This window comes from Micromys minutus (genome assembly GCF_963924665.1).
Source record: "Micromys minutus genome assembly, chromosome: 5".
NCBI classification, from domain to species: Eukaryota; Metazoa; Chordata; class Mammalia; order Rodentia; family Muridae; genus Micromys; species Micromys minutus.
In genome coordinates this window covers 47,946,085-48,196,153 of record NC_137974.1, presented here as the reverse complement: position 1 = coordinate 48,196,153, position 250,069 = coordinate 47,946,085, and the positions used below count along the sequence as shown (strand labels likewise).

At 38.1% G+C, this 250,069-nt stretch overlaps 1 protein-coding gene across 1 annotated transcript; it reads left to right on the top strand.

Annotated features, from left to right (window-relative positions):
* Window positions 1–8,933: 8,933 nt before the first annotated feature.
* On the top strand, window positions 8,934–221,129 carry NALCN (sodium leak channel, non-selective; the record flags this gene model as incomplete). Its single annotated transcript, XM_080917023.1, has 35 exons — window positions 8,934–9,020; window positions 30,255–30,386; window positions 57,896–58,063; window positions 67,302–67,493; window positions 101,999–102,136; window positions 117,090–117,164; window positions 140,517–140,653; window positions 141,962–142,103; window positions 159,710–159,783; window positions 175,695–175,796; window positions 176,218–176,287; window positions 178,023–178,114; window positions 178,203–178,325; window positions 181,301–181,357; window positions 181,839–181,959; window positions 182,056–182,187; window positions 183,030–183,197; window positions 184,791–184,895; window positions 190,759–190,865; window positions 196,480–196,600; window positions 196,684–196,782; window positions 199,315–199,408; window positions 199,958–200,064; window positions 200,259–200,333; window positions 201,013–201,132; window positions 203,600–203,668; window positions 204,617–204,765; window positions 205,600–205,693; window positions 207,279–207,411; window positions 208,061–208,176; window positions 210,988–211,145; window positions 213,410–213,560; window positions 215,300–215,449; window positions 218,453–218,567; window positions 220,936–221,129. The coding sequence occupies 35 exons, from the start codon at window positions 8,934–8,936 to the stop codon at window positions 221,127–221,129; spliced, it is 4,167 nt and encodes a 1,388-aa protein (XP_080773149.1).
* Window positions 221,130–250,069: the final 28,940 nt, after the last annotated feature.

Genomic DNA, 250,069 nt, shown 5'->3' with positions numbered 1-250,069 from the left:
AAAGGACACTGATTCCTTGCCCTAGGGATTTCCTCTGCCGCTCCCAGGAAATCCCACTTTCTTGAGATTTGAGTTCCCAAAATACCACAGAAGGTCCGGATGACCTCTGTGGAATGTCCCAACGCCCTAGGTGTGCCTGGGGGTGTACTGATAAAAAAATGTATGATTCTTCCCCTTTGAATTTCCTCATTCCGCCTGTCCTCCCCCTCCTTTGTAATTTTTGCCTTTATAAGCCTGTTACAAGTTCAGGCCGGGGTCGAACTCCTCTACCCCTGCGTGGTGTATGAGTCTCGACCCCAGCATGCTGGCCTGAGATCTCACTCTTTCACTTTCAATAAACTTCCTCATGCGATTGCAGCAAGTCTGGTCTCGGTGCCTCGCTGGGTGCGCGCCTCTCCTGAGATTTGAGTGAGGGTCTCCCTTCGGAGGTCTTTCATTTGGGGGCTCGTCCGGGATTTGCGCGACCACCCAGGGGCCCTAGACCTACTTGGAGGTAAGGATTTTCTTTCCTTTCTTTCTTTGTTGTCCTGTTGTGACTCTGTGTTTGTGGATTGTCCAGATTGTGATTCTGTGTTTGTGGATTGTCCAGATTGTGATTCTGTGTTTGTGATTTGTTCAGAGGTCTGGTGCGATCGCAGTTCGGTATTCGCAAACGCTCTAACCGAGTCTGCTCTTCCAAGGGAGGAGTGGAGTGGACGGGGTTAGACGTGTCCAGGGTCCACCGTTTGCTCGCCCTGGGAGACGTCCCAGGAGGACAGGGGGAGGACCAGGGACGCCTGGTGGACCCCCACGGGAAAAGTCGGGAGATCAGTTTTTCTCCTTGACGATCTGTGTCAGAGGGCCAATTGTGGGCCATCTGGCTCTTTTCGGGATTTCGGGTCGACTCGAGGTCGGCGACTGACTTTGTCTCTCTGTTTTGTAGTATCTGTGAGTGTTTTGTGTGTGTGTGTCAGAACTAGAAATGGGCCAGACTGTGACAACCCCACTAACACTGACTTTGAACCATTGGACGGACGTTAAGACAAGGGCCCATAATCTTTCTGTTGAAGTCAGGAAAGGACCGTGGCAAACTTTCTGCTCCTCCGAATGGCCGAGTTTTGGCATAGGATGGCCTTCGGAGGGAACTTTTAATCTATCTCTCATCTCCGCTGTTAAGCGAATTGTTTTTCAGGCTTCAGGGGGACACCCCGATCAGGTTCCATACATCATCGTGTGGGAGGACCTGGTCCAAAACCCGACATCCTGGGTGAGACCCTGGACAGCGGGGGCAGAAACGGCAACGGTGGCCGTGGCCTCGAACAAGCTGGCACCTGCTCCATCGGCCCCCACGCAGATCTATCCTGAAATTGATGATGGTTTTCTTCTCCTCGACAACCCTCCACCCCCATACCCTCAACTGGCTTCTCATGCAAGTCCCCCACAGGCGCCGACTCCCACTGACTCCCAGACGGCCTCTGAAACAGAACCAGCGGCCGGGACCCGAAGCCCCCGGGTTCGAAGCCCAGGGGGAAATGGCGCGGGGCTTGGCTCTGCTATTGCCCTACCATTACAGGCTTATGGACCCGCCCCAGCTCCGGGAGAAGTAGTCCTGCTACAGTATTGGCCGTTTTCATCAGCCGATATGTATAACTGGAAAAATAACCACCCCTCTTTTTCAGAGGACCCCTCGGGCCTGACGGGACTCCTTGAGTCCCTGATGTTTTCTCATCAGCCCACTTGGGACAACTGCCAGCAGCTTTTGCAGGTCTTCTTTACTACGGAAGAGAGGGAGAGGATCCTCCTGGAAGCTAGAAAAAATGTTCCAGGACCAGATGGGACCCCCACCAATCTCCCTAATCTTATAGATACAGCTTTTCCCTTGATCCGCCCTGACTAGGATTACAACTCTGCAGAAGGTAAGGAGCGTCTCAAGGTCTACCGCCGGGCTCTAGTGGCAGGTCTCAAGGGAGCCGCAAGGCGACCCATGAATTTGGCTAAGGTAAGAGAGGTTCTTCAGGGACCTGTTGAGCCGCCGTCTGTGTTTCTTGACAGGGGTTATACCTTGACCCAACCTCTGAGGGTCAGCAGGCAGAGGTGGCTATGGCCTTTATACAGCAGTCAGCATCAGATATTAAGAAAAAGTTACAATGGCTAGAGGGGTTCCAAAACTATACCTTGCAGGATTTGGTGAAGGAATCAGAGAAAGTGTTTCATAAGGAGGAGACTGAGGAAGAGAAGCGAGAAAGAGAGAAGCAGAAGGCAGAGGAAAGAGAGGACCGGAGGGTAGTAGACAAAAAAGGAATTTGTAGGATTTTGGCCACAGTAGTGAAGGGCCAGGGAGTTAGGAATCAAGTCTGGCACTAGGAGGGAGCCTCTTGGCAAAGGTCAATGTGCTTACTATAAAGAAGAAGGCCACTGAGACAAAAAATTGCCCCAACAAGAAAAAAAGGGGACACCAGCAACAGAAGCCCCGGACATGTGGCTCCAAAGTTTTAAATATTTATGGACTACCCGAAGATCTGTGGATCTCGGAGTGGGCCGGGTATCCCACTTATTTATTGTAATGCCAGACTGTCCCTGCACCCTGTTGGGGAGAGACCTCCTGACTAAGATGGGGCACAGATTCACTTCCACTCTGCTGGACCACAGGTTAGAGGTCCAGAAGGGGAGCCTGTGCAGGTTCTAACCATCCAGTTGGAGGACAAATACCAACTCTAAACAGTCTGCCTCAGATCAGACGGACTGGTGGCTGCAGGCATATCCACAGGCCTGGGTGGAGACTGCAGGAATGAGAGAGGCTAAGAACCAGCCCCTGCCCATATGGAGCTGAAAGTCCAGGCTAGTGGTGCGTTAGTACCCCATATCAAAGGAGGCATGAGACGGGATCAAGACACTCATCATTCGGTTACTCCAACAACTTCGTATGTGTCCATCATCCTGAGGTATGCCTCTCCTACTGGTGCGGAAACATGGAACCAACGACTGCTGGACAGCTCAAGATCTCTGGGAGGTAAACAAATTGGTGGCAGAACTCCACCTCACAGTACTTAACCCCTATAACCTGTTGAGCTCATTGCCCTATCCAGGACCTGGTGTACAGCACTGGACTTGAAGAAAATGCATCAATGGACTCATCTAGAGGTAGACAAACTTGTAAAGACTGTCTTGAGGTCAAATTCTTTTGTGCCAGATTTGACTAGATAACTGTGTGCCATGTTAGAAAGCAAATGTATGTAGAAGGCTGGGAGGAGAGAAGATAGACCTGAGGTTTACTGAGAAGTGGATTTTACAGAACTGAGCCAGGAAGATATAGATATAAGTATCTATTAGTCTTTATAGATACATTTTCTGGGCGGGTAAAAGCCTCCCCACAAAGAGAGAAATGGCAGCAGCGGTCATAGCTAAGAAGATTCCAGAAGAGATCTTCCCTAGGTTTGGCACCCCTAAGGTAATTGGATCAGACAATGGGCCATCTGTGTTGCCCAGGTAAGTTAGATATTAGCTTGTTTATTGGGGACTAATTGGAAATTACATTGTGCTTACAGACCCCAGAGCTCAGGACAGGTAGAAAGAATGAATAGAACTCTAAAAGAGACCCTTACTAAATTAGCTATTGAGACCGGCGGTAAAGACTGGGTGACCCTCCTCCCCTTTGCGCTTCTTAGAGTCCGAAACTCGCCGGGGCGTTTCGGCCTTACCCCTTATGAAATCCTACATGGGGGACTGCCCCCCTTAACGGAGTCGTGCGGGATATTGGATCCTGGCACTAACTCCCCCTCCTCCTCTGCTCTATTTGCCCACTTAAAGGCCTTAGAAGTTATTAAAACACAGATCTGGAGTCGAATAAAAGAAGCCTACACTCCAGGAACCACCGCGGTGCCCCACAGGTTCCAGGTCGGAGACTCAGTCTTGGTCAGACGACATCGCGCTGGCATGCTTGAGCCCCGGTGGAAGGGACACTACCTGGTGCTGTTGACTACCCCCTCGGCAGTCAAGGTCAACGAGATTGCTGCTTGGGTACAGTGGCAGCTGGTGACAATTCTCTTAAGCTGCACCTTCGTCGTAGCCCCAACCTTGGGTAATAACCCCCATGCCCCTCAAAAATTAACCTGGGAAGTGCTTAATGAAGTGGGCGACATCGTGTGGTCAACTACCCCTTGGACTTGGTGGCCTGATCTTGCACCCGATGTCTGTAAGTTAGCAGCCGGCTCTATGGCCTAGGATCTTTCCAGTTATACCAATTTAGAAAAGCCACCCCCAGAAGAACAGTGTGTCCCTCATGGCATAGGGATCACATTGGGGTGTTCAGGACAGTTTTACCGAGCCAACCTTCAGGCAGCAGACTTCTATGTCTGCCCCGGACAGGGACACACCAGGGAAATGAAGAGAGGGGCCTCAGACTATTTTTGTAGTAAATGGGGATGTGAGACCATGGGAAAAGCCTACTGGAACCCTTCCTCCGCTTGGGATCTAATTATAGTTAAAAAGGGTCGTAGGCCAGGGGAGCCAGAGAAAGGGGAAAGAGATCCATCCAAATACCTGGCTTATAGGACTGGGTGTGCCTCTGAAAGCTCCGCTAGCCCTCAGGGACCGTGCAAAGACAGTTATTGTAACCCTCTAAATATCAGCTTCACCCCATAGGGAAAACAAGATCGTCAGTGGGTAAGAGGAAACCGTTGGGGATGGAGAGTCTATACTGGCAGAGGGGACCCTAGATTCATTTTTTGTTATTAAGATAAAGATAGAGAGTCCACCCACATGACCCGTAGGCCCCAATTCGGTGCTTGATAACCCTGCACCCAGGCCTGAGAGTCCTCCTTGTCTCACTCTGTCACCAAAGGAGGACTTGTATCCCCTTTTGACCACACCCTCCTATCTCCCTATGAGAACTGAGGACCGCCTGTTCAATCTGCTTGATAGTGCATTTGTTGTTTTAAACCGCCACTACTTTGACCTTAGCTGTCTTGTTAGGACTTGGAGTGGCAGCAGGAATTGGAACAGGGGCAGCTGCCCTCATCCAACAACCTTACTACTATAATGAACTCAGAGCAGCTATGGACGCGGACCTGGGAGCATTAGAACAGTCCATAACCAAACTAGAAGAGTCATTGACTTCATTATCAGAGGTAGTGCTACAGAACAGGAGGGGATTAGATCTGCTTTTTCTAAAGGAAGGAGGGCTCTGTGCTGCCCTAAAAGAAGAATGTTGCTTTTACGTAGATCATTCTGGTGTCATAAGAGATTCTATGGCAAAGCTTAGAGAAAGACTAGAAAACAGAAAAAAAGAAAGAGAAACATACCAAGGATGGTATGAAAATTGGTTTAACCGGTCACCCTGGTTCTCTACCCTAGTCTCTGCTTTAGTCGGGCCTTTACTCATTTTAATGCTAATCCTAACCTTTGGGCCATGCATCCTCAATAGACTGGTGACTTTTATAAAAGAAAGGGTGAGTGCTGTACAGGTAATGGTCCTAAGACAACAATACCAGATATTACAAGAAGCTGAGGGATCGCTCTAAGATTAGAGCTTTTTACAAAAAGAAAAACGGGGGAATGAAGAGTAAAAGGTTGTCAAAGGACACTGATTCCTTGCCCTAGGGATTTCCTCTGCCGCTCCCAGGAAATCCCACCCAGGAAATCCCACTTTCTTGAGATTTGAGTTCCCAAAATACCACAGAAGGTCCAGATGACCTCTGTGGAATGTCCCAACGCCCTAGGTGTGCCTGGGGGTGTACTGATAAAAAAAATGTATGATTCTTCCCCTTATGAATTTCCTCATTCCCCCTGTCCTCCCCCTCCTTTGTGATTTTTGCCTTTATAAGCCTGTTACAAGTTCAGGCCTGGGTCGAACTCCTCTACCCCTGCGTGGTGTATGAGTCTCGACCCCAGCATGCTGGCCTGAGATCTCACTCTTTCACTTTCAATAAACTTCCTCATGCGATTGCAGCAAGTCTGGTCTCGGTGCCTCGCTGGGTGCGCGCCTCTCCTGAGATTTGAGTGAGGGTCTCCCTTCGGAGGTCTTTCATTAGCTAGACAACAAGGTCCTTCTCAGATGTTCTTCTAAGAAGTGTAGTTGGAACACCTCTCTTAGAAGACAGTCAAGTAATATCTACCAAAGGCTTTAAGGCATGATTATATTTGAACAAGGACATCTACTTCTATAAATTTGTCTTCAGTTTGTTGGACAATCATTAAGAATTATATTTAAGGAAGGTATAGAAGAATCAAAGATAGGATTGGGGATGACTTCGGCACAATGTTATTGATTATGCTGTACTTAGTTGGAATAAATAGAAAATGATGAAATAATACATGAATTTTATTGGTATGAAAATCTATGGACAACCTACCAGTACAAAAAAAGAGATCTCCTGGTGGGTATGCACATGTGTGCATGTCTGTGTGTGTGTGTGTGTGTATACATTTGTGATTATGCATATGCATGCATGTACACGTGTGTTAAATTTCTGCAAGTTAAAATATCAGTAATAATTATCATTTAGTATATTAGTAAATTTTTTGGCATCTCATCCACATCTGGCTATTTAATAATAAACATTTTAATGATTATAGTAAGAAGATAAAAATCACATGATTAAAATACTGAAATTTTTTTACTAAAACCAGCTGGGTTAGGTTTCACTACGTAGGCCTAATGCTCAATATAAATAGCTTAGGTAACTTAGTTTTGTGTCCCTTAAGGGTAAAATTGAATGATATCACTTGGGTTTGAATCACTGGTCCAGGTTGCTGATAAATCAGTCCCTACCCACCATCACCTCTGTGTTCAACTTTACACAGTCTTCCTTTCAATCGTTACATTGTAGACTACAATGCCTCTTGTAGCCATAACTCTCACATTTATACAATCTAGCACAAAATACAGGAAGAACAAGAAGGCCTTGCCTACATCCTTTGAGCTAGTGTCTAGTTACCTGTAAATGTGTGCTTCCCGGAAAGGATAGCAACTGGTTCTTTAGTTGGAGGGTTAGTGAGCTCATAAAAAATGTCCTAACATTGGAAGACAAAGTATGACCACAGTCATAATCATTATCCTCCCAAAGGACCTTATCCGTTAGGGTTCTTGTCTCTGTTGGATAGCCTGGTTTCCATCTCAAAGATCTAGTCATCATATTAAACAATCTAAATAATGTATTATTTGGGATCTAAAGAAAGTAGGACACCCTTGCATTTCTGATACTTTATACACAGGGGCAACCTTCAGAGAACTCTTGTGCTGACAATTAAACTGATTCATTTGATTTGGGTCTGCTGAAAAATATAATTTAACAGAGAAAATTGGTTTGCCACCAAATGAAAAGAAATATTAGCCCCAGACGTGCTCTGTGCCTTGACAAGACAGTATAAGAGGCATCAGCAGAGTGTTCTTAGCCAGTAGACAGAATAGGTTAGGACAGTTGCCCTTAAAAGAAGAATACCAAACTTAGGACAGGGCCATTAAAGGTCACTTTAACTGGTTTGTTTTCGCAGAAGTGTCTTTATTCTCACAGTGAGCCCATTTACGAAGGATGTGCTTGGCTCTGCCACCAAGAATAGCTATGAAATTTTGTTCTAAGAAGAAAGTAAGTTCTATAAATAGACAGCTGGGAAGGACTATTTGCAACAGCAACCTTGGTCAAAAATTCTTGGTGTAAATGTACCACAGTTGTTCCATTGAAAATACACACACACACATATACACACACATATATACACATGACCTATGCAGTTAGGCATCATTTATTTTCCATTGTCTCAGTCATAATGCAGAGATATTTTCTTCCTAAAAATGATCTACAGATATCTCTGGCTAGAGTTTGAAAGTGTAACTGTGGAGCCTATATAATGCATCATTAAAAAGTAATCCATAATGATTCCCTATTACAACAGAGGATAGGACCAACATAAGATCACAAGTAATGGTCACAATGTAAATGTTTATGTACACAATAAAGAAACATTGGGCAGAAATAAGACAGTATATTATTATGATTAATGCCTTTATTTTTAAAAACTTTAATTCTACTTTATCTCATTAAAACCAACACACACACAAACACACACACACACAAGCACACACACACACAGAAGCACACACACGCACACACACACACACAGCACATGACTCCTGAGGAACAGGGTAAGTGGGAAATATCTCCCAACTGGATATGGTGTTGACCAACCAGAAGTTAAGTGGTAGTGGACTATTCCATAAGGTTATCTCATGCACATCTGAATAAGTGGGTTTCAAGTAGGCCAATAACATTTTGAATTTTATCTTATCTAAGCTTTCTAAGGCAATATAAATTAGATGTTCGCTTTGTAAATATATGCATTAAATTTCTGATGAACAAATTAATTGTGACCTAGTAAAAATAACTGCATAAAGTCAGTTAAGTACCCTCTTAATCTCGTACCATTGAAATACATAGCCAGTTTCATCTCCTATGTTGAAGGTAAATCCCTGATATTATTTGACATGAGAATGTTTTTGAGCTCACACACTGAAAAATATCAACTAGTATTTTTTAAAAATCCTCTTACATATACTCAACAGAGAGACATAATGCTTAAGAATTCTAAATACATTTCCTTGCAGAGATAAAAATAATAATGAACATAATTTACTAAGAGAGATAAGTACTTTTCCTGTATGGAAGAGTATCTAAAAGATTATACATGAAAAATCTATATAAGGCAGCAATTGCACACAAATATAACAAGGGCTCAAGAAACACAAGTTATTACCATTGATCATGAGAATAGTATCACTCACTTGTTTTTCACTTCAGTATTCAAATGAACATACCTGAAGTGATTCATAATCCAAATATATACTTCTTTAATAGGACAGATTCTCAGTAATATTTAAACACATAGAAAGCTACGGACAGAACTAGAGTTCTCACTGTTCCATGTTCAATGTCTCTGACTCATCTCTCTCTTTCTGAAAGATGTTCCATGAAGATGCTGCTGGTGGTTGGCAGCTGGTAGCTGTGGATGTCAACAAGCCCCAGGGACGTGCCCCGGCCTGCCTACAGGTACAGCACAATAGCATTATAATTTCAATTTTATCTGATTTTATCGGCTGGTGTCTTTATTTACATTTCAAATGTTATTCCCTTTCCCAGTTTCCCCTCTGGAAATCCCCTATTCCATCCCTCATCCCCTGCTTCTATGAGCGTGCTCCCTCACCCAACTCCCCACATCCTCCCACCTCCTCACCCTGGCATTTCCCTACACTGGGGCACTGAGCCTTCAGAGGATCAAGAGCCTCTTCTCCCATTGATGCTCTACAAAATCATCCTCTGCTATATATGAGGCTGGAGCCAAGGGTTGTTCCATGTGTACTCTTAAGGACTGAAGGAGCTGAAGCGGTTTACAATCACATAGAAAGAACAACAGTATCAATCAACTGGACCCACTGGAGCTCCTAGGAACTAAACCATCAACCAAAGAGTACAATATCATTTAAAAAATCATCCAGTATGAACTTTTGACTTTAATTTTATATGAAGAAATTTATAGGCTCCAAGCTGTAGACTTACCCAAATTTTTTGAAAAGTTAGGGACAAGTTTTATTCTTCTTGTATTAAAGATGTTATCAGTACTCATTTAGATATATAGTAAGTTTCCTACTTTGTTTTCTGTTGCTGATCAAAATAAATTATTTTGACTCATTCTATTGAGCTAAGTCAAAGCAGGAACTTAGTGGCAAGAACCATAGGAAAATGCAGCTTACTGCCTTGTTGCCTATGTCTCATTCAATATGTTTACTTAAATCACTCAAGACCATCTACCCCAGAGTTGTACCACCTACAGTGGCCTGGGTCCCTGCTACATCAATTATTAACCAAGAAAATTCAACCAAAAAATTGTCTATTGGCCAATCTGATGGAAGCATTTCTCAGGTGAGGATTCCTCTTCCAAGATGAACCTAGCTTGTGTCAAGTTGATAAAAGCTAGCTATCAAGTAGAGATTGGATAAACTTCATGAATGACAGTACACCAGCAATAGCATTTCAACAGTATCAAATCAATAAATAGTTTTGTTGCCATGTTTATCCTTGTGAAAATATTTTCTAAGAGACCTGAATTATTTAGGGTTGTGCAATACCTCTGGATATATTTGGGAAGAAATTTACATAAGACCAGTTGTTCTATATATCCAATCTCTAGAGCAAGGTTATGTTGAGGTGTTGTCTTAATATGGAATTCCAAAAGTAAGCCCGGGCCTGTTAGATGGCAGGGCACCTGAGGGTCCTGACGACACACAAGTGGTTAGAAGATGGGGTCTGGGGGTCCCTACTTATGAAACTTTTAAACTCACTCAGGTTTTTTGCCTTTCATGGATGGTCTTCAGGTGTATAGCTGTTTTGGATGTTTACAATTTATATTTAAAAAATTCTTTTTCTTTTCTGATATAAAGTGTGCAAATATTTTCTCCTGTTCTGTAGGCTGCCTCGTCATTTTGTATTTACTTGATTCTACAATATCAATAATGAAAGCTAAGTTAATTTTTCCCAGATGACAAACAGTAACATGAAATATTATCTTACGGTGTTTCTTATGGGCCACTTTGATTGTACCATAAACAACTCTAGCAGTTCCTCCTGTTGTCACTGTCACCTTTGCTTGCAGAAGAAGTTCCATGTTTTAGCAAATTGAAAGATATTAAAGGATCAAAGACTTGTTATGAAAATAAGCTAACAGAGTACCAAATAACAGGCACAAAAGACTCAAAAACTATTACTTACACGCTTGGTAATTGATGCATTAAGGTTGAGGTCTGAGCCGGGCAGTGGTTGTATGAATGTTGAATCTTAGCACTTGAGAGGCAGAGGCAGGGGAAGCTCTGATTTCAAGGCCACAGAGGAAGACCCATTGGGGCTACACAAAGAAACCTTATCTCAAAAACGAAAACGTTGAAGTCTATAGTTAGGGGACAAGTCACTCTCCTCTCTTAAGAATAGAAAGTAAAATCTGAGGAGGATTTAGTGCTGTGACACTGGAGTAGCTAGGCTAGAAGTGCATGGATGTGGCATCTGAAACGTATGTGTGATGGCATTAAATGCAGATCGCTAACATAGCAACATACCAGGTGAGCTTTGCAAAAGTGAATTGCGAACTAGGGAAGGAATAGCAGGCAATTTAGTATGGAGGAGCTTCTGTCACCACCTGGTTGTCCCTAAACTGAGCGTCCTTCCTAGAAGGAGCTAGCATTCATTGGGGGTAGAAGAAAAAGCTGGGAGAGAAAGGGTGTAAATGTCCGTAGAAAATGTATTTCTGCATTTCTCACAAATTAACAGTCAGTCGTTAAAAGAAAATAAGTAAAAGGCACACACTACCACACATTCATCATGAAAACTGGGAACCCTTTAACCTGAAGTACCCCCTCACTCTTACAGTCTATAATGACCTCAGTACCAAGGACAAGCAGAGGCACATGCCACCTCTTTTTACTTTTAAATGTAACTGTGCTCTAAAGAATTAATTCAGAAAAAGTTGTTTTTTTTCTTAACATGTTTTTCCTCATTCCTTCCCTGGAGATTAACATTAACTGGATTCTCTGCAGCATCATGTGTTTGAGCCCTTATTATTTAGAGATTAACACTGGGTGGATTTTCCCCAACCTTCTGTGTTTGATCTCTTCTTTCTTAAATTTATTTGCATGCCTGTTTTTACATCCCAATAGCTGCCCTCGGGTTTTCTGCCTAACAGAGTCCCTCCGCAACATCCTCCTCCCCCTCTGAAATGGTGCCCCCTCCTGGGTATTTCCCCAACCTTAGCAAGTCAAGTTTCTACCTGGTCAGACACATTTTCTCTTACTGAGGCTGGACAAGGCAGTCTGCTTAGGGGAACAGGATCCACAGAGAGACAACAGAGTCAGTGACAGTTGTCCACACTCCAGTTGTAGGAGGAGTCCTATGTCCAGCCCATGTACGCTCTTTAGTTGCTAGTTCTGTTTTTGGGAGCTTCCATGGGTCCAGGATAGTTGACTCTGTGAGTCTTCCTGTGGAGTCCAAGTTCCTGAATCTTTCCCCCAACTCTTAATCTCAAGACTCCCCAACCCCCCTCTAATGTCTGCCTGTGAGTTTCTGGATCTGTTTTGGTCAGCTGCTGGGTGAGCTTTCAGAGGCCAGTTATGCCAATGAACTGCTTGTTTTAGACCATAATAGCATGAGCATAAAAGGAAAAGTCTTTTATCGGAGTGGTTGTTCTTGCCATAATTGGTTCAATTTCTAGTTCCTGGAAGTGAGACTCATGAAAACAAATAGGATAGGATTTCAGGAAGAGACACACTTTCAGACCTTCTTTGCTTCTTTGCTTCTCTCATTTAATCATCAGGGAAGCAGATATTACAGTATAGGACATAGTTTTTTTTTTTTTGGAGTAATTGTGGTTGCAGTGACTTCTACTGTTATGGAGTTTTCCCTTGCTGGAGAAACAGATGTGAAATAACTAACATTAGTTAGCATAGAGAATCCATTTTACCTTGGTTTCCCCAGTCTTCATTTTTATCTCCACAGGCTAGACACGAAAGTGTTGATAGTGTCTCTCATAAAACATTAAAAGGCATTTCTCTCTACCTCAATGGTAAGAGAATAAAAAAATCTATAGCAGCTAGGCAGGATTATCAAACATACTCAAGAACTTAGAAGAAGACATTATCTGAGCATTCTGTGCTGGCAGAGCACACTGAGAAGAAATAGACCTCTTTTTCATACAAGCAAAGTCGGCCATCCAAGTGTTAATGTTATTCTGATATAGGTTTTCACATTTTCTATGTCTTTTTGGCTCCTGTTTAGAAAACCCATGAGAAAAACATTAGAATAATGTGGGTTTTTTAGATTACAGAAATCATATAATAGCATGTAATTCATAAATAAAACATATATTACAAAAATAGTCCATTTATATTTTCGTATTTTTATAATTTTATATTCATAACTAAGCATAAGATAGAGACTGGCTCAAACCATCTAAAATTGGTGATATTAAAATAATAACCTTACTCTTTTGTGTGAATTCCTCTGAATTTGCTAAATGTCTGCATTTATATTATATTTTCACTACTTTTCAGGTTTCTGTGTTCTTGTCTGGCTTTTTTGATTGTGTGTTTTCCACCAACTATAAATAATTGGACAATTTAGCAATATTAATTCATGTGCCTTAATTATCTATACATTATATTAAATAGTAGAACTCTATTGGTCTCCCTACTTTCTCTTTACCTTTATTGATTTTATAAGTGTTCTGATCAATTATAATATGCTGTGATCCAATTTTTATCCTGAATAATAGACTCACTATGGTGTTATTAGTGGAGGAAAACTAGCCAGCTCTGGTCTGCAATTATAAAATATGTAAATTGATTTCCCATTATGAGACTCAAATCACAATCATAATCACAGACATAATAAATATAATGGGAATCCTATGTTAGCATGCTGAGAAAAGATTTAGTTTTATGTCCTTAGCATGGTCTTTTCTGTTTTATAGTAAAGGAAATAAACTAGCATATCCATTAATTATAAAGATTTAAACTCGGAATAGGAGGATGGGCAGAAGAGTATCATTGGCCTGATTAGAGATTCTTAAGTTTTCTAATATACTTGTTAACATTTTTAAGCAATTTAATACTAAGTGTGCTCATTTTGAGAGGGAAGTACTCTTCTTGATCAAATCAATGATTTCTGATGTTTCATATGTGAAATTTCATAATATATCTAGCTCTAGCATATACACTCAATTCCTGACAAAGTCACTTTTACATTAAGAATAAAATCGTGTAGCCCACAAGGCACCTCCCCATCCTGTCTAAAATGGCCTTTCAGTCTTCAGTTCCCTGGCACTAGTTACCAGCTACTTTCCCTCCCAGCCTCCAATTTATAGTATAAGAGCAGGAAGGCTGGAGAATGGGGAGCAGTCTAAGAGTGTGGGTAAACCAATGCTCATAACTGGGCTCTCCTCTTTGAGCTAAAATTGCTTCTAATGGTCATCTCCCATTCCTACCTTATGATCTGAGAAAAATTGTATGAACATTTGTGTTTCAGTTGAGAATTGTTTTGTTGCAATGTTCAAAGAGTGTACCTATTGCAGGGATAGTCTGGCATTTCAAGTCACTGTGCATTCTGTACCTTTCTCTTCTTCTGAGCCACATATCTTTCCTCTTCTGTTTCTCTCTCTGTTCCTGTCTCACTCTCTCAACCACTCTAGCTTCATTTGGCTCTTGCACATTACCCACAGTGCATAAGTATGACTCTGAGCCTAGAGACCTCCCACACAAATTCTCAGAAGAAAAATCACCAGAAAACTTGCAAAATAAAGGTTAATTGAGAGGAAATGTAATTTCAGAATAGGTCATAAAATGTGAGAAACATTGAGTTCAGGAATTTGGTCATGGAAGTTAAGGTAGACACAGCTGTGCCTCTTAAACAAAATATAATTACAACTACCTTTTAGTGTTCTTGATATTTGATACAGGACAGGCTGTGGACACTGATTTTCAAGTCTGTAGATGTTCAAGTCTTTTATAATATCCCAAATGTCTGTTGTAATGTTTCCCTGTTAATTTCTGATTCTGTTAGATTGGGTCCTCTCTATTTCTTTTAGGTAGTTGTGTGAAGTCTATTTAGGACCTTAAAGCACTTTGTTTATCTTCTCAGAGAACCAGCTCTGAGATTCATTTATTCTTTATATTTCTCTGTTTTTCTATTTTTATTAATTTCCGTTTTGATTTTTATTATTTGTTGCCAAATACTTGGAGTACTCTTGATTTTGTTTTGGTTTTGTTTGTTTTTCAAAAATTTGAGTTAGATCGTTATGTTATTTGCTTATGTTGATTTTAATGTATGCACGGAGAGCTATACATTTCCCTCATAGGACTGCTTTTAATGTGTCCCTGGGGGTTTCAGTGTGTTATGTTTTCATTTTCATTTAATTCCAGAAGATTTTTATTTCTTTCTGGATTTCTCCTTTGACCCATCCATCACTCAGTAACGTATTTTAATATCCCTAAATCTAAGTACTTACTAGAGATACATTTGCTGTCAGTTCTATTTTATTGCATTGTGGTGAGGAAAAATAGGTAGTTACTTCAGTCATTCTGAAATTGTCAATATTTGTGTTCTATCCCAAGACGTGGCCTATTTTAAAGAAAGTTCTATAGACTGCTGAGAATATATATTCTTTGTGTTTGGATAAAATGTTCTGTAGATATCTGTTAAGTGTATTGGATTATATAATCTTATCTAATTCTGATATTTCTCTGCTTATGTTTTGTTCAGATGACCTGTCTATTAGAAAAAGAATATTACTGAAATCACCTACTATTATTAATTGGATGATGATAATCTATGTCTTTAATTCCAATAGTGTGCTTTTTAGGAAATGGAGTACACCAGAGTTTTGTGCATATATGTTTACAATAGTAATGTCTTTTTGGCTAACTGTTTCTTCATTAGGCTAAAGTGTCCATCTTTATCTCTTCTGTCTAGTTTTAGTTTGAGTCTCTTTTGTCAGATATTAGGATAGTGGTGTCTGTTGTATCTTGGTCTCATTGGGGTATTTTATTCATCCTTTTATTCTGAGGCAGTACCTATCTTTAAGACTAAGATATATTTCTTATAGATAACAGTTGAATGAATTTTTTTTCCTAATCCATTCAAACAGCCTGTGTCCTTAGAATGGAGAATTGATGCTGGTAATGATTCAAGTAATTATGAAAGATATGTGTTAGTTGAAATCATTGTATTGTTGGTTTTGATGTTCTCTCTCTCTCTCTCTCTCTCTCTCTCTCTCTCTCTCTCTCTCTCTCTCTCTCTCTCCTTCTCTCTCTGTGTGTGTGTGTGTATGTGTGTGTTGTTTGTTGTTGTTATTGTTGTTGTTGATGATGGGGAAGAAGAGGATGGTACTTTGTGTTTCAGTAATTACAGGTTTTTATTCTTTTTACACTCACTTGGCTGTTTATTCATTTCTTCTGCTTGAAACATGGTGCATTAGTCAGGGTTCTCTGGAGCCATAGAATTTATGGAATATCTCTAAATATTAAGGGAATCTATTGTAATGGCTTACAGTCTATAGCCTAAGTAACCCAACAATTGGCAGCTGTGGATGGAAGTCCAAAGGTCTGGTAGTTGCTCAGTCCCAGAAAGCTAATTGGTAAAGCTGGTCTTCTGTAGAAGTACATTCCAACAGATGATGTGCTGGCAAGTAATTGCAAGCAGTTGAAAAAGTTGAGTAAGTCTTTCTTCAATGCCTTTATGTAGGCCTCTAGGAGAAGGTGTGGCACAGATTGAAGGTGTGTACTACCACACCTGGCTCAAAAACATGCTTTGTCCCAGGCTGACCTTAAACTCAGAGATCTGCTTTTCTCAGTCTCCTAGTATTAAAGGTGTGTACTACCTTGCCTGGGCCTAAGCTTTTCATGGTCACTATGCCTCAAGATCTTTATGTCAAGATCCAGGTCAGAAACCTGTGCTTTTCAACTTCAAGATCTGGAGGACAGGTGTGCCCTCCATTTCTTGATTGTAGTTTATTCCAGGTATAGTCAAGTAATAAGGAATAGCCATCATATATGGCTTCTTGTTTTTTCTTTAAGTATGGTCTTTTAGATAGAAAATTTTTAGGCTCTTTATACCATTAAATGTTTTTCTTTTTTTTTTTCTTTTTTTTTTTTTTTTTTTACTTTATGAAGACATTTATTAGGAATCTATCTGTTCACAGATTGTATTTCCTCAGTTCTTTTTTTTTCTTGTTTTGTAAATATTTTTTTGTTTTGTTTTGTTTTCTTTATTTCTTGGATTTCATACAGTCTGTGAGTTGTTTCTGGGGGAGTGCAAGCCTCTGGGGTTAGCATCCCACTATCAGTGACTGCATATTATGTCTGTTATTAAATGTTTTTCTTCTTCAACTATGGCAAATGTTTTTGAGGAGTTCATTAATCTAGGTTGCCAACTGTGTTCTGTTAGGACATGGAACACATTGCTCTAGGTTGTTCTGCCTTTCAAAGTTTCCATTGAGATATTACCCATGGTTCTACGGGAATTTTCCTTATATATAAGACTTGCGTTTTTTTCTCTTACCTGTCTCTTTTCTGCATACTTAATGGTTTATCTACAATACAATTTTCTGGTCTTGCCTATTTAGTGTTCTGTGTGCTTCTTGTATCTGTATGAATCTTTCCTGAGTTTAAAAGTTTTTTTTTTTAATTCATGTACAAATTTTATTATTTTTGATGGTATGGCCATTTTAATATTTGACAAAAAATACTTTACTCCAAAACTAATCAAAAGACATGAAGTTCACGTCACATTTATCACAAAAAAAATCCACCTAGAGGACATTACAATTTTTAATAACTATGCATCAAACATAAGAGCAAACAGGTTCATAAAAGAAACATGACTACAATTTACATCACATATTGGCTCTCACATAAAAAGTGAGAAAGCCCACCCTCACTAATAGACAAAAACTAATCTGATATGCTAGAACTAACTATTACTATGAACTAAATGGACCTATCAGACATTTACACATCATTTCACTAAAAATAATACATATAGTTTATTTTTTATTACTTATTTTTTAATTTTTTTTATTTTAAAGGTTTGATAGTGTGCATTAAAATCTTACTAGTTACAATGAGCATAAAGTACATGCAAAACAGGATGTAACCTGGAATTAGTCAAAGTTTTCTTGGTGTGTAAGGATTAAGCATAATGGATTTTTCTTTTTCTTTTTCTTTTTTTTTTTTTTCTTTTTTTGAACTTCATATAGTCTGTGAGTTGTTTCTGGGGTGTTCAGAGCTTTCTGGGGCTAGTATCCAATTATCAGTGACTGCATATTATGTCTGTTCTTTTGTGACTGGGTTATCTCACTCAGGATGATATTCTCTAGATGCATCCATTTTCTTAAGAATTTCATAAAGTCATTGTTTCTGATAGCTGACTAGTACTCCATTGTGTAAATGTACCACAATTTTTGTATCCATTTATCTACTGAAGGACATCTGGGTTCTTTCCAGCTTCTGGCTATTATAAATATATATATGAACATTGTGTTGTATGTTGGAGCTTCTCTGGGGTACATGCCCAGAAGTGGAATAACTGAGTCTTCAGGTAGTACTATGTCCAATTTTCTGAGGAATCACCAGAATGATTTCCAGAGTGGTTTAAGAGTTTTAATTTACAATTTTGTTAAAGATTTTATCTGTGTCATTGCCTGGAAACCCTTCTTTTGTATCTATTTTATCATTTGAATGTTTGGACCCCCCCCTCAATTTTTGGATGTTTTCTCCCTGTAGTTTTCTTTTTAATTTTTTACATCCTTTGCTTATTTCATGCAGATCTACTTTATCTTTGAGTTCTGATCATCTCTCCTTGTAATTCATTCTCATTTCAAGGCTTCCATTAAGCTGGCTAGTTTATTTATGGAGTTAGTTGATTTCATCTCATTTTTTCTTGAGTTCTTTTTTTTTTAATGTTTCTACCATTTTAATGAATTTCATCTTCAAATCCTTGTTTGTGTTCATCACTTACATCAGGAAATTTGTATTTGTATTCTTTTGGGCATCTCTCTTTAAATTTATTCCTCTTAAGCTCACTGAACTGTTTCATTGTTTTTTCTTTCAATTTCTTGAATTCTTTAAAAAAAATTAAACTTTCTGTCACAGGATTTATCAAGGTAATTATCCTTTAAGAAAAGTTCTATAGGACTGGTTGGCTTTGGGAGTTGTGGAAGATACTGCTTCAAATTTTAATATTGATTGAATTTTTTCCCAGTAATATCTGGGCATGTGGTTTCCTTTTGTTAGCTCTATATTTAAATCAGCAGAGCATGCTGTTGCAGAACACAGGATTTGCAGGCTGTGTCGAGCCTAAATGTTGGATATAAGTGGAATGAAGTCAGTTAGACGGAGAGACTTGAACTGTCATACACAATGTTTATCATGGTCCAACCATGGGTAGATTTGAGGAATGAGGGTATTGTATGGAGGGAAGGACCTGTTGGATTCATTGAGCTAAGATCTAGGATAACAATGTGCAGGACTTGATTGTATAGAGAGGTTAAATGTAGCACATGATGTATCTGGGAGGGGCAGGACATGTTTTGGCTGAAGTCTGTGGGTTGTTGTGTGCAAGGAAGGGTGGCCAGATGAGGTGGAAACACTCAATATAGAACCTGGGGAAATCTTGGGGGTTGAGAAGAGTTAGCAGATTAGGAGGACGTTTCTGGCTAGGCTCTGGTAAAAAATATACAAGACCTGCCTAGGTGGAGAGGCTGGAATAACTCAGGGGACCTGTACCTTGAGGCAAGCAGGCCAATGATATCATACATAAACAGTCACATACATACATTTCCATTCTTCTGATGGCAGATGTTAAATCTAGTCATCTTTTCAAACACTCACTAGCCATATATAAATGTTCACAGATTTATAAGCAATTTTTAGATTGTTAACGTTTCAGTTGCCCACTTATTGGCTAATTGTTCTAAATGATTTTCAAAAACCCCTTATATTCTTAAAATATAAAATACTTGTATAAGAATAAAAAACAATAAAAAATATTAAGTATGGAAACAAATCCAATGAATACTAGATGTATGAATGCACACTGTCTACTCTGCTGTTGTTTCGGGAGTGAGGCAAGACTCTTGTGCAGTATTATGAAACCATTTAAAAAGTTTCTTGAATGTGTGCTTAAGTGTGGGTCTCAGAAAATTGAAAAGTTATAATAGACTCTTTCAGCACCAAACCCACCATTAGGTGGGTATATAAGTGCTGTTTTTTTAAAATATGAACAACATCTGTGTGAAGGGGTCACTCTAATGCATGATGAATAGAATTAGATTAAATGGGAAAATCATTTGTCAGCTGCTGCTGTGACAAGCCATCCCCCTTCCTCTAGGGTAGGAGTTTTCATCTTTGACAATTTGACAGATGTGGCTGCATTCCTGGCACTCTCTTCCAACACATTCATACCCAGTGGTCTATTATCATAGAAAATATCTGACAGGAAAATGAAGGCATGTATGAGACATGGTGTGCTCCTGTTCAATTTCTCTCTGATAACATCCCATGTCATTTCTCTTACAAGGAAGAGAGGGGAAAAGACTTTTTCCATAAATAGATCAAATTATGACAAGATATTACTGAGGTGTTTTAATGTTTTTTGAGCAAATTTCCATTGAAGGTGGAGATTGAGAGGAGCTGAACACTGTAAGATGAGTATTTTAAGTGGTGAAGTGACATCCTAGATAGTGCTTAGAATGTCTATCTTCTAAATGAACCTTCCCACAACCGATAATCATTTTAAGAGTTGATAGGCCTGTGAGAAGTTAAGTTCATTTTATCAGCTAGGCTCTTCTGTTAGGCCACTGTGAGAAGATGGGAAGATATAGGTAGCTAAGACAATGGTGCCAAGGCCCACTGGGACTACTTTCAAAGCTTTTTGAGTTTCAGTTTCCGTCTATGATAAACAGGGATAATAGTATCCTACTATGTATGTAAGTTCTGAGATAAATGCTCAAATTCTCAACATAGGCTGTGAGAGATAGTTGGTCATTCAACCTGGAGAAAGGACTATTCTTGTCCTTAGTGCATACACAGCCTTGTTCACTACTTGAGGATCTTAACTCTAGGAAGTCAGTTCCTTCACATACCCATGGTCAACCGACTCAGCCTCCAGGCCCAGCACTGTATCTCACCCCCACCAACACCAGGCCTTGGAAGTCTGTTTCTATGTCCCTGTTTCTAATTTCATTTGCTTGACTTTTCCAGTTTATAGATAAAAAAGTATATTGCCTTGACACATGTATACTTGAGTGGCTAAATAGAGCTAATTAGCATGTACACTTATGTACATACATGCACAAATGGCATGCCCTATTTCTTATATCAGATCTAAATTTATTGCTTCATAAAAAACTTGGGAAGAGAAACTGAATAATAGAGTTTGAATATCTTTCTTTAATTATCCATTTTCTATCATAAGAGGAGAATCTGGTGAAAACTCTTATGTTCTAATCTTTATTATTATCCGAGGCTAGAATTTAGACAAGGTCAACACATCATTGCTTACAAGCCAAGAGTTTATACATTATCCTTCCTGTGTTTTTAATAATGAAGTCATGTAAGGACACTGAGGTTTTAATCCTTAAATTGTAGTTCAGGTAATTGGAAAGATTTGGTACAGATCTTTATTTACTTCTTTCTCCCATTAATCCATAAATGTGTGGACACAAAATGTAAGAGAACAGTGGAGTATTAAGCATTGCTAAGTAATGTGGTTCAAAGTGTGAATGTCCATTATGACATTGTATTCTGGAAAGCACATGCTGTCCTTAATTGAAGCCTTTGTAAGCAATATACACCGTGTCTTAAATCAATTCAGTACAAATGATTTTGTTGAGTAAATTTTAGGAAATGTTCTATTTTAGGTGTCTTTTACTTTTACCAATGTATGCAGATGATTGTGGTCTTCATTGGTCTCTGGGTATCCAGAAATAAATTTTGTGGGTCTCTAGTGATGATTAAAGCATTATATCAATATGAATGACATTATGTTGTGAGTCATGATGAGTCTCTGAATAGAACAATGGGCTATTTGTATGTCCTGCCTTAGATAATGAGGTTGAATACCTTTAAGACACCTATAAATGTTCTACTCTTTCCAAAGGATCAGCATTCATAATCAGATTATTAATTTTCAAATTCCCATAGCAGACCTCTGCTCCTTGGATAAACTAAAAGGGCATAGACACCTGGTTGGTAAGCAGCTAAATGAAGCTAAATGACTTAAGCTATGCTGATTTATAAAGAAGACACTAATTTTGACCTGTGAATCTATGATTGGCCTGAAAAGCCCTGCCAGTCTATGCCAAACCTCAGTTGATATTTTTGGGATCTGTCCTCAGCTACTCTTCAGCTCAGATCTATGCTCTGGCCCTGGCTGACTGAAAATAGAGTGAAGAGGTTATTAGCGTCCATAGCTAGGTCAGCATGTCAATGTGTTAGCTCAGGTATCCTAGAACAACAAGAGTAAATCCTAGCTGTGTAAATTCTACAAGTATTTCCCAACTCTCTACTCACTACACTGTTACTATAACCTAACCACAGCAAGTCACACAAAGGGGTCAAGAGTTGCTGTAGAAGATACTTGCAAGGACATGGATACCCATGGGTGGGGTTCAGTGAATAGACATCAGACTTTTGCACACAGACTAAAAGAAACACTAATATAACTAGCTGAAAATAACACTTACCTGAACTTGCCAACTTTTTCCAACCCATGATGTTTTTTGTTTTGTTTTGTTTCGAAATATGTTGATGATAATTGATAATGGCATGAGTACCAATATATGATTTAATGACATAGCAGTGAAAAGCTCACTGATATTGGTCAAGAAATTGAAGGGACTTGTGAGACTCTTCTCTCTTATCTTTATTTCCTAAAGAGCAAGCAACTCTCTCTCTCTCTCTCTCTCTCTCTCTCTCTCTCTCTCTCTCTCTCTCTCTCTCTCTGCTAACCCTAGTGTCCCTCTAACTTTTCTCTCACTCCTAAGTCTCACCTTCCCTCTACCTCTCTTAATTAATTTTTTTCCTCTTCTAAGTAGGACTAAAGCATCCACACATTGGTCTTCCATTTTCTTGACCTTCATATGGTCTGTGAACTGTATCCTGGGTATTCTGAGCTTTTTGCCTAATATCCACTTATCAGTGAGTACATACCATGTGTGTTCTTTTGTAACTGAGCTACCTAACTCAGGATGATATTTTTTTAGTTCCATCCACTTGCCTGTGGGTTATATCAAGTCTCAAGTCATTGTTTTTAATAGCTGAGTAGTACCATTGTGTAAATGTACCACATTTTCTGAATCCATTCTTCTGTTGAGGGACATCTGGGTTGTTTCCAGCTTCTGGCTTTTATAAATAAGGCTGCTCTGAATACAGTGGAGCATGTGTCCTTCTTATATTTTGGAGCATGTTTACAGTATATGCCCAGGGGTGGTATAGCTGGATCCTCAGGTAGAACTACTTCCAATTTTCTGAAGAACCACCAGCCTTATTTCCAGAATGATTGTACCAACTTGCATTCCCACCAGCAATGGAAAGGTGTTCCTCTTTCTCCACATTCTCTTCAGCATATGATATCACCTGAGATTTGATCTTAGCCATTCTGACTGGTTTTGAGGTAGAATCTTGAGATCATTTTTGATTTGAATTTCCCTAATGAAGGGATGGCAGCTGCATCACAGACTCTTGGTGCCCATGTAGGGAATTATTCATGGATTCCTTTCTATCCTGTCTCTCTAAGAAAGGGTGACTGAGAAAGACACAGTTTAAAAGGACATTTACTGTTCTATTTCCAGTATTGATATAGCCACATTACCTACCTAACAAAACTATTTTGACTGTGTAGAATATTTTGCGTATCAATTATAGAAACATGAACATGCAGAAGTCGTCTCAATTAGCCCACAACACTAATGAAAGAAAAGTTTATATTAGTATTTGTACCATTGTTCATGGTTATATTCTCATTCTATGTAGATCAGATATTAGACGATTTCTGATTTTTTTTACCTTATAAATACCTTGTATCTAAGTTATTTATTTTGAAATCCAATTAAAATTTAAATTTTAGTACCCAAATGATGCAGTGTGAAACAAGATGGATATTTTCTTCACTCAAGAAGCAAATAAAAGATTCAACTTCTGAGTTCTGATGTTTATTATTGTAATTTATATGCATTGTGAACTCTAAGCCACAGTGTTCTATTTAGGACATTTTATCTAAAGAAACTTAAGACTCTCAAAGTCACTATTTCATAGAAAAATATTACCTGAGCAAATTAATAGAAGCAGTTTTTCACAAAGTACTTATATATAAACAACCAAAACAAGATCACCTTAGACATTTTAGAAATCTATGAATCTTCATAGTCTGTCTCAAATATATTTTTATTTCTTTGAAATAATTTCTTGTGCTTTATTTCTCATGCCTTCCTCTATAAGGAACTAACCATGTCTCTATTTTTCAATTCCTTCACAGTTTCCCAATACAGTACTCAAGATGTCTACTAGACTAGACCCTGCCTTAAATAATCCTGTGTATATTCATATTTCAATCAAAGATGCAGCTATTACAATTCTCTTCCTAGAAGAGAAAACATTTTACAGAAAGGTCAAGTTTGGCACAGAGCTAAAACAGTCTTCAGACTAACATTTTATTATATCATGATGATCTTTCATCCTTTAAACACAGGTCTGTGTACTTCTGCCTTCTATTTCCATACAAATCCTCAGTAAGGAATCTGGTTCACATTCATTTTAGCATCTAAAGCCCTGTCAATGTCTTGACCACTCAAGAGGGGGCAGAGGAGCACCTGCTTTGTTCCCAAAACATTTGAGAATGTTTTCCAACTTGATGTGATTGGAACACTACTCATTCTTTCTAAGATGTCTGTTTCTTCCTGATGAAAGTGGAAGGCATAAACAACAAGCATCTGAGACCAAATAGTGTCATTACATCTATGGACAGTGTACTTGAAATGAGGGTTGACATAGACTAAGCACTCAAGTACAGATTAACACTTATCTTGATAACATTTGTTAATGTTGATTAACAGAAGGAGTTTTGTCCTCAGTGTGGTTTCATGTTGCAGTCTCTTGAGGATTTCCCTTGGAAAATGGTACCCTGCTCCATTTCTCTCTGTTCTTTTTTGCATGAACCAAGACCTCATGAATGCTAGACAAGCACTCAACCACCAGGCTACTTCCTCAGGCCCCAGGCTAGTGAAATTTTGACATTTCTTCTTCTTGACTTTTATGCCACTGTTTCACACTCATTCTCTTATAACACTTACAAAGCAAGATGAAAAGTATAATTGCTACAATGTTCTTTACATTTGAAGCAACAGTATTTATAGCTCCCCACTGATAAGCCACTTTGTGTGGAGACCTTAGTTTAATTTTTATTCCATAGTAATGAGTGGGTATGTTCAATCATGCCTACTGAAGATAATATGAACCGATGTTTGTCCCTGACCTCCAATTCATAAATAGTACTCTATTGTTTTCCTTTATGTTTGTAACAAATGTCCACAACTTAGTTACTTAAAACAAAACAAATTATCATGTGCTATAGATAAGAAGTCAAACTATTTTTGGAAAGTAAGCAATTCTAGTCTCTTCTTTTTACAGCTCTTAAAACTACCTCACCCCATGCCTTTATTAAGGAATCTGTGATGGTAGCTTCATAAAACACTCTCATGGTAAAAATTCTTTAACTTAACTGGTTCTTTGTCTTGGAGTTACATGGGAAGGAATTCTACTTGGCGGTACACTGATTATAATACAACAGTGATATTCAGCCAGTCTTTTATGGATTCTACTTCAATCATTGTGGGTTTTAGAATCATGAATTCTAAAGTCTCTGATAATTTATAGATTACCGAATTTACCCACTTCTTCTAGTATTATCTATAGCACTAATTCTTAAACTTGAACATGACACATACAACCACTTAGGGACCTTTTTAAAGTTACAGATTTGAGTTCTTTGGTACTAGAAAACAGCCAGATTTCTTGCATTTCGAAACACCTCTAAGGGTGCAACTCTCCCAGGGAGCCCTTGAAAAGAAAGTCTGTCCAGTATTTCTGACACTCTAGAGTCTCGGAAAAGACTCCATTTTATCTCTTAATGTCTTGGTAATTTCAATTGCGGTTTACACAATTAAGTGGATTTTGCAATTCAGAAATTGTCTGATTTCTAAGAAACACTTTTAAAAGAGTTTTAATTTTATTTTTATTTCTGGCTGTATATGTGTGTCTCTGTGAGTGGGTGCAGGTACCCACTAAGACCAGAAAAGGGTGTCAGATCCCCTATAGCTGGAGTTATAGGAGGATGTGAGTTGCCTTATGTGGGTGCTAAAAATAAAACTTGAACCATCTAAATTAACAATCATTTGAACACTGAACCATCTTTTCTGTCCCATAACGTTAGAAAAAAAAGTGAACTAAATGCACCACAATGTTCATAGCAGCTCTATTTATAATAGCCAGAAGCTGGAAAGAACCCAGATGTCCTTCAGTAGATGAATGGATACAAAAATTGTGGTACATTTACACAATGGAATACTACTCAGCCACCAGAAACAATGACTTAACCAAATTCTTAAGAAAATGGTTGCATCTAGAGAATATCATCCTGAGTGAGATAACCCAGTCACAAAAGAACAGACATAATATGCAGTCACTGATATTGGGATGCTAACCCCAGAGGCTCGGACTGCCCCAAAAACAACTCACAGACTGTGTGACGTTCAAGAAAAAAAACAAAACAAAACAAAACAAACAAACAAAAAAAAGTCATGCTCAATCATTACACACCAAGAAAACCTTGACTAATTACGGGTTATACCCTGTTTTACAGGTACTTTTTGCTCATTGTAACTAGTAAGACCTTAATGCAGAATATCAAACCTTAAAAAAAAAAATGCCAAGCACTGACACAATTGTATTTGTATACATTTATGCAAAAATGTTAAAAAAATTTTTCTTTTATCTTTGTTTTTTAAAATAAAGTTTAAAAATAAATAAATAAATAAATAAATAAATAATGAAAAAAAGTGCTAAAATGTCATTTTAAATAAAGGAATTTCATAGAGGTTGAATATACATCTGAAAACAATTTATGCTACACGTTGCAGTAAATATTAAATAAATGGCTTATTCTTCTATTGGCCCCTTGGTCTCACTCCAAGGACGACGCTTTAGAGTGGATCCGAGCACAGGGTCACAAAGCCACCCTCTCCATGTGGTTTCCTTCCCAGGTGATTCACTCTACCTGTCTTATTTCTTCTGTCCCACCCAGGTGGATACAACCATCCCTGGGTCTTCCTTTTATCCATTGCCTGACACAAACATGGTTCCAAAGCCAAGTAGCTTATCAAGCAGGTCTACATATTAAATTCTCAATCTACGAACGTTCTGTACAATTACATCCAATGGACAAAGATACAAACTGCCCTTCTACATTAAGTGAAAACACCTATAAAAACCCTTAAAAATGTCTACCTATCGCCAATTAAGGCCACCTGGGTCTAGATTCTCCTTCTCCAGCAACATCTTGATTTCTTCCTGAATCCCCTTTCTCTCCTCCTCTCTTGTTTTCCTACCTTTTTCCCCACCCACCTCTCCACTGTTCAATCATGTATCACCTTAACATCAACCCACAGTTACATATATAAAATATAACTGTAGAACACATGAATACATACATTAAAATTTGTACATTTGTGTGTTCATGGACATGTATGTGTGTGCATGTCTCTTTATAGATACACTGATGGTAGGTAGAGCCAACATTTATGTTAAATAATGAAACTGGGGAAACCTCAAGTCTCTTAATGCTTTGTGACACTTTCAACAAATTTTTATGTTAATTTGCATAAATAAAAGTTGAAGGTACAGACTTAGATTTTTGCAAATACAAGAATAAATCTAACTGTGATGTTACCAGCTGTTTTCCATCATAGAAACCAATGGCCAGTTTCCAACAATGGCTGACTGAATTCAGTTCCAAAAGCATCTGTCACCAGCTTTCATATTAAAGCTAGAGTTTCTGGTTTTAATATTTAAATTTAGCTCCTACACATACTTATCGCCTTCATCCTTATTGAATGTTTGAAAGTTATTACTTGGGAGCAAGTCAACCAAGCCGTGGTGATTATAGCATATCAAACCCCATTGTAAGTGATTATTTTAATGACTCTGTGCCAAGAGAGATACGTAGACATTCAGACAAAAACACAGCCTAATTATAATGACAGCACCAATGCCAAGCTGTGACAGTTACAAAACCAATTTCATAGTTTTTTTTTTTTTTTTTTTTTTTTTTTTTTTTTGACAGCCATGGCTGAAAGCTTTGTTCGGACCTTTCTGTAATAACAGTTTACTTAAGACCTAAATCCACAGTGAAGGAAAACAGAAAGAAAAAGTTGTGGGTTTTCTGTCATGCTAATAAAATGGAAATCAGTTGATGTGTTTTTAATAGAACACTAGGTTGAAAAGGCAAGAAAGGGAGTGGTGGGTGTGGAATTTAACTTTCTCAATGCAAAGAAAGAGGAAATAATATAAATTCTATGGAGAATTGAAACCTGACAACTGATTTATTTATTTGTGTTATGAAGGTCAGTACTTTCTGCAAGTAAATTGACAGCCACACAGACAGGTTGATTGACAGCTCTAGGATTTGAATTTTGTACTACCAATGAAATAAAGTCATGGCAAAATATAAAAATGTGTCAAGACCTAAGATGACATGAAGCCTCATGGGAAATCTGCTTTCCCCTCAGCTAAGAGTTATTAGGTTTTTTATCACTTTGATTTATCGGCCTTGGTTCTGTCTTCAGTCAGATGTTCAATATAATTAATTTTTGACCTTGTGTGATTAATTTCTCATTTCTGACAGACACATATCTGGTTTGTGAAATGGTAGTTGTTTGAAGCAGAGGCCTTTGGAACAACACCTGCAGTATATTAACACATCTCCATAGATACTGACTCATTTAAACGTGATAATATCCCTTTGGAGCAGACACATTATGACCAATTTACTGAGGAGAAAACTGAGATACAGAGGGGTTTAAGCATTGTTTATGGGTACCACACCGGAAAATGGTGGGGTCTCAACTACAGACGACTTAGCTCGGTGTCACTGTTAAGGGGAAGTAGATAAGATGATGCCATGGACTTCAGTCCAGGTCCACTTTATCCCAGTCTCAGCCTGAGCTGTAGGCAGTGTTAGTTGTGGCATTAAGGAGCTTGCCAGTTGGATCACAGGGCAGTACCATGCAAGGCGTTCATAAGTATGGAAAGAAAAGAAGCCTCAAGAAGGGAATAATGTGTCACTGCCTTCTGTGCTCACTCAGAAAGGCAAACTTCTCTCTTTTAGTCTCTTCTATTTTGCTTTTGGGTGTGGGCCAGAGCCTAAGTAAGCTTGTTTTCTGGTACACTGGGATCTTTCTAGAGCCTCACTCTCCACCTGTCTCTGTCTCTCCACCTGTACTGTGCTGTGCACTTGCTGATCAGCCGTGCATCTCATCTCCATGTCTAAATCAAATTTATATTATCTCTCTCCCTCTGTCTTTCTTCACTGACCCTCTACTACCTATGATTCTATAATCTTAAAACACACACACACACACACACACACACACACGGAGACCATGTGGTGACATCAGTCCTGAGCAGTTGGCTCTCTCAGGTCTAGAGCCTTCACCTTCTGTTTTCTCCACTTAGGTAATTTCGTCCTCACAACTGAATAAAATTCAAATAGTCTTGGTTCTGATGCATTCTTGCTGTGTGGCCTTGAACAAATTGACTAAGCTCTCTGAACTTGTATAACACAAATCAAACACCCCACGGCTTATAGCTGGTGTGTAACAGACACAACTTAAATAAGATGTATGTAAAGTGACTTGGCACATGATAAGCCAACTTCCAGCAACTATCATCATACGTGGTTTCTATGCTTAGCTAACCCCACTCTGATATGGGCAATGGCGCTGGACCAGATTTAATTCCTAATCCTAAATCCAGCCTCTATACTAGTGTGACAGTTGGGAAAATTATCTAATTTCATAGAGTATGCTTTCTTATCTATCAAATTAGAATAACAAGCTAGGACTGGGATGGCGTTTAATTGAGTTAATCTGTGAATAATTCTCGAACAGCTCCCGGCACAAAATAAACCCAACTGAAAGCTCTTATTCACTACAGGATTATTTTCAGCAATCATTTATAGATAAACAAGAGAAAATAAATCATCTGTTGCTCCCTCTTTCTAGCTTTATAGCCATCACCAAATCATTTTCACTCTCACCCTTTGATACTAAATTGCCATGCCTGTTTTTCAAATTAGCCATTTTGAAAACTTTTTTTTTCATATAGTCAGAACTCAGGGTAAAAACAACCTAATTTCCAAGATGAAATATATACAAGTTAAATTAAATGTATTTTCCATGTTTAACTGAAGGTGTCTGAAATTAGCTTTCTATGCATCTTTAACTCACTGAAAGAAATGGATGCCTTTGGTGCCACACTTCAACGGGAAAGACATTAATCAGCAGTCTTGGAAAAACTGTTTTTTACTGTCATATATCAAACCTGTTGTCCCTCAGAACATCATCACACACATTGCAGTTTATGGTGACTTTTGTGTCTTTGGGGAGAGTTTACCTATTCATTTTTGCCTCCTCAGAAAATGATGCGGTCGTCGGTTTTCCACATGTTCATCCTGAGCATGGTGACTGTGGATGTAATAGTTGCTGCCAGCAACTACTACAAGGGAGAGAACTTCAGAAGACAGTATGACGGATTCTACCTGGCAGAGGTAAGTCCCTCGCTGGAGAGGGTGTGCGGCAGTCCTCAGAGTGGGAGAGCCTCATCAAGGGCCTTTTATGACCATGAAAATAACTCTAGTGCATTAATTACTCAACTGCCTCCTACATTGACTGACCATCTGCCTCTCGAGTGATTCCCCCATTTATTGTGTTGTTTCACTCATTTTCTGTCTCAGCAGCCTTCTCCACCGTAGTCGCATAGCCAAGGTAACCTTTGTCACTGGGTCTTACTCCAGAACTGTCTGCTAGTTTACCCACCTCTCTTTTTCTCCCCCCTTTTCATGCTGTATTAGCTTGCTTCTTCCCCACAGGTGCAGAAGCTCAGAGGTAAACTAGGCGGCTCCAAATCTGGACTACAGATGTCAAACCCAGGATGAATGTTAGAATGATGCTACATGAATTGCCCTGATTTGGTCATTACACATTTGTTCATGCACCACAGCATCAAATTAACCTGAAGTCATTAGGCTTGTGCAGCAAGCGCTTTCCCAGTGAGCCATCTCACTGAACCTAATATTTTTTAATTATTTTCACAGACCACTATTTTTAAATATTCTGAAAACAGAGCTCATAATTTAGTGGCTGTATATTTATGGAAAGTGGATTGGCACACAGAAACCCATTCATTTCATAAAAAGATACACATGTATCTTTTTATATACTATGCTACCTGTCCAAAAAAAAAGTCCATATGTGAGTAAAACAAACTTAAAACCAGAAAACCACACTTCAATTACGTTTATTACAAAAGAATTTCACATAGAAAGCAATTAGCTTTGCAGTTTGGTTCTCTTAGAACTCTCATAGCACATTAAAAAATGGACTGGGTTAATAAAAGTTTAGCTCATGTACACATGAATTTTTCTGAAAAAAACATGCATATATTGAATATAAACATCTATACAGATGTCAAGAAACTTCTAGGAGTTATTTATAAATCGTGTCCTCATTGTAGAGCTCTGTTTCCTGTTTAAAAAAAAAAAAAAAAAAAAAAAAAAAAAAAAAAAAAAACCTTTAATCCCCAGATTCCACTGCCTAGGAAGAGCTGTGACATGGCATTGATCTAATAGCTTCAGGTTATGTGGTGCTTACAGGCTGCAAGGAAAACAGATGGTAAACAATAGTGGTAAAGGGATGGAGAGCCCCATGAGGAAATTATATCCAAACCAATTTCAAAAGGTAATAAAATTTTCTGGGAACCTAACAAGAATTGTCATTAAGTAGAAACGAGCTGACAAGATGGCTTGGTGGCTGACAGTACTATCAGCCAAGCCTAGTAACCTGCGTCCAACTATCAACCCACATGTTAAAAAACAGAGAATCAGTATGAGTTGTATCCGGCCGTCCACACTCACGCTATTGCACAGGTTTGCACACATATAAAGACACCCAGAAGTAGAAACACAATCAGAGTGAATGAATGAAAATGTTTATTAAAGTATAAACAAAAACATAGACTGAGAGTGAAATTTTATGGTTAGTTTTTAACACAGAGATAGGATGTGAATGGGAGGGGTCCTCACTGATTTATGCTTTTCCCTGGTCATGAGAGATGGATGTACATCCAGGCAGATGACGCAGTGAGATGAAAATCTTAAGAGAAATGGGGGAGATTAAGCCAAATATAATAAAATGAATAAAAATTACTTCAAATGCAATGCTAAAGATCTAGTTAAAATTTCAGAGTACAGCCTTAACAGTATAATAAACATGTAAGATACCAGCTGCCCTAGATCTTACATAAGAACATAGGAAGACAGGGTCCAAACTTGTGGATTGCAGTCTGTTTTCTTTCCTCAAGAGGGGTGCCTGTACTCAGGTGAAATCTTAATTGGTCATTTAAGGCTAGAGCATGTCATTGGGCAGTGGAACGAGAGGGTGGGGTAGAAATCTTTAGGGGAAAGATAGATGGGAGACAGAGAAACAAGACAGACAGTGAAACAAGACAGACAGAGAGAGAGGGGGAGGGAGGGAGGAAGGGAGGGAGAGAGAGAGAGAGAGAGAGAGAGAGAGAGAGAGAGAGAGAGAGGAACCAGAAGAAGAGGACGGAGCTGACCCATGTGGTCTGGAGAAAGCGCAAGTAGCAAGAGATTTTATAGATGGACAATAAGCAATGTAGGATACATTTGCCCAATCTAAGTGTGCAATTTGTATCTACATCAATTGAGTTTTGTGTTCTTTGTGTGGGCATTTTTGGGTTGGATATTTACTGATATAAATCTGGATGGTATATTACAAATCTGTAGTGTTGTCATTTTACTTGGACTCAGGGGATCTGAGCTAATGGTAGCTGGATTTTTGCATGGTAGCCACAGGGCACGGTTGACCTAGGAAGATCAGAACAGCTGGGCAGCCAACTAGCCATGGGAACCATGGGGTTGGGTAAGACCACCGTGGCTGGTGCTTGGCTGGTTTAGTGTGGCTCTATTTTTAAAACTATACTCTACACAAAATGATACAGCTTTCTATGGAGTGTGAGAGCCAAAAGATAAGAGGATGAAGGAATATAGGTGCTTGACAACAGAGGTGAAATGAAAGCCAATAAAAATAGATAAAAATAAAGAAGAATGAAATAAAAATGGAGTACATGGCATCCCCATGTGGCCAGAACACAGGTTGATTGAAGTGAGAGAGCTAGAAAGTTGATTGAGGTCAGAAAGAAGTCAAGGTTTCCAATTGCACCATGATTTTGGTAATGAAATATGAAACCTAGGGTGTTATGTGGAGATGGGTGGTTTAACCATAAGAATGGGGTTGTAACAAGAGTTCAAGGAACCAACATAGTCTGCATAGTCTGAGAGTCGCTGAGTCTCAAGTGGATATTGAAGAGAACTGCTAATTCTTAGAGAGGACAATGTGGTTTGGGCAAAGTCAAGGTACTTGGAAGAGTGATGGAGAACTGAGAGAGTGGAGGGTGGAGAGAATGAATCATATAAGTGGGTTTATCCTGATGGAATCCTATCAAGGAGTTTTCAGGAAGAATGGATGGGACATATTTTTCTTATCCATTTTTATACTCCATAGAACATAGCAACAAGGGCAGTGTGTAGTGGAAAATTATGCAATATATTTGGGAGAGAAACAATGGAGGAAAAGACAGGTACAAAAAGTATAATCTGCACGTGGAACTTGATAGAGTGGAAGCAATTGTTTAAAGTAGAGATGCACTTGATGCTTAGTAGACTTGGTGTCATGAAGGTGAGAAGAGAGGTTACAAACTTCACAAGAGAACTGCATCAGGGGTTTAAGGACAGATAACCCACATTTCAGAGAATAAATGTAGAGATGAGCACAGTGATGGGGGTCTTGCCATTGTTTTGAGGAGGAACAGTCTCTTTTTTCAGGAGGCCTGATGTCAGAGATTGCCTGAGCATCTCTTCTGTGGCCTCCCCATCATAGGCACTTGCTGTGCTGTATCCTATAGAGTAAATGAAATAGCCATATACCCTGGAAATACAGGGAATCTACTTAGCAAAACTTTACCTAATTAATTTTCATGCAAAGCCTACCGTTTTGTCTTTCCTAGACTGTGCTTCTGAATGTTAAATAATCTTTCACTATGCTATAAGAAGTTACAAAAAGTTATTGTGAAGTTCATTAATTGATGCTTAAATGCTGGTAGATTTTGGGAACAGGTGATTAATCCTTGTCAATTTTGATGGTTTTATTTGTAATACTAAAAATAGCAACCACAAATCTAAGATGGTATAGCAAAACTTGAAATATATTATATGCCTCCTACTTGCTGCCATTTCCAAACCATTAATACAGAATTGATTTAAAAAATAAATAGGAAGATCCAGGGACACAGGCCTGGTGAGACTGCACTGTGAGTAATCAAAGGGCAGAGACGGCTAGGCAGAGCACACGGAATACGCGGCCTTCCAGTTCATTCAGTGGAGCCAGAACTCTGGCATAGGGACTTGGGATCGCCGGAAAAACCCTGTTTCAAAGTCTAGACACACAGACCCACAATAAAACAAAGCCTTTGTCAGTGGGAGCTGGGGTTTGCCCTGGAAAGGCAGTGCTTGAAGTTCAACTGTACAGACACTCTTACACCTGGACCAGAGAGGAGTCTGACACATAGGTCCAGGGAGAACAAATCAGGAATCCTCAGAGAGCAGAAAGTATTGTGCCATTGGTAAAAGGGTCTATAGTGGCCTAGAGAAAGAGCCAGGTCCCTACAAGTAGTACTCAGGACCTGTGGACACAGGGCTGAGCTACTAGAACAGCCTCACAAGAGCTCCCACATCTGAGCCCACAAAGACTTAGCTGAGTCAATGCTACCAGAACTGATGGCTTGTCCACCAAAAGCCAAACATTAAGATGCAGTTTTCTTCCTGAACCCATGGGCCCTCAAGTCCACGAGAGAGACGGGTACCAATCACTGACAAAAAGACCACATATAATCACAGACAACAAGATGGCAAGAGGAAAGTGAAAGAACTTAAGCAATGGAAACCAAGACAACCTGGCAACATCAGAACCCAGCTTTCCCACCACAGCAAACAGTGGCTTACCAAACATTCCAGAAAAAGAAGACTCAGACCTGAAATCACACCTCAAGATGATGATGGAGATCTTTGAGAAGAGCATGAATAACTTCCTCAAACAAGCACTGGAGGACAACCATAAACAAACAGAAGCTTTTAAAGAGGAAACATGAAAAACACTCAAAGAAATATAGGAAAACAGAACCAAATAGGTGAAGGAATTGAAAATGGAATTAGAAACAATAAAGAAAACACAAAAAGAGACAACCCTGGAGATAGAAAACCTAAAAAGGAAATCAGGAGTCACGGATGCAAGCATCTCCAACAGACTACAAGAGATGGAAGAAAGAATCTCAGGAGCCAAAGACAACTTTGAAAACATAGACAAAACAATCAGAGAAGATGCAAAAGCCAAAAGCTACTAACCCAAAATGTCCAGGAGATCCAGGACACAATGAGAAGGCCAAACCTAGGGATAATAGGAATAGAAGAGGGAAAAGAATATCAACTAAGAGGCACAGTAAATACCTTCAACAAAAATTGTAGAACAAAACTTCCCTACCCTTAAGAATGAGATGACCATGAGCATAAAAGAAGTCTACAAACTCCAAATAGAGTGCACCAGAAAAGAATTTCTGCCCAACACATAATAGTGAAAATGCCAAATGTTCAAAACAAAGAGAGAATACTAAAAGCAGTAAGGAAAAAAGGTCATATAACATATAAAGGCAGACCAATCAGAATTACACCCACTTCTCAACAGAGACTATGAAAGCTAGAAGATCCTAGGCAGACATCATGCAGACCCTATGAGAACACAAGTGTCAACCCAGACTGCTATACCCAGCAAAATTCTCAATCACAATAGATGGAGAGACTAAGATATTCCAGCACAAAACTAAATTTACACAACATCTGACCACAAATCCAGCCCTACAAAGAATAATAGATGGAAAATGAAACGAAAGGAGGGAAACTGCATCCTAGAAAAAACAAGAAAATAACTAAGCAAGAAAACCAAAAGAAGAAAGACACACAGACATAATTCTACCTCTAAAAGCAAAAATAACAGGAAACAGCAACCACTATTGCTTAATATCTGTTAACGTAAATGGACTCAATTCCCCAATAAAAAGACATAGGATATCAGACTGGATACATAAACAGAATCTAGCATTTTGCTGCATAGAGGAAACTCATCTCAGAGACAAAGATAGACACTATCTCAGAGTAAAAGGTTGGAGAAAAAAAAACTTCCAAGCAAATGGACCCAAGTAACAAGCTGGAGTAGCAATTCTAATATCGAATAAAGCAGATTTTCAACCAAAAGTTATCAAAAAAGATAAGAAGGACACTTTTTACCCATTACAGGTAAAATTTATAAGGAGGAACTCTCAATCCTTAACATATATGCTCCAAATACAAGAGCACCCATACTCATAAAAGAAACCCTACTAAAGCTCAAAAAATACATGGCACCACACACAATAATAGTGGAAACATCAACACTGCACTCTCATCAATGGACAAATCATGAAAGCAAAAACCAAACAAGGACGCAGTGAAACTAGCAGAGGTTATGAACTAATTGGAATTAATATACATCTACAGATCATATCATCCTAAAACAAAAGAATACATCTTCTTCTCAGCATCTTAGTATACCTTCTCCAAAACTGACTATATAGTCAGTCACAAAACAAACCTCAATAGATATAAGAAGACTGAAATACTCCCATGCATCCTATCAAATCACCATGGACTAAGGCTGGTCTCTAATAACAACAAAGACAACAAAAAGCCTATATACATATGGCAGCTGAACAATGCTCTACTAAACAATAGCATGGTCAAAGAAGAAATGAAAAAAAATTAAGGATTTTCTAGAAATTAATGAAAATTTAAACACAACAAACCCAAACCTATGGGATGCAAGGAAAGCAGAACTAAGAGGAAAACTCATAGTTCTGAGTGCCTCCAAAAAAAAAAAAAAAAAAAAAAAAAAAAAAAAAAAAAAAAAAAAAAAAAAAACTGGAGAGAGCATACACTAGCAACATGACAGCACACTTGAAAGCTCTAGAACAAAAGGAAGCAGATAGACCCAAGAGTAGATGGCAAGAAATAATCAAACTCAGAGCAGAAACTGACCAAATAAAAACAAAAAGAACCATTCAAAGAATCAATAAAACCAAGAACTGGTTCTTTGACAAAATTAACAAGATTTATAAAACCTTGGCCAGATTAACTAGACGGCAAAAAGAGAGGATCCAAACTAACAAAATCAGAAAGGAAAGTGGAGACATTACAACTGAAACTGAGGTAATTCAAGAAATCATCAGATCCTCCTACAAAAGCCTATACTTAACAAAACTAGAAAATCTGGAGGAAATGGGTGAATTCCTAGACAGATACCAGATACTAAAGTTAATCAAGACCAGGTAAACCATTTAAATAATTGCATAACACCTAAAGAAATAGAAGCAATCATCAAAAGCCTCCCAACAAAGAAAAGCCCAGGTCCAGACGGGTTCAGTGCAGAATTCTATCAGACATTTATGGACTACCTAATACCAATATTCTCCAAATTATAAAACAAAATAGAGTTCGATGGAACACTACCTAACTCATTTTTTGAACTTAAAATAAAGCTCATTCATAAACCACACAAAGACCCTACAAGAACAGAGAACTTCAGACCAATCCCCCTTATGAACATTGATGCAAAAATACTCAACAAAATCCTTGCAAACTGAATCCAAGAACACATCAAAAAGATCATTCACCATGATCAAGTAGGCTTCATCCCTGGGATACAGGGATGGCTTAGTATATGGAAATCCATCAATGTAATCCATCATGTAAATAAACACAAAGAAAAAAACCACATGGTCATCTCACTAGATGCTGAGAAAGCATTTGACAAAATTCAACACCCCTTCATGTTAAAAGTCTTGGAAAGAACAGGAATCCAAGGCCCATACCTAAACATAATAAAAGCAATATACAGCAAACCAATAGCCAACATCAAACTTAATGGTGAGAAACTTGAAGCAATTCCACTAAAATCAGGGACTAGACAAGGCTGCCCAATTTCCCCCTACCTATTCAACATAGTACTGGAATTCTTAGCCAAAGCAATTAGATAGCAAAAAGAAATTAAAGGAATATAAATCAGAAAGGAAGAAGTAAAAATATCACTATTTTTAGATGACATGATAGTATATGTAAGTGACCCCAAAAATTCCACCAGAGAACTTTTTCAGCTGAAAAACAATTTCAGCAAAGTGGCTGCATATAAAATTAACTCAAACAAATCAGTAGCCTTCCTCTACTCAAAGGACAAACATTTGGAGAAAGAAATTAGGAAAAGGATACACTTCATAATAGTCACAAACAATATGAAATACCTTTGTGTGACTCTAACTAAGCAAGTGAAGTACCTATATGACAAAAACTTCAAAGATCTGAAGAAGGAAATTGAGGAAGATCTCAGAAGATGGAAAGATCTCCCATACTCATGAATTGAAAGGATTAACATTGTAAAAATGGCCATCTTGGCAAAAGCAATCTACAGATTCAATGCAATCCCCATCAGAATTCCAACCCAAATCTTCATTCAGTTAGAAAGAGCAATGTGCAATTTCATCTGGAAGAGCAAAAGATGTAGAATAGCGAAATCCATCCTCAACAATAAGTAAACATCTGTGGGAATCACCATCCCTGACCTCAAGGTATATTACAAGGCAATTGTCTTAAAAACCCCATGGTACTAGTACAGAAATAGGCAAGTTGATCAATGGAACATAATAGAAGATCCAGAAATCAACTCTCACACATATGGTCACCTGATGGTTGACAAAGGAGCTGTAAACACTCAATGGAAAAAGGAAAGCCTCTTCAACAAATGGTGTTGGTTCACCTGGCGCTCAGCATGCAGAAGAATGAAAAATAGACCCTTCTTTATCTCCTTGTACAAAGCTCAAGTGCAAGTGGATCAAAGATCTTCACATTAGACCAGGTACATTGAAATTTTTAGAAGAGAAAGTAGCGAAAACCTTATAACACATAGGCACAGGGGAAATTTTCTTGAACAAAACACCAATGGTTTGTGCTCTAAGGTCAAAGTTGAAGAAATGGGACTTAATGAGATTTCAAAGATTCTGTAAGGCTAAGGACACTGTCTAGAATACAAAACGGCAGCCAACGAATTGGGAAAAGATCTTTACCATCTCCACATCTGATAGACGTCTAATATCCAATGTATATAATGAACTCAAGAAGTTAGATGCCAGAGAATCAAATAGTTCTATTAAAAAATGGGGTATAGAGCTAAACAAAAAATTCTCAATTAAGTAATATCGAATGGCTGAGAAGCATCTAAGGAAGTGCTTGACATCATTAACCATCAGGGAAAATCAAATCACAACAACCCTGAGATTCCGCCTCACACCAGTCAGAATGGCTAAGATCAAAAACTCAGATGACAGCAGATTCTGGCAAGGATTTAGAGAAAGAAGAACACTCCTCCACTGTTGGTGGGGTTGTAAACTGGAACAACCACTTTGGAAATCAGTCTGGCGGTTCCTCAGAAAATTGGACATAGTCCTACCTGAAGACCCAGTTTTTCCACTTCTGGGAATATACCCCACAGATATTCCAACATACAAAGAGGGCATATGTTCCACAGTGTTCATAGCAGTTCGATTTATAAGTCAGAAGCTGGAAAGAACCCAGATGTCCTTCAGTAGATGAATAGATACAAAACTTGTGGTAAATTTACACAATAAAATAATACTCAGCTATCAGAAACAATGACTTTATAAAATCCTTAGGAAAATGGATCCATCTAGAGAATATCATTCTGAGAGAAGTAACCCAGTCACAAAAGAACAGACATAATATGCAGTCACTAATAACTGGATACTAACTCCAGAAAGCTATGAACACCCCAGAAACAACTCACAGACCATATGAAGCCCATGATAAACAAAGGCCAAAAAACGAAATCCTCAGTTCTTCTTAGTAAAGCATAAATGTATAAATCCCTCTCAGAGTGTTGTACACCTGGACCTTAAATCATTAATAATCCAAGAGCTAAGAATATAGCCTTGTGTCAATTTTCGGTATTCAAAGATATTTATGCTTAATCTATACACACCAAGAAATCTGCTTCCACATGTTCTGTCTTACATGTACTTTATGTTTATGGTAACTAGTGGAATTTCAATGTATACTATCAAACCTCTAAGAGAATTAAGTACTGAGAAAAATATTCATATAGTGTTATGCCAAAATGCCTTTACAAATCTGTATATGTACCCCTCTTTTTAAAAAAAAATAAAGTTGAAAGAGAGATAAAAAATATGCCTGGTATTGATGGAAGTAATTCTTCTCTCTGTAAGTATCCACTGCTAACTACATGGCACTGAACATGTACAATTTTAAGATTATAGATAGAGTATAAAATGTTATTACAGCATCTAACACTAGCAGCAAAAACAAAGACAATAGTAACAAGATGATTTGAGAGGGTGTCAACATGTCTGTGCCATTGGTAGTGATAGTTTTATAAACTTCTCTTTTTATCTAGTTCATCAAATTTATACAATGTATAAATACACCTTTCTACATCAATTTTTTTCAATAAAGAAGTAGGTGAGTAGCTAAATTGACCCAGAATACAACTCTTTGAGATCTTGGAACAAAAAGGAAAAAAGTCAGCTAGGCATAAGATTTCATTCACATGAATAATCTATAGACAACATTGGCTTATTATTGAACAATACAAGCAATCCAAATCTGTCCCCGTAGATAGACTGACTTTCAGTGTTTGAGTTTCTCAGAATATGTTTGGACTTAACTTCAAATTGTTCTGTCATGAATAAAAAAATATTGTATGTGAATCATTATAATTTGTTTTGAGTATGACTAAATCATTATAGCCAAGTCTACTTTTTAACAAATAACTTCTTTTAGTCTAAGTCAAGAATCACCAAATTTCTTCAAGTGCCAAATAATAATGCAGTCTAGGCATTGTGGGGCCATGCTCTCTAGGTCACTGCCTTTGTGCAAAAGTGAATGTGACCTTAAGACAGCTGCATTTTAATAAAAGTTTATTTGCAAAAGTAAAGAAGAGGCTGTTGAACAGGCTGTAGGAACAGAGAGCTTCTCAGCTAGAATTCTCAGACGCCAAATTTAAATACAAAATATTACTGATAACAGTAGCTACCACTATTTGGAAAGCTCTTTGTGTGCTAAGTACTTTAAAGGAATCCATTAACTCATTTAATCTCTCTAAACAGCCATAAAGACAGTAGTTGAAGACCAAGGAGTGTAACGATTCTGTATTTAAGGAAACAGCATTACATAAGAGTTCTGAAAGCTTAACTTTCACACTATATCTCAAAAGGCCATGGGATTTGAAAAACACATTTTTTAGGTTTTTACATATTATGCAGTAAATTGTTTACTGCAATCTAAAATAAGCTATTCTACCCATAAGGAGTCAACTCAGTCCAAATTAGCATCCTTTAAAAATAAATTAATCTGCTTAGTTTCTTTGTGTGTTGGAGATTTGTTCTCCGAATTTGTTCTGCTAATTAATCTAAATATAGGATTAGCTATGAAACAAGAAAATTATGATTTTATTTCCTAGACTGTGCATTAAAATAAAAAAGAACAATTTTTTGGTAAGAATTTTACTTTTTAAAATCTTAGATAGTATTTTCTTACTATTGTACATACATGCATTTCATAATAAATATAATTATATTTTTTCCTCTCTTATAACTTTATTTTTTAAAAAAGAGGGATACATAATACAAATTTTTGAAAGCATTTTGGCATAACACTATATGAATATTTTCTGTCAGTACTTAATTCTTTTAGAGGTTTGATAGCATGCATTGAAATCCCACTAGTTACCATATGTACAACAGACATAACATGGAAACAGTTTTCCTGGTGAGTATAGATTAAGCATAATGATCTTTGAATACCAAAGATTGCCACAAGGCTATATTCTTAGCTCTTGGATTATTAGTGATTTAAGGTCCAGGTGTACCACACTCTGAGAGGGTGCTATACGTTTATTTTTTTTCCTAAGATGGACTTAGTCTTTCATTCTTTGGCCTTTGTTTTTCTTGAGCTTCATATGACCTGTGAGTTGTTTCTGGGGTGTTCAGAGCTTTCTGGGGCTAGTATCCAATTAACAGTAATTGCATATTTTATGTCTGTTCTTTGGGACTGCGTTATCTCACTCAGGATGATACTCTCTAGCTGCATCCATTTTCTTAAGAATTTCATAAAGTCCTTGTTTCTAATATCTGATTAGTACTCCATTGTGTAAATATACCACAATTTTTGTATCCATCCATCTATTGAAGGGCATCTGGTTTCTTTCCAGTGAGTATAATTATATTTTAAATATAATTTTATGTTTTAATCACAAAATTAACATTTTGGACTTTATTTTGCTGCAGTATGGTGATTTGGGTATTTGTATTTCGTTAGACAGTCCACTTATCAAAAATTTATGTACAAAGCCCACAGAAGGTGAGCAATTTTAAGAGAATATCTCATTTAATACACTAGATTTTTCAAGTCAAAAGAAGGGATTATAACTTACTTATCTGTCTTTCTCCCAAACTTTAGATAAAGCTAAGATTTGTAAAAGGCCTAGATGTGGCTTTAAAAGAAGTATCTTTTAAACATATATTTAGCTTTTCTGATATATGCTATCAAGATTAGAATATTTCTCTCATCAGTACACCCATATGAACACTGTATAGTTGTTATTAACTATTGTTTTCTAACTGAAATTGTATAAATAAATAATCAAAAAGCATTCAACTTCTTTTTATGAGTAATAAAAATAAAACAAAGGAAAATGTGTTGTTAAGTATACTCTAGCTTAGTCATTAAAGCAATCTATAAACATGCTTTTATTTTTTTACTTACAAGATTTATTAATTGCTTTTTACTATAATTAAGCACTTTAATTGCAACCATTAAAACAACTACTGGAAGGTAGTTTATCCTATTATTGGTAACATAATTTATCTTGGGTGACTAGAACAGTTGAAATCTACTAGTGATGTGATTAAATTAATTCTTAATAAAAACCATAGAAACTCAGAGCCTGGCGGAAGCGGTGATAGACGCCCTCTTGTTTTATTGCATAAAGTTGTTCTGTTTCATATTTCACCATCATCTGATCACTCTGTGGTGCTCTCTGGACCTACCTGAATGCAGAACTCAGCTCTCCTTACTCCTGGCATTAAGATTTAAAAGCACCTTTTAAAATATTCTTTGTAATTTATAAAGTCAAGAAAGAGAGAGGATCCTGGGCTTATTTCCTTACTGTAAATGCAATAAAACGTCCCATGGAGAGGTGTCTCTAATTCCAAGTTGGCCTGTCTCCTCCTTTCTTCACTTCTATGTCTGTTCCAATCCATTCTCAGACTTGCATTTATCACTTGGACTTTCATATGAACAAAAAGCCCCTTGTTAGATCCATAGGCTTCACAAAGTAAAGTGGTGTTCACCAAATGATAACCGTCAGAATTTATTCCACACAAATATAATTTCTAATGAGTATGGCTCTTCATCTCATGCCATTTACAAACTTTAAAGGTGGTTAAGAACCTTTAGAACAAACCACTTCTATTTGGTGATTAAAAGAAATCACAGGGACTAAACTGAAAATTTTTATTAGTACTGGTTTTCTGAAAACCTTCTTGGTACAATCCTAAATGATATTTCTAGCTGCTAAAGTTTATAGAAATTAAGCAATCTATCAAATAATTTTTCAATGAATCAGGATAAAACACTAGAAAGAATAGTCCTTAAGTCTGTGTATCTCAAGACTCAATATTCATGTGTACAGGTCAAGTACCAGTATCTGATTCCAACAGCTCTGAAATCATTCTCTACTGCAGTAGGCAACTAAAATAAGCTCACTTGTCAGACATAGTGACTCATGGCCAAGGTGCTAGTTTCTTTTTAAAGTTTCTGTAGCTTAAGAGAATGAATATTGTCTTTAGAAGGAATCATTGCTCAGGCAAAATTGTGCTAAGACTAAACTCATCATATGCTGCCAAGATCTATGAAGGCTAGGACTTCTCCATGGCAGATACTTAGGATATCAGATATAGCCATTAGCCTTCTGTAAGGCTCATTCATATAAGACTATTCTTCTTAATAGCTTTTCTTATTTGTCTATAATGTCTGTTACATAATTTTGTTAGGGTTTTCATTTAGAATCAATGAATTGACAGAGTGAAAAACGATCCTGTTCGTCTCTTGATCATATTCTTCTTCCTATTCTACTGAGATGCACATTCATTATTTTAATGAATGTCTTATAAAAATTTTGAGCACCTCTAAAATGTTTGGTTTTTTTATCATCCCTTTGAGATTTTAAAAATATTCCTCTTGACCTCAATACTGTTTGCTTAGTTGTTCTATTGTAGTTTTAAATGCTGTTTCTTTTAAATTTTTGCCACAAGATGCAGTGTTTCAATGAACGTTCCCATATGTGATTTCACTCCACACTTGGGGGGAGACTTTGAGGATTTTTGTTTGTTTTCTTTTATCAAAGCATATATCTTGCTTTGGAACTGCTAGGGTATAGGATACAATTTTTCCAGCTTTGAAAACTCTTATTCTGGTCATTTGTATTTGTATTCTTTCCAGACTGTATGAACAGCTTTATTTCACACTATGTTTATGATCATTCAGATATTCAATTTTATCATTCGTATATAAGTACTCATTATCAATTATATACCTGGTATTGATTATTATAAAGATGTTGTCTCTTAGCTTTTATTGGTTAGTTTCATCGAAGTTATCAGTTTTAATAATGTAAAACTTAGTAGTGATTACTTTTTATATAGAAAGTCAAGTGTCTTTGGTATTTAAAATTTGCTTGTGTCAGGAAATCTGTTTTACTAATGTTATTCACCAAGAAATGAAGGAAAATCAATGTATCTAACTCATTAGATAAAGGACATCAAATAAAAGGTATTTGTGATAGAAATAACTCTTAACAGAGAGAAATAACCTTTCTTAACATAAGTTATCAATGAAAATCTAAAAACAACGAGGAAAAATGATGACTATTCATGTCAAGAGATAAATTAGCTATCTGTGTTACTGTCTCCACTTCTTTCCAGCATTTTCTGGAACCCAAACTGGGACAACAGAATCAGGGTCAACATGAGCAAAGAAGTAAGAATTAGTAAATGAGAGACAAAGAGAAGGAAATGAGGAGGAATATGAGAAGGAAGCACAAAACAGTTTCAAGTGATGTTTTTATCTATCAAAAAAGAAATATGAGCAAACCTATAGACATGTTTTAGGAAATGAGAATTTACAGTGATGTTGAATATAGGATTAGTATACAAAATCCATGGTATTTCTAAATCACAATTAATGAAAATTTATTGAAAATAATTTATTTAAAAAATACTGAAATAAAGAATTCTCAGTTGAGGAATAATAAATGGCTGAGAAGCACCTAAGGAAATGCTCAACATCCCTAGTCATCAGGGAAATGCCAATCAAAACTACCCTCAGATTCTACCTCACACCAATCAGAATGGCTAAGATCAAAACCTCAGATGACAGCAGATGCTGGCAAGGATGCGGAGAAAGAGGAACAGTTCTCCACTGTTGGTGGGGTTGTATACTGGTACAACCACTCTGGAAATCAGTCTGGTGGTTCCTCAGAAAATTCGACATAGTACTACCTGAAGATCCAGTTATCCACTTCTGGGCATATACCCCAAAGATGTTCCGACATACAATAAGGACACATGCTCCACCATGTTCATACCAACCTTATTTATCAAGTCAGAAGCTGGAAAGAACCTAGATGTCCTTCAGTAGATGAATGGATACAAAAATTGTGGTATATTTACACAATGGATAACTACTCAGATATTAGAAACAATGACTTTTTGAAATTCCTAGGAAAATGGATGTATCTAGAGAATATCATCCTGAGTGAGGCAACCCAGTCACAATCGAACAGACATAATATGCAGTCACTGATAGTTGGATACAAGTCCCACAAAGTTCTGAACACCCCAGAAACAACTCACAGTCCATATGAAGCTCATAAAGAAGAATGGCCAAAAAGTGGAGCCTCAGTCCTTCTTAGAAAAAAAAAACAGTAAGTGTATACCACCCTCTCAGAGTGGGGTACATCTAGATCTTAAAGGATTAATAATTCAAGAGCTAAGAATGCAGCCTTGTGGCAATCCTTGGTATTTAAAAATCATTATGTTTAATCCTTACACACTAAGAAAACTTTGACTATTTCCATGTTACATTTTGCTTTACATGTACTTTAATTTCTTTGTAACTGGTAAGATTTCAATGTATACTATCAAACCTTTAAAAAAATCAAGTACTGACAAAAATATATACATACAGTTTTATGCCAAAATGCATTTAAAAAAATCAGTACATGTATCTCTGTTTTTTTTTAAAAAAATAAAGTTGTAAGAAAAAATACTGAAGAATGTCTAGGTATACATTTCATAAAGATATGGAAGGTCTTTGGGAAAAATGAGATAGCATTATTAAAACAATCCACAGAACAATAAACATTTTTTGAAAACCCAATAAATATGTTTTTGACAACAGATAAATCTATGTATGAAGACATATTTATTTTGGATCAAAGAACTTGAGTTTATGGTGATAGGAAAAACATGACTGTGGTACCAGCCCACTCTGTGGAAAATTGATACCAATAGTTCGTGAAACCAGAAAACAGGGAAAATATTTCTGAACAGGGGGAGATATAACTTTTAAATGCCCAATCTTATCTATTCCAACCAGGCTCCCACTAAAGGCTACATGCATAACCTAAGACTGGTACCCCATGCTGCAAACCTAGAGCCCAAATCATAAGTAATAAAAGACATTGTAGGTGTAAACCATAATCTAAACTCACATATGTTTGGGCCTCATGGTTTTTATAATGCATATGACTGAATCATCCACCAGCATGCACAGTTGGATGTTTCTGACACAGCCAACCTCATGAATCATCTCATTGTCACCAACCATCAGTTACAGCCCCCAAGGCTCTGGTATAGTGACAGTGTATTGTATAGTTCAATAGAAAAATTTTTAGATGAATGGATAAATAGCTCAGATTATAATTATAGTAGTCTTATTTCATCTAACACAATAAAGCTCAAATCTTTAGAAGTATATAAAAGTAGTTGTTGGAAGAAACATACCTAATTAAAGTTTTCCCAGAGAATTAAATTAAAGTTAGCAATAATGTCAAAGATTACTGCAATGCCAGGAAAGTTTTACTTGTGTAATTTGATCATTTCTTGTTATTAATTTATTCCACTATACGTGTCAAAATTTGTTGGAACTAAAATAGATAATTTGTTTTATTTAATTTAATTCTAACAGTTATTGTAAGAGCAGGTAGCTTTGGAAGTACACAGAAATTATTCCAGAAACTAAGGCTTTTTATAAGGTGGCAAACAAGTCTACATTTTAGAAGACCCCTTGTGTTTACGGCTCCTCTCACAGACCAGAGAGAAGGCTGTGGAATATTATGGAGCTTTAAACAAGGTCTACCTCTTGTTGACCAGAATGGCAAGGCATTCCAAAATAGGGACAAGTAGAAGCACTAACTTTCATTCCTTGAAGACAGGAACTGGAAAACTGTATTGTGGTAGAATGAGCAGTAAGATTGGAGGCTCTACCAGGCAGAAAGCTGTGGGCTGCAGGAAATGAGAAAGGATGATCACCCTACATGAAAGATAAGACTAGGTTGTCTTATGGACTGCTGGCTAGAGTGGTCCTATCTACAGTATGAAGAACCAATGGCCTCAAATAGAATTTGAAAAAGATACGCACACATGCATGCATACACACACACAATTTCAAAAATGTAAATCTTTTTTTAAAAATAGGGTGAAAATCTAACTTACATATTATTCTTAAAGATAGGATCTTTTGGAAGGGGTTAATAATAACCTTATCTAAGACTACCAGAATGGAGTCGTCAAGACTGAACACTGTAGGTTTTGTAAGACAGAGAGAAAATGAAAAATACATATTCACACATGTTCCTCATTATATGTGCTATGTAATATTGTACCACCTTAGGACACTGACAGCAAGGTCATCACTAGCTGTAGCCCTCAGACTTTGAAACAGAACTGTGTTTCTCTGTGTTTACCCCCACTTTGTGGCATTGTATTATTTACAATGTGAGAAAGCCCAGCAGGGGATGTATTCCCTAAAGGCAATGAAATAATGTTGAGAGAGCCTATACAGAGTATTTTGCTTATGGTTCAGCTTCCCATAACGAGTAGATCTGGGCATGGTGGAACAGAGACAGATACAGAAGAAAGTCTAGAAGCTCAAGGGCTAGCTACTCTGGCATGTACAGTGACAGAAAACAAAGGACCATCTCTCAAACAAACTGGAGAACCAAGACTGACATCCAGGTTGTCCTCTGAGTGATTTTCATATTCTGTCATGCACAGAAACTGTGCACAGTGCTGCTTCAAAGTAAGCTTTTTAAAAATGTGAAGACAATTAACCAAACCCACCAAAGATCTCAGAGACTAAAATACCAACCAATGAGTTTGCATGGAGAGACCCATGGCTCCAGGTGCATATGCAGTGGAGGATAGCATCAATGGGAAGAGAGACCTTTGGTCCATGAAAGGCTCATTTTTCCAGTGTAGGGAAATGCCAAAGCACTGAGAAGGGAGAGGGTGGTTAGGAGAGGGAGCACCTTCATGGAGGTAATGGGAGGGAGAGGGAATGAGATTGGGGGGAAGGGGAAAACATCTGAAATGTAAATTCAGAGAATATCCAATTTTTAAAAAAAAATATGAAGACAGATGATATTGCTCAGTGATTATGAATCCAGACTGTTCTTTAAAAACGTAGGTTCAATTATCAGCACCTACATGTTGCCTCAAAACCTTCTGTAACTCCAATTCTGATACTTCTAAGAACTCTGCTATATTCCTCTAAATTCAAAGCCTCTGCCAAACCTCACAGCACACACTGACATAATTAACTATTTTACCCAACCTTCTTCTGGAAATTCTGACACTTACCCCAGTAAGAGGCTAACCTATAATCACAAACAAATTGGGATTGTTTTACATATATTTTTACCATTAAATGGTAACTCTTGAGAGTTAGTAATGTTTCTTAAAACTTTACAGTGCTAGCTTGTAACAATACATAAATAAATTTTTAATTTTATTTTCATTAGATTTTATGTATTCACTTTACATCCTGCTCACTGTTCTTCTCCCAGTCACTCCCTCCCACAATTCTTTTCCATCCCTTATCCCCTTCTCCTCTGAGCAGGTGGGGGCCTCCTTAGGTGTCCCTGCTGCCCTGCCCTGGACTCTGTAAGGCTAGGCACTTGTCTTCCACTGAAACCACACAGGGCAGCCCAGCTAGCCAAGCATACCCCAATGCAGGCAGCAGCTTTTGGGATAGCTCCCATCAAAGTTGTTCAGGACCCACATGAAGAGACCAAGCTGACCATCTGCCACATGAGTGGTGAGGCCTAGGTACAGCTCATGTATGTTCATTTGTTGATGGTTCATTCTCTGAGAGGCCCAAGTGTCCAGGTTAGTTGATTCTGTTGGTCTTCCTATAGAATTTTTATTTGGTACTGCAAATATAAGGATGCCACTGCAATCCTTCCTCCTGTTTTCCATAAGAGTCCCCAACCTCCATTCACTGTTTGACTGAGTGTCTGCATCTGTCTGAGTCAGCTGTTTGGCGGAGCATCTCAGAAGACAGCCATGCTAGACTCCTGTTTGCAAGTATAACAGAGTATCATTAATAGCGTCAGAGACAAGTGCTTGCCCATGGGATAGGTCTCAAGTCGGGCTGGTTATTAGTTGACCATTCCCTCAATCTCTACTCCATCTTTTCCCCGCATCTATAGAAAGGATAAATTTTGGGTTGAAAGTTTTGTGGGTAGGATGTTGTCCCTAATGCTCACTCCATTGTAGCTCCTTCCTGGCTATAGCCGGTGATTACTTCAGGTTCTATATTTCCAATGCTATGAGTGACAGGTAAGGATATTTCCATTGATTCTTAAATGCTTCCCTTATTCCAGGTCTCTGTCTCTTCCTGGAAATACTTTCTACTTCCCCACTCCTGTCAGTTGCATATTTCTATTCATTCTAGTGGTCATGTGGCCATCCTCCCTATCCATCCCTCCTGCCCGCACTTGAACTCCCTCTCATTCCTCTCTCCATCCCCTCTCCCCACCCAGTTTCCTCTGTCCATATCCTTCTCATGGCTATTTTTATACCCACAATTGAGGATGATTGAATCTCACTTAGAAGGGGGAATAATAAAATAGACAAATTTATTTTAAGGGGAAGTATTTAATCTCAAGCTAATCCAGAATTGAGAATTCAAGAAGAAATTTGGAAAGAATACAAGTCTTTAAATGAATCACATAATAGTTTGCTAAATCATTTTTGTGTCTTTGAGAAAGGTACAGTTTTTCCAAAGAATGAAAGCTAAGCAAATTAATTTGACTACAAGTCATGATCAGCTTGACAAAGAAGTCTGCACTTCAATAGCAGCAAAAGATAAAACCCAGTGAATTCAAATGATTTCTACTCCTCCATCTTCAACTTGACCCCTAAAATGTATACTGAACTTTATGTATGAAGCCAGAATTCAAACTTAACATGGCTTCCTAAGTTGAAAAACATCAAGAAATTGATTTTTGAAAAGTCTCTGGATTCTTGAAAGAAACAATTTTATCTAAATTTTATATATATATATATATATATATATATATATATATATATATATATATATATATATATATATATATATATGTCTTAAAATATCTAGATTAAGTTATATATTTCTTGGAAAAATTTAAAATCATTAAATGGGTAGATGAGTTGATAAAAAAAATCAGCTATAATACAAAGTTCTTCCCAAATATTACAAGTTTTAATATGGACAGTTCCCAGATAGTCTTTACAGTAAGCTCTGCCTAATTTATATGATCTGATCGCTTATTTGAGTAATTATAGATCATATTAAAACTAAAAATTTCATAGTATAATTGATAATGTTGACCAGACCTGACAGTGTTTTAGTAACTGAAATTAGAAGTAAAGTTCACATAAAAAAAATAGAAATAACGTATGATTCAATAAAGTCCACATTTTTGTTCTTATTGTCTAGATTCTAGATTTTAAAATGTATTCCAGGAATGAATAAGTAAAGCCTTTTAGAAACCTTAATGATATATATTATATTACTATATAATATATGTCATTGCTTTGATGAATATTAAAATGAGAATCTGCAGCCACTAATTACCAAGTTTCATTTGGACCAGTGCATACAAATACTGATTGTGTTTTTATTGAAGCTAATAGACTGTTATTACCACTGCACTGTTGAGTAACTGCCGTACAGCTAGATCTATACATCCAAGGAACTAGTATAAGCTCCCAACAACAAAAAGTATTTCATTTACACATGGTACATATAAGGAGACTCAGGAGACTTTATTAAAAATATCTACATTAATTTAGTTACATGTACATATAAAACCAATTAGAAAAAAAAGTATATTTTCTCTCTTCTGGAAATAACTAGGTAGATATGAACACACACACATACATGTATTCATATATATAAAATGCATATGGCAAACATACATATACACATAAATATATGTGAAAGTTTTATTAAAGGATATAGAACAAGATCCAAATAAAGAGGAAAGTAGTATTTTCAGGCTTACTAACTAGATTCTAGCTTTCAAAACCCCATTCTACATACTTCACATATTATTTGGAGACAGGGTCTCACCTTCTGAAGATTATTTTGCCTCTGCCTCCCCACTCCTGGGATTACAGGTTTAAACCACCACAGCAGTTCAAAAGATAATTCTTGCAAACATTTGAAGATAGATGGATACGAAAGTGTGAACTTTAAAATACAAAGTTTGTAAAATAAACTATTGACTAGGGAATAAATATATTCTGTACATTTAGCAGGCAAAGATTAATGACTACAATATAAGCAACCCTCAAAAATGTTAAGGAAACAAAAATCACAGAGCACTGACAAAGTTATGAACAGCAAAATACAATTACTTTAAAAGAAATTACCTCTAAGTGATCAATACAGACATTTCTGCATGAGAAACATTACATCTGATTGTGCTGTTATAGATCAAAATTGTAGGACACTTTTCTACATTGCTTGGATGCAAATGATTTATCATAAAAGTTTAGAAAGTCTTCCTCTTTTCAGACTTTAAAGCACATAAGACTGTGTTTAGGTATCTCTCCCATAATGCTAATTGTGGAAGTATAATTTTATACTTACATGTATAAAAATCCTCAGTAAGCAAGGCAAGGTAGCATACACCTGCAATCCAGGCATGCCATAGCTTAAAGCAGGAGGGTGATGAGAGAGAGAGAGAGAGAGAGAGAGAGAGAGAGAGAGAGAGAGAGAGAGAGAGAGAGAGAGAGAGAGAGAGAGAGAGAGAGAGAGAGAGAGAGAGAGAGAGAGAGAGAGAGAGAGAGAGACCATCCAACCCTAGAATGTCTAAAAACTAAACCGTAATCAATGATGTGTAGGAGAATGGTTAGAGAACCTTGTTTTTGCAGGAATAAAGTGTTTGATTGTATTTGACTATAATGATTCCTACAAATGCTGTTAGTTAATTAAAATGGAGAATACTGAATGGAATATATGTTAAACATTTGGGAATGTAAGCATATGATGCAGAGGTCTCTTTTTCTCTAATCTGTAGGGGTAGGATGTTTGTAAAAAAGCAAAGCTATGGTCAGAGAGACATTTAAAGTGCACAAGCCATATGTGTGGAGACACTGGGAAGAGAACACAGGACAGTAACAGAAACCTCAGACAAGAGTGAACTAAGGAGCCTTTTCACATTCCTTGTATTCTTAAAATTGTTTCAAAGTTAAATATTATTGGGGTGTGTTTGTGTGTGTGTGTGTGTGTGTGTGTGTGTGTGTGTGTTGAGTTATTTAGTTTTGCTCATGGTGAATAACCTATCAGAGGACTTTTGTTGCAGAAGACTGATTCTCCCCCTCTCAGACATTGATTGTGTATTTTTTAGTATGGGGATTTGTGAGATTCCCCATCCATACTGGTATGTCAGCTGGTGTTGCCATTGTGCTGCTCTTATTTAGGCAACAATCTTGTTGCAATTTTATGAGCACAGTGTTCCTGTCATAAATAGTAGACCCTTCCTACCAGTAAATGGGTCCTCTGGCTCTTTTTTCTGTTTTCTCATCTGCAATGTTCTCTGGAGCTCCAGTGTGGGGTTGTGAGCATTTCATTCAGTATTTTTCTGCATTTTGACTAGTTATAGATTTCTGTAAGGTCTCTCCTCAAAAAGAGACATTTTTGATGAGAGATGAGAACTACACTTATCTACTGGCATACATATAAGTATTTATCATGCAATTGGGAATTAAAATGCATTGCATTCTTGACTGTTTACAGTGGTGATATCCATCAAAAATGGAAAGTAACCAGAATCTACAAACAAATTTACCTTAAAAATAGTCTAAATCCTTCTGCATGTCTAAACTTACCATCTGCATTTCTTCTAGAATTCCATTTCCCAATGTTATGACTCTATTTCTCTACATTTTCCAAATATGAGAAGAAGAAAGCCTTTTATGATATTCAATAATAGATTAGAAAAAAATGGATTTAATTTTTAATAATTTCACAGTATGAACTATATTATGGCTAATAATACTATGCTAATATATTAATTAATTAATGTTCTAATATAATAGTTAATATAATGTAATTTGATATACTAGCTAATATAATAACTATTATTTTGATTATATTAATATATTAGTAATTTGCAAATATGGGAAATATAATTACTAACCCTAACACTCAGTCTCATGTGCTTTAATTGGAAGTTAATATAGTATTGCCTATATTAATTACAATTATAAACTTTTTGTATGAAATAAAAGGCACCATCCTCAGAGCAGAACAATTATTACTTGATACCGATATTTGTGTATTTTTAGTATTTAATATTTTAGTATTTAGTATTATGTATTTGTAGAAATGTTTCAATACATTCAATATCAAGTTACTAGAGTTTAGGTGAAAGAGTTTTCTAATTACATGAATATTAATACATAGGTGTATGCTATTTAGTCATAATAGTATAGTAGTAAATCAATTTATATACATAAATTTCTTACAGTCTCTATTTCTTTGCTTGCTATGTACTTTAAATGCTAGATGAAAATAATATTTCTGATGGTCTAAAATAGCTTTGTTCTCTTATGTCTTACCTGGTGTATTTTTTTTTTCTTTGTTTTTTTTCATAGACCGTCTTTTATTGGTAAAAGGGCACATAGAAACAATAAAAACCACAGTGGGGTTTCCTAGAAAGAACAATAGTACACAAAACATCTAAAGGAGAAGCACAGTGTTTCTAGTACACAGAATTTATCCAAACTCTTTCCACATGGTAAATAAAGCAGTGAAAAATTTGCAGGCAATAGTCCCCTGGTTGTCCAAGACTTTAGAAAAACATTTTAGAGAGTTTAACAGAAAGAAAAGAGTGTTGTAGAAAATATGAATCAATACAATTTCTTTTCTTTTATTGAATTTATTTTTTTTACAGTGAGCAAAAAGTATATGTAATACACGGTGTAACCCGGAATTTGTCAATGTGTTCTTGGTGTGTAAGAATTGAGCATGACTTTTTGTTTTGTTTTGTTTTGTTTTGTTTTTTTCTTGGAGTTCACACTGTCTGTGAGTTGTTTCTGGGGCAGTGGGAGCCTCTGGGGTTAGTATCCCACTATCAGTGACTGAATATTATGTCTGTTCTTTTGTGATTGGGTTATCTCACTCAGGATGATATTCTCTAGATGCAGCCATTTTCTTAAGAATTTCATAAAGTCATTGTTTCTGGTGGCTGAGTAGTATTCCATTGTGTAAATGTACCACAATTTTTGTATCCATTCATCTACTGTAGGACATCTGGGTTCTTTCCAGCTTCTGGCTATTATAAATAGAGCTGCTATGAACATTGTGGTGCATGTATCTTTGTTGTATATTAAAGTGTCTCTGGGGTATATACCCAGAAGTATAAAAGCTGGGTCTTCAGGTAGTACTATGTCCAATTTTCTGAGGTATCGCCAGACTGATTTCCAGAGTGGTTGTATCAGTTTAAAACCCCAACAACAGTGGAGAAGTGTTCCTCTTTCTTCGCACCCTTGCCAACATCTGCTGTCATCTGAGCTTTGGATCTTGGTCAATCTGACTGGTGTGAGGTGGAATCTCAGGGTTGTTTTGATTTACATTTCCCTGATGGCTAAGGATGTCCAGCACTTCCTTAGATGTTTCTCAGCCATTCAATATTCTTCAATTGAAAATATTTTGTTTAGCTCTGTACCCCATTTTTTAATAGGGTTGTTTGATTCTCTGGTGTCTAGCTTTTTGAGTTCATTGTATACCTTGGATATTAGGCCTCTATCTGATGTGGAATTGGTAAAGATCTTTTCCCATTCTGTTGGGTGCCATTTTGTTTTCTTGACAATGTCCTTAGCCTTACAGAAACTTTGCAATCTCATTAAGTCCCATTTGTTAATCTTTGACTTTAGAGCTTGAGCCATTGGTGTTTTGTTCAGAAAATTTTCTCCTGTGCCTATGTGTTCTAAAGTTTTCCCTACTTTCTCATCTAATAGTTTCAGTGTATCTGGTTTATTGTGGAGATCTTTGATCCACTTACACTTGAGCTTTGTACATGGAGATAAGAAAGGGTCTATTTTCATTCTTTTGCATGCTGAGTGCCAGTTGGACCAGCACCATTTGTTGAATAGGCTGTCCTTTTTCCACTGAATGTTTACTGCTCCTTGGTCAAAAATCAGGTGACCATATATGTGAGGGCTCATTTCTGCATCTTCTATTCTATTCCATTGATCCACCTGCCTATTTCTGTACCAGTACCATGCAGTTTTCAGCACAATTGCCTTGTAATATAGCTTGAGGTCAGGGATAGTGATTCCCGCAGATGTTTTCTTGTTGTTGAGGATGGATTTCGCTATTCGAGGTCTTTTGTTATTCCAGATGAAATTGCACATTGATCTTTCCAACTCAATGAAGAACTGGGTTGGAATTTTGATGGGGATTGCATTGAATCTGTAGATTGCTTTTGGTAGGATGGCCATTTTTAAAATGTTGATTTTTCCAATCCATGAGCATGGGAGATCTTTCCATTTTCTGAGATCCTTCTCAATTTCCTTCCTTAGAGGTTTGAAGTTCTTTTCATACAGGTCCTTCACTTGCTTAGTTAGAGTCACACCAAGGTATTTCATAGTTTTTGTGACTATCTTTTCCCTAATTTCTTTCTCCACATGGTTGTCCTTTGAGTATAGAAAGGCTGCTGATTTGTTTGAGTTAATTTTGTATCCAGTCACTTTGCTGAACTTGTTTATCAGCTGTAGGAGTTCTCTGGTGGAATTTTTGTGGTCACATAAATACACTATCATGTCATCTGTAAAGAGTGATGTTTTTACCTCTTCCTTTCCGATTTGTATCCCCTTGATCTCCTTTTGCTGTCTAATTGCTCCAGCCAGGACTTCCAGTACTATGTTGAATAGGTAGGGGGAAAGTGGGCAGCCTTGTCTAGTCCCTGATTTTACTGGGATTGCTTCAGGTTTCCCACTGTTAAGTTTTATGTTGGCTGTTGATTTGATGTATATTGCTTTTATTATGTTTACGTAAGGACCTTGGCTTCCTTTTCTTTCCAGGACTTTTAACATGAAGGGGTGTTGAATTTTGTCAAATGCTTTCTCAGCATCTAGTGAGATGACCATGTGATTTTGTTCTTTGAGTTTGTTTATATGGTGGATTACATTGATGGATTTCCTTATATTAAACCATCCCTGCATCCCTGGGATGAAGCCTACTTGGTCATGATGAATGATCGTTTTGATGTGTTTTTGGATTCGTTTTACAAGGATTTTGTTGATTACTTTTGCATCAATGTTCATAAGTGAGATTGGTCTGAAGTTCTCTTTCCTTGTAGGGTCTTTGTGTGGTTTAGGAACCAGGGTTATTTTAGCCTCAAAAAATGAGTTAGGTAGTATTCCATCTGATTCTATCTTGTGGAATAGTTTGGAGAGTATTGGTGTTATGTCCGCAATAAATGTCTGATAAAATTCTGCACTGTACCCGTTTGGACCTAGGCTTTTTTTGGTTGGGAGGCTTTTGATGACTTCTTCTATTTCTTTAGGTGTTTTGGGGTTATTTAGATGGTTTATTTGGTCCTGGTTTAACTTTAGGATCTTGTATCTTTCTAGGAATTCGTCCATTTCCTCCAGATTTTCCAACTTTGTGGAGTATAGTTTTTTGTAGTAGGATCTGATGATTTCTTGAATTTCTTCCGTTTCAGTTGTTATATCTCCACTTTCCTTTCTGATTTTATTGATTTGTATACTCTCTCTTTGCCCTCTAGTTAGTCTGGCTAGGGGTTTATCAATCTTGTTGATTTTCTCTTGGTTTTGTTGATTTTTTTCAATGGTTCTTTTTGTTTCTATGTGTATTTCAAACACAACTTTGTAAAATGTTAGGGCCTGGGAGATAACTTACTCAATGGTTTAGAACTCTGGCAGCACTTATAGAAGATGAGAGTCCAGTTCAGTTCCCAGCACCGGTACGAACAGCTCACAGCTGCCTGCAACTCCAGTTGCAGCAGAGATCTAATGCCCTCTTCTGGCCGCTGCAGGCAACTACACATATGCACATGTTCATGTATACAGATATAGATACAAATCAAAGTGTAAAATGTCAGTCTGGACTTTGTGTGACCTTTTACTTTATGTACAGTGACTGGAACTCACTATTGATAAATTAATTCATGAGAAAACTGGGGGTGTGCAGTCTTTAATGTCAGTCTTGGTGTTACATTGTCCCTCTAGGTGGCTTTTACAGTCCTGTTTGACCTGGAAGCACTTCTGAAGATATGGTGCTTGGGATTTACTGGCTACATCAGCTCATCTCTCCATAAGTTTGAACTGCTGCTTGTTATTGGGACAACTCTCCACGTGTACCCAGATCTTTATCATTCTCAGTTCACATACTTCCAGGTAACATACTGCAATTACTAATGCCTATCCGCAGGGAAATGGAAGTCTCTATAAAAGCTACAGAAAATCCACATATTTAGTAATATAGCTTTGAGGGAGATTCAGTGTAATTACCAGAAACATTGCAGTAACTAATTGTAGCCATTGTTTTTAAATTGCTGAAAAATCAGAGTAATATATTCAAATCTTCAACAAAACTTCTCCCAATTAAGAGTTTATAAATACACATACTTATATACATAAGTATAACTTGCATTTACTTTTAGATATCAAATTTTATACCTAGTAAGATTTTGCCACAAACTTTAAGGGGAGGACATGTGAGTTTATTTCAAGTATATATCTTTTTTGGTAAGGTTTCTTACTAAGCAGTGGTTTATAATGGATGATTTAAGGGTTGTAAAATTTATCCTCACAGATTTAAATTCATTTTATATTATTACTCACAAATGTTTATTTCTTTGTTTTGTGATTGTGGTTAAATAATTGTAGTTGTAATTATTCTTTTATATCCATTGTTTATCTTTTTCAAATGTGATATTTTAGACAGCAGTGCCTTATAATTACTAAATAAATGTTAATTATTAGTTTCAGTTTTGTAATCATTTGTTTATAGAATATGCTCATTGTACTGTTAATTCATGATAAAATAATTATTGAAATACTCACATGTAGTAGTCTTCTGAAAACGGTTTCAATGCACACAAATTTCTGACTTGCATTTGTATAATTTCTATTGAGATAATCAGAACATATGTTGTTGTTGTACAGAAGATATTTTTTAATAGTTGAGAAATAAAATGGCAGTAGAATTTTAAGTATTAACTTAGAGAAATAAGATTTTAATTTCCTAGATTGGTTGTTGTAAATCTTAATGATGTAAACATTTAATACAGTTCCACATGTTGTGAGCCCCAACCATAAGGTTATTTTTGTTGCTATTTCACACCTGCAATTTTGCTACTATTATGAATTATAATGTAAATATTTTTGGAGATTAAAGGCATAACACTCTAGCTTTCATAATCCAACTTAAAGTGACATGGAAGTGCATTAAAAAAGTTCATTGAAACCATATAGTTCCCAGAAATTAAAAACAAATCCATCACAACCCCAGACTGTTACTTAGCTTTTATGAACCAGAACCTGTTAAGATTGTGAGGCCCTTTGATAGCGATGGCTCTTCCTCATAACATCTTTGGCCTTAAACTCCTCATCACTTATAGTGGTCCCATCCTGATTATTAGAAACCATTACTGAAGTAGTTTGTACAAGAATTTCCACCATGCTTTTAAAATATCTCTAAGTAAACGTGCATACTAAATGTAATAGTTGCTCTTGATTGTAAAGATGATTAGATTAAGATCCAACTAGGTCATTAGCAAGACACATAAATTCTAGGTTATTAGTAAGTTCAAAGGCAGGGTGGGAATGTGTCAGGAATTACAAGACAAAAGCATAATATTGATTCAGACAGCTTCATTTCTCACACCAGTTTACTTGGGTGGCTCTGCTTATACCTCATGGTCAAAGCATAGAGCAAAAATGATGGGAGAAAGGACAGGGAAGAAGAATGAGAAGATAGAGATATTAAAAGGACAAAAGCTAGCAGTTATTTTCCACCTGTGAAGCATTAAAATCTCATATTTAAAGTGTATTCCTGCTCTTTGCTATATTCCAAATAAGATCATCTTTTCCAGATCACCCTGTCTAGAATGGATGCTTGTGTATGATGTTTCATTTAAGCCACTAACACAGTTTACATAAGTAGTATTTCTAAATTTAGACCGCCTCTTATGGTTGATATGGCTTATCATATATTAGTTTGCAACATTTTTATTTATTTCTTAGAGGTTTCTGAAAAATAATGACACCTTACACCTAGTGAAAAACTGGCATCTTTCTATGATGCTTATTTTAGCTTTTCATTACATGCCAATTTATACCTTGTTATGCTGTTTTATGGACATGAGTCTTTTGCCTGTGTATATTTATGTGTGGTACATGCATGACAGGTGCCTATGGAAGCCAGAAGAGTGTGTGTCAGATGATCAAGAACAAGAGTTGTAGGTGGCTGTGAGCCAACTGATGTGGGTTTCTGGGAACTGAAAGTACTTCTTTACAAGGACAGCCAATATGCTTAACCATGGATCCACATTACAACCCCTCAATTTATACCTCTTAATCCTATTATATTACCTTCAGAGGTGCATGCTGTTTATTGATTTATGCTCTTGTAATAATATAAAGTACCAGAAAAAAATATTTTCATAATATGTTTGGCACACAATTAACATTTTAAATTTAAAAACTAATTTATTAATTATTTGTCTTTGGGTTGGGTTTTGCGAATTACTTCCAAATAAATATGTTATAATGAATAGCATCTATAGAGTATAGATGACTCTACTTTAAGTTAAACAAATACAGAAAAGCTCTAAAAACACGAGGGTTATCTAAAACTGAAGTTTGTTTCTCTCCGGCAGTTGGTGAACACTCAGGGAAAGCAGGTGCTTCTATTCCACGAGGTCCTTAAAGGATGGTTAGGGTGGATCTGACTATCTATAGTCTTTACGAGGTTTTCAGTTTGGGTTCATCGGCACCATTCCATCTGTTTCTATGTTTAGACCAGAGAAATGGAAAGTAAATATATCTAGCGAAAGTGTGGATTTTTGTGCTATAGTTGCACTACTCTCCTATTTTATATCTGGTCAGCCTGAGCCTAGTCCATCGGGCCTATTCAGGTGCAAGGTGCAGATAATAGGGCTAAAGAGTAGAGAGGACGCAGAGCGGAGCCTGGCCCAACCGCCAGCCGGAAAGGCGGCTCGTACAGGCTGAGCAACTGTGACCTGGAACAGATCTTAGGAACTTCTGTTCCCACCCGGAGACGACTTCAGGACGCAGAGCGGAGCCTGGCCCAACTGCAAGCCGGAAAGGCGGCTCGTACAGGCTGAGCAACTGGTGAGTGGGAGACCTAGGCTGCGGGGAAGCAGAGGGATCTCTGCGGAGTGCACACGGAAAGGGCACCCCCTGCCCAGACCTGCCCTGTCCTCCCCGATCCAGTGACCTGGAACAGATCTTAGGAACTTCTGTTCCCACCCGGAGACGACTTCAGGACGCAGAGCGGAGCCCGGCCCAACTGCCAGCCCGAAAGGCGGCTCGTACAGACTGAGAAACTACGACCTGGAACAGATCTTAGGAACTTCTGTTCCCACCCGGAGGCAACTTCAGTACGCAGAGCGGAGCCTGGCCCAGCTGCCACCCGGAACCTGGGCTGCCGGCGAGTAGAGAGATCTCTGCGGAGTGCACACGGAAAGTGTACCAGGGACACAGACCAGATACAAGGGAAAGGCAAGAACATATCACTGACAACAAAATGGCAAGAGGAAAGAGAAAGAGTATATCCCAAGGAAACCAAGACAATCTAGCAACACCAGAACCCAGCTCTCCGATAGTAGCAAACATCGGAATTCCAAACACTCCAGAGAAAGAAGACACAGACCTGAAATCATGCCTCAAGACGCTGATAGAGTTACTTAAACAAGAAAGGGAGGAAAAGCAAAAAGATTCAGAAGCTTTTAAAGAAGAAACAAGAAAAACACTCAAAGAACTCAAAGAATGAGAGGAAAACAGAACCAAAGAAATAAAGGAATGGAAGAGGGAAATTAAAACAGAAATTGACACAATAAAGAAAGCGCTAAAAGAGATAACCCTAGAGTCAGAACACCAAAAAAAGAAATCAGGAGTCACAGAAGCAAGCATTTCCAACAGATTACAAGAGATCGAGGAGAGAATCTCGGGGGCAGAAGACAACATTGCAAACCTAGACAAAACAGCCAGAGAAGATGCAAAAAACAAAAAGCTCCTAACCCAAAATGTCCAGGAAATACAAGACACAATGAGAAGACCGAACCTAAGGATAATAGGAATAGAAGAGGGAGAAGAGTATCAACTAAGAGGCACAGTAAATATCTTCAACAAAATCATAGAAGAAAACTTCCCTACCCTCAAGAATGAGATGACCACGAGCATAAAAGAAGCCTTCAGAACTCCAAATAGGTTGGACCAGAAAAGAAATACCTCCCGACAAATAATAGTAAAAATATCAAGTGCCCAAAGTAAAGAAAGAATACTAAAAGCAGTAAGGGAAAAAGGTCAGGTAACATATAAAGGCAGACCAATCAGACTCACACCCGATTTCTCAACAGAGACTATGAAAGCTAGAAGAGCCTGGACAGACATCATGCACTCCTTAAGAGAGCACAAGTGCCAGCCCAAGCTGCTATACCCAGCAAAACTATCAATCACCATCGATGGAGAGACAAAGATATTTCAAGACAAATCAAAATTCACACAATATCTGACCACAAACCCAGCACTACAACGAATTATAGGTGGAAAACCCAATACAAGGAGGGAAAATACAGCCTAGTAAAAACAAGAAAACTCCTAAACAAGAAAACTAAAAGAAGAAAAAAACACAGACACAACTCAACCCAAAAAAGCAAAAATGGCAGGAAACAGAAACAATTATTCCTTGATATCTATTAACATAAATGGTCTCAACTCCCCAATAAAGAGACATAGACTATCAGACTGGATACATAAACAAAATCCAGCCTTTTGCTGCATACAGGAAACTCATCTCAGAGACAGAGACAAACACTATCTCAGAGTAAAAGGGTGGGAAAAAAATTTCCAAGCAAACAGCTCCAAGAAGCAAGCTGGAGTGGCTATTCTAATATCGAATAAAGTAAACTTCCAACCAAAAGTTATCAAAAAAGATAAAGAAGGACAGTTTTTACTCATTACCGGAGAAATCTGTCAGGAGGAACTCTCAATCCTTAACATATATGCTCCAAATAAAAAATCACCCACATTCATAAAAGAAACTCTACTAAAGCTCAAAAAATACATTTCACCCCACACAATGATAGTGGGAGACTTTAACACCCCACTCTCACCAATGGACAGATCAGGGAAACAGAAACTGAACAAGGACACTGCAAAACTAGCAGAGACTTTGAACCAACTAGAATTAATAGATATATACAGAACATACTATCCTAAAGTAAAAGAATACACCTTCTTCTCACCACCCCATGGCACCTTCTCGAAAATTGACCACATATTGGACACAGAACGAGCCTTTATCGATATAAGAAGATTGAAATACTCCCATGCATCTTCTCAGATCACCATGGTCTATGGCTGGTCTTTAACAACAACAAAGACAACAAAATGCCCACATACACATGGAAACTAAACTACGCTCTGTTAAAGGATAGCAGGGTCAAAGAAGAAATAAAGAAAGAAATTAAGGACTTTCTAGAATTCAACGAAAATGATAACACAACATACCCAAATCCTATGGGATGCAATGAAAGCAGTATTGAGAGGAAAACTCATTGCCCTATGTGCTTCCAAGAAGAAACTGGAGAGAGCTCACATCAGCAACCTGACAGCACAGCTAAAAGCCCTAGAACAAAAAGAAGCAGATATACCCAAAAAGAGTAGACGGCTAGAAATAATCAAAATTAGGGCAGAAATAGACCAAATAGAAACAAAAAAAAACCATTGAAAAAATCAACAAAACAAAGAGTTGGTTCTTTGAGAAAATCAACAAGATTGATAAACCCCTAGCCAGACTAACTAAAGGGCAAAGAGAGAGTATCCAAATTAACAAAATCAGAAAGGAAAGTGGTGACATAACAACTGAAACTAAGGAAATTCAAGAAATCATCAGATCCTACTACAAAAACTTATACTCCACAAAATTGGAAAATCTGGAGGAAATGGACGAATTCCTAGACAGATACAAGGTCCCAAAGTTTAACCAGGACCAAGTAAACCATCTAAATAACCCTATAACACCTAAAGAAATAGAAGAAGTCATCAAAAGCCTCCCAACCAAAAAAAGCCCAGGTCCAGACGGGTTCAGTGCAGAATTTTATCAGACATTTATTGGGGATATAACACCAATATTCGCCAAAATATTCCAAAAGATAGAATCAGATGGAATATTACCCAACTCAATTTTTGAGGCTACAATAACCGTCATACCTAAACCACACAAAGACCCTACAAGGAAAGAGAACTTCAGACCAATCTCACTTATGAACATTGATGCAAAAATACTCAACAAAATCCTTGCAAACCGAATCCAAGAACACATCAAAACCATCATTCATCATGACCAAGTAGGCTTCATCCCTGGGATGCAGGGATGGTTTAACATAAGGAAATCCATCAATGTAATCCACCATATAAACAAACTTAAAGACCAAAATCACATGGTCATCTCACTAGATGCTGAGAAAGCATTCGACAAAATCCAACACCCCTTCATGTTAAAAGTCCTGGAAAGAACAGGAATCCAAGGCTCATATTTAAACATAATAAAAGCAATATACAGCAAACCAACAGCCAACATCAAACTTAATGGCGAAAAACTTGAAGAAATCCCACTAAAATCAGGGACTCGACAAGGCTGCCCACTCTCCCCCTACCTATTCAACATAGTACTGGAAGTCCTGGCTGGAGCAATTAGACAGCAAAAGGAGATCAAGGGGATACAAATCGGAAAGGAAGAGATAAAAACATCACTCTTTGCGGATGACATGATAGTGTACTTGAGTGACCCCAAAAATTCCACCAGAGAACTCCTACAGCTGATAAACAAGTTCAGCAAAGTGGCCGGATACAAAATTAACTCAAACAAATCAGTAGCCTTCCTATACTCAAAGGACAAACATTTGGAGAAAGAAATTAGGGAAAAGGTACCCTTCACAATAGTTACAAAAACTATGAAATACCTTGGTGTGACTCTAACTAAGGAAGTGAAGGACCTGTATGACAAGAACTTCAAACCTCTAAAGAAAGAAATTGAGGAGGATCTCAGAAAATGGAAAGATCTCCCATGCTCATGGATTGGAAAGATCAACATCTTAAAAATGGCCATCCTACCAAAAGCAATCTACAGATTTAATGCAATCCCCATCAAAATTCCAACCCAGTTCTTCATGGAATTGGAAAGATCAATGTGCAATTTCATATGGAATAACAAAAGACCTAGAATAGCAAAATCCATCCTCAACAACAAAAAAAAAACATCTGCGGGAATCACTATCCCTGACCTCAAGCTATATTACAAGGCAATTGTGCTGAAAACTGCATGGTACTGGTACAGAAATAGGCAAGTGGATCAATGGAATAGAATAGAAGATCCAGAAATGAGCCCTCATGTATATGGTCACCTGATTTTTGACAAAGGAGCAGTAAACATTCAATGGAAAAAGGACAGCCTATTCAACAAATGGTGCTGATCCAACTGGCACTCAACATGCAAAAGAATGAAAATAGACCCGTTCTTTTCTCCTTGTACAAAGCTCAAGTGTAAGTGGATTAAAGATCTCCACATTAAACCAGATACACTGAAACTATTAGATGAGAAAGTAGGGAAAACCTTAGAACACATAGGCACAGGAGAAAATTTCCTGAACAAAACACCAATGGCTCAAGCTCTAAGGTCAAAGATTAACAAATGGGACTTAATTAGATTGCAAAGTTTCTGTAAGGCTAAGGACATCGTCATGAAAACAAAATGGCAACCAACAGAATGGGAAAAGATCTTTACCAACACTACATCAGATAGAGGCCTAATATCCAAGGTGTACAAGGAACTCAAAAAGCTAGACACCAGAGAATCAAATAACCCTATTAAAAAATGGGGTACAGAGCTAAACAAATCATTTTCAGTTGAGGAACACCGAATGGCCGAAAAACATCTGAGGAAGTGCTCGACATCCTTAGCCATCAGGGAAATGCAAATCAAAACAACCCTGAGATTCCACCTCACACCAGTCAGATTGGCCAAGATCCAAAACTCAGATGACAGCAGATGCTGGCGAGGCTGCGGAGAAATAGGAACACTTCTCCACTGTTGGTGGGGTTGCAAGCAAATACAACCACTCTGGAAATCTGTCTGGCGATACCTCAGAAAATTGGATATAGTACTACCTGAAGACCCAGCTATTCCACTTCTGGGCATATACCCCAGAGACACTTTAATACACAACAAAGATATATGCACCACAATGTTCATAGCGGCTCTATTTATAATAGCCAGAAGCTGGAAGGAACCCAGATGTCCTTCAGAAGATGAATGGATACAAAAATTGTGGTACATATACACAATGGAATACTACTCAGCTACCAGAAACAATGACTTAACCAAATTCTTAAGAAAATGGCTGCATCTAGAGAAGATCATCCTGAGTGAGATAACCCAGTCACAAAAGAACAGACATAATATGCAGTCACTGATAGTGGGATGCTAACCCCAGAGGCTTGCACTCCCCCAGAAACAACTCACAGACTGTATGAAGTCCAAGAAATAAAGAAAACAAAAAATATACATATATTCACAAAACAAGAAGACTTTAACTATTTCCATGTTGCGTTTCGTTTTGCATGTACTTTACGCTTATTGCAACTAGTAGGTTTTCAATGCATACTGTCAAGCCCTTGAAAAAAATCAAGTACTGACTAAAAAACATATTCACATGGTTTTTTGTAAAATTTATTTTAATGTCTGAAAAAACAGTACTGACAAAAATGTATAATTTTAAGCAAAAAATGTTTAAAATCTTTACATTTATCTTTGTTTTGCAAAATAAAGTCGTTTAAAAAAAAAAAAAAAAAAAAAAAAAAAAAAAAAAAAGGAGTAGAGCCTGTTGCCTTGGGGAGTCACTCGGCCAAAACCCAGGAAGATCTATTATTTAAAGGAAGAAGGAGAAAATGGGTGTTGGAATATATGAGTCTGAGCCAGGCCTTAATAGACGTTTGATTTTCCCCATTCATTATTGCGGATTACCTAGAAAGGCTTATTTCAAGAGACATTAAGAAGAACTACACACTTAAATATTTTCTTGGGTACTAAGCATTGAGAAAACATGTTTCATCTCAGCAGTATGTACTACTTAATACCATTTTGAATTATCGCATTGGATGTTGAAACAGTTCCCAATTTTTGTCCTCATTCCTTGACATGAGACTTCTTGTTTTCCCCCTGGATAGCAGTCCATATGGTAAGGCTGTCTCAGTTACTGTGTTGCTATTTTTCATCTCTAGATGAAATGGAAAAGTGTAACTGTTTTACATGGTATGGGAACAATGAATAGTAATAGATTTTTTATAGAATCTGTTTCAGCATGTATGTCTTTTTCTCCATGCCTAGGTTCTCCGGGTAGTCCGGCTTATTAAGATTTCTCCGGCGTTGGAAGACTTTGTGTACAAGATATTTGGTCCCGGGAAAAAACTTGGAAGCTTGGTGGTGTTCACTGCCAGCCTCCTGATTGTCATGTCGGCCATCAGTTTACAGATGTTCTGCTTCGTCGAAGAACTGGACAGATTCACCACATTTCCACGGGTAAGAACTCGAAATTTAGCCAGTGTAAGCTGTCACTCTTCATTTAGAGATGGTGGTCAACATAAAAGGAATTCTATTTTAGTCATCGTTCAAAAGCATTAGCATATATTTGATAACTTGAGAGAATTAAATTTTGGCATTTTGAACAACCTCTTCTACCGAGTATAGGTACTTAAATATATTTTCAGCAGCATGAGAGTACACATTGATTCTAAAATTCTGGAAGCAATATTTGTGGATGCCATAAAACATCAGTAAAAGAAAATGGGAGCAATCGTTCTTCCTGCCAATGATTTAGAATGTACAAGGGAGAGTTTTAAATAGAATATCCATTTTGGGGAAGATGAAACATATTTTAGGCTTATTTTATAGTCCATCCTTTTATGTTGTCTCTAACCTAAAAGCAAACTTTGAATTATTTATATTAATATAATTCATAAAGCTCAAATTTGAGTGGGAGACTATCAAATTTCTACATTTGTGTTAAAATTCACAAGTATAAAATAATGGCTTCTTAGACAGGACTTAGGATTCAGTCTCACGTGTGGAAGCTGAGAAACATAACAGTGTTGTAACCGCCTCAATTTCAGTATGTGTTTTCACTACAGCTTGAAATTATAAGATCCATGTTTGTGGGAGAAATAGTCATGGAGTAAAACAGGATACAAATGTTCTTTTAAGTTAAGCTTTGAGAGTAGTGACCATTAAAAGTATATACTTTTAATGGAGGTATTAACGTTATCATTTTAAGATAATTTTGGTTGTAAATTTGTAACTTACCTATCAGTGTTGGAATTTATTCTCTTATGATGTAAACTTCTCATTCATCCATTTATCACATACATATAATGAATCAGAAGATATGCAGTCCTTGACTGCAGGTCCCCCAGAAAACTGCAATGTTCAGGATGCATACTAACATAATCATGGAGACGACTTGGCCTGTGAGGCATCCTGAAGCACGGCACACAGGTTTCCCCACAGATGGGTCAGTTCTTCCTCCTGCTGTTTGGAGACATAAAGCAAGGATCAGAGCTATTTCAGAAAGCATGCCTTCTCTTCCTGTAGCTCCTCACTGGCTCCTCTTGGGTATATGTCAATCTTTTACTGCGTAAGACTGGAGATGATATTATCAAATGCCCACCTGTCCCTCTGATCTGATTCAGAGCACTATTGAGAGCCATGGCATTGGCCACTGTTCTAGGCGCAGGGAATTTTATAGGGGGAACAAGTTAGAACCAAAGGCAGCTCTGTTGTCACGCTATCAAACTTCTAAAAGAATTAAGTACTGACAAAAATATTAATATAATGTTATGCCAAATGCCTTTAAAAATCTGTATATGTATCCCTCTTTTTTTAAAAAATAAAGTGGTAAGAGAAAAAAAAAAGGAATTACCTTATGTTAATTCCATGATTTTGTTTCATATTTCCTCTCAATTCTCCTCATGGATTATATCCCTTACCCCAAGGCTTTTTGAATGAGACTTTTTTTTTTTTTTTGAGTACAGAAATTCCAGCTATTGAAGGGTAATGTCACCAGCACAGCCATCTTAACAAGCACCTTGCAATGGATGCATTAATAATTCTGTTGCAATTTTAGACAAATAAGTTAAACCAAAAGTAAGTCTCACATGAGATCAGCTTTTGCCACTAAATAAGCTAAAAAAAGAAAAAAAGAAAAAAAAAAGAAAGAAAAATAAAAACAAAACTTGATAAACACATGTTGTGGATTATTTTTAGCAGATTTTGAATTTAGAAAACTTGAGTTTAGCTGTGGACCTATGGGTTAGTTACTGCCTTTAGGAGCCTGCCCTTCTGGCCAATGCTCCAATTTTACCTCCTGCTACATACTATTTTTAGCTGTGTGGTACTAAAGGCTGGGCTACTTTCTAAAGAACTTCCCTGACTTTCCCCCTTTAGCCTCGCTCTATTTTCCAGTCATAAAGTAGATGAAATATTCAGATATCCTGTCGCTCCCCCGTTCATCTCTACCTGGTCACTCCACTATTCCAGGAGAAGCAGGTCATCCTTTTACCCCTTCTCAGTTACTGTGGCAATGCTGACATCCTGAACTGTAACACCAAAAGGAGGACGGAGTTTCTCACTGCACATGAGCATGATCTGAAGTTAAATCTCTGAAAACATAATTAAATTTTACAAGAAACATTCAAAGTACTATACGTATAGGAAAGAGTCATGACCATCCCAATCAAACCTATCAACCATTGATGGCTACTGGCTGACGGAGAAGCATCAAGAAAGATAGTTAAAAATCAAACAGCAGCCTTCTCCCATTTCTTTCTTTCTGTCTCTGTGTCTCTCATTCTCTTCTCTTTCTCTTGCCATATATATATTCAGTGAAAGACCTTCTCAAAAAGTTGGACAGAAAGTGACTGAGAAAGAAACACAATGTTGACCTCTGTTCTATACATACATGTGTGTGTGCAGCTGCACATATGTGGATATACACCAGAACATACTCCTCACTAACACTATGATAGACCTCATTTCTTTTTCAGTGATTCAAATGTAGATTGTTTTTATTCATAAGTAATATACCACACTTAAAAGCAGAAATAATTAATTTTTAATATTAATTATTTTATACAGACTTTTTAAATTTGAAAACAATAAATGTTATAAAAGTCTTAATGACAAATTAATGTGCATGTTTCCTTTCAACCACTGCAGTGGATAATCACTCTTTTATTTGTCTTGAAAGAATTGCTGAAGATTTTGAAGGACCACTGTGCTCTTCTTTTTACTGGTTGCTATCTAGAGACTATGAGTACATTTGTAATAAGTGCAACTTATTACATTAAAATTATTTTAAAAATTGTTAAAATTTGTAATTTTAATATCCTCCAGCAATACTAGTTCAATTAATACTATTTATATCTATATTGAGTTTAATTTCCTCTTTTGCTGTTTATTGTGCTTTTAATTATGTTATGAAATATCTCAGTAATGCAAATATATGCATATGTATAAAAGATGCTTATAACCTTTGGTTCAACCTTATAAAACTAGCTACTTAGAAGCTAAGTTATAGGGGGCTATAAGTTCAAGACCTGTCTCATCCTGGGGGTGAGTTTAAGGCCAATATAGGGAACATAATGAGATCTGGTCTTGAATCAAAAGTTTAAAGAAAACTGAGGATAGACCTCTGTGTAGAGTGCTCACAGTACTGAAGGGGAAAAAAGCATAATCTAACAGAGGCTGAGTAATGTAGCTCAATATTAAACCCTGGACTAAGTCCCTAGAACAACAAAAAGTCTTAAAATATATGTGTACCTGTGCAGAGCTTAATATGCACAAATTGAGGTAGATATGATGTCCTTGGGTGTCACACTCTGATCATTCTCCTGTCAAAGAAATAGATTCTGATACCAGTCTAAATGAGATTGAACTCCAGATGTGAGCAAAGCCAAGGTAGCAGCATGATTTCAGTCTGACCATGATCAAAGAATGATGTCTATCTGCCTTCCGACTATAGAAACCAGGAGCTGATGGGTGGGTGCTTGTGAAACTGCTAACTGGACCACTTGTTTCATTAGTAGGAAATCAATGCAGCAGGTGTTGCTTGTTTTTTTCTAAACTTTGTGAATCCAAGCAGGGCTGTACTAAGCATCCTTGCACATCAATTTTTGCACACACAACATAAATTTTTACCTAGGAATAGAATGGCTGGGTCTTAAAATAAATGTATCTCCAACCCTGGTACATGCATGACTTGAGCTCTAAAGTAGATACAGTGGTTAATCTGTCAGCAGCAGTTGAGCAAATTCTAAACTGTGCAACCCACAGCACAAGATTTGGCCCAAACAAATCACGTCTATTGATGTTCCATCTTATTGTGGATTTATTGTGGACATTAACCTCTTGATTTTGTCTTTCTTCAGTTTGCTACAGTGCCAACATTATTCATGCTGCAATGACAGTGAGACACATAGGCTGTTCTTCATTGCCCAGTGAGGCAAACAGGGTGTCCTTGTCCAGTAAGACACACAGAATATGTTTGCCCAGTGAGACACACACAGACTGTCCTTGCCCAGTGAGGCACACAAGTTGTCCTTATCCAGAGAGGCACACACAGACTGTCCTTGCCCAGTGAGGCACACAAGCTGTCTTTGTCCAGAGAGACACACACAGATTGTTCTTGTTCAGAAAGGCACACACAGATTGTCCTAGGACAGAGAAGCACACAGGCTTGTCTAGTGAGGCACACTGGCTACCCTTGCCCAATGAGGCACACAGAAAGTTCTTTTCCCGAGAGACGCACAAGCTGCTTTCTCATTTTCTTTTCCCATTGAGTTCTTTGTCCAGTCAGTCTACACCAAGACAGCAAGCATTCAGCTTCACTCAAGTATTTAATGGCTCTAGGGTCTATGGCTTGTTCCTTGAATTTGTTATAACACTCAAACCAAAGGTCTACAGACAACATAAATCACTGTGGACGGGACTTCAACCAGCACTTCTTAGTTTTGGGTCCCTGGAGTTTACATTACTTTCTTTAGACTGTAACTAAGCTTTTAAACAAATATTTGCCACATTCTAGCTAAAATTTGCTTTAATTTTTAAAAATGTTGCTTTGGTAAGTTAATACATGAATACAGTGTACTTAGATTATGTCCTCACAGCAACGGTTCTCCCTTTCAACTCTTAGTCACCCTCTATCCCATTTCTTCTTCTTTAGTGGATGGGTGTGGATAATAATTGAGTCCTGGTTTTTTTTTTTTTTTACTCTCTTTTCTCTACTTATGATCAAATACAAAGTTTTGTGGAGAGACTGTCTGACCTAGAATGGGCTGAAGTAGGACACAGTGGACCTAGGTGTAGCTTTAAAGACTGAAAGTCTCAGAACTTCTAGCTCCCTATCTATACTGAATCTTGCTGATGACTTCTAGAAAGTCCTAAAAACTTTCCTGCTCTTTCTATTCTGAGGGCTAAAAACCACTGGCTTGGGTGATTAACAGGTAACCTAACATTGGTATTAAATTAAGTAGCCTAAGCCCCTTCTCTGCAAGAACTTCATGACGCTAACTCCCAGCCTGCTAGTGGAAATCAGAGAGAGAGAGAGAGAGAGAGAGAGAGAGAGAGAGAGAGAGAGAGAGAAGATGCTTTGAAAAGTCATTTTAATCTTTACTCTGAGTTACATATCTAAAAAGTTATCTCTAAAATGTTTTCCAAAATGTTCTCTCTAAAAGATCTTTTTCTTGCTTTCTAAAGAGTTTTCCGAGTTCTCTTCATCCTCATCTTCCAGAATAAATGATCACAGCGGAAAAGTTTAGCACAAGTTTACATATAACTTCAAAGTATAAACTGAGTAAGAAGTTTACAACAGAAATGTTTAGATGCATATCCATTATGAGTAATTATTTGGCTAAACATTTTCTGTCACAAGCTCAACAGGCTTAATTGAAAGTTAAAAAAAAAACATAATTTTGTGGTTAAGTTATTGAAATTTTGTATGCATAAACCCAGTCGATATCTTATCTTTTGTCCTTGCACCTACAATAAATAATTAGTTCCCTTTTCATGACCATTGGTTAAATGTTTTACAACCTTTTGGAATGTGCTCTACATTGTAAATGCCTGTTTTATATCTCAAAAGCTATTAACTGGTGACACTTGAAGACTGATAAAGTTCTCATTGCAGTTTTGATTATAAGAAAGGACTTAATAGCAGTCCTATTATAAAAGATATTAATTATTAATATAATTTTAGAAATTCTTATAGAATCATCATTAAGAATTAAGAAATGATTCCTTTGTCTATGTAACATTACTAAAAGACAGTACATCTTTCATTGTTTGGCAGAAATCTTTTCAAAGGGGTGAGCTAATACCTAGTGATTGTTATATAAGTATATGTTTAATAATAACAACAGGAAAAGCATATTGTTAATAGCAGGAATCTTTCCTGAAATGCAATCTTTTTGGCCTTGCCTGAAGGAGGGAATCCATCATAGCTTCCACCTCTGGAAGATCACGTGATAGTTTTTAGCCTCTCCTAGATGGTTCCTGGCAGAGGTTCACTAATAAATTTTAGAAGGGAATGGGGGCATTCCATTAACTTTTTTTTGGAAGAAATATGGATTCTTATGGATACATTCTGATTGTCTGCTATCTTAGTCAGGGTTTCTACTCCTGCACGAAACATCACAACCAAGAAGCAAGTTGGGGAGGAACGGGTTTATTTATCTTACACTTCCACACTGCTGTTCATCATCAGAGGAAGTTAGGACTAAAACCCAGGCTGGTCAGGAAGCAGGAGCTGATGCAGAGACCATGGAGGGATGTCACTTACTGGCTTGCTTTCCCTGACTTGCTCAGCCTGCTTTCTTATAGAACCCAGGTCTACCAGCCCAGGGAGGGCACCACCCACAATGGGCTGGGCCAGCCCAACTTGATCATTAGTTGAGAAAATGCCTTACAGATGGATCTCATGGAGGCATTTCCTCAACTGAGGCTCCTTTCTCTATGATAACTCTAGCTTGTGTCAAGTTGACACGAAACCAGCCAGTACATCCCCATACTTGGGCTCATGTTTTATATTGCTGTCTCCTCTTTTAGCTTCAAGTCTTCATGTTTCCACCCTCTAAATTTTAAATCACCAAAAGTCTTTTTTTCTATAAGAATATTTCATATAAATGTTAAATAATGAAGTCTATGTGTCTTCTCTTTCATAATTTTAGTGTCCTTTATGTAATAAATGTAGGAGGCATGTGGGAATAAACACATTTATTAGCTGTTATTGTTTAGTATAGTCAAGACATTATAGAATAATCACAATAGCTTATTCCTTAGTAATGACTATACTAAAAGGTACAATATCTTACAATAAATACACTTATTTATAAGTAATGTAGAGGATGTCCTGGTGAGTATTTGGAAATTTTAGGACGCATTACTTGCTTGGCTGCTGTGCCTACAGATGCAATCTTATTTTACTATTAAGAAGAGATTACTTCTGAGGAAAGTAGGTCTGCAAAGCTCTAGGGGTAAACAACATTTCCATGGGTATTTGTGAACCTTTAGGGTAGGCTCGAAATAGAACTGGACAAGGACATTTCATGGAAGAACAAGCCATTGAGTTTATCAAAGACTTGGAACTTGAAAGCACAGAGGACTACCTGGGAAGGCTTGAATGGTAGGCTGGAACATTCTGTGAAGCAGGGAGCCACCAAAGGTTTCTTTTGTCTCTTGGTTATATCCTTCCTGAAAAAGAAAAACAAAAACAAACACAAAAAACAAGCAGCAAAACCCTTTCGAGGAAGATCACAATGTAGGTCATATAATTTCTCAGTTTCTCAGGTAGGTATACTCATTCTATAAAATACATTTTTATTGAACAAGAACAAAAATTCATGACCTGCTGAAGAATCCCAGGCATCTTTGGAGGCTTTTTTTTGTATTCTTTCTGTAAGGCCATTATTGTGTCAAATTCTACACGGGCTCATAAAGTAAGTCTCATCTGAAGCTCCAAGCCATAATTTTACTCATGACTGGGCGTGATTCTGCAACAGAAAGCAGCAACTTGATTTGAAAGTTGAAGTAATAAAATGATGTTACTAAGGAAACTGTCACCCCTGCCTTTAAAATCTTAAAAAAATATATAACTTTATTTCCTTTCCAATAAACCTTAGACATTTTTGTTGGTGCTGTTTGGCTCCTGTTGGATTATTTCTATGGTGATTCATCACTAACTACACAGTGATAAAGTAATACCCTGTGAACATACCTTTATCAATGGCCTTAATACTTCCAGAATTCCATGGATTTGGTCATCCCTGCCTGTCATATGCTGTCACTGATGGTCAGCTGAGTGACCATTGGGAATTATTACTTCCATTGATAGCACATTAATAGGAGTACCCTAATGTTTTGCATTATACTTTCATTTGATAAATTTTATTTGCTGTTCTGCAGCTTTTATTTACCTTCCCATGTTATTTACAATCACATTAGTGGATAACAGTCTTCTTATTTACTAACTATAAGAACAAATGCGAGCCATTAATATTACCCATGCCTTACTAATTTCCAGTGACTTCTTAAAGCATACTATCTATGATAGAAAAGTGAATCTATTATTAGATAAATTGTTGAGTCTATAATTCAGAAAAAATACAACCTATATTTATCCCCTTTGCTGTCTCTCATGTTTGCCTATGGCTACCCATAAAATCAAAGAAAACAGTAATACATAATTAAGATGGTTGGGGATAAAGGTAACAACAAACTGGTTAGCACTGTGTCATCACATAATGGGAGGTAGTAGATTTCCTCCTAAACAACATGGGGAGCACGTTAAACACTACAGACTCAATCCTAAGTGGCAGTCAGATAACCTAGCCCATAATAGTCACGGTAAATAAGACTGAACAGTGGCTACTTAGTTTTCTGTTATATACAACACTTTAAAATGTTAAAGTGATTCACAATACAATTTAAAATGTTCATCTTAATCAGTCCTTTGCAGCTTTTAAAAAATACAGAGATGATAGATAGATAAGTAGATAGATAGATAGACAATTCCAATAGACAGATGAATGGACAGGTAAATGGGTGTATATTTATGTTAAGTCAATATATCATTAGACAGTAGAGAGGTGGGCGGTGAAAAGGTAGGAAAACAGAAGAGGAACAGATTGGGAAAGGAAATAAAGATGGAGCTAGAGAAAGCAGACCTGGATCCAGGTGGACTTAGTTGACCATAGGTAGATATGAATATTTTAAGGAACTCTATAGGTCTTTTATCTCATATAGAAGGGCAGCATGTGCCTTTATTTATTGGATATAATTTTATTGTATAGAGGGTTTGTGGATTGAGAACTGAATATATAAACCTGTATGAAAAGTTACTGGGTCTTAGAGTAATGTTTCTGCCCTGCTGTGGAGGAAAGAAAACCCCAGGGCAGTATTTCCACCTGGAGAGAACCACCTGGGAAAGGAATCATGTGGAGAGGGCAGTTTGCAAACCAAATGACAGAGTCCTGTGCTGGGCTCCATACTAGAGCAGCTTCAGGAGGGTGAGACCTCAGGGGGCAGATAAAGGGATAAAATGTACAATTTCAATATTTACTGCAACAGAGTGGGTGGGTGAATGGATGGATAGACAGATGATAGACAGACAGACAGATAGACAGGTGATAGGTAGATAGATATATGAATAAAGAGACAAACATGTAGATGATAGTGAAAGAGATAAAGATACAGATGATACAAACACACACACACACACACACACACACACACACACACACACACACACACACACACATATTAGAAAACCAAGACAAATTGCCAAATCACTATTTTCCAGAATCTGAAAAGGTGTATGATTAACAGTTTCGCATAGAGATCCAAGGACCTTTTTATTTTTTACAACTTTATTAAAAAAAAGAGGGATACATATACATATTTTAAAAGGCATTTTGGCATACATATACGGGACAGAACATAACATGGAAACAGATTTCTTGTTGAGTATAGGTTAAGCACAATAATCTGTGAATAACAAAAATTGCCACAAGGCTATTATCTTAGCTCTTAGATTATTAATGATTTAAGGTCCAGGTGTACCACACTCTGAGAAGGTACTATACATTTATTATTTTCCTAAGAAAAACTGAGGCTTTAATTTTTGGGACTTTGTTTTTCTTGAGCTTCATATGGCCTGTGAGTTGTTTCTGGGGTGTTCAGAGCTTTCTGGGGTTAGTATCCAATTAACAGTGACTGCATATTATGTCTGTTCTTTTGTGACCGGGTTACCTCACTCAGGATAATATTCTCTAGATGCATCTATTTTCTTACAAATTTCATAGAGTCATTTTTTTTCCGATAGCTGAGTAGTACTCAATTGTGTAAATATACCACAATCTTTGTATTCATTCATTTACTGAAGGACATCTGGGTTTGTTCCAGCTTCTGGCTATTATAAATAGGGCTGCTATGAACATTGTAGTGTTTGTGTCTTTGTTGTATGTTGGAGCTTCTCTGGGGTATATGCCCAGATGTGGAATAACTGGGTCTTCAGGTAGTACTATGTCCAATTTTCTGAGGAACCACCAAACTGATTTCTAGAGTGGTTGTACCAGTTTACAACTCCAACAGTGGAGGAGTGTTCCTCTTTCTCCACATCCTTGTCAGTATCTGCTGTCATCTGAGTTTTTGATCTTAGCCACTCTGATTGGTGAGAGGTAGAATCTCAGTGTTGTTTTGATTTGCATTTCCCTGATGACTAAGGATGTCGAGCACTTCCTTAGATACTTCTCAGCCATGCAATATTCTGCAATCTAGAAAATATTGTTTAGCGCTGTACCCCATTTTTTAATAGGATTGTTTGAATCTCTGGTGTCTAACTTCTTCAGTTCTTTGTATACCTTGGATATTAGGTCTCTATCAGATGTGGGTTTGGCTGCCATTTTGTTTTCTTGACAGTGCCCTTAGCCTTACAGAAACTTTACAATCTTATTAAGTCCCATTCATTGATCTTTGACCTTAAAGTACAAGCTTTTGGTGTTTTGTTCAAGAAATTTTCCCCTGTGCCTATGTGTTCTAAGGTTTTCCCTACCTTCTCCTCTAATAGTTTCAGTGTACCTGGTTTGATATGGAGATGTTTGATCTACTTGCACTTGAGCTTTGTACAAGGAGATAAGAAAGGGTCTATTTTCATTCTTCTGCATGCCGAGTGCCAGTTGAACCAAAACCATTTGTTGAAGAGGCTGTCCTTTTTCCATTAAATATTTATGGATCCTTTGTCAAAAATCAAGTGACCATATGTATGAAGGTTCATTTCTGGATCTTCTATTCTATTCCATTGATCAACATGCCTATCTCTGTACCAGTACCATGCGGTTTTAAACACAACTGACTTGTAATATAGCTTGAGGTCAGGCATGGTGATTCCCAAGGATGTTTTCTTGATGAGGATGGATTTCACTATTCTAGGTTTTTTGTTACTCAAGATGAATTTGCACATTGCTCTTTCCAACTTTATGAATTTTGGATTTGTGATTGCATTGAATCTGTAGATTGCTTTTGGTAAGATTGGCATTTTTACAATTTTGATCCTTCCAATTCATGAGAATGGGAGATCTTTCTCCCATTGATTGCATTGAATCTGTAGATTGCTTTTTGTAAGATGGCCATTTTTACAATTTTGATCCTTCCAATTCATGAGAATGGGAGATCTTTCTCCCATTGATTGCATTGAATCTGTAGATTGCTTTTTGTAAGATGGCCATTTTTACAATTTTGATCCTTCCAATTCATGAGAATGGGAGATCTTTCCATCTTCTAAGATCTTCCTCAATTTCCTTCTTAAGAGATTTGAATTTCTTGTCATATAGGTCCTTTACTTGTTTAATTAGAGTCACACCAAGGTATTTCATATTGTTTGTGACTATTGTGAAGGGTATCTTTTCCCTAATTTCTTTCTCTGCATGTTTTTCCTTTGAGTAAAGGTAGGCTACTGATTTTTTTGAGGTAATTTTATATCCAGCCAATTTGCTGAACTTGTTTATCAGCTGTAGAAGTTCTCTGGTGGAATTTCTGGGCCACTTATGTATACTATCATGTCATCTGCAAATAGTGATATTTTTACTTCTTCCTTCCCGATTTGTATCCCTTCAATTTCTTTTTGTTGTCTAATTGCTCCAGCCAGGACTTCCAGTACTATGTTGAATAGGTAAGGGGAGAGTGGACAGCCTTGTCTAGTCCCTGATTTTTGTGGATTTGCTTCAAGTTTCTCACCGTTAAGTTTGATGTTGGCTGTTGGTTTGCTGTATATTGCTTTTATTATGTTTAGGTATGGTCCTTGGATTCCTGTTCTTTCCAAGACTTTTAAAAAGAAGGGGTGTTGAATTTTATCAAATGCTTTCTCAGCATCTAGTGAGATGACCATGTGGTTTTTTTCTTTGAGTTTATTTATATGGTGGATTACATTGATGGAATTCCATATATTAAACCATCCTTGCATCCCAGGGATGAAGCCTACTTGATCATAATGAATGATTATTTTGATGTGTTCTTGGATTACGTTTGCAAGGATTTTGTTGAGTATTTTTGCATCAATGCTCATAAGTGATATTGTTCTTTAGTTCTCTTTCCTTGTAGGGTCTTTGTGTTGTTTAGGAACGAGGGTAATTGTGGCCTCAAAAAAAATGAGTTAGGTAGTGTTCCTTCTGACTCTATTTTGTGGAATAGTTTGGAGAGTATTGGTATTAGGATGCATGGGAGCATTTCGATCATCTTATTACTATTGAGGCTTGTTTTACTTTTAGAGGTAGAATTGTGCCTTTGTGTCTTTCTTCTTTTGGTTTTTCTTGCTTAGTTATTTTCTTGTTTTCACTAGGATGTAGTTTCCCTCATTATATTGGGTTTTCCACCTATTATTCTTTGTAGTGTTTGATTTGTGGTCAGATATTGTGTAAATGTAGTTTTGTCCTGAAATAACTTAGTCTCTCCATCTATGGTGATTGATGTTTTGCTGAGTATAGCAGCCTGGGATGACATTTGTTTTCTCTTAGTGTCTGCATGATGTCTGTCCAGGCTCTTCTAGCTTTCATACTCTCTGCTGAGAAATCGGGTGTGATTCTGGTTGGTCTGCCTTTATATGTTACATGACCTTTTTCCCTTACTGCTTTTAGTATTCTTTCTTTGTTTTGGACACTTGGCATTTTGACTGTTATGTGTTGGGAAGAATTTCTTTTTCCGTTCACTTTATTTGGAGTTCTGTAGGCTTCTTTTATGCTCATGGTCATCTTATTCTTAATGGAAAGGAAGTTTTCTTCTATAATTTTGTTGAAAATATTTACTGTGCCTCTTAGTTGATATTCTTCACCCTCTTCTATTCCTATTATTCTTAGGTTAGGTCTTCTCATTGTGTCCTGGATCTCCTGGACATTTTGGTTGAGGAACTTTTTGGCTTTTGCATCTTCTCTGACTGTTTTGTCTATGTTTTCAATGTTGTCCCCCCCCCCCCATTTCTTGTAGTCTGTTGGAGATGCTTGCATCTGTGACTCCTGATTTCTTTCTTTGGTTTTCCACCTCCAGGGTTGTCTCTTTTAGTGTTTTTTTTTAATTGTTTCTATTTTCATTTTTAATTCCTCTCTGTGCTTTGGCTACTCACAGCGCAGTCTCACCATGCTGGTGTCCCTGGATCTCTGCTGTTCCAGGTGGCAAATGATTTGCAAGAGCTTTCTGGGTGAATATTGAGTCTCTATGGCAGAGTTCCTACTCCCCTGAATCAACTGGATGTCCCCATTTTCTGTGTGCTCGTCCTAGACCTCTCTGTGCTATGGCTACTCACAGCGCAGTCTCACCAGGCCTGTGTCATTGGATCTCTGCTTTTTAAGGTGGCCGATCCAAGGATCTTTTAATGACTATTATATAGATCCACCCATTCCCTGCTTTGGACTTCTTGTATATTTTCCCAAAAGTAATGATCCAAAATGCCAAGTCACCTACACCCTTCAGACAAATGTCTCTATTGCTTCTGTTTCATTACTTTCTGAATTATCAATACTTATAGGTTGTAAAAGTTTCTCTATTTTTTAGCCATTATGACTGATGCTGCCAATTTTTAAACATACATGTGGTTCATATATTAATATATGTTATAGATATGAATGATTTTTAAACTGATATCCAGGTATAAAAATGTCGAGTCACAGAACTGTTCAGTGCATTTGCCAGAAGTGTACATTGGTTTCTGTTATTCCATATCGTAACTAAATACTGTACCATATCTCTCATGGCGTGATATATGTACTTGTTCCATAACCTTTTCTGTGCAATAATCAAAACATACACTTTCCTTACTCACTTCCTCCAACAAATTTTCACAGTATTTACATTTAGATGAGACTATGTTCAGTTCTTAAAACTAGATCTTAATTCTCTTCATTTTTGTTTAATCATGATTTTGACATACCAATTTTAAATAAAGCATATTATTAAATTAAAAAAAAAGGATCACACCTCAGGTTCTAGGAAACATAACAATATATGTTGTATGTTTAAATATGTATATGGTTAATGATCCCTGAGGCTGAAAACATATAGGGGGTTAGGAGATACCTAGGGAAATAGAAGTTTACAGGATACATCCTGTAGTGTCATGTACCACAATAAAAACCGAGGAAAACTGTATAGCAGGAGATCTCTCTCTTTCTCTCTCTCTCTCTCTCTCTCTCTCTCTCTCTCTCTCTCTCTCTCTCTCTCACACACACACACACACACACACACACACACCACATGCACAACTAAAACAAAACAACAGAAACAAATGGCAAGTTCAGATCCAGCCCTGTGGTATGACTACTAGGATTTTATTTTATATCATTTTATTATTTATTATATTATTTAATTATATTATTGCTGATTTTGTTTTATTTTATGGTTTTATTGTTTGCTGGTAATGGTTATTGTTGTTTTAATTGTTGTAATTTTCTATATGCCATAACTCATAATCATTGAAAAATGGCAATGGAAAAAAGTCCCCAACCTTACCTCATGCTAAAAGAAATGTACTTGATCACTTTTGTTAGAATGCTCTAGAAATTTAGCAACAAAGTATGTTATTAAGATGAAACACTACAAAAAGAATTTTGTTAACAAATTAGACATCTCTTAGTATCGAGTGGAGTAATTTCAAGTTTAACTGTAAAAAGAAAATAAACTAGGGAATTATAAAAATGAAGCAGAGGTTGTAGTCTTAGAAAGGAGGGGCCTGTTTTGTGCATTGTACTATTAACCAAACACGTTCATCTGGTAGCTCCTGCCAATTGTACAACTAAAATTAAAGAAATATTCATTATATTTTTCTTCCTCCAAAGCAGGTTACCAAATATCTATGATAGCTAACAAAGATTATAACTGAGGCAAATAAGCTTCAACAAATTCAAACTAATTAATAAGGAAAAAATTAAACAAAAATTCACTGGCTAGAGAGATGGTTCAGTGTTGAAGAGGACACACACACACTGCTCTTACAGGCTACCGAAGTTTATTTCTTAGCACCCACACTGAGCATCTTCCAACCATGTCTACCTCCACCCTCAGTACGATTCAATATCTTAGGCCTCTGGGGACATGTATGTGTATTAGAGACATCACCAGAGAGAGACTGCTACAAGCAAGGACATGTGTATATACTTATACAGAATTAAAAATAAGATGAATAATTAATTAGATGAAACAGGTCCAAAAACTACTTGAAAAGCTCACCATGAAGACATCTTGCCCCCTACAACTTAACCTAGGTGGATTATTCCCCAGCAAATATACACGCTGGTCAACATGACCATACATACTGGACCATTACTATGAAGTACTGAGAATCTGTTAGAGATGTAAAAACAATCTGTATGAAATCTAGCAAGACATTCCTCCAGAAGTCACATTCGAGATAGTAACAGCTACTGTGTAAGAAGATGATCTATATGTGAGACTTAGTAATAGGAATTTCATGCAGAAATGTAGAGAGTAGGTCACATGAGTGCAGTAAGTTACACCCATAAAATATAATCCTCAAAAAAATATTGAAAGCAGTACAAATATGATGGGACCATACCTGCTTTTCTAGCCCTTCAGAAGTTGCAAAGGGAGAGTTGCAAGTGGCTAGTCTGGACAGCATAAAGATGCTCGCTCTCATTAAAAAAAAAAAAAAAAAAAAAAAAAAAAAAAAAAAAAAAAAAAAACTTCAGATGGAGGAGCAGTAAGAGACATCACCAATGAGAGATTACGACAAACAAGAAAGCCTATCTGCCTACAAAACATAAAAAAATTACTTAGGAGCTTGAGGAGATGGCTCAGTGAGTAAACACTCTTACTACCCAAGCATGAGGACTGGCACTTAAATGCCAGTATGAACCTGTGACTCAGTGCTGGTGGACAGAGACAAGAAAATCAAATGAAGCCTGCTGGCCACCAGCCTGGCTAAAAAAAGAAGCACACTCCAGGCTTAATAGGTCTTGCCCCAAGGGGACAAGGAAAATAAATATAGAATAGGGCACTCAATGTCCTCCTTTGGTTTCTGCACACAGGAGTCTGCACATTTACATACTTAGGCATAAAACTCCCCCCCAGAGAGAGAGAGAGAGAGAGAGAGAGAGAGAGAGAGAGAGAGAGAGAGAGAGAGAGAGAGAAGATGAAGAAGAAGAAGAAGAAGAAGAAGAAGAAGAAGAAGAAGAAGAAGAAGAAGAAGAAGAAGAAGACAGACAGACAGACAGACAGACAGACAGAGAGAGAGAAAGAGGGGAAGGGACAGAGAAGAGGGTTTATTCCAGCCATACAAGTGCCTGAGACCAAATACTTTCAAGTTAAAAGTGTACCTGGGTTACAGAGTAAACAATGAGTTCAAGGACAGCCTCAGCCTTGCTGATGTCCTGTCTGAAAGAGAAAGTTAAAAAAGGAAGTAGAGATGTGGCTCAGTAGTGAAATGTCTGTCTAGTATATGCCAGGCCCTGCATTCAGTTCCCAGAGCTGCAAAAATAACAAACAGTACTACAATGAGTACTTGAAAGACAGATTAATTATTATTGAATAACCTAGGTTGAGGCAGCAAGAATCCCCCATACTGTGTGCCAGAATATGTTAGTAATAAATTACAACAAAAATCTTTAAACTATGCAGATACAGTGATGAAAAGTTATGTTAGCATTTAATTTTGGATGATGAAAGGTCGGCTATGTCCTAAACAACAAAATAAAATTGAACTTAAAAACAAGTCAAAATAAACATGATCAATCTTTTTCAAAACACGGGAAACGATGATTATAGGCCTTTAATTTACTACCTGTGCCAGGAAAGAGATGTCAAGGCATGAAGCTATGTGTGTTATTTTGTTTTTAGTTAATACTGATGCACACATCTACCAGAAGACTATGGACCCTCATACCATGCATGTGCATAACTTCTCTATGAGACATTACTCATTCAATGTTAAAACACAAAAGCATTTTTAGCACTTGAAGTAGTTAATTACATTTCTAGACACATATTATTAGTAAAATAACCAGACAAGGTGAATATACTCAAATTATAATATATTCGCACATGAAAATGTCCCAATGAAACCCTGATTTTGTACAATTATGCGGGGAAAAAATAAGAAAGTAGTTAGAAATATATAAGTGCATATATATATATATATATTTAAAGTTTAATCCTCAAAAACTGTTTTTTCAGTTGGGTCAAGAAAGTGGTTCAGTAAATAAAGTGTTCATCTCACAAGCATGAGAACCTAAGTTAAGCTCCACAGAAACTACATAAAAACCCAGGTGAGAAAATATATGTTCATAATCCCAGCACTGGTGAAGCTCAGATACTACCATAATGGCCAACCTGTTCTGCCAATCACTAAGCTCCATGACTCAGTAAGAGACCCTGTCTCAAAAAAATGAAATGGAGAAGCAATGAAGAAACTACACTTGGTATAAGCTGCTGGTATCCACATGCATGTACAAACATGTGTATTTTCACCCTAGTCATCACACACACACACACACACACACACACACACATGTCAAGAACACACCACCAAATGCTTTTTCTTATATTGTCAACCCCTCTAAAATGTTGAAGAAAATCTTGATGTTCATCTATATGGAGATGTTTACATTTTAGATAAACTTTATAGTTATCTACAGCACATTTTTACAGAATGATTGAAGCAAATCGTAAATGGTATAAATTATACTGATAAAGTACTAATATTGAGAGTGTAAACACTACACTTCTACCTAATATTTTATGCTTTCTCTTTTATCTTTTTTATTTCTTTTTCTCTCATACAGAATATTCCGGCCACAGCCTCCCCTTCTTTCACTTCTCCCATTCCCTCCTGCCTCCCCTCACCCCACTGTTTCTATGTTTCCCTTCAGAAAAGGACAGGCCTTCCAGGGATATCAACTGGACATAGTAAATAGGATACATTAAGTCAAGGCACAAACCCGCATATCAAGGCGGAATGAGACAACCCAATGGGAAAAAAAAATGTCCCAGCAGCAGGCAAAAGAGCCAGAGACACCCTGACTCCCACTGTTACAAATCCCATAAAACCACCAAGAGAACAACAACCAGAAAGTCTAGAGAGGACCTAGCACAGACCCTTGTAGATTTAATGTTTGCTGCTTCTGTGTCTGTGAATCAAATATGCTTTGCATGTCAGTACCCAAAATGCAGAAGATCAACTAAACTGAAAAGGAAAACGTGCAATTCCAATATATGATTATTAGGGAAAGCTCACAAATGACCGCAAACAGAAAAAGCAGCTATGAATCTTTTCTATGTACATTATATAAACATTCCCAGAGCTAAAACAGTTTGGACACTGGTATTGATTTAGTTTCTGTAGAATAATACAACAGAATGAATTAGATCCTAAGACTGCTGCTGTTCTGCCTTTGTTTTGCTGAGGTAGAGATTCCAGTCGGTGTTATACACACATGCTGGGCAAGTGTTTTACTGTTGACATCCTCAGCCCCTAACAGGTCACTGTATTCTCACAAAAATAATGTCACTCGTGGTGTTTCCATTTGTATCGTAGAAATGAAAATGTTCCAGAGAGCTTCCTCCTGCAGCACAGGGAACAAACACAGAGACACACAGCTAGACATCATACAGAGAAAGAGAGACCTTGCAATACTCACCCCTAAAAGGGATGTCTCCACCATCAAATCCCTCCCTCAGAACTCACACCCAGAAAAAGGAGAAAAATGCTTCAATGTACTAATTACATAGTACTCGCATTGCAAATTATATGAGGTAGCTATTTAGTGTATATGATTATCTAAATGGCACATTCAATATAGGGGTACATTTTAGTCCAGAGTTTTGATAAAAAGAGGTTTTTAGAGACAATATGAATTATCTAGAAAAATGGTTGAAATAACATCATTAAGGTTTGTTACCATTGTTATATTACTCAGGAAAATAAATAATAAATCTTTATTTTTTTTCAAATAAATAACTCTTTACCTTTATTGAGGAATCTATATTTACAATAGGAATTAACTATATATCCCATATACAGACATGAAAGAGAATATTCCTAGTTGTTTTCTTTTTTTTATTTATTTTTTAAACAACTTTTTTTACAAAACAAAGATAACTGTACAGATTTTAAACATTTTTTGCTTAAAATTATACATTTTTTGTCAGTACTTTTTTTTCAGCTTTTAACATAATTTTTATATAAAACTATATGAATATATTTTTTAGTCAGTACTTGATTTTTTTCAAGGTTTGATTGTATGCCTTAAAAACTTAATAGTTAAAATGAGCTAAAGTACATGTAAAACACAATGTAACATGGAAATAGTTAAAGTTTTCTTGTTTTGTAAATATTTTGTTTTGTTTTGTTTTGTTTTCTTTATTTCTTGGACTTCATACAGTCTGTGAGTTGTTTCTGGGGGAGTGCAAGCCTCTGGGGTTAGCATCCCACTATCAGTGACTGCATATTATGTCTGTTCTTTTGTGACTGGGTTATCTCACTCAGGATGATCTTCTCTAGATGCAGCCATTTTCTTAAGAATTTGGTTAAGTCATTGTTTCTGGTGGCTGAGTAGTATTCCATTGTGTATATGTACCACAATTTTTGTATCCATTCGTCTTCTGAAGGACATCTGGGATCCTTCCAGCTTCTGGCTATTATAAATAGAGCCGCTATGAACATTGTGGTGCATATACCTTTGTTGTGTATTAAAGTGTCTCTGGGGTATATGCCCAGAAGTGGAATAGCTGGGTAGTACTATATCCAATTTTCTGAGGTATCGCCAGACAGATTTCCAGAGTGGTTGTATTAGCTTGCAACCCCACCAACAGTGGAGAAGTGTTCCTCTTTCTCCGCAGCCTCGCCAGCATCTGCTGTCATCTGAGTTTTGGATCTTGGCCAGTCTGACTGGTGTGAAATCTTTATTTTTTAATATAATTTATTTATTTATTTTTTAATTTTAAATATTTTTGCATAAATGTATACAAATACAATTGTGTCAGTGCTTGGCTTTTTTTTTTTTTCTTTTTTTAAGGTTTGATACTCTGCATTAAGGTCTTACTAGTTACAATGAGCAAAAAGTACATGTAAAACAGGATGTAATCCGGAATTAGTCAACATTTTCTTGGTGTGTAAGGATTGAGCATGACTTTTTTTTTGTTGTTTTTTTTGTTTGTTTGTTTGTTTTGTTTTATTCTTGAATTTCACACAGTCTGTCAGTTGTTTCTGGGGCAGTTAAAGCCTCTGGGGTTAGTATCCCACTATCAGTGACTGCATAGTATGTCTGTTCTTTTGTGACTGGGTTATCTCACTCAGGATGATATTCTCTAGATGCAACCATTTTCTTAAGAATTTGGTTAAGTCATTGTTTCTGGTGGCTGAGTAGTATTCCATTGTGTAAATGTACCACAATTTTTGTATCCATTCATCTACTGTAGGACATCTGGGTTCTTTCCAGCTTCTGGCTATTATAAATAGAGCTGCTATGAACATTGTGGTGCATGTATCTTTGTTGTATATTGGAGTGTCTCTGGGGTATATGCCCAGAAGTGTAATAGCTGGATCTTCAAGTAGTACTATGTCCAATTTTCTGAGGAATTGCCAGACTGATTTCCAGAGTGGTTGTATCAGTTTACAACCCCACCAACAGTGGAGGAGTGTTCCTCTTTCTCCGCAACCTCGCCAGCATCTGTTGTCATCTGAGTTTTGGATCTTGGCCAATCTGACTGGTGTGAGGTGGAATCTCAGGGTTGTTTTAATTTGCATTTCCCTGATGGCTCAGGATGTCGAGCACTTTCTTAGATGTTTCTCAGCCATTCGATATTCCTCAATTGAGAATGTTTTGTTTAGCTTTGTACCCCATTTTTTAATAGGGTTGTTTGATTCTCTGGTGTCTAGATTTTTGAGTTCTTTGTATACCTTGGATATTAGGCCTCTATCTGATGTGGAGTTGGTAAAGATCTTTTCCCATTCTGTTGGCTGCCGTTTTGTATTCTTGACAATGTCCTTAGCCTTATGGAAACTTTGCAATCTCATTAAGTCCCATTTGTTAATCTTTGACTTTAGACCTTGAGCCATTGGTGTTTTGTTCAGAAAATTTTCTCCTGTGCCTATTTGTTCTAAGGTTTTCCCTAATAGTAAATCTTTAAATAAGAGTAGTGGGTAAAATTTCTTTCTTTCTTTTCTTTTTTTCTTTGTTCTTTTCTTTCTTTCTTTTCTTTTCTTTTTTTTTTTTTCTTTTTTGGTTAAAAAATGATAATTTTTTTTTTTTACAATCCAGATTTTATTACCCTCCCTGTTTACCCTCCCGATCCTATACCTTTCCACCAATCTCCATGAGGATATGCCCAATACCCACCAAGCCACCTACCCCACCTCTAAACACCTTGGGGCCTCCAGTCTCTTGAAAGTTAGGTGTATCTTCTCTAAACCCAGACATGGCTGTATTTGTGTTGAGGCCTCATATCAGCTGGTGTATGCTGCCTGTTGGTGATCCAGTGTCTGGGAGATCTCAGGGTCCAGGTTAGTTGAGACTGCTGGTCTGATTATCGGGTCACCCTCCTCTTCAGCTTCTCCAGCTTTCCCATAATTCAACCACAGGGGTCAGCAGCTTCCATTTATTGTTTGGGTGCAAACATCTGCATCTGACTTTTTCGGCTGCTTGTTGGGTCTTTCAGAGGGCAGTCATGACAGGCTTCTTTTTGTGAGTGCTCCATAGCCTTAGTAAGAATATCAGGTCTTGGGGCTTCCCCTTGAACTGGATCCTGTTTTGAGCCTCTTGCTGGACATCTTTTTCCTTAGGCTCTTCCCTATTTTTGACGCTGCAGTTCTTTTAGACAGAAACAATTATGAGTAAGAGTTTTGAATATGAGATGGTAACCCTCTGGCTCACTTGATGCCCTGTCTTCCTGCTGCAGGTGGATTCTGCTAGTTCCCTCTCCCCACTGTAGGTCATTTCATCTAAGGTCCTTTTGAGTCCTGGGAGTCTCTCACCTCCCAGGTCTCTGGTACCTTGTGAAGGGTCCTCCCAACATTCTATGTCCCAAAGTCACCTGTTTCCATTCTTTCTGATGGCCAGTTGCCCTGAGTACAGTGGAATTCCTGGGATGTCTTTGAGTTGTAGTGACTTAAGGGGATCAGACAAGGTGGAGATCAGTTGCTCAGTTGTCCTGGGTACAGTGGCTATCCTGGGATGCCTTCGGGCTGTGATGTCCGTTGCCCTGAGTGCAGCAGATCTCCTGAGATGCCTCAAGATATGATGATGTTTTCAGGAGATTAGACTGGCTAGAAGTCTGTCCTGGTAGAAAGGAACAGCTAAAATGGGAGTAGAATTTGGCAGGTGGGAGTTTGGGGAGGTGATTGGTTCTCAGTACGTTGGGCTCACAGTGGTAGCTGTGGTACTTCAGGAGGGTTCATACCTGATTCTCTGAGTGCAGTGAATCTCCCGGGATGCCTCGGGATGTGGTGTCTTCAGGGGAGCAGACAAGCTAGCAGTCTGTCCCAGCAGAAAGGACCAGCCAGAGGGCCTATTGTTTTTTTTTTTTTTTTTTAACTCAAGTACAAGCATATGCCTATGTAAATATAGACTTTAAGTTCTAAAGAAAAGAAGAAGAAGAAGAAGAAGAAGAAGAAGAAGAAGAAGAAGAAGAGAAGAAGAAGAAGAAGAAGAAGAAGAAGAAGAAGAAGAAGAAGAAGAAGAAGAAGAAGAAGAAGAAGAAGAAGAAGAAGGGAAGGAAGGAAGGAAGGAAGGAAATAAAAAAGAAAAATGTGAAAGATTTGTTGCTTCTAGACACTAGCTCCTGTGAATAACTTAGGCCTTTTTGCACTGTCGTATTTTCTACAATGGATGTTAATTACGAGTCTAGTCCTGTAGTTCAATGACTATTTAGAATGACTGGCCAGCAAGGCCCTGTGTGTGTCCTCAGTGTTGGAAGAGATTGATATGTAAATGATGGATATAAAATTTTACACTTACCTATCACTTGAAAAAATATAATTGCAACCAAATAAAGAAGGATGAATAAATGAATAACAAGAAGGATGAATAAATACATATAGAAATGTGCTTTTTTATATGTTATATATGTATATCAATTCTAGGTCTTTACTTACAAAATCAACTGGATCAAAGACAAATTATTTCAGTTGAATATTAATTTTGAACAAACATCAGTTTTTTGAAATATTAAAATATTACAGAAACGAAAATCAAAACAATATTAGATGTTTTGATTTTTAAAGTTTACATGTTTAATAGAAAATACTAGATGATAATTTTTCTGTAAGCCTCTTTATAATCATAGCAAAACCAAATAGGAAATCAATGTTTTTCATCTGATCAGACAACATAAAAGCAATGTAGGACTGGGTGACTTTATCAAACATCACATGTAATACTTTCCAAAGCAAATTACATTCTTGCTGGACAGGAAGAGTGGGAACAAACCAAATGGTAGTCTCTGTTCATATTAACAGAACTAATACACACAGGGAAATCCCAGCTTAAAGCACAGGTTCATATGTAGAAGTGTTAGCATTCCCCTGATTGAAACTGGGTTCTGTTTAAAGATAAATAGAAACAAAATCTTAGAAAGAAAATCTTACTCCTAGGCATAGAAAACATGATGAAAAACTTTTATGGAATCTCTTTGTCTCTTGCTCACAGAAGCCTTTTTACAAAGTTCTCAGCTTGTTTAACAATAACACATCCACCTGTGTCTTAAATGCACTGCCTGTGTGTTACTCAATTTAACTGCATTGGATGTCTTTGCTCTCATCTGTAATCTTACAGCACATATTTGCCAATGAAACGCATCATTTACATTATGAAAATTTAATATGACTGACATTAGCAAAATTACTAATTAAGAGATAGAGCATAAATACTCCTAGAAACTTGACAGTCTGTTCCATGAAGAAAATTAATTCAGAACTTTCACATTTGCATAAATCTCCAGGTCTCATTTCCACAGCTGTTTGTTCTGTCAGCTAGATGGCTGCATTTCAAAATGATTTTAACATAATCGATGGGAAGTACACCTTTCAACTAAAAATACCATGCTCTAACAGAAAGATTGCTAGGGCAAAAAATAGAATTTCATTCATCTTAATATTGCTCCTTACAGTGAGCATCTCTAATGCAGGGAGTTTATCATTTAAGTTTCAAATTACTAAAAATTTTATTAAAATTTTTTGCAATTGTAGATGTCTAAAAAATGGAAAAAAATGTATCTTTTATAAGAAAACCCAGTACTGACTAGATAATGTTAACAAGTAAAAAAATACTGAAAAAAGATACATATCATTAGTTAATAGAGACATATACAATTCCTCCTATATGCTCTGTGCTGTGCTATAGAATGGTGATTTAGTATATAATGGTGATATAATATATATGTAATATATATATATATTATATATAATGGGCTAGTAAACTGACTCTTGTATGTGTGAAGTTTGCAAGTTGTCATACACACACACACACACACACACACACACACATCATAATTTTTTATTGTTTATGTATTGCTTAAAATAAGCATGGATATTATTTGCTTCCATAACATAAATGATGGAAAGATATCAGCAATCTTAGATCTTAAAATTTCTAAGAGGACGTAGAGAAACAAAATTAAAGACAATTCGGCTCTAGACCTGTGGGACTGCATTGATCCCTGGAGTCTTGTGCTCTTCTGTCTCTTCATCAGTAAATAGCAGGGACAATCACACCTACAGACACTTCTTTACACAGGAATTGCAAAGACTATTTTAATGATGGACACAGGTTCTGCTCTGGAGCTGCAGAGTCCCCCACAAATGCTACTCTTGAATCAGAGTCTCTTTTATGCATATTGTTTACCCTTTGCTAATAAAGAAATCCTAAGAAACTATACAAGCCCATGACCTTGTATATAATGTCATGTAAAGTCACTCCATGCATGGCTGAGAAGAGAGACCAGTGACTACATCTACACACGTCTTTGTAGCTGGAAAACAAATGTAATTTATTATTTATTTTTTGAGATGAACTGACCTTTCTTTTCTCTAACTCTTGCAATTATATTTAAGTGTAAAAACTACTTGAAGCAGTTTGCTACTGGGAGTGTCTTGGCATTCTGATTATGTTTCAGTCTGGATTATGTTCAAGCTCATTTTTTACATTTACAGCCAATAACATAGGGTTTAGATTCAACCTTTTTCTTTGTCATCCATATACCGACCCATAAACACTTCCTGTGCTGCTCCTCCCCTTTCACATAGTGGAATGCTAACAGTGACCATGTGTGGGGATTTATTAAAGCAAAGTGAGTAATATGGGTTCATTTGGTAGGAAGGACAAAGTCCTATTTAGTCCTTGCCAACATTAAAGGCAGTGAGAGAATTAATTGAAATCATCTGTCTCAACTTTATTTTCTAAATCGGTAGGGATTGCCTTAAGAAGACTGCTATTTAAATATTTTACTTCTGTCCATGTAAATAGTAATCAAGTCCAACAAATTTCTCATCGCAAAACATTCCGTATACAAAGAAAGCAAGTGTGATGCTGAGACATGCTTTGGAAGAGAGTCACCTATAACAAAACAAGTAATGGCTACTACGGATCAAGTCTAGGTAGCAGAAGGCTCAGTGTGAAGCACCTGCTTTATTGGGCTGCTTGCTTTTTGTCTGTTAACCCTGTGACTTACACTATTCCATAAAATCTCAGAGAAGCCAACTGAAGTTCTCAAAAAGAGAGTTTGTAGTACCTGTTTGTTCTAAAACACTCCCTGTAACCTTTCTCTGTAATTTTTGTAGTTCAAGGAAAATAGAGTGATATGTGTATTATACAAAATGAAGTTCTCCCAATGAATGCTATTATCATTTTAATAGGTTACAAAATAGTAGACCCTTGTCACTAAAAGACAACTTAGATGAAGTGAAATGTTCATTATGCTTTACATATGAAATATAAACTGTACACTGCATAGTGTCAGTTTCAAAACTGTGCATCTAGAAGTAGCACATTCTCAAAACTATACTTAGATCATTTTTGAACTTTAAAAATGTGTAATAAAATATTATGAACATAAAAATTTTAAATCATGAACAGCATAGAGAAATAGTGTATTTAAACCAATGCATCAGACAGGTCCCCCCCATAGCAATATAATTGAGACAATTTTCTAAGTTAATATATAAAACATTATCCAGATTGTGCCTTAATGTTCATAAAATATTCATATATACTTTCTTTTTCTTCTCAATGTGATCATCACGGAATGACAATATGAGTCTGTATTTGGTAAAGCTGGCCTCCAGATGTTGAGTGCTTTTCTTGAACACACCAGGCTGTTGGCAATTGAATCTCCTTCACTGCTCATAAATTTCAAAGCCAGCCACAGTGTTCAGCCATTTTCCTTACAGACTCACGAAGCATCAGGTTCCCACTCTTAGCCTACCCTTATATTTTGACTGCAGTCCTTCGGTTCCTTCTATAGAGAACATTGTTTGAGAGTGAGGCCTGTGAGAGCCTGCTTTCCTGTGATGTGGCTTTACCCCCACTAAGCCCTAGGTGCTCAAGGATTAGATTCACCTCAGAGCTGAGTCTTTGTTTTCCTGAAAGCTTGAAGGGAAAAAAACAAAACAAAAACAAACAAAGAACAAACACATAAAGTGAGATGGGATTTGGAACAGCAGAGCACAATTAAACAGATTACGGAATTCTGCCTAAACCAGAGGAGGAATTTGAAGTAAAGAAGTCAGGAAAATTCAGTTTTAATTCATATTTCAAATCCATCGTGTTTATAAACATATAAGACAAATCAGTTCAGCCAACTAGAGTCTGCTCTCTTGGCTTTTATTTGCTGTGATATTTTAATATGCTAAATACCATTTTTATGACATTTCCTAACATCTTTCTCTCCAGCATCCCTTTATTTGTCTTATGATTTTACCAAGCAATGCAACTTTTAGACAATTAACCACAACATCAGATAAGTCCAACTTTTCTATAAGTAATGTCATTTTAAATATTGTTATTTTTGAATCATCGCTTAAGTTTGAAACAAAAGGCCATAAATAACAAAACAACCAGATGTTAGCAAAATATTAAAGGTTCATGAGCTCTTCGGGTTTCTCAGAAGATAAACTCTTCTGTAAATTACCACTATTTGGGAAGAAAAAAGCAAGGAAATTGAGTAGGTAAATAATTAAGGCAATTATACCCCAAGGAGATGTCACTTGGGCACTCGGAGAATCCAGCCAAAGCGAGTCTATTTTAGGGCTGTCTGGTAGTAAGACACAGCAGGGATGCTCTCAGTAAATGGTTGCCCTACTATAGAAGTTGTCAAGTAGATTTCATTTTGAAATCAAATCTTTCAGAGAGAGAGAGAGAGGTTTAAAACTGGGTAAGGATAAAGAAAATTAGTGCAACTTCTATTATAAATCGTAAGCTGCACAAGGATAATGCAGGTTATATTCCTTTCTACATTTAAAATTTTAATTTAAATACATAGTAGCCTCTAAAAGTGCAAACACTCCAAATACCCGAAATTGATAAATAAGTTGTGATGTCTATTTGAGATTTTATTGGGCAATAAAAGGAGATGAGGTGCAGGAGTGAACCATTGCAGATGGACACGGCATTTGTGGTGTATCATCACATTTATAGACATTGTCCAGAATGAACAAATCCTCAGAAACAGGAAGCAAACTGATGAGTAACGGAGTTAGGAAGAATAGGAAGTATTTTTTCCCTTTGCTTTAATGGGTTAAAAGGTGATAATGATTGTGTAATATAAAAATATTGTAAAATGAACAAGCACCTAAAATAATATACTTTGGGCTTTTTACCCATTACAAATTAGTCACAATCTAGGTGTTGCCCACACTACTTTCTTTTGGCTATTTGTCTATATTTAACTCAAGTTGATACCCACTATACTAAATTACCCAAATATGCATCAGGTCATCAAAGTTCAAATGTCATCCATCCTATCTTTTAAAGAGGTTAATAAGAGCTTTGCCAGGTCTGAGTAGATGTTTTTGGGCTATGAATTTCACCATCAGAAACTACATTTGCTTTGCCTCTAAGAAGGTAAGAAACATTTTAGGTTTGAAATTGATATTTGGAGCTTGATATAGAAAATAATGCTACAGCATCATCTATCACAAACATACACATAACAAATGCCAACACTACCATGTTTAAGTGTCATGAGGAACAGAGATTAAAATTCCTGTTTATTTACCTTTCATCCCTCTTTGGTATTATCCGCATCTAAGTCTTCTAATCTCTGCTAATAAACTGAAAAATCAATGACAGATCTTCTTCAGCTGATGCAGAAAGTCCACTTCTTCTGGACAGCATCATATCTCTAAGTGACTCTACAATCACCGTCTACTGCACCTCACACCTGCATGGAAAGTGTCATTTCTTCGCTTGCCTCTTATTCTGATAACACTGTGATTTTTTTTCTCTGGAATTTCCATTTTAAATTCATTTAAGGCAGTTTTTGTTGATTTAGTTTTTCCACGAAGGGATTATAAGCTGCTGGACCGACCTTCACGGTTTACTGCATGTACAAATTGGACTAGACTCTAGTGGACTGCTCATTCCTGGTTCCCTCAGCAGCATGTGTGTATCTGAAGTTTACAGTGACTAGATTGGGATAGTCTGGTTTAATTTGAGACTTTGATCAAGCTTATGGAGTAAAGCGGCAAAACAACAAGGGAAAGAAAAATCATAGATAGTACTTGCCTAAAGTATCAAGACATAGCAAATCAATTAACAATCGACTTTAAAAGTAGCTCCAGAAATTACACACAGGAAGATCTACAGGTTCATATCATCTTATTTGAGTACAAATCAATATGGAGAAAGGATAGTAGTTAAGATACTAAGAAAGAATAAGAATAATAAGTCTATCCCCTAGACTTTTCTTTTGGAAAGATTAAGAGGGTTGGAAAAGAAAATCCTAAAATATATATCATCTCAAAATCACTCATTCACTCAGCCACTCATAATTTTTAAGAGATTGAAGATAAAGATTAACAACTTTCAAAAATTAATACATTCTCATAATAAGATAATTTTCTATCATAGTAAGTGAAAATGTCATATATCAAAGTATGAAAAACTTAAAAAATGCTATAAGGAAAAAGAAGACTTATGACAGAGTCATTAATCGGGGAAACTCCAGAAGTGATCTTTTCTTGGGATATAGAGAGCCAAAGCCAAGAGGAGTCCTTCATCTGAGTACTCAACTAGACTCATCAGCCAAGAGCTACTAACATAGGTCATAGAACTTGAAGAAGGGAACATCTGGGACTGATTTGTTCTGGCTTCAGTAAAGATTCCCTAGATGTACCTAGATTAAAGACGTTCTACAGTCTGATGTTCCCAGAATCATTACTCACAGCTTCAGATAATGTTTTTCATCCTGCAAGCCCTTCTGGGAGAGCGAAACAGAGAAAAGAAATTCAGGTGAAGCACAGAACCACGGCTCTACATTCATGAGTGGGGGTTTTGGCAGCACATTTCAATATTATATTGGAGAGGATAAGAGACCAAAATAAGGAACTTGAAATGCAAATCATACCAACTATGGAACAGGTCTCAAAAGCAATTAGCCCAAATTAGAACAGGCGATGAGACAACTCCAGGAAACAGATCTGCAAGAATAGGATGCAGATGGCTTCCAGGTAATTGGAGGTTCTAAAAAGAACAGCTATATCATAAAAGAAACAACTTCTATTCCAAGTCGTGGATGCATTGTGTGAGAATCTAGCAGCTGTCTTAGGTAGAAGAATGTATTTCTTTCCCCCAATGAATCATATGAAGAGTTTAAGCATAAACAGAACTAAAAAGAGACAGGTGATATGAATAAGTGGGGCTAGACTCCAATCAATGTAAAGTAATAAAGGACCTGTGAACCTTGACTACTGCTGGGATATCTGAGTTCTGAAGTGGGAAGAGGAACCTCCTAGTCAGCATATTAAATGATGGTCTATTGTTCATCAGCTTATCAAAACCTAACAGAAAAAAATACTATTAAACCCAAGGATGTGACTGTATGCATGAAAAGGGCAGAAAGAGTGGAGCAGTAAAGGCGGTAATGAGGCAAGTGTCTTCGCTTTGCACAGAGGGGTTGGGCTTTTCTGGGTTGACAGAGCAAACAGAAGTTTCAGTACAAAATTGCGGAAAGGTTAAAATCTGTACATTTATCTTTGTTTTGTAAAATAAAGTTGTTTAAAAAAAATTGCGGAAAGGTTGGTGAAGTGGGGAGTTGCCTAGTGCAAACTAAGTGTCCCTGTTTCATAATAGATCTCTACCTGTGAAGGGAGTAAATCAGGAAATACTGAATAGGGACCCAGGGAACATAAAAAAAAGTGTGAACTGGATTTAAGAATGATGACCTGTGGGAAAAACAGAAGAGTTATGATATTCACACATGAGATTGTCACTTTGTTCTTGTTAAGAATCCATCATAGTGTTTTGTTGTTACTTACAGTTTAAACCTTATTCTATCACCTTGGTTATGTTTCAGAAAAATAACATTAAACACATATTCACTAAAAATGACCAAGATGTTTTTTTCAGAACCATCAAAGGAAGGTTAATAAGTAGAAATAAATATCCTTTCCTACACTGAAACTAATTTGAGAATATTTCCAATTTTTTATTAAATAATCTAATGTGACCACATTGAATAAATACCAGATATTTTAAGAAAAACACATAAATGAAATTTTTATACGGGGCTTTGCAAAGGGACTAGTAACCCTACCAGTTATTAAAATATACAATTACCAATCAAGTTACAAATGAAATAGAGTGATGGAAAAACAATCGAAAAGCAATGAAACCATAACTATATGAGCAGACAATGTATGATAAATGATATTTCAAGTTAGTGAGGAAACGATGGATTCACTCAGTTGCCTTATTCCCAATCAACTAATTACCTATTGTAAAGAAAGAATAAAAATTGATCTCTGTCCTTGCCACCTATTTCATAATAAATATGAGATTTTAACTGGTTCAGAAGATGTCTCAGATTTGACATATTCAATATAATAAACTCTAAAATGATTACATAATGCCAGGAATGAATGCATACCTAAGATTGCAGTGAACATGGAAGTAATGCCAACTACAGCATATAGAGATTTTAAAGTTACATTTTCAGATACCATATATGGTAGCTTTGCTGTGTTTTTTCAGGCATGTTAAGCATGCTTTCCCGTCATGCTGCCTTAGCCTTTATCTGTATTTCTGCAATACACCATCTTTGTTTCATTCTCTGCTTTCATGGTCATGTTCATTTTCTTCCATTTTGTTTGTGAATGATTTAGGAGAAGGCACTGTGCTTACTCATCTCAGTTCCAGTGCACCAAACCTTCATAATCCACTACTGAGCTTTTCTGGAACACATAAGTCGCCGCCAGGTGCATGGGCCTTAGCCACAAATTTTCAGTGAGAGGATTTAGCTCTTGGTCTCAGCTTTTAAGCTCCATGTACACACAAATCATATTTTACCAAAAGTTTTGCTCTCGGACCTAATGCATGCACTTCCAAGTGAGTATTCAGAAATCACTTTTATTTTCCCAAGGCCCTCAAAAGAATAGCAGAATAAGCTTACTCTCCAGCCTCTCCCTGTCTCACAGCAGTTGGTCACAATCCCAGAGTTCCAGAGTTCCAGAAATATCCATTGTATTCATAAAAACTGAATGTTGGCAGACACTGTTGTAGTATAGGTTAACATATAGGTTGGTTTGAGACCAAGAAACTTGAAAGGTAGAACTAGCTTTTTGATCTTAAAATTCTAGGAAAGATATCTGTTAGACCTAATTACAAGCTATTTTAGAAAGCCACATCCAATGTAGTTGGTGTTGCTCTTCTTGACATTGTGACACCTTTGCTGTTGGGTCTGGAATGTAATAAGGTTTCTCACTGGCAGAAACTTTGTGGGGGAAAATACAGCTAATAGATTTTTTTCTAATATGAATATTCTTTGAAATACATGTTGCTTATATGTAATAAATGATCAACAGGAAGAAATGATTGTCCTCGGTGATAAGGCTGAAACTTTTATTAAGTTCGATGATACTTTATTTTAGACTTAAAACAAAGGTTTCCAGAAGGTGTCCTGCTCTCATACTGCCCAACAAGGAGAGCATTTCAGTGTTGCTTGAAATGCTGGAAGTCAATTACCAAGAGCAGCATACTTCACTTCACGTTTCCATGAACAAAAAATTCTTTGTAAGGTTATGAACTTAGAAAAGACAAACTCAAGAGAAATACTCCATGGCGAACAGGGGATAAGTAGGGAAACAATTAGCTCCACCCAAATTCATTTAATATGGGTAGGCAAGCCTGAAGACCTGAGTTCAATCCCTGGGACCCACATGCTAGAAGGAGAGACTCGTAGGATTTATCCTATGACCTCCAGATGCACGCCATAGTACGTGCACCCCATGCATCAACACAATAAATAAATAAGTATAGCTTTAATAAAAACCATTGACAAATTATTTGCTATTTGAATGTGCCTACTGTCTTTTGAGCATTAAAGTTCAAACTTTAGAAAAAAAAAAAAAAAAACTCTTTTGTCTGAGGCAAGGAAATATTCTGAGACACCACCTGTGGTTTGGTCTAAAACTGGTAGATGTCAGATTTCCTGAATGCAGGGGTATCATGTCTGGCCACTACTACTAGCATAAAAGTTTGTTAGAATGAATATGACACAATCTGGCCCCATCTTTGGGCTGGATTCTTTACAAAGCAAAGGCCAGATTAGGTTACCTGTAGAGTCCCTTAGCTTTGGGATCCTCTCAGGTTGTTATTTTGACCTCAGGCCATCTGTCTATTATCTTGGACTGTACTTTTTAAAAACCTTAATACCCTAAAGACACAGAAATGGCTGAAGTCAGACTCAGGGACTTTCGAGTCAACCCAAGGCTATGAGATCCAGCCTGTGCCTGACAAATAAAAACAATGGCCTAGAGAAATTTTCAGAAAAACCACAGAGTATACTGACTGATAGCCACCCAGCCCTCTAAACAGCTTTAGATAGGCATCTTGACGCATGCCATAATTAGCTCCAGCTCTAATCACCCAATTCTGATAAATAAAACAAGAACAAAAACCCACAGAATTTGTTGGCTGACAGACACAAGGTCTCATAGAAAAGACCCAAATATACATCAGCAGCCTAAACCCCCTTATCCAATGAATCTAAACGTCACTGTAACCCACCAATGTGATGTCACCATCCCATGTTGTTGTTGAAATCTGCCCGCTATAAAGAATAAAAGATGTGTGCCTTTTGAGTTCAGGGTTGACTCTCCCTGTGAGGATGAGCAACCCCATATACACAGAATAAAAACCTGTTGTCATTACAGCGATCCATTGTCTAATTGTGTTCTGTGGGTCGTGCTTCTGAGCTAAGACTCCTCAGGATCTTACAACAACAGCTCTATAAACATATGTAGAGAGTCAACATTTTCCACACATGATCATAAAGTCTTCTTACAAAGTGTTTACTCTCCACTAATATGTGTAAGATGCATAGTCATGTACCTGACTAGAAAGATGTTTCCAAACAAAACAAAGTTCTTTGTAAGAAGCATAAGACTATTAGCAAGACTGACTTTCCTGGGATGTCCTAGTGTTTAAATCTTCACTTCTGCAATCTTGCCTCTGTCTTTGACATGTTCCCAGCCTGTCATGTATACCTTAGAAAATTTGTTTTCTTAATGAATCACATGATTTTGATGTGACAGATGAAATTACTTGATAAGTAGATACTGTGCAAACAAAAATCAAGGTTATTCTCTTATATGCTTTAGACAATGTAATGCCCCTTTAAAATGATACATTTCTAATAGAACATTGGGAAACTTAAATAAATAGTTGGTTGGGAATGATAAAATAACTTGCTGAAAAGGAAAAAAAAAACTCTGTATAAGGAAAAGTAGAGATTTTTTGTTTGTTTGTTTCTCAATGGTATTTTCCCCTAACAAAGAAAAAATTTAACTAAAAAGTAATTAGTTTTTGAAGCTGGAGAGTTTGATGTAACACTTAATCCTTTGTTGTCTGTTCTCTCCCATGTAACATAAATTGTTTTCTCTTGATTGATCTGAAGAGAATCAATAATACCAACAATAAAGCCTTCAGCTGAACATTATAGGCTACTTGTATTTTACTTTCCATGTTCAGTTTTTTGTGGGCGAAGGGAGGGATTGTTGTTGCCTTGTTTTGTTTTGTCTGTGAACTGCATGTGTGTGCAGTGCCCTAGTGGCCAAAAGCAGCAACGAATCCCCTGCATTGCAGGTACAGAGAGTTGTGTGCTGCCCTGTGGGTCAGGTCATTGAATCCGGGGCCCCTGCAAGAATGTCTAGAGCCTTTAACCACTGAGTCATCCACCCAGCCCCTCACGGGCTCGTTTAAGTTACTTTCATGTGTAACTTCGTCCATGCATCAGTAGGATGTGTAACCCCCCCTTTCTTTCTTGTGTAGGCGTTTATGTCCATGTTCCAGATCCTCACCCAGGAAGGATGGGTGGATGTGATGGATCAGACTCTGAATGCTGTGGGGCACATGTGGGCACCACTGGTAGCCATCTATTTCATCCTCTATCATCTCTTTGCAACTCTGGTGAGTTTATCTTTTTTTTTTAATTACCTTTGAAACTCATAATGGGATGAGCACTACCAGATATTTGATGTATTGTCAATTTAAAAGCAAGAGTCAATAGAAAACTGCAAAACCCTTCCATTGGATGAGACCCCTTTGTTCTAAGTGCTACGAATCAGATAACTCCTTGAAGATGGTGGGTCTATTTTGTTAAATGAGAACCTCATGGTTCCTCTCAGGTACAGGTGTTTGTATGAGGGAACACAGAACAAGGCAAAATGAAAACCTCATAGTCAAACATCAGTTTAACAACCTTCCACATTCACACAGTCACATCCAGAGATCGCACTTGAACCACATTATTGCTGTATTTTTAGCATGTAGCAATCTTCTCTTCAATTTCAGTACATCGTCTTCACAGCTATAATTAAAGAGAGCCAACAGCTGGAGACCTCAGGGTAGAGTTGGCTAATTAGAAATCCACAGTGGTTCTGTACCGTGCGTAGTGCAGCAAAGCACAGGGGAGAAGAGAACAGGCACACCTGAAACTATTCTGAAAGGCAAGGAACACGGAATGCCACAATTCAGGAGAGACTGGTTCCTGTCAGTCATACAGACTGTTCCTTTCAATCACAGAAGATGAACAAAACCTAGGAAAGGGATCCTAGGAAATACTGCCTCTACTACACTGAAAAAATAGCCCCATGTCTTCCTGTGACAAATTGTACTTTTGCCTCACTGACTTGTTCCTGTCCAATATTATTCTCTAATACTATGACAACAGTTACAAGTCAGGGCCCATATGTTACCCTTTTGGGGGGATGGGAATGGATAAAGTAAAACTTACTCCCACAATTTATCATGTGGCAAAGGCTTTCTGATATTTGTTTTGATCTTTTGGACAATCAGACGAGGAAATCTTATCAAGTAGTTGATAATGAAATTGAGTCTCAGAGGAGTTTAGGAATTTGCCCAGAAGCACTCTAGGAATGAATGGTGGTCAGAACATTCCCACCTCCATTTGGTCTCAGAAAGTGAAGTCTTGTGCCTGCTTGTTGCTCCCTTAGATATGGAAGTTGAAAGTTGCCGTTGAGCATGTCAAAAATAAAGCTTGACCCTAGGAAAAGACTCACCCAAATCAAACAAACTACCTACCACCTCTTATGTCATTCCAGTTCTAAATGAGTCTGCATCAAATAAGCACTTGAGAAGTTAAGTGTGATAACTTAGAAGTAGACGCTACTGTAGAGAAAGCCTTTCAAAACTAGCACATGCTCACCAAAACAAATATGCTTGGTTAAGAAGTGCAAAGTCATGGGTCCAAATGGTATAATGATATAGAAATACCTTGACATTGTTTACATAAGTTGACTCTATAAGTGTATTCACAAGACCTAAGAACACTGAACAGTGGGCCTGGGGCCCGGCTTCTAGAGCTAATGTATAGCTATATGTATTGGAACGTGTGCCTTGCTTCTAGGACTTTTTGCACCCTTCCTTCTCACACATTCACACCTCTATCACTTATTCACTTATCAGTTGCCCACTCATCCGTTCACTAATCCATTTTCCCAATGTCTAGTAAGCACCTCTCGTGTTTTAAAATCAATCTACAACCAGAGTGGCTTGCAAGCTGTTGAGGAATCTAATTCTTTTCCCACTAAGATAACACAACCGTTTGCCATCCTCATTGCATATTATCAGACTCAGACATAACTTTGAGTGAGTCAGAGTCATGAAGGGCAAAAACCAGGAGAAATTGTATCCAGCCTGGTACATTATCCAGAAAAGTAATTTTTAAATAAAATTCTACAGGGATCACTTTAAAAATGATTGACAGTACCTAAAACTGCCACATAACCTTCTTGGGAATCCTAAAAGTTTTAAGTGACCCAGTTATTGTGTTAATTATTTTTACTTTAGCACATCGAAGGATTCATGGGCTTTAAATGTTCAAAAACCATTCTAAAAAAAAAAAGAAGCAATCTATGTTTAATTTCATCTCTGTGCTACCGATTTATGTATGTGCCTGACACACATATTGCCATTTTTGTTATAATTTTTAAATTTTTAAGTTAAGAACTCAGCATTGAAGCCACGTGTTATTTTATTGGCAACAGTCTATAGAGCAATCAAGAATTGAAAAGTCCTTGTGTCAACAGAAAGAAGTTTTGTAAATGTGGTGCAAACAAAAGCATGAAGCTCAGATACCTACATTAGTTCTAATGGTCACTAGAAATGAGATTTTTAATGTGTCAGTTAACTTGCTTCATGGTTATACTGGATTATACTTGAAATTAAATGCCTAATGCAAGCAGTTCAAAAAGTTCCATATGTATTTAGCTATCTTTGCATTCCAGAAGATTCTTTGACCAATGGCAAGACTCTTTCTTATTTTAGAATGGTTGAAATAAATAAATAAATAAAAAGGTGCCTTCAAATCAATGAAATGCAGATTTAGCACAATATACATTTATCAAAAATATATATTGCTTTAAATGTAATTATCTTAAATATTTTGTGTTGTAACGTTAGAAGATTATTATTAATGTATTTTAGTTTATAGGGCAGCCATTTCTGACTATCATATACCATGCTGAAAGCAAAACTGTATGTGGTCATGTGTTCTCCTGACATGTCATTAATAGAGGTGATTCTATAGAGCTCAGTATATATTATGAAATTATATTTATTGCTAATGATTTTTTGTTTTAACATATGTAAAGCTGATTACTCCATCATTAGAATGGATAGTCAATAATAGTCTGTTGGCTTATTAGTCTTCTTCCCCAGTGGTAGCTGCACTTGTTTTCCAAAGGCTGGAGTTTAAGTGCCACAGAACATCAGCTCATTGTGTACATTCTCATGAGACTCTCGCTAGGATCTGTGCCCAGCTTTAGAACTTGCCGAAGTAGCTCTAGACCAGGAATCTCCCAAGCCATATACCAAATCTGGTTTGCTATCTACATTTTTATGAGTCACACATGTTTTCTGCATCTTTACATGGTAATGTCATAAGATCCTTTAGGTTGCCTCATAGTCAAAGCCTGAATTTACTGTATGAGAAAGTTGGTAAATCCCTGCTCTAAAGGAAGACCATAGTTATTTACTCTCTGAAGAGTAGAAGTTCAGAATTCCTATGCACTTGCACACTCATTTATGCTTGATAGTGTATACTTTTAAAACCCTGTTTTGATACTCTTATGATTGAATGGTGCATAGTTTTGCCTTAACATGCGTTTTTCCATTTTCGTGACTATTAGGAAAAAATTCCCTGCATTCTCATTGTCCATCTCCCCAGTGCCTCACCCAGTCATCTGCTTTACATGGTGTTTTAAGAATTAGATTATCATTTCTATCTTCATTTGTAGAAGCAGCATGAATTTGGAATATTAACCACTTAGCAAGTACATTCTTTGAAAATCTCTTAGACTTTTTTTCCAATTTGCCTATTATTTCTTTTGACACATTTTATTATGTCTAAAATAATCATTTTTGAAATATAGTCTATGTTTATTTTTAATACATACATAAAACAGTTTCTTCCTGAGATCATAAAGGTACTCTCCTGTATATTCTTATGATTTAAATGTTTGCTTTTCTTTCTTAGATCTTTAGCCCATCTTAACCAAATGTCTGTAAGTAGAAAATGTTAAAAATTAAGCCATTTTTCACTCCCAACAGATTTATGTGAGAATATTAATGCATTAACATATTTCTTGAGTCTCTCTGGTTATTAAATATATGGCAAAAGATTAAATAATTAGGCTTTGAAATTTAATAATAATAATGTCTTAATGAGAGAATTAGCTTAGTGAGAGAAAACAGTCTCTGTTACTAAATTATAAACAAAAGTAACAATTATTATTACCCCCAAATTTTAGCTGGTCTAGTAACTTCCTCCATCTCACAGAGACTTTTCTTAAGACATGGGCAGCCATTATTTCTCATTATCTGAATACTGGAATGATGATCACTAAAATATTAGGTTATTTTGGGGTTTGCCCTGATTTTCTTAGCATGGTTCTACTGAATCTGTACAATCATATACAAAAGAAACAAAATGGGAAATATCCTAACCAAAAGTAGTTAGGTTTCCCAACTACTCAGGAATTAATAGTTGTGAACACAAACACACCAACAAACATTTAAGACCTGTTTTTCAAAGACTGGTATAAAAACAGGGTAACACTCCTCCTTGCTACATGATCAGTACCCACATGGTTACCCACATAGTTCTTCCATATCAGCCTCATGTGAAAAATGTTAAGTGAAACCATTCAAATACCCAGTGATGGTTCTTAATTCATTAGTTATTCTCAGAGATAGTTTTTAGACCAAAATAGCAACATGTGCATAGGGGTGGTGGGCCTGTGTAATAGAGAAAAGTGTTATAAGATGAACTCTGTGTTTCATAGATCTGTCTGTGGGCTTGAGCTTATGTCAAAATGAGCATCTTTGTTAAAGTATTTGTTTCCTCTAGTAAATATTTTAAATAGCAACTTAACTCAATCTTGAAGGAACGTTGACAAAAAAAAAAGTGTACAAACTCTAATGAGTAATTAGTTTTTTAATCTATACTGATTACTGCTGCCACCACCCAGGAGAGTTCCAGAACCAGCTTACTCAGAGGCAGGCAAGTGCAAGGTAGAGAAAAAAAAAAGTTGGCAGCAGCTAGTCCTAGAATAGCAGCAGGCCTGGACATTGCGTGTTCCTGGGGACACCAGTTTGTTTGCTCACAATGACAGTCAAGGTCCAGTGTACAGCAAAAGCATATTAATCATGTGATCTGTTGTTCCTTTAAACACTCTCTTCTGCCAGGCCTGTGTTCAACATTTCTGCCCAAAGTGGTTGCAGTTTGTCCTCTGCTGTTGAATTTATCTTTTCACCCATTTTTGCTGGTGATTTGGGGATAAGGACTGTGGAAGACTTAAACAGTTAAAAAGACTTTCTTTTTCCTCTCTCTTTATTTTTTTTCTCTTCTCCTTTATTATTTTCGCAAAAGAAAGCCCTGTGGTGTGAATACTGAAAAGAGAGAAAACATAATTAAGCCTTCATTGTGGATGGTCTTTTTGTTACCTTTGAAGTGCCAAAATTAACATAGCAATCTCTTGATTTTGCCTTTGTGGCAGCAGCTTGCTGTGAATAGTCATGTTTTGCTAACAGAGATGTGCATTTGAAAGTGTAAATTAAATGATTTAAAAGTGCATCTGTGTTGAATGTGTCCCATTTTACACTGCTCTGATTACATTTGACTGTTTTTTTGACCTATATAAAAAATGAAATTGTTTTATACTATGAATGGCCAAGAAGCTCAGGATAGAGTGGTTATAAATGATAAAAGGAAAGAGCAACCATGAGATGTGAGATACTTATCTTTTTCCTGGTGTACTTGCGTTATATACAGAAAATGATAAATAAGGCTAACAAATGTCACCTGATAGGGAAAGAATTAAGAGATCAATGGTAAAATTTCAGTCAAATTTTCATTATATGGAGGCAGTATAAAAGAGATAGAAAAAAGTAAAAGAGACCATGGAAATCTGTTGAGAATGGGTCATAGACTGGTACAAGGTAGACTTAAAGATAGAGGGTGCATGTTGCTACCATGAAAGATGTCTCAGCCAAGTCAATCTATTCTCAGTGATGTGTCTGGCCTCTTGTAAAAAAAGCTTGTAAACTTTAGCATCTGTATCATGCTACTTTAAAGGTGAGTCTGATATGTAAACATTTCTGTGAGGAAGAACGTGTAAGCAATGGTACTCTCACCATTTATTTGGGTTTGCCTGAAGTTTAGTGTGTACACATGGAGGAAAAGCAAGTTTGTCTGCTACAAATATATGAAACTTAGTAATTGTATGAATCGATAAAATAAATGTACAAATTTAGGAAATGCTACCCAAATCTTTGGCTTAGTTGACTCCATAAAATATGTCTAACTTGAGAGCAAGTCTGGACTCTGAGAAATAGAATGAAGAGATGAAGGGGGGAAAAGAAAAACAGATTCCTAAGGCATAGAACAGAGAGCTGGGAGACACTTGGACAGAGCTAAACCCAGAAAAATCACTTTAAATATCTACTAAACAGGAAGCTCAAAGTTCCACCAGTATGCAGTGCCCTTCTATTGGTGTCTGGGGGTCTTGATCAGGTTTGCTTTGCCAGTTAATTAAGAGGCAGAAAATATCTCGAGCCAAACAGGTCTCAGACAGAGCGTTTAGATTAAGCCAGTGAAGAAAAGTTTTAAATAGAAATGAGAACACACACACACACACACACACACACATACCTAGGCACACACCCACATATAAGATAGAGCAGGTAGAATCAGCATAGAATCTTACCTAGGAGTAAGAAAACACCTTCGAATGTGCACACTCATATAGACAATGCACGAGTGTGTGTGTGCATGTGTCAACACACACTCCAAGGCACAAACAGAGAAAGACCCTTTTTTTAATTAGATACTCTGTATTTACATTTGAGATGTTATCCCTTTCCTCCATCCTGCTGCCATTCCCCCTCCCCCTCCACTTGTCTTCATGAAGGTGCATTCCCACCTAATTACCTTCTCCATCCTGTTGCCTTGGCATTCCCCTGCATTGGGAAAACATGCCATCACTAGACCAAAGGACTCTTCTCACATTGATGCCAGACAATGCTATCTTCAGCTACATATGCAACTGGAGCCATAGGTCTCTCAATATGTGCTCAATGGCTGGTCCTTACATACACGGGATTTTTGGAGAATTTGGTTGGTTGATAATGTTGTCCTTCCCATGAGATTACAACCCCTTTTATCTCTTTCAGTCCTGAGGAAGACCCTTTGCAAAGCAGAGGAGAATTTGTAAAGTTGGAAGGCCCCCTGAGGTTTTAAGTCTTAAGGAGTGCTACAATAGGGTTCTCTCGCCTTTAATTTAGGATTGGTCAGTTTAAAGGAAAACAGGGTTCTCATAGGTCCACAGCTTTGGATAAACATATCCTTAAGCTTGGGGAAGGGGAGCTATTGGCAGGAGAAAGGCCTGCCAGGCCTTTGTCTCTCTCAGAGAGGTAAGGAAGAAGGGAGAATTGCCATCTTCATCTATTTGTTGTTTTATCCCTGCCTGTGAGCTTATCAGCAGCCAAACTCCTAGGCCTCACCTCCAGAAAATTCAGAGACTTCCAGACTCCAAGACATGATATGCATCATTTTCTACACTAGAGCTATAGTCAGTAGCCGTAGGAATGATAATAATAACGGCTGTCTACAGAATGAGTGTCGTAATTTAAGGAGATAAAGAACTTGATAGGCAAGACTAGAGAAATGATGGCTCTGTGGTTAAGAGCAGTTAAATTCAGTGAACCCAGGTTCAGTTTCCTCTACTCACAGGATTACTCACAAATATCTAGAACTCTAGGTCTAGGAAATCTAATGCCCTTTTCTGGAGTCCTTCTTCACTGTATGAATGTGTACATGTACAAAGACATAGGAGAAACACCAAAACACATACAAAATCTTTAAAAAGCAAACCCAAACCCCTAAAATATCATGGTATTCTCTGACTTTCTGTAAAAATTCCCAATTTGTACTGTGTTTGTGGTGGGCATAAAATAAAGGTGTGTATATGTTAAGCCAGTCAACTGTTCCATGGCACCTTAGGCACTATGGTGTATGTATATTGCTACAAACACTGTAGAGATATTTAGACACACAATCAGCCAATTAATAAAAATGTATCTATACATGGATTTCTTGATTTTAAAGAAACCCAGCAAACAAAGAGCAGTCTGATGAAAATGCATGTGTATTTTAGCAAAACCCTAGAGAAGTCAAAATAATATGGCATAATGAACCTTAGTATCCCTGATATTACAGCTTAATTTTTTTTAAATGATCTAATATTATAAACCACGTTCTAAACTGAAGTATTATATGACTCTAAATAACAAAACAAAGCCAATTGATTGGATAATTTAGGCTTGGTAACACAAAAAGCTTTCTGTAAAAAAGAAGACCTTGTAGCTCCAGGTAGTAAATCCCCATAAAGTATTCTTATTTTATCCATGAGCAGCTTTATACAGCCCCATGTGCCACGTCTAACTAACATCTATGGAAAACATTTAAGTGGACACTAAAACAAATGCATAAGCAGAGATGTAGATGTGATGGACCTTGGTTGCTAAAGAGCATTACCTCAGCTTTCTGGAAAGGTAAAGCAAACAGAAATCCCAAGAACCTAGCAGTTCTCTTGCTTGTAGAAGTCTTACATCCCCATGACATCCAATTCCTTGTGTTGGTTAGTGGCTGACACACAGGCCAGCCTGTTCCCTCCTTCCATTTCCACCCTGGGCTTATAGAAAAATGATGGATTGTTGACAAGGTAAATTAAAATAATAGAAAGCATGCTACCAGCTTCCCCTCAGTTCAATTTATTCTTCCCAGTGGTTACTGTCACCTTATTAGAGGCCGAGAAAAGGACCATAAAGCAATTCTCTTGCAACCAGCTGCGGGTTCATCTTGGTTTCCTGAACTTTCAGTCTCTGTTCCAAAGAGACCATTTCCAGTCCAGACTTTCCTCATTTCTCATCCTGAGTGACCAGGATGAGATCTCTACACCAGAAATGAAAGTCCACATAGAAAGAAAATTGAGCTTTAGAAGCAGCCTAGGCTTGGCATGACCCTAGATTCCCTTTCTACTGTTCACTAGTTTCTCCCCACCCCCCTTTGCCAACAGATTGTTAGGCTAATTAAACTGACACCTAAATATTCCAAGATCTTTGATGAATGAAATTAACTTTAATGAACTCAAATCAAACTTTGACTTTCTTTCATTGGTCTTAACTTTGCTGCTAACAATCTCTCTGAACATTGCTCTCAATCCTCTATGTTTGGGGTTTTTCTACTTCTAAGTCTTGTCGGTCATTTTCCTGGGAAACCCAAATCTTTTGCTGGGTGAGACTTGCCTCTTCTTATGCACACTAAAATCAGCCTTGGATCTGTAGGGAGAAAGAATCCATACCCCCAGTATATCTTGGCTTTTCTGTTCTGAGGGTAATCTTTTCCTCTAACAAGGGCATATGAAATTTAATATTTACTTTTCAAACAAGATAATATTTGATATATAAACTCCCTTTATCAAACTGCATTTATACTCTCAGCCAGAACCCCCTGCATTAGAAGTATTAAACACAAAAATAAGTAACAACAAAATCCCCACACTTTTAAAAGAAAAATTTGAATAGAGAAGAAACTATGCCCATCCCTTCATGGTGGTAATGACCTCCCTCTGTATTCCCTGACCTTAGCCTGTGCCAATTGTGGGCTTGCCAGCCCCAACCCAGACTCTACTCCCTCATCCACAGCATCTTTGAAAGGAAATAACCTGGAAGAATCTCCTCTAGAATAAGCATATGCTTCTCAGACTCCTGGAATGGCTTTGTCACATTCCTTTTCTGTCAAAGTCACCTTGGTATTTCAGTACCTTTGAACACATCCTTGGGCCCCTCCTTAGTTAACATTGACTCATAATGTTAACTAAGATGCCCTTCGCCCGTCTATCCCAGTGGGCTTTCAGAAACCAACATCTTCAGCAAGTACAGCACTACATTTATGATATGCAAATTACTTTCTGTCTCTGGTGTCAGTCTTTAGCCTTGCATAGCCACACAGTGCATGTCTATCCCAGTTTTCTAGACTTCAGCCTGAATTATTTCAGGGGTAAAAGGACATTCTCTGGAACAGAGGAAAGAAGAGGAGTCTTGCCTTGAAAAGCAAGAGGCACCCATCAGCGTGTTAGGATAACCAAGACTTGGCTGCACATTTGCCTGAACTTGGGGAGGGGGGTGGTTGTTAAGGGTCACACATGGACCATCTACAGCTGGGCAATGTTAGAATCGTACCTAAGAAGTAATGACAGAGACAAGTCCTAAGACAAAGAATATGTCTCCCTTGCTTCCCCAAGAATGGCAGAACTTTTGAATTGTCCTGAGAGTTGAGAGTCAGTATGCTCTGTGATCCTGTCAAACTGTACCTCCTACTGATTAATTCATGCACTGATAAACTGATTTGAAATATTTAGTTATTTTTTTTTACTATTAAATGTTTATGGTGATTTGATATGCTTGGTCCATGGGAAGTGGACATATTAGGATGGATGAATTATTTAGACGAGGTGTAGCCTCATTGGCAGAAATTTTTCACTGTGGAGGAGTGACTTTGAGGTCTCATATTTATGTTCAAGTCTAGCCAGTGTGATCCAGACATTCCTTTTGGATGCATGTGGAAGACAGTCTCCATCTGGCTGCTTTCAATCTAAGATTTAAAACTCTCAGCTTCTTCTCTAGCACCATGTCTGCCCAAACACTGCTATGCTTCCTGCCGTGTTGATAATAGACCAAACCTCTGACACTGGTCACTAGCCCTGTTGTTTTCTTTAGAAGAGTTGACTTGGTCATGGTGTTTCTTCACAGCAATGAAATGCAAACTAAGACACTATATTTTCTAGTACCTGCATCAAACAGAATAGGACCAGCATGTGTAAATTGTGGCATTGCAATTTGCCATAGACAGTGACAATTATCAGAAACAGACTTGCTTCTGTGCTCAGTAGCAGATGTTGCACATTCTGAGTAAGCAGCAATATTAAGACATGGTTGCTCTTGCTCTCTCTTGCTGTCTTGCTCTCTCTTGCTGTCTTGCTCTCTCTTGCTGTCTTGCTCTCTCTTGCTGTCTTGCTCTCTCTTGTTGTCTTGCTCTCTCTTGCTGTCTTGCTCGCTCTTACTGTCTTGCTCTCTATTGCTGTCTTGCTCTCTCTTTCTGTTTTGCTCTCTTTTGCTCTCTTGCTATGTTGATCCCTTGCTCTTACCCCCTTTTCTCTCCTCTCCCCATTCCCTTCCCCCTTCTCTCTTTGTGTGCTCATGGCCAACCTTTATTTCCCTGTTCTCCTCTCTGCCTCTAGTACTCTCTTAACTCCCCTCATGACCTCAATAAATGATTTGAAATACTTGAATTGCATACCCTGAACAAAAAGAAATAAAACCAAAAGTCCTAAAATTTTTGGAAAAAGGAGCCTTTGCAGATATAATTAAATTAAGAATATTGGATAAAATCCTCCTGAATTATCTGAGTGGATTTCAAATTCAGTAAATAATAATAATAATAATAATAATAATAATAATAATAATAATAATAATAATAATAATAATAATAACAATAATTGTTATGCCAAAGAGAAACTGACAAGGATAAAACAAGAGGAGAAAGAGGGGCCCTTATGAGATGGAATTGGAAATTGATGCTCTAAGAATAAGTGACATCCTTGGGGGCATCAAAGCTGCAAGAGAAAAGGAAGGATCCTTCCTGGAAGCACTGGAAGACATATGCTCCTGTTGCAGGCTACCCCTTCAACCTCTGGCCTCTATGATGGTGATAGAATAAATGTCCACGTGGAAGGCACCAACTGTACGCATTTTGCCTCAGCAGCTCTGAGAAACCACACAGAAGATATCACTAGGAATCAAAATTCAGCAGGAGCTGAGGTGATGTCTACACTGGCAGATCAAAAACCCAGATCCCCCCAGCTCTGCAAGCAAGCATCACCAGTACTCCTCATAGGAGATGGAGAATACCTTGTGTAGCTCACAATGGACCAGGTGTCAGGTGATGTGACTCTGTTTAATCTTAGATCACTCCTGAAGAAATGAAGCATGTATTCCAATGTGACAGACCCCGAGAATTGAATCACATCAGTAGAACAATAGAACAATACTACACTTTCATCCATCAACAGAAAGATAACAATCTCACCAAAATTACTCCTACAAAAGCCAAGAGAGTTTATTTTCCATATATCTATGTATCTTTAATCTAGATCATCCATCTAATTTTTTGGTAGAGATTTAAATGGGAGGAAAAGGTAGTTGTACTTTGTTGACCTAATAATATTATAGCCATAGCAAATTAATGCCCAGTAAACTCTAGTGATTGCTTCATTGAGTAAAGGATAGCACCTGTTTCTGAACCCAGGCCTGACCAGAACAACAATATTCTCCCCCCCCAATCTGTGCAGGTGTGAACTGTACCTGTTGGATTCAGTTGTAAACTCCACTCTGAACAATATTGCATCTGAGCAACTACACTATGTCTGATACATTCCTGGAACCCCCTGAACTGTTTTTTTTTTTTAATTAGATATTCTCTGTATTTACATTTCAAATGTTATCCCCTTTCCCCCAACTCCCATTCCCTTACCCCTCTCCTTGCTTCCATGAAGGTGCTCCCTCTCCCACCCACCCTCTCCACCTTAGTGCCTTAGCATTCCCCTACACTGTGAAAACTCGCCTTCACTGGACCAAAGGCCTCTTCTCCCATTGATGCTAAACAATGCCATCCTCTGCTACATATGCAACTGGAGCCATGGGTCTCTCCATGTGTGCTCACTGGTTCCTGTTTGAGTCCCTGGGAGTTCTGGAGGGTTCAATTTGTTAATAATGTTGTTCTTTCCATGGGGTTGAAAAGCCTTTTAGGATAACAATAGTATCACTGTACATCTGGGCAGTGCCAGAGAAAGAATTAAATCTGCTAAGCTGCCAATCTCTCCATAAAGGTGGTAGAGGAAGAAAATTTTTATTCATGAAGAGGCACTGAGCCTAAACCATGGTCGGAATTCAGATGATGTAGTAGACACAACACCACATACACATTTCAGTGATAGAAATAGAGAAGTTTCAAAAGGATTCAACAGTGATATCTGATGAATATAGTTCATATAAATCTTACCCGCTGACTTTCAAGGTTGTCTGTATCCAGAGAGAGAAACATAACTGCCCATCTCCAGGACAAGTCATTTTACAGCTTGGAACAGGATGCCTAGTTAAATTCCCATCCTCACACCAGGTTGGGAACCTGTGGTCCTTGATGGTTATTTACATTTTAAAGATACAACTCTCAGGTCCTTAGAAAAAAACCTTTCCTAAATAATAACAGAATAAGAGTCTGAGGTAACTGTATGTGTATACAGCTCAAAGACAATGAGAAGAATGTGCAAGAAAGAACTTGATTTCTAAATAAATTGTTTAAGAGCATTGAGGACAATTTTCCCCGCCTTTTGGATGCGTGTGTGTATGTTTTCTGGGGAGACAGGAAACCTAGGTGAACCCCAACATGGAACAAGGGATGTTCAAATGCCTACTGCCAGAGCTGCAAAGCATCTCTTACTGTGGGGAGGCCTTTCGGGTGTGTGTGGGGGGAACCTTAGAATGTGGTTGTGGCTACAGGGAAATGTTAATTCCCCTGAGCCATAGCTTTTCTTCACTAAAAATCACAGGAAAGGAACTAAACTTCCAGTACACTGGGAGGTGCTCTAATTAGAGTAATGCCAACTCTAAAATGAGCCTATCCTAAATGACAGGACTGAACCAGAAACTTCAACATCAGGAAACCCCTCTGATCTGGATCACTCTGAACTGTCTTCAAGTTCTGCTAGGCTCTTAAAGATGAGGCTACAATGAGGAAGCATGGGGGCACTAGTTCCCAGCCAATCATCTTCCCTCACAACCTTCCTCCTTGCTATCCATTTAGTAAAACTGGGACAGAGCAAGCCACTAAATTCTGCATAATAATTTCCTGGTACAATAACTCACATCTCAGTTGCCTTAGCTTACATGCCATTTGGTTCAAGCATCAATTATTAAGAAATGTCAATGACTTCTTCAGAGGGAAATTGAAAAATAAGAACACATATTAGGACTGAAAACAGAAAAAGAACCGAACATGGAGTCTTCAGGAATTCCAGGCGCAAACAGGACTAGAGATTAAAATATGTTAAATGCTATTGTATGTTTGCTTTCTTTCTTTCCTATGTTTACTTATTCTGAAGATGCTTTTTTTTTAAGTTGGCAACAGATCTTAAAACATATAAAAGAGAAAATTTCTCCTTGCTACACAAAGACAGACAGTATTACCACGTTAAATTTCGTGGTCCGAACATCTTCTCTTTAATTCCTTTTTCTATGCTTCTGGATTTTTACCATATATACTCCTATTATTATAGTGGAAACATTTTTTGTTACCATAAAAATTTATGAGTTGTTACTCAATACTATGTAATAACTTATCTACATGCTGGAAACTTACTAACAAAAGACCTTACTGTTTGAACAATTTCTCTCAGTTGGGACAAGCTTCCTTGGGTATGTTTCAATGTCTTCTTTGATAGAGTCAAAATGTCTGGGGCTGTGGTCCCCCAGAAGAATTGAGCATCTGCCTCCAAGACAGGTCTCTCAAAAAAGTATTGAAAGGTTCCTTGCTGGCTGTAGGCAAGAAGTCTCAGTTCACCAGGAGATGGGATTGTTCATGGTGCTTTCCTTATACTTAGCACATGGCTTTCACCTGAGCTACAATGACTCAAGAAAGAGTAGAGTAAACTCGACTTTGCCTGTTATTGCCTCTTTCTGAAACCTTCTGGTTCCTTATGTGAGACTACAGCCCATATCATTTGCAGCTAACGGCAACGACACCTTGGAAACTCCTTGCCACCATGAAAATCTTTGATAATGATCTGAATTTGATCATTGAATTCTTTGTAATTGTATTAGCTCCTTCTACGAATTTAGATGTCGTTCCCAGGATCTCATTGTTCTACGTAACCATCCAATTAGCACCTGTGCATATTATGATATTTTTGATCATTAATCCAGATATTTTCCTAGGTTAGTTTCAGAGATGGGATTGTTAAATTAAAATAATCATAACTTTCTTACTAAATTTTCTACCTGAGTTAATTAATATTTTAATTATTTATGTGACTTTTGTATTTTCTGTCCTGTGTTTGTGACATACACTTTAAAGTGTCTCTGCAATGAGTCACAGTGCATATTTATAATTTTCAACTGATGAATTCTTTATCAAATATCTTTTAGGTAGATATTCTATATTATATATGAAGTTTTGATACCTATAGCATGTGGGTGTTTTCATTGTTATTTAACCATTTTATAGATCCTCCTGAGTTTGTTTGTTGCTGTTATTTTGGACAACTTAGAACTTGACGAAGATCTAAAGAAGCTCAAACAAGTAAGTGACATGTGGGAGTTGAAAAATCCAAATGAAACCTCATTCACAGGGATGTTGACTTTGGACTGTCAAAGCAAAGCATTACTTTTGAGACACTGTCAGTTAAAAATCTGAAAAAAATTAATCTCCTATATAGTATCAAGGGATATTTTCCTATTATTCTACAAATATCCTTAGGCTAGTTTCATAATATTGTTTTGAGTAAAAGTAAGATGGACATAGTTAAAGAAACTGGATTTTGAGATAATTTTTCTTTTGTTTAGAAGCCAAATTCCCCAAGGCCACACTGCCCTATTGCATATGTATGTGCAATGATGTTTCCCTTTATCATAGAAGTGTTTAAGATCAACTTGTCTGACTTCTAGACACTAGAAAACATCTCGTCTGGGTGCCCAAGGTGATTATTCAAGATTAAATAAGATAAATTATCAAATATGTATCTTGTTATATCTGAAGTGAGACTGTATTGGGGCAGAAGAAATGATATACAAAAATGAAAATTGGAGTATATAAAGGCTATGTTATCCCTGGCAGACAAATCACCTAACTAGACCCATAGTTCTCTTGCATGGAGGATTGTTTGCTTGCCTAGAGTATTCCACTTTATTGAGAAATAAAGAGAGGGTGCACATTTAAAGAAAAATTTCTTGGACATGCTTACACATTGCAAGATGAAAAAAAATATTAACAGTGAGATCTAAGACTCTTAAGCAAACCTTTGAAATAGCGTGAAGACTCTTACACATGCAGAATTTTCAATTTTTGCCTCTTTGTCAAAAGATAAAACAACATAACCTATTAAATTTTTAATAATTTTAAGTATATTTTAATATCTTCTAATGGTTGGATTTAATTTTAGCATTTTATTAGTCTCATCTCCAAAGCCACTGATTTTACCAGGTTTATCCCCATAAGGGTTGAAAGGCATATTTGTCACCAAGACCCCTGCTTTAAGTGAACCCAGGAATGTTTTAAACTCCATAATGTCCAGAGCTGTGCAAGCAAATGCATCTGTGGTGATTTTCACCTCATCTTTTCAATGTGTGGTTTAGGGAAAGTTCTCCTCAAGTGAGTGTTAGGATGATGTTCTATGCTAGGGATGTGAAATGCTTCATGTGGCTCCTTTGTAGATAAAATGTATTATGTGTGAGCTCAACATCAAAACTATCACGTACATAATTTGATAATACCAATAAAAACCTGCTGCTTTTCAAATCTGGAATTTATATGTGGATTTTCCTATGTGTCATATTGATCATTCATAGATCTTGAATATATTTTATGTACTCCCATCAAAACTGTATACATAAAATGAAAACAATTCAATTTTTTTTCTAACTGATCTACTACAAGATTTAGTGTGGGATTAAGCAACCACTGAATAAGTAAAATACCAAGTAATTTCAGCTTATGTTTGTAAAACACTTTTTCTGCTAGGAGGCAATTTAATAAAATTACTTGCACAATATTTTTGGAACCTATGAACCCAAACCTAAATACATTTTGCAGTGATGGTATTTTGAGTATTTTAATTTGTACACATATGTATTTTTTATCTGTCACATTTCCAAGTCAGTCACTTCGGGCTTTTCATTTATTTTATTGAACCCTAAATAAAATACCAACAATTACCAAAAAATATCATGAGACTTTGAAAAGGGATCAAATGGTAAATTCTCATGCAAATGTGAGCACATAAGGTAAGATCAGAGGGATTCATGTAAAGGGCCAGGTTTGGTGTGCATATATAAATCTTGTACTGTCAAGATAAAGATAAGTGTTCTATCTGGCCAGCCAGTCCAGCTAACTTAGTGAGCTTTGGGTTTAGTTAAAGAAATTATCTCAAAAATAAAGTAGAAAGCAGTGGAAGAAGACACCTGATGTTGACCCATGACCACAATATGAATGTACCCACATGTGTATGTATACTCACCACATATGAACACATACATTATCACACATAAACACATGTGAGCACACATGTGTGCCTGCATACACACAAACAAAAAATCCCTAATTGGTATCTCACATTTCTTATGAGAATTCAAGTTTTAATAACATGTGACTCTTCAGTATATATTGAGTATGTATATGTATGTGTATATGTGTGTATATATATATATATATATATATATATATATATATGCTTTATTCAGAGTATGATACTTTAGGCCTCCATCTTCTAGATGAGAGAAGGCAAAAGGAACAAGAGTTTAAGGCCATAGATTTTGCTACATAGTAAGTTTAATGTCATCATGTCCTACAAGAATCCCTGTCTTATAACCAATAAGTAAGTTTATAAATAAATAACATGATTTTTTTATTTTTGGAAACTCTGTACATCTGATTGATTAACCAATTGTTCTTACCTTTAATTTGGGTATCTTCTTTATAAAATTAAAGACATTTTCAGCGATGAAAACTCCAAGGAAAATAAAGTAGTGATTCCATTTTAATAGTGTTTTTAGGCAATTATTTATTCATGACTAGACTGAAACTACATGTTTAATTAATTCATGTATTAATTTCATACCCCAAATCCCTTTGGTTTCACATTTAAAATCAACTGGATCAACAATATCATTCTAAGTTAAAATGTGTCTGGTTCAGTTTCTTTCTTTCTTGCACAAGAATATTTTGTGTTTTAATTGGTTTTAAAAACTGTATCATACAGGACTAGAGAGATGGCTAAGCAGTTATGAGTACTTGCTGCTCTTACATAGGCACCAGTACCCATGTAAACCCACAAATACCTGTAACTCCAGCTCCAAGGTATTCAACCCAGTCTTCTCTGCCCTGTGCACTCCTGAAAATGTGTGGTATATAAATTCACATGTACACACTAGCATGTGCAAGCACACACATGCACACACACAACACAAAATTATAGTTATAAATAAATGTAGCTTTTGAAAAATTGTATCACTAAAAATATTCTTTGTTTTCTCTTTTTCCAGTGATCTTAGTATTTGAGGTTGCATGATTTGCAGAAAATACTACAAAGGTGGTTATTCACACATGAGCATGCACATTCATACACATATGTTTATAATCATGTAGATACTTGAAAATCTCCAATATTTAACAGTATTCTTAGATTTCTAGTAAAATTTCTCCATAAAGTATTTACTAGATTTCCAAATACAAAGATCTAGCTCTTATCATTTAATCTACATTTTACTGCTAACCCCAAATAGAGTAGAATAGAAAAGGTATGTTAAAAGTTTACTTTCCTAATATTTGAAGTTACACATTTCTAATTCTCTGTTCAGTTCAAACTTTTTACTATCTATAACCAGTCTGTAGGTTCTTGTAAATCTGGTAATATTTGTTGATGGTCTACTCACTGCCAAATGTTTTATAGCTTTACTTACTGCTCAGAATATCTGCTTCAGTACAGATATTATTGTATCTATCTAATGGATGAGGGAATGGGACACAAGGGACTGAAGGTTGAATGATCAACACAATTTAAATCTAAGATTTAAGATTTAAACAATGGGAACAATGCAGTCTGGACCAAAAGCTTATATTCTAAAGATCTAAACTATATTGACTCAAGCTGAAGCCATATAAATATCAAATGCAAGCCATACATGCAATGAATCTACTCTTAAGACTTTAATTTTCATATGGGGTATTATTGACAATTATTATTACTTTTTATGATACATTATTGCATTGTTTTATATTGTATGCATATTAATTGTTCACATTAAATTTTAAAATAAGGTGGTCTGCATGTGATTGTAATGATCTGTGGAAAAATGTGTCTATGAGTGAGAGAGAGAGAGAGAGAGAGAGAGAGATGTAAAGAAAAAGACATTGGACAAACTGTTCTCTAGCATCAGTTAGGAGTAACCTTGAAGCTCGGTGCTGTAATGATAAAAGGGGGATGTGGTGGAGTGGAAACTTTGAAAATTACAAAGAAATTCTACAGCTTTAATGATTTAACACCAAGTCAGAGCAAGAGGGATATAAAGGGTGTTCATTTAAGCAATATAAAATGCATTAAACTATGAGGGAAAAAATCCACAGAGAGACCTGAGGGAAAGAATCGTGAAAAACAGAAGTAGATAGTCTGTTTAGATTAAATTCAAAGCTATGAAATATTTCAAAATGCTCTTCTGCTACATTTCTCATCAAAATTCTGGTTCAAGGGCTTGACAGGGTTGACAATGCAACAGAAATGGACACTGCTGCTTCTAACTCTCGTTCACTGTGAAGTTTTAAAAACATAAACAACAAAAATATCAGTGTGTGTGTGGGGTGTGTGTGTGTGTGTGTGTGTGTGTGTGTGTGTGTGTTTGTGTGTGATGTTGACTGGTTAAGGGATGCCCACATAATTAGTAAGGAATGTTCTGGGTGGATCTGTAAAAGAGTGTCTGATAAGGCTTAGCAGTTTTATTCATAGCCTAAGTAAAGCAGATCTACCAGATAGAAGTTCTTTGAGGGTCCAAACAGAGCAAAAAGGCAGTAAAAGTTAAATTTGTTCTTTGCCTGATAACTTGAGGTAAATAACTGATTTCTTCCTGTCCTACCAGTACCTTCTGTTCCTCGGGGTTCATTCAAAGGCTAAAGCCTATACAACAGCTCTCTGTGGGAGCTGCATCCCCAGCTTGCAGGGAGAAGACAGGAACTTCTCTGCTTTCATTATCTATAGTCAGTTCATATCTCTCTCTCTCTCTCTCTCTCTCTCTCTCTCTCTCTCTCTCTCTCTCTCTCTCTCTCTCTCTCTCTCTCACACACACACACACACACACACACACACACACACACACCTCTTCTCTCTCTCTCTCCTGCCCCTCCCTTCCTCTATCCCTTCATCCCTCCCTACCTCTTTATTGGAATTCTGACTAGTATGCTCCAATACCTTGAAGTTTTTATTCATAACTCTATTGGCTCTCATACATTCCAAATTCAGGTGCACAGCAAATATGTTGCCTTGGGCATGATTCAGCTGAGTACTGGTTGCATCCTAAGAGCTGTGTTAAGGTCTTCCTGTACTTACTATTTTGCTAATCTCTCATTCGTGAATTCAAGATAATGTGACTTCAAAATGAGTGCTGTTACTTGGACAAACGTCAGCATTACCCACTGAAAACTCCCAGCGCAGGGCATTTCAAGCTAACCAACCAAATCCCATCCGGAATGTTAAAAGCAGATTCAGAGAAGTTAACATTTTGCCCCAGTTCATATTATTTCTGAGTACCAGAGTCATCACAACACAAGCGCCAAACCTGTATCCTTTAACCCTCTCAGAGCAGCAGTTCTTTCATTAGCTATGGAAAACATCTAGACAGTGGGATGGATAAGATGTGCAGCCAATCTGGATATCAGCATATTCACCTTGAAGGTGCAAAGACAGGAAGCCAAACAATAATCAGACTCAGGAGTCTGCCATTACTGTTGACGGTAGGTAGTAGGGCTCAGATGTTGAACAGAGATGAATTCTTCAATCTGTGAACAACAGGGATACACATGCACACATACATACATACATACACACACACACACACACACACACACACACACACACACATGTACATGTGTATGGTCACCAGGAAGCTGTCCCTACCTTTAAAGAGCTTGTGAGATGGTGAAAAAGTTAACAAGTAAACAGACTGGAGTCAGTAGTGATAATGAATATGGTGGGCAGCTGACAGAAGATGTGGCCAGTGAAATCAGGACATGGAGTATGCCAGGAAGTAAAGGCAGAGCACGTAACAAATGAGGTTGGAGGAAGAAGGCATGAAGGAGAGCTGCCATAAAAGATCATTCAGAGATACACTCTAATGTCATAACGATACATAAAGCAGTCTGTCATTAAAAGTCACATACTGAACCATTCCACCTACATGGACAAGTATCTGTGTAGTCAAGTCCATAAACACACACTAGAAAGTTGCTTGTCAGAAATTGGAGATGGATAGAGGAGGCTATGGGAACAAAGCTACAACTTTGTAAACTTGGAAATTTCTGGAAGTCTGTGGTGCAGTAGTGTGAATATACCAACACTACTGAATGTAAGCTTAAAGGGGGAGAGATATAAACTTTTTATGCATGTTTACCCCAACTTGAATTTTATTTAAAACAAGAAACCATTATAGCAATAAAGAGACAGTGATGGAAGTAAGAGCAGGTGCAGGACTTGGATGTATAGTTGGATTCCAGAAAGGAAGGTGTGAATTACAGCTGCGGAAGGAAATGCGATTTCCCAACTCCCACCTCTCATCTTCTTCATAGTCTACATTTCCAAGCAGCTCCCCTAGTTATTGTCAGGTTCTTAATTATGTGAACTGTATCAACAGTGTTTACTGCAATGCACCCAGATCTTTCTCATTGGAATATTCACTGAGAATGGTATTTGGACAACACACTGAGAACACACACAGCTGGAGGAAGGATCAGTAACTAAAATTCCTGCTACTCTCAAAAGCACTCAGCAGCCCAGGAAGTAGAGGATCAATACTTTAAAGAACCTAGAAATCACTAGTCATTGAGAGTTGAGAGGCACCATATTTTACTCAAAGCTATTAATAGCATCAAAGTCCACTTTAGGCTACTCACAGTCTTCTGGTTGAAGAGACTTTTTGTGTCAGTTTATATATCATATCCCAGAGCTTCACATAATCTTCAAAGATAATCTATATTGCATTTAATCTGATATTTCTAAAACAGTATAACCATTGTTAAGCGTATTTTCAGTGAGTCTGTCATACTAACACATGAGCAGCAATTCATGGATTGGCTGAAAGAAATCATTAAGATGACTAATGACTATTGTTATTAGCAAGTTAGACCAACATTTAAGCCAAGAAGTAATAGCAAAAACTAGAATTTGGAAATGTTGGTCATGAACATCAAAATGACTGGATATATAGAGATTAAATCTGTACGTTGAAACTCATGCCTGAAATCCCAGCACTCAGGAGACATATGAGGCCCTGAATAAGGAAAGGAAAAAGAGAAGAAAGCAAGGAGGAAGGGAGGAAAGGAAGTAAAAAAAAAAGGAACAAAGGAAGTAATGAAGGAAAGAAATACAAAGTTGATACAAAAAAGGTACTTTTTTTCTTCTTTTCTATTTTGGAATCTATTTATTCACTTTGCATCCCAATCATAGTCCCTCCTCTTCTCCCAGCCCACCCTCCCCACACAGTCCCTCCACACAGTCCCTCCCACCTCTCTCCTTCACCTCTGAGAATAGGGAATGCCTCCTCCGGGTACCAACCCACGCTGGTACCTCAAGTCCCTGCAGGAGTAGGCACATCCTCTCCCACTGAGGCCAGACAATGTGGCCTAGTTAGGGCAACAAGACCACAGGAAGGCAACAGATTCAGGGAAAGCCCCAACTCCAGTTGTTTGGGAACCCACATGAAGACCAAGCTTGACGTCTGCTACAAAGGGCCTAGGTCCAGCCAAGGCATGCTCATTGGTTAGTGATTGAGGCTTTGGAAGCCCCTAAGGGTCCATGTTAGTTGAAACTGATGGTCTTCTTATAGGATGCCTATCCCCTGCAGGTTCCTCAATTGTTCCCCTAACTTTTCCACAAAGTCTTGATTCACAAAAGCAGATCCTGATATAAGTCAACTGTGACCTTTCAAAATCTTTAGAGAAGCCTATATGTGGTTTAGATGAAAATAGAATCTTTGCCAATACTGTTAAGTTATGATGAGACTGTTAAGATAAAGTCAAATCCAATGTGACTGGAGTCCCTGTAGGAAGAGAAGAGATGAAACAGAAATATGGAGATGGCACCAGTGATGAGGAAGACAGACAGATCTGGGAGTCAAGCACCCACAAGAACATAGTATTAACCCAGTCACTTAAAGCATGGAGACTCACAGTTCAAAGCTCTCCTAGGACATTTTAAAGAGCTTACTCCGGGGACTTTTTTTAATCTCAAATTCTGGTCCTCTGAATGATGAGACAGTAAATATCTATACCACAAAGCCACATAAAAGATTTGAAAACTTTGTACTTTCAACCCTGAGAACTAACATTTTCAAAGCTTCCTTCTTTAGCTTCAAGATGAAACTTTCAGAAACTGAGAAGTCCAGTGGCTGAATGCTGGAAGCAAAAGTCTAGACCAGCTGAGAGCAGTGTTCTGAGAAGTTAGGACCATTTCCTTAGCCTTGAGTCAACGCCCCCTCCAAAGATTATCAATGTGAGACTTCCAGGGAAGAATGTTTCTTTAAATTGTTTCCAAATTTTATTTCATATGTTTTGGATGAAACCATATTATCAGATAATAGTGTTGTATAAACCTCACCAATGTCTCTTGCCCTGCCATTGCAGAACCTTTGGTTTTGGTTAGTAAAGTCTTCTGAAGATGAACAAATATAAAACTCTGCACTATAGACTATAGGCTATATACCCCATACACTATAGACTATAGGCTATATACCCCATATACTATAGACTACAGGCTATATACCCCATACACTATAGACTATAGGCTATATACCCCATACACTATAGGCTATTTTTTTCAAGTGTACAAATACTTGTATCAGACTTCAATTGTGCTGGTTCAAAACTGAGTGTGTGTGTGTCTGTCTGTCTGTCTGTGTGTCTGTGTGTATAGGCCCAAAGGCATTGATGCCTGGTTGTCTTTTCTCAGTTGCTTTCTATCTTTAGTTTTGAAAATAGTCTCTCATTGAACTAGGCACTCATCAATTTATCAATGGCTGGCCAACCATTGGAGGGATCATTCTAACTCCATCCACAAGCATCCCATTTCTGTGGTCTTTTTACACAGTTTCAGAAAACCAAACTCAGGCCATCTTGCTTGTGCAGAAGACAATTTCCTAACTGAACCATTTCCCCACCCCTCAAAATGACATTTAATGCAAAACTTCACTGTACTCTGCAAGATTATAAAATCAAAATTATCCCATAGTTTTTGTTTGTTTGTTTGTTGTGACTCTGTTGTTATTTGTTTTGTAAATAGTAAAGTGTGAACTAAAAATGTACCCCATCTGGGGGACATTATTCTTCAGGTCTGCCCAAAGGAATTCCTTCCTGGGCTCCAAAAAAGTTCTTTCTTTTTTCTCCCTTTTGTCCGGAGCAGAACATTTTTAAGAACTTGCTGCCCTGAACCACTATGCACAAGGGAAATAATAAAGTGAAACATTACAGTATATATTTTTATTTTCCAGCTCCTGTTATAGGCAATAGGAGAGCAGATTGTCCTGGTTCTGAGGACAAAAGCTTAGCAATTGGCTTTTGGCCTTATGAAGTGTCTGACTGCTGTAGACTCATAAACACACACATCCGTGGCCATGTTACTTGTCCTGAGGCATGAGGATGAGTTTTTACCCTGAACAGACCTAACGATTAAGAGGCACATTGGCAAGGGCTTAATTGTCTCTGTGGACTTAAGCTTCACACAAACTGTCCGCTCTTTTTCTTCTGACTCGTTCAAATATTTTTCTATTCATCCCAAAGCCCTCCTAGTTACTTTTTGTTCATTTATTTATCAGGTATCTGAGACCCTGCTATAAACAAAATGCTGCATCAAGCTCGGTGGAAAATAGACTATGCAAATAACTTTACCACTCTGGAGTCTAATTTGAATACAAGCTAAATGCCCCTTGTGAAAATTCATGGGGTCGGGAAACATTTCACACTTTGAAGTGGCCCAGATTTTGAGATATTTGCATAAATTTTACTACCTGAGTATCTCTAGTTTTCTCAGCTCAAAGCTATAGATAGGATGTGACATCTTCAATTTGACAATGTGTGTCTTAACTCTTGTATATTATCAGATATAATATACCTTCTTGACTGGCATCTGTGCTATACTTCTGGTCCCCTAGGAATTTATATAGAGACTCTCAGAGGGACTGTATGGATCTGATATTGACATCTAGGAAGGGATTAGGAGCTGGATTTCCTGAGGCTGGATGTAGCTATCCTCACTGGTTCCAGATCTATCCTTTATGGCCCGATGTTTGTTTTCTTTGGTTGTTGTTTGTACTATATGAAACTTTTAAAAAGCAATTTAATATGGACCCTGTGCATTACTGTGTACATGCCGACACCTCTCTACCCTCTCAGACCTTAGCACCCAGTGCAGGCAGCATGATACTCATCACCATGGGGGAGGGTGTAATGGTCATTTTGTGATAAGAGCTGCACCATGGATGCCCCTGGCTGATGGGCCATGCTCTAAAATGAGAGGTCCTGTGACAAAGCTTTATGTGAGCAGTGATTTCTCAGAACAGTGAGAGTTTGTCAATCTTCAATTTTTTCCCTTAATGAAAACCCAGGTTGTATTAATAGATGCTGCGAGAGAGCTTGCTTTCCATTTGAGTACGGGTAGAAATAAACATGAAGGTCAGGAAAGGCCCTCATTCCTTCCCATTTACATAATTAGCTCTCAAAATTCACCACTTTCCTGTGATATATATATATATATATATATATATATATATATATATATATATATATATATATATATATATATATATATATTACTCTAAAAGTTCTGAAAATGAATTGCCTGACTACTTCGATGCTCATGTGGCTTAGTGTGTTTTTGATTGGGTCATTTTATCTTACTCAACAATGACAGGAATGTTTAGAATTAAGTGCCTTGCGCTCTTGTGTGAGCTGAATATCTAAAGGGCACAGATTTGACCTTGCTGAAATGACCAACAGGCTTTCATTTGCTTCGCATGCCTGGATGACAATTCTAACTGAGAAAATGAACATCAGAAGGGAAGGCATACAGACAAAAATCAGGAGTGCTTTAGACACATTGAGATATGCTTCTTTTATCAGTGGCAAGCAGCAGAAAGAGCTACTAGCTGCCTGCTGAATTAATCAAATCATCTAGTTATCTCCAACCTTGGATGTTTCAGAGGAGTTCTCAGTAGCTACCATGAGAAATGCTAAATGGCTGTGGGAGGCCAAGGGGGCTAGTAAATTACAGGACTGGTCAGCAAGAGATGATCCTTATGGATGTAAAAAAAAAAAGAAAAAAGAAAAAAAAAAAAGCCTAGAGAGACAGCCAAGTAAAACATGACTCTGTCTTGGGAAGTCTTTGGTTAGAGAAGATTGTAAAGACACAGACTAGATCAGTGGTTGGCAGGGTGAGGGGAAAGGAAGGAAATGAATCTACAGGTCACTCCATCAGCAGGCTCCATAGGTCTTGAATAGGGTTAGACCTAAATCAAACCAGGAGGACTACAGGAACGTGTGTGTAGCTTCTTTACCCTTACTCCTCAATTCTGGCCTCTGCTCTGCAGGAGATAGACACATACGAAGCAGTTGAGAAACCATGAAAGAGGAGCCATGTCCCTTCCCCAGTGCAAGACTATGAATCATGCTTATACCTGAGTGCACTAGGGAAGGCTGAAGCAGAAGCTACCAGATTCATCTGCCAATAGTGACTGGCTTTTATTTCTTCTTTGCTGTCACCCAGAATTCTGTAGTGAAGAACTGATAACATTATTGTTGGTCTTTCCTTGTATTTTAGGGTAACTTGCTCAGTACTTACCATAATAGGGCAAGTGGATCCCTGACTTTCTCATACATGAATACTGTACACTTGTATTAATAAAAGAGTGACTTGCAATGTTTCTCAGAAATGAGAAATGTGCATTTATTTTGTTCAGTGTTAGCCCTATTTTTATTCTGTTTTGCATAAAATATGTTGGTTAATGTAAATTTTCATAGTGCATCTTATAAACCCTTTTGTCAAAGAATGCAAAATTTAACAACTCTACCTTGGACAACAGGCACTCTGAGGAATGATATTTGGAAATGTGTGATTGCTGCCTGAAAAGAAACTATTTAACGGGAAAGAGAACCACTGGGGTCCAGATCCAGCCAGATTTAATGTGCTTTGTTTACATCCAATGAACACAACCATAAATACAACTTTATAGGAATCCTAAGATGAAACAAGTCAAATAATTTCCTGCTGATCTACAGATACAGAAAAAGAAACGATGAATAAGCCAAGAGAAAGTCAAAAAAGCAAGTATGATGCTGGACTGAAGGAGAAAAACAGTGTGAGCTTTGTTAGTTTTAGGAGAAATGATAGATGATAGGTTAACAGAGAGGTGATGACAATAGATGATAGGTAAATGATGGATAGATGATAGATAGATGATAGATGATAGATAGATAGATAGATAGATAGATGATAGATAGATGGTAGATAAGTAGATGATAAATAGATGATATATAGATACATAGATAGATAGATAGATAGATAGATAGATAGATAGATAGATAGATAGATAGATAGATGATAGATAGATGGTAGATAGATAGATAGATAATAGATAGATAGATAGATAGATAGATAGATAGATAGATAGATAGATAGATAGATAGATGGTAGATAGATATATGATAGATAGATAGATGGCAGATAGATAGATGATAGATAAATAGATGATAGATAGATATGATAGACAATAGATTCACATATAGATTTGTAGATATATAGATAGGTACATATATAAATGTATATGGTTCTACAGTTCTACTAGATAAATGTACTCATGCAAGTAAAGATAAACAAAAATAAATATAGGTGCTTGTACAAAGGGCTTATCACACACTTGCAAGCCATAGTTCCCCCGAGAAAAAGAAAACTTACTACAGTCATACAGTAGTCCTTTATCAATAGTTCTCTTTCCTTAATTTCAGTTACTCCAAACCAACAGCAGACCAAAAGTACTAATTAAAAAAAAAAAATCCTAAACTGATAACTCAGAAGCTCTAAATTGCTTGACATCTAAGTAATGTGATAAAGTCTCTGCCCATCTCTTGCTATCCTGCCCCACTCACTACAGACAAGAGTTATCCACTCTATATACGCTACCCATTCATAAACCACTTAGCAACAATTTTAGTCTTTATAGAGACCACAGAGACTATTGAGAAACTGTAGTGCCTAAGTTTAAGTAACCCTTATATATTTTATCATAGCCCCAAACCACAAGTAGTGATGTTGTCAATTCAAACATCCAAATATGATTCATAAATTGATTCCTTTAACTGAAAGGGTGAAATGAAGGAACCAAAGAGCATACACAGGCTTGTTGGAGGCCCTGATATATATGTAGCAGAAGAGTGCCTTGTCTGGCCCCTGTGGGAGAGGATGCACCTAGTCCTATAAAGATTTGACACCCTAGAGAAGGGGGATCCCCTATGGGGACACCTTCTGAGAGGCAAAGGGATGGGAGGATGGTATGAAAAACTCTGGAAGGGGGGTACCAGGAAAGAAGGGCAGCATTTGGAATGTAAATAAATAAAACAATTAAAAACTAAAGAATTGTCAATGACAATTTTAAAAGACATTTTGAGTGGCACCATGTATATATTTTTATTATATTATATTGTTATAATTGTTCTATTTTATTATCAGTGGTTACCATTTGTCTCTTATTATACATAGTTTCTAAATTAAATGTTTACATGGGTGTTTATATGTAGAAGAATACAATATATTAAGGGTACATTACTATCTTTGCTTTGAAACTTGACTGAAGGGCTTGAAATATATTTTTCCTCCAGCAAAAGGGAACTGTATATACTATTAACAGAGGAATAAACCTAATGATAATATCTGTTCTCAGCATTTTGTGATACAAGAAAGTAAGAAGAGATAAAAAGAAAGGGAGAATATGAGAATATGTTGGTGAGGCAATATGTCTGAAGAGTAGAGAAAACTGCTAAGCGATCGATCCCCTAGTGCTAAAAGGAGTAATGCTTTGGAATTTAAAATAAATAGACTAATACTGATTTATCCCCCAAGTATTGACCTAAGAGGCCATGTTCATAGTTAGACCCAGTTTCAAAAATACTGAAAGAATAAAAAAGCCACAAGTCTGTAAGTAAATAAATAAATTGAAGAGATGCCCCTCATGTTTCTCTAAGATTAATTCTAAGTCTGAAGTGTTAAAGAAACAGAAATAACCAAACACTAAACAGAAAGTCCCCCAGGAGGACACTCTAGCCATTGCTACAGGCAAGACCTGATGTAAGGTACAAAAAAAAAAAAAAAAAAAAAAAAAAAAAAAAAAAAAAAAAAAAAAGAGCATAAAACTCTAAGGAGAAACCATATTTGCATGATCTTAAAGAAATCCCACTCAAACACATTTTTAAATTATTACAGCAATCTTCACAAATGTCTTCAAACTCTTTGCTCTCTCTACCTATAAAGACACAAAACTAAACTGATCTGTTCCAAGTGACAGCTGGTGTGAGTAACTGACACTTAGCCGATATGACCTTAAGGTCACCTGAGTAAACTTTACTCAGGTGACTGCAGTTAATTTCACCTATAGTAAGGCATAATGGTTTCATATTTCTCCAATTACAGTGAGAAAGGTATACCATCAGCATGGTATTTTACCAAAACCTTTCAGATCATCAGTATTGTCATGAGAAAACATTACGCATCCTGAAATGAAGAGATAATTAGAAAACTACCCAATGTGTAGTCTGCATGGCTATCAACATCAATAAAACAAGGAAATCTGGAGTTGTTGGTACAGTAGTGAGGAGGACAGAAGACGGGGTCATGGAAGAGAATTCAGTATCCTACACGGAATTCCAGAACAAGACAGAAACCTACATGCAAAAATGTGGCAACTCTAAATAATTCCTTCAGTAATTAAGGGTACTTAACCAAGGCTAACTCTGGTTATATAAGATGTTGGTTTAAGAAAAAGATGGATTGGGAACATATAGAAATTGTGCTTTTTGCAACTGTTAAATAAGTTTAAAAATAATTTCAAAAATAGTTTTAAAAAATCACTTTCAAAAATGGGGCAAGAGTCTTCTATAACTAATATATGTATATAATTATATATAATATAACATGTCAAAGTCAAAGTAATGTTAGCCTCGTTCAGGAAGAACCCTCCTGGGGTGGGGGGGTATAGTGAGGCCAGAGCACAGAGCACAGAAGATAGCATATGAGCATCTTCTCCAAGAAGTCAGTTTGGAATGGTAAGAACAGTGAAGGAGACGTGCCCAGGAAAAAGATGTTTCCCTTTCCATCTTTGATTTCACGTTTACAACCAGGAATCTTGACCAAATAAGTCAAGCACCTGAGCAGAGGAGGGAATGGGTCAGAGGGGAGAGTGATGAAGAGGGCAGTGTGTAGTGTCGTCTTTACTCGGCCCCCTTTTTGAAGAAATCACCTGTAAAATCCACAGCTGTTCATTCCGGCACAGTGACAGCTTTGGTTTCAATAGCTCATTTCCAGACGAATTCAAATTACACGCGATACGCTCTCTCTCATATGTCTCAGAGTGATGATCCTCATTTTCATTTCAGAACACTGAGAACCAAAGTGTCTAAGAGCCTGGGGAGTGAACTGGAGCTGAAATCTAGATACTCTTCTTTTCTCCTTTACTTAGATAGGTTATCAACTAAGTATCCTGGTTTGTGTCTCTTCAGCTGCTGTGATAACACATGACCAAAAGCAACTAAGGGAGGAAAGTTTATTTAATCCTACTGGTTACAGTCAACCATTAAGGGAAGCTAAGGCAGGGAGTTAAAGCAATGAGACCAGAGAGGAATGCTGATTACTGGCTTGCTTTCTCAGGCCTGCTCAGCTGCCTTTCTTATAAAACCCAGGCACTATACTCTGCACACTGGGCTGGAACCTTCTATACAAATTATCAATGTAAAAATATCCCCCACAGACGAGCCCTTAGGCCAATCCAATGAAGGCAACTCCTCAATAAAGATTCCCCTTCAAGGTATGTGTGTATGGGTTTGTGTCAAGTTAAAAAATTGTAATACTGTGTATTTTATATAAAAAGCGAGATAGCAGTTGTACAAGTATATTTACATATGCTTCTGTGTAAGTGTACCTGTGTGTATGGTGAGGGTTGGTGGGTGTGTCTGTGTGGGGATGTGCGTGTACTTGATCTTGGCTCTCCCTATTATTGAAATATTAATCAGACATGAACCAAGTATCTGGATAGAATGAAATTCTAATGTAACTTCACCTGAAGAGGACCAAACCAGTGCATTTTATCAGACCAGGCATATTTCTATGGCTCAGTCAAGTCCCAAATAGAAACAATGATTCTGTAGTCAACTAATACAAAAGAGACCTAACGTAAAATGGAGGTGTTGGGAAAAAACATACAAAAACAACCTTGACTAATCAATAATGCTAGAACATATAAGTAATTGCATTTATGGGTTTTTAATGAACAATACTGTAAAAACAGTTTATGCAGTCAATGTTACAAAATGTCTACTCTTTTGAAGTTTCTTTTTTTTTCTTTTACCAGCCCATAAAACCATCTGAAATATTTTATAGGTGGTTGTTCAAAACAACCTTCTGAAGGACATTTAATTCTTGTAAGATTTGCAGTTCAGTGTGAAAAGCACGAAAGTAAACATGCCATGCACAGTCCAGAGATGTCTTAAGGGGGTGTCAACGTTACAGTCCTTCCTAAGTGCTCTGCTGAGCTTTCAAACCAGCAAGGACAGAACCACACGTTAGTCCCTGGTGACCCGACTCCCTGCAACACACAGCTCTCCCAAAGTCCTCAGCAGTGCTGATTAGACAGGTTCAACAAATCAGAACCTCTGGGGACATAGAAAAGCAAAATATCACATTCAGTTAATTCGTTCACATTATGAAATGGCTGTGGGCATTTTAAGTGGCAGTTATCATGTATGTGGAGCTGGAGAGATGGCTCAGCAGTTAAGAGCACTTGCTCTTGCAGGAGAACCTTCATTTCAGCTCCCAGCACACTAGTGCCTCACAAACACCTTTAACTCCAACTCCAAGGAATCTGATCCCACCGCCTGGTCTCTGAGGGTAAACACATGCCTGGGAACATAAACATATAAATAAAAATTAAGATCAGTCTTAATTTTAAACATGTAGCACATGTAATTAATTAGTTCATGTTTTGAGATTATTGTGAACATTTCTTAGATAACAGCTGTCATATAGAAATGTAGCCCTAGATCAGCTGAAAAATAAGCCCTCTAATTTAGTTCTGCCCCCCCCAACAAGATCTGTGTCTAACTCCAGTTTCCAGGTTACCCCAAACAAATCTACACCCCTAGGTTACAACCCCTTACCTGCCTCACAACCACCAATGCAGAGGAAGCAGAAGTTAAGTTTATGGTCTGACTCCCAGCACCAGCCAATTATGCTAAAAGCCAATTAGATGCTGACAAGCTAGAAACACCCCCACATGCTGCTTTCTATAAAACATCGCCCCTATAGATGTTCAGGGCTCCTCTCCACGAAAACGGCCCTGCTTGTTGGCAGTGGGCTGAGCCCAAGCAAACTGGAATGAAGGCCCTGCTGTGATTGCACCTGATTGCTCCTGACTGGCCTTTTGAGGTTCACTAACACTTTCTTGATGCAACAATAGCAGAAAATAGAAGTTCCTTCCTGTGGGTGCTCCATTCTGCACTGAACAGGGAGAGCAGGGTAGTCTTCACATTGTAGATAAAGGATTTATGATAGCACATAGCATTAAGAGCCTACAGATTTAGTTATTAATCCACCTACACCATCTGTTTTAACTCAGAAACTATTAGCTTGGGTTGGAAACCTTGTGTAAACAAATTAGTTAGAGAAGCCATCTTGAAAAATGACGTACGGTTCATGAAGACTCTGCATTCTGAATTGCTGTCTGAATAGATGCAGAAAAAAAAAAAAAAACAGAAACCACTACCGTTACCAGAGAATTAAACCTTAATTTAATCACATAGCTAAGAGGAGGGCTTCCTTTTCATTGCTGTGTAAACATAGTAAGATAGTTTTTCTTGTCCTAGCTAGCAGTTACTCTTCAGTTGTACTAACTCGAACATCTGTGCAGACACAACCTGTGTGAAGCAAGAATTTGGTTCAAATATGAGAACATTTTACAAATCTAGATATTTTCTAAGTTAATTTCTTTTATAAAAATCACACCCCCAAAAAAAAAAAAAAAAAAAAAAACCTTACAACTAACATTGATGCATTCCTCCAGTTCAGCTATTTGTCACAGCATTCTGAAAAGAAATTTGGCCAGATAGGGTTTGAATATCTTAGCAGAAGAAAGCACAGGCTGCAACAGGGAAGATGGGTGCGATGAGGCAGAACGGGGTATGTGTCATGCAGCGCAATTACGCCTGAACTCTCTTGAGAGGACTAGGAAAGCAGATCCTTCCAGCCACCCAATGCCAGCAATGATATCTCAGCACGCCAGATGCCGAGCTGCAGAACCAGCTTAGATTTGTGTCGTGTGTGTGTGTGTGTGTGTGTGTGTGTGTGTGTGTGTGTGTATACATACATACATTTCCTAAAAGCTCAAGGTTTGAAATGTATTTCTTTCTTTGTAATTTCTCTTTTGCACATGCACTTTTTTCTTCTTTTGGTCGTGGTGTGAGCCTGTCACGGAGCTATCATCCGACCAGTGGGGGGCAGGCCAAATCCTGGTTGAAGCCATCATCAACTCCCTCCTGTGTGCCATTCTTATTAGATTCTTCACCAAGAGGAGGAAAATCTCAGCTTCCTCTATACCGCCTCCCTTTCAAGACTTCGGATCTTTTACATTTTAATGGACATTTACAATTATAATTACTTTACTTTAAAAGCCTTGCTTTGGAGGGGGGGATAGTTTAATAATCTTAAATTCATATCTAGTCCTTTTATTGATATTAGCCATTCATCTGTATCAAAGAATACTTGCTTTTAGAACATACTCGTGGGAGAGAGAATAAACAGCTAGAATGAGAGGTAGAATACCATTGTACTGAATTTTAAGTATCTTTGTGAGTGGTTTCAAAATGCCAGGAAGTTGCTTTTATCTAATCTTGGTGACCTTGATCTTCCCTACCCCCAGCATGCCCCACCCTAGAACATCAGGTTCCACATACTGTCTTGTTCCTTTTTTCTTTTTCCTGTGTTTGTGTCTTGGTCAGGCTTGTGCACTGGGGAAGGCAGAACGGTAAAGTTGTGATGGTGATGAAATAGGCTTTATTCCATGACTTTATTTAATGTATTAACTGTCCACTTGTAAGCGGACTGAAATGAAATAGGATAAGACCATTTGCTGATGTTTGCAAGCACAATACACCCAAACTAAACATACCAAGCCAACTGTGTGGTAGAAACCATTAACTTTACACCTGTCCTGCCATTGTTTTCAACCTGCCCCTGGAACACTGGCCTCACTGAAAATTAGCAATATGGAAATTTTATAGAACAAACGTTGTCAATCTGTTCATCTGACAGTCTTGTCTTCCAGTATATGTTCTTTTGTTAGAGCTCGTTTCCTACCCTCAATATCGCAAGATAAAAGTCTGGTCACATTTTATATTAGACTGTACCTCACTCACTTTCAAGTGTTTGAATAGACCACAGTTTGTTTTTCCATTCTATTGATAGGCAGTTTGGTGGTTTATAGTCAGGACTCACAAATGTTGCTATAGAGATGAAGCAGTGATCGTGGTATACACATTCCTTTCAGAACAGGCCCATGGAGGTGTATAGGAAGAGAAGGAGCTCATGGAACTTCTGGAGAGGGTCTGTCCCTGCTCATAGGAGGCAACTCACTGCCCCTTTGCAAGCAGCCACTCCTTTTTTTCTCTCCTGAACCATCTGTATATCTGAGCATCCATGGTTCACACCATTCAAAAGGAGGATTTGCAGAACCACAGAGAACCTTCTGAGTTATTCAGAAGAGCCCTGCTCTTTAGGGTGCTGTGGTTCAATGCCTAACTCCTGCTGAGCTCCAATTTGTTTCCAACCATATTCTATTTTCACTCTCTGGTAGGTGCTATGAAAGAAAATTTCAAAGTGGAATCCTGCCCCGAAGGAGCTTAAGTGCTCATGGGAATATTAATATCTCTAATGCGAATTAGAATCTGACAAGATCCATTTTAAAAATATGGAAGCAAAGAGATATATAAAATACATATATCATTAGCCAACTGTATTGATCACTGTGTTCTAGGGCTAGATTAGCTATAATGTGATATATTCCCTTCATGCCCTTGACAAACATGTCCAAACATTTATAGGCTTTCCAGTGATAAACATCATGACCAGCTAAATGCCACAAGAGCCTAACTTTATTCCATTCTGCAAGTAGAGGGTTTCCTACATGGTATGTAACAAAAGTTAAGTGACCCAGTTAACACATAGATACTGTCTATACCTCTGTCTATTCTAAAAGCCTTTCCTTTGTGTCTTCAAAAATCTGTGACAGAATTTCTCTCTGACACCCACTTAGTGTCATTTATTTGGTGGCAATTTTGTTGTTGTTGTTGTTGTTTACTTCATGTTAACTCCTGTTTTAGGACAGATTGAATGAACATGAAGAAATAAACTCCATCAATTTCTCCCCACCCCCACCCCCAGGTCTCATACAATTGGAGAAAGTGCTTGACATGACTTATGTGAAACAAAACTCTTTGAAATGATGATGTGTATGGTGGATTTAAGAGTGTTTCCTTCATCCTGATATAGCTCTCTCCTGAGATTCTCTGCCAGAGAATGACAAATACAGAAGCAGATGATCTCAGCCAACCATTGAAGTGAGAATGGGGTCCTCAATGGAGGAGCTAGAGAAAGGACTGAAAGAGCTAAAGGGGTTTGTACCCAGGATGAACAACAATACCTACAAACCAAAGCCCCCAGGGATTAAACCTCAATCCAAAGACTACGCATGGACAGACTTATGGCTCCAGCTGCATATGTAGTAGAGGATGGCCTTGTTGGACATCTATGTGAGGAAAAGCCCTTGGTCCTTCCAAGGCTCAATGTAGACAAATATCAGGGAGGGAGACAGGATATGGTGTGTAGGTGAGAGGGTGAAAGGGTGAGTTGGGGGACACTCTTATAAAAACAGAAGGAAGGGGCTGTGATAGAGGGAAAACCGAGATAGGGGATGGCATTTGAAGTGTAAATAAAATATAGTCTATAAAAATTAAATTGATGCTGGACCTTTAAAAAAAAGCAAAGGAAATTAAAAAAAAAAAAAAAAAAAAAAGAGTGTTTCCCCCATACCTACTGAGCTTCAGAACAAGACTTTCCTGGGAAATTGAGCCCTTGCAAAAATAAACAGTTAATCATTCTGGATGAAGAGTGTTAGGGACCATCCTGGATCTGATGTTTACATTTCTTATTGGAGAAACAGGAGGGAGACAGGCACTGGGAAGAAGGCATTTGACATTCAAATAAGGGTGGAGGAATGAGCCAGCAAACAATCACAGGAAGCTGTGGTGAACCCTCAAGTCTCACAGAGAACCTTGATTCCAAAATTAGTTCTCCGATGTTAGAAAGGTTGGTAGCTTCTGATTCACAGAGCTGCCAGTTCATAACTGCTGCAGCAGCCTGGGAAACTGTTAAGACATGTACTAGATTGAACTTGAAGAAACTGAAGATGTCTCACTGTCATGATCCACGTGAAGAGCTGCATTCTACGGTCCAACTCAATATGCTAAGAAATATCTTTGGTGACCAGGAAAAACATCCTCTGAAAAACTGTGTGAGAAGCTAAAGTCCTATGAACAAGTAGAAGGTCATGAAGCTTAAGAAAGAAGGGGTGGAGCAACAGAGGTTGCAGCAGAAATGAAGTCTGAAGAGGATGTGACAGGGACACCTAGATAAATAAACCATCACAGGTGGAGGGAGGAATGAGATTTGAGTCCATTTGGAAGACTGTGACCACTTTTGTTTTAAACCATTGGAGCAACAACAGATAGGTTTTAAGACTGAGATATCTGTAACCACCAAATGCAGGAATAAGTGATAAGGAGCTGACTGGGGGTTGAGAACCCCAACAGAGCTTTTGAAGGTCCAGTCAGGGAAGTTCTTGTAAGGAATGGAGGGTTTTAGGAAGATCTCCGGATTCCCACTTCGATGAGATGGTCTGATCAACATACACATTACCACTGTTTCTTACACTAGCAGAAAACACAATTCAGTCTGAATAGCTTAGACACCACCCCCCACCTCAGCAGCGGTGACCTGAGTCACACACTGCCATTCTGTAGACTGAGAGGTCTGTGAAAGTAGGGGAAATAATACCATGGCTTATTTTTCTTATTTCTCGTTTCACTCTTGCCTTGGGTTCCCAAGCACTCTGGTCATATCCCTTCCATGGTAAACATTATATTGATAGGTAATTGTTTATTCAACTATCTAGTGGGTTGTGATGTGAGCTGGATGAGCAGAAACGCAGGTCCCCTTTTATTTTTGTTGCCCCAGAATTTTGCACAGAATCTCGATCCTTGGATTGGTTCTAGAAGTGACCAGCGTGTGTGTCCAAACAAATGAGTCAGTAAACACAACTGAGCACGCCCCTATCTACACTATCGATCTCTTCAGACTCTGGCCTGCTATCTGGTCTGGTTGGTCTTAATAAGTCAGCATCTTTTTCTTTCCTTCTGGACCCAACTTACCACTGGCACATTTTCGCCAGTTGTGTATCAGTGGCCCATTAGAAGTCAGTTACCTTTTCATAAGCTTTCATTGATGTACAGAGTTACTTTTCAGATTACTTGCATGTCATGGATATTCCTTGTGTTTTTCGTTTTGTGGCCCTGGATGCTAGAGCTTCACCACCACCACCACCACCACCACCACCGCCACCATCACCACCATCATCATCTTACCCATCCCTTCCCATTATCAGAACTTTCTGGACTTCTACTGATAATTTCCTAATCTAAACTTTATTGTTTTAGAGTAAAAGCACGTCTCACAGGGGGCCACCAGTGAATGGCTCTGATGGCCACTTAATCCATTTGTGAATTAGGATGGCAAGAGTTATAGTTCGGAGAGGGATAAAAAGCAGGGAAAATATTGAAGGATTTTGCAATCCACAGAGGTGGTGAGGAATGAGAGGAATTCACAAGAAAAACCAGCGCTGGACGGAGGAAAAGGGATAAGAAAGCATGGACTGAATTCAAGCCAGTAATTGATTCTTAGCTCCACATCAGCTCTGGATAAACCTTGGTTTCCTTGAAATCAAATTTGTACCAATATGAGTAGATCCCCTTCAGTCAGCTAAGGAGATATGCGAGTCAGTCTGTGTATACAATAAAGCCAAATGTTTAATTGTAAGTAAAAGCTAAAGATGGTGGATGGGATGGAAGGAGACTTGCCAACGAGAGGACAACAAAACCTTCCTCTGCATTTTATTTTAAATTGGTTTGCTTTGTGGTTAACTTATGTCCTTCCCTGGAACTTGTTTTAGAACAATCTCAAGGACTACTGGGTGATGTGTATGGTGGACCTTTTCTGCCACCTAGTGGTTATATGTGTACTTACATATTACTATCTCAAGTCTGAAACTGCATTACAATGGGATCCTCTTTTCTTCTCCCCACCCCGGACTCCTTTAGTTAAAACAAAGTGAAGCGAACGCAGATACCAAAGAAAAACTTCCTTTGCGCCTGAGAATCTTCGAAAAATTCCCAAACAGACCGCAAATGGTGAAAATCTCAAAACTTCCTTCAGATTTTACAGTTCCTAAGATCAGGTATCAAATTGTTTCTTTGACTAAATCTCTTCACAGCATGGCTTACCATCTAAGCTTACCTCAGCCTTTTTTTCAGACTGGCATGTGGGTAGGTGTGTGGTTGTGTTTGAAATTGTGATCTCCTTCTCCCTGCATACAAATCCTTCGAGTCCCATGAGCAGCCCCTTCAAAGAAGCAGGTGAGACTCAAGCTTGGGTCCCTGCCTCCATCTGAAGACTTACCAGCCATTAGACCTCCCAGGTATAGACTAGGTGGACTTTGCTCAGTGTGAGCAAGGCTGGACCGCGGTTAAGTCCACCAGGCACCAGCTATGGGGGGTGTATGTCTTACAGCAGCCTTGGCATATATGGCCGGCTGGTCACAGTGCAATCTGCCCCCCGCTGGTTAGAAGAACCATAACATTTGCACCCACACTGATTCCTTTTGCACTAGTTTCGCCTTCCTACTAAACAAATGCATCCTTAAGGTGCTTGGAACTGCCTGCTTCTAATAATTAGAGGGAAATCTTCCGACGATAACTCGAAAAGCTCCGGATACCATCGGAATCCTAGAGACTTCACTGCTTTTATTTATTTACTTATTTAAATATCTTGGAGGGGGCTAGGGAAGCAGGAGATTAGGTGCTGTGCCAAAGACACTTGAAATTCCAATAGGAAAAAAAGAAAGATGGTCATGTCCCTTAGTTCCTGAAGAGTGTTCTGGATGTTTTCACTTTGCTGTCAGATTCGATGTGTTGATGCAGATGATGATGCTTGTTGCATTACTGGGTGCTCAGTGCAGTCGTGTGGGACCGCCATTTGCATCTAGCTTAGTCACACAAGACAGCATGACACTATTTCTTTTTCTGGTTTTAAGTTGCTGACTTTGTTTAGCTGCATTAATGGCATTTAAATTTTTTATATATATTTTGATGATCAAATGAAGTCTTTTCCTTTTGCATCTCTAAATGTAAAATTATCTCTCAAGGACTTTTATGATGAATAGAAGTTCGGAAAGATAAATTAATTCTTTCAAGTAGTAGGGGGAAAAGGATCTCATTACCACGGTAGGATTCAGATCACACCATCAATTATTGGATACCCTTGCTTTTAAGCTGTTTTAGGGACATTATGTCTTTAAACAGGAGTCTGCAAGGATTCAGGAAGCTTTTTCTCTAAGTTAAATAATTTGGTAATTAAATTTAAGCATCGCCCTTGGTATGACACATCTTGATTTTTTGCAATCTTGTGCACCGCTCTTGTCTCTGTGAAATGCCACCACCCATTCCTCTTCCTGAGTAACCCTGATCCTTGTGCTTCATCCACAAAGGGAAAGCTTCATGAAGCAGTTCATTGACCGCCAGCAACAGGACACCTGCTGTCTCTTCAGAATCCTCCCCTCTACCTCTTCCTCATCCTGTGACAATCCCAAGCGGCCCACAGTTGAAGACAACAAATACATTGATCAAAAAGTAAGAACCACTGTCTCCATGTAAACTCCTCTAAAGCATGTGTTAGAGAAAAACGTAGAACAATTATTTAGCATCCTCTTTCCTAAGTTTCTAGGGAATAGAAAAGAAAATAATAAATAGATATATGTATATATGTGTATACACATACATATTGCTTGTGGTGTAATTCATAACACACACATATGTATGTATATATATATATATATATATATATATATATATATATATATATATATATATATATATATAGTTTGTAATGTCATTCATGTTTCTATTACATCAAAAAATTGAATGCCTACTTCCTCCTGCTCAGGCCATCCTGTCCTCCCCTATCCCACAGAACTAATATCTATGTGTCCCCTGGCTTAGTCATCTTGCCCTAAGGTATATCAATAATTATTGCCCTTGTAGTATGTCTCTTCATTTTAAAGAACTTTCTTTAAATTATTCATGCGCTTTCTCTTCATCATCCTCAGATCTCATACCTCGTTCTTCTAGAAACACTCTGATGCTAATGTCATTTTTGAAATTAATTTTTGCTAGTTGAAAATAATTAGGTTTATGTCTGGTTGGTTAGATTTCATTTTCTTTGGGGAAAGCCTGTGAGATGTTGTCTATATCCTGGGGGATCAACAACTTTATCAGTATGTACCTTCTCTGTTCTTTTGCATCAGAATTTTCACAAGCTGCCAAGGGGAAATTTTGCTAAACAAGACACTTGCACAGTCACGTTTCCACCTATTACTTGTTTAAGAATGACACATCCATTTTAGAACCACTGTCAATCACTTTCCCTGCTTTTGTCTCCTGCATCAACATTTTACCTCCTCCACTACTTGGCTTTTGTGGTCATAAAATTGACTTTAGATGATACTATTGGTGGCTTTCACTTGTGTAGTCAAAGACCATGCCATGTGCGTGGTACTTTAAACTTCATTTAGTTGGTTCTTGATTTTGTTTGTTTGAAATAAAAACCTGTGACATCTACACTTCCCAGCCAATACCATAAACATGTGAAGAAACAGCTGCCCAGGTGGACACACAAAGTATGTGTGGAGAGACATCAACCTAGTCCAGGCCAGTCTGAAGTCACATTTTGCATTTCTAGACAGCAGATGGACATCCTCTGAGTGTATCAAATTAGTTTCATTATATTTCCAAACTTGACTATAGGCCAGAGATGAAGTGGCCTTCTGCACACCCTGACTGTGCTAGAGTTATGTCTACCCATCTCCAAGAGAAAGACCAAAAGAACTGATGTCCCCAAAATACCCAGTGTGGTAAAACCAGGACACATTTTCTAATCTTCTTTCTTTCTTTCTTTCTTTCTTTCTTTCTTTCTTTCTTTCTTTCTTTCTTTCTTTCTTTCTTTCTTTCTTTTTCTTACAACTTTATTTAAAGAAGAGAGATACATGTACAGATTTTGAAAAGCATTTTGGCAATTCTTTTAGAGGTTTGATAGCATTCATTGAAATCCCACTAATTACCATAAGCATAAAGTACATGTAGAACAGAATGTAACATGGAAATAGTCAGAGTTTTCTTGGTCTGTATCGATTAAACATAATGATCTTTGAATACTAAAAATTGCCACAAGGCTATATTCCTAGCTCTTGGATTATTAATGATTTAAGGTCCAGGTGTACCACACTCTGAGTGGGTGCTATACACTTATTTATTTTTCCTAAGAAGGATTGAGGCTTTCACTATTTGGCCTTTGTTATTCTTGAGCTTCATATGGCCTGTGAGTTGTTTCTGGGGCATTCAGAGTTTTCTGAGGCTAGTATCCAATTATCAGTGACTTCATATTATGTCTGCTCTTTTGTGACTGGGTTACATCACTCAGGATGATATTCTCTAGATGCATTCATTTTCCTATAAATTTTATAAAGTCATTGTTTCTAATAGCTGAGTAGCACTCCACTGTGTAAATATACCACAATTTTTGTATCCATTAATCTACTGAACGGCATCTGGGTTCTTTCTAGCTTCTGGCTAATATAAATAGGGCTACTATGGACATTGTGGTGCGTGTGTCCTTATTGTATGTTGGAGCATCTCTGAGGTATATGCCCTGGAGTGGGATAACTGGGTCTTCAGGTAGGACTATGTCCAATTTTCTGAGGAACCACCAGACTGATTTCCAGAGTGGTTGTACCCCACCAACAATGGGGGAGTGTTCCTCTTTCTCTGCATCCTCACCAGCATCTGCTGTCATATAAGATTTTGATCTTAGTCATTCTGACTGGTGTGAGGTGGAATCTCAGGGTTGTTTTGACTTTCATTTCTCTGATGACTGAGGATGTTGAACACTTCCTTAGATGCTTCTCAGCCATTTGATATTCCTCAATTGGGAATTTTTTGTTTATCTCTGTACCCCATTTTTTAATAGGATTGTTTGATTCTCTGGAGTCTAACTTGTTGAGTTCTTTGTATAGATTGGATATTAGACCTCTATCAGATATGGGGTTGGTAAAGATCTTTTCCCAATCTGTTGGCTGCCGTTTGTTTTCTTGACAGTGTCCTTAGCCTTACAGAAAATTTTCAATCTCATTAAGTCCCATTTCTAGATCCTTGGTCTTAGAGCAGAAGCCATTGGTGTTCTGTTCAGGAACATTTCCTCTGTGCTTATGTGTTCTAAGGTTTTCCCCACTTACTCCTCCAATAGTTTTAGTGTACCTGGTTTAATGTGGAGATCTTTGATCCACTTGCATTTGAGCTTTGTACAAGAAGATAAGAAAGGGTCTATTTTCATTCTTCTGCATGCTGAGTGCCTGCCAGTTGAGCAGAGATGTTGAAGCCTTGGTGCCATCCATATTATTTGTTTTTGAGCAGGATTTTGAGGGTGACGGTCATCCCTCAACCTATAGAGTTGATTGAGACCCATCTTTTCCATTAAACAAAGACCAGTATAGATAACCTTGTGCTTCTCTTTGTCACATCTCTGTCTGGTAGGCCTTATACAGATAAACCATAGTTGGAAGGGTTCTCTCATGGGATTTCGTCTCACCTGGGCTAATGCTGGGAAGTGGAATGCATATCCACCTCCAGGTCTCATCAGCTGATCCTAGGACTGAGTACTAGCTGTGTTACCATGTGTCCCAGTTTGTTTTCTGTTGCTGTGATAAGCACCATTACCAAAAACAAAGTGGGGAGCAAAGGGGTTTATTTCATCTGATAGGTTATAATCCATCATAGAGGGAATCCAGGTAGGAACTCAAGGCATGGACTTCAACCAGGGAAGATCACTGTGTATAGTATTGTTCCCTCTGGATAGCATTTTTACATTGCCTGGGCCCACACCCCCAAAGAACTGCTCTGCCCACAATGTACTGGAACCTCCTATGTCAATTATAACCAAGAAAATGCCTCACAGACACGCTTACAGGCCCGTTTGATGTAAGCAACTTCTCAACTGAAGTTCCTTCTTCCTAGGTGTGTCTGGGTTTATACCATATTGACAAAAATTAATCAGGTTACCATGTAGCTAGCCTTCAACTTTGTCTCTATTTTACTGATAGAAAATTAGGCTTCTTCCATTCTAAATCCATTGTTTGCAGCATCAGCTTCCATCTGTTTTTGGAGCTGTTTGTGACTCTTTAGAATTCCTCATCTCTGTTTGAGAGTGTTTGGCCAGGGCAATCTGAGATACAGAAACTGCAGTGTAAGTGTGTCTTCATGATGAGCACTTCCTAGAAGCAGAAAGGGAAGGGATAGTGGTTGATATTTTAATGTGTCTACTCATATGTTTCCCCACATTATTGAGATGAAAGCCTTGGTTTCTTATGCAGAGTGCCTCCTAATAACACTGATGTGTTAGAACTTGACTTTCTAGCAACCCAGTGAGACAGCCTTCCCTCAGCCTGCAGCCATGATCACTGCTCTCCTGATGACTTTGCTCTTGGCTAGCATGTCACTCCCTGAGTCTGCCATGATTTAGAAATATAAATGAGCTTTGAAGAGCCCAGCAACTATATCTCAAGTGCAAAATGAGAATAAAAATATGCATTAAATTTATGTTTTGTTTATACTGTTTATTTCCACATTCGTTCAGTAATTCTACAGACTTTGTGAGGAGCACCTGGCTGTTTACTTATCTGCCATTCCTCTTGATGTAGAAATTCAAAAGAAAGCAAGACATGAACTTTAAAAGCTGATAATGCTAGGAAGAAATACAAATAAAGACGTTAAAGTCCAAAGCTATTGTGACAAATGGAGCTAGAGAGATGGCTGAGTCATTTAGAACATGAGTTTGTCTTCCAGAGGACCAACATTTCGTTCCCAGTACCCAAATGGAGACTCACACCATCCATAAATCCAGATATAATGTCTCCTTCTGACCTTTGTGGGCATCAGGTATGTACTAGACAGGGTCCCCTGAGTCCTCTTTTCTGCACAGTTGAAAATTAGAGAAAGGGACTTCGTCTACAGAAAAGTTCTGTTGGTGGAGCTGAGCAACACAGGGCAGAGATGCTTTGAGTTGCAGTCCTTATCTGTAAAGTGGAGTTCATCTCTTCCTATATTTCTTAGGAGAATTCAGCATGATCGTATATGTTAGAAGGCTGTCATCATGCCCAGCATAACCTTTCAGCCAGATAAGAATCGACTGGAGACAAACCAGATACTAACAACAGGCTCTGCAAAGGGGCTGGCAGCTGAGACAGATTGACTTAATGGTGGAACATATCTCTAATCACATACTTGGGAGGGTAAGGCAGGAAGATTCAAGATTAGCCTAGGCCATGTAGTAGAACCTGGTCACAGAATCAAAACAAATGACCTTAACTAATACAAACCTAATCCCTGGTGTAGCAGTGTAACTTAGCTGAATGTGTTAACTGCTGACTTATTTCCTTCAGCATACATTGTCTTTAATATTTTTAGGTTGATTTCTGTAGATAAAGTCATCGATATTTTCATTGCCTACCCTTGTATTCTTCTCGTGGAGTGAATTAAAAGGTTTTGGAAGATTTTTTTTCTTCATACAGCCTGTTGATTGGCATGAAGCATTTCAGCAATTTTCTGCATGATTAACTGTCATATGATTTGTTCTAGTAACTCTGTATGTAGCAAGTTACCCTGATCTACAGTTTCCAGAGTGAACAGTTACTCACTCAATAATAAATAAATAATAAAGGCAGAAGGTTGGGAGAAAAGCTGCTTTGGTCTTTAGGGATGTTGATGTTTTGAAATGATTCTACCAAACAATGCACTACACCAAACACAAATTCATAGGCAGGTCTCTGATAGTTTTAAATTGCCTCGGTAAGTAATGAATTGACCACTTAGTATTAGTAATGAAGTGCAAACAAAAAGATATGCAATACAAAAAGCAAAGCACCTTTTTCCCCCTCATTTCTATTGTTCTTTGTAAACAGTTGAGCTCAAACAGGTGGCTATGTTTGGACGTTCTGCTTTGAGGATCATTATACGCCAAGAGTGTTCTGCAGGCAGTAGGAAAGTGACTTATTGTCATCAGCTAGAGAAGAAAATCCTAACCAATATCTTTGAAAATCTATAAATTCACTTGAAGGCTATATGCAAACTGTTTATATTTCTTGGATATATGCTCATGGAGGGTCCCATGAGAGTTAATTTTTGTTTGCTTGTTTGTTTGTTTTTAGAAATATGGCCCCTGGTAGGCTACTCATTCTCCAGTGGGCAGCCCTATACCATGTTCATGGTATCTACAAGTACAGTACTTGTACTTGGTACCTTATATGTGTTTTAAGAAAAAAAATAGGATAGGTAGAATTGGGAGGAGAAAGGAACACAGAGGAATTAGGGTAAGGAGTAAAGAGCTGATATGATCAAAAGTCATTGTCACATATAAAACAAGCCTCAACCAACTAAGGCTGCTGCCAAAATATATAGTGTCCTGATATTTCAAGCTACTTTTTTCTCCTTTGATTTAGTTTGACTTAGAAGTTGTAACTTATAAGTTGCTACCAGTCACATTCATGTTATTTCATGTGAAGTTCAAATGCAGTTAAAACCTATGATCCCAGGACTGGTTAGACTCTGGATTTAAATTACCAAAGAGATGCATAGACTGAATCAAAGTCACTCATCTTTCTCTCTAGTCTCAGTCTGTTTATATTGGATATAGATGGAGAGCCATTTTTGTTTTGATATCCACAGTTCAAACCTTCCTAGCATATATTTGGGGTTTTTGTTTTGTTTTTACTTTAAGTGTGTGAGTGTTTTGCTGGCCTTCATGTCTGTGGACCATATTATGAAGTGTTCATAGAAACCAGAAGAAGTTGGACCCCCAGGACTATATAGTTACAGATGGTTGTGAAATGCCATGAGGGTGCAGGGAATTTAAACAAGTTTTTTTTTTTTTTTAATGTTCTTATTGGTTCTTTGTGAATTTCAAATCATGTACCCCAAACTCACTACCTCCCTGTTGCTGCATATCTGCCCTCTGCCCTTGCAACCCCCAGCACCCCTGCCCCCCAAAAAGAAAAGTAAATCTCACCATGGAAGTTGTAGTGTTTTGTCACATAATATACCCTTTTGCCTAAACAGCTTTACTTGAAAATGTCAGTGCTCTTAACTGCCATGCTATCTCTCCAGCCCTCCACCACCCAGCATGTATTTGTGGATTACACGTTTGCAGTGTGTATGAAACATTTCTATTTGCTTCATGTTCTCCATTACAAGTCACTGCCATACAGTCAGAGACAAGGTCTTGGGGGCCCAATTAGGCTGAGTCTGTGGGGACCTTCATCCATACTTGAGTGATGGAGGCACCGTCATAACTTTCAAGTCAATTAGCTTTCCAGTCATTTAGTTCCCAGCTTTGTAAGATGTGCTCAGGAGTCTATTGATATGACTCAATTCCAAATAAACCATCCTTCATAATATGTAGCTTACATATTTCATAGACTAATTTACAGTTATTTCACAGACTAACTATATGAGAAAATGTAAACCAAAGAAAGCTTAAAGATCTACAGTAACCTTTTAGTGTGATGTTAATTCATCTTGCATTTCAAACAGCAGTTATGCACATTGGATGTAGATGTGAAATCTGCCTTCCTTGTCTTTTACCACTTACATGAAGCCTACCAAAAAGTTTTACACAGACTAGGAACCAACTTACATGGAACATCCTAAATTCCTAGGGAAGAGTGAGTCCTCTCTCTCTCTCTCTCTCTCTCTCTCTCTCTCTCTCTCTCTCTCTCTCTCTCTCTCTGTGTGTGTGTGTGTGTGTGTGTCTCACTCCGTGTTTCTCTCTGTCTCTCTCTGTCTCTGTCTCTCTTTGTGTCTCTCTCTGTCTCTCTGTGTGTATGTGTGTGTTTGTGTGTGTGTAAGAGAGAGAGATATTTTAACTTTTATGATATGAGAATAACTAAGATCGAACTTCTTGACTTCTCTCTTTTCGCATTCTAAGACACATTCCAAAGCTTCATAACGTGACATTATAATGGAATTCACCTTTATGTGCATTGCAATGTGACTATTTCAGTCTTACAGCCACCTACATTAACCACCTTTTAGAATTCTCTCTTCCCGTGCATAATGTCAAGTCCATAAAAAGTTTACTTTAGAGAAATCTCTCACAGTACACAGGATCTGTTAAACGCACTCCAATATTAATTTGCAGCTCATGGGTGCATGATATATTCAAATCTAGTCAAATGAGGTACCACTTTCCACCTATGTAATTTTAAGTAATGGCTTATTTCCAAGTCCTGTTTTATGTGGGAGCCATTCAGCAGAGTGCCTCATTACAATAATTGCGCCCTGCAGAAATGGTGCTTGTCAAGCCCTATTCATCAGACCATGGTTTTGTTTAGCAGTCAGATGTTTATATACCCACTTTGTCATTTCTATCTTATCTGTTAATACCTTCAAAAATAAAAGAAAACACAAGGCAATCCAAATTATCCATATAAGAAACCAATGTATTGTTAACACTTCAAATAAAACAAAATGAAATTTTAGTCACTAAGTTAGTACTTGTGGAGTTTCCTTCTGAAGCAAATGCCAGTCCTTTCATTCTTAAATCAATTGATCCCAAGAGTAAAGTGACCATTGGTTCTTTGTGCCTCTTCATGGAAACAGGGGAAGCAAACATTCCCTAATATGGCTGTTGCCAGGTGACTTGATTAGTGTAATTAATCTTCTGCTTTATTGAAAATCATGATGGAGTTCTGATTTGGTGGGATCATGAAATAATAATAAATAAGTGTATACTCAGGATGGTTTTGATGAGTTAGAAATTCTGTATATCCTTCATGGTTCAAGATTCTTATTTTAAGCATTCATTACAATGTAGACTAAGCACAACCATTGGCTATTAGGTTTTACAGTAAGATTTAGGGCAAGTTAAAATGTGTCATAGATGTAAAAACCTCATCTTTCACAAAGAGCAGAGAGACAAAGTTTGGGTTTTGTTTGTTTTTTGGTTTGTTTTTTTTTTTTTTTTTTCTTGGTTTGTTTGGTCTTGGTTTTGTTTGTTTGCTTTCAGCATAGTTTAGAAAGCTCATTTTATTTTCTAGGGACATTTACAAAGATGTCATAATGTTCTGAAAATATTTGAATGCTACAACTGTGCCATTCAGAGTTCTAATGACAATTGTAAATCATGCATTGTTCACGATAGTAAACAACCTAATTTTTATTATTCTCATATATTTTCTTTTTTTATTGGATGTTCTCTGTATTTACATTTCAAATGTTATCCCCTTTTCCCCAACTCCCATTCCCCCTCCCCCTTCTCTTGCTTCCATGATGGTGCTCCCTCTCCCAATCATCCTCTCCACCTCAGTGCCTTGGCATTCCCCTACATTGGGAAAATATACCTTCGCTGGACCAAAGGCCTGTTCTTCCACTGATGCCAGACAATGCTATTCTCTGCTACATATGCAACTGGAGTCATGGGTCTCTCCACATGTACTCATTAGTTGGTGTTTTAGTCCCTGGGAGCTCTGGAAGGTTTGGTTGGTTGATATTGTTGTTCTTCCCATGGGGTTGCAAACCCTTTCAGCTCCTTCAGTCCTTTTTTTTTAGCACATTCATTGGGGTCCCCATGTTCAGTTCAATAGTTAGCTGTAAGCATCTTCAACTGTACCTGTATTACTATGGAAGAGCCTCTGTCGGGGCATCCATATCTGGCTCTTTCCAGTAAGCACTTCTTGGCATCAGCAATATTGCTTGGGGTTGGTGTTTTTATATCTGGTGTATCCTCAGGTAAGGTAGTCTCTGAGTTATTTTTTCTTCAATTTTTGCCCCTCTATTTGTCCCTTTATTTCCTTCTATGAGTGTGTTTTGTTCTCCCTTCTAAGAAGGACTGAAACATCCACATTCTGGCCTTCCTTCTTTTTTGAGTTTCATAAGGTCTGTGAATTGTTCTTGGGTATTCCAAGGTTTTGGGGCTAGTATCCACTTATCAGGTAGTGCATACCATGTGTGTTCTTTTGTGACTAGGTTGCTTCACTCAGGATGTTAGCTTCTAGTTCCATCCATTTGCCTAGGAATTTCATGAAGTCATTGTTTCTAATAGCTGAGTAGTATTCTCATATTTTTCATTTAAAAAGAAAATACTAATTCTTATCCATTAGAATTAAATTTCAAATAAAGCTTGAGACATGTATGTAATGTCTTAGCAGCTGAAGACACACATACACACACACACACACACACACACACACAAAACAAATTGACATTTTGCACATAATATTTAATGATACAATTCTTCATTTAATGACTAGAGAACAACATTACTATTCAAGAAAAAAAACTGGATAACTTATACAACTTGAATATTTGGTTTCTCATAAATTGTAAATACTTGCCAAATAAATATTCTACAGAAGACACAACTTGACCAAAATATAATAAAATTTAAAAATCTATAACACACACACACACACACACACACACACACACACACACACACACATCTTGAACAAGTTCAAACTAGGCAGAAACAGTCACAAAGTTCTACCTCTAACCAGAGTTACTTAGAATTGACTGTGGAAAATCTGTTTTCTTCAGTGGAGAATTTCTGGAAATATCAACCAAAGTCCAGGGCAGGCTCCATGATTCTCAGTAGTTGGTCAACACAAAGAGTGTGTGTGTGTGTGTGTGTGTGTGTGTGTGTGTGTGTGTGTACATGGGCACACACATGCATGTGTGTCGTGTCTGTGTTGTTTTATTGTTTTGTTTTGGTATTTTTTGTCTTATTGAACTTTTGTTTATTTTGACCTTCATTTTATTTACTTACTTGGTTGGTTGGTTTTTTTTTTTTTTAAATTTGACTGTTTGGGTTTGTTTTGTTTTGTTTTGAGATACAGACAGATTGTACATTGTATGGGTAGATAGGTGGGGAATATTTAAAAGAAGTTGAAGTAGAAAATGAATATGATCAAAATATATTGCATAAAAACAGTAACATGAATATTAACTTCAAAAATAAAAAACATTATTTTGATGTTGAAAATTCATTTCAAGCAATTCTTTCTCAATTTAAACAATGGAAATGGTAAATATCTACAACTGAAAAGTAATATTGGCATAATACATCAAGCTCAAGGTAGACAACTGATGGTTCTTTTGACCTTTGCCTTGATGAAATATTTTCATTCATGTGAGCTTTTAAGTTGATGAACATAAAATTATTTTAAGTCTGTGAGCCAGTCACCATTACTTCTTATACCTTATAACTTTGCTTTTATTTTTCTTGCTCAACAGGCTTGATACTTATTTTGAAAGAGTCAGCTTCAACTTTCCTATCTATGATTTAAGATGTTATTAATTGATATTCAAGAGACAGTTTTTTATTAGCAGAATTTTAAGCAACAAAACTGTAGTTTTGGTTACATATCTAGCAAAGTAATAAAGATTTAAATTAACCTCCCAAACATTCAACTAAATAATTCACTTTGAAAATATATCACCCAAGAAAAGACAAAGGTAACAAAATGTAGTAATTAAAATTAAAGTGAAGATTAATCATACAAGTCCAAAAGAAGCAATAAGGTATAAGTAAAAGAGTATTACAAATTATTAATCTACATTGTAATACCATGAAGAAAGAACTCTTCTGGAAGGATAACAAACGTGTCTACTGAGTATTTGAGTTTCTGTTAAACATCACAGGAACAAAACAGAACACCTAAACTTAAAAAAAAAAAAGGAATCCTGTAATAGAGAGAGCTTATTAGGTGAGAGCACTTGCTGTTCTTCTGAGAACCGATGTTTGGGTCTCAAAACCCAAATCTGGTGGCTACAACCACAGGTAATTCCAGCCCAGGGGATTGTGGAACTCTCTTCTGTCATTGGCAGGCACCTGCACACATAATACAGAAAAGCACACATGTACAGAAAATAAAAATCTTAAAAGCAACATATAAAGCAACATATATGAAAGTACTAGGTAATCCAAAGATCCTCAAATAATACTATGGAAAGGCAGGGATGGTGATATATATCCAAATAACACGATGGAAAGGCAGGGATGGTAGTATATGTCTGTAATCCCAGCCCTCAAGAGTAGGAGGAGTCAAGCCCATCTGCAGCTCCACAGCCAGGTGGAGGTCAGCCTGGGATGTGGGAGACCATGCTTCAAAACAGAAACAAACAAAAGTGGATGGAGATAGACCAACAGTCCCGTGACTCCTACATTATTGACATTGTTTAGAACCCAAACCAAGTCAACCTCAGAGCATCAGTGTTTGTGGGAAAGGGGCATACCCCCCAGTGCTCTCTGGGGGGGGGGGGCACCACAGAACTGACTGAAAAAGTGACAGTCCAGGACCGCAGTGATGAGTGAAACAATAGATCCAAGCACACTGGAAGGGACAAGAAGGTCAGTAAGGGATAGGGTACAGAAAATCCCAAGAAGAAAGGGTCCATGTTTGATTGGTACACTGGAACAACAGCAGCAGAAAGGGAAGCTCTGGAGTTGAGATACACTGGGCTGTTTGGTGAATGTGGTGCTGCATAGGTATGAACGAGAGCTAATCATAAAAATCTCGTAATCAAAAAACATCCTATAAGTCATAAGAAAAATTAGTGACCAGAGAGCATGCCATGAGCCCATATCCCTAAATATTTGAACCTGGGGAAAAGTGAATTACACATGAAAAGCCACATAAGGTTAAATTAGCAGCACAAGTAAGTTTAAAAAGAAGTCAGAGGTGAGGAACTGAACTCAGAAAAGAATAAGTAAGAACAATAATACAAAATAATTAGATGTGTTAGAATGTACCCGATAGATCATGAGGAGAACTACTTAAATTTTTCTTCTCTGTGTTTATGTGATGCACTGAATGTGTGCTTGAATGTGTGTGCATTTGCATATCCATGTGTGTGCACGTGTGAGAGGTTGATGCTGATTATCTTGCTTGAACATCTTCCACCTTACATTTTGAGACAGTGTTTCACAAACTTAGAGCTCAATGGTTTATCTAGTATAGGCAACCAGTATACTCTGAGGATGCTATGCTCTGAGGATGCTCGTCTCTATCTCTAGTAGGGCAACAAGCTGTCATACCTACCTGGCTTTTATGTGGTGCTGGTATTCCACAAACTGGTCTTTGTGTTTGTATAGCAAACACTTTTCCTGTTGAGCCATCTCCCTGGTTCCTGTGGAAATGTTTTTTTAAATCATAAAGAAATAAAAATAAGCTATACATTATTATTCTGGGCATGTATAGTAGAGAATGCCTCTGCAAGATACTAGAAAAAGTGGCTGACATGTTTAAAACAGCATGTTTTAAAGAAATATAGCATATTCTGTGTTTCTGGAAATATTGCCCAGGAAGGAATAGAAACACAATATATACCACATATCTGACAAGACTTGACATTTTAAAAGTGTTTTGGTCTTGTCTCTCCAAGCAACAAGTGACTTTTAAATTAATGAACATCAGGTCATCATCAGACATTTCAGCAACAGCCCTTTAGATCAAAAGAAACTCCGGTACACATAGGATTGCCAGGAAAGACTGTGGAAGACGGGCTTCTTTTAAATTTTTTTGTTTTGTTTTGTTTTGTTTTGTTTTTTTGTTTTAGTTTTCCTATACCCAGGAAATCTAAATTTCTTGACTGGGAGATAGAAAACCCATTATCATGACGTCATTGTATACACAAAGCACTATTTAATAGTGTTCCCAGGAGCTCTTCCAAAAAAAAAAAAAAAAAAACCTTCTGAAACCCATGCCTCTGACAGACACATCACCAGCAGAAGTGACTCAGATATTAATGGAAGTATCAAGTGGCAGTGGGAGGCACTCACAAGAAAGAGCTGAAACAACGTGAGAGGGCAACTAGAGAAGGAATGCACCACAGCCATGTGCTGTGAAAATACGGAACACACAGGAGGCAGAATACAGCTACCGTTCTTGGCATGTCCTTTAGTCATCTTGGCTGTGGGTCTGTGGATCTATGGATATTCTGAGGTTATCTGTGAGCTACAAAATAATACTAACAAGAATAATAACTAATGGGATAGCTGAATTGTGCCATCCCTTATATACTTGGAAAATCAATTCTTGAAGTCAAAAGAAAAAATATGTAGATGCCATACAGAGATAAGTAAAATTTCTATTTCTGGATCTCAATCAAAACTATCCGAGTCAGCTCAGGCGAAGTTTCAGAATGGTGAGCAACTAAAAAAAATGCTGAAATCTAGATTATGGGCTCGAAAAAAAATTTCTCAATGAATGCATCAGGGATACTTGGAGAAAATATTATCGATTTGGAATAGGAAGTACACATAATTGTAGAGCATCTTGTCATTGATGAGAGCCAAGAAGCTGTGCCAACAGCTGCTAGCATCTTGTCAAAAGAACTGATGAGCCAATAGGCGGTTGATTACTTGACCTGTGATGAGAGGAAGACCATAGAGTTGATGGGTAGGGAGGAAGAGGGGAATCTGGGATAACTTGGAGGAAGGAAAGAATGCAATCAAAATGTATTCTATTAAATTATCAAGAAATAGATAACATTCATCAAATATGTCTTGGCCTTGACTCATAGTGATATTTTAAATAATTAGTCACTTTTAAAGGATTGTACAAAAGCCTCTTACTATTAAAAATTGGTACAAAAAGATCCAGAATCATGAACTGCCTTGACTGTCTCCCGTGGGCACTCTACTGGTAGATAAAAACTAATACAGGGGGACAGCTTCCTGATAAAGAATCATTTCAATTAAATGCAAAGAAATGGTAATTTTGCAAGTGAGATGAGTCTATACAATGAACATCAATGCTCTGATGATAGAGGATGACACCAAAGATGACCCTGCCAGAGAGATCAAATCCAAACATAACTGGATCAACTGCTGACTCACAGGAAACAGAGAAGGCAGAGGACCCTGTCAACCAACCTGCCCTTTGCCCTCAGCAGAGCCTACATGACCAGAAACTGCAGGAGAAGTGTCCCTACTCCCACTAAAAGACTTTTCTAAAAATCAGCAAGAGCCCCTCATCCGTTGCTGTGTCGTTGCAATCCAGATCACAATAACTGCAGAAATTGAGTTGAATTTTATGGCTTTTGAGTTTTGTGCTAAAGTGTACAATTTAGGGAAACATTCGCCAATCTCTCTCTGTCACTTTGTGTCTCTCCATCTCTGTCTCCCCTACCCGCCCCCCCCGCACGTGTGTGTGTGTGTGTGTGTGTGTGTGTGTGTGTGTGTGTGTTATTGGGGGCTGAACCTAAGATCTGACACAAGCTAGACAAGGTTCTAAGATGTGGACTTATCTTTGAAATATAAAGTTTAAGATGTTAAAAAAATCTGTATTTTTATCTTAACACTTAAATTAAAATTTATTGTATTTGTTTTTGTTCACTAATTCAGTCAAGGAATAGCTACTTTGTGGTTTGAATGCATTAGGTTTACAAATAAAACTAAAGCATCTAAATATTTTCCACAAATCATTTGTTTCCAGTGCAAGATCTATCCAAATGGATCCCCTCTCTTTTTTCCAATTTTCTACATGTTTAATGCACTTAGATTCAGCATGAGCTGTTACTGTCTCCTTTAATTTGTGGTCTGAAATTACATGGCTTGAAATAGCTCTGTTGGTTTAGTCTGATTCAGGTGACTAGCAGTATCTTTTGAGGCCAGAAGAGGGCACCAACGAGCAGCGTAGCTCTGAGTTCTTTGTGACTAGCACAGACTGTCTTTTCTAATGGAAAAATATAAAGGTTCACTAGAGCAGCCGAGGACTAAGGAACAATTGATATGTACAGACCTTTATTTACTATTAAAGAACAGCTTAAAATATATAGAAATATATCTATCATATTAAACACACAGCTTTCAGGACTCAGTGAATCTTAATCTGCAGGTTATGTTAAAACGGAGGGCATCCTACTACTTCGGCTGTTAATTGTATTACCATTCCTGAGGACAGCCTGGGACATATGACCACCGCATTTGCCTTAATCTACTCAAGTTTGTTGTACTAGGCAGCATCCTAAATATGAAGGACATGTGTTTGGTATCAGCTGCTCCACTGCAGTTGACTAGTGACCGAATTCCAGTTGCTGCTGCCTTCTCAAGAAAGGCATGCTGTTGGCTTTGAGCCTCATGGTATCTGCCTTCACTGCCCATGTTTGCTGGGCCTGACTTTTGACTCCTGGTGGTATGTTTCTAGTGCTCGGAGCAGAAACATACGCCTGCCCTGGTAGGCTCTTTGGCTGTAACTCCTCTCGTATAACCAGTGCTCTTCACAGCTTCAGCTGTAACTTCTGAGCAGTGTTCCCATGAGATGTGCTAAGAGCTCAAAGAAATTGCAACTTTCACCTCTTGTCATGACTTTAGATGTGACAGATGTTGGAACGTAAATGCCCTTTTATATGCTACCATGAAATGTGCATTCTAAATAAATGACACCTACCCCAGTCTCTATCAACATGGGAATAATTGTCCTAGGAGTTCTAGTCAATCCAAAAACAATTCAGTTTTCATTACAAAAGGATAAAGATTTTATGGGTGTGGGTGGAAAGGCCAGAGTATTCCGAGATCCTGCATTTCATTTCAGATCTGCTGTGTCACATGAAAACTACATTTACATCATGATGTTAACCTAAGTGGTCAATAGTGAAGGGAGGGGCTAGTTTGTGGGGGTTAGAATGATGGCCAGGTGGGTAAAGTGTTCACTGTGCAAGCGTGGCAACTTGGGTTCAGAGCCTTATTACCCCAAAACTAATCTGGGTGTGGCAGTAAGGATCTGTAAGTCCAGTGTTGGGGTACAAAGATGAGAGGATCCCTGGGGTTCACTCAGTGAACCCTAGGTTTAATAGGAGACTCTATTTCAAAACACCAAGGCATAGACTGATAGAGGAAGATAAATACTGACCTCAACCTCTGCATGAGCACACAAAAGAAAAATGGGTTTGTGGCTCTGCCCTTTCTCAGGCTTGGCCTTATGGATATCTGGGATCACATTTGTAGTGTGTAGACTGGTTAGTAAATGGGAGCTTGTGTGTTCTAGCCTAGCCAGCCTTACTGAGCTATTCAGTTCCAGAGCTCAAGAGCCTCACTCCTGTTATTAATGATTACTGATATTGTGCCAAGTCGTTAAAAACGACAACGTACTGGTAGGCTGACTCTCCCATCTTTGGCTCCCAAATTTGACAACTAAAAGTATCCCACTCTTAGTTCTTGAGAATTTCACCTGAATGCCTCTCTCTCTCTCTCTCTCTCTCTCTCTCTCTCTCTCTCTCTCTCTCTCTCTCTCTCTCTCTCTCTCTCTGCCTCTCTCTCTGTCTCTGTCTGTCTCTGTCTCTGTCTCTCTCTCTCTGCCTCTCTCTCTGTCTCTGTCTGTCTCTGTCTCTGTCTGTCTGTCTGTCTCTCTCTCTCTCTCTCTCTCTCTCTCTCTCTCTCTGTCTGTCTGTCTTCCCATTCTTTCTTCTTTTGACCATTTGGCCACCTGGAAAGCGGTTTACAAATCTAACATACAACCAGTGAACAGGACAGATCTTATTTTGCCCTCCAGGATATTTTTCTTGATCCATTACTCTGGAATGACTTTTGCCATCACCACCTAGAGGCAAATTTTGACCTTCTTCATCTGTACCCATGCCAGAGGATAAAACACCTCCTGAATTCACACTCAGATTAGTATTGGACGACAGGCCAGGAAAATGCAGTGATGGGGTGTGGACTGGAAAACATCTCACCATTCAATAATGAATCCAGGTCCCAGGGAACATCAAAGTCTTGGAAACTGAAGCACTTATTTAAATGACAAGGAAGTGTCACTCCCAGCACTGTATAAACTATATCCCATGCCACGGCTGTGGCAGGAAGCCTCACAGTTGGTTAGAAATGGCACGGATGAAAATAAAACAAAGGAAGAGCTTTAATCATGTCAAGTGAAATAAGCCAAACTCAGAAAACTAATGCCGGTTTTGTCATGTGAGCAGCCTAACTTTAAAACTCTATGTGAGGTGAGGGGAATGAAGTGAAAACAGGGATCTTGTGATAGGAAGAATAGATATTAAAAGAAAGGTAACAGGTGACTTAGAGGTCAAAGGGGAAAGAGAACCAGGGTTTTGAGTGGTGTCTTCTACTTCATGGATTGTGAATAGAGCAATCCTTTCTATCCCAAAACTAAACAGGTTTTTATACTTTTCAGCTCCGCAAGTCTGTTTTCAGCATAAGAGCGAGGAACCTTCTGGAAAAGGAGACTGCAGTTACAAAAATCTTAAGGTAATGCCAATAAACTTGAAGCATGGGAATATGTCAAGTGGGATTATGTCAAGGGGAAAAAAGAGCTTTTCTCCATGAATTTATTTTCTGGACAGAAATATTTACTTCTAGCTCAATTGTAGGATTATGCATCTTCGTGATTACAAATACCAAAAACATAATTAATGTTTGTGTAGAAAACATACTGTTTTAGTACCATGTTATTTATTGTTTCATATATTGAAATGAACTATACCTAAAAGCATTTACAAAAAAGGCAAAAAGAAATTATTATTCTTGATCATCATCTATATCTTTTGTGGTAACTAAAGGAAAAAATCTGAAGGAAAAGTACAAGTCTTTTAAAAATAATTATGATTTCTTGATCTATTACTAAGGATCTGTTAAGATTTGAAAGTCCTGCTAGAAATGTCTACACATGCTATGCTTCTCTTGCTAGTGGAGGCCAAAAGAGGACAGCAGGGCCCATCAGACTGGAGCCTCCATGTGGGTGCTAGGAACTGAACCTGCATCCTTTGCAAGAGAGCAAAAACTCTTAACTGCTCACCAACCCCATATAGCCACCTTCAGATGATCTTGAAAACATATTATTTAAGTGCTACCCTGGAAAATATGTCTTGAAATGAAGGGTCAATAAAGAAATCAATCTGATCACCCAAGTGTATCAGACTGTACATTATAATAAATAGTGTTGTGATTCATACAAAGTGTGTAACCATTTGGGACATCAAGACTGTTGCATGCATGATGATGCATATGTGTGAATGGTGAAGGTGGTGTGGCTGACAAAGCCAATAGTCACCTTTATATGGCTAAGTAGTCTACAAATTTGTGGTAAGTGGAAGGAATCAGTCTCTTCTCTCAAGTACATAACTAAGAAAAGATCATGACAGTATCTTTACATAATGTATGTTACTATGACTTGGGACGCCATGATGAAGAAATACAGAAAAGTGGACACAAGGTGAGAAACTCTAACTTTATAAGAGTACCTTAAACTTTTGAGAGAGAAAAAAAAATGTTCCATCTCATGAAGATGCATTTCACTGTTCTCTCTCTCCATAGATGATATCCAGGCACAGAAATCGTGCATGTACTGCAGTAGATTTTTGAGTTGAGATTAAATATTACTGAGACTTGAGTATTTGCAATATGACTAGATAAACATGAAAGGTCTCGTGGAAAGGGTCACCTTGGGTCTCAAAGTGGCTGTCCTGACTAGGTGGTCATTCATCTCTGTGTCACCCCTAGAGTATGCCATGTGGCTGGTTTGGACAGCTCATGATGACCTCCAAGATACTTAGTAAAGTTGACACTATACCAGCAAGCTCATGACAGTGAACTGTAGATTTGCTGACACACTTACTTAGAAGAGAAACATCCACCAAACAAAGAACTACTCATATAGTTAATAACCCACTCTGAGTCTAATTCAGAGCTTTCCTACTGTCCCTTCACTGTTACAACTGCCCTTCCTCAAATCTGCTGTGCTTGGGATACACAGTGAGCACACCTATGTTCAAGTACTCAACTTGATTTCTTTGCTGGAGATACACAATAAGACAAATGTGACCAGTCAATGATTCTGGGTACCAACCAGCAAGCCAACACCGAGGTTACCAGTGAATGACTCTGCTCTTGGTACTCAGCAAGCAAGTCGTGACCAGAGTATCTGCTGAATGACTCTATTCCAAGGATATCTCAATACTTTGAAACTGTAAAGGGAAGGAAGTATAAGGCCTTACCTTCTTTACATCCTTCATGGTTAATATTGGCTGTCAACTTGACAGGATCTAGAATCACCTAAAAGACAAACTTCTAGGCATGTCTGTAAGTTCTAGATTACAATAACAGAGGTAAGAAGAACCATCCTAGGTGTGAACAGCACACTGCCATAGGCTAGTCCTGGACTATAAGAGAGGGAAGCTAGCTGGACACTAGCATTCACCTCTCTCTGCTCACTGGCTGCAGATGCAGTGTGAGCATCTCACTCAAGCCCTGGCTAACGTGACTCACCTGTCATGAACTATACTCTCTATACGTAAGCCAAAATGTATCCCTTCATCCTCAGATTCTCTGTCAAGTATTTGGTTTCAGCAATGTGAAAAGGCATTAATGAGTACTCTTTTAAGGGATCCATTGCATCCAAACTTTTATCCATTCCCTTATTTCCTCTCTCCCAGTTTATGAGCCCAGAGGCTCCCTCCGGGAATCATTGTGTACTTTGATCTATCTGGTATTCAGTTTTGAGGCAGCCAAATGAAAGGTCAAGACTTTTCCAAGAGAGTCCTGTGGGTCAGTACTCTATTATTTATCTGGGTGACAAATGTTCCACAGCCTCCTAGGAAATCATTTCATTTACAGTTAGGCCTTGCAAAAACATCATGTCATAAGGTATATGTGAACGTGTCATTTGAATCGACAAAAGAAATCACACTTCTCTGAGATCTGATCAGTTTAACAATGAAAAGTGACTTAATGGGTACACAATGTCACAAAAAATAAATGAATTAGATGGATGAAATAAAGCATGTTTTCACGAAATTCTATCCCATCACATATACAAATAGTGCTGCAAAAGAAATTTTAATTTTTTTTAATATGTAAAAGTTTGGGGCTCTCATTTGGAAAAAGTATATGATGTGAGAAAAAAAAAATCTTTAAACTATCAGAAAGTACAGATTCCCCCCTCAACCTTTCCTGACTGTTGTATAATTTTGGGATAGCAAAAGCCAACAGTAATTCACTACATCCCAGAAAAGCATAAAACAAAAGGGACTTGGCTATAAGTCACACTGTGGGTTGCAGTAAATAAATGGCTACAGCTTGAAACCAGTAGGATATTTTAACATAAATCTGACCTTTACAAAAAGCATTCAGCTTTTTTGTTGCATAAAGATGTCCTTACCCCTCTGAGTACGTGAGAGCAGAGGTCCCAACACATCCAGAAGACACTCTTTCATGCCAGTCCTTGCCAGTTTGTGGCTCTCACAAACAGATCCCCTATTAAAAGCCATCGATGGCAGCATGAGTCTGCAATCCAGCTGCTAAGAAAATAGGGTTATCTCTGGACCTTGCTAGTTATCCAGCCAAGCCCAGTGAGGTTCAGAGACCAAGCCTCAGAAATTATAGAAGAGAATGAGTGAGGAAATGCCAGTCACCAATCTCTGTCCTCCACATGCACAACTTGCACAGAAGCCTATATGTACACGTATATGTATAGGCATACACCACACATACACATATTATGCAAACCAAGGAAGAAAAAAGGGGTTGGATGGCAGGATACTAGTGAGCAGGAGCTTAGTTGGTGTCTTGAAGAATTCTGATCATAATAAGTTTTTATCAAAAGCTTTTTCTGCATCTATTGAAGTGGTCATGTGACTTTTGTCTTAAAGTTTATTTATGAAGTTTATTATATCTACTGACTTATGTATATTGAACCACCCCAAACCCTCTCTGATTAAGCCAGCTTGATTTTGGTGTATAATCATTTTGATATGTGTCTTTATTTAGTTTGTGTTGTGGTAAAGATAAAGACAGTTCTGATGGTATCAGTCCTGTGGTCCCATTCTATTGGAGCCACTCCAGTGTGGAGTGAGGCACTAGGTGGTTAGTTACCAAGCCTGGTACCCACACATCTCATTCCACAGGCCTTTTGTGCCCTCATCCGACTTGGGAAGCAGAGCTGGAACTGCTGGTTCCAGCTGCCTCTCAGCCATTGCTTTCACACACTGTCCTCCACAGTCCAATAAATCATGACTCAATAATCAATAACTTATCAAACAAATTTATATGTTAAATTCTCAATCCACAATTTCTCCACACAATAAGCTTACAACCAGTTGATAAAGATATAAATCGCCCGCCTAGAAAGTATGCATATCTACCCATGACTACTCAGAGCTACGTGGCAGAGATGGGTCGTCTTCATCTTCCATCTTGAATCTCCTGCTTCTCCTCTTCTGCCTTACCGAAACTCTGTTTCCACCCACTCTCTACTGTCCAATCAGGTATTACCTTGATATCAACCTACAAGTTTGCAAGTATTTTATCCAGGATTTTTAATCTATGTTCATCAAGGATGTTATCCAATAGTTTTCGTTTTTGTTGTGTTTTTGTCTAATTTGGGTTTTGGAGTCATATTTGGCTTCATAAAAGTAGTTAGGGAGTGCTCCTCCTGTTTCTTTTCTTTTAATAATTTAAAAAAGATTGGCTGTAGGTATTCTTTGAAATTCTAGTAAAATTATGCTATGAATCTATCTGGACCTGATCTTCTTTTAGTTGGAAGGCTTTTTATTACTATTTCAAACCCTTAGTTATACGTCTATTTATGTTTGGTGATGTCTTCTTGATTAAATTTGGGTGGTTTGGATAAAATTTGTTCATTTCTCTTAGGTGTTCTAACTTAATGGAGTACAAATGTTTAAAGTATTCTCTTACATTTTTAATTTCTTTGATGTCTGTTGTGATATTTCCCTGTACATTTCTGGGTTTATTAGTTTGGTTTTTATTAAATCTCTCTTTTCATTCATGGGGAAGGCTCTTTCAATCTTGTTTACCTCTGAAAGAACCAGCTGTTAGACTCCACTAATTCTTTTTTCTGTTCCTAATAGTTTCTGCTCTGACTTTTTTTTTTTTTTAATTGCCAACTGTGGGATTTAGGTTTGGCTTGCTCTTGTTTTTCCAAATTTTTGAGTGGCATTATTAAGTCATTTATTTGTGCTCTTTCTGAAGATTTAATGTAGGTACTTAGAGCTGTAAATCTCTCTCATAGGACTGCTTTTAATGTGTCCCAGAGGGTGTGTTGTGTTGTGTTTTCATGACCTGAGAGACTGATCTGCAGTCTATGGTGTAGATAAATGAGTTGATGGAAATAGCCCAAAGCTAAAAGTATACATTCTAAGTGTAGCAGTGTACCAGCTGCTTCTTCATAGTCATGTTAAGTTTTTGTTTTGTTCTGTTCTGTTTTGTGTTTTTTGGTGGAGGGTCTGGGTTTGAAGCCCTGATCAACAGAATGCTATTATGGTCACAGTTCTCCCTAGACCTATGTTTCAAAATCTGGCTTGGCTGACTTGGACGCTACCCTTCTGCTCCAGTGACAATCACTTCCCCCAAAATCCTGAGAGCTTTTCTCAGCACCAGGGTGTGAGGTTATATTTTTTCAAACTACTGATGCCTCTGCTGAGTTTTTCTCTCTAATCAAAGCCCCCAAATCAAGCAAAAATGCACTCTGTTTGACGAAAGCATGACTGGCTAGAGAAATACCACACACCAAAAAAGAAAAAATCATAAAATGTATATTCCAAGAAGTTCTGTTCTTTTATGATTTGCCACAAATACCTCATTAACCAAGATAGTATATTCATAACCTAGGTAAATGATCAGCTTACATATTTGTACCCTGATTAATGGCACTATGAACTTAGAGTAATAACTATTACTAAAAGTCTAAAAATACTCTTTATTCTCTCTAGTTAGACTGCAATAAAGTGTGCGTAGCGTAATATGTAGCACTGCCTTTGTTCCTGGTTTTCGTTTTAAAGATATTATTTATATTTTCAAGTCTTTTTATTTTTGGTATAAGGGTGTTCTACTTGCATGTAAGTTTGTGCATAATGTATGAGTTCAGTGCCCATGGAGGCCGGAAAACAGTATAGGATCTCCTGGAACTGGTTGTGAGCAACTATGTGTATGCTGGGCTTGAACCCATGTCCTGTGAAAGAACATCCAGTTTTCTTAACAACTGAGCTACCTCCCCATCACCTTAAGATAGACTCTTTTTCCTAAGAGTGTCCCTTAGTTACTTATTTAGGGTGGATTTCTATGGTGTGTCTTACATGCCTAAGAATTGTAGTCTTTTGCTTTTTCCCATTCAGCAATTTCTGCTTTTTAGTGCACCATCTGTTGTTGTTATTGTCTTGTTTTGTTTGTTTGTTTTTCAAGACAATGTTTTTCTGTGCAGCTCTGGCTATTCTGAAAATCAATCTGTAGACCAGGCTCTCCTCAAACTCATTGGCACAGGGTGAAATTTCCCAAACAGAACTCCAATAGCTCAAGCTCTAAAATAAAAAAATAATAATAATAAATGGGATCTCATGAAGCTCAAAGCTTCTGTAAAATGAAAGACCATCAATAGAACAAATCAGCAGCCTACAGATTGGGAAAAACTTCTTCACTAACCTTACATTTGACAGAAGGCTAATATCCAAAACCAAAAAGCTAGCCTCCAAAAAAACCAAATGACACAATTAAAAATGGGGCTCAGAACTAAACAGAAAATTCAGTACATAAGAAGTTTGAGTGGCTAAGAAGCACTTAAAGAAATGTTCAAAGTCCTTTGTCATCAGAGAAATGCAAATCAAAATGACCCCAAGATTTCAGCTCACACCAATCAGAACGGGTAAGATCAAAAACTCAAGTTACAGCATATTCTGGTGAGGATGTGGAGAAAGAGGAAGACTCTTCTATCTCTGGTGGGATTGCAAGCTGGTACAACCACTTTGTAAATCAATCTGGCAGATCCTCAGAAAACTGGAAATAGTTCTACCTGAAGACCAAGCTATACCACCAGCATATCCCCAAAAGGTGCCCCACCATACCCCAAGGACACATGCTCCACCATGTTTATGACAGCCTTATTTGTAATAGCCAGAGGCTAGAAACAACCCAGATGTTCCTCAACTGAAGAATGGATACAGAAATTGTAGTTCATTTAGACAATGAAATAACACTCAGCTATTAAAAATGAGGACGTCATGAATTTTGCTGGCAAATACATGGAACTAGAAAATATCATCGTGAGTGAGGTGACTCAGACCCAAAAGGACGTGCATGGTATATACTCACTGATTAGTGGATATTAGCACAAGAGTACAGAAAATCTAGGACACAATCCACAGATTGTAAGAAGTGTAACAAGTTGGAAGGCCCAAATGAGGATGTTTCAAGTCCAGTTAGAAGAGGGAAGGAAATAATCATGGAAAACAGAAGGGGGCACCTGGGTGAGATACGGGAGGCAGAAGTGAAAAGGTGAACAGGATTACATATGGTGGGGGTGACAGGATGAAGGGGACCGAGAGAATGAATGGAAATAAGCAGTATCACGGGGTGGGGGTAGGGGGACCCTCTGAAATGTACCAGAGACCTGGCAGGTGAGAGACTCTAAGGACTCAGTGGGGGTGACCTTAGCCAAAATGTCCAGCACTGAAGAGAGGGAACTCGAAGAGCCCACCTCCAAGGAAGGAAGAGGCCTCAAGCAGAAGGACAGGGTTACCAACTGTCTTAGTCAGGGTTTCTATTCCTACACAAAACATTATGACCAAGAAGTGTTTGATTTTGATTTTGATTTTGACTGTGCTATTTTTCCCTCTAGAAGGAAGGAAATATTTTAGTGGAGTCCATGGCTAAAAGACTTTGAATTTTAGAGGATTTGAAATTTTAATATGTAAGATTTTGTAAAGACTGTGGGACTCTTAAGGTTACTTAGACCTTGGAGATGAATAATAAAGTAAGGGTTGAGGCTTAATAGTAACATGTTTATGTGTCAAGTTGAAAAGGGGTCAATTGTACTGGTTGCTTTTGTGTCAACTTGACACAAGCTGGAGTTATCACAGACAAAGGAGCCTCAGTTGAGGAAATGCCTCCATGAGATCCAGCTGTAAGGCATTTTCTCAACTAGTGCTGGGGGAGGGAGCAGGCAGCTCATTGTGGGTGGTGCCATCTCTGGGCTGGTAGACCTGGGTTCTATAAGAAAGCAGGCTGAGCAAGCCAGGGGAAGAAAGCTAGTAAGTAACATCCCTCCATGGCCTCTGCATCAGCTCCTGCTTCCTGACCTGCTTGAGTTCCAGTCCTGACTTCCTCTGGTGATGAACAGCCATAGGGGAATGTAAGCTGAATAAACCCTTTCTTCCCCAACTTGCTTCTTGGTCATGACATTTTATGCAGGAATAGAAATCCTGACTAACTGACCCAAAACTGTTCCTAACTTAAAGAACTGAAGGGACAAAAATGGAGAAGAGACAGAAGGAAAGGTGGTCCAATGACCGGCCTAACTTGGAATCTATCTCATGGGAGGTTACCTAGGCCTGACACTATTACTGATGCTACGATGTGCTTGAAGACTGGCATAGATGTTCCATGAGAAGCCCTATTAGCACCTGACTAAAACAGAAGCAGATACTTATACCCAACCATTGAGCTGAAGGTGGGAACCTCTATGGTCAAATTAGGGGGAGGATTGAAGAAGCTGAAGGGGAGAGTTACCCCACAGGAAAACCAGCAGACTCAACTAACTCAGACCCAAGGGAGCTACCACAGACTGAGTCACCAACCAGGAGTATACACGGGCCAGTCCAAGGCCCCTGGCACAAATACAGCAGAGGTCTGCCTGGTCAGGCCTCAGTGGGAGAAGATATGCTTAATCCTGGAGAGACTTGAGGCCTCAGGGAATGGGGAGATCTGGTGGTGGGAGGAGCACCCTCCTGGAGGCAAAGGAGAAGAGTAATGGGATGAGGAACTGTGGTGGGGGGAAGTTAGAGGTGGGCAATGATGGGAATGTACGTAAATTAAATAGTAAAACTTGAAAGAAAAGAAGAAGTTGGTTTGAAAAGGCTGAATGGTTCTCACAGGATAGTCCAGCCACACAACACCCTGGGAAAGGTACAGTTTGGCTGTAAGAGATTGTTTTAATAAGATCCTGCTTTAACTGTTTTATCTCTAGAGTATAAAGTAACAATACAGAAAATTAAAATTCATGCCAGTGGAAAAGTTAAATAGTATGGGTGATATTTTCAAATTTTTATTAAATTACAAAAAGTTTAGGGGCTAGCTCATTGAGTAAGAAGAGTACTTGCTTGCAAATATGAGAACCACAAGTTAAAATCTTCAGCACCCATATAACTATCTAGGCACACTGGCCAAGGAGCCAAGCTCAAATGTTCATCTATAGTTCAGTGAAAAGCTCTCTCAAGAGCAGTAAAGCAGACAGTGATAAAGGAAGTCACCAGCACACTTAGATGTATGCAGCACACAACCACAGATGCCCACAGGCAACACACACACACACACACACACACACACACCAAAAAATAAAGACATATTACATTATAATATATGTTTCTAAGTTAGTAGTTGGGTTACAACATTTGAACCCCAATGAATAGTTCGGAGCTCATACACTTTATTTGCTGGACTTCAACAGGGCTACTGTGAGTTGATTTTCTCTTTTGTTTGTTTATGGCACATTTGTAAAATAAAGAATTGGGTTTTTTTTTTTCAATCCACAATGAAACATTGGTTGACCATGTATTTACATATCTATCTATAAGTACATTTTTGTATGTGAGAGTGATGAAGAAATAGGAAGGCATAACTAGCTACTATTAAGGAATGACATACTTAAACCAGGACAGAGCTGATTTAAAGAGTGGGGGTACTCACTCTGATAAAAATACAGCTTTTTCCTAATCTTAGCAAGAGCTCATCCCAGGGGCTTACCTACTACCCTCTGCATTGCCTCTGCCTTGGATGATCACCTTGCCACCTCAATGTTGTCAGGTAAGAGCTATTTCTAGGAAGTGCCCATTTTCTCTTCTCTTGCTCTCCTATCCACCCATGAGTTTACATAATTGCCACTGGAAGACTGTTTTCTCATTGTCTGGAGATGAGGTGACATCACATTAACCAACATCTGAAAATACTTTAAAATATATTACTTTATGGTGCTCAGAATTTGAATAAAATCCCTCAACTACAGTGCTCTGTGAAGTCATATTGAGATTTCTTGGGTGGTAATGACATTTACTACAGATGTTCTCATGTAATCTAACTTTTTTATAATAAGAGAAAATAATTAGAAGACTCCTAGGCCTTTCTTTCATTACAGAATGTGCAGGCTTTTCCCACACCCTTGTTCTGGAACATTAAGAAAGAAGACATAGAAACAAAGAAAGGAACAGAGGACCCCTGCTACTGTGTCTATAAACAACTAGTGGTGTTTAAAGGCTAGTAAAACTCCAAAGATCCCTCTTATACCCATCATCTTTGGGCCAATTTAAAAATATTTTTGGTGGAGAAATGTCAAGAAAAATAGAAGCAATTTCTTAAGACTTGATTCTCTGTTCCTAGAAAAGATTATATATGTGGCTGTCATATAAGGGGCATTTGAAATTCCACACCACAAAGGCAATGTGGGGAGAGGAGGGGCAAATCAATCTTTCATATGTTTTTTTTCAAAGGCTTGGCAAGAAACCAGGGGTAATATTTTTGCAACTGGGAATGTGTGTTTGCTGAGGAATATTCCCACATTTGAGTCATCATCAGGGGTCCTCATCTTGTTTTACTTTCAAAGGTAGAGAGGGCATAACATTAACCCCAACTGGGAAAAGGAAAATGCCTCTCTGTAATTCTCCTCCAGGGAACAGGAATAAAGAGATTACATATGCCTGCATAATGGAGGGTCTCCTCACTCACACAAGACAAAAGACTTCATTATTTTTCACTAGACAGAGTCTTGTGACTCTCACTTTCAGAGCGAGGCAGGCTTGGGCTTTTTGTTGTTCTTGTTAATATTAAGCCACTAGATGGACTGTCTAAGAAAGGCTTTGTACAGTTTTCCACCAGCTTACACAGAAACTTGCACAGCGTTCTCAGATTTTTCATTAGGTAAAGATGCAGGCAAGATACTGAAGAACTTGGACCCTCCACTCTATCTCATGTTTCCTCAAAGAAACAGAGACCGTGCTTGAAGACCAAAGTGCTTTCTCAATGTGGTCAGTTCTGCTTTTTTTTTTTTTTTTTTTTTTTCTCTGAACAGCAAATAAATGGACATTGTCTTCCTGAGACTATTTTTTTTTTTTGTGTGTGTCCTTCAATGATCCCAAACCACAAAGACTAGTGAAAATTTTAAAATGGCAGATTATAGCTCATCATTTAAGGGCACCCATTCCTTACCTGGAAATATGTGCAGATCGGTTTGTCAGGTTAGGGTAGACATCCTTGCATTCTTGGGTCCTTTGCTTACTAACAGGTTCTTGCAAGGTGAGGTACATGGGGACTCAGCTCCCAGTGGTGGACCCACTTTCAGGTTGAGAGACTAAAATGAGTACAGTTCTTAGGGTCTCAACTTCATATCTTCATTCATGCTCTCCACCAGTTCGCACAGACAACACAGATTAAATACAAACTTTCTACTTCTGAGGAACAACATCTGAGGTGCTCCTGTACTCCGTGTCTTATCTACTCTATGTGTGGATATTATTACAACTTGAAGTTAGGATTATAACTCCATTAAAAGTGCCTATAAGGGCATTCTATTTTATTTGTGATGACTTTTATTCTTCACAAGTATGAATGGGTCAAACAAGTTAAAATGTTTGATATTTGCAGTATTTCAAGGTTCATTTGTCAAGTATTTGTAGAGCACTGTCTTTGTTCAAGAGTTAAAAAAATCAACAACCTTAAAAATACAACCTTGCTTGCTGACTTGGAGCTTTGCGAGTGTGGTCTATGTATAGATCTGAATGACCAAATAGAATGATATGAGAAAATGCAATCTCTTCTGGTAAAAGAATAGACCAGAAAGGGTAAGAGCAGGAGGAGGCCAATAAGGCTCTGGAAGTCACAGTGAGTTTCTGAGTTCATCTTTTTCTGAAAAACAATAGGAAGCTGAAGAGTTTATGGCAGTAAAAATAACTGTATCAGATACCTGTTTGCTGCATAACAAATTATTTCAGATTTGTAGATTTGAACATTATATTTCATGTCTTACATTTAGGTATAGCCTACCTCATTCTCTAGCTGTGGTTCTCTGAGAAACCTGCATGCACTTAGACTGATGGAGACAGATCCATACAAGGTGTTAGGTAAATTAAGTTTCTTGACCAAGAACCACTGAGTTATTTTTTGCCTTGATTGATTGTCAATTTGTTGAGACTTAGAATCGAATAAGAAAGAAAACATTTGTTTATGTCTGTGAGAACAATTTTAGGAAGCAATAACAAAAGTAGGAAAGCTCACCCTGAACATGGGTGATACCCACCATGAGCCAGGGACCTAGCCTAAATAAATAACAAGATGGAAAGTTCATCTTTCTATATCCAATTGATAGAAACACCATTTTCCAATTATTACTGTTTTCCAAAATAGCAAGACCTTTTACATGTCTAGCAAATGTGGTACAGTTTAAGTGTGAATCTGTTGTATAAAGAACATGCCAACATGGCATACTTTCTGGCCTGTTTCTGCATCCAGTGGTATTGGGGCCAAAGTGCTGTTCTTCGTGTTGTTTTTCCGTCCCTGTGTTCCAACTCCACCTTCTGTTCTAGAATCATCTGCTAACATCAAAGGGACTTTCTATACCCATTAGTTTGGCCTCTGTTCTTTTTATAAAACAAAATTAGGGGGTGTCTATGTGCTTTAGATAACTAATATATCTACAAAGAAATGATCTTATCTGTATCCTTACCTGTTTCCTATGAGACAATGCTGAAAGACAAATAGACTTCATAAGCCATGGAAGAGCATGCCTTGAGGAGAGTTTGTTTTTTTCTTGTTGTTTTTTTTTTTTTTTTTTTTTTTTTTTAGTTTTAATAAAATCCTGCCATTATACGGGGTAGGGAGATATTCCTTCATAAAACTTCAAACACACTTATTGTAATATCCCCAATCAATACCTTTACTCAGATGTATATTTTGCAGTTTGCTTAAAACAGTATGAACTCTTGGTTTTTGGCTAAGAAAGATTGGCTTTTACCTATAGGTTCTTAATTCAAATGCTGCAGTCATGCCCAATGAAAGAAATGTAATGTCAGAGCATTTAGTGAAACAATATGCTCAACCAGAGGGTGATGATGGGAGTGAGGAGAGGTTAATTTTAATTTTACACAGGATTGGAGGAGGCATCATTGGGGAAAGCAACCAAAGAGAAACTTAAGGGCAGCAATGCATAGACACTGAAGTGCTGAACGTAACTTCTCAATACTGGTTGGATGGTGGAGAGAATAATATGGGTCCTGTGAGCCTGATTTCATTGTGCTCAGATTATATGGGAGCCATAGAGCTAGGGAGAGGGTAATTAGGAAGCTCTTCTCAGGGCACAAAAAGTCTCAGATGGAGACATTTCATGGAAGAACCAAAAAGCCAGTTAGTTTATGCTGGGTTCGAAAGGATATCTTGACTTCAAGTGTTACAAGCTGCTTGTTAATAAGAACCTCACAGTTACTAGGCATTTAATTCTTTCTTAGTAAATATTACTCTGAACAACATAGGGAGAATTTGGTAAAGGAAAAGCAAATGTTTGGCTATTCTAACCAATTTGAGCAAAGGTTTTCTGTTTGCAAGATAGGACTGAAAAACCAAAACCCGTGTTCAATATATGAATCATCCAGAGACCATAATTCCCATGTGTGATGAAATTCCAGCCTCTTCCAATACAATTGTCTTAATTCCTTAGAATCAGAGAAAAAATGAGTCAAAAGACAAAAAGAAAATAAGGAACTGTCTTTCTTGTCATCCTATGGTGGTTTGAATATGCTTGGCTCATGGGAAGTGCTACTATTTGGAGGTGTGGCCTTGTTGGAGTAGGCGTGGCCTTGTGGGAGGAATTGCATCTCTATAGCCATGGGCTTTGAGGTCCGATGCTTAAATTCCACCTAGGGTAGAAGTCTTCTTGCTGGCTTTGAATCAAAATATAGAAAAAACTCAGTTCCCCCAGCACCATGTCTGCCTGCATGCAGCCATGCTTCTTGACATGATGATAATGGAATCAACCTCCAAATCTATAAGTGAACTCCAGTTAAATGTTGTGTGTTGTCCCTTATAACAGTTGTTTTGGTCATGGTACTTCTCAGAAATGGAAACCCTAAGACATAACCCTTTAGCTATATTGTTGGGAGAAGAAAGGAGAGCCACAGTGATGGGGCACCATGGACTGCATGGGGACTTGGCTGCTTTGATCAGTAGTAGAGGGCACAGGATGCACTGCGGAGGCTACCAGGGCCTGCAGTCAGCAGGCACAGTGGCAACACACTTACTTCCCAGCAAGCGTGTCTTGTTTCAGCCTGGTCTATTGGACACATAACCCCACAATCCCTATAATACTAAGCTGGGGACCATTGCATGTTTCTGTTTCCATTATAAGACAGCCACTCACATGTTTTAATTAGGTTGGATATGTTTTGTATTTTAGGCACATAGGTCTCAAAAACTTATGTAGGGGATGAATATCGTGATAAAAGAGTAAAAGTTACATGACAGTAGCTAAAAGGTTAAATTTTTGGTGTTTTACACAGATCGCTGGGGGTCTAGACATCTAAGGGAGAACATGGCTCACTTACTCAAAATAGGTATTTGCAAAGTGTCTTTATGTTTGCCATCTGTTTTTTAAGAAAATCGCCCTAGATATTAAAGACTTTCCTTACCTTTTTAACTGAACTTAGAAATATATCTTCTTATGTAGCAACACTGTAGTTCTAGAAATGAGTACAGCTTTCTTCTACCACTCCACAGATTTCTTGTGTGCTAAAATGTCATCTTGGATATATCTCCACAGTGTTCCCTGCTCCTTACTAAAGTAGCAGCAGGAATCCTTGGCTCTTTTCTTTGGTAATGCATTTACATTCAGTTGAATTTGTAAGACTATTTTCCCCAAGGATATAAACTATGATTATCTTCCCTCTGTACCAAAAGCATTTTTATTGTATGTGTGTTGTTGTATATGCATTGAGGTTTGTGAGTATATGGATGAACATGTGTACGCAGGTACATGTACATAAAAGATTCCATGCTTCCATCTTCTGAGACCTAAAACTAGAATTCAGTTGTCATGCCAACTTGACTGGCATTTATGTGGTTTCTAGGGGCCTGAATTCCCATCCTCATGTGTGAATAGCAATGGCTTTAACCACTGAATCTTCTTCCCAGCCTCATCAAATTTGGGGATCATTGTGGAAGAAGGGGCAGAAAAGTGTAAACACCATAAATGGTGGATGTCTTCAATAAACAACATTTTCAGGACATGACAGGGTCATTGCACATGTGAACATGTGAACAGCAGCTAGACATGTATACATAAGATGTACACTAAGGGATTAATGGAGGGGGGTTGCAAGAATGGGATTGGAAGGAGAGAAGGAGGGAGCTGCTTCCGGGATGTAAAGTGAATAACTTAATTAATTAATGGAAAAAACTTTTCGCATGAAAACACACAAGCATATCCTCTCATTAGTATGCAGGATTATTTTCACTTTTTAAGATGCCAACATTTATATATAGCCAAGGAGCATTTAAAAATACATTTCTTTATGATTTAGTATAACATTCTAAGTTTAAAAAACACAAAGACCTGCACAGTAGCAAACCAACCACAATCCCAGTGTGAATGGGGAGGGTCTCCTGAAGTCCCACCCTAGCTGAGAAGCTACTGGCAATTGATGGCAACCGAGAGAAGGACAGTAAGCTTTGTCCAGAGACACGGACGCATCAAAGCTGTCTATCACCCATTTTTCATATAAACAACACTAGGTGGATTCAAACAGCTTTGGATGGTACATCATTCCAGGGTCCAGGTGAAGAGAAACAAAAACAAACCTTCCTGGGGAAGCTCATAGAGACCCCCATGTTTAATTTTGAAATTATCATCATGGCTCACCCTGCTGCTGACAGAATCCTTGCAGAAACCTTACCAAGGGCAAGGGGCAGGGGGTGCTGTCTGTTTATCTTCTAGCTCCTCTTGGTCTTGGACTTCTGCTTTGTGTTTCTGACACAAAGCCTTAAGGTCATTTTCCTTTATGTGTTATTTTTGCCTTATCATTGGTGTTTCCTGAAAATTAATAAGAGCCATGAGCGGTGATGTATTATTCATCCCAAATGCACAAACCATGCATTTATCTAGGGTTTCTTTCTTTTGCTAGAGCTTGCACTCGACAGCGCATGCTGAGCGGATCGTTCGAGGGGCAGCCAGCAAAGGAGAGGTCGATTCTGAGTGTGCAACATCACATCCGCCAGGAGCGCAGGTACATACTCCAGGAAGTTGAACTCCAAAGACATTCAGGAAAGGACTTTACAAGAGAGTCTCGGTACAAAGCCTGGGCCTCTACCCTTGTTGGCAAGCAGGCATGGTGAGGACCTGGGTTCCAGCTGCTGGTGATAACAATAAAGAAATTCCCTACATGATTCAAAGATTTCAAAATCTTTACTTCAAAGGTTCTTTCCTTGGTGATAGCCAAAGTCTCACTTTTAAGATCAGAAAGAACAAAAGTCTGAAATCTTGTTAGATAGGATCAAAGATGCCTGGATACACCATAAGCTTTTGCTTTACACGGAATGAGTCGTTTCTGATATCTCAGGGGAATTAATCTTTTACTCGTGATTATTGATTACAAGTGAAAGTTTTGTCTTTAGATCTTTTGACAAGTTGACTGTGGGTTGTCCTAGGTCACTAAGACATGGATCCAACAGCCAGAGGATCAGCAGGGGAAAATCTCTTGAAACTTTAACTCAAGACGTGAGTTCTAAGCTATGCTTTGGATTTTGGAGACTTGGTTATGAATGCATATGTAAATGATTGCGTAGACAGTTCTCATGCCTGAGTTTTTCTACCATCTTTAAATATGTTCCTGTAGTAGTGAAGCAGGAAATTAAGAAAGCAATTTATTTTTGGCCAAGTTCCAAAAATAGTCCATGAACTGCAAAAAATATAGAGATTCCATGTGCAGAGCATGCCTCAGTTAAAAAGAATAACACAAACTTTAGCAAGTAATTGGTTTGAAGAGGAAGCAGAAAGGTTGTAAAAGACAGAGGAGTGGAAAGCCTGTTGTATGGTCGTGTCTTCTATATTGAACAGGAAAACTGCACCAGTGAAATCTCACCAATGAGGGAGCATGAACAAGACCTGAGCACAATATCAGTTGGCATACTAATGTGGATGGGAGAAATCTCACAAAGCCCCACCCCTAGGTGAAGCATCAGTAAGAAATGAACGACTGCTAAAAAATGGAAAGCCTGTCTTCCCCAGGGATGATCCCGCTAATTATCCAATGCCTGGTGGTCAGCCCAAAATCATAAGACATATTCTCAACACTAAATGGGCTCATATTTTATTTTATTTTGGTTTAAGTAGTATTTATCAATTTCTGGTTCTTTTCTTTGGATGGTCCAATAGAAATGTACAGTATACTTACTGAAGGAGCTGAAGGGGTTTGCAACCCCATAGGAAGAACAACAATATCAACCAACCAGAAACCCCCCAGAGCTCCCGGAGACTAAACCACCAACCAAAGAGCACACATGGATGGTCCCATGGCTCCAGCCTCATATGTAGCAAAGAGTGGCCTTGTCCACCATTAATGAGAGGGGAGGTCCTTGGTCCAGTGGAGGCTTGATGACCCAGAGTAGGGGAGTGAGTGAGTTGGTGGGGGACCACCCTCATAGAAGCAGGGGAGGAGGATGATAAAGTAAGAATAAAAAGGAGTATATAATATGTATATAAAGGAATATATTATAATAAATTTATGATATAAATATTGATTATTTTATATAATATTATATTAAAATAAAATTATAACATATTATAAATATATTATATCATAAATATATATATTTAAAAATTCCAGTAAGAACATGGTTTATTGACTCCTGCTTCTTTTCTTTGAGTGGCCCAATGTAAATGGACGGTCTACTCAAGCATCCAGAAGTAACATGGTTTTGGACACCTATGTTGTGACACAGTCCACAAAGGGACTCAAGTAGTCCAGGTTGATCTAAAGCTCACAGTGTAACTGAGGATTACCTTGAACTTCTAAGCCTCTGGCACAATGTACCACTATGTTGAACTTACACATTTCAGGGGCTTTTTGCCTGCTAAGAAAGAACTACACCAAGTAAATTACAGCCTCAATACTATAAATCCTCTAACATTTATTTATTCTAATTTTTAAAATCTTTCTCCCCCTGTTGTAATAACATCAGCAGTATGGGAGGGCCTGAAACACCATAAAATTCCAATAAGTATATGCTAAGAATGTTATATTTTAGAGGGAAAATTTAGTTGTCAAGGTACTCATGGATATTAAATGACATCAAATGAGGTGTTTTATGTACAATGGCTGTAGCTGTCCTATGTGTTACAGTTTACATGTAATATGCATACATAAATAGCAATACTGATTTTAATTCTTCTTTTAAAAAAGTCATTTGGGCCTTTAAAGGTCTTTCACTGTGCATACTCCTTTTATTTCTAGCATTCAAATACAGTGCGCTACAGAAATGCACAGAGGGAGGACAGTGAAATAAAGATGATTCAGGAGAAGAAGGAGCAAGCAGAGATGAAAAGGTACCAGTGTGGCTGTGTCCCGAGACTCTTGTATAGGGGTGGCTCTTTCCCTTGGCCTTTTTCTCATTCCATCAATGTCCCCTTGAAGGAAGGTACAAGAAGAGGAGCTGCGAGAGAACCACCCATATTTTGACAAGCCTCTCTTCATCGTGGGGCGGGAACACAGGTTCAGAAACTTCTGCCGTGTGGTGGTTCGAGCACGCTTCAATGCGTAAGTATAGGCCGCTTTTCCATCCTCGGACCAGGTCCTGAGTCCTGTGAACAGCAGGAAGTTTGTCACAGGAAGAAATAAGGACGGTGTAGTCTTAATGGGGTCACAAAGTAAACCATGAGCTAATTAATCATCCTACTTCTCTGTGCTGTGCCTGACCAGGTGGAAAACAAAGCTTTCAAATAAGTAGCTCACATTGATAAAGCATTCAACAGCTGTGTGTTAATACATGTTTGACAATTGTGTGCACCTGTGTTATTAGATCTCAGTTTTCCTTTGAAAGCCTTAAACAGAAGGCAAAGGACATGGTTAAGGATCTTATTCAAAGCTTCTGTCACACTTGCACTTTCTGATGAAAAGGTTTATTCTAGAACAAAGTGGAAAGAAAATGTTATCTATTGTTTGCATTAGTAGTTGTTATGAGAAGGAAATCCACATGCAAGTCTCTGTACCTAACAAGTCTGGAAGACATGAATGAGAACCTCTGGTTGGGTAATGCAGGGGATGCTATATATGTGAAGAACCTAAGTCAACTCTACCAATCAGCAGATGAACAAAATTTTGTCGAATGTAACTTTAAGTGCCAGTCACAGACATTAAGAGTCTTTGGAATGGGACTGGGGGAGATAGCTCCCTGGATGAAGTTTTAGTAGACTGAGGTTGTGAACCTAAATTTGATCTTCAGCATCTTGGAAAAAGCTGGGCTTGGTGGTGTGAGTGCTTGTAACACCAGGTTTTGGTAGAGATAGGCAGCTAGCTCCTTGGGCCTCACTGGCCATCAGTCTTAGACTAATTAGTGAGCCTCTGGTTCTATATCAAACTACAAGATGGATGGCTCCCGAAGAATGATACCTGAATTTCAACTTAGGCTTCCAGCTGCATAAGTGGATCCACACAAGTACACACACATACACACACACAAGCATGGGGAAAATATAAAACTTTCTATACTTTCCTTATGTGTTTTTCTTTTCCTATACTCTCATTCAGGTACTTGGATGTCTTTTGTTAATAATTAATACCATATAATAGTATCTCTTGAATACTCAATAGTTTATAAAAGTCCATATGTTGGAATCTTTTTTAAAGATTTATTTATTTTATGTACACGAGTACACTGTCTATCTCTACAGACACAACAGATCACATTGCAGATGGTTGTCGTTATTGGGAATTGAACTCAAGACCTCTGGAAGAGCAGTCAGTGCTCTTAACTGCTGAGCCATCTCTCCAATCCCCATATGTTGGAATCCTAATCTTTGGTATCTCAAAAAATGTGGTGATATTTAGAGACAAGAACTTTAAAGAGATAGCTAAATTAAAACAAGGTCCCCAAGTTGGTCTTATCTGTTATCTCACTTCTTTCTGAGAAAAGGGGTTTGGACACAACCCCCCCCCCAAAGGAAGTCCCTGTGAAAACACGTAAAGTGAGTACACTCTGCACCACAAGTAGAGAGGCCTGGAGTGGTCCTCACTCAACAGGACTCAGGACGAAGCACTGCTGATGTCTCTGCCTTGGACTTTCAACCCCATAACCATGTCAAAAAACAGTCTCCCATGCTTACACCATCTCTAAGTATAATTACAGCATGTTGGTGAAGCCAGTATGATCTATAAAATGGAAGAGGACAGCAGACCACTTGCATTCATCATTCCAAGCTTCTTGATTGCAGGTGCAATATGTGTCCCTTCATGATGCACTATGCCTTTGAACTGTGATCCAGAATGAACCCTTCATTTCCTAAGTTGTTGTAGTCAATCACTGCAATAAGAAAATAACTGATACACCTCTGCATCAACCAAGGAAGACATTTAGGTCTATCGAGGTTGAAGGTTTTACCCAAGGACATCTCTAATATATGACTGAGTCCTTCTTGATCACTCAACTGTTCCTCTGCTGTTCTAGAGAGGTCTTCACCATTTAAAGTAGAGAATAATAATTGTAAAGCTTCCCTAAGATTCAGCCAAATGAAGAAAAATGGTAGAAGTTGACCAGTTCCTATATTAGGGTTCTCCAGAGTCACAGACTGTATAGAATAATGTCTCTCTATATTGAGGGAATTTATTATTATCACTAATGGTCTGTAGTCCAACTACCCCAACAATGGTCAGCTGTGAATGGGAAATCCAAAAATCTAGCAGTTGCTCAGTCCCCCAAGGCTAGAGTTCTACATTTTCATCTGAAAGCTGCTAGCAGAATACTAACTTCCAGGTAGCTAGGATGGAGGTCTTAAAGTCCACACTCACAGTGATACACCTACTCCAACAAAGCCACACCTACTTCAACAGGGCCACACCTTCTAATAGGCCACTCTCTGGGCCAAGCACATACAAACCATCACAAAGCCCAAGTGGGGTTTTCATCTTGAATTACCCTGTTTCGCTGCCTGCGTGTTAACATCTAATTACTAATTCTCCACTTCATTTGGTGTAGTGGAATTCTCCTTTTGCAGGAAAGACAGCTGAATGGGCTGATGAAGACCTTGTAATTGAGAACACACATACAAAGGCTGCTGGAGCCTCAGTGACAAACACTCCACTCTCAGGATCTCTAAAACTAAGCCTTAGAAATCCACCTCTCATGAAATGCCATATTAGTTTCTCAACAGGACCTTGATGGAGAGTAAAGAACTCTTTAATTTATGGAGTATCGAACTAAATAATTATAAAGAACATTCTTAAACTAGCAACACATGCATCTTAAATTGGTGTTTTAAACAGAAGCCAGGGTTTCACTGTGTGATAAGTCATGCCAGAAATCTTTGAATGGAGTCTCAAGTGCAAAACCAAGAATTTGAGAATTCTTTTTATTGTTCTTCATCCAGTGTTCTCTGCCTTACACAGTAATGTTCAGTTCTATACTTCATAATAGTCATTTTATAGAAGTTATTAAAAAAGTCAGATGGAAAGATGCTTGTAATTACTAACATCCTTTTTGTGTTGGAGAATTTTATATACCATTTTTTTTCTTACAGATCCAAAACAGACCCTGTCACGGGAGCTGTGAAAAATACAAAGTACCACCAACTTTAGTAAGCACAAGTTCTGTCTTCCCTGTGCATTTGAAATTCAAATAATACTATTTTCTGCTTCATAAAAATATAAAATTCTAGGTTGGGGAGTTGCTTCATGGGGTAAACACTGGGGCCTGTTTAAACCCCAGCAGCCACAAAAAGCCAGATATGGTCTCATGTGTTTATAACCCTAGAATTGGGGGAATAACAAAGATTCAGTCAGAGACTTCGGTCCAGGAATACAAGGTGGAAGAATCTAAAGCCTACCTCAGACCTTTACATGTCTAGGCAGGAGTGCACATACCTCATACACACATGAAGATACAAGCATGCAACGCAAGCACATATCACACACAAAGGATATAGAGATGACATATACCATTAACACTTGATTTTAGAAATACCAGTTTTGTTGATAGAGTCACCAAAGCCATCACCCCTGGTCCTTGTAGACCTTGGTGGAGCATCCTCATTTCTCACTATGCTTGTTCTTTGGCAGTGATTTGCTGGGACTAGTCACCTACCTGGACTGGGTCATGATCACTGTAACCATCTGCTCTTGCATTTCTATGATGTTCGAATCCCCCTTCCGGAGAGTCATGCATGCACCCACTTTACAGGTACTGTGGAGAAATCTTTAGCGCCCAGCTCAGTAGTAAAATACTGCCCTGTGTTTGCTATTTTGTTACAACCAAAGTGCCATTTGCCTGTTTCAGATTGCTGAATATGTGTTTGTGATATTCATGAGCATTGAGCTTAATCTGAAGATTATGGCAGATGGCTTGTTTTTCACTCCAACTGCTGTCATCAGGGACTTTGGTGGCGTCATGGACATATTTATCTATCTTGTAAGATTTTATTCTTTCCTAAATATAAAAATGTGATGGTTTTCTGCATACCTTGGCACAAGAGTGAGATGTGTGAGATCTAGTTGTCATAACCAAAGTTTTTGGTAAATTATATAGATCTATTATATGTAAATAAATGGTATGCACCTGACATGTAAACAAATACTTTATATAAGAAGTATTACAAGATCTACAGATATGGTTAAAATAACTCATGATTTTATTTGTGAATGAGACTGCATTAATAAATCTAAAGGATCAAACTAGTTTGCATCCCATAATTCTTATGGCTCTTATAATGCAAAATTGTATCAAGCAAATCTTGTTATTAATTATTGACCTCCTTGATACCAAGTTCTTCTCGATTCTGGTTATAACTGAGAGCCATTAAAGCGTTCTGTTCAATTAAATCAGAAGATTACAGAAATGGACTTGGAAACTTTATAAATTCAATGTAGAAAAATGGAGAATTCCTTTGAGTGGCAGGTTGCATGCTGATTACCATCAATAAAATAGTAGAATCCTTGATCAGAGAAATCATGGTCATGGTGTAAAAGTGGGTCAAAGTTCAGAGTGTAGTGATATAAACCTCAAGATGGAATGTGTGGGGATACAAAGGCATGGAATGGGGACCTCCTACCCCAGACACCAGAGGCTAACCCTCTGCAGGTATAGAATATACTCGTTGTTTGAGGTTACCGATGGCATATGCACCTATGAGTGTCTGTTCCATATATAACTTATGAAAGCTCTGCTGAAAGAATGGTCACAGCCTATGAGCGCTCAGGAAATGTATACAGCAGGAAAGATGGTCTAAATTTCAAAGATAATTTCTTTTCTAGGTGAGTTTGATATTTCTTTGTTGGATGCCTCAAAATGTGCCTGCCGAGTCAGGAGCCCAGCTCCTGATGGTCCTTCGGTGCCTAAGACCACTTCGGATATTCAAACTGGTGCCCCAGATGAGGAAAGTTGTTCGAGAACTTTTCAGTGGTTTCAAGGAAATATTTCTGGTATGTGAAGCTGCCACCTGCTTGTTCTTTGAGACAATCCAGTCCTGTCATGTTATTCACTGGGGGATAAAGTAGGGCTTGCAGAGAAATGGCAGATCTGAAAAGTTTTGTTCAACGTCGGAGAGTTAGAAAAAAGACAGGACAAATTCATTCAGAAAATTCACTCGCTGGTGCTCTGATTTACTTTGTTATAAGGAACATCTGTAGATACAACACACAACAAACCCAGAGAGCTAAGATACACTTTTTCATTCCATACCTGACCACAATTTTTACTCTAGAATTTCTGTTCTCTATCTAAAGGATGAGAAGGCTCAGTCCCATTTAATTCACGAATGGGACTGAGAATTAATGTATTTGGGTTCTGTGTGTCCTAATGATCATGGAAAATAGAATATGTCCATCTTAGAACTATTAACAAAACAACATTTAGAAACACAGCATATCGCATATCGGTATACATCACTTTCAACAGTCTCGATAAGCAGCACATAACACTGAAAGTGTGATTTAAGGGGAAACATGATCTTCGGATGGGCAAGCATCACATTAGGATATGATGTGTTGTGCTAGCATATGGTATGTCTTCTAAGAACCAGGCTGGGGATAAAACGCAAAGTAAGAGGTTCATTGCTCAGTCTTTTTCAGAAAGATCTTTGGCCCCCCTCCCCGAAGGGTTATCACACAATTGTTTTGATTATGGGTAATTTCTGCTTGTGTGTGAGGAATAGGGAATGACTGGAGCCTTATTTTCTAAAAACGGTGTTAGCTCAGCTGCAGTTTTAGTTTATATGAAAGCATTTGACATTTATGTTGTGATGTTGCCAGAACTGTGCAGTTGATACTTTCAAAGATGTGTTTAAAAGGCACCGTTTCCTTTGCACAAATTGTAGTTCTGTAGTTTTTCACATGAATCCATGATAAGGGAAAGACACTGTTACTGAACCAGGAAGTTCACTTATAAAAGTCTTGACCACTGATGGGGTTTGAAAGGAAATCTCATTGTGTCTTTTTCCTGAGGAGACCTCTAAACAGCTTTACATTACTTATATCTGGTTAGATTATCCATCCAGTTCAGCTATGTGGTTGCTGCAGGTTTATCCTTTTACCTCATTTCTCTGCTGAGACAAAGACAGTAGCCAGCAGAGGGAGCCCAAGACAATTAATAGATTAAATCATAGTACATAGAGTGTTCTCCATCACAGATGACCATGCTCACAAGAAAGCAAAGCCACTGTCTCTCCAATGTATGTTCAGTAAGTAAAGAAGTGAGTGCATTTGGGACAAATAATGTACAACTGGGATGTTTTAACATTTTCTTTTGTTCTTTAAAAGAAGTGCTGATTTAAAAAAAAAAAACCCCTATCAAAATGCCTTATTTTGTTCTCTTGCATGAAAGCTGTATACTTTAAAGCATGTTGTTTGTTTTATTCTTTTGCCATTTCAAGATGAATGAATAGCTCTTGGTGGAGATGTTAGAAGATATTGAAATATCAAACAAACATGAATTTTATACACTAGGAGATATATAATCACTGTTTAAGCCAAATTAACTTTCACCAGGAGATTTTCCTTTCCATCAATTTCTTTCAGGTCTCCATTTTGTTGCTGACGTTAATGCTCGTTTTTGCAAGCTTTGGGGTTCAGCTCTTTGCTGGAAAGTTAGCCAAGTGCAACGACCCCAACATTATCAGAAGGGTAAGATTTTTCCAACTGTCTGTTCCTTGGAATGTCCGTATACCAGTAGCTGCCAGGAGCTTCCTCACAAACTCAATGCGTTTTTCCCTCAAAGTTCCTTTTAGCTGAAAGCACATGTCTTTTCCTGGTAAAAAAGGTCTGTAAGATTCTAAATACTACCTCAGAAGCTTCTCATCCTTCCTGTCCTAGAACCAATCACTATACCACCACTTAAAATGGGCCTGCCCACCCAGTATTTAAGGTGTTTATAGTTAAAGTGCTTCAGAATGTTGTCTTTAATTGATCCCTCTTTTCTGATCATGTAAGAGTCATCAGCAAACAGCACTAAACCTACCCAAGATACTTACCCCTTGTCTCTGAGAAACCCACACCCCTTTTAGTCCTTTTCAACTGTTGGCATCCTTTCCAAGAAAAAAATCAGTTTTATATATTCACTAGTAACTATCAGAGGCATCCCCTTTATGACAGCCTATAAGGTTCCCAAAAAAGAGCTGACCTTACATAAGCTCACCGCAGCACTATGTTCTCTTTCTTCAGACAGTGCCAATAAGCTGAGATTAGCTGAAATGGCCTCCTATCCTGATAACATTCTATAATGACATGTATTTATTACATTTTGAATAAATTTCACAGGTCTTCTCCATACGACCAAAAGGTACTTAAGTTTCTTCTATCTGGCCAATCTACCCTTCACCAGGACTTCACTGAGGTGTCAGATAAGAGAACAGCACGAATTCTTTCATAAAGGACTTTAATAAAGTACCCATATCTCTTCAACCATATTCCCAAGGAAAGAGCACAGTCTTACCATGCATGAAGCATAGTTTCATGAGATCTAATAGAAGATAAAAGGATACATTGTTTGGTTAATAATAGCTCATTTCTGCTCTATCTTCCCATGGCCCATTTTCTTGAGATTCTTTTTAATGTTACAAATAGATTAATAAAGTGAGCCAAATACTGTTGTTGTATAAACTAGCAAATTATTTTCTCTCTCATCTGAATAAAAGGATGTTTCACTTCACCGCCATGTGTATTTCCTCAAGGCCTAAATTTTGGCATCATGTGTTTTTAGCAAATACGGCTAATGTGATATAATAAAAACTGTAAGTTCTCTTGTTATTATTAAGAATTACCAAAGTCTTACCCTGGCATAATATGTTATAAAGTATACTGGTGTAAGAGGATTCCAGATGTGTCAGAGAGAGTGAGATATTTCAGAAACTTCCAGAAACCCGAGAAGACATTACAAGGAATATAAGTACCAAAATAGCAAATGAAGAAATTAATAAAGATCTGATACATGTGTCCACAGGCTTATGTAAGGATCAAGAGTTATTTTAGACTCACACTGAGCAGAAGCCAGAAAGATAATAACAACATTTCAAGTTGAAGCCTCGTAGGAATACTGAGTGACTCACCATATTAATGATGGCCTCAGAGCATCGTGATGTTCCACTATGTACTCACAACACAGCTCCAGCCCAAGCTGAGGACTGATGACTCCTGGTGGGGGTTGGGGTGGGGTGGACAGAGAGCACCCTGTAGAGGAGCAAATAGAAAAGATTCCTTTGTCCTCTTGAGGGGAGCAGTGAGGTCTATGGGAGGCTGAAGTTTATAGATACAACCATTGCAACATCCAGAAGGAGAAGGGGAATAGTCATGAACTGCTCTCTCGTGACTTACCTTTTTTATTGATTCTAGAGTAAGTCAACAAATCCAAGAATATTGTGTGGGCAAGGGGGAACACCAATTCTGTCTCGGAATTTCAGTCCATCTTTTAAAAACCTTTGCATTACTTAGTTTTTATATTTTATTTGTTACTGTGAGTATTTTCATGTGTGTATGAGAGAAGGAAGGAGAGAAAGAAGAGAGAGGAGGAAGAGAGACAGAGAGAGAAAGAGGGGGGAATAGGTGCTGGGTGTACATTTGTGATACCTAGGTACAGAGAGCAGAAGACATCATTTGAGATTCTTCTCTCTCTTTTCACAGTGAATCAGGTCTTTGGGCAAGTATATTTATATATTGAACCATCTTTTCAGCCTAGCCCATTATTCTAAAAGAGCAAAGGGGAACTGTAAAGCTCATTTAAATGGCACTTAAAGGGAATGGGGACTAGGTTATTCAAGCATGCTTTCTAATTGGGGAAAATTATTATTTTCTCATGGTTACATGAACACTTTCTTCTCTGCTTCTGTTCACGAAACTTGACAGCAGATTTCTTTGGATATGTGCAGACAGGGATAGAAACCATAGTTTAGTCATCAAAGCCTTATAAATAAAATCCAAGGAAAGCTTTGCGTAAATATTTTTAAGGTTTTTATCTAAGGCCTGTAACGGGTACAACAGAAAAGGAAATCAGGAAGCAATCACTGTGGTTTTGTAGAAATTTCTGTCTGATCAGAATGTATGTCTCATGTTCAAGTGACCAGAATATAAAGCCAGTAGTTACAGAGAATATGAGTAGTAGAAGTCACATGTCATCCTATTTCAGTGTGGAAAACTATGCTTCCAACTGGGAGCAGCGACACTAGCGCAGCTTGAGAAGTGAGGAGGAGCTACACCAAGAGGGAAAGGTCCTTCCAAGCAGAGGCAGTAGAAAGAAGGATGCCTAACCTGTCCAGTGGCCACTGAACAGATGCAGGTCAAAACGGGAACATGAGGTTTGAGATCAGGGCTGCCAGATCCCAATCCTACTGTAGTAGATGCAAAGGCTTGGTCTACTTGGTTCTTCCTTCCCAATCTGTTCCCTCCTCTAGAACACTTTTCACACAGAAGAATGTATTAGAAAGACTGAACTGGCTTCCATATGCAAAGTGTCTATACCAGTCTCAGGGAATAAACTTTCTTTTCCTTCCACATTGATGAAATTAAAAAAAAAAAAAAATAGGGCCAGAAATTTAAGTTGAGATTTACAAGGTCTTGATTGGCAGATGGTGATGACAAGTAGGGAAGTTCTTGGATGAGAAACAGGAAGCCTGAAAGGCTTGGAAGAGGAAACAGGCACTTCTTGGTTCCCACTGAGTACATAGTGTTATTCCTCAGATTAGTTTTGTTACCCATATAGGAATGAGGAAAACAAGTTTAGAGTGATTAAATAATTCATGGAAGATATAGCATAAGAGATGCAAAATGTGCACGCACACACACACACACACACACACACACACTCGCCTATTCACCCTAGAAAAAGAACTAATGACAGACCAAAGTAATGATTGCCCAAGTATCCAACTTGGTGAATCAGTGAGTTTTTATTGGGGTTGCTAACAGGAGTGTGGGTGAGGCGTTACTTACAAGGAACAGAAATGACTAAAAAGCAGTCACATGACCACAAAACCCACCTCAACAAAAACTGAAGAAAACCACAACTCTGGAGCTCTCTGAACAGATTGCAGGCAGCTCAACAATCTGAGAAATCTAGGCTAAATCTTCACTCTGCAGCTGAAATACCCAGTCTCCTCCCATCACTGTTTACTTCTTTGAGTGCTGCAGGGGAGTGTCTTTGGACAGTACTTCCAGTTTTCCTTCTTCTTTTGTTTATCTCTTGAGTCTCATGGGACTCTTTCTCCCTCTTCAAGGTAATGGAGGAAACTGCCACGCAACGAGCCACCCATGTACTATGTAGGAAAAGGGATTCACCTAGAGGCATTCTGGCCCCACATGCTGTGCTTTTAGCTAGGCTATGAGGATTTCTTGTGTGATGAAAGGTGGGCTCAGAAAGACAAGACTGGAAGGGACAGTAAGGCCAAATGCATTGTAGGACCTCTATGTAATATTTTACAAAACAGCCTTTGAAAATAATGATGTAGATGAATAGATAAGACTATGAAATGATAACTTCAATATATTTTTAGCTGAAAAGAATGAAAAGATAATAAAATCCTGTATGACCCCATGTATGCATATGAAAAAGACTAGAATGCACAGCAGAAACTCAACTGTGTGTTTCCCTGGGCAATTACAGGTAAATTTTTCTTCCTATTATTTTTCATATTTTTGTTACTTGGGTCAAAGTAGTACTTTTTATTTTAAAGGATTTCACTGATGATCTAGAAAGAAGTAATCTTGTCGTTAACTAAACTGAGGTAAGAATAAGGTGTGTGGAGCTAGGAAAAACAGCTTGGTTGGTAAAGTGCTTGCCATGTAAAACGAGTACCTGGGTTCAAACCCTAACTCCCATTTAGATGGTAGGCACCGAAATCCTGCACTAATAATCCCAGAACAGGGGAAGCAGAGATAGGAAAAGACCTAGAGCTTTCTGGCCAGACAGAGGAGCCTACTTGCTTGGTTCTATGTTCTGTTACAGACCATATCACAAAAAATAAAGAGAATTATTGAAGACATCAGATGTCACTCTATGGCCTGTACACACAGACAGACATGCACACACGAACAATAGGGACATACTCCACAAGGAAGAAGAAAAACTAAGACAATTTCTAGGTTCTGATGCCAAGAGGAATAGAATGTTAACCCATGAGCAGAAATGGAGAACCATAAAGAGGTGTATTTTACAGTTGAATGATGATCAAAACTTTTACCAAGTCAGGTTTGGGTTAAAAAAAAAATAACCCTAGCCAAATATAACCAAAGGGAGAATGGATAGAAAATGAATCAAAACTTAGATATATTTTCTCTTTATGAACCCTTTTAACAGCTTCTTTATTGAGACATAGTTCAAATGCTGCATAATTCACCCCCATTTCAGTGTGCTACTGAATGGCTTTTCACATGTTTGGAGCTCTACACACGAGGGAATGGTCATCTTTAAAGCATTATAGAAAGACTCCCTGTACACGCTAAATGCTGGCCCATCCCTTCACTAGAGTTCCACCTCCAGTCTAACTGGCTGCTATTTACTCGGTAGTTTCCTGTTCTAGACCTTCATGTGAATGGAATGTGTTCTGTGACTGTAACCTAGCATATCTGTGTTTATATCAGTGATGGGCATTTTCACTTCTACCTTCTGGTGATTATGAACATCACCAGTATAGATATCCATGTAATAGAATGTGTTTATATTTTAAACATGCTTTCCTGGTCATATGGTATAATAGCCTGTTTCCTATGGCCATAGTAAAATGCAAAATGCTGACTTAATTTTAAGAGGAAGGGTTTACTTCACAACAGATATGAGAACTACAAGTCCCTTAAGCTCCATTTGTTTAACCTTTGGTCAGGGCCCTCTTGACTATGATAGCAGATGACATAGTGAGGGTGTGTGTAAGAGAGACATCAGAGAGTGAGACAGAGAGCCAGAGAATGGGAAAATGCCTTGCTCGTCTATGATAATGTGTTGGGTTGTTTTGTTGGAACCAGATGTCAGGAATTAGCTAGTGTGTACATCTGTGAAAACAGCACCTCCCCTCCACTGATCTAATTACCTAACACTAGCTATTTAGGGCCATCTCTTTTTTCTCACTGTACATTCTGGGAACTACTGAAACTATGTCCATGCACAGATCTGTTCAGTCGCGGAAGAGAAGGCTGGATCATTTCCAACAGAAGGTCCAGCCCACTCATTATTCCTACCTTTTGGTGTGTGTCATTTCCAAGAGTGATGGTCACTTTTCTCCACAGCCTTATTGCCACTTGCTTTGCCAATTTTCACTACAGAGTTCTAAGTGAGTTTGAATGAATACTTCACAGTGGGTTTGACTTGAGTCTCCCTGGTAGCTTATGTTAATGAGCATCTTTCTTGGCCACTCCTGTGACTTCTTTGCATTTAGACCCTTTGTCTGCTTCAGCTTTCAGCTCCACAAAGCCTCTGTTAAGATTCATAAAGAAGATATGAATCCTGTCTTTTCTCTGAATTTATTTTCTGACCAGATCCCCCATTTCTTTCTTTTCACTACTTTAGGAAGACTGTAATGGCATCTTCAGAATTAATGTAAGTGTGTCCAAGAACTTAAATTTAAAACTAAGACCTGGAGAGAAAAAACCTGGATTTTGGGTGCCCCGTGTTTGGTAAGTTTGTCAGAAATTTACCCTAAAGAATGCTGCATTTATTCATATTGGGTTTTAAAGCAGCATAATTTGGTATGAGACTAAACTAATTCTGTTTAAAATATTAAATTAATTTAAATAATACAGAAGAAAGTTTGGGTTATAGCATTTCTTTAAAGACAAATAAGAACCAGGTAGTACATTGAACCCATGTTTCTTTGGGAAACTAATGAAATAATACTTTTTTTAAAGAATGAATTACAGTACATATCTGGATTCAAATAATAATCATTTGATTAAAGTTATTAACAGGGCTTTAAAAGAAAGCTCTCCAATCACATTGAAGGTGAAGTAATTCTGAGCTTGTATCTTCAAGAGGGGCTGATGTCCTCATAACAGCTACTGAGACTCTAAATCATAGCACTACTTCAATCACAAAACCCATGCACACTGATGGATCTCCACTGCAGAAATACTAGAAAAGAATACTCAGTAGCATAGTTGATTAGACCCATTTCTTTTCTTAAAAGCAATTCTTCTGGGAAATGAGTTTTTATAGTATTTCTAAGCCAACATGGGAACTGCTTAGAACCTTCTTTCTTTTCTGTTTATTAATGGTTATGAATATAATTTTCTGCTTCATTGATAAACTCAGTATTCTATTAGCTTCACTTGACCTTTTGACTACCTTTACAAATTTTCTTTTTACTTCTTAGGCTAATAAGTGAGCGACAGAAACCCTGCTTTTGTCATAACTGACTTTCTTTTCTACTCAACAAAACTTTTTCAAAGGAATAGCATTTCACCCAGACAGAACCCTGACTCATTTTTTATCTTGCTTTGGCATTTCTCTAATATAAAATTCACTTTTATGAGTAATTCAATATGATTCCTATTGGTTTTTTTTTTTAACACCCATCAACAGTAAATTTAGAATGTAGGGCTTGAGCTTGGAGAAGAGGGATTTAACTCATAGGGAAAGCCTTATCCCAATACTCATTTATAAAAGTGATCTAATTTACATTAAAATAAAAATTTGAAGAGGCATAAAAGGTTTATTTTCGTGAAAAGAAAACTCATTATACCATAAATAACTTACTTATACCAAGACATCAAATGGGATTTTTCTTTCTCTCCTCATGTTTTGGGATTTGGGCTAAAGCCTGAAAGCTAATTTTAATTCTTAAGACAGCAACTCCCGAGAACTAGCAAGACCTTATCACCCTCCATCACCCCAATCACACAAGCATAACATCTTAAGAGTAAATGAGTCAAAAGGGGAGTGCTATGGTGCCCTCTCTTTTCACTATGGAGGAAGAACAAGGTATTCCCCATCTAAGTTAAATGAGGCCCATTGGCAGGAATCTTAGTATTAGAGCCTGACAAAGCAGAGAGGCTTCAGGGAAAAGCTGCTGTTCCACACCTTGCAAAGCAGACTATCTCATTTACCTAAAAGATAATGTGGTCCTTACTTAGAGCCACCTGGTCTAGAACATCTTGTATGGGACTCTGCTACAAAGGGCCGAGTGCTGGGGAGAGGAGGTTTCCACTGAAGGAAGCCCTGGTGTTTTTTTCACACCATGTGTAAGAAGCCCTAGTGTGTTTCTCAGACCAAGTGTGAGAAGCCCTGGTATGATTCTCAGGTGCACAGAATTCAGGTCCTAATAAGAAATTTGAAATATCAAAAGGCCAGCTGATCTGTTGATATACACTATTGAAAAGCTAACAGTCTCAAGAGGAAAAACCATGTGAGGGTGTGCACGCAAGGAAATACCAAGGTTAGTTAAAGACAGAAAGAGAAAAAAGTTGTGGTAAAAGGCCATTTGGTGGCTTACCTCTCCAAGAGAAGTAGGCATGGGCAAGTGAAAAGTGGTGATGTCATAGCACCACAGCGACTGTTATCTCTTGGGATGTTAGTTTTGTGTGAGGAAGGTGATAGGTCACAATAAGGTGTTCAGACAGGGCAAAATGATGATGATTCAGCAAAGCTCTGGAACATAGAAGCTGTTCCCAATGGTCCTTACTGACCTTGAGGTAACTAGGATGTGAAGTCTAGGTCAAATGCTTAGCAAACCACGACTCCATGAGAAGGATTCTAACTTTATGACAAAGAGATCAAAAAGCTTGTCGACGTGTCAGGATGAGAGCCAGAGCTCCTTGGAAGGCAGTGTGTAGAGGCAAACATACATGTCCTCAGTTGTGCTGTGTTGTTTCATTCAACTTGTCCATAAAACCTACTACTATGTGTGACTTTTTAAACTAACGTTAGTTTACATATAATATTGCATTATTACTAAGGGGGGGTAGTAATAATTCAACAATATTTCAAACCCCAAGCAAATGTGTGTCACTTGGACATCATTACACAGCTCTTTGCCCATTTGTCCTGGTTTGTACCTTGGGTTCATTCATTGTGAAACAAAAAACTTCGATTTAGTAAATGCCAACAGTAGTTATAACACTTTTAAATGTTCCTTCTTTGATCTAATGAGAGTTCAAAGCTGAAAAGTAATTAATTTCATTTCAGCTAAATTATAATTAAGAAAGTAACATATCTGGGAATATGCCTAGTGAAATGCTTTGGTAATTAAAATTAAGACATAAATATGTACAATCTAATTCAGGAGACAGACTAACTCAATAGACTTTCTTCAGATAAATAAGTTCATTTTCTTCTAAATCCCCCAGATTTGATGAGATTAAAAATTAGCTCAGTAAAAATGACTAAGCATACACTATATCATAAATATTATGTGTTTTATTTTAAGCATGGGTCTGGAATATAGGAAGTAGCATGCATAGGTGAAAAACATAGTCTATGTTTTACTAATTACTCAGTGTTTACAGTCACTAGCCATGCTTGTCATTTACTTAGCTGCAAGCTGCCATTTTTGTCTTTTAGAAACCTAAAGTTGAAATAAAATACAAATTAAAAATAATTTCATAAACCTGCTAAGGGTTTTGTTATGTATCAATAAGCCCCTAAGCTCACCTCTGGCTTGCCAAAAGCTCACTCTTCAGGCAATTTTAAGCTATATTAAATACTTCAGGTAGAAGAACATCAGGTCTTACGGTCCTGAGGATCAGATAATTTAAGATTCAAGAGCTGGAGAAATGATTACTACAAAGAAGAGGTCTCAACATCAAGGATTTTATTTGTTTTGTTTTGTTTCTGCTATATTCACTTCTGTTTTTCTACAAATGGTAGACATGTAATCAATGGGATATAGAAGAAACCCCTAACCTGAAATGCCTGATCAGACCAAAGGCTGAAAAGAGAACACACATTGGGTTTCTAAAGTACAGAGACTAGGAAATATGTGAGGAAAGGGAGGGGCCAGTGGTAGGTGAGTAGGAAAAAGGAGTGGCGAGAAAAAGGGTAGAAAAGAGGAAAAGTCTAGGGACAAATGGGTAAAGAATAGGAAAGGGTCAGGAATATGTGGTTATGGAAGGGAAAGAGGCCATAAATAGGTGGGTAGGAAAGAAGGAGTCAGAAGAGGGGCAGCCTAGATCACATTTCCCATGGTGCCCATCTTCCCCATAGGAGGATCCATTAGCTTTGTCGTAATCACAGGGACCCTGGACCATGTTCTTCATGAAGCAGAAGAGTGACCAAATTCTAAAGTCAGAATCAATCTTAGTTTTATGACTTAGATATACAAGACCAAGAAAAACAAGTTTTAAACAGTGTTCTGATTCAAACCCAGGCAGCATATGAAATGACAATGATACATTATATTTGGGATTTACTGAAGCCCTCTGGACTTACAGATTAGATTTCAAACTTGGCAATTTTGATAGCACAGCATAAACAAATACTTCATATGATTGAACTGGAAAAGACTTACTTTTCAAAATGTGATATAGTCTTTCAACTCCATGTCTTGTTTTTCTTGATTTAGCCTAAAAATATTTTTCTTAGCATTTTCTAACTTCTAAAATATGTGGGACATGAAAGTAGTTTAAGTTGCTGCAAATTTAGCTACAAAAGCACTTTTACATAAAGAAAACAGATGAGTAAGAAAGATTGACATTGGATCTGAGAGCTAGCTCCCTAAGTTTTATTATTCTTAAGTCCTTATGCAAGCAAACTTTGGGTAAGCAGAGTCCTTACAAGCACTGTCTATGCTAAGAGTTAGGAAGTGTAATTGGGAACCCTCCCCAAGGAAAGATTATTGTGAAATTCCAAGATAGTATATTTGTACTTTCGTACAAAAAATAATAAATCAGAATTCTAAAATTTGAATATCTGAGTGGAGCTTCTACGTTCACACCAAACACCTGTGCCAGTCATCCTCAAGTCCTGAGGTCCAAGCCAGTGGTAGTCTTAGACATTTTCATCAGATCCCCATGTATTATAAAGACATTTCTCATGAATATTCCTACAGTTAAGAAACCATAAAAGATATATGAAAATATTAAGCCAAATGCTTCTCTAGAGTGTGGCTTCACAACAGTTAAATTTCAGTAGATAAGATAGCACAGTAAAAAAAAGATGGAAGTGGAAGGTGGGTGATTGCATCCAACAGCCCAGAGCTCTATTATCCTTTGGCCTCAGAATGGATCTCAAGAATCATGTAAATTTTTAATTGTTTAAAGTAGCCTCTCATAAAGGAAGGAGAATGAAGGCACTGAAGATGAATTGTTTTAGCTAACACCCACCAGGTAATAAAAAGAAACACAGTCACAAGGGAGACAAACATGGGATCAGGCATCCTTTACCCCAAAAGAAAACAAAGAATGCTAGGGGCAAGTGTTTGAGGTATTATAAATCTGCTATAGATGTAGACAGCAGACTGTGCATTGGACATCACAAGAAGGAACTATTGAGAACATTTGAGGTTACTGAAAAGGAAAAGACCTCACAGAGTATGATAGAAATATACTGCACTGAGTGATGTCTTCTGCCTCAGGAGCCTCTTGGTACATCACCTTCACAAGGATATGTAAAACAAGTCAGTAAGCACCTACTGTATGGGAATTATACTATTTCAGAATTCATGTCCAGAACACAATGTCCCATCATGCAAAACTCTAGTGTTATTTAGCTTCCAGTTTGGGGTGTTGTAGGAGAAGGTAGAGGGTTATGTCATCACTTGAACTAGATCTAGATTTGAGCCTTTAGCTTTAACTTGAGAACACCCATCACAAGAGAAAGAACATAATAATAAATTATGGCATACTAGCACACTGCTATAACTTAGCAGAGGAATGCTGAAGGACCCAACTATCTTCCAGACAAAAGACTCTACACCCAGGATTGGAAACAGCTATAGGGCTGGGCAGTGGTGGAACATGCCTTTAACTCCAGTACTTGGGAGTCAGAGACAGACAGATCTCTGTGAGTCTGAGGTCTACAGGCAAGTTCTAGGATAGCCAGGGCTACACAGAAAAACACTGTCTCAAAAAAAAAAAAAAAGAAAGAAAGAAAGAAAGAAAGAAAGAAAGAAAGAAAGAAAGAAAGGAAGAAAGAAAGAAAAAGAGAAAGGGGGAGAGAATGATGGAGGGGGAGGGAGTGGAGAAGGCAGGGAGGGAAGAAGGGAAGGAGGGAGGAAGGGAGGGAAGAAGAAAGACTATAGGTATTGGGCCACTGGGTGCATTGAACTCATCCAACATCTCTCTTTCCTAATTACAGGGCAAATCCTCGTAACTTTAACTTTGACAATGTGGGAAATGCTATGCTGGCATTGTTTGAAGTTCTGTCCTTGAAAGGCTGGGTAGAAGTGAGGGATGTCATTATTCATCGTGTGGGGCCGGTAAGCAACCACATGAGATTTTTCTAAATACATACAGAGTGGTTCCCATTGGCTCTGATAAATAACATCTTTCATTCACACAGATTCATGGAATCTATATCCATGTTTTCGTATTCCTGGGTTGCATGATTGGACTGACTCTTTTTGTCGGTGTAGTTATTGCTAACTTCAATGAAAACAAGGTAAGTCTTCTTAGATTAATAGCACAGACTTAATTTTTGTTCTTGCCCTTGCTTTAAGCTAATTTTTTTTCATGCACGGCATGGAGCCATATTAAATTGTAATGTGACTCATGTAACTAACCTGTATAAAACTCTTTTGCAAACTGCCTCACTGCTGTGGTTTGGGTACATTACTTAGGAGTATAATTCTCTTCCTAGATTAACCCTTATGGCAACAATAATTTCCCCACAGCTGAGAAACATGTCTCCTATGTTCAGATGGGAAGGATTAACAGTGAGTTATATAAAATATGTTAGTCTCAAGTTATGCTCTGATTGTAGTCCATACTGCCTTTATAAAAATGTGAATTGTGTGTTTCTTTGGCGCTCAGTGAATGAACTCAGGATTTTGAAAGGGTAGGTAGAAGTGATATAAAGGGAAAAGGACAGTTCAAAGACTAAAAAGATTTTTCAAAATCTACGTAAATTTTACATATTTTCTAAACTCAGGAAGCAACCTCAGTTACAATAGCTCTTGTAGTGGATTCAAAGCTCATGGATAGAAACAGGAGTGTGGTTTCCTATGGAGCACAAGTTTAAAGGAAGCTTCCCTTGATATTTGTTGTTCTGGGAGAGACTGGTTATACTGTCTCTTGGAAGATCTATCTGGGAGAATCACATTTAAATGCATACAAGCTCTGGGGGCCCATGATAGAGACCCATTTCTCAAGATGCTACAATTTGTGAATGAGCGAGCCACTTAGGGCCAAAGTCTGACTCTGTTCCTATGACTACAGGTTCTGTGATTCTTCTAATGTAAGAGCGTTAAAACCTCTAAAGTAAAAAGCTACATTTGCCTGTGAAGCACCTGCTGTTCAGTTGTGCACAGTGATGACTGATTTCCATGCAAGAGTTTGTGTGATTTCATGAGAGACTATGTCATCCACTGTCTCCAGGCTCAATGTGTATGGTGTCACTGACTAAGTCAACTGCCACCTTTGATGTGCACCTAAATGAGCATTTCATTTCATTCAGCTTTTCAAAGACTACAAATTTTAAAATCCCCCTTTGGCCCCAATAGTATGCCAACTCTCAGAAAGATGGTCTCTTAGAGCAGCAGCAGTCATGTCACTAGCCCTCCTGTTTTACTTTTTAGAGTGTTCATAAACAAGATACTCTAACCCTCCAGTGTGTTCCATTCAGTATCAGGCAGAGAGAGAAAGATGTGTCCTTTCAGGTGCCTTTAAGCCATGTGGTGGAGTAGACACTGGGAATTCCAGAATATAGGAAGGAGCTTATCAGCACATTTATCAAACAGATAAGAAACTGTCAGTCCAGGGTGCTTAGGAATCCCTGGAAGAGCCCTGGATGCAAGAGAACTGAGCTCTAGGGCAGCTCACAAGTCAGCAGCATGAGTGACCCAGCATATAATGCTCAATAACAGGAAGCAACTGTATAATTAACTGCCAGTCTCGAAATAGCTATGAATTACTGAGGATTCTTTGCCTCCAACACCATAGTTATGCCCTAAAAGAGTCAGGAAGTGACAGCTTGTTTGGGATTATGATGTGTCAGGCCAAACAGATGCCAAGAGGGAGGAAGAAGTTAGCAACCACTTTTTCAGATATCACAAACTTGATTTGTTGGAAATAAAATGTTCTAATTATGTAAGTGTGTGTGTGTGTGTGTGTGTGTGTGTGTGTGTGTGTGTGTGTGTGTGTGTCACACACAGCTGCATACACACACAAATAAATATTGTAATAATATATACATTTTTAAAGGTAGGAAAAATCTGCACAAATAAATACACATTGAATATAATTCATGCCAATTTAGAAATTAAAAACAAATTTTTCTCCTCTGTACTTATACAGTTAGAAAGCGCACAATTCTGAAAGCTAAGCTAGGAGGATGTTTCCAGAAAATACAGTTGTTATCTCTACAGAAGGAAGTAGATAAAGAGAGTGAGTTCCCCTCAACCTTAGTTTTTCAATTATATGTCTGCCCCTGTAATGTAGTATAATAAATTGAATGCAGAATACTACAATGCAATATCATTTATGTGCATTTTTATCAAGTAATCTTCTTTATAACATCTAGTAAATTATCATACCATTTATTTCTGGAAAAGGAAAATTTTATGACTTGTTCACTAAAAGTAGTTTTATAATTGCACCTATTGAACTGTTTTTTTAAAAATGATGTATAAAGAACCAATGCCCTTTTCAAACAGCTATCCAGATACCTGATAGGCTACTATTCAATTAAACTAGCCACAGCTAGTATGTAGAAAACATTCCTGAAACTTTATCAAGCCCAAATGTTACAGGTCTTCAGTGACACACCCTGGAAACTGTTGAATGTCCCAGTGATGCCCTGATCCCTGATGAAATGCCTGTCATTATGGGTGACTCGTTCTGACCATGTCTCTCCAACCACTATAGTTCTTGCAGATTGTTTTCTTTCAGGTCCCCCACATTGGTCCTGCCTGTAAAGCCATCTGGTCCGTATTTCTCATTTCCTTTTCCCTCCACTGTTTCCTTTGTTTCCAAGGGGACAGCCCTGCTGACGGTAGATCAGAGAAGATGGGAAGATCTCAAGAGCAGATTGAAGATTGCACAGCCTCTTCATCTCCCACCTCGGCCTGGTATCAAAGATGCTCTGATTTTATTCATGTTGGTCACTAGTGTTCTTGCTTCCCTAAGAGCCTCAGATTTAAATTAAAATAATAATCGTGAGGCCACTAGGGGGTTGTGCATAAGTTAATATTGAAACAGACTCAAAACTGCTGATCTCTCTCCTTAAGGCTATTCAAATCAGCCACCCAAAGGCTGTGCTTCAGTGCTCTCTGAATAAGCCTTAATGGAAATTCATTTTTTAAATGAAATATATTTGTGTTTGCCTTTTAGATATATATAAGGGGAATGTACTAAGCTACCAGAAATTGAATGACGCACTTCTTCTTTCAATACGGACAGTGCTATGTGCTGTCGTTTTGATATCCAGCACCAGTCCTTTCTCCAAGGCACTTACTTCACAATAGATTGAACTGGAAAGGAATGCTGTAACGGGTTTGAAAATGAACATTAAAGTATATGAAAGACAAGAAAGTGAATCTGGCCATGTCTAAAGCCCTCACCAAACCTTTCTTTTTTTCTTCCTTTTTTTTTTTTTTTTTTTTTTTTTTTTTTTTCAGATAATGATGGATTTAGAGCTAAAATGTATGACATAACCCAACATCCATTTTTTAAGAGGACTATCGCATTGCTGGTTCTGGCCCAATCTGTGTTGCTATCTGTCAAGGTATTGTTTCTCCTTGAGATTTCTGGAGTGATTTCACACCCCTCCCCTGTGCTTCCAGAAGCATTGCACACACTGTCATTTGCAGCCTCTGATCTCTAGTAATAATGATGATAAGACTGGTATATAAGCTGAGTAGCAAAGAGAAAAGTCTATCTGGTGGATGTGGCAATAACTTTGTGTTCTCCTGGTCTCAGTGGGATGTTGAGGATCCTGTGACAGTTCCTTTGGCAACAATGTCGGTCGTCTTCACCTTCATCTTTGTCTTAGAGGTACAGTAATGAGTTCGCCTCTCTGGGGGAGAAGCTAAGAACAATTAAAAGGGAATGGGGGCTCCCCTTTGGTAGCACCTACTTCTAGCTTCATGCTCCCTTCCTTTTAAAGTGGGTAGGTTCTGATTAACATCAGAAAGACTTCACTTTATATTTCCAAATTTTCTAATTGCTGAAACACTCCTGCCAATTGTTGTATCTGAGCATTAGCTTGCCTAGTAACAAGGTTTGAATGTTTGCAGCCCAGGACATAAATCATTGCTATTCAGGAATTCAGATTACAGTACAGTGTAAATATGCCAGCAGCCCGGACAAGATCACCTTAAATGTTGTCCCCCATGTCATATCTAGTTTGCCATACAATCTTCGTTGAAATTCAAGTGGGTAATTATTTTGCTGTCAATTGGCAGATGTTTCTCAAAATACAGTTTTTCACTCATGGTAGAAAAATGACCTGCAATGACTATTTAGCTATGAAAAAACTCACAGGAAGGAGTGTGGAGAATAGATATGCAGGCTACTTGGCTTTAAAATGATATCTTTGCTAACTATATGTATCTCTTTTATTAGCTATATTCTTAATTATGTATATATGATGATTAATTATATAATGATTAAATCTAATTGATTTAATCATGCCTAAACACTTACCTTTGTCCACTGTGATTGCTTTCTCTAGGTTACAATGAAGATCATAGCAATGTCACCAGCTGGGTTCTGGCAAAGCAGAAGAAACCGATATGATCTCTTGGTGACATCCCTTGGTGTTGTGTGGGTGGTGCTCCATTTTGCTCTGCTGGTAAACACATCATTATACTTTACTTTGGTTGATAGTTTAGCTTTTTCCCAGCTCAAGTCATTTCCCAGTCTCTTCATTCCATATTAGCCACTCTTAGGCATTATATCAAACTCCCTATAGTCCAGCTTTGATTTTGAGAGCCCTGGTACATGTTTGAAAATACATACACATAGACATGTACATATGCACACACACCTACACTTTTCACACAGGCAAAATCCTGGATCTTCAAAGACCTAGAGTGGAAAACTCTTAAAGACAGTCTCATTTAACTCTTCATTTTACCAAAGGATAGCACTGAAGTGGAGATGAAGAAACCTATCTAAATTCACATAGCAGGTGAGAATCTGAAGATTTAGACCCTGCATCCTGAGATCAAGAGTGGTATCCATTGTATCCCTGAAATCACATATAAGATTTATAGTGTACTCAATAGGTACCCTTCAAGATACTGTTCTCTCACAGCCATCTAATATCAATTTTCTGAACCCATCAATCTTCATATGTCTAAGATCTAGCCCCAAATCTACACCCATGGGAAACTTGGCTAGGCTTATTCTACAGTGGTCTTGCTCAATGGAAATATACTCACCAACGTGATGCTGGCTTACATTGTACACTCTAAACATTACAGAAGCTTGTAAGAAATACCTGTAAGTGTTACCATCCCATTAGTGTTCTGTAGTCCCAGTGATTGCTATTACCAGTGTTCCCCATTCTCCCACTGTCGTTAGTAATTGAGGCATGCCAAGAAGCATTCAGTACCCATAGAACCCATCTGCCTATCAGAAGGGGCTTGCTGAAATATGGATCTGCAGTATTCATACTTATATTGAGTAGCATTCTTTAACCAGTGGTTGCCTTCAGCATTAGAAGCTGTTTAAATTCAGGAACCTATGTTCAGTTTGTTCAACAAAAATCTGAACATAATGATGAGCAAAGCACTGTAGAAGGACCAGGAAGGAAGTGCTATGCAAAGCAAAGACATTCGCTGCACTGATAAGCATTGTAGCCTAAGAACCTGGAGAGATCTTCACTGTGTGCTCACAAACCAATGAGGACTATGGGTGTGCTAGCAAAGATGGAGGAGATCCTATGGTCCATGAAAACAGTAAGGATTGGGTAATGACTTCATCAAAGAGGTCTGGGAAGGCATTTCCCCTACAAGTAACTGGGCTCCATCTACAGAACATTTCAGACACCCTTAGCTAGGATGAAAGGATGTAGGGATTGGACAAAGGTGACATTCTATGCCTGAAGTATGAGCCATGGCATGTAATAATACAACACAAGGTTTGCAGAAGTGAGAACATAGGTCTTCTTAGGACTTGGGATCCATGTAAAAATTATCTAGTCATCATCCCCCAAACACTAAATGGAAAAATACAGGAGGCCTAATCTCAAATATCCCCACAGAAGGAATTCTAAGCCTTCCCTATTCTGCTTTACTGCTTTTGTTCTTCCTCGAGAAGAACCTCTGCTCTGAGAAAAGCAATCATTTGCCATATTTTGCAGTGGACTGCTGGGAAGGAAAGCTTTCCTTCCAACAAGGCTCTGTGCCCACATTCTTGTCCTTGTGTCTCACCAAGGAGCTCAGTAGACCCCCTTCTCAGGGACCCATCTGGGACTGTTGTTATTTGGCTAGGCAGCTTCTGGAGAATGCTCATGCTTTGGCATCCGCTGAATGTCACTGTTGTTATGCTGTGGCCAGTGGCATCTTTGTTTCTCAGAAGAAGCTTTGTGAATCAGAAAGCACAGAGTGATCTCTGGCCCTAAGCACACATTGGAAGAGCAAATTGATGAAGTCCTTATCTGGGGATGGAGTGCTTTTCTAAAATGGTTTGATTCATGAACAGGAAACTGAACAAACAAAACAAAATTTAAAAAAGCAAGCAAACAAACAAAAAAACTGCCTTCAAGCACTGGTATTTTTTAAATTAATATCCATGTAGATCAGGCTGGCCTTGAAGTCACTATGTAGTCAAGGATGGCCTTAATTTTCTGATCTTTCTGCCTCCACTTCCCAAATGCAGGGATTACAAACATCACCACCACTGGGTTTATACACTGACATATTGAACCCAGGCCCTCAGACATGTTAGACAAGACTTCTACTAGCCAATATGTAGCCCCAATCCCCTTCATGGTCACCCTGTACCTTTCTTGCCCTATCCTCACTGCTTTATATGAAATGAATTTCAAAATACAGAATTCAGTTGAGCAAAACAAAACCTAAGGTTTTGTTAGAGAATTGATTTTAGGTCTAATATTTATTCATGAGTTTTTGCAGTGACCTTTCCAGTACCTTTATTTCAGATAAATTTCTTATAGAAAATTTTACATTTTATTAAACTAATTATTCCCTAGACTTCACAGAAGACATAGAAATAATACCATAAAAAGATCTTTTGTGCAAAAAAAAAAAAAAAAAAAAAACAAATAAACCTGTCTTCTGTTTAAATTTCAGAATGCATACACCTACATGATGGGAGCCTGTGTGATTGTCTTTAGATTTTTCTCCATCTGTGGAAAGCATGTAAGTTGATTATGCAGGATCCTCTCAAATATCACATAAGCATTGAGACATTGATGACAACAGACCGCAGCCAACCTGGTTGATATGTTTAACAAAGTACTAAACATCATAAGTCAAGACTAATAAATATTAACTATTGCACTGGGTCAGTAGCTTAATTATCTTTGACTATGATTCCTGTTATGTTATTCATCATATTAGCTGAGGAAACTCAACCATAAAGGAAGGAAAACATTTTGACTCTGGAACCAAAAGCCAATGTCATTCCTAATGTACATTAATTTGTGTTTTTTTAAATTAACTTTGTTACAGAGAAAGTTTATAATTGATGATAGTGTTTTTCTTATTCTCTGTTGATTTGTATTCCTTGTTAGCCTTTACACACACACACACACACACACACACACACACACACACACACACACACACACACCTCTGTGGTCTCTGTTTTGAAGGGTCATTGTTCCATTTTTGTCATTAGCATTATTTTACATATGGCTTCTATATATGCATGTAACTGGAAGGCTTAACAATTGGTGCTTGTTTAGCAATAAACCAGTATTACATTTGGTTTTTAGGAAGTCTGTGGGAGAATAGTAAACTTACCTGCTGCAGGTCAATAATGTGTTGACTTTATAGATGTCTAGGTTGCAAAAGAAGAGTAAATGGAAGTCTTAGAAGCTTGTGTTGTTAGTTAATTTCTCTGGAGTGACTGAACTGTTTGAAGTATGAATAAGATTTCACAATGCCAGATGGTTTTGAATAATATTTAGATTGAATATCTAATAGGAAACAACTTTCAAATGATATACTTGGGAATCAGTATGTAGCCAACCTGCTTATATATTATTCACCAGCCAGGTATGCTACAGCTTGAAATGACTGTTCTCCTACCTCCTGTCTTCCCCTCTCCATCTGCCCTGATTCCACACCCTTCTTCATCTGTAGGTGACATTAAAGATGCTCCTTTTGACTGTGGTTGTCAGCATGTACAAGAGCTTCTTTATCATCGTAGGAATGTTTCTCTTGCTGTTGTGCTATGCCTTTGCTGGGGTTGTTCTATTTGGTACCGTCAAGTATGGAGAGAACATTAACAGGTCAGCATGTATTTGTCTTCCTATTTATTTTCCAAGCAAATGTCTTAATAATAATATCATAAGTACAAACTTATGTGGGTTTTTTTACTATTAAAGATTTAAAAGTGGTGTAACAGGGAAGCAATGTGTTGGAAAATAAAATGAAATATATACATTTTAAATGATATTTTCCAGTTGACAAAGATAAGCTAACTTATTTTAGAACCCTTAGAAAATGCAAAAACCAAACAAAAAGATTTTATAATCCTACTCACTGTCAGGAATAACAACTCCTGATTTCAGTATTTTTTTTCTACCCATGTATCTCCCTGAAAGGCTATATTGTTTTGGGGGGGGGGTGATTAAAACAGTTTTTAAAGGATTTTCTTTTTCAGCAAAATATAGAAAGCTAGAACCTACAAAATCACTCTGCTGTGGAAAAAAAAAATTTCCTAAAGCTCATCACCCACATTATAAAAGCATCTGCTGTTGTTCTCTTTAAAGTTCAAACACAACAAAATACACACAAATGTCTCACTGGTGGGTGATTTATTTGGCACATGGCTGAGTCTCCTTCTATGACCCAAGTAGAGGAATCACTTCTTAGTAGGCAAAGTAATAACTCAATTGTACTGTTCAAAGCCAGTAAGTTGATAACCCTGTAAAAGTTTTGGCTTGTCCGGTACCTATACTTGCAGAAAGGTGTCAATAGCAGCAGGAGGGCTTTAAGCTTTCGTAACGATAACCTGGCAACCATGTTTGCAAACACCATGTATTTGGGTGGTGACCACTAATACTGCTTCAAGATAATAACAAGTCATGAAATTTCCATTCTGTTTTCCTTTCTTAAATTAGGCATGCTAATTTTTCTTCAGCTGGCAAAGCCATTACTGTTTTGTTCCGAATTGTCACAGGGGAAGACTGGAACAAGATCATGCATGATTGTATGGTAAATATCCCCTTATTATTACCAGTGTCTCAGCATACACTCATGCGCAGATGGCGGTGGTATCCATGTTAACATCAAGGCCTTGTATTAAAGAAAATATTCTGACTGTCTAGTCCACAAGTTGCACTTTGAACATTACAAGATATAAAGATAAAGAATAAAATATTCACTTAACATAACTTAAACTATTATAAGCATATTTAAGAATGAGTATTGTCCTTTCCTGTCTGCCCTTCATAGCTTACCAATCAAAGTAATGACATTTATTTAATGCATTCATTGAACGATCACTAAATCCCTGGTTTGTCCTGAGCCATGTACAAGGCTTTCCATGTACAAAGGCTCCTCAAGGAACATATATCATGTAATCTGAGCCATTTTTCCCTTTGGTGTCCTGTTTTCTATTCAATAAGTCTGTATCATCCTTGGGTCGTGGTGTTACTGCTTGCTTCTTTAGGCATTTTTTGCCCACACTTAAAACTGTGGGTATCTATTCTACAGCTCTCTATATTTCTTGTTTGGGCAGCATACTATTTCTAGAGAGTTGTAGAGTCAACCTCATTTCTTTCTACTTCCTCTCAGCTCATAGACACCAATGATGTGCTACAGGTATTCTGTGAGGGACCTTGTGCTGTGCAGGCAGGAAGCCACACATGACCCAGTATTGAGCTACTGAACTGTGACTAGTGCATCTAAAAAACTGCTTTACATTACATGTATTTTTACTTGATGTTAATTAATATGAATTAAATTTAAATTACCACATGGAGCTAATACCTCTTATCCTGGAAACTATGATATTAAGCTGTTGTCAGCTGCCAGGGAACAGGAATGCCTCTTTATTGTTACTCTATCCTCAACACTTGGCACAAGTATACCACATAGTAGAGTCTAGAGAATTTTAAACATGAAAAGTGGAAACCAAATTTATCCAACCAGGTATAACCCACGGCACAATTAAATAAATCCTACATGGGGGTCCCAGAAGAATATGTGGGAATGCAGAAGACAGAGCTAGTTATCTGGTTGAGAGAAACCAGGAGTATATCACAGAAGGGTTTGAATTTCAATGGGCTCTACAGAATGCAGAGGCTTTGCATAATCTGAACCTTATAAATTTCTATAACATTTCATTTTGGTGCCTTAGTTCAGGGGACTAGTCCTTACACAACTTGAATGTGAATTTGGTATGTGTAGCCTATTCCATACAAATTAATCCATTGCTTAAGTTAAAAAAAAATAATAAAGTTCTTCTTTATCTGATTTCCTAAAGTTTGACCCCAGGGTCTGTTGGTGGACTGTGAAGCTTATGTCCCTGAGGAAACCTGTTCACTGGCATTTTGCTTCTATCATTGGCAATTTAATTGGGTCATCGACAGGACCAAAAAAGCATAGAGTGATGAAACACTCTTGTGGAATTCTGCTGTTAAAGATGTGTGTGTCTGACATATGTGGCTTTTGCTTGATGGTTTTAAATTAACTACATCCCATACTGTCAAGAATACATTCACTGAGCACTACAGTCAGAAGAAATCAGCGCCCTTCCCTCCCCTCAATGCCTTCCATGTCTCCCACTGGCCCACAGGTTCAGCCTCCGTTTTGTACTCCAGATGAATTTACATACTGGGCAACAGACTGTGGCAATTATGCCGGGGCACTTATGTACTTCTGCTCCTTCTATGTCATCATCGCCTACATCATGCTGAATCTGCTTGTAGGTAAGAGATGTTCATGGAATTATTTTTCCATCTCTTCAAACTCAGGTACTTGGATAATTATGTACAATTTTCCAGTAATTATCCTGGATTGCTTGGGGCGGGTGTTTGATGGCATTAATTATAAATTGTTGCCTCTCAACCCAGGAGCTGAAAAGACCTCTGAAAGGCATGGAAATGGCAGTTGATTGCAGTTTCAAGAATTGTCCTATTTATTATGCTCATTAATTCCCAAAGAGCTCTTCCCATGGATCAGGCTGAACACAAATCAGGGAGAGCTACTTTTACAGCCTGGAAATATCAGTTTGGTTTTTAAAGATATATTTTGTTCACCCAGCTGTGGGGCCATCCAGGCCCAATATGACCCTTAAAATATCCTGGACCTCTCAACTAAGAGTAGAAGCCAGCTGGCATGAATGTCTAACCAAAGTGCCTTTGAGCCCATGACCCTCATGTTTTGGAAAGGCAAGTACTGAATAAATAGCTTAGTTCAAGTGAGAGACATGCCAACTTGGAAACTGTACTGAAAGCACTTTGAAATATTGGCTTTATAATGTGGATGATAATATTTATTATTTATAATAGATGTTTTACTTTTTCTAAAAAGTGACAGATTATCATATATGTCTAACATCTGATTTTTTTTTCCTAGCCATAATTGTGGAGAATTTCTCTTTGTTCTATTCCACTGAAGAGGACCAGCTTTTGAGTTACAATGATCTTCGCCATTTTCAAATCATATGGAACATGGTAGATGATAAAAGAGAGGTAGGAACTGTGGGTGTGGCTCATTTGCTTACCAAACATGTAGAGGATGCTGTGATTGATCCCTAGCACCACATAAAACTAGGTGTGGTGGTACATCACTGTATTCCCAGCACTTGGGAAATGGAAGCAGAAAGTTGAATATTCAAGGTCTTCTTCAACCTAGGTGTGGGGAGTAGTGTCACTGGAAACCTGCTCTCATCACAATGAGAACAAGTGATACATTTAAAGTATCTTGGATCTGAGAATTGACAGACTAAATTTGGAACTGTCACTGTTGCATTGATGAGTCAGGTGAGTATACAAGGACAGGGGAACAGAGTAGTCTCTTCTCATGTCCTTTCCAACAATGAAGAGCCTGGTCTTTAGACTTTCAAAAGGCGAGCAAAGGAAGAAAATAAAGGATTTTCAAGGATATCTACCTTGGGCTCGAGCAGAAAGAAGGAGGGGAACTGAAGCTCCCAGAGGTAAATCTGTTACGAACTTACCATTATCTGAACCTTAAGCAGCCATCTAGATGAAACAAGTGATGTCTGCGGTGTAGCTCAGTCGCTGAGTGTTTGCTGAGCATGTAAAACAGCCTGAGTTCAATCCTGAGCACCACTAAAGTTAATTAATTACCTGGAGACCTGATTATTTTTGAGCTATTCTAAGCTAGTATGTAAATATCTTACCCATAAAGCTTACCCAATATTTTCCAGAATTAGCTAAAGCAGAGGCAAGTGTCTTGGTCTCAGGTACCTTCTTTCTTTTCACCTGTCTTCCCCTTTTCCACCTCAGCATCCTGCATGTTCTTCCTTTCTTCCTCTCCTCTCTGACCTCTTACCCATCCTTACCTTCCCAAAGTCTAAATTTGTCTAGGCACCGAGGTAAAGCAATTCTCAAATGGAAAGGTTCCTGTGCCCACAAAGCTTATGTCCTAAAGGAAGGGGTGACCACTTAAAGCTGAAATGGTACCAATGACACGGGTTAGGACCCCTAATTCAAACTAATGCCGGACTTTGAGTTCTTTTTTTAGTACCAACACAATACCACAAATGGAGGAAGTCCCACCAGATTTCATGCGACAAGTCACAGTCAAAACCCAATCGTGCTAATAATATTGTATAAAATTACTTTCTGGATATATGCCATAGGTGAAACACAGGTGAATGACACCTGCTTATAGTCGTACTACAGGGAAGGCAGAAGCAAGAGGTTCATGAGTTTGACAGCCTTAGGTTTAGTGTCAGCCTGGATTACAAGAACTTGTTTTTTAAAAGATTAAAAAATACATGAGTGAACTTTATGCTTAAACTTGGATCTTATCCCCAATATCATTCATTGTAGGAATGCAGATATTCAGAAGTCCATAAAATCTAAAGTTTGAAAGACTTCTGATGCTAACATTTTGGTAGGGGATATTCTACATCTGTGAGTTCCAGACATTTATGAGCATATTGAAGATAGTAGAGTATGCACGTGCTTGGGGTAGAGCCTTGGCTGAAATGATCATGAAGGTGTAAGTGAAGAGGGGACTATTGTGCCTACATCAAAAAATAAGGAAAGTTCAGCCATAAAAATATCCAGCCCAAGAAAATCCATAAAAGGTTCAGGAAGAGTTTAATACAGAGACAAGGAGCTAGCATAGTAGATATAAGTAAGGCTCTGGAAGGCAAGGTGTGGTTGTAACCCAGGGTCTGTGAGATACAGGGTGACCTTTTCACAGATTTACTCTCTGCCTCTGCTAGTATACTCTTTTCTCTAAACTGGGCTCCAGTCTCTCCTGAACTTCTGAGATAGTAACTTGTGGAGGACAGGGATACCTGGCTTAGTTCTTTTGTCTCATTTGGATCTATATTTGGCTCTGTGACTGTTACACAGAGGAACTTGATCTCACATGATACATAGAGGAACTTGATCTCACACGATACATACATAACTGCACCCTGGTTAACACCAAGATGCTAATATCTAACAAGAAGCCTTAGGGCACCAGGTCCATTCAAAGATAGAGTCAGAATTGGCAAGTTAGGCTGTGTTACATGGAATACAGTGATACCATTTATAGTTTCTATGTTCAGATGTGTTTTATCCTAGAAGGAGGGCAAAGCTGAGACCTCACTGTCTAGAACTGTTGTTCTAACCATTGAGAAGTTCTACAAAGGAGCTATCTTTTAATGGAAGCAAAATAACAAATGAGCAAATGCTAAGTCTAAGACCCAAATTAAATGAGCAGGGTTATGTATGTATGTATGTATGTATGTATGTATGTATGTATGTATAAATGTATGTCTGTCTGTCTGTATGTATGTATAAATGTATGTATGTATGTATAAATGTATGTATAAATGTATGTATGTTTGTATATATGTATGTATGTATGTATATGCATTGCTTACCTATAGGATAATACTAATGGTGAATGTGGAGAGGTGGGTAGACTACTGAGTATAATTAGTAAGTTCTGGCTCCAGGGAAAGCTACATAAATATTCCTCACCCTCCCTAGTTCTAAAGTCAATAATATGATAACCCATAGAACCAGAGCAACAGAAAGTTACTGCTTAGTGCTTTACATCATATGCTTAGCACACATTATTCTGCCAGGTTTCAAAGAGACCAGTGACTTTCTTCCTGTCTGGTGCTATTTATACTGGTCATCCCCTGCCTCGTTGTCCCTGGTGTTTGGATTAGAAGCTTGAGAGGCACCAGTCCTGACTCATAAACTTACTTTGCTGTCTTTATCTCCCTTTGAAAAGAGACTCGGTGAATAGGGAGACCCTAGACTTCTTCTTACGACTTATGTTGCTGGCCCTTGTGCTCTCCCATCCAGGGTGTGATCCCCACCTTCCGAGTGAAGTTTCTGCTACGGCTGCTACGAGGGAGGCTAGAAGTGGACCTTGATAAAGACAAGCTCCTGTTTAAGCACATGTGCTATGAGATGGAGAGGCTGCACAATGGTGGTGACGTCACCTTCCATGATGTCTTGAGGTACAAAGCTGGTTCCACAAACCAGTATCATAGAGATTCACTGAGGCCAGAAATTAAAGGTGTGACACAGAGAAAGAAGACCAAGAATTCAGTTAACAAGGATTTTGAAACCCGAGTTGCCACAGTGCCATGGTTATCATGCTAGGGCACACATTCTAGGCATGAAGTAATCTTTCTTGCTGCCCCATAATGATCATGTCTTATCACTGCCACACATGAGAAGGATAGAAAGCAGTGTCCTGCCACCTGCCATCCCAGAAGGAAAGAGAGAGAGAAGACATGAAGGGCATGGTTTTCTCTTTTTATTTTGAGATAAGGGTGTGTGGTCCTGCAAGACTTAAGTTGGTTCAATGGACAATGTGGAGATAAAATCCAGATCTCACTCAGGTGAGTCTAGAAGAATCTGCCCCACCTGCTCTGTGATAATTACCCCTGTTGCTTAAAATACCCCATTTTCTGAGTGGTTTATGTGTACAAGACAGGATAAAGGCTTCAACTCAGTCACTCTGAAGGACATTTGCATTAGCTTCCTAGAGATACTGGGGTTGAAGTCCCAACAACAGAAGATGCTCTTGACTCTAGAAGCAAGAAACCTGAAGTCAAGGATAGGGCTGATTCTTGTGAGGTTGTGGAGAAGAACCTGTTCCAACCCTCTCCTGGATCATCCAGTGGTTTCTTGAAACCAGTTATCTTCAATTAAACCTTATCTTAACTAGCTACAATGAACTCTACACATAAGGTCACAACTCGAAGCTCTTGATAGAAATCTTAAAATATTGATGCTCCACAAGACCTTCCAAGGTATGGTGTCACTTGACATCAACTGCATATTATTTAGTGGGCCAATAGAAGAATGTATGCCCTCATATCAAAGAAACTAATAGAAAGACTGTTTGAATATAGTTGATTTCCTTTATAATAGCACGTGAAACATTATTGCAAGAAGTCCTTCCCAATGCTCCCTTCCAGAGGGACTTGTGACATAGAAACTGTCTAGAACCCTTGACTGACAATAGCTAATTTACTCATGTTACATATAGCTGGCATATTAAATATTTGTTATTGCTACACATTTTTGCTGTCATTTGGTATAATTCAGGTAGAGAAAACTCCACCTGTGGCTAAGGAAAGGAAAAGGTTCAGAACAGCAAAGGAAGGGTCTGGAGGAACCTTGGTGAAGTTACTTATTTTGCCTCTTGCTATTATTTTGTCCATGAATAAACTAAGAAATATAGAAAGATGGAGCAAGATTATGTCTGAGTGAGAAAGAGTGAAATGCCTCTCCAGATGCTGATTTTTCTTTGTAGTGATAGGAGGTACACAGACCTACTGTTGTTATTTATTATTAGTATTTGACCTCTAGAGTATAGTGGTGCATCTGATCACAAGGGACCCAGGCAAAGCCACTTGTGGTGATGTTGGCCCTCTTTTCTCACAGAAGTTGCATAATAATAGAGTTCATGATGAGTCTAGAGGACTTAGAAGCATTTTATGAAACACAATGCAAAATTTTCCCCTGCAATAGAAGGAAATCTTTTTTTTTTTTTTTAAGAAAAGAAATGAAAACCAATGACTCAATATTATAGAGTCACTATGCTGTGAACTGAGCTCTAATGGTGACCTCAAGTTCAAAGCAGAGGCTGTATGAGAGTCCTGGGTGCTGAGGCTAAACTAGAGTTAACAGTCTTACCAGATAGGTCAGCATTCCTCTTTAGTACCAGACCAGTCAGTCTTTCCTAAGAATTACCTGACTCTCCCCTCTGTACCAATGTGTCAGTTTTAATTACCACTGTCTGGACCTGTTGATTCAAGAGAGTTTAGCTCTGTTTGTGCATCATCTGAAACTAATAACTCCTTAGAAACGAATAACTCCTTAGGGTACAAAGGGGAAAATGAAACAGAGTGGAAAGTGGAATAGAACATGTAGAACTCACAGGCAAGTATATTGACCATCACCAATTAGAGCCAACCATGAGGAAGTAGTGAAACAAGTACTCTTCTTTTTCTGCAGAACATTCCAGAGTATGTATTTGATAACTAGAGCAGTCAATATTACTTCTCTAGCATGCCACTTAGATGCAGTCACTGTTCTAAGTATCTCAGTTATTCCCTTGCCAGGTTATTCAATGAGGGGGGCACCAAAACTAACCTTACCCAGCTGTGAGCAGCATCAAACCCTACACTGATTGTCTGGAAAGATGTATTCTGCATTTTGAAACACCAGATGAGTTTGACTAGTGGTTGCTGTTGTTTCCATCTTCTAGCATGCTGTCCTATCGCTCTGTAGACATCAGGAAGAGCCTGCAGCTAGAGGAGCTGCTGGCAAGGGAGCAGCTGGAGTACACCATAGAGGAGGAGGTGGCTAAGCAGACTATTCGCATGTGGCTGAAGAAGTGCTTGAAACGCATACGGGCTGTGAGTAAACCACAAGTACAAGGGTTGGGTTTTCTTTCCTGTTGCTGTGGGGAAAAAAAAAAAAAAAACCTCTGACTTAAAAGAGAAAGGCTAATTCTGGCTCACAGTTGTAGTGTATACAGTCTATTATGGAGGGGACTTCAAGATGGCAGGAGTTTAATTACATCATATATATATATATATATATATATTCATTGTATTCATAATCAGGAAATGGAGAGTAAATCATGACTATGCTCATCCCACTGTTAACATTTTATATATTCCAGGCCCCTTTTCTCAGGGAGTGCTCCTACTCACAATTATGATGAGTCTTCCCAGACCAATAATCAATATAATCCCCCACAAGTTTGTCCAAAGCCCGTCTCTCAAGTCATTCTGGATTCTGTCTAGTTGACAAGTAACACTAACCATCACATGCACGCATGCGTGCGCGTGCACACATACACACACACACACACACACACACACACACACACACACACACAGGGGAGGGGCAGGGGGAGCAAATTGAAGGACCTGATATCCCTTAAAATGTATCTTCTTTATCCATGTACAGTGTCGGATTCTGATTCAGCTGTAACTCTATATCAGCTTCAGCTCTTTCCCCTCAGGAGGCTCCATCACACATTTCAATCGAATCAAATTTGTATAAAATGAAGCTTTAAACAAGCAATTTATGGGTATTAAAATATTTATGATCTCCACTTATTAAACTCAACGGTATGAAATCCCAAAAATATCCACAGAGACAAAATTTACAAAACTACTTTTAAATTGCTGCTAAAAGTTTTAACATATGGTTTATCCCGTAGTTGAGTCTCTAAGGACTACCTCTCATGAAATTTTAATGATGTGCCTGCTGCCTTCTGAATTGTAAGTTTTTATGAGGCTCTCACATATTAAGAAATAGTACTCCTTTAGCATATACTGTGTTTCCAGTAAGTACTTCTATTGGGTAATTAACATTTATAAATGCTTTTGACTCATACTTCACATACAAAGAAGAAAAGCACATGACTCAGTATCTACTTCCTGCAATGCAATTAATGTGATTTAAGATTCGTTTGATCCTGTCCTTCAAAAAACCAACACCCACTACAAAACTATGCATTTCTTTTTGAGAAAAACATACCCAAAGGAAAGAAATACTCCAGCCCAGCCTCCTAGAGCAAGGTGAGCTGCCCACAGCAATCCAATCAAAATAAGGTCACCATAACTCGTGTTCCATGAGTCACAAATGTCCCTGCTCAGACCCTAAGAAGGCCTTTGCCAAGAAAGAGAGGTTGCTGCTGAATTGACCTGCCAGTCTGGCCTACAAAGTCCATAATCAAGTCGTGAGGTTAGAGGTCAAAGATTTTTTTCATCTTCTCAAGACTCTCTGGTATCTAGAACTTTCAGGAAAATAGCAGCGGGCTTGTATCGGTTAAATAAAGATAGAATTAAATAAGATAAAAGATGGAGCACCCACATTAGTAATTTTTAATAAAATATAAACTAGTATGGATGAGCATAACAAATCCAATTGTTATATAAATGAAAAAGATGGGGATGCTTGTAATCTCTAAGACTTGTATATCAGTCTAACATCCTCAAAACTAGTTCAGGATCCTTACTTGGAGTTTCCTAAGAAGTCAGCACTCCCGTAGGTCTTCAGAGAGGGAAGAAGAAACTGTGACTTGTTGGGAATGGGGTAAGAAAGTGGGAACCTTTTCCTTATGAAAACACATTTTCCGTAGAAACAGCAGCAGTCATGCAGCATCATCCACAGCCTGAGAGAGAGCCAGCAGCAAGAGCTGAGTCGGTTCCTGAATCCCCCCAGCATTGAGACCACCCAGCCAAGCGAGGACAGCAACGCAAACAGCCAAGACCACAATATGCAACCCGAGGTAGGATAGGGCACCCTTAGCCCAAGGATGTTCCCTGAGAGTTATGCTGGTCACGCACATATTTCAAATCGATAACAGAATTTCTCACATGACCTTTTGTTGGGAAAGAACCCAAAATAATGAGAATGTGCATATCCATATGCTTTTATTTCTGTGTGAAGGCCAGGGAGCAAGAGAGGATGGGTCCTCAATATACTCTTTAAGGACAGTCTTCAGCCCCTATAATAACACAACTTCCTCCCACTAAGTTCCATCTCCTAAACCTTTTACTACCTCTCTTTATTGTCTTAGACCAAGCCTTCAACTTATAAACCACTCAAGACTTAAACTATAGAATACGTAGACTAGAAATGAGTCCCATCCTCAGTGGTTTTGGCTTGCTTCTTTCATCTAAAATTTTAATATTATCATAATAGCTGATGTTGAGCATATAAATGTTAGGTGCTTTAAAAGATTATGGTTTACATGAAGCCCTAATATTTTTCGCCTCAGTACATCATAGAAATTTACAGTAGTTAGGAAAATGCATGCACTTGGCTTTCAACCCTTTTTGATAGTTAAATGCATTGGGGATTTATCTTTTCTTAGCTGGGCAGTGGAGGAGCATATAGAACTCAGAAAAGTTATTTGAGGATCTTCTGTCTATTAAAACACAGTTTCATTTTCAAATTATTCTACATGCCTATTAAACAAACAAACAAAAAGCCAGAATTTCCAGCATCTGGGAGAGCCCTGTGCTTATGAGAAGCAGCTGGTGGGGAAGACCTGCCCCTTTATGCCGCTGCAATATTGATTTGATGCTAATCACATGGAGTCCATCCAACACACTGTGTAGCACGTCCAGCTGCACAGTTTGTGATGCACAAAAACATACTCAGAGGAAAGGGATGGAATGAAGAGTAGGACTCCATGGCCCAGTAAAGGCTGCAAAAGGACCTGTTGTGCCAGGGAAGGTACCGTTTTCTGTGGTTTCATGGTTCCCAACAAGAAACCAGGACTCACCTACCTCCTTCTACAGACTTGCATGGGAGAATTCCACAAAAGAGGCCAATAGAAAGATCCATAGTCACCCTGCCACAGGTCTGACTCTAAGACATCTGGCACTGCCTTACAAAGAAGAGCTAGATCAAGTTTAGGCAGACACTGAGACAGGGCCAATGCTGGAGGGGAAATAATGATTGCAGAACTCTCTAACAGGTAGCCCCCCCAAAAAAAACAAGTAGGAGAAAAATTCTTAATGTGGTGTGAAAACCAAGACAGAAAGGGTTTGGAGAGATGCCTACTATTCCAGAGGACCCAAATGTCATTCCCAGCACCTACATCTGACCGCTCACAACCACCCATAGCTTTAGATACAGGGCATCAAATACCCTCTTCTGGTCCCTGTTGGTACCTGTACATGTACACACAGACTTTTGTAGATGCACACACACACACATACACACACACACACACACACACACACACACATAAATAGTGTAAATCTAAAAAAATGATGACAATTATGAGGAGAGAGCAAAGAACCAGGTAAACTAGAGTGGGAGGCAAATTCTAGGAGTCCTCAGCATGAGGTAGTCCTGAGTTTGGGCTTCCCCATAGCATATCTTAGAGCTCTGTCTTCCGAGATGCATCTTATGGAGCTCCTGGTTCTAATCTCTAAGCTAGAAAAAGTTCATGGCCACAAAATGCCCTATCCCTGATACCCTATCCCCCTATAATGCCATTCTCCTTGCTTCATTTGCAGCTTAGTTTAAGAAACCAGTGATATCCTCAGGCTTGAAGGGAATGAAGAGTGGGCACTCTTCAGAAATGGCTAAAAAAACATGACCTAGAGAGCTGTGAAGGAGGAAAACAACATTAAGAAAGAGCCCAAACTGTTCTATATAATCATTTTTCAAAATGAGTGATAATACACAGCATTTGTCTTTCTGAGTGTCTTTCACTTAACATGATGCCCTCTGGTTCCACTCAAGTTTTTAGTTCTGATGTTCTAAGAAAAGTGGGATGCTATAGTATATTAGTTGTTTTCCCCTTGCTCTGTCAAAGAAAGTATTTTAAGAGATACTTAAGGAGGAAGGGTTTATTTAGGTTCACAATTTGAGGATGGGTTCTATCATGGTTGGGAATAGGTAAAGGAAAAGCAGCTGGTGACATTGCACCCATAGTTGGATCTCAGAAGTACATGCTGCAGCTCTACTTGCTTTCTCCTTTCTATTAAGGGCTTTCAACATTCAGGATGGGTCTTCCTACCTCAGTTAAACAACCCCCAAAATGTTCTCACAGACAAGGTACAGCTCCTCAGTGATTCTCAACCCCATCAAGTTGACAGTGAAGATTACTGTCACACATAATCTTCACAAGTCTCTGATACATCTCAAAATAATACCTCAAAATAGAAAAGTCACAAGGTTCCAACGCACAAATGGTAGAATATGAGAGCCAGAAATGAAAATTATTTGGATTTCATCACTGTATGTTATAAAAACATAATAATTACCACACTACACCCCATAAAGTTGTACAAATATTTGTGACAAATTAAATATGTGGATTTTTAAGAGAGAGACCCACTGTCTTAGTCAGTGTTTCTATTCCTGCACAAACATCATGGCCAAGAAGTAAGTTGGGGAGGAAAGGGTTTATTCAGCTTACACTTCCACATTGCTGTTCATCACCAAAGGAAGTCAGGACTGGAACTCAAGCAGGTTAGGAAGCAGGAGCTGATGCAGAGGCCATGGAGGGATGTTACTTACTGGCTTGCTTCCCCTGGCTTCATCAGCCTGCTTTCTTATAGAACCCAGGTCTACCAGCCCAGGGATAGCACCACCCACAATGGGCTGGGCCCTCCCCCCTTGATCACTACTTGAGAAAATGCCTTACAGCTGGATCTCAGGGAGGCATTTTCTCAGCTGAGGCTCCTTTCTCTGTGGTAAGTCCAGCTTCTGTCAAGTTGACACAAAACCAGCCAGTACAGCCACAATAACCAATACTTCTCCCATGTAGACAAGCAGTCAGCAGCAGCTCTTGAGCCCTACTCTGTCAGACAGAGGAAGTCGACAGGATGCAGCAGATACTGGAAAACCCCAAAGGAAGATTGGGCAATGGCGTCTGCCCTCGGGTAGGTATATCCATCATTTATCTACCTGCTGGAGACATTTAAGAGTAATTTGCTCTCTTTATTTTGGGTTTTATATTTTATTTAATATGTAGATATGTATTAGTCAGCTATCTGTTACACTATATGTGAGAAAATCCATTTAAAAGGAAGAAAGGGTTAGAGACATATTCATTGGAGGTTTCAGCCTTCAGTCAGTTCTTCTGTTGTTACTGGGCTGTAATGAGGCTGCATAGTGTAGTGGGAATGCATGAGGAAGCACCTTACCTTACCACAACCAGGAAACAAAAGAGTAAAAGATTGCCATCCCACAATCTTCTTCAAGGGCATGATCCCAATGACCCAAACCTCCTACTAGTTGCCACCTTTTAAAAGTTCTGCTACTTCCCAATAGCAGGAGCTGGGACCAAGCCTCCAATAACCTGGGCCTCTGGGGGACATTTCAGACCCAAACAGGGTGTGTATCTGGTTATTATAGACAGTGAAAAACAATGAAATGTATTCCCTTATCAGAAACATTCTCCTCGAAGTAACTTCTCTAAACATAACTATATTGGCCCTCATTTGCAGCTGCCATCGCTGAGAAGACGGCACCTGTTAACAAAATGAGCGGTTACAGCCAAGATCCAGAAAGAGAGGAGGAAGAGGTTTCCAAGGGCTTCCTGGGTACAGTCAAGGCATTTCAAATATGGGCAAAACCTATCTGAGAAGGAATGGGTAGATATAATCTTCAGAAAATGACATGGAGTTCTCAGAAAAGGCGCAGGTCCTACTTTATCCCAACACATGCTGTGTTTCACCACTCTAACATGTGCCTCACCTTGGTGACAGAGGTGGCAGTCACAAACCTCAACGTATCACTGACCACTGTGTGCCAGTCACTAACTCCAGGGTATTACCTGGCTTTCTTCATTCAACCCTCACAAGTCTATTCATTTTCCACACCACACTGAGCAAATAAGAGAGTTTTCTTCTGATGTAATGTGAGGTATCAGAAAACCCAGATGAGCTCATGAAGGAACATTGGGCAATGGGGAAAACAGTTCTACACATAGCCCAGTCTCCCCTCTGTTGATATCTGAGACTATGGTGAAATAGAGCTTCATTCTCTCCTTTCACTCTGCTTATCTTGAGTCCAAAACAAGTGAGACTGAGTCACCCTGAAACGTCTTCTGTCACTTGTCTGTTCACAAAGCAAATGGCAGAACAATTTACATTCTAAAGCTAGATGTGCCATGGATTTTAAAGCCACCAATAAGGAAGGACCTGAGGAGCGTTCAGAGCAGACATAACTTTTGTCTAGTTTTAGCAAAGCTAAGAGAAATAGGAGGCAAGGCTGAGTAGGTGTTAGGGCCTCAGTGTGAAAATCCTTAAATGACAGACTGGAAAGTTTCAATTTTATCATATAGGCAATTAAGAGGGAGACACTAAAGATTTATAAACAAAAGATGATATTTGCAACTGAGGCTTTAGGACAACTGATGTGGTGACAAGTCAAGAGCCAGCCTCTGGCAGTGTCTGGATGCAGATGACAGGCTACAGAATATCATAGCAGGCTGCATACAGGTGATAAGGGCCTGGCCCACACTGCCAGTTCAACACTACAGGTCAGATATGAGAGATGAGCTGAGAAGAATGTCCCTCCTTGACATTCACTTACATGGGTGACATTAACAGTAGTGTTTGTCTCTGTTGCCTCAGTGTCAAAAGTGGTGACAACTACAGAGACAAACTATCAGGATCATGCTAAGTGGGAGGGGCCACAGGGAAGTTAAGTATATTTTAAAGAGGCACCAGGTAACACACTGTGCACATTGTGAGGTCATTTCATTAGCCCACCTCAAGCCTCCTGGCACTATGGTGAGGTAATTTGCATTGTCTTCATTCCACACAAAAGAAAATTTAGGTTTATAAACACACAACCTCCAGTGACTTCATATCTGCAGGTTACATATGGGATTTGAGACCAGGGCAATGGAAAGCAGGTCACATCTGCTTTCCCCATCTCTCCTTACCTTAAATTGCACTACCACTCTTTCCCTTTGTTTTCCTAATACACACTGGCTTATACATACCACTACACTTCCATTTTATACAAATTATGTCTGTGTGTGGTGTATATTTCCCTTAAGAATAAAAAGAATCATCAGCTTATTTTCCCAAGAGCTATTATTTGCCACCCATGAGCAAAATTTATAAAATGATTGGAAGGAATAAACTAAAAACTATTGGGAAGACTCTCACCTATCATCTGAAGATAGAATTATGGAGCCAAAAGCACTACTGTTCAGAGTATTATGACTTCCCAGGAATGTCTGAAGCATGCAGAAACAACGACCCGTTGATAATGGGACTCTTCTCAATTCCACAGCCCCCAAACCAATAAGCCATTCTGTGTCTTCGGTTAACCTACGGTTTGGAGGAAGAACAACAATGAAGTCTGTGGTGTGCAAGATGAACCCCATGCCAGACACGGCTTCCTGTGGCTCCGAAGTTAAGAAGTGGTGGACCAGACAGCTGACCGTGGAGAGTGATGAGAGCGGAGATGACCTCCTGGATATCTAGATGGGAAGCAAGGCGTAGGGAGTTACATGGTGAAAACAACCGGCTAATAGCTTCTCTTACCATTGAGAGAACAAACTGTAACTGCTAAACCCTAAATTTCACCCAAGCATGGGATATTTGAGTTAAATTTTGTTCGTTTATTGGAATGGTTTCTCAAAGAGTATGCTGTTTTGGATTACTGTCATGTACTAAAGAAACTTTGGGGCTTGGGGTGTAAGTCAGTCAGCGAAAGACCACTTGTCCAACCTGTGAAAACCTCTGGGTTTGAAACCCAGAAATACAAGAAAAGAAAGAAAATATATGTATAACACTATATTGATATTATTAGAAGCTGCACCAGTAGTAGATGTATATTAAATATTTGTGTGTTCTGTCTGTGTGAGCTAAGCTGTATTCATCTGCACTCTTGTATGCTATTACTATCCCTCTCAAAGAGTGCTAAGCCCAGCCTGGCCCGTATTTATAGTACAGGAAGTATAGCTCTAGTTTACCTTTTCACCATTTCCAATAAAAATACTTCCCTTGGGAGAAACTATTTATGATTGATCTTAGAAGGTCAATACTGAGCTCAGGCTAAAATAACAGCAGACTCAAAACTACAGATTCTGAATTTTTAAAGCATATTCTTTTTCTTGCGTTATTTAAAAAAGATGCCTAATGATAAAAAAAATATTAGGACAGTTTTATTTCTGATTTCAAGTTCTCTAATGGAACTCTGGCCTGCTTCCAAGAAAGTTATGTATGTCGGTCCCATGTAAAGGAATTGGCTACAGATGTTATTGGCATATAACAAACCTGTAGGTGTGTTACTTCATGAACTTGATGAAACCAAAATATTTTGAAATACTTAAAAATCCTTTAAATAACCGAGTTTATAATACTGAATAAAAGTGTTAGGGTCAAATTAGCTAAAAGTTTACACTTGAGAGTGCTTGAGACTTATTGTGAACTTCATGGCTTATCCTGGCTGTAGATACTTTGCTATGAATCAATAGGAACATTATGGGTTGGCTTTTACACACCATTGCTATGCCTGATTCGAAATAATTTCCCTGCTCCCAGAATTATCTATTGAAATAACAGAAGGGAGCAAAAACCTCACTCTAAGCCCCATTGGGAACCCCACAATGTAACTGTACTTCGCCCCACACACATACCAATGGGCATGTCCTCTGGGAAAAGTGGAAATACAAAATCATTGGAAAGCACTGATTGACCCTGACTGGGCAGGGTCTTCCCCGAGTTGTCATTATCAGTTTCATATGTGATGATCAGATTATTTTAAGAGATTGAGTGTGTAAAACTTTCCTGATGCCCAGATTGCTGTATGATGTCCTTTTCTCTATTTAACCTTCTTCAAATAGCCAAACATCACATTCTCCCTACAGAGATGTAATGCGCCCATCTACTACTTTTTTGATTACTTATGATTATTAGATAATAGGCAATTCAAATTTGTGCGGCGAAGGCGCATTTTTATTGGGTTTTATGTTTGTTCAAAATTTGATTTTTGAATATAATACCAAAATAAAAATCTGATTTGTAAAAGAATTTACTGTGACCTAGTTCTCATTTTTAAACACGTTCTTTGTACGTGTATGTGATAGAGTTACTCTGGAGCTGGCATTTTGCAAACCTTATATGGAGTACTCAGTCCCTGCCCCTACTAACTAATCACTTAGGGTTAACTCCAAGGGACAGAATATTCCTCCGCAAGGTTTTGCTATCAAGACTGGGTAAACATCACATGCCTTCCAAATGCATGATGAAATAGAGAAGACAGCTACGGCCAAATCAGGTGTTAGCATTAGTGCTGAAAGAAGTAAAAAATGCTTTTTTTTATTGGTTTATTACATTGAGAAATACAACTTCATGTCCACTAAACAACAGGCCCTTCCTGGAAAGCCTGGAGTGGATATTCAGGAAAGCAGCATCCTTACTTATTCTCTCGTGAAGCAAAGACAGAATAGTGATGTGTTTGAAGCCACAGCACCATACACATTCCGTTCAGCCATCACATACTTTCTGAGTGAAGCATGTGAATTACCTGAAGCAGGTAGAAGGCAGGTCAGTAAGAATAAATACTACCCCTTTTAGATGTTATCCCACGGAATATGCAGGACTGGATGTTACAGATTGAAAACTAGGGGCACCTATGATCCCTGGTGTTCAGGGAACCATGACAATCCTGTCATCATGATACCTATTTGTTGCTGTAAATAATAAAAGAATGGCTAATCTCCTAATTGGCCCCCACGGTCTCACTCCACGGTCACCACTCTTGTATGGAGTGAGTGCACACGTGCAGTCCCACACCACTTGGCACTCCAGGCTGCTTCTGTTAACTCAGGCACTGTCTATTCAGTTTACTCCACCACCCCTGCTGTCCCCATCCTGGGTGGATATGGCTGCCCCAACGTGTTCCTTTCCACTACCACCCAGTACAAACATTACTATAAACCCTGGTAGCTTTTTATGTAGGTTTATATATTAAGTTCTCAATTCAAAAACCCTCTACACAATATGATTATATCTAATGAACAAAGATACAAACTGCCCTTCTATATGAGATTAAAGACATATAGAATTCCTTAGAATATTTAAAACTACCTATCACTAATTATGGCCACCAGGATCTAGGTCTGCTTTCTCCACCTCCATCTTGATTTTCTCCTTTCTCTTCACCCCCTCTTCCATTTTCCTACCTTATCGCTGCCTACCTCTCCAATGTCTAATCATTTATCACCTTAACATCAATTCACACCTATTGCCTTTAACCAAGAAAACTGTCAGGTCCAAGGACACCAAAAATCCTGAGGAGTAGAATACTTTATGTATATCCTCTGAGAGAGAACAGAATACAGAATTGTCTGTATGGCAACTCATTGGGAATGGAATGGGGTGGAAAGGCTGTGTAATGTCATTCAGATATTCCTAGTGTTTCCAGGTCAATGCCCATGTTCAGAAGCTTTCTGACTATACCCTGAGATTCTGACTACGATAAGGGCACATAGATGGAAAGCAACTACTTTAAAAGCTTACATTAATGTGGTTTCTAAGTCAGACATACTTTCCTGTCTTTAATTATTGAGTATGGCTATATAAGGACTGGTAGGTTTGATATCTTATGTGTCAGTGATTGTCTTCCTCACAAAACTATTTAATAGTTCCTAAAATTTGAACTAAACAAAAGCAGTATATTAGTAGTTGAAGTTGGTGTGAAAACAAGGGGAATCCCTTTCTTACCTACTATTGCAGACAGGACTCCCGCCCTCCCCCCCTCCAAAAGAAACAAGGCTGAAGTCCTAGCCTCTGGCACCTATGAATGTGGTCTCCTTTGGCAGCACAGTGTTTACAATATAGAGCACATTAGATAAGACTGATCTCCTTGTAAAAAACAGACACATAATGAGCAAAATGCCCTACGAAGACACAGACACGCAAGAAAGGAGACCATCAAAGATGAAGACAGAGGCTGGAAGGATGCTGCCATTAGCAGAGCAACACTTGAAGCTATGAGAAGCCACAAGACTCAAGGAAGGCTGCTATCAAATGGGTTTCCAAGGAGCCTAACCCACCACCACCTGCATTTTCAACTTGTATACAGCAGAATTTGAGCAAGCAAAACTTCTGCTGTTTGAAGTAACCTAATTGTGACATTTTATCACACTAGTCTTAAAACAGTACACAACCCTAAACTCACCATGACCCCCAAAGATGGCTCATATTACCCAGTGTGCCAAGAAATCTAATTTTGAAAATATCAAAATTGATCAAAGATTTATTTGTTGTTATTGTTTGGTGATATATCATTCAGACTCTTAGAGACCCCAAAATGACCTTGAAGTTTACATGTACCTGAGGACCTTGAACTCCTGATCTTCATGTCTCTACCTCTTAAATGCTTGTTTGTGTCCTAGGCCCAAACAAAGATCATGAGTCTTGGAGTATGATTAATCTTTCAGGCCCTACATTTACTGGTTCCCCTCTACGTAATCTTGGATGAATTTTAGATCCCATTCTATGCTAAAATTCAATATCTTACTGTTAAAAAAAAGGCAAGAGAGGAAATTTTTTCATTTGCCTGAGGAGTTCGATGGATTTAGTCTGGGTTCCCTTGAAGTATGGTCTGAGTCATTAATCAACTAGTTCTTCTGCCTTCCAGGAGCCTCAGTGGGCTGATCATTAGCCTTTCATTTTCTTAGCTAAAATGACTGTCAGGTTTAGCAAATAAATAAGGCTGAGAGTGGATTTGGAGGAACACTCTTCTCTTTCATGCAGTTTAAACCCAAAGAGAGTACTTCTATATAAACGACTCTCTGGCATTACTCCAAGAAAAAAAAATCCAAAAAAAAAAAAAATTATTGGTAAGACTTCTTTCTCTTATTATCTTGTCTTCTTTTTCATTCCACTTCTCTGTGGGTGACTGAGTAAAGAGGTAGATTTTATAAAAGAAAGTGTCTTGAAACCTTAGCATTCAATTTACTCGATGAGCCTTTCAAGTCCCCATTGGAAAATCCAAGTTGAAAAAAAAAATACCTGCATTAATCTACTGGGATGGGAGAAGCAAAAATGCAGATGACAAGTCAGACACTGTATCAGCCTATGCTGGGATGCCGTGGCAGAAGCCATTTTACCCTGCAGATAGCCTTACTTCTCAGCTGGGTTGGGCTGGAGAATGGCATTGCTTAGAACAGGATGTCCTACTTCACCCTGGGGTCCCCACATAGCTCTGCATTTGGACTATACTGGTGAGCTTCAAACTGTATTCCTTGGGACATACTGCACTGTGAACAGCCTATGGGGAAAAAGAGTGAGTTGGATGTGTATTGGAGAAGATGATGTTCCTTCTCATATGACTTCTACCTGCCACCCATGGAGGTAACTATTTTCACCTCATAATGGAATCTGCCCCTTTACAGACCGTCCCTCCTTGGTAGTTTTTCACCATTCATATTCCAACTGAGCACCTCTCTCATACAGACCTGGTATTTGTGTGAATGTCTTTCTTACCCCCTCCATTTCCAGCCTTTCTGGTTGCCTTTGATTTTCTGTCAGTGGCAGGTTCTTTCTATTTCCCTGGACCTTTTCTCTTACTTGGATCATTGTTCTCAGCCTCCATCTCCTAATTAGAATACCTCTTCCACCCTTCCACACTCCACTCAACTTCATTTCCAGAGGAAGCTCCTCACGGGCTCATGTCTTTGTAGTTCTTGCCTGGCTTACACAATTGCTTCTGTGAGTTGTCCACATTGGTGATCCCCTTCATAGGACACTTTCTACATTACTGTTGCTGTTGTAATGGTAGAATACCTTGACAAAGGCAAGTTAAGGGAGAAATGGTTGTTTTGGGTTCAATAGTTTGCAATTAGTTTATTGTGGTGGGAAAGTCATGGTACCAGCCTCTGGATACATTACATCTGTAGTCAAAAACAGAAAGCAATGAATATCTGTGTTTAGTTCATTTAGCCTAATCAAGACACTGCCCCAAATGCATGCTCAGAGAGCCATCTCCCAGGCTATTCTAGATCTCATGAAAGTGGCAAATAAAATTAACTGATATAAGACACAGAATGTCCAGGCACTGTGTTTATTTTGCCTATCCATTCTGGTACATGCGCATCAATTGACAAAAACTTGCTGAATGAATAATTAGAAGGGTGGATGGATGAGGATAGGTGATCTCATATGTCTCTCAAGGTAACAAGCTCTCCATCCATGTATCCATAGCATCAATATATTGACATCATTGGTTGTGCTTTTCTCCCATGAATGTCTTCAACACAGTTCATGTGCCTCACATAGGAGGAGCTGCAGTCCAGGACCAAGAAGAAGCAGGACTATTCATCTCCCTGTGAGACAATTTAATTTCTCATTGTCTTTACTTGGAAAATTGTGATCTAAATATAGCATTAAACTCCTGACTCCTCCCTCCCCCAATCCCAGTCTAGTGAATCAATAGCTTGATGTTCTGTTTTCTCACTTCTGCTCAAAGAAAAAAAAAAAAAAAAAAGGAAAAATAAGGGTGACTTGGATGCTTGCCAATTTGCATGTTATGTGTATTTTATTATAATAAAAATTTCCTTAGTTTAAAGGAATCTAGTTATCTGAATCCCTAAAACTAGTGACCAAGTTAAGATAGTAAACCATTCCAATGCCAGCTTTAAATCAAGCTGTTATATAACCTATTCAAGTAAAAACAAAGAACAACAACAAAACTCCTCTATAGTATTGCTAGCTAATTACCAGATACTGTTTGAACACTAGAGGGCTGCAGTCCTACCCTTTGAATTGAGCCATAGACTGTATGTTTAGAAGAACAAAAATTGCTTTGCAGTCTCTCTTCATGGGCAAGTAGCACTATGTCACTGTCCATTGCTTGAAGTCTGTTCACAAAATAAGATTGCCTGTGAAGGGAATTATATAATATCATGTTCCTTTCTCAAAATTACATTGGTCACTCTGTTTCTTATACAATATATTTATAGTGATTCCTTCCTCCCCAGATAACACTGTGTTGAAACCCTTGTTTTGATGATCATTCATTCCTGATACTGCTTGTGCCTGGCTAACGACTAGACAGTGTATTTGTTATTGTGTTTTTCCTGTGACAAGACAGATGCCAAAAGCAACTTAAAGGTGGTAGATTTTGTTGTGGCTCACAGTTTGAGGTAACTAAGTCCATCATGGTGAGAAAGGCATGGCAGCTGGAGCAAAAGACAACTGGTCACATTGAGAAACCCTCATCATGCACATTTATTCTTTTTCTTTTTTTAAAAATTGGTTAGTGTTATTATACAAAGATGTCTTTCTGAGGTTGACTTAATTTGCTTGATGTAATAATCCCCAGTGGTATCCTTTTTAAATTTTATTGGATATTCTCTGTATTTACATTTCAAATATTATAGCCTCCCCTCACTCCCCTCCCTCCTCTCCCTCAACTTGTTTCCATGAAGGTGCTCCCTCTCCCAGTCACCCTTTCCATCTCCACCAATGCCTTGGCTGATGATGATTTTGTTCTTCCCATGGGGATGCAAATATTTCAGCTATTTCAGTCCTTTCTTTAGATTTTTCATTGGAGTTCCTGTGTTCAGTTTGATGTTTAGCTGCAAGCATCTTCATCTGTATCTGTATGACTCTGACAGAGCCTCTGAGGAGACATCCATGGTTCCTGCCAGTAAACACTTTTGTCATCATTAATAGTGCTTGGGTTTGGTGGCTGCATATGTGGTGGGTCTCCAGATGAGGCAGTCTCTGTTGATATATTGATTTAAAATTGTTTAGGTGAATAGGCATTGTATGGCTGTGTCACAGGGCAAATAATGGCTTTAGAGTTTTCAGAAACCTCTGTTTTCATGATTCCAATGTTAACCAGCCTAGTTGACACCCCTATTATCAGTACCTAAAGAAGGGTTCCCTTCCTTCACATTTTCATCAGCATTTGTTGTTATTTGTTTTCTGACAGGGGTAAGATGAACTCCCAAAGCATTTTTAATTGGCATGTCTCTGATGGCTACTGATGGCAAAGATTTTTTTACATTTATTGTTCATTTGTATTTCACCATATTAAAACTATTCATTGTTTTAACACATTTATTGACTGGATTGTTTGATTTCTCCTTCCTTAGTTTTTTTCTTAATTCTTTGAATTTTCTAGATATTATTCTTCTGTTAAATATGTAATTATATTAATTTTAAGACTCCTTTTTCAAGAAAGAATAGCATTGGAATTTTAATGGAGATTATAGTGAATGATTAAATTGTAATGGAGATTACAGTAGATTGCTTTTGGTAATACAGAATTTTTCATTATGTTAATTTCACTGACCCAGAAACTAAGAGTTCTTTCCATCTTTAGTGTCTTCTTTGATTTCTTTCTTTAGCATTTAAATTCTTTCATTATCAAAGTCTTTTACTTCCTTATTTCAGGTTAGCTTAAGGCAACAGTTTTTAACCTATAAGTCAAAACCTGTCTGTTATCTCCTTTGGGAATCACATATCAAATATCCTGCATTTGAGATATTAATATTAAGATTCATGACAGTAGAAACATTACATTTTTGTAGCAACAGAATAATTTTATGGTTGGAGGTCACCATAGCGTGAGGTATTAAGGGGTCACGCCATTAGGAAGGTTGAAAACCACTCATCTAAGCTAATTTTTGAGACAATTATCAATAAGATTATTTTCTTCATTTTTTTTCTTAACATATTCATTATTGGTATATGAGAAGGCCATTGATTTGTGTATGTTAATTACTTATGCTCCTAAGACCTTCTATTGACTGGCTGAGGAATACTGACCTAGACTGCTATCTACTTCACTCAGTGTCTACTGAGTTAAAAGATACTCATATCTAAAAATACATTCACATTAGCATGTAGTTTATTACCAGCAAATGCAGATCTAACAGCATTCATACAAAATTACAATGGCTATCATACCCTATAACCTGGAAACTTCCATAAGAACATTTCTCAGCTTATGGAACCCAACTAGTTCTCTTTTTCCCCCTAGAAAAGAAGAAAAGAATATTGAGATTGAGACTATCACTTGGTTTCTTGTGTTTCTTTACTTCAGGGAAGAAAGAGAGGCAAATCAAAGAAGATAGGAGGTGTCGTGTGTGTGTGTGTGTGTGTGTGTGTGTGTGGTTGTGTGTGTGTTGAGTGTTTTGTTTAGTGTGTTTGTTGTCAAGGCTACTTGCTGGTGGCCTTGAGAGATGCATCACCTCCATCAAGTTATAGTCCTAATTTCTTCAGTCTAATTGGCCAAAAACCATAGTCATTCCAGCTTGAATCCAACTTAAAGCACTATCTTTTCTTTTACACAGCCTGAAGTTTACATAATAAATGTTATATAGAGCTTAACTCTAGAAATGCTGGAAATACAACAGAAAACAATCTACTCATGAGGGACAGACAGGCAATGGGTTAGTAAAATTTCCTGGATGGCAAGGAAAACTGTTATATGGTGGCTAGTCTTCTCTGATACAAATGATTCTTGGTAGCCTTTCCTAGGTGCAAAGGACAGAATCCATCTCAGTACCTATCTGGGACAAGAGATGTATATACAAGAAGGAGTCTTGGTACCTGAGTCCCTTGATAGCATCTGTGAAATTTGCAGATTAACTGAAGCTCCTTAGGGATTCATCGTGGAAACACATTTATATCTTCTTACAAGCTTTCTTTTCCTGACCTTTGCTTAGGAGAACCGCACTGCACATTGGAGAAATCTTCCTTTGCTTCCATGACAGTAGACACCACTCTTCCTGGACCACCACTTGCTGATGAGAAGAACGCCTCATTTCTGATTTTCCTTAATGGCAAATAACTTTTGTGTACTTTGTTTCCTATTGATTTTTTTTTCAAGGCAGTGTAAAGATGCCCGCTGCTGACCAGGTCAGATGATAATTGGGAATTTTGCAAAGTCCTAATGAGTGAACCTGAAGGGCTTAGCTCTGTTCTCTCTTCTAATAGCCACCACTCAATGACATGTCACACCAACAGCCCCAATTCCCCATCCAGGGGTTTCCCAGCCCAGGCGGGGTCTCTATTTCACTTCTGCAATCGCCTCACACCCTTTTCTAACTGTTAATTAGATGCCTCATTTCTTGGCATGTGCATGGGCATGAGCCATCTGCTTATTGATCATATCTTTCGGAATATATTGGATTTTAAGGCAGCCAGTTACAAAAACAGATGATGTCGTAAGTGGTCCTCAGAGAAGATTTCTCCAGAGCAAACTTGTGAATGCATAATGAAGACTGACCTGTGATCCACACACAAATCAACAGTCTGCAGATACACTGGCTGCAAAGTTCATGCATTGCCAACAACAGAAGACAGTGTGAAAACAAAATTCAGAATTCCTACCAAAATCCTTCCACTGTAGTCAGCCATGAACAAAGGACATGTGTATAGGGTGGAACAGATAGCTATGTAGGCTCTGTGACCTCTGTGAAAGTCATAAGGTGCTGATGTTTCAGCTTGAAGAAGGTATTGAGACTTGTGGCTATCTTTCCTATGATGATACTCTTCCACATCCTTACACGTGGGGCTCTCAGAGCTGCTTTTTAAATCAAAGAACTGAAATGTTTCAGTGGGAATGTTTTTAACTCACTCTTGAGTAACATAGTATCCCTGGCATTCATAAAAAAACCAAGTGATATGGACTAGGAAGATTTTCCTTTTCTCCATCCTGAACCTAATTTACTCTTCTTTTGTCTTACATCTTTGAGGACCATGGATTGCTTGATCTCAGACTAAGGTAATATGCCAGAATAAAGACAACAGCATACATGTTCCTGGGGCACATTTGTACTGAGCCATAGTTCTTAAAGAGCGCTATCCCAAACTCTCTAATGGAACTCAATACTGCAGTAACTCACAGAGAGCAAATAAACTAGAAGAGGAACAAATAATTTCTGAGGTTGAAATCGCAGTTGAACCACTCACCTCTAGCAGGTGTATCTATCAAGCAACTGGGGACAGGATCCTTCTAGTCATCATCTGTGTCCCCAGAGTTAACCCTGTGGCACAGCTCTCTAGATGCAAATCTCACCCGGAGAAAGCTGGTCTCCCAGGATTGCTGACACTCTTAAGATCACAGGCTCCCTGGCTGACAGGCACACAGGAGGAAAAGGCTCATCAGAGACAAGACCAACACCAGAGATAACCAAATGGCAAGAGGCAAACACAAGAATCTAAGCAACAGAAACCAATGCAACTTTGTATCATCAGAACCCAGATCTCCCACTACAGCAAGTCATGGATACTGCCACACATTTTTAATACAGTTATTTGGTTCTCGAGAGTCTAACTTATTGAGTTCTTTGTATATATTGGATATTAGCCCTCTATCAGATGTAGGATTGGTAAAGATCTTTTCTCAAATGTGTTGGTTGCTGTTTTGTCTTAATGACAGTGTACTTTGCCTTACAGAAGCTTTGCAATTTTATGAAGTTTCCTTTGTCGATTCTTGATTTTAGAGCATAAGCTATTGCTGTTCTGTTCAGCAAATTTTCCCCTGTACCCATGTGTTCGAGGCTCCTTTCTACTTTTTTCTTCTATTAGTTTGAGTGAATTTTATTTTATGTGGAGGTCCTTGATCCACTTGAACTTGAGGTCTGTACAGGGAGATAAGAATAGATTGATTTGCATTCTTCTACATGCTGACCTCCAGTTGAACCAGCACCATTTGTTGAAAATGCTGTTTTTTTCCACTGGCTGGTTTAAGCTCCCTTGTCAAAGGTCAAGTGGTCATAGGTGTGTGGGTTCACTTCTGGGTATTTAATTCTATTTGACTAATCTACCTGCCTGTCTCTGTACTAACACTGTGCAGTTTTTATCACTATTGCTCTATAATACAGCTTGAGGTTAGGAATGGTGATTCCCCCAGAAGTTCTTTCTTGTTGAGAATAGTATTCAATATTTGGGGTTTTTTGTAATTCCCAGTGAATCTATAAATTGTTCTTTCTAATTCTATAAAGAATTGAGTTGAAAATTTGAGGGGAATTGCATTAAATTTATAGATTGCTTTTGGCAAGATGTCCATTTTTACTATATTAAGCTGCCAAAACATGAGCATAAAATATATTTCCATCTTCTGAGAGCTTCTTCAATTTCTTTCTTCAGAGACTTGAAGTTCTTGTCATACAAATTTTTAACATTCTTGGTTAGAATCACACCAAGATATTTGATAATATTTATGGCTATTGTGAAAGGTTTCATTTCCCTAATTTCTTTATCAGCCTGTTTATCCTTTGAGTAGAGGAAGGCTACTGATTTGTTTGAATTAATTTTATATCCAGCCACTTTGCTAAAGTTGGTTATCAAACTTAGGAGTTATCTCTAGAAATTTTGGGGGTCACTTAAGTATACTATCTTATCATCTGCAAATAGTGATATTTTGACTTATTCCTGTCCAATTTGTATCCCTTTGACCTTCTTTTGTTTCTAATTGTTCTGGATAGAACTTCAAATACTGTATTGACTAGGTAAGGAGAGAATGGACATCCTTGTCTAGTAAATGATTTTAATAAAATTGTTTCATGTTTTTCTTAATTTAGTTTAACATTGGCTACTGGTTTGCTGTATATTGCTTTTACTATGTCCTTGAATTCTTGATCTTTCTAGGACTTTTAATACAAAGGGTTGTTGAATTTTGTCAAATGCTTTCTCAGCATCTAATGAGATGGTCATGTGACTTTTTTCTTTGACTTCGTTTATATAGTGTATTACATTGATGGATTTCTATGTATTGAATCATCCTTATATCCCTTGGATAAAGCCTACTTGATAATGATGAATGATCATTTTGATGTGTTCTTGGATTTGGTTTGTGAGAATTTTATACAATATTTTTGCATCCATATTCATAAGAGAAATTGGTCTGAGGTTTTTTTTCTTTGTTGGGTCTTTGTGTGGTTTAGGTATAAGCATAATTGTGGCTTCATAAAAGTTATTGGTAAGTATTCTTTCTGTTTCTATTTTGTGGAATAGTTTGTAGAGTATTGTTATTAGGTCTTCTATGAAGGTTAGATAGAATTCTTCACTAAACCTATCTGTTCCTGGGCTTTGTTTGTTTGTTTGTTTGTTTGTTTAAGTTGGAGACCTTTAATGACTGCTTCTATTTCATTAGGGGTTATGGGACTGTTTCATTGGTTTATCTGAACGTTATTAAAATATGGTGCTGGCGATCTGTCTAGAAAATTGTTCATTTCTTCCATATTTTTCAGTTTTTTAAGTATAGGCTTTCGTAGTAGAATCTGATGATTTTTTGGAATATCCTCAGTTTCTGCTATTATGTGTTTCTTAGTTTCTAATTTTTTTTAAGTTGGAAGCTCTCTCAGTGTTCTCTGGTTTATCTATCTAGTTTGTTTATCTCAATGAACCAGCTCCTAGTTTTATTGATTATTTGTATACTTCTTTTTGTTTCTTCTTGGTTGATTTCAGCCCTGAGTTTGATTCTTTTCTTCCTTCTACTCCTCGTGGGTGTATTTGCTTCTTTTTGTGCTATAACTTTTAGGTGTGCTGTCAAGCTGCTAGTGTATGTTCTCTCCAGTTTCTTTTTGGAGGCACTCAGAGTTATGAGTTTTCTACTTAGCAATGATTTTATTGTGTGCCATAAGTTTGGATATGTTGTGCATTCATTTTCACTAAATTCTAAAAGTCTTTAATTTCTATCTTTATTTCTTTCTTGACCAAGTTATCATTGAATAGAGCATTGTTCAGCTTCATTGTGTTTAGGGTTTTTTTTTTTTTTTTCCATTTATCTTGTTATGGAAGACCAATCTTAGTCTGTGGTGATCTGATAGAATGCATAGGATTATTTCAATTTTCTTGCATTTGTTGGGGCATGTTTTGTGACTGATTATATGATCACTTTTGGAGACGGTACCATGAAATGGAGAAAAAGGTATATTCTTTTGTTTTAGGATGAACTGCTCTATATATTTGTTAAATCCATTTGTTTCATAACTTCTGTTAGTTTCTCTGTGTCTCTGTTTAATTTCTTTTTTTCATGATCTCTTCATTGATGAAAGTGGGCTGTTGAAGTCTTCCACTATTATTCTGTGAGGTGCAATGTTGTTTTGAGCTTTAGTAAGGTTTCTTTTATTAATGTAGTTGCTCTTGCATTTGGAACATAGATATTCAGAATTCAGAGTTCATCTTGGTTCATTCATCCTTTAATAAATACAAGGTATTCTTCCTAAATTTTTGATAACTTTTGGTTGAAAGTCAATTTTATTCTATATTATAATGGCTACTCCATCTTGTTTCTTGGGACCATTTTCTTGGAGAATTGTTTTCCAACCTCTTACTCTGAGATACTGTCTGTCTTTGTCACTGAAATGTGTTTTCCTGTATGCAGCAAAATGCTGGGCCTTCTTTACATGTCATCTGTTAGTCTATGTCTTTCTATTGAGAAATAGAATCCATCGGTGTTGAGAGATATGAGGAACCAATGATTTATGTTTCCTGTTATTTTTGTTGTTAGAGGTGGAATTATGTTTGTGTAGCTCTCATCTTGTGGGTTAGCTGAAAGAAGATTACTTTGTAGCTTTTCCTATGGCATAGTTGTTCTCCTTTTGCTGGAGTTTTCCATCTATAATCTTTTGTAAGTGCTGAATTTCTGGAAAAATATCCTGCAAATTTATTTTTGTCATAGAATTTCTTGATTTCTCCTCCTATGTTTATTAAGAGATTTACTAACATTTGTGTTCTATTAGGGTCCATATGACATCTGCTCAGGATCTTCCAGCTTTCAAGTTCTCTGTTGGGAAATCTGGTGTGATTCTGATAGTTCTGCCTTCATATGTTACTTGACCTTTTTCCTTCATAGCTCTAATGTTCTTTCTTTGTTTTGTGCATTTAGTGTTTAAGAGGAAATGCAAAAGTCCCTTAAAGAATTACAGGAAAACACAACCAAACACTTGAAGCAATTGAACAAAACTATCCAGGATTTAAAAAATGGAGATAATAGCAATAAAGAAATCAGAAAGAAAGACAACACTGGAGAGAGAAAACATAGGAAAGAGATCAGGAGTCATAGACACAAGCATCACCAACACAATACAAGAGACAGGATAGAGAATCTTACATAGAGAAGATACCATAGAAAAAACAGTCAAAAATACAAAATGCAAAAAGCCCAAACCCAAAACAGCCAGGAAATCCAGCAAACAATAAAAGATAAAATCTAAAGATTACAGGTTTAGAAGAGAATTAAAATTCTCAACTTAAAGGGCAAGTAAATATCTTCATCAAAATTATAGACAGAAACATCACTAACAGAAAGAGATGCCCATGAACATACAAGATGCCTATGGAACTCAAAATAGACAGGACAAAAAATAAATTTCTTCATCACATAATAATTAAAATACCAAATGCACAAAACAAAGAAAAATATATTAAAAATCAGTAAGGTAAAAGGGTCAAGTAACATATAAAGGCAGGCCTATCAACATTATACCAGACTTCTTACCGCAGACTCTAAAATCCAGAAGATCTTGAGAGATGTCTTACAGACCTTAATAGAACAGAAATGCCAGCCCAGGCTACTATCTCCAGGAATTCTCAATTGACATAGGTAGAAAAAACAAGATATTCTAAGACAAAAACAAATTTTCACAACCTTTCTTTCAAAAATCCAACCCTACAAAGGATTATATATGGAAAACTCTAACACAAGGAGAAGAACTGTACCCTAAAAAAGTAATAAATTAAACATCTTTCAACAAATTCAAAAGAAGATACCTACACAAACATAATTCCACCTCTAACAATGAAAATAACAGGAAGCAACAATCACCTTTTTAATGCCTCTCAACATCAATGAACTCTATTCCTCAATAGAAAGACAATGGCTAATAGAGTGGATACATAAATAGTACCCAGCATTTTGCTGCATACAGAAAAAGGACCTCAGTGACAAAAACAGACACTACCTTGGAGCAAAAGGCTGGAAAACAATTTTACAAGCAAGTGGTCCCAAGAAACAAGATGGAGTAGCCATTATAATATCAAATAAAAATGACTTGCCACCAAATATTGTCAAAAATGATATAGAAGGAAATTATATACTCATTAAAGGAAAAATCTACTAAGCTGAACTTTCAATTCTGAACATCTATGCTCCAAATGCACAGACATTCATATCATAAAAGAAACTTTATTAAAGCTCAAAGCACACATTGGACCTCACACAATAATAGTGGTAGACTTCAACACCTCACTCTCATCAATGAACAGATCATGGGAACAAAAACTAAACAGAGAAACAGTAATTCAGGGACAAAAAGTAAAGCAGGGACTGAAGAATAAAGGTCATCCAGAGAGTGCACCACCTGGGGATGTATACATACAGCAAGCCTAGACACTATTGCAGATGCCAAGAAGTGCTTGTAAACAGGAGCCTGATATAGTTGAGATGCTCTGCCAGAATCTTACTGATACAGAGTTTGCTCTTCCCAACCAACTATTGGACTGGTCACAGGGTCCCCAATTGAGGTGATAGAGAAAGGACTGAAGGAGCTGAAGGGGGTTGCAACTCATAGGAATAACAACAATATCGACCAACTAGACTCTCCAGAACTCCCAGAGACTAAATCACCAATCAAAGAGCACATATGGAGGGAACCATAGCTCCAGCTACATATGTAGCAGAGGATGGCCTTGTTGGACATCAGTGGGAATAGAAGCCCTTAGTCTTGGGAAGACTTGATGCCTCCATGCAGGGAAGTGGGAGTAGTTTGGTGGTGGTAAAGCACACTCATAGAAACAGGGGAAGGAAGGATGGAATGGAGGTTTGCAGAGGGGAAACTGGGAAAGGAGATGACATTTGAAATACAAATAAATACTATATCCAATCAAAAAGAGAAAGAGGAAGAATTGACTTTTGGCTCATGGTTCATTGTTTGTAAAGCACTGTATTGATAATGCCAACTATTCTTATTGTTTCTGACCATGAATCCTTTCTCTCTTGTTCACAATATGTTTCACACATGCATCTGGCTCTAGTTATCTTCATAAAATCCCTATACTTGTAGACAGCAAGATCCTTATCCATGTGAGGCAGTAATAGGAACACTTGTTACTCTGTGTCATCTCTGAGACCATTTCCTCATCTTCAGAATTGGGCTAAGGATAGGGCTATTGACCGAGGAATGTAATAGAGCAAAAACAAAAACTTTGTCAGTACAACAAGCTACTTGTCTGCTAGTACAAGATTGTGAAACTCCAAGACAGCGCTGTCTACAATGTAGTGATGGAAGAAGCTAGTATCAGTGTAAGACTTTCTGTTATGGAAAAGCATCATTCTGAAATCACTTCGCCACACAAAGGGTTTCATGGCTTATGCCACTCAGAGAATGCAGTGCCTAGCAGCAGGTGTGATATCCATCGGCATGGTCACTGGAAAAGTATGAACAATGCTTGGGTCAGCAACCTAAATGAGGATACCTGGGGAGGAGAGTTTTTTTCTGAAACCCAGGTAGAAAAATCAATGTTCCTGGAAGGATGAGAGGGAGAAGTGCTGTGTAATGCAATGTGAAGACTTTTTTTTCCTCCCACATGCAGTTGACTTAATAGAAAGTAAAATCTAAAAACTGCTTGTCTGAAGGTGAAGGCTTACCTAGAAAGAACTGGCTAGCTCTCCATCAACGACTGCTGGCTTACCTGGACACTGCTGGTGTCCACACCTTGCATTTTTATTGTTCTGTGGGTTGTTTTTTCTGATTTATAAGTGTAGTGCTGATATGAACATTTCAAAAATGGAACATCAGTGTCAGAGCTGGAATGACTTCTAAGTCAATTTATCAATTGTTCTTTCTGCTATAGATATATAGAATAGTTTTGATTTTGAATTCATTGATTCGTGAATTATCTCTTTTCAATTGGGCCGTGAACAATATTGCACTTTTTCATTTGGGAAAAATTTCCCCACAATGTATGTATGATGTCTTCTAAGTGAACAGAGCTAAGATACTAATAGACCGTAATTTTATTGTTACATTAGATATTATATTGCCTTAGAATTGCACAGTACCTACTTAAAATTGATGTATTTATTTTCTGATAAGGAAATACAAGTTGCCACCAGCATCATACAGACTCCTGATCATTCTGCTTCCCTGTTCTTCCACCAACTCCACATTGTTCCTACAATGGATTGTCCATTAAATACATGACAGAAAAAAATCTCACGCACAATGGGATTGTGGCTTTAGCTTAGTTTGTAGTGAACTTGCCTCACGAATTGAACCCTCAGCAATAAATAAAACTTGGTGTGATGGTGGAGACCTGTAGTCCCAGCATCAAGGAAGTGGAAACAGGAAAATCAGAAGTTCACAATCATCCCTAGCCACATAGGAAGGTCAAAGCCTAGATTTTACAGACCGTGCCTCACAAGACAAACAAGCATTCAAGCAAACAAACAAGCAAACCCAGCTTGTGTACAGATGTAGTATCTTTTATTAGAAATGCTTTCAGTGGCAGGATTCCATACTTTGCAGCTGCTTAAATTTTAGAATGCTTGCATATACATAGTAAGCAATTATAGGGATAGAACATTAGTTTACATATGCAAATTTACCTGTTTAACATATACCCTATACATACAGCCTAAGAATAAACTAGGTACAATAGCTTTGTTGGGCCTACGTTTTAATTTCAATCTGTCACATGAACTCAGATGGAGAATTTTCTATTCATGACAAGCATTCAACGTGGGTTAGATTTCCAGACATTTCAAATTTCTCATCTTTGGAATACAAATGATCAACCCAGATAAAGAGGACAAAATTACTAAGCTCTCTAGGCCTTCCTCCAGTCCGCTAACTCTTCTGCCTGTGAGGCCACAGAAGTCGTCATTCTGATGCACAAAGGTTAAACCAGAAATCCACATTAAATGCTGACTGCTGCTAATAACAGTTACTACCACAATATTTCACCCCACAAACAACTGAGAGTCAGTCTCCTTGATTAAATGGCTACAATGAAAGAAAGTTAGGAACTCCTGACTTGGGCATGATTTTAATTACAAATATATTCAAATCCACTGAGTCAGCCACATCCAAAGCTCACCAAGGGAGCAATGGCTTTTAACTCTGATTTCACTTTGATGTGTTTGCCTACCACCTGGGAACCACATGAGTTAACCTTTCTCTGGCGTCTATTGATCATCTAGATTTGAAGAGTGTTAATACAATTTACTGAGCTCAGGTCTAATTTTTATGTAATTTATTTAACCACAGACTGCATCTTAGATTGTTACCAAACCCCATACGTCTATAAATAATGACCAGAAAAAAGATGTAAGATGACATTGAATTTCTGAATGTTTTTTATTTGAACAAATGACTAGGCTATTTTGTGTGTGTGTGTGTTTGTGTTTGTTGTTGTTGTTGTTGTTGTTGTTATTTTATTTACAATCCAGCCATTGCCTCTCAGAGCTCTGTATCCCATTTCTCCTCCCCAGTCTCCAAGAGGATGCTCCTCGCGCTCCCCCACTAGGCCTCCCCACTCCCTGGGGCTTCAAGTCTCTTGAGGATTAGGTTTATCTTCACCAACTATTTGAGGCCCTATCTATCTACTGGAGGTGGACTCTCTCCACTGTTCCCTCTCTCCACTGTTGGGCATTTCATCTAAGGTCACGCCCACTGAGTCCTGAGAGTCTCTTACCTCCCAGGCCTCTGGTACCTTCTCCCCCCACCCCTAGGCTGCATACTTCCATTCATTCCACTGGCCCTCTAAGCTTATCTCCTACCCCCATACCCGATCCTGACCCCCTTTCCCCTTCCCCTCCCCTATCCCACCCAGGTTCATCCTTTCCTCTGCCTCCCATGATCATTTCCTCCTCCCTTCTAAGTGAGATTGCAACATCCTCACTTGGGCCTTTCCGCTTTTATACTATTTAAGCGCTGTGGGTTGTATCCTAGGTATTCTGTACCTTTGGCTCATATCCATGTATTAGCAAGTACATAACATGCATGTCCGTTTGGGTCTGAGTTACCTCACTTAGGATATTTTCTAGTTCCATCCATATACTTGCAAAACCTATCATGTCTTCATTCTTAATAGCTGAATAGTATTCCATTGTGTAAATGAACCACGTTTTTTACATCCATTCTTCATTTGAGGGACACCTGGGTTGTTCCCAGCTTCTGGTTATTACAAATAAGGCCATAATGAACATAATGGAGCATGTGTTTCTGTTGTATGGTAGGGCAACCTTTGGACATATGCCCAAGAGTAGTAAGTTGCAGTAAATATTAAAAAGATGGCTTAACCTTTTGTCCCGAGGTTTGCCAGCTCCCGCAGGGCCATCTGGCACGACTGGGATCTCTAACTTGGCGCTCCATGCCGGCTCTGTGAACTCTGTTGCAATTCACCCTCCTGCTCCGTCCGCCCCAGCGTGTTCCTTTTCTCCACCACCCAGTACAAACATGACTCCCAAGCCTGGAAGCTTATCAAACAGGTTTATTTGTCAAATTCTCAGTCCACAAACTCTCTAAACAAAGCTTACAATGTATAAATGATACACACTGGATAAAGATACAAACTGCCCTTCTATATGAGATAGAGAAGACCCATAGAAACCCTTAAAATAATAATAACAACATCATCAATCGAGAGATGTGTCGAGAGAGAGACACAAACATCTATCTTCATCTTCGTTCCTCTTAGAATCCCTTCTCCTCTCCTTCCTTCTCTTCTGCCTTCCTAGACCTTTCCCTGTCTGTCTCTCACATGTCTAATAATTTATTGCTTTTACATAAATCTGCAGTCGTGTGGCTGGGTCTTCAGGTACATTTATTTCCAGTTTTCTGAGGAACTCCCAGTTGATTTCCAGAGTGGTTGTACCCCCTTTCTCCATATCCTCTCTAGCATGCGCTGTAGCTTGAGTGTTTCATCTTAGCCATTCTGATTGATGTCAGGTGGAATCTCAGGGTTGTTTTTGATTTGCATTTCCCTGGTGACTATGGACTTTGAACATTTCTTTAAATGCTTCTGGACCATTCAAGATTCTTCTGTTTCGATCTCATTTTAGCTCTGAACCCCATTCTTTAATTGGGTTATTTGTTTTTTAAAGGTTAGCTTCTTGAGTTCTTTATATAGTCTAGACATTAGTCCTATGTCAGATGTTGGGTTTGTAATGATTTTTCCCAATATGTAGGTTGCTGATTTATCCTATTCACTGTGTCTTTTGCCTTACAAAAGCTTTTCAGTTCCATGAGGTCCCATTTATCAATTGTTAATCTTAAACCTGAAACACTGGAGTTCTGTTTAGGAAATGTCCCCCTGTAACAATTGTTTGAAGCTCTTTCCCACTTTCTCTTCTATTTGATTCAGTGTATCTGTTTTTATGTTGAGATCCTGGATCCACATAGATTTGAGCTTTGTGCAAGGTGATAAATATGGATCTATTTGTATTTTTCTACCTACAGACTGCAAGTTAGATAGGCACCATTTATTTAAGATGCTTTCTTTTTTCCAATAGTTTTGTTTAAGGAAAGAATAACTTCTGAGTTGCTCATTAGCTCTGACTTTTGCCCCAAAGAGAAAATGGTTAATTTTTGATTACTCAGTTTAGGTGAGACAGGCTTCGTGGCTTCTTTCAGATCATACTAGAAAAACTCTGGCTTCTGAAAGAATCCTGCTTTTTAATTTTAATTTTACATCAAGTCACCCTGGTGGTTTCATGATGGAAACAAAAGGAAGATAAAATGTAGTTTGTCCCGGCAATAGGATATTTCCAGAATCTCTGCTTAAGTTTTATCTGTGGATGCATTCTAATTCCTAAATCAGAAAGATGAAGCTTATCCTTGCACTCCCAATCATTTCTCAGAATATATCATTAAATTATTGACTTGTCATTTAGAAAAAAACTGTTTACTTTGTGAACTGGTTGCTTTTGGAATTATTTAAGAATTCAGCCACAAGCTTCATGATGAGCAGTGGTTTGTAGAAGGTGATAGAATCACCTCTCCACTAGGGGAGAATTCATGTATCAGTTGGCATACAATGTCTCTGTCTGACATGGGGCCCACTAGCATTCACATTTTCCCTTCCACCTAGAATGATTTCTTTATTCAGTCCTAGTCAGTGTGTTTCTTAATAAGATAACAACAATGACTTAAATCTTTTTTAAAAGAAAGAAACTTCATTGTTGCAGAGGTGTTTAAAATTAAAAGAACAGCCTTTCAAACCTGGACATGCCAGGTTTCTGCCTAGATTAGCTGATTTAAGAAAAACAAGAAATACATACTGGGAAAAGCATCTTCAAAAAGTGATGCTGGTCAAACAGGACAGCTGCATGTAGAAAAACCCAAATTGAACTGTTGCAGTAAAGCAGTAAATATTAAAATTGGATTGCTTATCTCTTTATCAGCCCCACAGTTTCACTCCATGGGTGCTGCTTCTAGAATGGAGCTGGGCACAAGGACTCTGTCACTTGGTCCACAAGCCACACTTTCTCCAGGTTTCCTTCCCAGGTGGTTCATTTCTCCTGTCCTACTGCCTTCGTCCTGGGTGAATTACCACCCCACCCAGCACAAGCATGACTTTAAGGTCCAATAGCTTTTCATTTAGGCTGATATATCAAACTCTCAATCTACAAACCCCCTACACAATAAGATTACATCAAATGGACAAAGATACAAACTGCCTTTTCATATAATGTAAAAGATCTATAAAATCCTTAAAATATTTATAGCTGTCTATCACCAATTAAGTCCACCTGGATCCACCTCATCCTTCTGGAACTCCATCTTAATCTCCTCTGTCCCCTTCTGTTTCCCATCCCTACCCTTGCCCCAGCACTGGCTCTCGGCCTTATTTTACTAATTAAAATAGGAAGAAGGCTCTGATTAACTTATTATCCTGCATAAAGTTCAACCCCAAATGAATCAAAGACCTCAATATAAAGCTGGATACTTCGAGAGAAGAGAGAGTAGATAATATCCTTGAATTCATTATCACTGGAAAAGACTTTCTATATAGAAATCTGTTCGCACAGGCTCTAAGCTCAACAATTAATAAATGGGACCTTATGAAACCAAACACCTGCTGCACAGCAGAGGACACTGTCATTTAGACAACTTAGTAGCCTACAGAATGGGAGAAGATATTTACTAACTACATATCTGATAGAAGGCTAATACACAAAATACAAAATAAAATTTCAAAAAACTAGATGTCAAGAAAACAAATAAGTCAATTAAAAATGGGAATAGATCTAAACAGAGTCTCAAAACAGGAAACTCAAATGGCAAAAACACTAAGAAAATGTTCAACATCCTTAGCCATCAGAGACAGGCAAATAAAAACTATGTGGAGATTTTTATCTTACATTTGTCAAAATGGCTAAGATCAAAAGAACAAGTGGCAGCTCACACTGGTGATGATGTGTGTTAAAGGTAACATCCATCCATTGCTGGTGGGAGTGCAAACGTGTAAAGTCACTACGGAAATCAGTGTGGTCGCTTCTCAGGAAGGTAGAAATTGATTTACCTCGACAACCATGTTCTTTGCTGCTCTATGGATTATATATATATATATATATATATATATATATATATATATATATATATATATATATATATTGGAAACAATCTAGATGCCCTTCAAAAGGATGTCCACAGAAGAATGAATAAAGAAAATGTTGTACAATGCAATACAATACAATACAATACAATACAATACAATGGAGTGTTACTCTAATACAATAGAGTATTTCATTTGAAAAAATGAAAATGTGAAATTCACAGCTAAATGGGTGGAACTAGAAAAAAATCATCCTACGTGAGATATCCCAGATCCAGAAAAAATATTTGGATATTAGCTGTTAAGTCAATAATAATCAAGCTGCAATTCATAGAATCACAGAGGGTAGGTAAAATAGGGAGAGGGAAGATGAGTACCTCAGAAAAGAAAACTAGATTGATGGATGGGAGCAAGAGGGAAGAGGGGACACAGAAAGACATGGTGGGGGACAGCTGAAATTATGGGTCATTTAAAGAGTAGTATGGAAACCTAATACAGTAGACATTTCCTAAAATGTATACATATATGAAAATGGTCTAAATGAAATTGCCGTATAATGGGGAAGACTCCACTGGCCCTCTCTAGTCACCAAACAAAGCTTCTAATACCAGGATTGGGTCGCATCTATTTGCATTGTTGACCAAAGAGGGTCCCATGTGAATCCAGACTTAGGTCCAGGCTATAGTTTGTCTCCACAAGCTGACAGAAAGTTCTTATTGTTGAAAAAATCACCTGCACAGATCATCGAACATGAAGTTGAGCTGGTTCCTACATATTACCCTAATATATTCAGAAATACAGGAAAGTACTCTACAGGGTACCAAGAGAGAAACATGACCACCATCTACCCCTAAATTCTTTGATCTACAATGGTGTCCAGACAGTAAGATGTGCTAGGACACAAAGCTTGTGGGAGTAACCAACCAAAATCTGATGTGACTTAAGGCCCACTCTACAACATAGAACCCATAACCAACACAGCTTGTGTGACCAAAATCTTGAAACTAAATGGCCCAGGGACCTTGGGTAAATAACGTTCTGCTACACTCATAAACCAGTGCCTGCTTCAGCCATCATCAAAGAAGCAGATGGGAAAAAAAGCAGAGACCCATGGCTACATATTATACAAAGAGTGAGAGACCTAGGAACACTCAGCCTAAATGGAATGTGTCCACTGAATTCCTCCCCTCAGGGCTCAGGAAACCCTGTGAAAAGAGTAGTAGGAAGAGTGTAAGAGACCAAAGTGATAGAGAATACCAAGTAAGCAAGGCCCACTGAATCAACGTGAGAAAAGTTCATATGAACCAGTAAAGGCCCAAGAAGCATACACAGGCCCTGCAAGGGTCCTCACCATTTCTTCTGCAAATATTTTATGGCCTCTAGCTTAGTGTTTTTATGGGATTCCTGGGTGTGCAAAAGAGTTGATCTGTTTCTTGTGATTTCTCTTGGGAACTTTTCTCTTTGTTTTACCTAACCAATTCCAATATATTATTTTTTGTTTTATCTTATATTTTATTTTATATCTTATCCCTTGGAAACTTCGTCTTCTCATGAGAGATATGGATGAGATGGAAGTTGAAGAGTAACTCAGAAGAGTAGGAAAAGGGTGATAATAATACATCATATTATGTAAGAAAAAAATCTATTCTCAATAAAAGCAGGGGAAAAGGAGAGAAACTTAGATATTTTAATTTTATTCCTCTCTATTTGGGCTTCTTAAATAGTCCTCTTCCATGGAACTTCAGTGTATTCCTGGATCACCTGGAGGCCTAGTTACAATGAAAGTTCTGATTCGGTGAGCATCGCAGAGCCCGAGGTTCTGTGTCTCTAACAAGCTCCCAAGGTACAGTACTACTGTAGTAGGAATCGTATCTGGAATGCAGGGCTTAGAGGTCACTTCTTCCAGTGGGTCCTAACCCTGATTGTGTTGGAACTGCTCATGGGGAACTTCTCAAATACCTAGAAACCTGAGTACACTTTCTCATTTAATTGGTCCCGGGTGGAACAGAACTGACAGTATCTTTTTGCAACGTCTTACAGTGAGCCTCCTTTGCAGCCAGGGATGGGAAGTATCATCTGAGACTTCTGAGTCTCAGAGTGTGGTCCTTGCACCAGTGCATAGAGTTTATCTGGGAGGATGTTAGAAATGCAAGTCCTGACTGCAGACCTTTGACTGAATGCAGTTACCAAAGAAATCTCATACAGAACAATTTCCAGGAAAAACCCTGACTCATACCGCCAGTCCACAACACCACAACTTTAGTCATACCTTCGAGAACTCTCATCTCCTAAAGGTGTTTGGAAGCAGAATTATCCCAGGAACCACAGTACAGGGAGGCAGATAGTTTTCCCTGACTACAACTGAGCATGCCTATTCTCTTCATCATTTTAAAAATTATTTGACCTTAGTTATTGTTTATTTCATGCATTCATATAATGAGAGTTGATCAAATTTCATCCTTTCCTCTTCATTCTTCTCAATCCTCCCAGTGACACTTCTCCCTCCCAACTTCATGTGCTCCTTCTTTTACCCCACTGAGTCTTCTAAACAGCAGTTACTGCCAAGAATCCTTACACAATGTGAAAGCTAACTCTTTTCGAAGGAATGTGTTAAAAAGGCAATGTGCCGATTCTAACAACCAATTACCAGGAGAAACTCCCTTCTCTTTGCCCCTTTGACTTATCTCATTAAAAAAGGCAGTTGATATGCAACATCTTCCAACTTTGTCTAAATTAATTATTAGTGCCTGGAGGTATTGAAACCCTGAACTTTTATAAGACTACAGGACTAGACAAAAACAGAAGGACTGCTGACTTCCTAACCAGGCAACTTAATTTCCCAATTATCTTTCCTAGGCAAATTACAGTCTAAATATAACACATTGTAACCTTTGCCATTTACCAGCTAGGCTGATGCATCTATGCCTTGATCTCTTGTTTTCTCTTTTATGTTCAAGGAAACAGAGATGGGTGGGGGTGCACTAAATGCTTGTCAAATATGACATTGCTAAATTAAGGAGGAAACCCATGTGGTATTGCCCAGCCAGCATCAAGGAGAGGAAATGGGAGGGCTTGTGCTCCTTTGCCCGGACACTGGGAATGAATTAATTAATGGTTCTGAATTTAGACCCTTCAGGCAGCATCTGAAGTGAAGTGACTGTGTTTGACTCACAGAAAACCCTTGCTTATTATTTCAGGATGATACCAATTGACAGGCAGTGGGAACTCCATTCAACATAGTGTTTATGGAAGATTATCTATCTGTGCTTTGATGCAGACTGGGGAAGGTCTATTTCCTGAAAGGGTTCCCAACTCCCACCCTACCCCTACCCTCCAACTCTGCTGGAGGTTAAAGGGAGAGCCAACAACATCTGAATATGAACATTGACAACGTCTGAATGTGCCCATGGGATGACCTCAATACTGGGTTCAGCCACATCAGCTACAAGCTTCTTGGGAACTACAATTGCTAAGTCCCTAAGTATTTTTCTTCAAGGAGCTGCTAACCCTACTCACTTCTATAGTCAAAGAATTCTTGAATTTTTATAACATTTAGCATCCATAAGCCCCTCTTGTGGCACCTCTGAACTTCTTATTAGCAATCTTTGAACAAGGACTATTCCTTAATATCTCCATTTTGACTATAATTTGACAGAGCTATTCTGTTTTGATTCTGACAAACTTCGTAGGGAAGAGTGCAAAACAGAAAGAATGGCATGAATGAAGTCCAGGAGCTTTTTCTGTAACTATAAGAGCTTTATTAAGGTTGTAAAATAAAATTCAAACCTAACACTAAAAAGGCAGGCAAGCAGTCACTCTTAGAAGGCTTTTTGACTCCTGCTAAACAGTGTTAACTCTGAATGCCGTGGGATCCGGAAGGGTCTGCAGAAGCACAGAATATAGTTACATCTACATTCTGCAAGGGTTAGAGGAAGATACAACAGGAAGGCTTGTGCACATCTTAAGTAAGACTTAATTAGGGAGACCTGATATGGGAGTTAAGTGGTTAAAGTGTTCCAAATTTGAGAGGCACAAGGAGTAATAGTTGACTGCTGATATCTGTGTAACCATGAGAAAGGTCATCATCCAGATTTCTGATGTTATTAGTGGGCCATATGCCATCTTCTAACCTGAAAGATTGTGATAAATTCCACATCAGGCATATTGGATTTGAAATGGAAACTTCCAGAAGATGAAACAATAGACTAGGAGCTTAATGAGAACCTGACTGATACAGATGTAACCTGAAGACTTTTCAGTTGAGGTCAGTCCCAACATTCCCAGGTCTCACTGACTCCCCAACACCTGACCTGTGCTCAGCATCTGACTCCAGCCTCAAACTACAGTCCCCAAACGCAGAAGGCCACATTCTTCAGCCCTTCCATCACCTGCACAACTATGCTTCAAAGAATCATCTTCACTATTTCTTCTCCCTCAATCCGCCCTGTCAAAACTCTCCTTCTTTGAATGATACAATGCCAGTGAATTTGATTGGAATCCTAATTTTCTGACATATTCTTTTTTTTTAATCCATAATTGCTCAGTAGGATATCTTTTCTTTGAGCATTTGTTGTCTTTCTCTATCCCACCCACCCCCATCATGTAACTCCAAAGAGAGTCAATGCACAATATATTTTCGAGAAATGCCAGGATGCACCTGTGAAAACAAGTACTGGTGATTTAGTCACAATAAATATCCCTCTAGGTAAGGCTAATTGAGAAAGTAGATTTTCAAGTAAAATGGATCTAGTGAGCCAAGCCAGAAGCTCTGCAGCAGGGAGCCTCTGCCACACAACCTCAGAAACAAAACAGCTTTGGTGTGTCCTAAAGACTAGCCTTGGCTGGATTGCACTAGGACTATGGGGGACTTTTCAGAACACTAACAGATGCCAGCAATTGCTATAGCCACAGAGAAAGCATGGCTCTTGTTGTGGTGGTAATCTCCCTGGCTTTTCCCTGTCTCCTACCCTCTTACTTCTCACTAATGCCTCCCATTGGTATTCCAAGCAAAGCTGTCAATACCCAAGCCTTAGAAGCCCAACCTGAAGGATGTGCTCAGAGTATGAAGAACAAAGTCAAGTGAGGAGGAAGCCTTAGGGCGAACAGCTAGTAACCAATTGCCAACTATCTAGTCCAGCAACATCACTAAATAATTGCTATTAATATTCATTTTATAAGTTCTTTTCTTCTATAGAACCCAAACTACCATAAAGAGAATGCAACAGAAGGGTTTTGAGTGAGAAAGAACATTGCAGTTTACCTAAAGAAATGCCCAGGTACCCACAAAGAAGCTGCTCGCTTGCATTTTCAGACAGCATCACTAACCGTCTCTCTGGGTGCTTTGTATGCTATTCCAGAATAAAAGGGGTGATGGAGCTCCTTGGTCAGGTTGACATGCTGCTTCACGCCAAACCAATCTTAACTACTCTGTACTGCAGCCACACTTTGTCCCTGTTGGACCCTGGGCTCTTCCATGGAGAGAACAGCATTATCAACATTTTTACTCTGAGTTGCAATTTCCCAGCCCTCACCTAGGACCCCCCATGATGCTAATGACTAATTATCAAGATTAGCTATCATTGCTCTATTTCACCTACCATTTTCTGCTCTACTTTGTATGCTTTTTAGGCATTATTTCCTCTCTTAGTCCCCAGGACCTATCATTTTTACAAGATTCTCACCATCCCAAGAATGAAAAAAACATCAAAGCTCCCACTTGCTAATAGCTTAACTGGCCAGCAAGATGACCAGCATACTGGCTCTAGTCAGACTGAAGACAGGGTCAGAAATCTGATTTCATACAGGTTATGGCTTTTCCAGACTTGTGAAGGTAGTAACTATGGGTGATATTAGGGGTAAGTAGTATTTGTCATTGATTAATTCTTCTTTGC